At 40.7% G+C, this 251,478-nt stretch overlaps 2 protein-coding genes across 24 annotated transcripts; both read left to right on the top strand.

The window, feature by feature from the left end:
• The first annotated feature begins 33,111 nt into the window (after positions 1–33,111).
• RESF1 (retroelement silencing factor 1) lies at positions 33,112–67,507 on the top strand. Of its 7 annotated transcripts, XM_068190875.1 has the most exons (6): positions 33,632–33,649; positions 41,611–41,788; positions 47,714–47,802; positions 52,442–57,746; positions 58,483–58,557; positions 59,715–60,915. In XM_068190875.1, the coding sequence occupies exons 4-6, from the start codon at positions 52,481–52,483 to the stop codon at positions 59,855–59,857; spliced, it is 5,484 nt and encodes a 1,827-aa protein (XP_068046976.1). In that variant the 5' UTR covers positions 33,632–33,649; positions 41,611–41,788; positions 47,714–47,802; positions 52,442–52,480; the 3' UTR covers positions 59,858–60,915. The 7 variants fall into 7 exon arrangements, with proteins under 7 accessions (XP_068046977.1, XP_068046979.1, XP_068046976.1 ...); XM_068190876.1 differs by lacking the exons at positions 33,632–33,649; positions 41,611–41,788 and adding an exon at positions 33,112–33,134; XM_068190878.1 differs by lacking the exon at positions 41,611–41,788 and having other exon boundaries at positions 33,563–33,649.
• A 17,679-nt stretch (positions 67,508–85,186) lies between these two features.
• BICD1 (BICD cargo adaptor 1) lies at positions 85,187–251,144 on the top strand. 17 transcript variants are annotated; one of them, XM_068190899.1, is made up of 10 exons: positions 85,206–85,801; positions 166,953–167,165; positions 201,393–201,545; positions 204,664–205,134; positions 210,937–212,031; positions 218,384–218,535; positions 224,548–224,865; positions 225,837–226,027; positions 239,588–239,663; positions 245,395–245,619. In XM_068190899.1, exons 1-10 carry the CDS (start codon positions 85,589–85,591, stop codon positions 245,480–245,482), a joined length of 2,970 nt encoding a protein of 989 aa, XP_068047000.1. In that variant the 5' UTR covers positions 85,206–85,588; the 3' UTR covers positions 245,483–245,619. The 17 variants fall into 17 exon arrangements, with proteins under 17 accessions (XP_068047015.1, XP_068047014.1, XP_068047000.1 ...); XM_068190901.1 differs by having other exon boundaries at positions 239,578–239,663; positions 245,395–245,538; XM_068190900.1 differs by having other exon boundaries at positions 85,208–85,801; positions 204,697–205,134.
• Positions 251,145–251,478: the final 334 nt, after the last annotated feature.

Here is a 251,478-nt window from a genome sequence, read left to right as displayed (position 1 = left end):
CACAGACACAGAGCTTTTGCATTAGTGTTACTACTATTTGCTTAATTATGGCAGTGTTACTGTCATAGTGATGTATAGGGTTTACCTAAATGTATTTGATTCCCTTCAGGTTCTGACACCAGAAGGACCTATGCTGAAGTAAGTAATTGTAAATCTTACTTGATTTGTAATTCAGAGCTCTGTTTACTGCTTAAGGAGCCAGGAGGTCACTGAGCTGTATTAAAAAAAAAAAAAAAGGAAACAATGACAGAGTTTAAATAGCAGTAAAACAATTTTGTTGTTTCTACTCAGTCTTGTTTGACAGTTTTGTTTTTTTTTTTTTTCACTTACACAATGATGGCTTGGTTATCCAGGCACAAAAGATGATGGGATTCACTCAGTGAGGATTTCATTTTCCATGGTTTTGAGCTCATGTATTGTGTGGGGTCTTGAAAGCTTTAGCCAGCCTAGCTCAGCTGCAGAGCTTCAGAATGATAGCCTTAATGAGGGATCCCTACAGACATCCCTGTGTGGGAGACTGCAGTTCTCAGATGTGTTTAATGCATCACATATCCAGGGTGCCTGGAATGCCTCATTGTAAAGGGTGAAATCTTTTGCTGTCTTGGAATAAGATACACAGATAAGGACCTCTGCCTAAATGGCCTCCTAGAAAAGAAGAATTTAGACACCCCAAAGTAATTTCCAATTAATTATATATTTACAACTGGCAGGCTTTTATTATAACACAGATTAAATCTTAGTCATCTATCATGTTCAGCTTGAATCCTTCAGAACAGCTTCCATTTTTTTATACTACAAATCTTGTGACCATTAACTATCTATATATTACAGTATTTTTCTTACATAGTGCCTTTTAGCCCATGGCATGTATTAAGGAGTTTCTAATTACTCATGGAAGTTCTGGTTTTCTTGGACTACCCCTTATAAAACCACCCTGAGTTCTTCAAAGTGATGTAGCAAGTGTAACACATTATGTTCTTTGAGGTCAACAAGAGCGGCCTCACTGCATTATTTTATTTTGAAAATAATATTTATGGCACTTCCACGGATAGTTCATCACAGGTATCACATGGTATGAAGAGTGACAAAAAGGTAATCTGAGAATGTCTTTTCCAAAAGTACCTGCTTTTTTGTTGTTGCAATACACACTTACCCAGAGATAGCATTAGACTGCTAGAACAATTCACCAGAGGCAATGACATTTCATGGGGATTTTGAAAGACATTCCATCTTACATTAACTTGGAGAAGCTAATCATACATAGAGGTTTATTGCTTTGGCTTCCCAACTGAGATCTGTAGTAAGAGTATTGCAATTACTCTAGATGGATTATGAATGTAGCATTTGTATGTGAAAGGAGCAGGAAAAACAATAGAGGAGAGGTTAAAAGAATGCCTTGTGTTGGTCTCTAAGTAGGGAGATGACTAAGAGCAGTAAAACTGGTAAGCACCAGGGAACACACTGTTCAGGAGTATAGCATGTACCTTACCTCTGATGCCAGAACATTTCTTTGGCTAGCAGTCACTAACTTCTGCTTTCTGGTTCATTAGCCTCTATGAATTCCAAGATGCTCTTTCCATGCTAACAAGCATAGTATTTTTCTTAGGAAAAGTGTCTCATGTTCTTAGCCAGTGTAACTTGTGTCTGATCAGTGGTCTCTGCCACTTGAAACTGGGCTTGCTGCATTGTAGTAGGAGAGCAGATCTTGTATCCTGCTTTTGTCCCTTCAAAGGGTGACTGTAAGTCAGTGATGGGCTCAAATCACAGGTAAGGAGAAGGTAGTTTGTACAACACTCATTTCAGAGCTGTAGCTGAGGTGGTATTCATGTAGGAGACCACAAGCAGTGCTGGAATACAGTCAATTCTATAGTGATCCATCATGACTGTACATATTGATTACAGTGTACTTCCTGGCTAATACATAAACATCACTTTCCCTAGAACTAATTAGAATGCACCTACCTCTTACTGGAAGTCCTTTAATGGTCCTAGAGTCTTGTCTGGAGGGGTCTCTGGTGGTCACCAGAGTGGTCACTGGAGTGTCCCCAGGGTTATAGATGATTTTGCCATAAATTTCTCTTAGCACTATTGTTTCTCATTACATGGCTTTGCCACAAAAGCCACTATATTCCTCAATATCTGTTTATCCACTGGTTCCAGCTACAATTAGCATCTTGTGTGTCTCATTCTACATTCTACAATAATTTATTTACTTCTTTGAAACTCTTCGTTCCCATACTTGGATAAGTAAGGCATTGTTATATTCCATTCCTATTATCAATTGCCTGTCACCAAGAGTGTGTAAGGGGGCAGCTCTCCAAAATACTCTTCTCCCTGCAGGAAGTTTCTTGGGTCACGGGCCCAGCTGGTGGATGTAAGTTCCCAGTACTGAGCAGTAAACAAAGATTTGTGTACTAAACTGTGGTCTAGATGTGCTGAGGCACTTCCTAATTTTTCCAGGCCTGTTACAATCTGTAAGTGCTCATTGTATTTTATGAGGCTGGTAATTTAAGCTGAATAAGATGCCCCTGCTTCTCAGGTGTTTGTGGATGACAACAAGCAACAATAAAGACATTATTTGTGGGGCAAATGAAAATCTACTGGCTGGCTGGCAAGTCTCAAACAGAAGCAAGGCAATGCTGCTCACATTGTATGCAAAATAAACATCTTTTGGGAAATAACATCAGCTACTGCTAGGAATTATGTAAGCAGAAGTTAGAAGTAATTGCATATTTGGCACACTGCAAAGGATCTCAAGTGAAGTAAAACTTAAAGGGCATACCACGTAGACATATGAGAGAAGTGGAGAGTTATTGGAGTAATGCAGATCTTTTAAGAGATGCAGTTGGAAAGCAATAGGAAAAACAATATCTAAGAACAATCTGAGGACTTGGTATTGGTTGCATTTCAATTATTTTGATCCATATCTTTGCAATAAGTAATTTTTTCTTTGCTCTTTCTGCTTTGCTTGGAAACTCTCAAAAGTGACAAAACCTGAAAAATCACATAGATAAAGTTCTGTTCTATAATTAAACTTACATATAACATAAACTGAACTTTCACAGAACACCCTAGAGTTTTCAGGTGATCGCAGAGAAATGGCTGACCAAGCAGTATGGATGGACCAATACTAACTGCATATATGAAGAAATGAAACATGTTTTTCAACTTCACTGCTTCTCTGAGGATGGCATCCACCAGGAACTTCTGCACTTGTCTAAGCTCCCCTGTCTTCTGCTTTGCATTTCTTTAGCTTAAGCTTAACCTTTTGAAACTGTCAGCCTGGCTATCTGTGTCCTTGCCCTTCCCCTTTTCATAGAATCACAGAATCGCTAGGTTGGATGAGACCTTCAAGATCATTGAGTCAACCCATGCCCTAAACCCATGCCACCTCAACTAAACCATGGCACCAAGTGCCACATCCAATCTTTTTTTAAACACATCCAGGGATGCTGACTCCATCACCTCCCTGGGCAAACAATTCCAATACTTTATCACCTTTTCTGTAAAAAACATTTTCTTAATATCCAAACTATATTTCCCTTGGTGCAGCTTAAGACTGTGTTCTCTGGTTCTGTCAGTGGCTGCCTGGAGAAAGAGACCAACGCCACCTGACTACAACCACCTTTCAGGGAGTTGTAGAGGGTGATAAGGTCACCTCTGAGTCTCCTTTTCTCCAGGCTAAACAACCCCAGCTCCCTCAGCTGTTCCTCACAGGGCTTGTGTTCCAAGTCCCTCACCAGCCTTGTTGCCCTCCTCTGGACACGCTCAAGTGTCTCAACATCCTTCTTAAACTGAGAGGCCAGAACTGGACACAGCACTCGAGATGAGGCCTCACCAGTCCCAAGTGCAGGGGAAGAATGACAACCCTGGTGCTGCTGGCCACACTATTCCTGATCCAGGCCAGGATGCCATTGGCCTTCTTGGCCACCAGGGCACACTGCTGGTTCATGTTCAGTCAGCTGTCAGCCACTACCCCAAGGTCCCTTTCTGCCTGGGCACTGTCCAGCCACACCATCCCCAGCCTATAAAGCTGCAGGAGGTTATTGTGGCCAAAATGCAGGACTCGGCACTTGGACTTATTAAACTTCATCTTATCGGGCTCTGCCCATCCATCCCACCATTCCAGGTCGCAGAGCTCTCCTACCTTCCAACAGATGGACACACAATCCCAGCTTAGTGTTGTCTGCAAATTTACCAATGAAAGACTCAATACCCTCATCCATGTCATCAATAAAAATATTGAACAGAACTAGCTCCAGCACAGACCCCTGAGGGATTTTCAATCCAATTAGCTCACATATGTTGTGTAATTTAGAAAAATTCCATATAAATCATACTTCCACACTGATTTGTTTCTGTTAAATTGGCACCAAACTTGTAGTGCTGCTGAGGAAATAACATGCCAGCAAGACAGGGAAAGGTGGATGGTGCTGCCTGTTCATGCCATACAGAAATGTATATTCTGTGCCAGATGTTAATACAAACATTTCTGGGATATTCTGTTTTAAGTAAAATAAAAGCTTGCAGAAACAGCTTTGTGGAATGCTTAGTTGATGGTTGCTGTAGGAAAAGCTGTTAGGATGTGGTTGTCAATAACCATGCACTAGATAGGAGACAACAAGAAAGTGTGTCATGGGAAAGAAATCACAGGATAAAGATTTGAGGATGAAGGTCAGAGAACATATGCTTTTGGCTGCTTAGACATCTGTGAGATCTTTTAGCCTAAATGAGGAGAAGCTTCCTCTAAACTGCATAGTTACATAATAGTGAAACTTAAATTTTTTTCCAAGTGTCTTCCTCTTTGGTGGTGGCAGGAAGGAAAGAAAGAAAAATAAGGAACTAAATGTATTTTACAAAAACTAACCACAAAAAAAAAAAAAAAAAAAAAAAAAGGGAAAAGGCCACTTCTCCTTCAACATAGATTGAGTAAATCTCATTTTTGAAAAGTCTAGTCTTGTGACTTTAACTCACCACAGACTTGCTCACACTTTATCTACTGTTTAGTTTTGTCTTGTGCAAGCCATGTTACCTGTTACAATGTTTTCTGTCTAAAAATTACCAGAAATATTGTACTGTTAAGTTGCAAGAGCATAGATGTTGAGGAATACACGCAGTGCACGTAGGTTGGGTTGCAAGCTGCATGTTGAGCTCTAGGTGTTGGGAGCCCCAAGCAATGAGAAGTGACCAGTCTCACACCCTTTGCACAACAAAGGGCACATGGGGACGTGAGGGCCAGCTGGGTAACTGGACAGCCAGAGGCACGCCAGGAGCCCAGGACTCAAAACCCCAGACTATAACTGGCTTAGACTGTGAGAGTATAAAGGCCCAGGGATTCTTTTGTTTGAGGTCCCTTCTTGGAGGCACCAGCTCCAGCTGTTACTTCAGCATGTTCTCAATTTAATTGTTGCTGCACCAAAATTAAGTTACTTGAAGGAACCAGAGGCCTGAGACTGTGAAGGAGCCTCAGTCTCAGCAGTGAAAGCTCTGGTGGTGAGAGTTGACTTCCAGAGTGGCTCCTGCATGGTCAGACCGGAGTTTTCCTCAATGATATAGTAGCCTTGTATACTCTGAGGTTTACCCTGCAGGCATGGGGTGATGTGATGGACACATTTGACCCCTACCTGTCCTTTGGTTCAGACTCACCAACAACAGGTCCCATGTCCTTGGGGTGCTCTTGCAAGATGTTAAGCCCCTGTCTCACCTACAAGGGAGTGAAGGCATTTTGAAAATACATTTCAAAAGATGGTTTCAAGACCCAAAGGTTCAAGATAACCAAAGGTACAGAACAAGATATCAGAGCTAAGACAGAATATTTGTCTTGTTATTGCTGTTGACTTGCAGCCAACTACTTCACTGCACAAGCATGGACAGCCCGTGCAAAGCTTTGATCCCTGCCCTTTGCTAAAGCAGATGGCATGGCAATGAAACCTCAATGATACCTCCATGAGGTCACTCCTTGGCCTTGAGAGATCCCATACCCATGACAGGTTCTCAGGAAGGGACTGAGAGCATGCTGAACTCATACTGTGAAATATTACTGACGTGTGTAGGTACTCAGGTCTTTGAGTGTGGGTAATTCCATGAGAAGCTAACCATTCATGGAGTCTCAGACCAAGACAGGATCCAGCTCTACCTAGGCCCTGGAAAGGAGGGAAGGGATCTACTCGACACCTCATGACTCAACAAAACAGTCCTTCTTACTCTTCATACCTCCAGTCCCTGTCTGAGCCATTCTAACTCATTTTTATTTTGTATGTCACCTCCATGCAATAATTAATAAAGTGAACTTTGCCATTGAACTTTGTCAAATTCCATCAAACTTTGTCAAAAAGCATTATTCTACCTCAATAAAACATTTTACTGCTTCTCTCTTTTGAGTGCAGTGCATCCTCCTTCCATGACAGAATCTGCAAATATTTAACTTAATTTTGGACAGTGGATCTGATTTGTTAGTCAGATTGTCTCTAAACAGATGTACTTCACACTTATTATGAGCACAATAAAAGCAGTAGGGGAAGGTAGACATTTTATTCACCCATTAAAATAAAATTTTTCACCTTCACTGAAAGAAATTCTGCAAGATTATTCAATAAAACTGTAATCACTGAGTTAGCAGAGCAGAGTTAATTGGGGATTATAATTAGTCCTTTTATTATTCTAAGTTTCTTAATTGCTTTTTAACAGTTATTATATATAGTGGCAATAGCTCAAAATGGGGAGTTGCTTTTCAGTCATGATCTGCAGGGTCTGGGTCACCTTGAATTAAACAAATTACACCTTGTAATGTGGGGAAGAACTATCAGTTTTATTGTGTCTGAACGTCATGGTATGAGCACACGGAACAGATTTCGTGCCAAGAACCCATCTCCTGACATACTGAGCTCACTGCAAGTTCTGGGGTGGATTCTTTTAAGCTCAGCCTCTTTCTCTGCCAAGAAGGACTTTATTTCATCACATGTGCTAGAATGAAACATTGTACAGTGGGCATCGCTGTTAACTCTTTTTCACTGTAGCAAGTATTAATAAATCAAAATAATTATTATAAATTAAACAAATTAAAAATTTGTTTCATCGGGATCCCGTTCTCCCTCATCTTAATTTTCATCAGACCTGACTAAAAAAATGTATGTATTCAGTTTGTTGCCTGCAGCTGTCCCCCCTTTGCTGGCGCTGTGACTCAGCATTCAGGTCACAGCCCTCTATGGTAAGAGTTAAGATCCATCACAAGCCTGAAAGCAGGTCAGTTCCATTACCAGAATATTTTCCTCATTCAGATAATCACAAACAGAACGGATTGAAGATACTGTTTTTGTGTGGTGTAGAATGAATCAGCAAGGGATAACACATTGAAAGAGATTTAAAGTAATACAAAACTGGGCTATGTCATGTGTTGTGATAAGTGGATGAAATTAGGCAGAAAATAAACCCTCTTGCATTCAAGCTTGTCCTCAGAGATCAGAGGGGCTGTGTGAGGCATGTTTTAGTTTCTGATTACAACCAATTTGGCACTATAGGTCATGTTGAATAAGAACTTTCATGATCACAGATTAACAAAAAGCATAGTTTATTCAAGCAACAGGTTATGTGTTCTTGTTAGATTACCAGTGATAAATGCACTATGTCCACAAAATATAAGTGTATAGTGCTGTGTAGAGGTGTTCCCAGGTACACTCCAATGCAGTTTGGTGGAGGTGCAGATCATAACAAAGAGGTGTTGCTGCTCTGGGGTGGACAGAGCAGCCAGCCCACAGTTTTGTCTGCAAAGTGGGTTCATATTCTTGTTCTCCCAAAGTAGAGGATTTGAAATATAAAATTCATACTTTTGGCAAAATGGAGATGTGACTGTAGTCAAATATGATTGGTTCAGGAACATCGTATCCTGCAAATGCAGGATTCAGTTCAGGAACAGCTGTTTTCTTGTGTTGATATTGGTGGGGATGTTTTTAATATTCAAATTAGAGACAATGAGGTCTTTGGTTACCTTTGGTCAAATGGAGTTATGTGACTTATAGAGAAACAAAGACAGAACAGAACCATGACACTTCAGCATCCTCCTCCTCCAGCTGAGGCAGCAGCAAAGGCCATCTGACCTTCCCCAGAAAGTCTTTACATCCTTATCTCCTCAAAGGATAAGAGTTATCACAAGGCTCCCATGGATGGGGGGGATGATGCTGGTACAGAGACCCTGTTGTTGTTCTGTGCTTCGCAGAGACAACACTGGGCTGTGAGGCCTCTGCTTCCTCACAGACAATGTTCTATTGTTGAGCCTTGCTCCAGCCAGGTGCAAGACAAGCATGGCTTAGCTCAAGCTTTTGGTCAACCATCCTCATCAATTCTTCATGAGAATTTTGGCTGGCAAATCACAGCAATTATCAATCCTGACACAGTGAGCCTGGCAGATTTCCACAAGCATCATCTAAAGAGCAAATCAGAATTGTGGATGTGAGCATTTAGAACTGTTATGAACATTTTACAGACATGATGTACTCCTTTTCTACCCACAACACAAATGAACCTGCATGGGTATGTTTTTGAGATGACACTCTGGCATGAAGCACAGTAGGATGGTTTACTAACCCATTTTAATCTCTGAAAAATTAAATGTTGACATTTTGATATACTGAATACCATGGGAATCAACAGAGTCCCGGATAAGAGATCAGCTTTCAGTGGGTTTCAGTGAAAAAGATCAGAGGGATAATTACATGATTAATCTTTGAAGAGGCTGATTGTCAAATTATTACAAATATTTTAGAATCATGATAGGTCATAACAAAGTGATACAGCTGCTCTAATATTAATGTTTTTAATGTATTAAAGATTACCTGCACTCAAAAAAAAAAAAAAATCCCAAAAAACCCAGTAAGTAAAAAGAGTCCTTGTGTTCTTTTATTGTTCATTTTTTGATATAAAGGATTTCAGTGTCTTACCAAATTTGTTGGCTTGGGTTTTTTAACCTTAATGTTTTACCTTAAAATTGTGAGATAGTGATGGAGAAAGTCACCTAGTCTTACTATCTGAACCTAACTTTGGAGGGTTTTTTTTGTTGTTAATCAGTAATTATATCTAGGCATCTAGGATTAAGCAGCTGCATTGTGAAATATATAGAAACTTGTAGGCTGGGCTAATCTTTTGTTTTAAGGAAAAGGGAGCACAATCCTGAGATGAATGGGCTGTCTGGATGAGAGCCATCAGTAGTGAAGTCAGCAGGACTAAGCAGTAACTGAGGGAAAAGTAGTTCTGGCAGGGGAATTGTGACCACGGACCCATTGACCACCTCCTCAAAATGGACCCCCAATGCAAATGGAGGGAAGAACTGTCCACGTGGATTAATCATCATCAGAAGTGAGATTTACAAATTGCCAAATACAGGTTTGAGTGCTAAATACTGAAAAGCTATGTAATTTGTTACTACTTCATGCTGAATTGTTTGTTTGTTTGTTAAAATGTATAAATAGTGTAAAATTTTGATGACTGGGGAGTCAACCCATTGGGGGTTACCACACACCTCCCTACTTTGTGTAAACTACAATAAAGAAATAGAAATATTTCTTCTTGGTGTATGAATTTGAGTTGCCTGCTGGGTAATGACCCTTCATTTGGGACAATAAAAGCACAATGAGGACACAAAATATATGCTAAAACTAATATTTAGGGGTATAAACGTAAAAGTTCATTTGTAGGACTAGTGATGGTCTTGTGAGGATGGAAAAGTGCTCCTCTGAAGTCAGTTGAACTGGAGATGGTCAAAAGATTGGAATTACCTTAAGAGGGTTTGGTCACAGGAAAAATTAGTGCAGCATTGTATGAACTGTGGAGGAAATACCCTGGTGAGAACTTATGGGGGTGACTTTTTCAGAACAAACTGAGACAAACCTGCTTTCAGTCCTCCACACATGCACCAGAGGTGTGTGGTATCCAAGGAGACTACCCAGATTCCACATACCAGGGCCTGGGTGTTCAAGCTGTGTAACCACCAGGAGGGTACCGTGACACCATCCAGGTCTTATATCCAAGACCTGTTGTGACAGGGAGGACAAGTGATGCTAAGCTACTCCTCAGCTCCTGCGTGGTTGTTAGGTTGTTGACCACGGTACATAGTTTTGTATCTTCACAGTGGTCAATAGTTTTTCTATCTCTGGGCATCATCAGGAGTCATTACAGTTCTTTGTCTCCATGATATGTGAAACTGGATTGTTCTTGATGAGCTGCTAGTTGGGTGCTGTTAATATAGGCTCTTCTCCCTGATCGGTGCACTTGGCTCTCTCCATACCCAAACATTCCCACTTATGTTCCATTCACACCAATTTTAGCCTTTCTATTACAGTGCTCATTGTTAAACACCCCAACATAGTTGTTGTCAGCTAATTACCGTTGCAAAGATAAGACCTAAGGCCAGGCCTACATTCCTTTCTTTTGACCCAGAGCAGTGTTCATCACCAAGGTGGTTTTATTTACTTTGTAGTGACACAGCTGTATTGACAGAAACCAAGAAGCCTCAACTATACTAACAAAAGAGTGATCCTGTCAGCGTACTTATGCCACTTGAGGAAACCTATATGAACTAAGCATAATTGTCTTCAGCTTTTCTTCACCTTTCTCTGATTTTTGTAATAGCTGTGCCCTGCTTTTATTATAGTTACCACATAGTGTATGTATATCTGTTGTGGGAAGGATGTCAGCATTTTTTTTCCTTACAGTGATAACAGGACACTTACTACACATAGCGATGCTGATCAGGATCCAGAGTTCTGCATACCCAGTCCTGAAGAAGACAGGAATCCAAGCAATGTCTCTTGCAGTCTCACACCCACACTGCAGAGGCACTCCCACCTCTGCAGTGAGAACAGATGATTTTTCTCTGGGAGGTTGGGGCTTTCTTTACCTTGCTGTCCTGTTTATCTGTAGATCACCCAGGAGAAGAGGGTAGCTAAGAGTCTTTATGCATTCTTGATAATCAAGATAATTTTTTTTACTTCAGATGCAGACTAAGAGTCTTTCAAATGTTGCTGTAGGTGTCATGTTTTCTTAAGGGTGATTCCAGATAGCCCTAATACCTTTTTTGTCTTGTACAGCAGATTAGAGTTCCCAAATTTCTCAGAGTTCCTGAATATTCCAATTACACATCCTTTATTATTTAGTTTACAAATTAAGCTGCAAATGGCTGGTAAATACAGAAGTTCTCTCTCCTTCCCTGGCTTCTGAACATACTTTCCTGCCCTTTACTTTTTAAGTTCATCAAACAAAGCTGTTAAAGCCAAGGAAAATTAAATAGTCTAAAAACCAGTTTGTCTGGCCTTCCTTCCAAACCTATTCCACCCTGGTCATCCAGCCTTTACCTTCAGAAATAATAAACAAGAACGAGCTTTGCTGATGAAAATTCAACAAACATGTGTTGAAAAGTTTGTTTGTTTTTTCCTAACAAAACTCATGCATTGCTGCCTGCTGATGCATTTCTGTGGTGCTCTGAAACAACATACATTGTTTGTGCTTAAAGCAGAGGAAAAGGTATGGGTGGCCTGAGAGCAGAAGTTCGATGGGAAGACTGGTCAATGACAGCTCCAGAGGTGAGTCACAATTTTTTTTCAGTCAGTAACTTGAAAATAATTGAATGGGAAAAAACTCATGACATGATGTAGGATCATATCATCATACAGAGACATGCTGACCATGTAATGGGAAAAGCCAGGCGCAAGCCCAGGCAGAGGTGATTCCTGAAGTTTATGAAGTGGTATTTGGGTGGGTAATCACAGCTTTCCAGAGAGTGCTTGTTTGTCTGCCCTCCATCGGGGAAGGCCCCTCAGACTTTAGGTAGCAAAAAGAGACTCAGCCCTTTTAGAGAAAAGTCCCTTGACCTCTGTAGGGACCTGAGGGACAGAAGTATGCTGGTGCTGTGTCCATCTGCTCCATTCCTGTACGGTGAATGCATCTGTCCTTGGAGGAGGGGTGCCTTGAGATGCTGCTTGTCTGTGAGGCTCTGCTACTGCAGCTGTACCTGGCAGGCAGAGCCTTGCTCCTCAGTGCACGAGCATGAGTCCCACTTGGCCTCAAAACAGCTCTCAGGATCTATGGCTTTCTTGTGCAGCCGACTGTGCTAATGCAGCCCTTGTATAACCTTTTCTATATTCCCACTCTTGATGCCTTGTGAAGGCTGACCTAGAACAGAGGCTAGACAGAGTTAAAGAATAAAGTAGGTGTTTATTAGCAGGCCTCATTGAATATACCTTGGGTAGCACAAGAGCCCAGCCAAGGCTACACCCAAGATGAACCAAAATGGACACAAAATGGACAACCGGTCACAGGGTCTCACACTTTTATAAGTTCTGGTCCATTTGCATATTGGAGTTAATTGTCCGATTATAGCCTTAGCTTATGAGGTCCCATCCTTCTTGTTTTTCTCTCTTCAGTCCACCATTGTTTATGCTCTTGGGCCTGAAATTTGGATCATTTGTCCTTGGTCCCCAGCTAGAGAAGGAATTGTTTTGTCTCCCAACTCTGTGAAGAGAGCTTACTATCCCCCAATATGAAGCTCAGAAGGACACACTAAAGCAGCACAGAATTTGAAAAATACAAAAGCTAAAACCTGAGGCATCACTCTAAGATGCAATAAAAAGCTGTACTTTTAGGGGATTTCCAGCAAGCCCTTTCTGACCTGAGTCTTCTTACTAGAGAGTAGCAAGAATCCAGATTTCCTCTTGGGACCACAGTGGATAATAGGCTGGATGAGCCTGGCGTGTGCCTTCCTGAGGATTATTGTCCCTTTCAGAAAGAGATCAAAGTGTGTGGGGGATGGAAGTCCTCGAGCCTGCCATTTGTGTAATCCAAATGGAAGGGAAGATCTTTGGGAATTATCAAAAAGGCAAACATCTAAATAGAAATGAATGGCACCTTTCCTCCCCTTAAAATTATATATAAATAACTGGTCTTGCTGGACTATTTCTTCTAAGGCATGAACCTGTATAAATGCATGAAACATGTCACAGCTTTTCCATGTTTAGAAAGTTCAACCCTGAGAAAGAGAGTTCTATTAATCTGCTTTTAATTCAGTATTTGTGTCACTGTGAGAACATGTAACGCATTTTTTGGGAGAGATTCTTCATTTGGTGTAGAGACCATGACTGTACAGTGCCAGTAATTTTGTTTATTAGTTAAATGAGGGAGTAAAAGACTGAGAATACTGTGTCTATATACATTTTGGTTGGGCTAGTCAATCTTTAAAGGTCCAATCCAACCCACTATGATTCTGTGATCTTAGCATATGTGCCAGACATTCTGGCAGTGCATGATATTTGATTTAACTGGGTTAAAAAGCAAAAGCTATCAGTACATGGACAGAGTAGAAAACACAGTTTAGCATAGAATAATTGGCTATTTAATCTATGTTTAAATTCTTGGGCTGCTTCTCCTTTACACCTGATATGGCCAAATGCTGTTTGCAGGAGAAAAATGTCCAGCTACTGATTGCTATTATTTTGATAGAAGTGCCTCCCTAAATACATTCAGTGATAATATGTATCCAGGAAAACAATGGGATTTTGTCAGTTTGTTCCCATGAGATGCAAGTAAATCACAGCTTCTCTGTGTGACCTTGCCTCCCCAGCTTGCTTTTCGTTTATCCAGGCAGAAGGGTTTACACTGTGCTTTAAGATAGCACTTATGTATGAATTAGCTTAGTTGTCCTTTAATGAGCTGGTTATATTCTGTCAAAAGAGTAGCTATTCACTTTTGAGAGATCGCAACAGGGACCACTGCTGTCTTTAGCACTACAGAAAACATGAGCGCAGTAGCAGAGCCAGCTCTGACACAGAGTGGTCCCACCAAATCCTCTGAATGCCTGTCTTTCCTCAGCAGAAGATCTTGGACTGAGAGCCATGAGTACATTCAGAGAGTGAAAAAATAAATGTGGTTTGAGAAAATTCCTTTAAATCGTACCTTACATGCTTGGGATCTCAAAAGTCACGGGTAGCAAGCTTGCAGGTTTAACGTCCAAATTCCCAGTGAGACACACAAACCACGATGGTCGGGGTCTTCCTTGACAGAATCAAATACAGGAATATGAATGCACAAGAGTACTCTTGTGCATTCTTAAATGCACAAGGGCTCCTTAAACATCATTGCTGGTTTTATGGGTTAAGAGTTCCTGCTTGGTGTACATCCAGAATTGCTGGGTTATGCCAGAAGGTCAAGATGACCTAAAGAATCAGTAAAGCATTCAAAAGCATACCTAGGAGCAATGACTTTGAAAGCCAGCCTATAGATCTTGGCTTCAAGTCCCAACTTAAATCAAGAATATGAACTACATAATTAACTGCTTTGGCTCAAAACCAATGTCCTTAAAGAAGAAGTAATTCCAACCTGCAGGACCAGCTAGCAAACAATGAACAGGTATTAGGGAGAGAGAGGCAGATCCATAGCATAGAGCTGTGCACATATTCTTCAGACAGACAATGTGCTAGCTTTGTGGAATTACCTCCTAGAACCCAACCTGAGTCTTCAATCATGTAACTGACACTCCTGCTCCTGTTTGATAGGGAGCTGCTTGTCTGCAGCCACCCAATTGAGATCCCCGGTTCCCCCTGATAAGGGCTTGATGAGCAAGCCCATGCTCCTAGACCGCTAATGTGGCTCACCTCACTTCTAGCTCCTCATTTCGTAACAACTGGAGTCAAGGTCCATTGTGTGGGACCGGACAGACCTCCTCTGCTACCTTCTGCTACATTATGGAGCCTTTTCAGGCTTACTTGCTTTAACAGAAAAGGGCTCTTCATTTGGAAGCAGTGTTTGGGGCAGCACCAGCAGAGAATGCAGGTCCTGGGCTGAGTCACAAGTAGGAGATGGCTGCTTAAAAGGGAGAATCATTCCCTTGAAAGGCCACTCAGGGCAGAGGCATCGAGCAGCTAACAGCACTTTCAGCAAGGTAAAAGCTCCTTCTAGCTCTTGTGGTACTTGTGGTACCGTGCCTGGAAGAGGAACTGCAGTGTCTAGAAAATTAGAACAATGATGATGTTCAAGGGAGAGTGAGCTCAAAACTTACGCTGCTGATTAAAAAGTAATAGATTTGTGAGAATGAGAGTATTTTCTTGGAAGTGGTAGATTTGTTTTTGATTCAGGAACAGGAGTGTTAAGATCCACCAGAATAACATTAGTGTATAAATGAAAATGTTCCAATTTATTAATTAATGAAAATTTATTAAATTATCCCAACAGAAATTTAGAATTTAGAAATTTAGAGAATAAAAACAAACAAAAAAAGCCACTATCAAAAAAGGTCAGTGCGGAGCCTGGGTATTGGCGCTGGGTGAGACACAGGTTCGACCACTGCAGCAGAGGTTCCCCTATGCTTCACACCGACTGAGCGATTTTTATACTGTTTTTCTTGCCCGAGGCAAAGTCCCTTTCCTCTTTTCTGGGCTGCACCTATTCATGTGGAGTTCTTTCACTGTGGCAAGTTGAACAGAACCTTCTGGAGAGTGATGATCACCCGTGAGTTCGGTATTTCTCGGGTACTTACCGTGTACTTACCGTGTTCCTCGGCCCACCTTGTCAGATGATCCATCTCCGGGCTGGCCATGTTTATTACTTTGTAAATGAAGCCCTCTCTCCTTTGTTCAGGTGGTTTCGACCCGGTGTTGCAATCCCCATCTCTGGCTTGTGCATTTTATTTTTTCTTTCTTACAAACTTTTATAAGAGTATATTTTTAATAGTACATGACTGTATAAAATATGTGATCTATCTTATTTGCACGAATTATCATGTACATACATGATATTAGGATTCCACTTCTGGAATAATGTTAGGGTCTGCTAATTGAAAGATGCCTCTGCCTGAATTAAGGTACAAACAAGATCACATTCCAAAGTCTATGATACAAATTTTACCTCACAATAAATGTGGGGTAGAGAGGGAGACAGAAATAGGAAGAGAAGCAGGGGAGAAGGAGAGAGGGACGGAGAAAGATAATAGTCATCTCCACATGGGTTCTTTCATGCAAACTTCTTGCATAGCAAGAGATACAAAATACCTTTCCACACCCTCCACACAAACCTTCACTTGCTCATCTACTCAGAATTTTGTGCCTAAATCTGTTCAAGTTACATGGTTAAAACAGGTACTTTGTGGCGAAATTTATCTGCAAGAAACACCATAAGATTAGTCAAATGATATAAAAGAACGCATCATAAATGTTCTGTATGACATAATGTATGTGCACATGGTTCTAAAACCCCACAGAAGGGCAGGGAATTTACAGAAGCAGAAAGCTGGTTGTACTGGTCATATCAGATAGGAGTTAATCCAACAGTCCTGAAAATCCTCCAAACAAGCACTAAACACCTCCACTCAGGAAAAAAAAAAAAAAAAGCCCTAAACAAACCAGCACTAAATACCTATGCTAAAGGAAAAGAAAAGGGAAAAATAACAAAAACAAAACCAAAAACACCCCACAAGAAACTCCAATGCCCTAAGGCTTAATTAATCAGAAAAGCCACAGCTTTAATGAGCCAAAGGAGAATAAAAATTCAGTACCACAAAACCCAGGGTCTTCACCATGACTTTTGCATCACCCATGCAGGGTTCCTGCAAATTACAGCAAGGAGAAATAACTATTTGCTTTTCTTTGTTGATATTATTAACCAACTTGATAGACACTCTCCCAGAAAAGGACAGCATGGAGGTTTATGCCCTTTCATACCTGACAAAATACCTGGCTTCCAGAGGAAGCCCTTTCATAAAATCCATTCATGCTTCAGGGAATTAGTCAAACTGATTTGTAAAAAAATAGGTTATAAAACACACTTCATAGTACTAGAAAATCCTCAAGTTAATGGAGATACAGAGAAACCAAATCAAACCATTGGAAAAACCTGAAAGGAAACAGTAACTACAACATTTAAATTACCACAGATCCCAGAGGCTGATTCTCTACGAAAGCTGCAGCCAAGCTTAGCCTGTCTGAATCAATGGCTAAATGGCAAAGGTACTCCCTTCAGAGCTGGGGTACTCCAGGCAACCTCAGACTCTTCTCTCAAGAGACCAGTATGCAAATAAACAGGGCTCCAAGGTGGCCCTTGAAAGGCAGCATTCTGTTTAGCATTTAGGTAGATAGGAAGTGTGTTTAAAGAGGGTTTGTAGTCAGCAAAGGGACAGACCTCTGAATTACCTCTAAACCTAGTCCTGAACAGGCAAGGCATTACCAGTCTAGCTTTGGGATGAAATATTTCCATCAGACTATATCGTCACTGGGATTCTTGTGAAAATTATGGAAACTCAAGAGACAAGCGGAATAAATGGTGGCTGGTGGTGTAATAAATCCTGTCTCTGCAAGATAACCATCAGAACCCAAGAATCAAGGCCCCACTGCTGAGAAGTGAGAACAAGATGACACCATAAATCTGCCAAACAAGGAGATAACACTGGAACAAACTGTTGATAAGGCCAAAGAAGAATTTTAGTTAAACTTTTGCGCTAACCTTTAGTTATTTGCATAGTACAATACACGTCCATAAGATGTAGTATCCCCTTACTCAAATAAGCCCCTTCCCCACAAAACATGCATGGTAAAATAAATGGTGCTGTGCCTTTACACGAAGGTGGGAAGATGTGCTCACATCTTGAATGAGGATGAAGACTGTTGTGTGTAGGGAAAATGTTTCTCTTTCCTAGTCTTGAGGCAAGGGGGTTAGAAATTAAAGGGTGATCGATTATGAATAGCTGTTTAGAGGATGAATATCTGCTGTGCTTAGGAAGACAAGATGCTTTCTAAGACAGGAGGAGAGAATGCAAGGATATTCTGATAAGAGAGGAATTGCTTGCAAAAGCAGGATAGAAGGAATGCCAGACTTGCAAGGCTATTGAGATAAGAGGGGCTCCTCCAACCCCAAACCAGCCTAAACTAGCTTTGTGGTTTCAACTGCGACCAAGAGACCAGAGAACATACGCAAGAAGAGAAGATGAAAACTTCATCTCTGAAGACGATGAGGAAAACTCATTTGCCTTTCTCCCGTGAGACCACTGGATGACCACCAGAGAGCTCTGCACAAGCGCAGAGGGATTGATAAGTTAATTATAATACGAAGTGGGGCTAGGCAGGACTAAGAAATGAATATGCAGGGTTGTATTGTGAAACTTGATGCCCATGTAACATTTTGGGGAATAAATAGAGGGTTACATTTTTCTTCGGAAGGCACATACGTCTTTGTGGAGATATCCCACAGGTGCCCAGCGCTGAATAAATACATACCTACTTTACAACTTTTATGAGTTGTGGAGTTTTTCCCTGTATCAGTCTGGAGTGTATAAAAGTGGGTAGCTGGACTACTGAGTGGGTGCTAGCTTTGGATTTACTATGTTGTACCCATCTCTGAGCAGACCTGAAGTAAATATCTTGACTCTGTGAGAACTGGATTCTTGCACGCTGGGTAGAACCCATATTTGGGGCTGCACTGGGACTGTTGTAGCTGGCAGTCACGAGCTTGGTTTTGCTCTTGTTTTGTCACAAAATGCTCTGTAAGGTCTCAAGTTCTCTGCAGTGCTGTGCATGACAAACATATCCTCCAGAGAGGTGAGCCAAGAAATCTGTAAGACTACTTTTAGGGCATTTGATACATTCTGTTCTTAAGACACTACACAGTCCTGGGTTGCACAAATACTGAATATGCCATAAAAACTTTTAAAACAGCGTATTAACCTATACTGAAAGCATCCTTACTAAAAAGAACAACAACTGGAAAGCATAACAGACAATACACCTCAGAAGCAAAAAGCTTTCCTATGGTGAGTCCAACTAGAACTTGTTTGACAACAGAACAGACAAATGCAACTAGCAAGTTAACATATATACATGATATTAGTGATTTATGGCTCTCAAATAAAAAGCAACTTGGAATCCTAATCTGCAAATGAACCTCAAACTTTTAGTTGGAACTTATGCAGACATTTGCATCTTGAAAACTCGGGTTGTTCTGGAAGAGAGAGTGGAAAGGTGCTTGGGCAAGTGGAAACATGAGAAGAAACAGTAGAACAAGTACTAAAATAATGGCATATATCATTATCTAAGGTCAGAAGTTCACCTAGATCACAGTGCAACCTGTGAATGGTTTCATTCAACGACCAGAGAACAAGAAAATGAAACCATGAGATAAGATGACAGGAGGATGAAGGAACTGGGCTGGAGCCAGAATGGAACTAGAAAAGGAAAACAAAAGCAAAACAGTGACCCAGCAGTGTTGTCTGAGACTCATATGCAACAAAACTAAATACTGAGATCACAGCAACTGTTGACTCTCAAGGGCTAACCAAAAGCAATTTGTTTTTAGCAATGAAGAGGAACTTAGGAAATGTAGACAGGATTCAGTACTGGCATGTCCTGTCCAACATGTTGTGCACAAACTGTACTGTCCAGATTAACTGGACACACACATACTGATACTTCTCCTGGTGAAAATAGGAGTAAACAGAGTCAGCTGATTCATGAAGTAGAAATCACTTTCCTTATCTATAGGCACTTGAACTGAGTAATTGCCATAAAGATTGGCAGAGAATCCAAAGTGAGGAGGCAAGAAGAGATCTTTCCACCACTTCATTGTGGAAGGAAGCAGTTAGATCCATTCACTAGAAAAGAAAGAAAAGGTAGGAACCACACACAGTGACTGATAATTTAGAGCATAAAAACTGATTTTTATATATTCACTGGTTTATTGATGCAGAAATTTGTGGTAGGAACACTAAGGTGGACAAATACAAAATGTGTCTGAAAGCACCACCAGAAACAAGTAAAACAGTAGGGTTAAAAGAATTGTGACTGTTGGCAGCATAGAGACCAGATTGTTACCAAGACCCCAGAACATCAGTGAGCATACTGGGAAAATGAAGGATGGAACTGAAGATGTGGAGAATGGCAGGAAGATAAAGAACAGTCTTTCATCCATAAAATCTCCAGAGGGAGACACATGAAGGGCTGTATCAGCAAAAGTAATTCAGGAAGATTGGACAGGATGAAAAAAACAATTTTACAGTCACTGCCAACTCCAGAAGTAGCTTGAAGAGTGAAAAGCACATTCAAAAACCACTTGTTCTTCCCCAGTCAAAAGAGACACGATGACCACTCTTCATTCCCTTATCATCTTCCAAGTAATCTTGGGCAGACCACAGACTCTCTTAGTGATGTGCCCAAGACAAATGAAATATGACAGACATTCTTAGTTGTTACGTGTTTGGTGCTAGAAGACCATGAATGTGAGTTAAATCAATACTGTTTAAAACAAAAAGCACCCTCTCATTCTCATTTTGCTACATTAGCAGCAACACAGACTAAGTGGTGAATTACTGAATGAGGAAGATAAAAGCTCTGGGCGGATGAGTTATAGGTGTTGGCTGATAATAAATTGGTTTAGAAATAAAAAAGATAAAATAGAAATTGTGTGGTGGCACACCAACCTGAATATAACTGAAGGATGGGGGTTGGTCATTGGACTGATGATGGCATGGCACACTGCAGAGACCCTATCCATGGTGAGGGTGGCCAGCTCTGTGGTCACCTGTGCACTCCTGTAGTCAGCGCTTTGCTCACAATGTCTTCGGTCCCAATAGCAATCAGATTTGGGATGTGGACTTAGCTTTGGAAACTCCCATGGCAATAAATCCTAATATCCTTGTTGCATTAATAATCATACAGTTCCTAGGAAGAATAAATGCAGCTGGTGATCAAAGACACATGGTGTTTCCCAGGGACAGAAAAATATGTTGCACATGTGCTCATGATTAAACACATTGATTAATTACCCAATCTTTAAATTTTACATGTTAGGCTCATGAAAACCATGTGACCATTGCTCAATCCTAACATGTGCATTTAATGAGTGGGAATGGGATCCTGTGGGGCTGCATCCTCACCCCTTTTTCTCTGGCCTGCTTGCATCTGCTCTATCATCTCAGTAATTGTGGTCTTGGCCTTTGTGTAAGAGCAGAGCAGTGAAGTGTCCCTTGATTGAACACTTGCAAGGCTGGGGTGGGGGCAGCACTGACCCTACCAGGAACTGCTGCTGCCTGGCCAAGGTGGGAGAGGAGAGTGGGAATAATCAATCATCCCCTGGCAGCCCAGAAACACCCCTTATTTGAATTGCAGCCTAAGTGGAACAGTACTACCCCTACTGGAATTTTGAAAATTTCAGTAATTGCCAGTCTTGGATTGCAGCCATAAAATTTATTGGTGACTGAAGCCAACCATCTCACGACCCTATAAACTGCATTCCTAAGTAAGACCCTTTCAGCTCTTCTAAACTGCAGTGGGCTGCACCAGCATCTCCCTCAGAGTGGGACCTCTCAGAGTGTGTGAACTCCCAAGTTTGTGAAACTTGGGAGGACCTTCAGCTGGTGATGGGACCTGGGCTAATATCCCAGCTACTCGAGGTTCAGCCCCTGCCATTGAGAAACACCAAAAGGCATTAAATATGAGTGCTTCACTCATTCTTGAGGGAAATTTTTAATAGGTGTGCCTTTCTACATATATATATATCTTTGTGTGTGTGTATTGACTTGAACATTCTACAGCAAATATAGTACACGCTATTATCTTGAGTCCATAACTGTCGTTGTCATGATTGTAATTGATTATTGGTTAATTTAACATTTAAGGGCTGCTAAATCATTTAGACTTAAACCATTGACCAAGTCCGAGCCCAAGTTTGTATCCTGTGGCACCCAGACTCCTCTCTGAAAAGGAGTTTAGAGAGGGTCACCCTTTACCCTTTTCTGCCTTTAATTTTTACATCCCTGCCCTCCATATAAATCACTCTAAATTGGTTCTATTTTGCTTTTTGTTTTTATGTATTATGCATGTAATAAGTAGTAAGGTGAACTTTGCCATCAAACTTTGTTGTGCTTTTGCAAATTCATATTGACATCTGTTTTCACCAAAACCTTTGATGGTGATTCTTTAAGTAAGCGAAACCACTCAATTTGTGACAGGTCCAAGGGAGGAAGAGGCTGTAAGACAATTGCAATTGGCAACTTTTCAAGCTGCAAGACTAAACACGCCAGATTCAACACATCCTTCTTAGCCACCATGCCAACTATATTGCCAAAGGCAATAGTCTTGCCACAAAAAAACCCATCAGAAATCAAGCTGATCCCAGCTACAACCCCCAGAAAACAAATCAGCTGCAAATCAGGTGATACAGTCCATGTTTGGAAATGTTTAGATATTCTAGTAAACATTTAAATATATTTAAATATTCTGGGTATATGTGGTCAGAGATCCTGAAATCCCCCTTAAGGCATAACTTATCAGATTGACTGGGAGGAAAAAGTTTATTTGATTTGTATTGCCTGAACAAGGAAATACTCCTGAAAATTCATCTCTTGGCCCAAATGGTTGCATCCATATTACAACAGGCTTCAAGTGGAAGTAATGAGAGACAACACAAACCTCAGAGGTATATTTGCCCTTACTAAGGTAAAACTGAAACAGACAGTTTGATTATAGAATGGTAGTGATTGATTCTGCACACCTGATTCTGAGACAATGGTGCCTGTGCTATCAGTATTCATTATATTGGAGTTATAACTGTTACCCTGCTTGTGGCATGTGGGCTTTGTTGCTGTTGTTCCAGTCTTAGGTGCACATCTAAAGATGGTTCCTGTTCTGATACCAGTCATACATATCCTCAACAGATCCTACTCGTGGTCATGTTACAGGTCCCTTGTGCAATGTTTGAATTACAGAATTACAGGGTTGTGGGTTTTTTTTTGACATTGGGCTGCAACAAGTACCATTTTTGTGGACTAAAGAACTATGTTCTACTAGTACGATTTATTGCTTGCAAAACTAGTGTCTTAACAGCAAAGCATTGCTGTCAGTCTGGTGAGAGTGGTAGCAACACGAATAGTTTAAATAATATAATTTTTACAGAAAAAGCCATCTTAATTTGCAGTTAAAACAGCTGTATGGAAACTTCCTAGTAGCTGTCCTTGTTCTCTAGTGTTAGAATCCCAGTACCCCTCTGACCCCAAAGGCTGACCGTGAAATAGGAGATTTGTTAGTGTCTTTTGTTCTTTGTTGGGAGAAATTTGATGCTGGTGGTGGAAACTTCCTCTCTCTAGGGTCTGTGCTTGGATTTATTTTTATATATATTTTGTAACACTCACGACATCTTCCTCTTTCTTCATTGCTTCACAATTTCTTATTATAACAAAACTCAGTGTCTGTGGTTTATTTTATGTTTAACGCTTGCTCTTTGTTCTTTCCCTTTTTTTTTTTCCCTTCCCTTAAAACTGGTTTTATCCAGCTCCCAAGGCTACATTCCTTTAGTGACCAATAACTGAGTGCCAGTAATATGTTTATGACCCTGGGGTCTCTGGTATCGTCATCTGCCTGGACTTTCAAGGCCTCTGCTATCATCCTGCACTCCTACTCTTCTAGGCAATTCTAGGTCACAGACACAGAATAATGACATATTTGCACTAACCATAGTTTCATAAAAAAATTCTATAACAGTATAGTGTACAATTGCACAAAGTTAACTAATGTTAAAACCAGTTAGATAATACTATATGTAATCTGATTGTTAGGCAACTGCTGTTACAGCTAAACAAAAAAATGCAGAGCTCCTTGCAGGCCAAAACAAGCTCAGCAAAGCAACTCTTGGCAAATCTCAGCCTTGAAGCAGTACAGAACTAAACTGCAGCCTCCTGCCTGTGTACCAGCAAACACAACACCAGTTTACCTGGGCTTCAAGGCTACACCATCAAAATACAGTGTCCTGACAGCATTTTCATTTGTGACTCCATGGGTTTTGCATCTATTGAGATACAATGCCCTGGCAGCACGGCTCATGTTTTCTCTGATGTAAGTTGATGTACCTTAATATATGGTATCTTGACAGTTTTATCTGGGTGTAGAGTTTTAATAGTCTTACCTCACTCAACCTTCAAAATTCAGTTTATTTATTAATGGTAATACAATAAAGGCATGCAACACCTTTTTTTCAACTGCTTTTCCTTAATATCTGTCTCATTATGGCATATTACTGGTATGGGTTTAAATTTGATTCCATTCAGGTTATGATTCCATGCCCTTAGAAAGGAAGGACCAAAACAAGAATGCACAACCACTGAGAAAGAATATCATGTGGGTAGAAGGCTTTGGAGCATGAATTTGTAATTTCAGCACAAGCAAAATGTAGCTGGCTGTTGGAAGTTCAGTGTTAAGTGCATGGGAAGTGCAGCTGTGAACTCCTGGGCAGATAATCCCAGAATGCAGGCCTGACAGTGATTTTAGAGGTCATGAGGTGATAAAAGGATGAGTGGTTTGAGATTCAGGTTATTGACTGCAGGGATTATGATTCTGGGTATTTGCTTGAGCCAAAATGTGGTGGAGAGATGAGAAATGGGAAGATTATTTCAATAAGGATCCCTGTAAAGAGATTGATGAATCATTCTAGGAACCATTTGTGGATCAGATGTGAAAGCTTATCAGAGAAACAGGATTAGGAAATTGAATGAAAGAATGGCGAATATGTCTGTTAGAAAGACTGCCAGCCTAAGGCATGTGATGCTGTCAGTAAAACCAAACATTGGTGCCCAACAGAACCAGGAAGATAAACAAAACAGAAACAAATACACCCGACATGTGTGATCCTACAGGTTACTGACTTAGCTAGCTGTAGGCCCTGGCCTCAAGGGTTTAGTGACCATGACCAGCCTCCAAGGTCTGAGGGTGAAGCAACAGTTGCAAGTGTTCAACTTCAGCCATCCTGACTGCATAAGTGGGGCAGGAAAACTGTTACAGAGTTGGTACAATGGCAGTAGACGAGAGTGGGAAGAGCTGAAATTACCAGTTATCCCTGATCTTGACAGTTTTAAGAAACTCAGGTTGATTGGCATTGGGGATTTAGTTCTTTGAAACCCTTTTCTGCAATGCAGATGCTGTTCATTATGCACTCAACTTCACTAGAAATATCTTCAGAGTGAGATATTATAACCTGGATAACTGAGTTGTATCAGGAATGGTCAGAGATGCAAAATAAAATAGGAAAATGCAAGAATAGAAATGATGGAAGTGCCCTTTTGAATATGCATATATGCAGCTTTGTGTTTGAATTTTTTGACAGAACACAGTTTTCAGGATAAAGGTGAAGGTCCTGCTGTGACTATAAATAGGATGGGTCATCTGTCATAAAATCATGAAATGCCATAATGAAAAATGAGTACTTGCACCACAGTTAAAAGGGGTAAACTACTAAAAATATTCTGCTGGTTTATATCCCTTTGATAGCTGTGAAAAATGAGGTTCACTCTCCTGGTAAAATTTAGAAATTTAATAAAGGACAATAGGAGACGAAGATGATAAAGCAAAGTTTAACGGCCGGGTGCTTGGCATTCAGCCAAGAGCACACCTGCCCTTGAGACACCCTTGACATTTTCTATTGCATCAGCCTACTGCACATTCATTAATAATTATGCATATTTAGACTTTTCCCCAAACTAGTCTACATGTTCCAAGAACTGTTTACCATGGCTCCTCCTCGGTCTGCCTTTTTAGAACATGAGTATTCCTTGGCTGTGGTTTTAGTCCATTCTTGTTATCACCTTCAGCTTGGGCTTTGGTCCATACTTTCTACAGATGGTGGGTGCTGATAGTTGGCATATCAGTAGCAGGGGTCTTCATCATACATTCATTGGATGTTATCCCAACCAAACAGGCAGTTCAATTACCACAAGCCTAACTATACCAGCTATTTCACTTCTATGTCTAAGTTAGTTGATGGCAGAAATAAAATCTATATCTTTATAGCAAAGTTACTTCAATATTATACATATAGCATCCATTTTAATACTTGTGAAAAGCCAATATTACAATGAGTATTTATGACAATAGCCATGTTATTCACTGCAAGGGGAGGACTTGGAAATATTGGCGAGGAGTCAAGGACAGGGCTTGGTGTGCACGACCCAGTCTCAGTTGACAAATATGAACATCCTGCGCCTGCTGACAACCATCAGTTCACAGTGACCCCAGCTCCTAATTACTGCAACATTGAACTGGTTGACGTGTAACTGTCAAAAAGGAAGGAGTGTGTTACTGTGGGCAGGGACAACACTGAGCTGAACCTCGGATGCCTTGCCCAACTGTCTGCTTTTGCCATGGCCAGTGGGGCAGGGCTGGCTGCTGCGTCAGGGACAGCCTCAGGGTGTCACAGCAAGGGCCAGGGATGGACCCAAGTAGGGCCATGATGTGGATCAAGGTAATAAAAAATGGAAAATGTTTGACAGCATCTCTAAAACAAGCAAAACACTGTTTCTTTCAGTGAAAACAGAATTTCCACCTACTATTAGCGAAGATCACGGAAACAACAAGTGTGGGAGTATGTCTGGGAGCTTAATTATTCTGAGAATTCATGTGTGCCTTCACTATTCTGAGAATTATGGAAAGTCAGAGCAATGGATGGGTAATGTGTTTTGTGTTTCAAGATGCAGGGAACAATACTGTTAATGATGGTGGGTTTTGATTGGAATAAAATTAACTTTGTGTGGACTACAAATCATAGTGACCCGACCAGTTTATTCAGACTCAATCTTGTCAAAAATCAATGTAATGTAGAGCAATTATAAACAGAATCTAAGCAGGTAGATTAGCTGAAACACACAAATAAGACATGCCAAGGATGGCATGTGAACCCAAGACAGAATGGATATTGAAACCAGAACATGTTTAGGTCATAGTACCTCCATTTTAAAATGCCACCATTGATAATCTCTCCCAGTCCTAGTGCCAAATGATCCCACCCTTCTTCGGTTTTTACCTCATATTATATCTAATCCATTTGCTCTTTTCATTGTCCCTGAACACACCTGCCTTTCTCTGTCCAAATTCCTCCCAAAAAACCCAACACTCCCAATAGTAATTCTTTCTAATTTACCTTAATTCTGCTACTCCTGATGTTCCTTCTCAATCTACTGTTTCCAACACTGTTACCTTGGCAATTTGGCCCAATGCAGTGTAATGCATATAATTGCTAGACTGCATCAGCCTTCAAGTAGAGCATCCTGACACCACCTTCCAGTATTAATTCATGGTGGTTATATGTCATGGACTCCTTTACTTTTGCAGAGTGCCCTCCTGTCCACAGTTCAGCCATGGCACACACATGGGCTCAGTATACCCAATTCTTGCAGAGTATAAGGTGTGGGTTTCCACAAATCAAGCACACAGAGGGACAAAAAGTTATCTCTTTTACAAAGCAAAATTCACTCATGCATAATCTTTGCCTACCTAATGCATATTCTTTAGGGGATGTGATCTTACACAATGCTTGAGTGATTTGGGTGAATCTTATCAGTTAAAAAAACCCCAAAGTTCTTCATTAAGCAACTTCTATTGTAAAAGTTATCTGACAACATAGTTATGTTTACAAAAGGTGAGAAAATTCAGCATGGGGAGCAGATAACTTGACTCACAGAATGCTGGTGACACCTCACTGTATTCCAGCTCCTGTTTGCACAGAATACTGTGCTAGTATACATACTTTACCAAGGAGAGGCGGTGCTTGACAGTGGAGGAAGGGGCAGGGGTGCCACACCAACAGCACTAGGATGGGAGGTATGCTCTGACACCTTGGAATCTGGAGAATGCAAAGGTCAAGGATCCCCAAAAGACTAGGCACTGGCTGGCAAGGAAACCATAAAGCCTTGGGCAACAAGAAAACCAAAACACAATAAGCATCCCAAGTGCATCTGCTGCAACAGACTCCAGATATCTCTGCTGTGATGGGATGTAGTGAAGTGCCTGTGAGGGTGTGGGTATGTGTGCAAGGGTAATTAGAAATGTAACATGATATTGAGTTTGTTTTAATTCAGAAATAAGTTTTAATTTCTCATTTGCACAGGCTCTTGAAACCCATTTGGCATGATGAAAAGGATATTCAAGTCCGTAGCAGCTGATTATGACAGAATCATAGTATATCTCAAGTTGGAAGGGATTCATAAGGATCATCAAATTCAACTCTCTGCTCCTCACAGGACTTTCTAAAACCGAACCATATGACAAAGAGTCTTGCTCTTTGTCAGATGCTCCTTGAATTCAGACAGACTTGTAGCCACAAGCAATTCTTTGGGAAGCTTGTTCATTGACTGGCCACCCTTTCAGCGAAGAGCCTTTTCCTAATGTCCAGTCTGGACTTCTCCTCACACAGCTTTGTTCCATTTCCCATTACTGGTCACCAGAGAGAAGAGATCAGCACCTTCTACTCCACTGCTCCCTTTGGTGGTGCATTCCTCCCCTCCTCAGTCTGCTCTAAAATCTCAGCAATTCTCTTTAGGACTAAGCCTTGAGGCATATCTAGGGCAATGAAGCTTCCCTCAATCTTATCAAAAACTCATGCATGACTATGGTGGGAAGGCACTGTCCTTAACAGAAGCTTCTGTTGCCTAACAAAGGACAAGAGATAATCAGCCATGCCCTGACAGCCTTGGAACACTACTTGCCTGAATCATCCTGGAGATTGACAGATGACTGAAGCCAAGTATTTTGCAACCCTGTAAGCAGCAGTCTTAAGTGAGACCCTCAGAGCTCTCCTGAAAGTCAGCAGGCTGCGTGTCCCAGCCTCTGAGTCTACGAGCCTCTGAGTGGGACACCTCTCAGAGCTGCCAGCTCTCGCACTGATACTTGGAGGACCATCTCTGAAAGCTGACAAGGGGGTCTGTGTTGATACACCACCACTCTTCAAGGCTCAGGCTGCTGAGAGATGCAAAGGCATTCCACATGAGTATTTCACTGACCTCTTTGTACATGTTGACTTCTGTCTGTGTGTCTGAGTTTCTGATTGGCTTTAGATACCCTGGAGCAAGTACTGTATGAATAGTGCCAACTTAGATTTATGGTTCAGTTACTTTGCTTATAGCAATCTCTACTGAATAATTTTGTAAGTGTTAAAATAATGATTAAGTGTTCCTAAATCCTTTAGACATAAAACTCTTGAGCAAGCCCGAGACTAAGTTTGGCAAGGGGATCTATCCTGAATATTGTGACCCAATGGGAATGTCTCCCTTATTCTTTAGCACTCTCATCCTTCTGTAACCCAGAGTCTGTGATAATTATTTTAAATATGTTCTGATCCAGTTTTTCTTTATATGCTTTATTCTATGTGGTAGCAAACTTTGCCACTGAACTCCGTTAAGCTACACTTTCACAAATATGTATTAAAACCTCCTTTACTAATAACTTTGGTGATGATTCTTTAAGCAGCCATAATACTCCTTCATGACATTCCCCCTCAAGGAAGTTGTAGGCTGCCATGGGGACACCCCTCAGTCTTCTCCAAGCTGAAGAAATCAAGTGGCCTCTGCCACTCTTCGTAAGAATTACAGCTGAGGTCATTCACCATTTTTGGTCACTCTGTAGTAATTTGATGCTACTCTTATATTGAGGTGCCTAAAACTTATACACAACTCTCCCTACAGAGGTGAGGTCACAGCAGTACAGAGTAGAGCAGGACAATCACCTCCCTCAAACAGCTCAAAGTGCTGTGCTTGATATCCACCCCAGGATGTGGTTGGCCCTTTTTGCTACCTGGGAACACTGTTGACTCATACCCAACATGCCATCAATCCAAATGACCAGATCTCTTTTCATGGGCCTGTTCTTCAGCCTCACATCCCTGTTAGTAGTGAGAGATGACTCTGGAGTCAACTACATGGACTTTATTTAACAACAAATATGAGGTAGAGAGATAGAAAAGGAACTAGAAAACAGAGAAGAGAGAGGAGGAAAGAGAGAGATATCAAACAGATCCACCATCCATGGAGCCAGGGGTGTTCTATTGGTTCTTCCTCACCCTGGGATTCTCGATGGTGGAGTGATACTCGTTCTTTTGGTGGTCCCACCTTTATACAGTCCAAGTTCTGAGTATCGATGGAGGCGTGTTCCTAATTTACATGTGAAGTGAGGTTGGGTGTGCCTTCATGACATGTAAAAGTGAGGGAAGGCAAGGTCCTCTTTCTGAGAAGGCCTTCTCCAAGGTTTTGAGGGCCTTTTGTTTGTTGCAGGTACTGTCTGTCCATAATATGGGGTGATCTTTGTTTGATCTTTGTTTGGTACGTGTATGAGTAGTCGCTTCCTTTCACACAGCTTGCCACAGCAGCAATTTTTGTCTGGATGCATTGACCAGGATGTGCTAACCAGATAAAGCCTCCACCAGGGCTGGAACGGGAGCCTTCTTTTTGTGTTTATCTTATTGCAAGTCCTTCCCTAGCCTTAACAATGTTTCAGATAGACAACTGTGTTTTTTAACTCCTTACAGTCCACAGTTTCCACATATAACCAGGATTACCCTATCCCAGGTGATGAATCCAGCACTTACTCTTGATATATTCATAGGGATGAATGATTGCCAAAGCTCTCCAGACAATCTAGATCTCTCAGTAGGACCTCTCTAGAAGCGGGTTGTGGGATTTTGAGGATCTTTGGTGGTCTCAATGCTTTGGTCAACAGTTAATGCCCACTTCTTGATCTCATCTCGGCGCTTGCACTGTCTTTTGTGTGTGTAGTCTCCATGGACCAGAACAGGGAAGTGGGCCCCAGAAAGGTGCTGCTTTTCCTACATCCAGACTTCCTCTCCCGCTACATGCTGTTCTACTTTGCCCACTTGCGCTATAGTGGCTATTGCTGTTTGAGACACAGCAGAACATTAACTCCTTGGTGCCCAGGCTTCTACAGAGACCTAGCCAGGAATGGGACATAATGATGCTTTACTAGTCCAAAGAAAGGAACAGTGTATTTCAAAGAAGCAGATAACAGAATGTAAAAGTAGACACATAAGATGCTAAATGTAGCTGGAACCAGTGGATAAACAGATAATCAGGGATATAGTGGCTTTTGTGGCACAGCCATGTAACAAGAAGCAACAGCATATGCCCTAAGAGAAGTTCAAGACAAGGTCATCTATAACACTGTGGGCACTTGGTGAGTAGGACCACCAGCAACCCCTTCAGATAACCCTCTACAATCATAAGAGGACTTCCAGTAAGAGGCAGATGTATGGAAATTAGTTCTAGGAAAAGTGATGTTTATGTCTTAGCCAGGAAGTACACTGTAATCCATGTATGAGCATGGGGGAATAAATCCTTTGTTGTAAAGTGTCATGACACACCTAATTAGAGGAAATACCATCCAGGTGACTAGCAACGCAATAAAGAATGCCTGCTTTCTAATACTTCAAAACTGATAGAAAATTTCTTTAAAAAAAAAAAAAGGACCAGGCTTTTATATTATAAAGTTATTGACTGCCAGTCATATGTTTCTAGGACAGCTGTGTCAGCCCAGCAACTTTGGATACCTTATCTGCAGTACCACTTGTTGGTTGCTTTATAAGGAAATTTGTCTGTCACATCATCCTCACCTGTGCCATTGTTCTTCACATCCTCGGAATGTCAGATTTCAGCATTATCCAGTTGTCACCAAAATGCAGGAATAAAACTCCCTAACACCAATTTAGTTTTAAGAAGCAGGCATTACTTCATGATGGTGCAGGATGCACTGGGATAACTGCAGTGAATTTTTATTAGTCTCCAGTTGTATGTGCAAATGGCATGGAAGAAACTTATCCACCATCAATTCTATGTTGATAGGAAAAATATATGCTAATGTCTTCACAAACAACTCGATGGGTGGGGGCCTTCATGAATTATAGGAGAAATAGGGTATTATTGTCTCCAGGAATGACTGAAAGAACCAGTCAGGCTCTGGAAGAATGGTATGGGGGCCTTTAGGGGAAATGGGCCTTCATGTCTCTATGAACATCAAGCCGAGCAAGTTACAGAACCCAGGGAGTTGGAAACAGACAGTTTGATTTTCTGAGCTTTAGAGTAATAGGAGAAAGGGGTCTGCACAAAGTCTATTGCAGAACTCAGAAAGCCTGAACTTCTGAACTTTAGGGGAAAATGACCATGCATGTTCAAGAGAGAATTTGTTGTAGGTGGTTCAGGAAATCCATGCTTTCCTAATACCTCAGCCAATGGGGAAAGGAACACAGCAACACGCGGTCAGGAGTTTAGGATAAAAGGAAGCTGCGCCCTCCAAAACCTCGAGAGACACTTCACAGGGGTATTGCCCAGTACATTCTCTCCCTGTATTGGAATAAATTTGCTGGAGTCCTCTCTCTCTTTTACAGACACTGGTTTTTCACAGCGTGGCTTTTCCACACAATGTGAATAAGCAGACGCTTCTTTATTTTGGTGCCAGGAACACAGGGAATTACTCCTCCAAGCATGTTCTACTTAGTAAACAAAATCCATCCATTTGATATACTTTTCTGCTGGGTCATCGTTACATAAGTTCTTTTACATTTTATGCATACTATGCCTGCTCTTAAATTTAACCTTAACCACAACTCGTTTTGCTAATTAAATAATTTCATCAATATTCCTACCATAAGACAATTGGGGCATCTCTACTGATTGATATTCCAATCAAGGTAGGAAGGGTAGGGGGTTTCCAAGCAGCGTAACTGCTCTGCATTATGGTCTCCAGAGTTTCTTGAACAAAGCATAAGACATCCATTAGCTTCTTGGCGAGGTTTCTGCTGCATATTTTAAACACAGCACTCCTGACATTCCTATACCTTATACTTCACCATTTTCTACTTGTAATCATAACTACCTCTTTTACATTATTAAATCGATTATTTTATCAGAATATTTTTAACATTCTTCTAACTGAAGTCTCAATTTGTCCTCAGTTCGTGGGGGAATGCGAAAGGACCACTCTATTTTTCTTAAAAAAATGTGACGCGCTTGAAGCAAGGAGCTGTGGGAGCTCTCTGGAGAGCTGAGAAGGCAGGAAGGGAGGCAGGGAAAAGGGGCAGGGAGGAGGGGCTTAGCCTGGAGGGATCTGAGGACCAGGAGGCTCAATCTATCGCTGCTGTCCGCGGGTGAGCCCAGGGGCGCCGCGCTCGCCTCCGCCGGCGGCCCCAACCCCGCACACCCTGCGCCGGGCGGGCAGGACGCGCCGCCCCCGCACCAGCGCCGCCCCGGAGCTCCCGTCCCGGAGCTCCCGCCCCGCTGCCCGGAGCCAGGGTCTCCTTCCGTCTCCCATCGGGGCCGACAGTCGGGGTTCCGGACGAGTGGCTGGCTGGGCTCGGTGAGGACGTGCGCGGCGGCGGCGAGAAGGAAGGAAGGAAAGGAGGGAGCGAGCGAGCGGGGCGGGGGGCGGCGGGGGCCGGGCCGTTCTGTCCTCTCCTCTCCTCTCCTCCCTTCCTCTCCGGCCGCGGGGCCGGCACCCGGCGGCTGCCAGGAGCCGCTCCCCGGGAGCTGCCGGCCCCTGTAGAGGGCTCGGGGCTGGCAGGCGGGCGGAGCCCTTTCCGTGGCCGGGCCGGGGAGCGGGGAGGCCGCGGAGCCACGCAGCGCCGGGGCGGCAGCAGCGAGCGGGGCCGCGCAGCGCCGGGGCGGCGGCAGCGAGCGGGGCCGCGCAGCGAGCGGGGGGCGGCGGCGCGGGGGGCCCGGGCGGAGCGCGGGGCCCGGCGGCTCGTCCGCTGCTCGTCTCGCTGAACCGATTGCCATCAATTAGCAAGAGTCCTGCGAGTGCCTGAACAAGGACAATGCGATGCGCAGGCTCCGGAACACATCCTCCGCCCCGATCACCTTAAGGACGCAGAGGTTTGTTCGCTGTATTTCTCCGTAGGGTATGACAATGCAGGGAGATGCGGTTGAAAGATACTAAAAACACCCAAAGCAGCAACAAACGAGGAAATCCCTCTCCCCCGCCTCCCAAGACAAAACTGACAGGAGAAAGTAATCACTGTCAGGGTTGAAGACTGGGTGTTTTGAGTGTCCTGTGTTTAAATTCTGTGATGAAAGTCCAGCGCTCGTGATTTTTTGCTTCAGCCTCTCAGATAGGCATCACAAGATGTGCGGTGAGGAGCCGGTGCTCTGCTTTGTGTAAGAGGGACACCTGCAGTCGTGTATTGTGGTGGAACTGATAAAACTGTTTGTACTATTAAAGAAAGAAAACCAAAACATATTTAAAGAGGTACAGGCTTGCTGTTGCTGCTTTGGGTTGTCTGAGTAGTGTAGCTGATTGAATTAACTTATTTATTCCATCTGCAGAGGCAGATGGAAATGTGAGAAAAAAGTGCAAGTACCCCATCAATGTGTAGCAACTTTCTTCCTGGGCTTTGGAAGATGTGCTTTGTTTGTCCGTGCCATCAAAGAAAACCGGAGGCATCGGGTAGAACACTAGTAGATTTTCTGCTGGAGCACAGAATGTGTTTCAGAAGCCCATAGAAGTGCTGGCAGTTGTTTTCCTAGAAGTTCTTAGGAGGCTGACTCAACTCTTTCTAGGAGCTCTGTGGTAACTTTGGGCATTTGTCTGCTCTTAACTAGCCTCCTGGGTGGACTTAAAAATAGAATAAAACAAACCTAGCTCATCATGACTCCTGGTAAATATTTTCTCCTGAGAAAATATTCATCGGAGAATGATGTGAGTAAAACTTGTTGCAAACATCAAAAACTCCTAACTGGGCTCTTATCACCCGTTCCCTTGAACTAGCCAAGTGATGTCCCAAAACATTCAAACAGATATTCCTGGCAGAGAAAACAGACTTGTGATAATGATTGCTTTTATATTACTGTCCACAAAATTAAATCCTTTACTCTTGATGCCTGTGCCAGCATAAAAGTTCCCCTGGGTCTCAAGGTGCAAAGTCTTGGAAAATTTACTGTGGTGGTTCCCAGGATGTTTACCAGGACCCATTAGTTCAGTGTGTTTGTGTGGCTCACTGCAGTGAGTTGGGAGGCAGAGTTCAAGGATCCAGCTCTCTTTGTAGTTTAAGCTTAAACAGTTTTTTTTTTTTTTCCCCAGGAAATAATATATTGTCTGATGTTTTGGCAGAAGACAAAAAACATTACAGCATGCTTTATGTTAAGTCTGTTATGGGGTGTTTTGGATTCCTTCTAAATAAAGCTAAAACTTTGTCCAGTTCATTGTTCTGCTATATTTTTTAGAAGTTTTATTTTTATTGTTATGGTTCTGATTTCTATTTAAAACACAGATGCTTTTTTGCTCTTCCCCCTTCCTACTAATCTTCAAAAAAAATAGTTGTAAATCAGTAAAATACTCTGATTTGCAGGAAGCTGTCCCTCAAACACGGTCTCTTTAGAAGCCAACAAATTGCTGACTTGGCTTGTTTTCTGCAGGCTAAGGTGTGTTGGTAGGAGAATATTTTTATATATTTCTAAAATGTACACAAATCAGCCTTTCCCAGCTGTTTTATTTGCCTTTTTTTTGGTTCAGTTTCATTTGCTGCAGCTATGAACAACATATCAGTGGGTTGGGGATGTGAGACTGTCACAGCATTTGTGGTCTTGTAATAATTAACCTGTTAGTTGGATGTTGAGCCTTTCTTCTTTGTGTTGAAGATTAACAGTTGTCATACGCAGAGCAGTACTCCCCACCCCATAATTTAAAAGGCATGGATGAAGACACAACAAAAGGAGTAAAAGAGGGAGCAGAAAGCCAAGAAGGTGCAGTTCAATTCTCTTGATTCCTAGGGGAGCTCCTGCTTTGCTAAGCATGGCCATGAAAACTCGTGAAAAACCTTAGAACCTGCTGGTGACTTAAAAGGAAAGAAAAAAGAAAAGCAAGGAAAAATGGTGAAAATACCCATTATGATTTTTAGCATTAGGTAATGCTAATCTTTGCCTTTTTAAACTGGTAAAGTGCATTGATGAAAGGAGACTGGTGCTGCACAGGAAACTGAAATTCAAAATCTGCCAGGGGATCTTTTGATATATTACTGGTAATCAGGACATAGGAGACTCTGGTGGTATTGTTGGTACGGGTCATTGCTCCTTTGGTAAAAGCAGCACTTAAAGCTCATGGACTGTTGTCCCTTCTAGGAGCCAAGACCAGTGAGGAGCTCCCATTCCTCCAGTGACATTTTATTGTCTAATTTGGTTCATCCTGAAGCATCACAAGTGGCAGCATCAGTGCAACTGAAGAGGTAGAAATGGGGAAGAAAATAGGGTTAAGGAAAATACAAACTTACCAACCTGTCTTTGTTACTCTAAGCATTTCTAAGCCATATTCAATACTGTTACATGCAATTTTTCAAAGAACTGTAGTGCTTTCCCATTGCTGACAGGGAATTTTTATCTTTTCACACTTTTGATTACTAGGCACTACTATCATGTTTCTGACTATCATTTGTCTTTCTGATAAATACAAGCAATTCAAATTTTCAGGAGTTTCAAAACTGCATAGGGCAGTGGAAATGTAGGAATTTATACTTGGAGGAATTTCAAGGGAACTAATTTAATGGAAGGATTGATATTATAACTTATAGCAGGCAGGAAACATCGCCAATCAGAAGATTTTTAAAGACTTGTAAAAAACACTCCTGTGATCTTGAAGGTAGTGCTATGCCTTCATGATGGATATAAATGGTCCCCATAAAATGCAAATATGCCAGAGAGCTCTTCTGGTGTGTCCTTGTGAAAGATTTCAATGACTGAAATTCAATTAACTTCTTTATTTGCACTTCAGTCAGTATCCTGTACATAGATTGCAAACTTGTCTCCAATGAGTGGTCATTAGGTGTTGGATGATTAGGGAACAATACTTCTAAAAGGGGATATCTACAACTACTGGGGATGTAAGACAGTTCTTTTAATGTGCATTGAAATTTGAAAGGAATTTGGAAATTCCTCTGAGGCTGAAGCATGTTCATAGTTTCTCTGCATTTCACTTGTTTCTGTGAAGTACTGAGGCCTGAACAATAGGCCCTGAGCTGAACTTGACACTCAATGAACCTTCCAACCATTGTATAATATTTGTATCCACTTGGTATACAGTGGAAGATGCATGATCATCAATGAAACATGTAGTGTGATAACAATGTATTTCTTCTTGGGTTTGGAGGCCAGTCAGCACCATGAAATCAGATACCTGGCCTTGTTTGGAGGTATATGTTCAAAGCCAAATCCCTTGATTCCTTCTTGAGCCCTGGCCAGGCTTTGGGTGGAACCCAGGAGGAGAATTAAACCAGATGTTCTTGCACGAGAAGGTTTGGAAGCTTGTTTATGCACCAGCATAAAAGCTGGACCGTCTCACAGCGAAGACAGAGACCTCACCTGTAGGTGGATGAACCTGAAGAATTTCCCAGTTACCAGGAGTGGCTCTCCAGTCCCTAGCTGTGGCTGGAGCTCCCCAGCTGAAGTGCAGATCTGGATGACAATAAAATATTAGGTGATGTACCTTTCTAAATTACTGTAGGCAATCTTCTGTAGTAGTGATTACATGCATTGCTTAGTTTATCCTTTTGTAATTATTTACTGTTTTAAACTATAGTAAATTACACTTATTTCTTAAAGTTGGTGTTTGTGTCTTTTGTGCTGACTATGTCCACTGGCAGACCAGTGTGATGGTAAATAGAAATTTGCAGTCGAAATGTAGGGGTGTAGGTATTTTCTAAAAAATGTTGTTCCATCTAAGAAAAGGCAGCTTAGGACTCTGCCTGATCCTTAGCTGACCTTCTTCCATCATAGTAATATTCACAACTATAGAAATATGAGCTGTAGATAATACTTATATCTGTGTGCTTCAGTTATATACATGAACTTTTCTGCAGAGGCAAGGATATTTCTGTATAAAGGTGACTGATGCTACCATTAGAAAAGCTTTCATCTGTAGGATTTCAAATTGAATATTTGGTGGTGTCAATTTGTCTGATAAATCCAGTCTCTGTTATTAATGCCTTTTCCCCACAAATCTTTTATGTTGAAAATTGCTTTCTCAGGCTTACAGCTATTATTCAAAAGTGAACTTTTTTTTTCTCTGAGGAGTGTAAGCAGTAAATGTTTGGTTGATACAATGAAGCAATCAAATACAGTCTTGAAGATTTAATTTTGTTCTGGACATGGCATCGCTTTTGCTGGTGTTGGTGTGTTGCTTGGCACCATGGAAAACTAGAATGTTGAAATTCCTTGTGAAGTATGGCTCCTCCAAATGCCTGGTGTGTCCATAGTGCTTGTAGAAGAGTCACTTTTACATTTTAGAATAACCTCTTGGAGCTCAGATTTGATGTTGCTTATGATAAATTCCCATTTTTTTTCTCTATTTAGCGCTTCTGGTTGTTGATATGTGGAATGGTGTTTGTCTGCATTAGCCATTTGTGGTGGGAAGAATGACTTCTTTATTCTTGACCTGTCGACTATGACCGCAGTTCCCATGACACGTCAGTGTTGCTGGGTGCAATTAGTAGCTTTAGGACAGTGGATTGGGACCATTGCCAGATGCCATGGCATGCCTTTTCCTTGATTTTTGTAATATCCCTGAATAATTCCATTCCTAAAATGGAATTACATAATTGTAATTTCTCAACTGCAGAATTTCTGGGTTCCCACTAAGATTTAAAGCACATTCAGAGATTGATGCTCATTTCGTTGTTTTTCTAAATTTGTTTTGCCGTGGGTAGGGTCAGAAAAGACACAGACACCAACTCAAGGAATAAGGATAATTTAATATAATATGAAACTGCAAAGAATTACAAAAAGATAAGATAGGATAAGCATCAACTGGGGGAAGCCACTGTCACAGCAATGGAGCGGAGAACCACTTCTGGTAAATGGGAAATCCTGCAGGTGTTTCCACCCACAGGAAACAAGGCTTCTTACTTAGCTGTGAGAGAGTCCCATTTTTATTCTGTTAAATAAACAAGCTACCATAACTTCTGGTGTGTTAACATCTGGTTTCTTTCTCCTACTGGGTTTCTTCCAAAGCCTGGCCAGGGCTCAAGGACGAACCATGGGAGTTGTCTTTGATCCTGTACTCCCAACCAAGGCTAGATTTGGCCTTGCCTGGGTTCTAAATACTGAAACCATGTTTTGCCAATGAGCAGATACATATAACATTTGGTTGGAAGGTTCATCTAGAGGTCAACTTTGGCCCAAGGCCTGTTGTTCAGGCCTTAGCACTTCAACATTTCCCTGTTGTTACCATGAAGTGTAATAAGTAGAAATCTGCAGCTGTAGTCCTGCATCAAACATCCTTATTGAAACGGAATTTCAAAATTTTTTGACATAAATACTAAAATTGGAAGCTTGTGAGCATAACAGGACGTTCTTGATGTATAAATGGGGTGAAAGAGCTTGAACTTCACCCTACTTGCAGAAATCACCAGTGATGGAGGGAGGGTGGCCATGTTGGTTTTGATGTTGAAGAATGCTGATATCGGCCTGACTGAAACACCTCAAAATTAAACAATAGGAGGATGTGAAGAAACTGATGTTTCCTGATGGGAACTGGCGCTGGCATGGATGTGGGAGACAGATGTTTCCTGATAAAAGGAACCTATGAGTGGTAGTACTAACCATGTATTTTAAATGAATTATGTTCTGCTGAGCTAGCCTAGCAATGTAGGACTGACAAGCAATCACATTATCCTATGAAAGCACAAACTCTCTTTTTTATGGTAGGGATTTCTAGCACACCCCTTCTAGGAGAGTGCGTGGAGATTCTTCCGTTAAGTGCGGATGCTTCTTGTGGTAACTCCTTGGGGCTGAGTGAAAGAGATTTGCCCATGGTCATGAGTGTGGGTGACCAAAACCAATCTCTTCTTGACAATTATTAAGCTAGTTTTGAAAATACCAATTTAATAAATAGTGCACTATAATAGCAGTTACAGCCTTTTGTATTGAGGAAGGTCATGGAGCAGATAATCTTGATCATCACACGGCATCTATAGGACAACCGGGGAATCAGGCCCAGCCAGCATGAGCTTATGAAAGGCAGGTCCTGCTTGACCAACCTTGCTTTAAGACAATTTAGGGGAACACTCTAAAATTAGTTACTCCCCCTTAGTTTTAACCAATCCCATTCCACCAATAAGGAGAAACAAGTAGAGGAGATATAAGTGGAAAAATAACAGTTCGCTAAAAAAAAAACCCAACATAGCAATAGGCAAAACATATCAGTAAGAGCACCAGTTTTTTAGGAAGTTGCTGAAATCTCACAGACTCCCAGGGAACAAAGAGAAGCTCAAAATGGTGAGGTGACGCCTGCCCCAAGATGGTGCCTTCCATGGGGGAGACAAAGGGAAAATGGCAGCAGCCCCCCTCCTCTCCCTTTATCTCTCTGGTGGTGGCAACTCTGGTGGCTGGGACATGGTCAAGGGCTAGAACTTGTGGAGGCACTTTGCCTTCTCCTCGGCAGAAGACAGTAAGGCAAAGCCTCTGGACTGGTGTGACTCAGAGCCTTCTGGCCTCAGCTGGGCACTGCCCATGGGCTGGGGTCACCGTGCTGTTACAAATGGAGAGGGGAGTTTGAACCAGGCCCTGCCTCTGCCCAGGTCCTTGACAGTCGACAGTAATGTAACTGAGGTGGCCAACACCCCAAAACTCTCTCTTGTTTCTCAAGTTCTTAAAAATGACTGATTAGGTCTATTGCAAAATGAATAATTAATTGAATAGACCAAGGAAAGCAGACATAAGACTTAACTCTCACTTCTTACCACACAGGATAAACAAAGAGACACTACTAGGAGATAGACAATACAGCGTGATTGAGGTACCTATATTACAGCTAGCAACGAAATAATATAGATTAGGATTCAATATATTTTACCATCCTTGCTGATCGACTGGATGGTAAGATACATTGAATCTTACATCAAATCTTTCCTGTCAATTTCTGAAAAGTATCTACAAAGATGTGTCCAAGCTTCATAGGAGAAGCTGCCCTACACATTTCTAGGGAGTGTGTGAGAGGTTTCTATCTCTGTAATAATTTGTGTCACTTTTACAGTTGTAAAGAGCAGTGTCTTTTGGTCAATGACATTTACTTTTCTTAATCTCTTCCCACATCTTCTCTCCAGACCAAGATGTTGATTCTTAGTTGGGGGTGTCAGCCCTCCTGACACCAGCGGTGTCCCCCTGCCAGGCCTTTGGCCTTGCGTGGGTTATCTCTTCCATAGGCACCAGCCATCTGTGGTAGAGAGGGATGTCCTGCCACACACACGGAGCTGGGCTGCTCTGCTTCTCTGGGCACAACGCTGTGGCCGCAGACAGGTGTTGCAAAATTTGATTGGGAAATGCAGCTTCTTGAGTTGCCATTGTTGATAGTAGAGCCAAAAGGCATGCCAAAGGCAAGAGAAAGCACCTGAACTTTTAAAGACTGTGGGAATGAAGTGTATTCACTTAATGTCCAAACAAAAATCCCCACTAACAAACTGAGAAATACTGTTTATTCAGTATTGGATAACACTGCATAAAATCCCATTAAGAGTCCTGGTGTTGGGAGGAGACAATGCTGAAAACAAAAAGGAAGGCTGAGAAGGACAGCCTGGTGCAACATGAAGGCTACAGGAGTAAAACATAACCATCCTATAAACATTTTACTGAAGTCCAAAAAGATTCACGTACTAGCTTTCCTAGATCAGCTAAGGGGGTTACCCTGTTGTAGAAGGAAATCAGGGATGACAAGCTGACTTTCCCCTCATGAAGCCGTGCTGGTTGTGGCTGATGATTGTTGTCCTCCGATTGTTTTTCTATGCCTTTCAGAAAAGCGTTTTCTATGATTTTACCAGACACTGAAGTGACACTGACAGGCCTCTACTTTTCAGGGTCCTCCTTCTTGCCCTTCTTGAAAACTGGGACAACGTTCGCCAGCTTCCAGTCAGCTGGGACTTCTTGAGATTCCCAAGATCACTCAAAAACCATTAAGAGAGACTTTGCAATGACATCAGCAGCTCTTTAACGACTATTGGATGAATCCCATCAGGATTTGTCAGAAGTTGATAGGTAAAAGGGGGAAATACACTGTTGGAAGTGGTGGAATGGGAATTTGCAAAGAGAAGTGACTACTAGTCTACATATGCTTAAGTTTACTGTAAATATTCTGTGATTGATTTGCGATCTGAGATTAAGGCAATTTCCAACAAATTATCTCCTATGTAACTGCAAAGAATTTTGGGGCAGGAAAACTCCTGTGTGCTGGTGCTGTTGTGACATCTAAAAAGTACCTAAAATACAGTTATAAAGAGAGGAAAATGAGAATTATGGATATTTATGTACTCCTTTCATTGTGTGTGTTTAGTTGATTCAGGCTGTTTTTCTATAACACCATAAATCAGATGTGCTGAATTAGATTTAAATACTTTGGGTTAAATGAGACATGCCGCTACAAGTCCAGAAGTAGAAACAGGAAAGCAAAGTTTTGGTGGCCTGCAACTGAACTTTTGTCCTTTCAGTTCTTAGAATCTTCTGTTTGCTGAACTGTGTTCTGCAGAGGTACAAAATAGCTGTGATCACATTGGCTGGCATTGAAATATGTATGTTTAGAGTTTTGGCTCTATTAAAGGGAGCTTTTAGCAGTGAATAAGAATATTTTAGAGCTATTGTGAATGCCTAAGTTACACTTGTTGCAGAGAAGATTTAGACCACTTAGGGAACCACTGGCACATGTGGCTGGAAAAGTGGTTTTATTGAAATAAAATGATGTAAAAGTGAGGCTTAAGAAAGTGCCTTGGCAAGGTTTAATCTTACTGTACAGATACAGTAACAGTAATAATTCAAAAGTATTAATATATTATCCTAATGCCTTATGATACAAAGCTATGCACAATATCAGTCACCTGAGATCTGCAGCTGGTAAGGGGTCTTTCAGCCTCGAGGAGAAACTTAGAGGTGACCCAGCTCAAGGAGAGGTTACAACTGTGCAGCTGGGAGAGATCAAAAAAAAGCTCACCTGGGCTTTCATATTTGTGGAATAAAGTGGTTGGCTCTCAGTCAAATTAAATGCCATGGAAAAGGTAGGCATGAAATTCCTTGCACCCACAACTTCATTTGTTCCTTAGTAATTAGTTCTGGAAGAACTACCTGGTATTCATGTCTTATTCACTTGGCTGGTGTTCCCAACTCTTATGCATCAAAGCTCTTTGTGTCTCCCTGTTCCTATGTAGGTTTTCAAAGAATAGGTTGGAACTAGAAAAGTCCTTGACCTGGTCATGGCCTAGGCCTTTACTTCCTTGTGAGCCTGAGCCAAACTGTCAATAATTTGATCAAGGAGTTGAGCTCATTCCTATGACTACAGTCAATCCACTTTATTGACTCTTGCCTCTGTCATCAGTGTGTGTTGTATTGCACATAAATGGTGAAAGTACAGTTATTTGATGAGTTGCTTAGCTTAATAATTATAATTAATGGTTATTAGATACCATTGCACAAACAGATACTGATATCATTGAATATTTTTAGGAGAAGGATTGGAAGTGTTTGTGCCTCATACTCCAGTCCTGGGTGCAATGTGTACACAGCAAGGAATATAGAGAGTAAGCCCAGCTGACTAGGACCTGGGCCTTTCATGATGAAAGTTTAGAACCTAGAAACTCGATATTTGCATTTGGAGGAGGGAGTAGATTGGGTAAAGAAAAAAGACTGCGAGACACTTTCAGAAATACCTTTGGTACTGGCATGCAAAAAGATTCCTTTAAAAATTACCCCAACACTTCACATTCTGGGCAGGACCGTGGCATTTACCAGGAAGATGAAAAGTTCCTGGTGTTCTTTGAGGGTTGAAATTTGGAATCAAAGCTTGTGTAAGAGTCCCCTCTATATGTGCTAGGAAAGTCAGCAAGATAATGGTAATGAGAGACATCAGGTGTGGCAGAAATTTCAGCTAATACTGCTTGAGCTACCTTAGCATCAATGGCAGGACGATAGCCATAGCCTGGAGGTAAATGAGTAAAGGTATAATTAATGCCATTCCAAGTACAAGCAAAGTGAGCTTGGTAGGCCTAGTGGGACACTGGAGGAATGTCTTTAATGTCCAAACTGAGTGTGCATAGATAAGAGGAAAGGTAGATGGCACTGATTGTTTTGGCAACTTTTGTGACTGTAGTATGAGGCAGAGAGGGGGCAAAATTTATGCCTAGGTAGCTGTCACGGGCAGAATGGAAGCTTCACACAAGGTTTATCACATGTGCCCTCCTGCTGAGTCACAGGGTGCAGAAAGGATGCCCTTGCTTTCTAAACTCCTCAGAGAGGAGTCTGGGTGTGGCTGGATCCAGTCCTAGATCCAGACCTACTCAAAGGTTTATGTCTAAAGAATTCCACAGGTGTAGTTGAACCTTTATACAACTTCATCCCACAGGATAAAGGAAGGCAAACCAATATAAAAAATTATTTATTTATGTGGTATTAATACTGATGATAATATTGATCATAATACTAGTTAGACTAAAGGACCTTAATCAGAATTAATTATTACACAATATAGATAGTTAACTGTAATTACAGTGACAATAAAGCTGGCAAAATAATCAAGTAGAGATTGATGTTGCTCACTCATACCAATGTCTGTGGGCATATCTCTTTAACTCAGGTTTGGGAAATAATCTTGGAGGCGTCCCAATCAGAGGAGGAATCTCCACACACACTTCTAGAAGGGGGTATGTTAAGAGTGTTGGAAGCACATATAAAACAGTCAAGCACAATAAAACAGTGAAGAAAATAGCAAAGCTCAGTATGAGATGGGGCCCACACATCAGTGATCAGAGCAGACATGGAAACCTGATGGAGGTTTTTGTTGCCATGACATCAGGTAGGAACACAAAGTGGGAAAGGATCAGTGCAGTCTTAATATCAGGAAACATTTTGTACAACTGCTACCAGGTATACCTCCTACCAAGAAATACTGCATACGGCACAACCACCAAGAACAGAAAATTTGACCACCCACAGCACTTTGCACAATAATGGCTAATAAGGTATAAAAGGACCCTGATTTTGTGTTTAGCTGAGGGATGAGAATTTGACATGAAAATTGTAGGGACACATTTTCCTCGCCCTCTGCAGAAGGGGCACCTTTTGGTAAGACTTGTCTCCTCGGCTGTGCTGAGTGTTTTGACGTGAGAAATTGAGCTTGTGATTGCCATTGTATTGTCAGGGCTATATTTAGCTGCTCTGCAGTTTATGCAGATACTGCTGGCACTGCAAAAGAGCAATGTCTGTTTCATTTAGTAAACCATAGTACTTGTGAACCTGGCTGGTTCTTTTGAAAGCAAGTAGACTATTGGAGCACCCAGTGCTAGGCCTTTAGTTATGTGTTCGTAACAAGTCTCTGCTCTTAAAAATTGAGACTGGGTTTTTATAGCAATCCACTGTCAGTCAGATATTTCTGGGCTGCTGTTTCAGCTCAGCAGCCTTTAGCTCAACAGTGTCAGGCAATTTATCAGTACTGTCACTTCTTGGTTGCTTTATCATGAATTTTGTTATATTCTCACCCTGTGCCAGTTTCTGCCAGGAAACATTGTTCCTCACATCCTCAGAATGTTCAGCTTTGGGATTATTGAACCAGGTTGGTCTCAGCATTGTTCTACACCAAGTGCAGCATGATCCCCCTTCTCCATCCATCACTGACAACTTTTACAATCGGGGTATTGTTTGGGCTGCTTTACCCCCACGGAGGCAGAGTGTCCTGTTCCAGTAGCCCTGGTCAGATGCCAGGACCCACTGGACTTGTGAGCTGACTGGCTGGGGCTGTTAAAAGGGGAAGGGGTGCAAGTGAATACTCACTGTTTCTTCAGTGCTCTAAAAAGAGACATGATGAATTTTGGGGCTTGTAGGATTACAGAGTGTTAACCTGTGATGGGTCACTGGAGGTAGGGAGGTGCATCTCAGAGTCTCCAAAGTAGGGGGAGTTTGATTCAGAAGTACCAGGAGATTGTACCTTCCCTGGAGCATCATGGAAGGTCTGGTCTATGAGTGGTTCTGTCTGTGGAAGTAAAAAAGCTAATGCCTCGTAGGCATTTGTAGGCCTTTCTAGTTAGAAATATCTGCAGCATGGCCTCACTGAGTAAGAGTGGCCAAATTATTGGAGTGAAATATTTGTAAAAGGACCTACTGTCTGAAGCTTATCTGAAGCAGTCTGTATGTTACCATTCTTGCTGGTAGCTTACTGCATCTTGCTTATCTGACATGTACCTGAGGTCCTGTGAAAAACAAGGCATGTAACACAGAGGTATATAAATATAAACTCTGTCACTGCCCCAGCTGGGCAAGGTTCAACTCAGCAGAGGCTGTTACTTGGCTGCTCTTTTTGGTGCATAGCCCTGCAGCTACTTGCAGTGAAAAACTGCTGCTGTGCAGACCTGAACAGAATTGTATTGGAGTTACTCCACAGCAGAGGTTAGAACCTCTCAAAAACAGATCCTCAGGCTGGCTGGCTCTTAGGGAAGTTGCACTTGACTGACTTTGGGAAGGGCTGAAGGGGCTTCTGAAACCTTTGGACTACTGCAGAGGGTGAGAGAAGTGGTCCTCTCCTTTATGATCAACTGAAGGCAGAATTTTGACTGCCATGAGGACACACAGATGATGATGATGCCATTGATGGTGCCATCTGCCTCCAAATGGGAAGTCTCTGTAAGGTGTGCCCTCCATGGCACCTGAGAAGGATCATCAGGTTCTGTCTGGGATGCTACCTGTATGTCTGATAAGTTTGGGTAACCAAGGGCTGGGGGGGTTTCCAGCTGATGAAGTGATGGGAGGGGCACTAGGGCACTTGCTCAAGCCCTGGTGGGAAAAGGTGCAGCATAGGGGCTTGTTGGCAAAAGCTGGTGAAACAAGTGTTGGGGCTCTGTGTGCCTGGAGCTAAAGAGGCTTTCAAGATTCCTTGGGTCAGGACCCTTTAGCACAGGCTTAAGGGGGTTTTTAACTACACTGACACAAGGTGTTTGGTGGTAACTGTGGCTGCATCCTGACAGAGGAGGCAGGATGACAGAACGAGCATAGCAGAAAATAGTTGGTGGTACATATATGTAAAACCTTGTAAAAGAAAGTCCTCGTAAAACATGGTTTAGGCCTTGCTATTCTGGCTAGGCTGGCCTGTTGAGTTCTCATGAGAAAAGAATCATAAGAATGAGAATCAGTTTGCATAACAATCTATTTTTGTGAGAGAACAGTTTGCACCTGCAAAAATAAGGAGTCTATCCCATGAGAGTCCGTGAAGAAAAAATGTAAACATACCTAGAAAGAAAAAAGTTTGATGGACATGTACGCTAGCCATTACCAAGCAATGAAGTGAGTTTCAATGATTTGCTGACCTATTAGATTCCAACAAGGTGCCTTCTGTTAGAAATGAGAAGCTTGACTCAACCAATATATCAAGCAGCAATTCAATTTATTAATTAATATGGTAACATATGAGCAAAGACAGCACTGGGTACAGTGGTGGGGGTTTTCCCCTCCAACCACACACCGGTTGTGGGGCTTGCTGGTATTTATTGATCATATTCATGCATATTCATAAGCTTTCCCCAGTAGTTTCTATTTCCTATTTTTACATGAGCTTGCAGCAGCTTCTATTTCTACCTTTTGACATCACAATTCTATACTTTAGGATTGTAAATCTATGACAATGATGTCTGGTTCCTTTCCAATTTCTATACTTTATTGTGATCTATTCCAGGCTTCAATATCCTAGGATGTACATCCCAGGATGTATGTCCAGATGGTGGGGTCCAGCTTCTATTATCTAGGATCATTAATGTATGGTAGTGATGTCCAGCTTCCCTTTTCGAAATCATTAATCAGCAAACTTGATGTCCATCTTCCTTTTCCAGGAGCTTGGGATAGGGTCACTTCCCAGAAAATGTAAATATCTTAAGTTTCCTCTGCATTTGTCTAATTCAAGGATGTGATTTTATTTTATCCCCAATCATTTTTCAGGAAATACCCAGTGAAACATTAGCAGCCTGAAAGCTTTACCTTGGATGCAAAAGCCTGTTTTCTTCACTGAGATTCCTGCATCACTGTAAGTATTGCCTGGACACTGATGTTGATGTTTTTTATGAATTTCATATGTTACTTCATTTTCCTGTCTTCTTTTGTTATTGGTATCTTATGAGAGCAGAGAAAGAAAAAGAGTGAAGAAAGATAGAGCTGTCTTTGAATCTTGAAAATAACACCTACTAAATTATAACACTGGGTCCTTTGTTTTTTATAGGCTAGATATAAGTGATACTTTTCATTCTCAAATTTGAAATCAGAAGAGTCTTAAAATCTAAAAGAGCCCATGAAGGAAAGTCAGGAGCCGTGGTGATTCGGGAGAAATGGCATGAAACATTCTGTTTAGAGACTGTTTAACACCTGCACAAAGCAAGGTGTTCTGTGCTAGCTGGGTTTGACCACATTGAGAAGAGCTTTTTGAGGTGCAGACAGACATTCATTCTTGTAGTTTGTCATGGGGGCTTTTGTGGATGTTCTCAGTTCAGTCAGGGAGAAAAGGAGAAGGATTTCTAACCAGGCGAGAGCCTGGGAGACAGTTGGGAAAGAATGTAAATAATTCTCTAATCTATCTTGTCGTTCACATTGTTTATAGATAGGTTCTGCCACCGTGCATCATTTACTGCACACCAATGATGTGAGAAGTTTTTACTCTTAAGACCAATGAAATTAGTCTGCATGATATTCTCTATAAATAGAGCGATGCTTTTGAAATAAATCGGAGTTCATTCTCCTGGCCTTTGATTTGGAGTCATTTTCGTTCCCGTCCTGGTCTAAGGTGACAGGCTTTTGTGCTTTTTTGTGCATTTTTGAAGGCTGAAATAGTGTTTGGCTTTGAAAACACTGTCTCTAAAAACTTAACAGAGTAAAACAGAAAGAAGGCACCCATTGGCTGGCTCAGCTGCAGTGCTGCCATCCATGCATCCTATCATCCAATCAGCTTTCTGCTCATACGCTGTCCATGCGTCCTATCATCCAATCAGCTTCCTGCTCATATGCTGTCCATGCGTCCTATCATCCAATCAGCTTCCTGCTCATACGCTGTCCACGTGTTCCTCCAGCCAATCACAACCTCACTCCCAGCTGTCACTCAGCTGCTGTGGCAGTGATATCCCTGCAGCTTGGCCCAGCCCCCAGTGACAGCTGTGGTATGGCAGTGCCTGCACTGGGGGAGCCGCCCACGCGCTACAGGCGGCCCTGTGCCTCAGAGGAGCGCGGCTCGGCTGCTTCTGCTGCCAAGGGCCCCGTGCTCTGGCTGCTGCTTCTGGGTGGATGTACGATACAAATGCTCTGGTGGCAGCCACCGGGCCGGCTGTGCTGTTGTCACTGGGCCACGCTTTGTGTGTGACGTTGCCGTACTTGATGGGCTGGCAGTCCCTGATGTGCCTGTGGCTGTGCTGAGGGCTGTGCTGCCATGGGGGTAGGGCTGCAGCAGAGGCTTGCTTGGGGGGCTCCTGGCGCTGCAGGCCACCTGCAGCAAGCCGAGCACTGCCAACATACCTGCCAGGACTGTCCTGACCCCTGCTCACCCCAATCCCCATCCTGGGGCCAGCCAGCTCTGACTCCTCCATGCATGTCCAGAACCCAGAAGTGCACAGCTAAAGCTGCTGCCAGAGAGTTAGTGTTACAAGCAGCAGTTCCCACATTTCGGCATGCTCTAACCATATCTGCTATGTCACAAGTACATGGGTTATGAACAGCAAACAGCGCTTTTCTACGATCTTCATTCATGTTTATGAAAGCAAGCTACTGCCACAGAATAGTTCTGCCCTCATCACTGTTGACTTGTTGGGAGACCATGGCATGCAGTCTGTCCAGGAGCTGCATGAACGACTCCGCTAGACCCTGTAAAATCTTAGCAAAAGAAGATTAGGATCAATACCCGTCCCCAGAGTCGCCGCAGGGCCTGCAGGGCTAAGCGAGCGACGGTATCACGTACATCAGGCGGGTAGCCTGCCTGTGCTGCAGGGACTGCGAAAGCATTCTCTCTGCTCAGCTGCGCAATGGCGATTGGTGAATTTCTGTCCTGCAGCACTTGGGCTGTACACAGCTCTCGGTAATCGGTTAGCCAGACTGCAAACTGCATTGCTGTTGGGTTAATTTTCATTATGCTTTTCCAGCTGTGGGGAGTCAGGACGTATGTGGTACTGATGGATTCTAGGTAGCTTAGGGCCTGATGGGAGGATAAGCCACTTTCTTTTACTAGCGTCCCCAGTTCTTTAATTATTTTATAGTCTAGCTCTCGGTATGCTGGGCGCTGGTTTGGCACATATATTACTGGGCAGGCTGTAGCGACTGCCAGTTCGCCCTCCTTCGTGGTGGCTTCCCGGCATTTTTGCCATCGCTGGACTACTGTGTCGCCATTTTGGGCAGGGAATGAGCCCGCTGCCCCCTTGCAATATGGGAATTCCACATGGAGGGGGCCAGCCACGCAGGGATTTTTATCAGGGTAAGGCAGTTCTGCAGGGCTTGGGTTAATCTTGGGATAAGGCAATTCTGTGGGGTTTGGGTCAATCTTGGGATTGTGTACAGGTTCTGGTGGTGCTGAGGGTTCAGGGGAATCAGCTTCCGAAGCCGTGTAATGGCTGACATTCATGTGACTTCCTTTAATGGCTGCCATGATTGTCCCTCATGTAGTGAAAAATCTCTGCCCTACCGCTTGCCAGGTTTCTGGTTTAAGGGGTCCATTAAAGGGAAAATCTTTAATGTGATTAGACTCCCAGTCCAGCAGGGTGCTTAGTTTCACATCAGCCATATTAATAGATTGCTGATGTAGGAGCCACAAAGCTCCTGCTTCGTTCCAGGGATATTCCACCTCCCATATTTGCTCCCACTTGTCTATTCACCGTCCAGGTGAGGTGTGCGCACTTTTATATTCCTGAGTTCCTTCCTGAACTCCTCCTGGATCCTTCCCTGGATCCTTTTCCGGACTCTTCCTGGCTGGTTCCTTGACCTAGTGGGAGTTGCAGCTGGAGCGGACTGCGCACCCTGCACCACCTTATAGGTCCCAGTTTGGGCCAGCCATTTACAGCAATGGGGAACAAAGTGACACAGACTCCCTTATGCAGCTGAAGGAGATCAGTTTATTGTAGAAATCACACTGTTTTTATACCTTTAATCTCTACCTGACGTAATTGAAACCAAACCGAGACCTAACAGAACTTAATAGAAAGAAGGCACCCATTGGCTGGCTGATCTGCCATGCTGTGTCCACGTGTCCATGTGTCCATGTGCTCCCACTTGTCTATTCACCGTCCAGGTGAGGTGTGCGCACTTTTATATTCCTGAGTTCCTTCCTGAACTCTTCCTGGATCCTTCCCTGGATCCTTTTCCGGACTCTTCCTGGCTGGTTCCTTGACCTAGTGGGAGTTGCAGCTGGAGCGGACTGCGCACCCTGCACCACCTTATAGGTCCCAGTTTGGGCCAGCCATTTACAGCAATGGGGAACAAAGTGACACAGACTCCCTTATGCAGCTGAAGGAGATCAGTTTATTGTAGAAATCACACTGTTTTTATACCTTTAATCTCTACCTGACGTAATTGAAACCAAACCGAGACCTAACAGAACTTAATAGAAAGAAGGCACCCATTGGCTGGCTGATCTGCCATGCTGCTGTCCATGTGTTCTACCATCCAATCAGCTTCCTGCTCATATGGTGTCCATGCGTTCCTTCAGCCAATCAGCTTCCTGCTCAAACGCTGTCCACGTGCTCCCCCAGCCAATCCCAATCTGGCTCCCAACTGTCATTCGCTCAGTGTCTCCTGGCTCCTAACTGCCTCTCAGCCCTCCGGCTTCCAGCTGTCCTGCCTGCAGCTGTGCCTGTCCCGCAGGGCCTTCTGGTGAGCACAAGCCTTAATCACTTTGGTAATTATATCCCCACGTCCTACAGTTGGTAATCCATGTGCATTCTGGAATATAACACATGAAGACTTAGAGATACGTGACTTTGTCAGCTCTCGAAGGTGTAAGTACTGCAGTAGCAGAAGTGTTGCTGTCATCTCCATGCGTCATGCCTTCTCCCAGCTCAGTAAGTTAATGCTACCAACAGAATTAGGAGCTCTTAGCTTGTAGCTCACTAGAGGCACAGTCGTACTCCTCAAAATTAAACTAGTGGGCCACATTACTATGAGAGATTCTTACTAAACTGAAAGTAATTTTTCCATTAATTTTGTTGTATTTAAAGGTGAAATTGAAATTGAGTCTTACTGTCTGAAAACCCTGGCCTATATTTTATTGTAGGTAATTTATTCTATAGATATTTCTTTTCGTTCAGCTCTTAAATATTGTTTATTGTGTCATGTTATACACATGCCTTGGGTTTTTTTTCCCATTGTTTTTGGATGAAGATGTTAAATAACAGCAATCTACTGTTAAAGTGAAAGCTTGATAGATAATAGAATTAGCAGAATAACTTGAAGGTTTTGTTAGTCATTAGATAGTCAATAGAGTTGTTAGTTGCTTTTCTTTTTATACTTTACTGTGTTCTGGGAAACAATTCATGCAACTTGACATTGACAGTATTGATGTCCACAGGTTGTGCTGGTGGGGTTGCTCTCCTACCCAGCAATTTAGGTTCAACAGTTCTGTTCATGATGCATTCTAAATCACTTCTTAGTAAGTGAAATAGGTCTCGATCAAAAGGTTGTAATTTTTGTAAAATTTTTTTTTAGCATTTTGGTTTTGCCTGAAGAAAAGGAAAACAAGAAAAGATGGACTGGAATGTAAGGCCAGTCCAGAATGCTGATGCAAATACAAACCTGCAAAGTGAAGGAGCGTGTTTCACTCAGTTACTTCCCAATGGACATGCCTTTCCTCAGACAAATGTCAACCCCTCTAAAAATGCATGCACTCATGCTGAAAATAACCAAATCGTGTATATGCCAACTATCAATGTTGCCTTCCCTCCTGTAAATGCTGAAGGATTCAAAACTTCAGATCAAACCTCACCAGGAGCATCTGTAACTGGTAATAATTTTTTTATGTCAAAATACTCAGTTAAAAGACATCCACAGATGTACGTAACAGGTCTAAAACCTCCCATTCAGAATTCGCCTTTGCGGCCAGAGATGACACCGACTTCTTGGCCAGTCTCTAATCCCTACAGTTATCCCTGCAGAAATGTACCTCCCATGTCCTCTCAAATGAACACAGGAAATAATGTAAGGAACGTGCTTGGGGAGCCTCAGTACACCAATACCAATGCTTACAACATGCAGCCTGAAATGCTGCAGCACAATTCCCTGAGACTTGGAACACTACATCAAGGTGGCATTCATCCCCAGAATAATTCTTTTCCTCTTGGTACTTCCGGGCAACATGTCCAACCCCAAATATTTAATTCCAATAATCAGTGTAAAGTTTTGTATTCAGTGAATCAAAATACTGGGACAAATGTACAGATGCCACAATTTCAGCAGAGTCAGACAACACCTGCTGTAGGAGCAGAAGCTCCTAGAGGATGTTCTGCACCATCTTTGTTGCCTGCCAACTGTGTTTCAAGACCTGCTGCACAGTCTTCAATGGGTGTACCACAGGAAATGCAAAATGTACCGAATGGATACAACATTAACCAGCAGAGGTGCTCACTGGATCCAAAAAGTGCTTCTGGGTATAACAGTATTCAGCAACACTGTCAGAAGCAGCAATCTGGAGAAGTCAGTCAATTCGTCAGGAATGTCTGTAATCCAAGTGGAAGTGTGACAGCAAATCGGTCTTTTAGTGAAAGTTCTGTGTCATCCCCTGGCATTCCCAAAGAACTGCTTGATGTTGTGAAAGAAATAGAAGCTCTTTCTTCAAAGCCACTGAGTGATCCTGCTTCAGTTCCAGAGAGCCAGACTAGCAGTTTGATGAATGGGCCTGTTAATGCTCAGATTTCTTCAGCAGCAGCAACACATGGAGCAGGAATTACAAAGGAGAGACTAGCTTGGGAGGCTGAAAAGCTGAAATGTCTTAAAAAAAGGGTTGTCCTGCTTGAAACGGTTCATAATTATAAAAAAAAAATCTATAATGAAAAAAATACTCTTCCTCTTCCTCCTAGTTATCCACGTTCTCCTTCTAATTGTCTTCCATGTGTGCCCAAACAAAATGTACAGCCTTCCCCATCTGAAGCAGTGAGGACAGAGAGGCCCACACTCATGGTTCCACATGAAGAAAGAAATGACAAAAGCCTTGCCAGTGCTGATAACAGAAAATTGGAGGTGACTCAAAGTAACCCTCAGGTGAAGCAGGGAAGTCTTTCATCAAGCTTCACTCCTATTCCCTCTCAGAGCAAACTCCCAGCTCAATTTAATAATCCTGATAGCACTGTGGAACAAAGGGATGTGCACGCCTTGGCTTCTTCTCAAGGAACTGTGACTTCCTCGAACAATGCTTCGTGTTTTACTCAAGCAGGGAGCTCTGTCAAGACTGCATCAAAGACTCTGCAAATTGGCCCCGAGAACTCATCATTCCTTCAGTTCGTATTGAGCAGCACAAATGTGCTGAAAGAGAAGACAGCTGGTGCTACTGCTGATAAAATACTGACGAATCTCCTGTGTAGTGAAAAACCACTGCTCGATACATCTGTCTCAGGTGGAAGCTTGCTAAAAGACACTAGTGAGAAGAATGTAGAAAGTCTGAAAGGTGAGCAGGCATCTGTGGCTCACACCAAGTCTCCTGCATCAGAAACAACTGCATCTGGTGATGCTCAATTGCAGACGGAGGTAACTCAGAAAAAAATGCCATTCACTGAAAATGCATCCTGTAGCCAGAGCAATTGTAGTTACTCTATGGAAGAGCTGGTTGCATGCCTGCGCTTGTGGGGGAAGTATCCACCAGAATCTGTAAGTGTGGAAAATAAACAATCAAATGAAAGCCCCACAGCAAATCAGGTTTCACCCTCCAATCAAAACACAAAGAAGGGAGAAAAAAAGGATGTTCTGGCTAGCATGGATGAGGCTGTTTTGCCTGTAACAACTACTTCTGTGGGACAAAAACTTGATACACTGACTTCCAATTTGATAAAAAATTTTGAACCTCAAGTTGCAGTTGTCTCTCCTTTAGTCCTTTGTGAACAAAAAACACTAAATGAGCAGGCAGGCAAGATCCCAACACCTGAAGGTAAAACCTATCCAGCGATCAACTTGGGGAGCACATCTAGCTTGCAAGAAGAGGGGGAAAATGGTTTAAGTGTGGCAAATACTGACAAAGGAACAATAGAAAATGCTTGGTCATCACCCAGTGATTGTGTTCTGGAACAAAAAGTGGACTCAGATTTGCAAGAGATCAAAGTAGGTGATGAAAACCAAAGGAAAGTTAGTCAATCTGCACAAGATGCAAGAAAAAATCTGCAGCTTGGATTACAAAACAAGGCTCCTCTTCCTGAATCAGGCATAAATTTTTGTAGTCAAATCTCTCAAGAAGGTACAAGAGACCATGAAGACAAGCAGGCTGTGTTAGAGGAAGGAGATACATCCACAGCTGTGCTGGAAAATGACATGTTTTGTATTTCTAGCGTATGTTCTCTTGTTGAAGGTGATAAATTTTATAACCCACAAATAGCAGGCATGTTCAAGTCAATTTATGAGACACAGGCATCAGAAGGAAACACATCTGGTGCAAGGCAAAAGGAACAACATCTGGACTTGAATAAAACTGAGCTGAGCAATAACACTGCCCAAAGAGAGAGCTTGCTGCTAAAGATGTTGGAAGAAACATCAAGTCATTTGGAGAAGGAAAGCAGTGGCAATCCTCTTAAAGCATTTTCTACCTCTGAACAAAACATGTCATTCAAGGCATCTTTCAAGCATCCTGAAAATTCCTTAGAAAGTCTTGCTAATATAAATCAGAAGTTAGCTCAAAATTCATTGGATTCCTCTATCAGCATAACTGCTAAAACAAATGCACCTGCTGTTTCAGGAGACCACAGTAAACAAAATTCCATGCCCAGTAAAAATAGCACGGAAAAGGAGGTGAACTTTTTTGGAGCAAAACCTAGTAAATATCTAAAAGATCAGCTGCTTTCTCTAGTGAAAGAGTTTCCATATGGCATTGAAGGTGCTGATATGCTAACAAAAGAAGCAGTACAACATCGTTCAGTGGCTGAAGGGACAGAGAATCGGTCTCAAAAAGAGGTTAAAATTTGTGACAAGAATTCTCATTTGAAGGACCCAGTAAATCAGACTAAAATTGCAGCGGTAAGATCTGATCAGGTTCAAGAACTGTCTCCTGGGCACAACCAGTGTCCCTCTAGTGACAGCAAGAGAGAAGTGAATCAACAGTTAGAAAAGGCTTCAGCTGACAAGGACGACCTTGAAGGCAGTGTCCAGCCTAGTCAAGATCTATGTGAGAAGGAGAAAACCCCACAAGAAACTTCTAATCCCAGTGAAAAAAGTGAAGATTGCCCTTTAATGGGTGGTGTATCTGTAGCTTTTAAAACACCACATTGTCCCTCTCAATTAGAAACATCTGGTTCAGAGAAAAAGGATTGTCAGCTTTCAAAAGCTGAAAATACTGACTCTGCAGAGACAGAAGAAAACAACTGTCAATCTGATACCTTGAAAAAGGAAAACTGTGCTGTGGGAGACCTGACAATTTCTGAAAAAATCCCAGACAGTGTTAGCAAAAATAAAGATATTTGCAAATACACTTCTGAAATGAACAAAAAACCTAGGCTGAAAGTGGATAATGAATACAAACTGCCTACAACACAGCAGGAAAAAACTGGACCAGTTAATTCCTTTGAAAACCAGGATGCTGATAAATACATAAGCAGCAGTTCAAAGGAACATCTGCAAATTGACAAAGGAACCCAAGTGTCAAGTAAAGAATTTAATTTTTTCAAAAAAGAGCACCAGACAGCCTCCCAGGAGTTACCAGAAAAAACTGATCATACATATGCAGACAACATGGCAAAGTTGTCCATAAAAAAGGAGAGAGTTTTCAAAACTGAGTCCCTTTCAAAAGATACAACCAAACCAGGTTTGACCATGAAATCCAAAACAGACATTCACCAATCTGTGAAGTCAGAAACTGTTGAAATTAAGCACTCTGAAGTCAATCAAGGACAAAAAATTAAAACTTGTGAAGAGAACTCAGCTGAAGAACAAAACTGTAAGGAACAAAAGGAGGTGCTTAGGCAAGACGTAGGAATTAGTGTCAAAGAGCAAGTGAAATTACCAGCAGAAATAAAACATAAAAAATTGAGTAGTTACCGAGCTGATGCTGTAAAATTCTCAGATAGTAGCACTGTAGACCTCAAATCAAGACACACAAAATATTCGCAGCATAAATCTATGAAAGTTCATCCTTTGCAGGAGCAGCCATACAAACGGAAGATGAAGGAAAATATGGTTGGGAAGAGAGAATTTAAGAAACCAAAGCTGGAAGAGGAAAGACTGAAACAATCTGAAGGAAAGAGTTCTAAGCAGCTTGCGCACAATTGCTTGCTAAATGCTGACAAAGTTAAAAAACTGAATGGAGAAAATGGTTGGAAACCAAGGAGTTCCTTAGCAGATTGCTCTGTGCTTAAACTGCAGAGAAAAAGGGCTCGATCTTCTAGCATGTCTAAAAACTTCTTTTCTAGCAAAGAAAGACATCTCGACGGTCAAAACAAAGACAAGTGCTCTGAGAAAATGTTTCCTGATAAAAATCTTCTGTACCTAAACAGAAGAAATAACAGACTAAAGCTGCATCTTCAAAAGGAACCCAAGAAACACTACCTGAACAGAGTGGCATTTAAACGTACAGCACAGGAGCGCATCTATCTGACGAAATTAGAGACATCACCTGTCAGACCCGTCTGGCATAGAACCACCAAAGTGTCACAAAGCAGCAACTCAAAAAAAGATGTGTCTGTCTCGACAGTTGAGAAATCATGCAAACAGGAAGTCCTTGAGTTCAAGCTGTGTCCAGAGATACTGTTCAGAAATCCAGCCCCTGGTGAAGAAAGCTTAGCTGCAAAGAATTCTCCAGAAAGAGATAAAGTCGTTGTAGAAGGTATGATGGTCTCTTAAATATTCATTTGTAAGTAAAAACTATGTATTTGTTTTTAAATTCATGTTGCACAAAGCTACAGACAGTGAAAACATGGGACTGTAGAGGCTGAAGGCTGAGATATCCTAACTTGCTCTCTGACAGACCACAGCTGTGTCTTCAGCTGAAAAAGAACATGGGAGTTTTCTTTCCATTTTCTGTAAGTCTTAGAGAATGAAATTGGAATACTTTAGAGCATGGCAGTTTCAAGTAACTCTGGGAGAAAGCTTTCTACAGTATTGTAGAAGTTAGCTTGGCTTGGTTGTGGAAAGTAGATTCCCTTGGCATAGTTACCAACGGTGATCTGATCTGTATTCACTGTTCACCTGGTTGTGCATAGTCTGGCTGGTCAGAGCGGGGAGAGATCTGTGACACTGAGGAATAGAGTGGCATAGGCCAGACATATCCTGCCCATAGCCCCCATAATCTTTGCCGTCTTTGCTTTAAACATCCATTTTTCCTTCTCTTCTTCCCTACCCCATTTTTCAACATTTTACATGGTGCATTCTGAAGCATATTATGTCAAATGTTGTATTTTATTTTTCTTAAGCTGTATATATCAACCCTTGGAGTCATTTTCATACCCAAAGGAAATTTCCTTTTGTGTGTGCTAGTATGTGTGTTAGAATTTAATGCTGAATAGAGGCCAAAACTTGTGATAAAGGAACCTCAGAAACATTTTTTGAAAATTTCTTTTTAGGTGTCAAGAGTAAAAAAGAAGATTGGTTAAAATGTGAACCAGTGAAGCAAAAGAAAGTGGAAGAGGTCTCTACAGGTGAAGTGACTCCTGAATGTCCCATTTGAAATACAAGTTAAATCCTCTTTGCTTGGTTTTAGATGTTGCTTTACAGTAGTAAACCTTAATAAAACGTTTAAAATTATTATTTACTCATTCTCCTGATTAAATGGATACCACAGAATAGACTTACAAGTCTCAAAGATTTGTGTATCTTTTTATTGCTTTATGAATATGTTGGAAATGTTGAAATTTTCCTGTGCCATTAACTTGGATGTAGCACTAGTAACATTTAGTAAATTTAAATACAGTTTTAAATTGTATATAAAGACTCTTTCATGCTTTATAATATAGAAAGTGATGTAGCAGAATCTACTGCAAAAACAGAAAGTGATTTTTAAAATAAATCTGGCTTTCACAGTATGTTGCTGCTGTCCACACATAACACCTGTGCTCACAAGTTCCAGGACCTGTGTGTCCCAGTAGTCTGGACAAGATAATCTGTATGACACCCAGAGGAAAAGTGGGGCCACTACACTATTACATCTTCCTCATTACTCTTGAATGGAAAATTGCTTTTTGGATGGTCTTTTATACCTTCTAGGGATCAACTGTCACAACAGTGGCAACTTTCATCTCAGGATCTTGTTTGTTCCATCCTTTGTAAATCTTGGGTGAGGTTGCTTCCAGCTGTCCTTGTTTCTTTGCTTTAGGTACCTCTCTAGCTCTAGTTTTGTTTTTCTAGTGGTCTAACAGGAAACAAAATGCATTCTGTAGCCTTGTTGCTATCTGCTTCTTAGCTTTAGAACTGAGGGCTTGCATGCTGGTACTTGTGTTGTGGTGTTGCAATTAACATAGTTTGCAACCTTTGCATCTTTTGTTGCTGTTGCCTGTGTCCTTGGGCTTTGGTCTGCCATCATTTTAGCTCTTCCTCTTGCTTCTTCTCTTCCTTTCACAAATGCATGCTTTCTGTCAGACCTTTCTTAATACTCTCCAAAAATCTCTCCTGTGAAGACACCCAAATAGCCATTTTGTGCTTAAAGATGCATTGGAGATTGTTTTAAATCTGGAATGCCTGGTGCTTTAGGAAGGAAGTTTGTGGCATCCTTTTTGACACTGGAAGGTCTTAGGTGCCACATGCATAAGGAGTAGAGTCCTTTGAGACTCTTGCTTTAACATGCTTGTCTGTCTTGCAGCTGAGGACAGTATTCCCCTTGATACAGCTATACAGATCCTGGAAGCAGATGGAGAGACTCTTCACATTCCTGTCAAAGACTCAAAAGAGATGTTTCAGACCTACAGGAAAATGTATCTGGAAAAAAAGATGCAAAAATCTTGATAGCACTCCTCTATCAAAGGTCTTACTGAGAAAAAAATGCCAACACTAAAGATGAATTTTTTTCTGTTTACTTCATGTTGCTGAATAATTGTAAAAGCCCACAGTTTTATGGTGGGCATTGAAAATTTCCTTCCTTATTTCCTCATATTTGTGAATAATTACCATCTTATTCTGTATTTATTGTCCAAATATTCTTTGGTGCTGTAAATGCTGACTTAAACGTATTGTTTCTTTTGGCATTTTTGATTCTTTTTTTTTTTTTAAGATAGAGTAGCTCATTGAATCTTGACCAAAAAAAAAAAAAAAAACCCACACTCATTTAAACATTCACAGCCTGTTTTCTTTCCTGATTCTCAAAACCTTCTACTTATTATACTTTCCATTGCTGGCAGTGGAAAAATATTTCTGCTGCAAAGGGACTGCAGTGGATTCCCAAGCATTGCACTTCTGTTTCCCACTTACAGTAGTCTGATGGTTTTGCTTCTTAAAAAGGCTTTCTGTTTTTGTAAAAACTTTTTTTCCTAAACTGGGAATAGAAATATAAACCCCTCAATGCAAGCATACAGATCAGGGGCATTTATGAAGTATTTATGCTGCTACCCAGTTTTGTTACATTTGTTTTTATGGAGCTTGTATGGACTGAACTCTGAGTTCTTCGTTTGAACACAGTGCTGCAGACCGTTAGTTTACTGAAGACTTCTCTTGCTTGTCTTTCTCTCTTTCTCTGCACTTCTGTCGTTGAAGTGCAGGGAGTTCGGATTCACTCTTGTCTGGATTATGTTGTTGAGTTCAGCTAGACTGTAATTAATTTCTTTGTTTATAAAGTGTTAGATAATGTTTGCTTACACATTCACTGTGACATAACAGTTGTATTTGTCATTGGCTATCTTTTGTTTAAGTGCCTTTTCACTGTTATTCAAAATTTAAAATGAAATAGTATTTTTACAGAGATTTGGTACTTGATTCTTTCTATCTTACTGAACCTTTATGCTGAACAAAAAAACCTGTAGATACTTTACTGAACAATTTTTATACTTGAAATAAACTTTTGAGGACTACATCTTGTCTTTTTTTTTTTTTTTTTTTTTTTTTTTTTTTTTTTTTTTTTTGTTCTAAAAATATGAAGTTGTACTTATTGCAGTTAGTTAAATAGGCATTGCCGATATTCCTGTAGGGGAAATGCAGCTTTAAAATAAGTGGTGGATCTTCTTTGTTAAAAGGAGGTAGTTGCAAGTTTATTAGTTTCTTTCTCTCTCTGGATGCCAAACTATTAATCTGTGGGGAATGTTGCCACTGGAGGATTTTGTAATAATGTTGTCAACTCTGAAAAGTTTTTTCATTTTCTTGAGAGTTTAGTTACATGTATTATACTGCCCTCATGAAGGAAGACTTATTGCAGCCTTAAGTGTACTCAGTACAAGCAACACGGAATTCCTGTCAGGAATTAATTCTGAGTTTTGTTCTGCACACTGATACATGAAGCTGACATAAATGCTTGAGTGAATTCTTTTCGGTAGGAAATTATTCAACCCATTAACCCATGATGTTTATGTTCTAAATATTTGTAGAAGTCTTCTCATTGATCTTGTGCATCCAATAAGCAAGAATGCCAGTTTTGAGTCCCAGTGGATGCAGCTGTGTCTTCTTCCTCCCTTATACCAAGAAGTAGATCTTGACTCTGTGACAATGTTTACATGATTTGTGCCTACACTGATTTGGTATGGCTGGGATCTTTGGGATAGACTTTTTGCTGATACTGGAATCTCTTTAGTAAATTGCTGTGGTTCATAAGTTGGCCACTATCCATTCAGACAGCTGTTGGAAGGAAAACATCTGTAAGGAGCAGTGTTAGTGCTGCAATGAGTACCTACAGAGAAACGCCTGGAGACCATCTGCTCCACAGAATGAGCACTGTGGATATGTGCATAAATGTCACATGTAAACACCAGACCTTATCGTGGTCATGCTGGCTTGACAGACAGATACAGAGCAGATACAACTGTCTCTAGCACTGCCTGTTTCACCTGTGGGCATCTCCAGCAACTACAAGATAAATGGGCAGTCACAGGAGCCAGCAAGAAAAACTTTCCATAGGGAAGCCTGATGCTGCATCTCAGCATTTCTGCTCTTCATCTCATGCAGCTAACTGTGGTTGAACCTGTTCTGATGTGCAAGTACATCCAATGCAAATTTCATCTCTGGCAAGACCTTAAACACCTGCAGACAAGATGCATGAGTCTCTAAACCTTAAATTTTAAAATGTTAGGATAAAAATATACTTTTTATAGAAAGAGTATGGGAAAGAGAGCACGGGACAAAATTGACATGTTTATTATTTGGAGGTGACTATTCAATACACACGGTAAGTTCTTAGGGTTTAATGGCTCTGTAAACTTCACTGATTGAGTGGACTTGTGCTCATTTAGTACTGTGATGATAAGTTTGCATACACAGTGTAAAGAAAGGCTCTCAGGGATTAGAAAGTGCAGTAAGATGAGAAGCCCCACTGCTGCCTGTGAGGGAGGCACTCTTCTGGTTTAGTGCAAGGGGCTTTCAGCTGTTCTGTACTCCTGGGAGGCTTTGTGGCAAGGGAGGTAAGAAACTGCAGAGAGCTGTTCCGCAGTGTTTTGATGAGAGCCTCACTCACTCCATTGTTCTGTGTGTTGGGAACAGGAGAAGGGCCAAAGGCATAGTTGATGAGAACTATACATGGATGCTATACCTGCAGGTGCTCTTTTCTATATGGAGCTGGTCAGAGGTCTTCTGGGATTCCAGCAGAAGAAATCCCTGTTGTCTTTTCGTAGCCCTGCTCTGCCCATTGCCTCAGTGAAAGAACTGAGTGTATTGCACCCTGCAGTGATTGCAAGAGGGGGAGGAGAGGTGCCTGGGGTGATGGAGTGAAGCCGGGCCTGGAATGGGGGAGAAAAAGTGCACCTTTGCATAAATAGTTGGGGGTTTTTGTTGTTGTTTGTTTGTTTGTTTGTTTGTTTTGAAAGAAAAATTCAAATCACTGCTCAAATATTTTTAATAATTGGAAATTAATTAAGTTAAATTCCCTGAGGCAAGTTTCACCATGTAGCAGGATGCTCTGCCTAGAGTGGGAGTAAAACAACTCAAACCTATTTGGAGAGCTCCCAGTGGTGAAGGCAGAACAAGGTGTCACACTGCTTCCCCCCAAAAATGAGCTAAAGCACAAGTACCAAAGCAAGTAAATCTACTTGCTTTACTTGGGAGACTTCGTCTGTGTATCCATGATAAGATACAGAAGGAGAATTCTGTTCTGAAATAACTGTTCTCCTGTCCTGACTTCTGTTACTCCAGTGGCCCTTTCATCAGGGACAGTTTTCTGTTAAAAGCTTGGTGACAGGGTGGATTAGCTGTCATCTCCAAGAGAGTGGTTGCCTGTTAGCATGGTCTAACACAGACTTGATTTCTAGCAGTTGTTGTTAGCTCCTAATTCTTTGTCCTTTTTGTGTCATGTCCTTCTTCATTTGCTTATCATCATTTGAATCTAAATTCTTGAAAATTAATTGCTGAAGAAGCCAATCCAGGTTTCTCTAGAGAAGGCTGACTGATTCCTGCACTCCCAGCTTTTATTTAGAAGTCAGCCATGAATGTGGCAATGGGTTTCTTTCCCTGATAAATCAATACTGTGGCCTGTGGAAGATGCCTCTCTTTTTTTTTTTTTCCCAGAGGCTCATTAAAATTATTATTAAACTGAAATTTTTTTATTAAAAATAACCCCTGCACTCATCCAAGAGGTTTTCGATAGAGCCTCTGGTACAAATGCAGAAGCACAGATGCAGAGAAGAAAAGCTGGTCTGGAGCGTGATTTGTAAACTGTTTGTAGACTGAATGTTTAAAGTTGCATTTCTCCTTTCTGCTGCACGTCAATGGCCTCATATCCTTTGTTTACAATTTCTGACAAATCCTTTTCCCTTCTCTCTGAGTTTTTGTAAGAGAAGCTGCAGGCAGTGGAGGGTCACAGAAAAGGGACCTTTGAGCTGAGATGGGCCGTTGACAAAATTGCCAAAGCAGCACAAACATATTTAGCATTTCTTCTGTAGCACAGAGACTGGTCAAATCACAGACTTACTATAACTGCAAAATGGTGAGAGAATTGCTGACCTGGAGATAATATATTTAGCTAATTGCTGATTTAACATCTGGTAAGGCCATAGGGTTGATGTTGCAAAATCCCAGTGCTCGAACCAGCTGCACAGCAAGAGAGAAGGGATCAGTTGTCTCTGGGTGAGCCTGGGGAGCTGACTCCTCAGGAAGGCAGCTGTGGGATGTGGATAGAGTGGGGGGATGCCTCTGGGACAGACTCAGAGCTGACTCCCCAAGAATGAGGAGCAATCTGGCTCCATAAATGAGCAAGTACAGAAGGTCACAGGTCACTACAACCTAGAGGATGAAAGGGAAAATCAAATATCAAGAGGTAGGCTTAGCAAAATAGGATCAACATTGAAAATCCCACTGTCTGGGAATCCACAGCTGCAAAGAGAAACACCTCCATGCCACCTTGACACATGGGGACACCTGTCATTAGCGTGGACCCAACAGCTGCATCTTGCAGACCCTCTTGAATTGGGACAACTCAGGATTTTGGGGTGCTTGTTATACTTCTCTTTGCTAATATTTATCATACCTGCTAGGTTTATCATAGTTCCATACTTGTTAGGTTTAGGCAAACATAACTGGCATAATTGTGTTTTCCTTGTGTTTGTAGTACTTGAATTTATCTGGCAATTTCTCAGAGCAGGAGCCTGCAAGCTGTGGGGCTGGATCCTGGAGAGGCAGAGGCACTGTGTAGCTACAGAGACCCAGTGTGTTCAGCCTGTAGAGCTGTCTTTGAAGCCTGGAGGGGTATCAGAGGGTACTTGCATCACTCATAATAAATCTCTAAGGGCATTTATTCTGCCCTGCACAGACAAGAAACATATTTCTACCCTAATTTAAGGAAAAGCTAGAGTCTCCTAAAAGAAAGGGAAATAGACTCTGCAGTCACTGGCTAGCAGTGGGGAAATAGCCTGCCTGGGAATTACAGTAACCCAAAAGAAAAAGGCATTGTTGTATTAAAGGCTTAAAATTATGAGAATAAAATTATTGTAAAAGGAGGATTCAGAAAGGAGAAATCACAGAAGAACTGGATGAGAAATGGCAGAAAGTATACAGAAAAAAAAAGTTTAAGCTGCAGTTATGTTCAATGAAATTACAGTGTAGTATTAAACTGAGCTCTGGCTATCACCACTAAATCCACTAGATGACAGTGTGGAGACTGCATTCAGCGCTACAGCAACATCTGTGTGTTTTTTAAGGGCCTGTTGCCACTGTCTTGCTGCTAGTTTGCAGTGTGCCTCTGCTCCCACCTAGGGGCTTCACCCCTGTCAGTGGAGAGAAGGTCACCTTGGTCAGTACTGTAACACTGGCATGAAAGAATTGGCCATCATTTCTCTGGCACTGGCTGTTTTTTCCAAAGCCTAGAGGTCCAGGGACTTGGCTAGGGGGAGTGGTAAAGGAAAGTGATCTGAAGGATGGAGGGACACCTGCCATCTCTCTGCTGTGCTTTGCTACCAGGCATGGAGGGGGACAGACTTTTTAGCAGAGCCTGTTGTGACAGGACAAGGGGCAATTAAAGGAGTTTTAAAGGGTTTTAAAAGGGAGAGGCTACATTCAGACAAGATAAAAGGAAAAGATAAGTGTGGTGAGACAATTACATAGGTTGCCCAAAGAGGTGGTGAATGCCCCATCCTTGGAAACGTTCAAGGTCAGGTTGGTTGGGGCTCTGAGTCTCCTGGTCTTTGTGTGGTGGCCTACCCAGAACAGGAATGTTGTGGGTGGCACACACTGGTCAGAGGGCACTAAACCATCCCATTGCTGGCAGTGAGGCTTAGCTGATCAGCCCTTCCCTTCTGCCGGGTCTCTCCCCTGTCAAAAAAAGATGCCTTAGTTTGATAGACATGAAATATTAATCTGTTGTGCCATTTATTCTAGTGCAGCTTACCATGCACTGGAATCCCAAAGTGCCCTGAATTTTGTCTTAGCCTCTTACAGATGCCTTGAAACTGGCATTTGGCAGTTGTCCTGGTGATTTCATAACACCCAGGATTTTAGGATTTTTGATGCATATGCTGCATAAACTTGGCCTTATATGGGATAACATGAAATTCCACGAGTGAGATTTTGCTCTGCTTTTTCTTTCCATCTAAGGGAAGATTTGTCAGTCTAATTTTCCTTACTGCCTTTTCTGTGGCTAGAAAGAGGAAAAGAAATGCCATGAGTGATCTCACTTAATAACAACCAGTCTTTCATGGCCTTTGTATCAGGCAACTCTGTTGAAAAGGATTTAAAAATCAGCATGTCTGTGAATCTTTCTTTTCTTCTAAATTAACCATATATTGCAATTTCATAAACAATTATTTCAGTCTCTTTACTTCTCAAACACAGTATTATTTATCATTAAAGGCTGCTTTGAACATAAAACTATTAGGATGCCCCTTATTAGAGTGGCTTACTGCAGCTCTCTTTCTAATGAATTTTTTGCTTTATGACTTGCTGGCTGAGTTTGGGCTCTTACTTTAAATCACACAATTGATTCAGTGTTCAAAGTCAGTTTATCAGACCGTATCTTCATGAAATTGCCTGCCAGCAGAGCAGCCAAGGCAATGAAAAATTAGGATGGAAAACAAAGTAACCTTGTTTTTATAAATTGTCAAACGTTTGGGCTTTGCTTCTGCAACCCTTAAATGCAGAAGGGTAGGGAGCTTCTGATGCCAGCCCAACAAAGCCAAAAACAATCCTCTGGAGTGGCACTGCTTCCTTCTGGAAGGGACAATGGACAGCCTGGGACTGGGGCAGCTTCTGTGATGGGGTTGTCACGTGGCTGGCTCCCTTTTCCTAATTTTTCAGGGAGATATCTGCAAATGCCTATGCTGTAAATTCATTTGGTCAGTGGAGTGCACAGGGAAGGTGTCAGGCCCCAGGAAAGCCATTGCTGATGCTACGAGCAGTGCATGTGAGTCTCCTCACCTGTCATATAAAACAACGTAGCAGCAAAAGACACTTTACAAGATATCACAGTTGAAGTGATGATGAAAGTCATCATTGGAGAGGATGATGTTATGGTGGATACTTCAGGAAAAATGTTTGTCTTTTCTCAGCTAGCCTGGTCTTACCTTGGTGAAGCAGAAATCGAGGGACGCCATGAGGGAGACATTTAAAATTTTCCTGGGCACATAGCTATATATCAGAGATCTGAAGTCACAGAATCATGGCATCATTTAGGTTGAAAAAGACCTTTAAGATGATGGACTCCAATCATCAATCAGCACTGCCAGCCCACCACAAAGCCACAACCCCAGGTGTCACATCTACATTTTTAAAAAATCTCCAGGGATGGTGACCCAGCCACTTTCTTTTGTTCCTAAAAAGTCAAGGGCAAAAGCTCACCTGCCCAGGGATCAGACAAACATCTCATCACCTTGATAATCAAATTTATCTGCTTTTATTTTTCAGTGCATCAGTCACAGCAGCTCAGCTGGGCCAAACTTGGTATTACACATACCTCAGTGGCTTGTAGGCAGGGACAGAATCTGACCCTTTAACAGAAGAAAATTCCATGATGTAAAATCTCTTGGTACTTATGGATTAAGAATTACCATGGTAAGTACTTCCTGAATGTGCAAGTGCTTAATTTGGGTACTTGGACAAAAATTAAGCACCCAAGTGCTTAATTTGGGTACTTGGACAAAAAAATCCTTGCACTGTGATGCAATATAAACTTACAAATACTTGACTGTGCAATGCTGCCAAAACAATTTGTAATTGTCCAGCAGAACAAAGAGTTAAATAAGTAACCAGGAAAAATCCTGATTTTGAAAGAAATATCTCATTTTGCATTTTCTTCTCAGAGAGCATAATTCATATTAAATATATGTTAGATCTTTATACCAGTTTTAGTCACTTTTTAAAATACAAATATGAAGTGTTTTCCCTTCAGGGTTTTGTTCTGGAAGTGCTAAAACTTTGCATCAAACAAATCAGCTTGAAATTGAGCAAGGGTAACACAGTTTGCTCTAACTTCTCATGAAACTACAGTAACACAGACCAAATTTTGATTTTAAATGAGGTAGTGCAGCCCCACTTGGAGTCAATTTGTTGTGACTGCTAACAGAACTTGATTCTATAACCAATGAATGCTGCTGCACTGTGCAATAATCACATGAATAACTTCATAGGACCAAATCATATTATCTGAAAAATAGCTGTTAATTTAAAAAATACTTTAGAGTGATTTGTCACATGAAGCTTTTCCAACATTGTGCATTGCATCTTGGATGTTGCTTTTGAATAACCTGAGATGCTCACTATAAAACAGAATTTCCTGGTCAGACACATTTTCCATAACACTATGAAAATCCTGTGGCTCCCACAATGAAACATTCATCTTTTTAAAATAAAGAATGCACTGGATTGTGTCAAGGAAACCAAGACATTAAGAAAATGGACATTGACACTCTAATTTGTATCATACAAGACACTGCAATTGGCATTTGCAGTTAATTGTAGAAGTCCTTCAGAATGAAACATTTTGGGTAATTTGGAAGAAGTTGAAGTTGAACGTGAACTTCAGTATATTCTTCATTGAGTACAATGAAGATAATATTTCAATTGTTTAAATTGTAAACAAAGTTTTCTTAGTGGAAAATTTCAGTTCTGCAAAAGTTGTTTTTACTTTTGGAAAGGAGCCAACTGTTTAATGCCAAAAAGACTTTTAATCAACTGTTCAGTACAGGGTCCATATGGCAGAAAATAAGACCTGTAGTCTTTGATCTTATTTGGATTTCATCACAAAGAAGGGAACATATGATCAAGACTACTCTGAACTGTAATTAAATGTTGTCCTCCTGTTGACCCAGTTATCAAAAGCTACTTCTTCAAGTGAGCTGGAAAAATCCAAGTCAGGTTGGTTTGACAAAGTTATGCATCTGGGTTTGGAAACAAGCATGTAGTAACTGTGCTGCTCTGATGGGCCAAAAAAGGGGTAGAGATGCATTAATTGCTGCTTTGATGGTGCTTGATGAAAAATACATATAGCAAAAGCAGAAGGGTTTGTAATGAATTACTTTTAACTGGAACCTTAGATCTTTGGGTGTTGCTTTAGTATTTTCTGTGGAGCAAATAAACAAAGATCTAGTTAAATTAATAACTTTGAATAACTTTGTCTCCTCTCTGAGAAGCAGGTAACAAGCCTTGCATTATCTGGCAAGGCATGGAAGTCCTCAAGGCAAGCCCTCTGGTAGAAGATGGCAGGTTTTTTTTAAAAAAGGAGTTGTTTGATGACCAATTTTTGGAGAGAGTAAGAAGGTAGAGGTCTGGCCTGGAACTAGGTGGAACAAAGCTGAAGCTGCCTGCCCAGAAGTTGAGGACTGGAGGCGTGGAATGTGGAAAAATGCTGAGGAGAGGAATTGCTTGCAGGCCTTGCTGTTGGCAAGCCTTAGCTTTTGTATAATTTCTTGATCAGTTTTTAGAGTAAATCTCATGTTTAGATACTCCTCTGAAGGCTCTGTGAGGAACTTGCTCTATCACATCCCCTATGAACATAAAAACCAGACCCAGCCTGTGTTCACAGCCTGGGGCACCTTGGGGCTGTGCAGAAGCTGCAGGTAAGATATGGATGAGCCAAGAGTTGCTTTCTAGGTCAGGCAAATGAAATACATCAAATTGGTGGCTACAGAGCATTTATTTGGCTTAGGAACTGAGAGCACTGGATCTAAAGGACACAGGACTCATGAACAGCCCCCTGCTAGCACAAGATACAAGAAAAAGGAAGTTTGGGCTCAGCACTGTAACTTTTGCACATGAAGCTTATCCAGGGCTTTACCAATTGGATTAAAGTTTATTAATTCTGGTAAGAAATAGTGGGGTAGATGATAAATGGAGGAAGAGACAGGAGATGGCAAAGAGCTATTAAAATCTGCAAATCATTATATGAGTGCCTGTTCTGGATTTAAATGTGTTAATATAAATTAATTATGAACTTGCAATCAAAGGGAAGAGTGGAGTATTTATGGAAGGGGTACAAAGTAGCATAATCTAAAAATAAAGTAGTTTGGGCTGAATAAGAGAAGAAATGGGGCCAAAAAACTTCCAGTCATCTATCTCCAGGTTCCATGTGTTGATGATAATTTGTCTGAGTTTGTTCTCCAGTGCTGCATAATATTACAAGATCAAAAAGGCTGACCCATATGGAAATTTCTGCTGGAAAATAAAAGCTATTCCTGCTGCTTTTCTGAAACGAACGAGGTCTGACAACAATGCAAATCACAGGAGTATGGAGAAATGCAGCTGAAAAAAAATTATTTTAGAAGAACTTCTTCCTTTTCCAATGAGTATATACATACACCCTTCTGTCTGGGCACAGACACCAGGATACAGGTCTTTGGGAGCAAAAAAAACCCATGAAAAAAAAAGCTGATGGAATTTATTAATTTTAAAGACTATTCCCACTTAAAAAAACAAAAAGGTATACATGACCCATCCCCCCAAGAAAAAAAATCTGAAACATTTCAGTTGAAATATGCTGAAAGAAGCCCAAATAAAATATTTACCCCTACATCTAAGTTTTAGACTCTAAAAAGATTGAAAGATACACAGACATTAAATGGAAGCAAAACTGTCCTTTGTATCTGGGCCAATTACCTTGATGTTGCATTGTATTGAGACACTACTTAGATCTTCATATCTGGTAATGTGATTTAATTTTCAATAAGATGTGTAATACCAAAAAATACAAATAATTACCACCTTTGAACAACAACATTCTAAAGTTGCAAGACTCATTGGGGATATAAAGAATCTCTATATGTACCTGAATAATCTGCAATAATTTTTAGGTTGAAATACTTAATCTAGTTGTCCTGTGATTGGAGATGGACATTATCAACTTTCCTGGGCATGTATAATTTGAAGAGTCTTTTCTCAAAATCTGTTAAAGAGGCACTGAGGTAACCAGTGCTAACTAACTATAGCCAGTAAAACCAGTTCATTATTGTAGCTGAATAAACAAATTTCTCTTCCAGCAATACTAATTTCTTACAGTACCTATCTGCCAAGATGGTTCTAGTAATTATAGTTCTTTATCAAAATGGAATCCAGGTCTCTTGTTAATCAAATTCTTTATCTTTGGCACTGGCTGGGATGTGAGCTGAAAGGAAATTAAATGCTGATGCTTAAGGCAACACTTTGATTTAAGCCTGTCTTAAATTCCTTGGCATCACCTTTAGAAAGAATGTGAAGAAAAATGACTGGTTGTACATGAGTGCTCCATTCTTTATTCTTCTTATTTCTCTGCATTTCCTGAGTTTATATGATTTGACTACCAAATTCTGAGTTCAGTCAGCTTTTAGAAAAAAAAAGTCTAATCTTTCCCCCTACCCCTGGTGAGGGAGAAAAATGACAGATATGAAAATGTCATTATTTTGCCCTATGGGCTCCTTGCAAAATTTAATCCTGCACATGAAAACAATGCTGCAAACAATGGAAAAGCTCACAATTTCACTGGAGAGCAGATATCAACCTCATAGGAAGTCTACTTCATTGTGTTCTCCATTTTTTCCCTCACTTGTGTAAATTTCTAGTGTTCTCATGTCTCCACTCCTCCAGCTTTAAAAGTTTGTACTTTACAATTCAAGATACATCGATTTTCTTTAGAGTTGCTTTTGTGTGTTTGATATAATTTTCCATTTCTGGCTATATGTAACTTTTGTAAATAGTCATTCTGATGAAATAGAAGACAAACAGCTGTACTATATACATATACCCCATCTGATGTGTTGACTTTCTATTACAGCACTGATAGTAAGGAAAAAGTCATAAAACCAATCTTGGATTCATATTTTTTCCAAGATACTTCTCCAATTTCCAGCAAGTTTTAGTTTAGAAACTTTCTCATCTAGAAATTGTATCTACGTAATGTTGTCTAACTGTTCCTAACAGACCTTTCCTTCTAGGAAGCCATCTAGTAGCTTTCAGAATTTATTTATACTTTGGGCATCCAAACAAATCAGGATTTTATAAAATAACAGGATGTTGTGTCCTGCAGTACAATTAGGCACTACATGTGCCAGTGGTTTTTTTTCTTTTGCCTTTGACCTGCTGCTTGATGGTTTCATGGAGTGCTCCATGGTTCTACTCTCATGAAAAATAATGACTAATCATTCCCTTGCTACCTGCTCCACATCAGTTATGTTTTTCTAGACCTCTGTCATGTCCTCAGTTAATCTCTTTTTTTAAGATGAGGAAATCAAATCTTTTTGATTTCTTCTATAGCAGAGATGAGTCAGAAATAGGAAACAATCTGACTCCCCTTATCTATATCCTTTCTAGTTGTAAAATCTCATTTTTGCAGTGGCCAGAGCCTCTCAGAAGACTGGGTACACCACAGCCTTATGGAGTACCAAAAGATAGTTTATATTCCCTTCCTGGTCTTTTTGCTGCTCAGGGGATAGAAAGCTTCATCTTGCAAACGCTGTCTGCAATGACGTAGGAGAACGCCTGGTGACAAAAGCTGTTGAGAACGTAGAATTAAGGTCACTTCACCGTGTGCACTGCTCTGCATTCATCTGTGCTGCTTTTCTCTTGCTGCTTTGTTAGCTGGGCAGTCCTGCCAGATCTTTCTATAACTCCTGGCTAGTGAGTTAAATGCTGTCTCTCTGAAGCATTAGCCTTCCTGGACAAAAAAAAAAAAACAAACCCAAACCCAGAAGTGATAGAGGTTTACATGCCACATCTCTTTGAAGGTTTTTTTTTTTTTGCTCCCCCTCTGTTTGCTTCCAGTTGTTCAGCACCCTAGAGTGAAAGAAAGAAAAATAAACAGAAGAATTCTTTTTGTTCCAATTTTGCCTTCCAAATTTTCAGGCAAACCATTTCCTTCAGTTATAAACTGAAGGCAGAGACTACAGGTAGGTTCCCTGACCTACCTGTGGAGTCTGCATGAGCAAAATTTTCAAGACCAGGCTATAAAGACAGCTGCAAGAAATGGCAGAATAACTGCTGGGAGAGGGAGGTCTTTCTGAGAATTCCTCTGATGCTACAACCAGAAAAGCCTGAGACATGGGATCAATTTGTTCACAATGAGTCCTTGCTGGCTTTGGCACATTTCATTTTACAGAGTGAACAATAATTGGTCTCATTGGTATATAGCTCTTTTATATGTGTTTTTAAGGATGGAGATACATCACATGTATTTTATCAGTGCTCTGTCAGCACATGGCAGCTGATCCCAGTAGCAATGACAGTATTATTTAGATTAGAGTTTATATATAGATATGCTGTGAATTTTCACTTTATTAATGGCTTTGCAGGACTTCTTGTCTTCTATGCAGTATAAATATGAAATTAAATCATGTAAAGAAGCGTAGCTTTTGTTGTACAACTTCATACTATCAGTGGTAGGGTGGCAGGAGAAACCTGAGGAAAGCAGAGAATATAAAGGGGAATGGAGAGAGGACAAAAAGAAGAGGAATATGCAGAACAAAGTGCTACATAACGTTGAAGGTGTATTTAAGAAAAACAAAGCTACTCAAAGACCAAAAATTTTTTTTTTGACTCCCAGAGAACCAATTGAAACTTCTTGGGAACTGACATATAAACCTGTGAGGAAGAACAGAGAGCAGAAATGTAAAACATCCATGCCTATGGCAAATAATTCTTGCAGTAGGCATGAGCTGGCCCTGCCTGCTGCTCCCTGCTGTTCAGAAATGTCTGCAAGTGATAGAATGGGAAGTGCAGGAACACATCTGGAATGTACCACAGAAACCTGCCCTGGCCATTTGAGAGACCAAACACCCTGGGCACTGCACAGCTCTGTCCCTGCATGTCAGTGTGGAGCTGTGTTAGTGGTTAAGATGATTAAATAGTCTGTGGAGCAAGGAAATGTGATTTTCCACATGTACTGGCAGGTCTGCAACATTCAGCATGAAGGGTTGTTTAGAGACATACTCATTCCAGATCTTATTCCTAACTCAAGGAACAAACACCATTAATTCAGAGGCATTCGCTGAAAACATCAGATCTGCGTGATGTGCAGAAAATGAAACAAAAGACTGCAGAGACCTTTATCTTTGAAGGGGTTTTAAAATTCACACTGACAGTCAGTACCTCACGCTCCAAAGACTGAAGCATTTATTCATGTAGAGGTTAACTGCAGTCAGGGGAAGCGGTTTAGCCATGCTCAAACTAATCCAGCATTGGAACAGCCTGTCAGTTTAGGTGGGAGGGTGTCTGGGGAGCTGTGCCTCGGGCATTGCCTGACCCTAGCATCCCAGCATCCCCATCCTCCCAGCTCCTGAGCCAGCCCTGAGCCAGCCTGGCAGCTGTGATGCTGAGCACAGAACAGGGTCAGGGAAGTAATCCACCAGCAAATTTTGGGCACCTGTAATACATTTTGCTTTTCTCTTTAAGCAGATCACTGGTTAGAAGGAAAATCAGGAGTCTCAGAGCGGCTAATGTAACCTCTACCTACATTTATTGTATCCAATCATTACGACCACAGCTTATTAATAGCAATAATTGAAAAGAAACTTTGCTTAATAGTGAGGTTTCTTTTCCCCTTAGGCTGCCAAAAGCTTTCCCATATATAATCTCATTTTCAACATTATTTCATCTATCAGGCTGACTATAATAAGTCTTTTACTTCATTTTTTAGTGCTTAGTCACCCAAGTAAGTTTTCTTCTGATATTTTTGTTCAAGCTCCTCTATCAAGACAGCAGAATCTGGAGCACACACAGACCTAGACTGAAGAGAGACCTGCACAGGGGAGCAGGCAGCTGGCTTGTCATCCCTAGCAGCCCCTTTCCTGACATCCATTTCCCATGAGTATGGCAGCAGCAAGGTACTGTTGGCTGTGTTTTCCGAAGGGACAGGAAGGGAGGACCCGTTTCACTCTGTGGTCATATCCCCAGACATTACTGACAAGGATCAGATGGCAGATTGCCATCTCTGAGGACAATTCCCTTCACCCTTGGTTCTGTCTCTGATCCACTGACAATTCTCAGCCAGTCACTGAAGTCCCACACATTTCCCAAACACTCGCTGATTTTGTTTTTTTATTGTCGTATTGACAAAGACATCCTTCCATCCCTCTTTCTGTTTCCCCCTCCCTAGTTTTCTAGTTCCCATCTACCACAGGTGAAAGAGAAACACCAATGTGATACTGTCAAGCTCAACCTACTTAGTTTCCCAAGCAGGGGACAGGCTACATGGGGAAAATCTGCACCTGCAGGGCTCACACATGAGAATTATCTGGGATCTTCACCATGCACAGTGAGTTGGCACAGCCAGTCCTGGACGAACGTGAAATTGCTCTGCCCAGTCTGTCTCTGTGTTGGGTGATGGGCAGCACCTCAGTGCCAACATGTGATGGCTCCACCTGAAGAAATCTGCTTCCATGAGATGTTGGATGTTTTCAGAACAATGCCTCCCCTTAATCCCTGTTATTCTGTACTACTCAGGGACTTCTGGCTGGATGTCAACATAGGCCACCAGCAAATTTCTCCATGATACCACCTTCCCAGCAGTTTCAGATACTGTTCTCCAGTGGCTTTTTGATCCATGGCCCATTACAAGGCTCACCTCACTACATTTGTATTATCCTATCAACCATATCTCATGATGCTCAGTAACTCAGCCCTCAATCAAGGCAAAGTCATGCTTCTCCTGTAATATCAGTATTTATAAACAAGTGTATAAATAAATGTGTGTCTGTGGGTGTTTAATTCTTGTTTTATATTTACTTAACATCACATCTCAACTGCTTTTTGTAAAAAGCACAATGAAAAAAATATTCTGCTTGCCCTTTTCTTTGGATAACCCTGAAGTGTATGTGTGTGCATGTCTGTTCCAGCTTTCTGTGGATTGATGTCCAAGGATGCCAGCTAAGGGCCACAGAAGTCATTCAAGAGACTTGACTGCCCTGACCATTCCAATGTTCAAAAGAATTCCCTCATCCTGCTAATTTGCTTTCAAAACATGTTCCTACTCTGACATGACTCTCTCTCTTGCAGAGAGAATCTGTGACAAGCTTGCAAATCAAGCTTCCCCTCTGCATCTATCAGTAAATTGTCAAATCCCTTAAAGTGTAGCAGCTGCCATTTTCTCACAATATTAAGGAGAGGGATTGCTCTTAAAGGAGGAGAGGAGGGTTAGTATTTGATTTTCTCCTTTTAGCCAGGCACTTGTGTTGTCTTCTCCATGGTGGTGAGTCTTCTTATGGAAGGTGTTTCCTACATCTTCAGTTACCTGTCAGGGACAGCTTTGGGTGATCTGCATTTGACAGCACATCAGCTGCCAGTAAGGAAGCTGTCAGGAAGGCAATCAGGTGCCCACGTTTATTTTTCTGTGGTTGTACTGAATGCTCCAGACGACCATCTTTCTTACAGGGAAGTTGATGTCTCCGTGTTTGCAGACATTGTTCCATCCATATCCCGTAGATAAACGTGATGATAGCAGCTGCCTGTGTTCTCAGACGGCCTGAAAAGCAGAAAGATTCATGAACTTATTAATTTTAAAAGGAATAATAAATGGTAGTTGTCAGGCATCAATGTTATGTAATATCAAGATATATTACCTCTGCTCATCAAAGCAGGCAAGAGTGAGAGGTGATCAGAAATGATGTCAGTAGCAGAAGTGAGAGCTGTTCTGCAGGACTGTGCAGCCTGCTACTGTGGCATTCACATTCTCTGAACAGAGAGACATCATTCTCCCTCTCAGGATTTTTTCCTGGAGAAGCACAGAGAGAAGGATCAAAACAATCCTTATCTCATTCACTGTGCCAATCCTTATCTCATTCCCCATGTGGAATGTGTTTGGAGATTGTTTACCCAAGGTGATTGCTTGATTGGATTCTGGAGATGATTGTTTGGATTCATGGACCAATTGGATCCAACAGCTGTGTCGGGACTCTCAGCAGAGAGTCACGGGTTTTTCTAGTTAGTGATAGTTCTTGTTAGTGTAATATAGTGTAATATAGTTATAGTATAATATAGTTTAATAAAGTAATTAATTAGCCTTCTGAAATCACTGGAGTTCAGAGCTCATTCTTCCCATGTGCTGGGTCACTTTTATGATATTCTACCACAGCTACTGTATGAGCTTTGTGTGGACTTCCCTTGCAGCCAGGTTTTCACAGGCTATTCTCACTCATGTATTCAATGTGGGACCTCAGGGAGCAGCTGCTTTGCATGCTGTCCTATATAAATGAGTTACTTCAACTTTTCACAAGCCTATTTTGGGACTCACCAAGAGCTGAGCAGAAGGATATCTCTCTTCTTGTAATGTCCCCTTCCACAAGCAGAACTACTCTCTCTTCCATCTTCTCCCATACGACCCACACTCACATTTGCCTCTCACAGCCTGTTTCTGAAGCTTTTCCACACTGTGTCTCCAGCAGCTCATAAGGGGGGCAGTAGCAGATGGGTTCCTTGCTATCAAAGGAATTACCATCTGTTACTTCTCAATTTCGTGCACTGCTGGCAAGAATTTGACAGTTTCTCCTATTCTCCCTTGATCCTCTGCTGCCCAGCTGGGCAAACAAAGGTGGGCAAATAGCAGCATCCCTCTTGCCTTTTTCCCTACTTGTACCAGGAACTGCTGTGAGCAAGGGTAGCACCCAGCACCCAAAGGTGGCTGTATCCCCACTTCATATACTCCCCATGCCAAGTTCCATCTGCTGTGCCTTCAGAAACTGCTGATCATTGAGAAGGAATAAAAAAAGCCTAGCAAGACAACCTCACAGAAACTCCCAAATAACTTTATCTCCCTCCCAAATGGTAGCACATATCAGGAAAGGCTCTGGCACTATAGGATGGGTTGACTCTCATCTTACACTGTATTAATGTTTCCCAGCTAGATACATTCAGATAGCTATTGTTAAAATGCAACATAGCCTTCCTACTCTGGCACTATAGGATGGGTTGACTCTCATCTTACACTGTATTAATGTTTCCCAGCTAGATACATTCAGATAGCTATTGTTAAAATGCAACATAGCCTTCCTACATATCTGAGGTGTTTCTTTTGAAAGAAATGAGATGTTCTTTTGAAAGAAAAATGTTTCACCCAATAGAACCGTACCATGTTCCCCTCCAGGAGACCTCTAGGAATTCAGTCATGTTTTGGGGACTGTAAGCTGAGGGTTGGAAACTGTTCCATGCTCATGATGTTTTTCTGTTTTGCAGGTTTAGTTACAGTCCATCTCTCCTGGACCTCAAAAGTTCATAAGTTCATTCAATAATCTGTTGGAGGTGGTTTTTTTGTTTGGTTGTTTTTGTTGTTTTTGTTGTTTTGGGGTTTTTTTGTTTGGTTTTTTGTCTTTTTGGGGTTGGTTTTTTTTTTTTTTTTTTGTTGTTTTGTTTTGTAAGAATAAAGCTCTTGATTGTAAGGAAATCTGGAACAAAATACCAGCCAGTTTTGATCTGGCTCAGAAAGCATAAGGCAAATGAAAATAGCCCAAAATATTACAGCAAAGCAAACAACTAAAAAAATACCCTTAGAAAGTCTTAGGGGTTTCAATTTCTTAAAGGGTTAGATTTCACAATACAGAATTCACATTAAATAATTTTATGCAGTATCTGTTTCAGCTATTGCAATCAGTGTCTGTAGGTTGAATAATGTGATTATTATAAGAAGCATTTATAGTATGAATGCAATTATTGAAAAAAGTTCTAGAGAGGATTCTAAAGTAGTTAAGTTTGCGGTACCCTGCATTGTGATAGAACAATCATTTAATCCAAGATGCACCAAAAGTGATTGGGAAAATTCCCACGGAAGTCAGTCTCCAGTTCAAGATCTTAATCTCCTAATTGGACTTTGACTCCTCTCTTAGCTGAGGAAAATAATTGTAGCTTTGATCCAGATGCCTTCTTTGTAATCCATTGTTTTAGTGCTTTGAATACACACCACCCATTCCGTATTAGGTATTTTGATAAAAACCTAACAAAATCCAAGTTTATAGGATAGTGTCATAAACCTGGCATCTTTCCCAAATGCTACACTCATGTAATAGAAATGTACTGTAATTTTCTTTGTGTTGTGTGCTCTGCATTCATTGTTATGTGTGTTTAGAAGCTGAGTGATGAAATATTAGCTTAGAGCTCTTGAAAAAAATCACTAAAACGTATGTTTTTATAGTATCTGAGTCAAATTTTCTTCACATTATCAACACAGCATTACAATTACATTCCACATAAAAATTTCAGTTTCTCTATCAGTGATCACTGTCTGTAAATGTTTTTAGTCATTGATGCACAATAAGGAATGTAAGGCAAATGCTAGCTTTAGCTGAAATAAGTGTCTTTTGAAGCTATATTTCATAGGTGCACTGCAGATTCTAGGCTGTCAATTTCAAGACAAGGCACATTGTTATACAGAGATTCATTCTCCCACACTAATGACTTCTGAGGAGAAAAACTAGTCAAAATGGGATCACAACCTGCAGTCTGGTTCTTATTTTACAGTCAGATCACATTTCAAATGTGGGATCTGCCTATAATTCTGGTTTTGCCAGCTGCTTTTGCCCATGCTGTGGTGATAGGAGGAAGCTGAGGAACTGAGCAGGTCTGCACATCCACTCACTCCAGAGCTGTTGGCGGTGACTTGACATTATAAAAGGAAGAAGGAGACTGGAGGAATAATGTATAACCTCATCTCACTTCCCAGAAACACACTAAAGATGACTGAGAAATTGATTTGTGAGAGTCTGGAAAAAACACAACAAACCAGAGGGTTTGAAAAGTGCCAGAATAGAACTGCCAAGAAAAGAGGGCATTGTCCTGTGCCTTTTGGCATTGAGGACAGCAGCTGGCTGGGGGTGTAAGCAGCCATGAGAGGCTTTGGGCATCTCTGCTGGAGCAAAAAGCTCTGTGTGTTAGTGTTCAGGAACACATAAATCACAGAATATGATTATATGCAGGTGCTTTTATTTGAAGAGATCTGGGAATCAGGGGTACCGACCCAAATCTGACTCCAACATGGTACCCAGCAGAACATGTTTTATATTCTATCATCATGTAACTACATATTAATTATTAAACTTATATTGTTCTATTGTATACATTGATCTCATCCAAGCATGGATTTCTTGTGATCCCCCCTCAAACCCCCTGAACATAGTTCTCATGATTCTTGTTACGATTAAACAATAATTATATCTAATTACTAAGCAATCATCAAATCTAACAATCGTATCATTTATCATATAATGATTACACAGGTGCTTTTTCACATGATCTAGCAAAGACAAGGCCTAACATTTTCCCAGGGCCTACCAAGCCCAACTTTCCTTCCAACTCCCCGAATTCCCCATGATTTTAGAAACCTTTTACTATCACGTGGAGGGACCAGGTGTTCCAGACAGAAAACTCCTTTGGTCATCCCCACAGGTGCTTTACCACCTCAGGAGGGTCCTTGCTGACAGCTTGGCCACAGTGTGACAGCTTTACCCAGGGTGTTTGGCAGCCCCCAGGTGCCCAGATCACTGCTCAGGGGGTGTCAGTGGGGCAGAGCCCCCAGGCTGTAGCTGGGCTGATGGGGACTGGGAGAAGATGAAGTGGGAGGAAGTAGCCATTACAAAGCAGGGAGAGCCAGGGACTGTGGCCAGCAGGAGCACTCCAGCTACATGCTGTTTTTGGAGTATTTCTGCTGTATATCTGAGATAAACCATGTTCTCCCTTCTTCTCTCAGGTTTACATCTGTTCAGTAAGGAACACTGTGAGACTGATTTATCTAGGCTAAATTGCCGACAAGTTGTTTGGACAAAGGATTCTTAGTGGGTAAGCAGGTCTTCCTTGTGTCACAGGAAAGTGCATGGTAGTTTAAATACACATAATAATCCTTTCTGTATTCCTTTCAGCCATTTTTTATTTGTGTTCCGAGTCTCTGCATAGAGTGGAAGAGCAGTGTCCTGGATCTCGAGCTGGGGGGCAATGCTGTCCATTAAAAGACTCAGCTTACATTTGTGGAGCTGAACCAACACTCATGTGCAACACTTGCTGAAATAACACCCTTTCAGGCTGAAATGATTTATTCAGTACAACAGTTATAATTCACATTCTTTGCTGCAGTCTGTAGGTTTTCTATATGCAAGTGTCAGTTGGCTGCTTAGTTATTGCTGACTGTATTTTCTAAATGTCTTACACTTAATTTTTTGTAGTTTTCTTGTAAAACTCATTTTTGATTCTCTAACCTCTGCTCATTACACACAAAACATCCTGCCAACCATTTTTGTGCAGCCCTCTTCCCTGATTTCTGTGTTGATGTGTTCTGTTTTACTCCATTTTCCTTTCAGGTTTCATATGTTCTACACAAGTGGTTTTCAACCTCCAGCTTTTTGGAGCCCAAAATTATTCTGGTGAAATTATGGTTTCCTGTTTATCACATTTATGTCCACCTGATAATAGGCTTAAAAAAATTTAAATTATGTACTTTTTCAGATCCTTTAAAGGCAGTTCACAGAGGACTCACATAAGGACACAGCTGTTTGAAAGCCTCTCTTCTGAATGCTGACACTCATTAATCAGAGAAACATCATTACTTTTTATTATATGCATTATTGTTTATTAGCTCCTGTGTTTAGTTTCTCTTAACATTCTCCATAAACTAATTTTCTTAAAACCTATTACCATTTCTATTGGACTAGGATCTCATAATATCTTTTTAAATTTCATTTTCTTCCCAGTGTCTCCCTTTTCTCTCTAGGCTGACCATTCATTACAAAGGTGGTGTTTATATTCAGTGGTGGAGAAAGATAAAGCTTTGGCAGTCTAACAGCCACTTGTTTATTTCCAAACCAGACCCAGCATGGTTCCCATAGAGACTTCTCTCAGTGCTTTTCCCTTTTTTTTCCCCTTCAGGAAATCAATGCCATTTTCATTAACAATGACAGAGTGGTCCTCATACCTTTCTTTTTCTTGTTGTTTTTTTTTTCCCCCCTTTGGCCACTCTGGTGAGCCTACCAAACAGGGCTAATTAGCAGTTGCTTAGATTTTGGGCTCTGGTGCTCTGAGATGCTCCATACAAACGGACTCACAGGGATGTCTGTGGATGCTGCATGTGCAGATTCAGCCTTCTGCCATACAGTACAGGCTGCTTTTAGAGCTGCATTGTCACTAAGGCATAGAACCAATCATTCATTTCATATAGGTCATTAAATGCTTCTTAAATGATCTGAAATTTAAATATCTCTTGTGTAAGATTTGAATTGTGTCATTTTCCCTGTCCTTGAATATCTGATTGATCAAAAAATGTGTAAACAGTACTGGAACCCATTATCCTTGGTTTACAAATCCACTAGTATCACATGTCAGGAATTCAAAGGAATTCAGTTTCATGCCCATGAAATGGATACAGTCAGAAGGAAGATTGTTTTATGAAGGTATGTGGAATGACATGTAGACGAAATTGTTTGAGATTTGTTTGAAATATTCATGTGAAGGTGGTGCACAGGGCAAAATGAAGGAGAGATAACAATGCAGGGTCATATGCCAACCTTTATTAAGACCAGGGCATGCTTTTTGAGCTTGGGGAGGCAGAAAACCTAAGAGCATTGCAGCAGGACTTAAACCCAATGCGAGGTGATCACACAAGGGCAGTAGAATTATTTAAAATGCCAGTATCATTGTTTCAGGGCTATCTGCACTGAGGAGTGAGCTCCTAAAGGTACCAGAATTGTGACTGAGACCAGAGCTTTGCTGGCACCACTGTACACTAACTTGGATCCACAGTTTATCACAGGCACTCCAGAAAGCCAGAGATCTCCATCAGAGGAGGTCCCACTGCCTCTGTTATGAGATAATCCCTAGGGAATGACCACCTTTGGGTCATGCTGCAGCACCTCCTTCTTTAATGAAGACTTTGGCTAAAACTTAGATGCTATTTATAATGTAAGATCATCCATCTTTTCTTATCTCCACAGAGTCAGGAATGAGGTGAAACCAGAGCTCCCGGTAACAGGGAAAGGACCTTGAATATTTTCCAGATCCATCAGTGATCTTAGTAGTCCATTATAAATACAGATGGAGGATCTTCACAACAGAATGTAGGTGCTGGTTTTTAGGCCTAAGAAAAGACAGAGAAGTGAAAGGTGGGATTCACTCAATTAAATCTATATGTCTGAAGGCATCCATGTGTGTGCTGCCCAGCCCAGGTGTAGTCAGTGCAGAGAAACTGAAAATTGACAACAAAAGTCCCCTGACAACTGGGGACTTTTCAAGGAAGTCTTTTAAAGAAGTAGATTTTTAAAACAAAGACAAATATGACCAAAAAATCCAGGTTTGATATTGCTTACATTCAGGAGGCAAGCCCTTGGCTTGTGAGTGAGATTGTGAATCAAATGATGTTAAGTGGAGTTACACCAAGGCTTGGTTAGCTGTAGACATCCTGTTGTTTCAGCCAGTTTCCACACCATCCTTGACCCAAACACTCATTTTTAGCACTGGTCTCAAAGATGTTTGTTTTCTGATCCATTCCTGTGCTCAATAAACATTTCCTTGCACAGTGGCTTAGGTGCAAATTTGAGAAAGACAACTAGACTAGAACTTGTAAAAGCTTTTGAGACAACATTTTGTTTCTTTGAATTTTGGGCTTTTTTTTCCTTCTGATTTGTGGAATCTCTCGTTGTCTTTGAAGAAAAGGGTGTTGAGGTTAGCTGTATAATGGGAATTACAGGTGGGAAACTGGTGTTTTCTCTTCTGACATTCAGTCATCAATGAGAGCCACTCACTCTTCTCATATATTAATATTCACACTTGTTTCTTTCCTATTAACATTCACACTTTCTTCTGCAGTAGAATTTATTTAAAATGTGCATTTTGGAAGCGGTTTTCAAGCTAAAAATTGACAGAATGTCCATTACTATAACTGCTTCTTCCATGAATGCTCTCTATTCAGTGAGAAGTGTTTGTGCAGGCTGGATTACAATGAATTAGTTATGTATGCATGCATGTATATTTATAAAATTGATATATGCCATATACTGTATGCTTATATTGTATAACTAGTGTTAGTGCTTCCATTTGCAGATCTCAAAGAACTTTGCTGAGCAGTCTAATCATTTTTACCTATTTCTTAGTCATGGGGAAGCCATGGTAGAAAGGGGATGTGGTTTGTTTAAAATGACATTATCAGGTCAGCAAGAAAGGGAATCTCTGCCTTTGATTTCCAATACAGTGCTGCATTGGTGGGCAGTGGCATCCATCTTCTTACAGGTAACTTCTATTTAAAACACCTCCATTTGGAAATTCTAACTCAGTTGTCAACCTCTAAAGGAGCACATTTAAAAATAAAAAAAGTCTGTAAAACGTGAAAAACAGGTCCTGCTAGTACTTAGAGCAAAACTTGACCAATATCAATTCAAGTCTACTTTGCAGGCCATAGTTTGAAGAAACAGTAAATTGGAGTCTAAGACTCAGAGTATTTAAAAAAAGGCTATGCCATTGATCCAGGATGAACTCACTCTTCCAGTTCAAGTATGTAAAATGCGCCTAATCTGGTGTGTTAACTTTTTACTGGCAGGCTTTGTAAGAGATCAGTTACTGTCTGTCTGCACCACTCCAATTTTATGCTGGACAAGTAGCATCTGCAGTCAGCATAAAGCCAGCATAAAACTGACATAATCTATGCATCGGGTCCTCCGGTTAATTTGACAGAGAAACAATGGTGTGACCGCATCTGAGCTGAATCAGTTCTGTCCTGCTGTCTAATCAGTGGCACCGAGACCTTGCGCTAATGGTGATGGAAGAGCAGCCCTAGCCCAATGCCCCGACCCCGCTGCTGTTTCGCATTCAGGTTGCCTTGACCATACTCAAACGCACTCATTCACCGGGGGCAGGGAAGAGAGCAGGTAACTCTGCTTTCCCAGTTTCCCGAAATAGCAGGGCCACCCCCCGCTCCCGCAGTTTGCTGGGCTGCATCTCCCTTTCTACTGATAGCCGCACCGCCGCCGCTGCGGCCATGGCTGCAGCACGCTGAGCAGAACCGAGAGGCGCTGACACGGCGGCGGAGAGGCGGGAGGGGACCGGCAGGGAGGGGGCCCGGGCGGGAGGGGACCGGCAGGGAGGGGGCCCGGGCGGGAGCAGCCCCGCAGGCGCAGCGCCGACATCCCGGCGCGCCGGGGCCGGCTCCGCACCGCTCCGGCAGCTCCGCCGCTGCTGCCGCGCCGCTTCCCCGCCCGCCCGGCGGCAATGCCAGACCTGAGGACGCTGTCATCTTAAAGAGCGCAGGGGAGGGACCGTGTGGAGGGGAGGCGGCGGTGCCGGCGCCGCGGGAGGAGGCGGGAGCCCAGCAGCAGCATCTCCGCGGGAGCCGCCGCACGAAGGCGCGCTCCCGGCCGCCCCGCTCGCCGCCCCGGCCTCCAGCGCGCCGCCGCCTCCCCGGGCAGCGGGGCTCGCCCGCCCGCTCGCCAGCCCAGGCGCCCCCGCCGCCGGGGCCGCCGCAGGGCCGGGGGAGGCGAGCGCGGCCTCGCCGCGTCCCGGGCGGCCGGCAGGGGAGGAGGGGGCCGCGGCTGCGGCGGGGCGGACCGCGCTCGGCGGCGGCTGCCGCGGGCGGCCCCGGCCCCCATCCCCATCCCCGTGCCCGGCGCCGCCGCCGCCCCGGGCCGGCCGTGCCGGTGCCGCCCCTCGGCCGCGCCCGCCCCCTGGCTGCCTGCTCGGCGGCGCGGCAGTGCCGGCAGGGCTATGGCTGCGGAGGAGGTGCTGCAGGGCGCAGACCACTACAAGAGCGAGATCGAGCGGCTGACCCGGGAGCTCTCCGAGACGACCCACGAGAAGATCCAGGCGGCGGAGTACGGGCTGGTGGTGCTGGAGGAGAAGCTCACCCTCAAGCAGCAGTACGATGAGCTGGAGGCGGAGTATGACGGCCTCAAGCAGGAGCTGGAGCAGCTGAAGGAGGTGAGCCAGCCGGGGCTTTTGTCTCGCCCCGCCGCCGGGGGCTGCGGGCAGGTGCGGGGCGCCCCACGCGTGTCCCTGCCCGGCCCCGCGCCAGCCCCTGCAGGTGGGCGAGCGGGGACGCCATGCGCGGGCTGCGGGCTCCGCTCCGGGGGTGGGGAGGAGGGGCTTCCCGGGGCCGAGGATCGGCCGGGACCGGGAGCTTAAGGACGGATTACGCGGGATCGCAACCCCCTTGCTCTGAGAAATTTCCCCGGGGCCGCGCTCCTGCTGCTGCCGCCGGCATTCTCAACTTGTGGGAACAGGCGTTTGCGGCAGGGGAGGGTCCCCCCGGTCCTGCCTGCACCGCATCGCCCGAGGCTTGTTTAGGAAGAGCAAAGCAAACAGTGGGATGAGAGCTGGGCCAACGCAGTGCATAAGGAGTCGGGATCTCTGTAAACAGCTGTCTGCAGTGCGTGAGGAGAGAGACAATTCCTTTTGAAGTTATTTATAGACCCGCTTTAGTCTGCCAGTGAGGGGAACCGCTGCCATTGGAGGGGGGGGGTGTATACAGCACTCTCGAGGTCACCCATCAGTGGAAATTAAACTTCTGCGTCATGCTGAAAGGGTGAAATATTTCACTGGAGGAGTCATTTGGGGTTATCTTTCAAATGTGTTTTTGTAACATTCAAAGTATGAAGTAAGTGGGTGTTACACCTTGCCTTTCAGCTCTGCTAAACATGACTGACTCCGAAAAATCATCACCTTCCCTATGTTCATCCTTAAGGGAAGTAACTTGAGGCCGGTAACAGTGCACGTAGGTGGGAGCTACAGAAAGGCTGTGTGTGCACACGTATGCAGCACTCACAGCTCTGCACTTCATGCTGGTTTTATACCATCTCAGAATGTAACTGACTAGGTTTTGTAAACAGAAGTTAAAGCATCAAGCAGATATTCTCCCAAGTTTAGAATGTATAGTTTTGTTCTAGAAAACCCCCAAAACAAAACAAAAACTCCTGCTATATAGAATGTGCAGAAATTCTGTTAGAACAAATGACATTTCTATTAGAAACCATGAATGTATTCCACATGGAGGGAATCCACTTAAAATACTTAGATTAATTATGTTTATATTCTTTAGAATACTAACTGATGCCCTTTTAGAAGTGTTTTTAATAAAATAAGGGTTTCATTTTACTTGCAGGTAAATGAGTTATGCTACAGACTTGGTTCAGTGTCCAGAAGAGTTGAGAACATTTTATTTTCAATACGAAGAATAAAGCTGTTTTTCAGAAAAACTTATTGATCTCCTTAATCTTGATCTCTGCCTCCCTGCCCCCCTGAGCCTATGGAGTAGGCTCAGGACTTTTGAAACCAGTAATCACAGAGTGAGGGATAGAGATACATAACTTGGCACTGGCATGAAGGCAATGCTGTTTGAAATGACCTGACAGTAATAGAGGAACAGAATTAAAAGGGGAAAGTGCAATGCCGTTTCTAGGGAAAAGAAGAAGAAGAAGAAGAAGATGAAGAAGGAGATAAGCAAAGCTGCAGCTAGCTGTTATTTCACCATAATCGTGTACAAAAGAAGACTGATGAGAAGCCAGGATGACACACGGGTGCACATGGCCACAGACAGAAGAGATAGTGCAAAGAATCGAGTAATAATCGAAATTTATGAAACTAGAGGGATTAGTCAACGCAATTAATTGAAATCAAAGATGGGCACATACTCTCTTCCTGTTTACCTCCCCTTGAAATCAGTGAGATTACATGCCCTGCAGCCCAGAGTATCTCCTTTGGGGCCATGCCTTCATGCTGTGCCAGCCACAGCATGGATACTGGGGGGATATTCACAGAAGGAGGAACAGGAGAAATCCCTCAGCTTGCCTGAGGCCAAGCAAGAGTGGAGCTTCTCCAGTTTCCAGTCCAGACCCAGGGCTCTCAGTTCCAAAGCTCTCCTTGGCAGCAGGTAGGGCATTTCCATCCCACACCTAGGCTGCAAGCAATTGTTTCCTTGCTTTTAGCCTTTATAGCAGAAACCACACTGATTCTTACTGCACATGCACTCTGCAGAGGAGAATTTTCTTTTAGCCGTTCCTGTTGCTGTAATCTGTTCTCTACTTCTGTGTTGGCACCTCCATAATGACAATTCCCTCAGCACATGTCAGACCTGTAATGGTGAGACACAAGCAAATGGTGCTTCTGACAGCACCAGTGAGGCAGAGTTCAGGTAGTGCAGGCAAATTGTCCTGTGGAGTGTAGATGTGGGGCGGTAGGGTTCTGTCTGGAAGGTCTTAAGGGGGCAGAGTAGTTCAAAGAAGCATTTTTGGTTTAGTAAAGTACCATCCAAAATATGTGGAAGAGGGTTTTTGTGTCCTTCCTCCAGCAGGCCCTTCCAAGAACATGCTGCCCAATGGTAGGAGATTGAATGCCAGGACTGGCTGACTGACTGACAGGAATCTGTCCTTTGCTCTTACTTCACTGCATTTGCATCCTCTCTGAAGCCATTTTGGGGCATGGAAATTAGACCTCAGGTTTGTGCTAGAATAAGGAGTTTGTCCATGCCCAAGGAATAGTAGGTGCAAGAGCGTGGCCAGGATTATTTTAGGACAATTACTTCTCCTTCTGCAGACCTCTGAACAGATTCAGCTACTGGGGTTGACTTTTTTGAGACAAGTAGTAATTTTTTAACAGTTTTGTGTTCTGCTGTTAGGATCTCATTGTATTTATTACTCAGTTGAAGAGCTGCCTCTCTTTAACTTTACTCAGCCATGGTTTGCCAGACTGGGATCTGAAGTCTTCTCCCATCCTCCCTGGCAATCCAAAACTCCAGTGGACTTCAGCAGTCCTTTTCCATATAAATGTCAATACCTCAGCTGTACAATAATTTCCATCATTGGAGAGTGAAATGGGAAACTAAGGCCATTATAGGATGTTGACGTAAACACAAATTACAATATATTACATTAAATATTAATAATTGTGTACAGGATATACGCTATCCACCCTGCAATATGAATTGTTTTAGTAACCTCTGATGTTTCTTCTGCTGTGTTCAGAGGTCTCTGCTTTAGCCCAAGATTTTGATGTTTTGGGCCATGAGATAAATTTATGTTGCAAAGCTACTATTTTTACTTAAAACTTTTTAAATTTTCATAGGGTTTGGATTGGTTTTTTTTTCAGCCTGAAAATGATGTTTCTCCAGTCCATTACATCTCAATCTAGTAGAATTTTGGATCTTTGGTGAAACACTATAGTTTTAGGCCCCCTGTTATGAATGTTACTTTAGCTGATGTGCCTCTACAGTCCATAAAAATTCAGAGACTAGGACTTGTTGCTATTGGCTAATTGGGATTGAAGGTAGATTGTTTTCATTGTCTTGCTCAGTTGGGAGTTTAATTACCATCATATTTTATGTAAAACATCTTCCAGTGGTTTTATTATATCTGGTCTTACATGTTCACATTGCATTTACTGTAAGAATAATGTGTGTTGTTAGTTCTGTTTCTTTTAATGGAAGTGTAAAATGGCTTCTTGCCTGTTCACTGTGGCTGTCCCTGCTTTAGCATGGGGGTCCCTTCCAACCTCAGCCATTCCATGATTCTCTGATCAGCCACTGGACCCTGGTAGTCCATAAAGTATTTAAAGCAGAGAAATACCAGTCACATCTGCTCATGATTAAATAGGGATGGAAGGCTTTGGAGTCCAACTCTGCAAGAGTTAGGCCTGGGAAATCCTAGCAGAGATTTCTCTTTGGGAATCAAATCATGAACATGGCAGCTGTTCTCTCCTTAACTCCCTCTCTGACTGACCAACTTAGACAATATCTCACTTGGCTTCTTGGCTTTTATGTATTTCATTCTATGGAGACAAACTCTTCTGCTGGGTTGCACATGGCACTGGCTATCTGATTTCCAGGCAGTTTAGTGCTTGCTTTACTTAAAAGCAAATTATCCATGGTAAATGCCTGGAAACCTGACTAGTGTCCCTGGCAGGTGTTTGTTTTCTTTACCTCACAGAAATGTTGTGTCAATTATTATGAAGTGCTTACTCAGTTTAGTAATAGCACTTCCAGAAATAGTTCTTGATCTGTGTCTGAAAGGGTTTTTTGAGGAGTAGAGCTGAAGGTCTCTGGCACCTTCTTTTGTGTTCTGCTCTTCCTTGCACTATTTCAGCACAGGTGACTCAATCTCCATCTCTCCTCTTCTGAAGTGATGGTGCCCCTCCAGCTCCCCACTGTTCTCCAAAACCTCTCACCCTCCTGCTACATGAATCACCTCTGCCTCTTCCATCTTTGAAGTGTACATTTGGTGAGACTTCTATGGATCCAAAAAGGCTGGAGGAGAGGTAGACTCCTCCCAAAAAGTATCTCAAATAGAGCCCTCTTAAATATGGATTCTTATACACACTTGTCTACTTCACAGGATGCTTAGGAAAGTGTGAAGTGGCTCATAAATCCCAGTGAGATGTTCTAAATTCTCCCCAAAGCTGAATGTGTTCCAGATATGGAGCTTGGGAGCTGTGAACTGCTGCCATCTCAGTATATCTTTACACCTCCTTCCAGTGACAGCGTCTGTGGGCTTGTGTTGGATGAGGTGAAACATTTTCAGTACCTCATCCTGATCTCACCACTTTGTGATCCTGATCTCACCACTTGGTGCCTGCTCATGTTGTGTCACTCAGAAAGGCTTTGCTGCCCAGCATCCAGCTCAGGGATGAGGAGTAATTCAGGCTGGGGACTGACTACTGGGGGTCAGGTCTGTGGCAAAGGATTTGGGAATCCTTGAGGACAATAAGCCGAATGTTGGACAGCGGTGTGTCCTGACCCTGAGAATTCTAACGGCATCCTGGACCTTCAGTAGCAGAAGCAGAGGTGGTAAATAGAGAGAAGTGTTTTTCACTTTCAAAGTGGCAGTTGTTAAAACACATCTAGAAAACAGCATCCAATTTGGGCTCCCTTAATACGAGAAAGACATGGGTAAACTGGACTGCATTCAGCAAAGGACCACCAAGATGGACAAGAGCTGAACCATTTGCCCTGTGAGGAGAGGCTGAGCGGGCTGAGCTTCTTCAGCCTGGAAAAGAGAGGTCTGTAGGGACCCATCATCAGCCTGTTCATACACACAAAGTGCATTGAGATATCAGAGTCAGGCTTTTTGCAGAAGTGCCCTCTACCTCTAGTTGGAGGCCTGTCACTAGTGGTGTCCCCCAAGGATTGGTACTGGGCCCAGTATTGTTTAATTTATTCATCAGTGACTCAGATGAAGGGGCAGATGCCTCTTCAGCAACTTCTCTGCTGACACAAAGCTGGGAGGAGTGGCTGATATCCCAGAGAGCTGCGAGCCCTTCAGAAGGACCTCAACAGAGATGGGAAAGATGGGCACAGAAGAACCTTCAGAAATACAGGAAAGGCAAGTGAAGGATCATGTACTTGGGGAGGGATAACCCCATGCACCTGGCTGGGTGCTGACCTGCTGGGAAGCAGCTCTGTAGAGAAGGACCTGGGGGTCCCGCTGGACAGCAAGCCATCCCTGAGCCAGAAAAGTGTCCTTGTGGCAAAGAAGGCCAGTGGTGTCCTGGGGTGCATTGGGAGGAACGCTGCCAGCAGATTGAGGGAGGGGATCCTGCCCCTCCGCTCAGCCCTGGTGAGGCACATCTGGAGTGCAGTGTCCAGTTCTGGGATCCTCAGGACAAGACAGACATGAAGCTCCTGGAGCAGGTCCAGCAGAGGGTGACAAAGATGAAGGGACAGGAGCATCTCTCTTTCAAGGGCAGGCTGAGAGAGCAGGGTCTGTTCAGCCTTTTCTAGAGACAAATGAGAGGAGAACTTATCAGTGTCGATAGTATCTAAAGGGAGGGTGTCAAGAGGATGGACCAGGTTCTTCCTGATGGTGCTTGAATCACCTCTGCATCTTCCATCTTTGAAGTGTACATTTGGTGTGACTTCTCTGGATCCAAAAAGGCTGGATAGTATCCCAAATACAGCCCTCTTAAATGTGGATTCTTACACACACCTGTCTACAGGTAGTAGAGGCAATGGGCAGAAATTGTTGCACAGCGAGTTCCACCTTAACATGAAGGAGAACTTTCCTGTGCAGGTGACCAAGCCCTGGAAGAGGTTGTCCAGAATGGTTGTGGAATCTCCTTCCCTGGAGGAAGGGAGGCTGGACTAGCTGACCTCCAGTGGTCCCTTCCAACTGAAGCTGTTCTGTGATTCTGTGAAGGGTGGGAAGACAAGAGATAACTGACATAAAATGAAACTACAGAGGTTCAGACTGAATTTAAGGTAGATCTGTTTCCCCGTGAGCACGGGCAATCCCACAGGTTGCCCAGAGAGGTCATGCAGTCTCTTTCCATGGAGCTTTTCAAGCCCCAGCTGGTTACAGCCCTGAGGAACCTGGTCTGAGTGCAGAGCTGGTCCTGCTGTGAGAGGAGGTTGCACTAGGGGAAGAAAGGGGGCAGACAGCAAGGGGCCTTGAGCAGTGCAAAGTCTCTCAAGGAGAGACTGTGCACAGTTAAATTCGAGGGGCGTGTTGCTGTGAGTTACCCTATACACAGTCATGTCCTGCCTGGCAACAGCGACTGTCAGCAGGCCCACAGCCTCACTTAGTGCTTGAATTTCATTTTCTTTTGCTTGTTATTAAGTCTGCAGTGACCTGGGGTTACTAAGGGCGGAGTTTGATGTGCTCATCTCTCAGCAAGACAATCCTACATCTCCCTCTGCCATTCCTGCCCCTGTTCTGGCTCTCAGCTGTGCAACTGTTCATACTGTCACAGCAGGGTAGGAAACTAGCCTCAGTTAAAAATAACTGAGGAGGGATTTTTGCTGTCTGTAACCCAGATTGGTTTCCTCATCTGATTGACAATACCTCCCAGTGAACTGTTTTACCTTTGTCTAAAAGTCAGCACCAGGAGAGGAATGCATGCAGAGGGAAGAGGGGGACGGGATGAGCTGCTAAAGTGGGTACTGATGTTAAGAGAGATGCTCATCAAATTACATCAGGCTTGCTTCCTCCAAGAGGAAATGAATCCTGTGCATTAGCCTACAGAAAACATAAGCAGCTGGAATCATGTTAGGGGAAATTAGGACTATTGTTGGAGCTTTGGCAGCATGCAAAGAAAAAAGTAGATGAAGCTTTTGTTTTTTTTTTTTTTTTCCAGGAATCTGTATTCCCAGTTGCTCTCAGTAATTTTGTCGTATCCTTAGCAGGCAGTACAGATGAACATGCAATATTAGTCCTCCTATAATAGCCAGCCCTTTAGCAGGGATGGTCAGCTTTCAGCACTGGGGGCTCACATATTCACAAAATAAATCTAAAGACACTTCAGTTTGTTTTTTCCCAATAGTTAATTTTTTTTCATTTTATTCTTTCATCAAATAAATTTCTTTCTAATCTGAGCGATTCTGATTGAATCAGTCATCTGGGTTGAACTCCTCAGAGATAAATGGAAGTTACAACTGGATATTATGTCACGGAAAAGTAAATTTTTCATAGATTTTCTAGGAAATACTGGATTAGTACCAACTCTAATATGACTGATTGAGGTGTTAATGGGTAAACCACACATTATCATTATCAACTACTTCCTGTGTAAGGCTTATGAATGTAAAATTGGGGGTCATAGGAGAGATTTTAATCTGAAAGTCCACATCTGTTTAGAATTAGGCCTTTTTATAGTGGATTAGAAAAGAAATAATTTGCTACCATCTTCTGACCTTCCTTTAGGTGAAATACTTTTTCCTTCCCTTCTGTGCTGCCTAGTGGATTTTCTTTCTCAGGGTGTGTGTGTGCACAACAGCATTCAGAGTGAACACCTGGCTTTATTGAAAGTGCAAGAGGGGCAAAACAATGCTGGAGAAAATAAGATTTGGCATAAACCAGTAATTTGTGAGCATTCATCATGGTAAAATGAGGAGCATTTTCAAAGTCAAATAGAGTGAATTTGCACCTGGGCAACTTTTATATACCTTATGCAATTGGCAGTTGGAGGAAAGTACATGCAGGATTATTTTCTGGATGTATTGAGGGCTTCTAGAAGAGGAGCTTTCTTCTTGGGATTGAATGTGGTTTTTCTTCAGTACCTCATTCTCTCTTATGTTTCTGCATCAGGGATTTTTCCCTATGGACAATGAGAGTAAAATCCGAATCACCCCTTGCTCCTGCTTCCCTTTTCCCTGTTATAGATTTCCCTTCCCTCTTTGGCTGATACCTGAGGGGATAATGTTTAATTCAGTACAATTCTGTACTGTACTTTTTTTTTGGGGGAGGGATGATTTTACATTATAATGGCAGAGACTGAAAAGCATGCATTCATTTCTGCTGAACTGTCTTACATTCATTTCATGATTTTTATAGACTTCTTCTTTTCTCATTTCCTTGAGAAATCAAAAACACTCATTTTATGTGGGAGGAGAGAGAGAATTTTCCTAATTTAGAGGAATTGGTATAGCATGTAGAGACATGAATGTGCCCTTTGTCCCTTTATCACTTGCATCTCTCACAGCAGATAATTATGAGGAGAAACCAGCAATTTTTTGTACTATACTGTGAATGTAGTCTGTGAAAAATGTGCCTGAGCAAGGGCAGGTGCCTAAAGCTGAAGTAGGCAGGTAGAAATTAAGCTAGGTTGCAGATTAGTGTTTTGTTGGTGCTTCTACTTCTCTGCAGAGGGTAGTATTAAAAATAATTTTGAGATTATAATATTTATGCTTCTGAATTTCTTTCACCATCAAAGTTTAATTGATTTGGTAGTTAAAAGAAGGAGCAGGCCACTGTCCTAAATCTGTGGTTTTGGGACAGACCTATGAGACACCAAAAGGCTTTCACTAAGACTGAAATGCATCCAGTCCTATTTTCTTCATCTCTCTTGGGGCTCCTCCCTCTCTGTCTGCAGCCTGATTCTCGTCGTACAGTGCTTGTCTCCTGCTCATGATGGTTTATGTACTTTTACATTTTTTTTCAATCTTTGCCCTATATCTTACTTAGTGCTCACTTGCTGCTCTCCAAGATATGGAACGGAGTTTTTTTATATTAAAGAACCTTTTTGTCATTGTGTGAAGGTAAGAAATCTGGCCATTTTTGGCAGATATTTGGCCATGCTCAGATATTGCAAGGACATGAGGGGTTCCTAGAAATACTTTGAAATGTTGTTTTTACATGGACTGAAAATGAAACAACCAAGGATTTGTCCCCTCTGCTTTGTAGCAGCCTCACCATTAAAATCATCCTTGGAAAGATCACTTTTAGGGCAGCTTTAAATTCGGGTTGTCTGTGTGGATGCAAAGGAAGAAGACACTTTTCCTTAAGGCTTTAGGAAACTCAACCCTCTTTAAAAAAAAAAAAAATTGTATGGTTTCTGGAATTATTTGTTTAAGCCCAGACAAGACAACTGATGCTCAGTGAAGTTAGATAATGCACTCAGACCTTTTGATCAGCACTGGGAATGGGGCCCATTATCCACATGGTGCTGCCATACCTTCTCCACACCCTTGCTCCCCTGAATCACACCTAAGTTACCTCTGCATTGTCTTCAACCCTTCTACACAGCCTCCTCTACACAGTACTCCTCTAGCAGTGATGGAAACACTCTGCTGAGCCAAGAAGCATGAAAGACATCCTCAGTGAGCGGAGCTGGTCACCTTTCACTTCAGTCAATCACCTCTGGGAACATTCCAGCTCAATTATATAAACTTCACTTCCTGGTGGTTTGGGGATTTTTGGTCTGTATTTGTTTGTTTTTAATTCTGTGATCTCTCAGAGCTCGCAGGTGACACACAGGTAGCAGGGGCAGTGCTGTGCATTTCATTTGTACTCAGGGAAGTCTGTCAGCACCAAACAGGCTTTCCTTGGATGCCTTAGTCACTCTGGATGGATTTAAATGTCAGTGTGCTGAAAATGAGCTGCACAGTGCTGTTTGTCATCACTGGTTAATAACTAATTCCCACGGAGGGAAGCTGGAAGATGCTAATAGCTGCAGTTCTAGCTTCTGTTTTGGATACTTAGAGGGGGAAACCCAGCTCCTAGTAGTTATAAAGCTCAGATAGGAAGACAAAAGCAGAATTTTAAGGATAAAGATAGGAATTTGGGTCAGGCAAAGGGAACAGGTAGCTTGGTGAAATAATTAATTTATAAAAGCTTGGCTGTTGGCCAAACATGAACACAGCATGACTTGGATTTTGTCTTCTCAGAAGTGGAGTATTGTCTACTCACACCCACAAGGCAAGGTGCAGGATGCCAAACTGCACTGAATTCTGGCCCTGCCCAGAAAGGTAGAACTCTCAACCTTTTGGCATTTGAGTGTTCAGAGAACTGGAGCATTTGGTCTGGAGGCAGATGGAGAGTTCACAATTGGGTTAAAGAGTCTGTGTAATCATTGCCTCTGGTTCTCAATTTAATGGCTAAGCCAAGATACTTAACAACTGTATTGTCCAACTTGAATCTGTGATTCTTTTTATTAAATATGGGCTCTAAGTAGCTTGTAGTTTCTATAATAAATAGTATTAATAAAGACAAGCTTGTGGGGATTTTTTTCTTTTTTAGGTGAGTAGGAAAAGTTTTGCTCATACCCTGAATACCTCATAGAGTTTTTACAAAGCATTAAAAGTTTGCTTGGTTCTGGATAATTCCAGGTGACTGCACAGCAATGGTAAACATGCAGAGCTCACCTGAGTTTAGTTGAAGGGATTGTCCTTTCTTTCTTTGGTAACTGCTTGTAATTCACTCCTACAAACAGTTAGGAAGGGTTGGATCTAAGCCTCCCATGTGAATAATGCTATCTCTAACAATGTACCCTCTATTCAGGGCTGTGCCTACGGGTCATTTGTAGCAGGTATGACTCGAAGACCAATGCTGAAGTCCTGCCTCCATGGGTAAGTCAAAGATAACAGGGGGCAATGATTTATTGTTGAATCTTTGCCTACCACCCGCTGGCAAACAGCACTGTCATCAAGATGCAAGTGATAAAATGTGTTACAAACTGAGAATTCAGTTTTCTTCCCACCAAAGTGGGGAAGAACTGGCATAATCATAATTATTGTGTCTTAAGCATGTGATCTTGTTCTTGCAGTTTAATGAGTTGTCATAGCTCTGCTGAGGTTCTGTGACTGCTCATGTGCATGCACTTGACCGGCCCCAAATGTGTAAGAACAAGGTGAAAAAACCCCCACAGCCAAACACAGAACACAGCAGAAATCTGAAGGAAAGAGTTTTCAGCTGACATGGATCTTCCATCTGCAGTAAGCTAAAAATGTGCACTAGATCAATTACTAATCCATAAAATCTTGGTCATAAATCTGGGTCCTTGGTGACAAATTTTAAAGTAAATTGTAAGGATATGGTACCAAGGACTCCTCTGTGAAATAAAGTGTATGATATATAACTTTAGAGAAGAGAAACAGAATTTAGATGGAATATAATTGTCTGTGTATACCAATAAGGGAGATGGAGGCTTGTGGCATTGTTTGGAGTACATTACTTTGGGCATTAGGTAATTCCATTTCTTGGGCATTAGGTAAGCCTTTCATTTCTCTGCCAGATAAGGGCTGATGGTTGCCATCTGGTAATAACAAAACTTTCACTTAAGGTGCTGTAAGCTCAGCTGTGTAAAAATAGTAGCAAATCTGGAACAACACAGTTGAGGGAAAACATTTTTTCCAAATGTGCTGAATTTAATTTTACAGTGATGATAGATGCTTTCTATTCACAATATAAAATCCATATTAAAGTAACAGAACTGAATTACCAAATTTAGATCAGATTTGGAAATTTGTCCCCGAAGTCTGTATTTCATTTGTACTGGAAAACATTTGGTTTGCTTTATTAAGCAGACTGAGCAACTTTGCATTGAAACCTGTATGACTTCTTTTTGCCCACATATTTTGAAATTACAGATCACATACCTGGGTGATTGATGTAATACACACATAGGCTCCTGGCTTTAAATACTTTTGCTGTAGTTATTTAATACTGCATCATGATTTGTAATTTAAAGTATTTTCTGTCTAATTGCTTGTGGAGAGCTATTTATTCAAGAACAGAAAATGCAGTGATACCTTGATTATAGTTTTAGCACTTGTGTTTGAAAAGTACTTTACTCACTGTTCCTGGGCTGATGTTAGAGACACTCAGAGTCATGCCTGTGTTTTAATGGTTGTTGAGTTTGCTTTTGTAGCAGATTAGACTGATGGGAAGACACTTAAACTTAAAATGAGCCTTGTTTGGGTATAAATAACCATTTCCCTGGGTATAACAGGCAGAGTTGCAGGTGGAGACCGTGCTGTGCTTTTTATTCTATAAATGTCTCTCAGTTGCAAGATGCCTTGAAATGTGGGCCTTGGTTTCTTAACCAGTGAGAGCCTGAGGTAGGCACCCTCAGCTGATGCTGAGCTGGGTACTGAGAGCTGCTGCTTTGTTGCCATTACTCAAGGATGTGCTTGTTAAACATTCCAGTCTGAAGAAGAGGGTTTGGGAAGGGGGATCCTGCATTCTGCCCCAAAACCCAGCAGCAGATATTCTTCTCCTGCCATCAGTTATTTTTGTAGCAGAAAGTAATCTACCCCTTGAAAAGGTGTCCAAAATCTGATAAGCAGCACTTTTAGGAGCCTGCAGTCCTATGGTTTGTGCTGTCTGTGGAGGAAGGAATTGCAGCTTTGCAAGTGATAGTGTAATGAATAGTCAAGCACTTACCAGAGCACTGGCACTGGATGGATGCAGGGAAAAGCCAGAGGGAGTGAGTCAGCATGACCTTGGCTGCTGCCAGAGGGATGAGTATCACATCCAGCCCTCCAGGGACACATTGGAGGGACTGACATTGGTTGGGGTCTTTAGTGGAAAGAGACTCTGGTTATAGTAAAAATGTGGTGAGCTCCGGATGCAGGAAGAAATGATGATGTCTGGCTCCAGATCAGAAGGCTAAAGGATTTGCTTTATTAAAACTATATGGTATTACATTCATATACTATTTAAAGAGATACTGTACTTTTCTACATACTTCTTACTTACCTAACAAACTCGTGGCTCTCTACTGACTGTCCGAGCCACAGCTGGATCTGATTGGGCATTGAACCCAAACAACCTTCACCAGAATCCAAGCCAGCAATCACTTCAGGTAAACAATCTCCATACCACATTCCACATGGGGAAAACAAAGGAGCAGAGATAAAGATTGTTTTCTCTTCTTCTCTCTGTGCTTCTCCTGAGAGACAGAATTATGTCTCTCTGTCCAGAGAATGTGAATGTCACATCTGGTGAAATAAAATCCTCTGCAATAATTAACCACTACTTCTGTGTGTCTGAAAAGCGTCACTTGCACGCAGAGTAGTGTGCAAAAAAAAAAAAATCAAATTAAGCCAGTTGTAGTTATTCAAAGGTAGTTTTGTTAGTATGCAGGTCTAGTTCTTTTTTACCCTGTGACACCACATGCTGCACTCCAGGAAAGCAGAAACAGCCTGAAAATTCGGAGTGCTGCTGGTTCTGTGAGCTGCAGTTTCGCACACGGGAGTCTCAGCAGGGTGGGGTAAATTGTTATTTATTGCATGACAGTAACACCTGGGGATTCTGCAGTGAGGCACAATGAGTTGCAGGTGTATAAACAGAAGAATGGAGATTTTACTGTGGAAGTAGGACTTTGTCAGGGATTTGGTATTAAGCTATAGTAATGGGAATTTACAGATAAGTAATAGAGGTCCAGAAGCTGTGGCAGGATAGGTTGTTCAGCCATAATTTCAAAGGAAATCTGTGAATAAATCACAAGGAAAACATGGATTTTTCTCAGATTCAGTCCAATCATTTATCTTCCCAATCCTTCCATTTAAAAAAGCTGGTCAACCAGAAAGCAAAAGCCATCAACTGCCTTGTGCTCACTGACCAGGGTGTGCACTGGCAGTGTCTCCCACTGGTGCTAGGGTGACCAGTAAGGCCATTTAGGAATGGTGTTGGGGTAGTTTTGCTTCTTTATCACAATCAAAACTAAAGAAAAAATGAGGATTTAAAAAACTCAGATAAAACTCTTCAGTTTCTCAGTTCATTATTTGGCAGTGTTTCAGTGGCAAAAGCCCTCGTCCTTAGAGATCACCAGCACCTCATCAGAGCACTCTGTCCCCTGTGGGCTGTACCGTTCCTTTGTGGTCCCCCTCCCACACACTCTGCTGATCCAGAGCACGTGTAAAGTACCCGGGATCCTGGAATCCATCCCCATCTCTCACCCTGAGCTGCCCTTTCTGCTTTGCTCTTTCCCCCTTTGGAAGCTGACTGCTCCTGGCTGCTGCCCCACAATTTGTTACAGTCTTCCTACTCCTTCCCACTTATCTCCTCCTGAACCACAACTCTTCTCTGCTGGGACATCAGCATTTACTAATCCCAGCAGCTGGTTGAAACTCTTAATTTTTCCTTTGCTCTTTCCATACACCTAGTTGTTCAGTGCTGGTGGGAGAAGCCGAGTTCCAGCCACCTCTCCCTGCAAGGAGTGCAGCTCACCTCTCCTTGCCTGCTGTCTGTGGTAGCCTCACCCCACAAAGTACCCCTTGTGCCTATTGCTGCATGGGGAAAAGTTAAATGACAGACTTTACTGTAGTGAGATCCAGCATGTGGGATGATCTTTACAATGGGAACACATGGGAAATCTTCATTTAAATCTCTGAGGGGTGACTTTTGCAGTTCTTTGGGAATTCAGGCTGGCTAAAATCTCCTGGGGTATATTGAGCACTAGATGAGGCTTCTTGCAGAGCTGGCAGTGGCTAACGTGGAGCTTGGAGCAGGAGTTTGCAGAGGGCGAGGTCCTTGGGGCAAGGCCTGCCCTTGCCCTCCTGTTTGTACTGAATGAACACAGTGAGCCTCTATTCTTGGCTGGGACAATTAGGTTCTATGGCAATATGAGTAATTAATAATAAAATGGGGCCTCTTCTGTGCATGGGCTGTTAGAAATAATTTCTTTCTGCCAGTTGCTTCTCTAGAATGTGGTTTTGAACTTTGAGATCCTGAAAGAGATAGTTGAAACACAAGCAGCTGTCACAAACCTTTAGCTGTGTTTGTGTAGGCAGTGGTGGAAAATCACAAAACTAAATTGTTGGATGGTTCACTGGTTTGTGCATCTTTTGTTGTATCATCAAGCTCTTATGCAATGGACCCCTGTTTGATTAAAGACTCTTCTCAAAAAAAGTGGGTTTCAACTGTCCAGATTTTTAATAAGGTGAAAAGAAGCCAAGCAAACAACTGATCTCCTGGTTGCTCTTCACCCAGTTCATGTATGACACAGACAGAATCAGGTGTGCTGTGCTGGATCAGGGTGATCCAGCTGCTGCAGCTGCAAGAGGTAGGCTCTTGTTTCCAGGTGTGGTGGATCTGACCCCTGCCTTCACCCGTGTGCCATCTGGGGCCGAGAGATGGGGTAAAGCATTTGGTTGCTTTGTCGCATCGCAGTCCTTCAACAGCTGTTCCTCATCCCTTGGCAGCAGGGGTGGCATCTGGCCACGGAGGTGGGCTTCTGAGTGCAAGGAGCAGTGTGACATGGATCCTCCTGTCCACATGGCTCATCCAGGGCTGAAGGCTCCTCCTGTTCATCTTCTTTCCCAGATATCAAGGAAGCTGAACTGTAGAGGCCTGCAGAGGCTTCTTTCAGAGTTTTCTTTTTATTCTTTGCCAGACTTCTGCCAAAAAAGATGGCGATGACTCTGAAATTTAAACTTAGGTATCCAAGGGTACGTTATTCCTCCACATTTTTTACTATGACTAAAAAGAACCTTCTTCCTTCAAAGCTGACATTTTCAGGAAGCTGACAGCTGGTGCCATGATGGTGAAGATGACTGACTGAGAATCTCACAATATCAGTCATGATTCAGGGGTTTACAGTACTAGGCTTCCACTAAGCAATGCAAGAATGCATTGTATCCTTGGTAGGTTGCATCTAATGATGAGGATATTCATCCCTGAATTGTTTCCTTAAACTAATGCTCTATTTCTACTCTGGTAACCATAGTAATTACACTGGAATTTTGTGTTTTAACATATTCATGCCCAATATCTCTTCTGGTGGTCAGTGTATTTTTATAAAGGTCATGTCATGGCCTGCAGCCCAAAGCACTGGTGCTAACACAGAATGTGATTTTTATCTGTTCTCACTAGGTATGCAGAGCCAGTTACTGTGAATATTTTTTCAGATTGCTTTTTCAGTAAGAATATTGGACTCTGTGACAGCAGTGTGAATTATGATCTGAATTCTCTGCTGCAGCACCTCTCCTGAAATCAACAGAATTATGCTGGCAAGGAACTTGGTTCTTCATAGTGTCAAGTCACACAGCTCTGACAGTGACTTCATTATGGCATTCCCAGAACTATAAGGTGTTTTGATGGGAGGACTTGGCAGCAGACTGGAAACACTGGTGACTCAGTGCACAGTGCTCTGCCTTCTGAGTCAAAAATGACCTGGTGTCCTGGCAGTGCAGTTTGTAGTTTGATTTTCTTGTTGTTTTTATGAGATGTAAACCCCTCTGTTTTAATGAAATTATTGCATATTACCTTTTGAAAAGGAAAATTAATATTCTTGCTGCTTTTTTTTTTTTGGGGAGGAGGAAATTTAATATCAAGATAGCTACTGTTGGCTACCTGTTTTTACAGAGTTGGTAGGAGAGATTAATCACCTTTGCAATCTGTATCCTTTAGTCAAATTTGGTTATAATTCGCCATCAAGGTGTTTCAAGTTACTCCATATGAAGCAGAGTAAGAATTGCTCCTTGTTTGCACTGGATAGTTAGGCCTAAGTTTGTGTTTCTGAACTTGGCTCACCTTCCATGCTGAAATGCAGATGACCTCCACAGTCCTTTCCTCTTCAACTGTGGTGTGAGTCTGAGTAAAGGAGTTCTTAAAAGTGGCTTCAAAACTCACTGTCTGCATGTGAATTCTATGGAGGATCTTTGCTTCTCTGTTTGAATTGAAGGTGAATTAAAGGAATGTAGAAAAAGAGGTCAGATTTATAAAAGGAGCATCTCACCAGACAAGGCTGAATGCTGGATTGTCCCTAGCAGAGTTAACTTTTAATACCTGTAGAAGACCTCCTGAACTAGCTGGAACTGGGATGCTGGTGTTAGATGAACACAGTAAATTAAGTGGTTTTGTTTTTATGAACTCATTGCTATAGGTTGGTTTAAGCATATCTTTGATGGAGAGTGCTGGGTGTGTCATTTTTCCTCATTATGTAGTAAGGAGTGTAATCTAAATATGAAACTTGGACGTGTGCAGGCCTCTTATCCTACAGGAATAAAGAGCATTCAGAGGGCACATAGATACTCATGGACCAACGGGATCCCTGAAATCTCCATCCTTCCCCCTGAGATACACAGGGCTGGATCTGCTGTGGCTGTAATTTGGTTTGTTCTGTCAGGGCTGTGAACCACCAGGAGAGAAAATGGACAATGTTGGTTCTCCTCCCCTCAACAAGCAGCTCCCCTATCCTCTCTGTCTCTATGCACACTGATGTATGGAAGTATAAAAATGTCAGCAGGAACTGGAATGAGATGGCATCTCAAACAAATGTAAAAATATCAGTTTGCAGCAATTGCTGTTGTATTTGTGGTCACAATAACTTTGGCCATAATTTACGAGTTAGGCTTGCATCTGTAACTGACTGAAATGAAACAGTTTAAAAATTAAGCTAAAAGCAAATTAAAATATATTGTGTTTTGCCTTTCAGTTCCAAAGGAAGCCTTTTTTATTTCCCAGGCTGTATCAATTTTGTGTACATATATATGTCATTCAGAGTTGGTGGGTTTCTACCTTCTTTGTAATAGCAGTACAAAGTAGTTTGAAGAAATATGGGGTGGGGAAAAGGTTGCAGTAGGTATTAATTTCATATTAAACTATTATTTGTATCTTCTGCAATATTTTTTATTTATTTGTTTGTTTTGTTTTGGTCATAATAATGTAACACATTCCCCAAATTTTTCTCATGTGTTTAAATACTTTTAGAGAGTTGTGAAGGAAAGTGAACTGCATTGCAAGGCTGTTTGCTAGGATAGTCTTCATCAGACGTGCCGGTGAACATGCTCTGTAATGGATGCAACAGAGGGCAAGAAAGCAGCAGAAAAGTAGGTGTAATTTACAGCTGGTAAATTGTGCTGCCTCTGTCAGCATCAAAAAAGCTGGTTTGTTTCATATCTGCTAAAGTAATAATCTAATCAGTTACAGTCTTTATAATATTGACATTTTAGTGAAGCATTGCTCTGTAAACATCACATTTCTGTGCAGTGCTGCATACCTGTAGTAATTACCATGGCTTAAAGAAGTCTAGTTCATAATTTATGAATGACACAGACATTCCCACAAATCCTGAGTGATAACGTCTTTGATTCGAGCTATACACAGGCACGAAGAAGCTCATTTTGAATTCACAGGGATTCAGTACTGGGTAAGGTGACAGTTTTAGTGCCAAACATGCCATGAGACAGGAGAATTTGCGTACATGGGTACATGAAATCTGCTGGTGGCTTCTGCTGCATTGCTGGGTGCCTTACTGGAGGTGAAACCATTTGTGTGCTGCTAGGGCTGGGTCCCCCGTCTTCTGCATGCAGAAATAACTAAAGAGACATTGAATTTTGACAGCATTTTTTCCAGGGAGATCACCTCAGGATAAGAGGCTGGTTTGGAGTGTTTGAAGAAAACCAGGCTGACCCAGTTTTTCTGCACATTTGGCGCTTACAGGAATGAATTTACAGCAATTCAAAGAGACCAGGTAGTCTCACTCTCCCTGAAGTCCCAGCATGAGAGCACAGGAATAATTAAGCCTGCAGTCATACATGTTATTCCTGCTGTTGTTTTGCCAAAATAAGGGAATACTGCCTTTACTTGCTCACCCTTACCTAGGGAGGTCTTCCTCATTGCCCAGTGCTGACTGTTCTTTAATGCAATTCTGGAAATATCATGTGAAAAGGCAAGTCTCTGGTTCTTAACTGAAAAATTTTAAGTAATATTGTGTGGAAAAGACATATGTAGGGGATTTTAATTTTTTTTCCTTTTTGCATGGCTTAACAACAGGATCAGCTGCAAAATAAAATAGGCTATAAAGGAGAAGGGAAAATAGGTAGGTCTCGAGGGGCAGAGATGTCCTGTGGTTACAACAGAGAAGTCATGGGGATTCTGATTAAAAAGCTACAGACTGATCCTCAGTAATATTCAAGGAACTATTTCTCTGCCTTAGTTTTCACACCAGAGTTGGTAACTACTGCTTTGATCTGTATGTTTCCAGTGCCATGCAAAGTAGAGAGCAGCTGGGTTTGAAAGCTTCGGGCAGTCTGTCTGCTTCAGCTGTGTGTCCCTGAAGGCTGGGCCAGCTCAATAAGGGCCAGCTGACAGCACAGGAGCTGTGATCAGGCTTTGGCTCAGGGTCTGCTGTGCTTATTCTGAAGGTTTCCGATGCTTCAGGGAGGTTGAAACAAAGAAATAAACAACCCTGTGTTTGCAGTAAAGAAATGAGATAGAGCATCTCCCCAGCTGCCTGCTCCTGCTTGGCTTCCAGCTGGCCGTGCTGGAGCGATGCTGCCTGGCAGGGAGCCGCACGCCTGGCTCCTGCTGCAGGTGCAAGTGGGCTCACCCTGACCAGGGGGCTGTGCGTTCTGCTGTGCTGGGGCAGGGCTCTTGGGGAGCTTGTGTTGGTTGGCTGAGCCTGTCCTATGAGGACCTATTTCCCTGCCAGAAAAGAAGGGAGCACCCAAGGAGAGTGGCTGGCCTGGCCGAGCTTGCAGCTGGGTGAGTGCCAGAGCAGAGGGGTTTGGCTGTGCTGGGATATCCGGGAGTCTTTTCAGGGCTGATTCCTGCTTACCTTGGGAGGAGAGTCTGCATTTTTATCAGTGTGTGCTTACCTGGCTGTGCACTGTTTCCTGTGTGGTCAGGAGCAGTGGCTGTGGGAGCTGCCTGGTCGTGTGGAGCCTTTCTCTTTGCTGTGCTGTGTGTCTGTCTTGACTGTGTGAAATGTGCTGCTTCTGCTGGTGCCTCCTGAAAGGCATCAGAACATTCTCAGCCCTGGATGGGTAAGCAAGGGCTTAAATAATGCTGTTTCTTCTGTCCTACAGCTTTAGTAGCTCAGCATGGGGGTAACTTGGGGGTGGTAACTGAGCTCCTGGAATCCTTTTTTTCTGAGGCTGCGTGGGAAGGGGTGAACTCTGTGGCTTTCTTATCTGTTGGGAATGGTATTTAGAGATGTAATTTTTTTCGTGTTAGCTCTCCCATAAAATTCTAAGTATAGAATTCTAAAATGTCAAAGATTTTATCTTCTTTTCTAAGGGAAAGAAAGACAACAGTGGAAGAGAAGACTTGGTAATTTCAGCACAAAACTATGCTTTTATTTTGGCTGTAGTCTGAGTTGATCCCTTGGGCTAACCAAGTGTCAGATATGTGATAGAATTGAAATAGGGATTGACCTTCCTGCTTGTTAGCTGAAAACTTAGTGATGATTCTGTGTCAGGCAGTGCATGAATGTGAACATTTGTAGCCTGCTCTACAGGAGTGAGTGTATGAAATGAAATATTTTGATGGTGTTTCCTTTCCCTTCTGCATTCTCCTGCCTTAATCTGATGGATGAGGCTTTTGTGTTCTCTGACATGCTGGGTGGGTTGGTCAAAGGACTCGAGTTCAGTGTTTTGGGGTTTGTGTTGTGTATCTCCCCTTGCCTGAAGAAGTTGCTGGATGCAGCCCTCAGTTCATCATGGATGGTCTTCAAAGGGATTTTAACTGGTAGTTTAGGGTGCAAAATTTGTTTCAGACATAAAGTAGCCCGGTCTTTAGGCCTCAGCCTTTTATGGTCTGTGCCATTTGTTTCTGCCTGCATGTATACATTAAATATTTAAGGTTTGCCATAAGGATAACACAAGCTGTTAAGTTTATGATGATTTTTGGAAATAAAACAGGGTTGAATGCTTACAAATATTTAGGGTTATTGCCCAGCAGCAAATCTCTGTGCTAGTGGCTCTGATTAAATGGAAATTGTGCTGAAAAGAATGATCTTCTGCAGTCACATTAACTGCATATAAAATGCATATAACTGCACATAAAAAATGTCTTGATTAGGCAGGGTGTTCCTAGTAGAAATCATACTGCCAGGTTATGGTTTTGTTTTATTTTCCATTAATTAGACCTGTGTTTTAGGAGGGTCTATAGGGAAGTTTGAAATTCTAGTCTTGTCCTTACTACTTGTCTGGATGGATCAAACGACTAATGGAAACCTGAAATGCAATTGTTGTTCCAAATTATTGTTCAGGTTTAAATGTCAGGGGGCACTATGGAGGCCACTAATACTGGAGGTATGAATTAAATGTAAATTCATACTGGTTTAATTTCTATTGTAGCAGGTTTTTCTAAACACTAGCTAGCAGGCAATTTTTTTCTTCTTGGGTGTGACAGTGTTTCAGTGTTTACTGCATTGTCTGAATTTTTTACTGCCTCTCAAAAGATGAGAGTTTGTGTGCTCAGTGTCAGCTTATCATCTTGTCATTCTTTTCAAGCTACAAATGTATTTTCAAGGACTCTAAGAAATGTGTGGATTTTTGTGGGTGTGAGATTGTCTGGTGTGTTTTTTTTTTTTTTTTTTTTCCTGAATTGTAGATGTATTCCAAAGCTCCGGGACTGGAATTAAAGAGCCTTCCCTGCATGGGTGCAGAAATGTCCCCTCAAAACCAGGGGACTGTTAACAGAACTGAGCTTAATGGATAACTGTAATTTTCATGTTTCGACCTTGCTTCGTTTCACTTCCTCTGGCCAAAGAGACCTATAGCATGCTCCTTTTCAAACTTGTAATACCTTCTATCTGTCCTTTGAAATTATCTCTAAGGATCATATAAAACATGCTTCTTGCATGGTTTTAAATCACAAATAATTGCTGATGCATGTGTGTTGCCTGTCCTTTCTTCCTGCTGTGCCACCTTAATCTCTCTAATTTCCTGTTCTTTAGTGGCTTTATCCTTTTTTTCCAATTACTAGGATTTTCTTTCTCAAGTGTCTGGAGTAAAGCTCTGGAAAACTGCATCATGCACAGCTGTTTAGATTTTCCAAAATATTTCTTTGGCTTGTATTCAGATACTATTTAAGTGGCAAATAAATTAATGGGATTGTTTAAGAATAGGAAACATTTCTTCACTAGCTATTTTTACATATGTAAGGGGTATTTAAATTTTTGTGTTTGTCTTCCCGATATCTGATTGACATGAGTAACCAATTCATGCTTTTGTCTTTAACAGTGTTACCTCTTGTCATGAAAGCTTCTGTTCCTCTTGCTCACCTTCTTCCACCCAAATGTTAAGTGAGTAGCCTTTGGGGCTGCCCCCTTACCTAATGGAGGTAGAGGGAGGGACAGACACTTGGGCTGCAAGAGGTCACTTCTGGGAGTGCTCCTGCTGTGAGGAGCTCCTGGCTTGTTTAGGGTGGCTAACTTTTAGATGAGTTCATGTTGGGGAAGATAAATCCCAGCTGAAGTACTTACAGCTGCACCATTCAGATTTGCTCTTGGCTGGGTGAGCAAATGCATGGAGTGCAAGGGTTGAAAAGTGCTTAAGGCTTGTGTAGTCTGACCTGGGGAGTAAGAGCTGGAGTGTAACTCTGCTTTAGCTTTGTGCTGAGCCCCTATGGTTTGCATTTGTCTTGTGGGCATCTTGTGAAAAGGCATCGAGTCTGCATGTGAAGAAATTTAAAGGAAGACTTGACTGTTTCCTTGGCAATTAATTTTAGTAGCTTACTCCCTCTGATTAAAACCTCTGTACCTTATCTCAGATTTCAATGTGTTTGGTTTTAAATTTAAATTATAGGTGAAAAATTCATTTTCATATGCTTTACTTGAATAAAAAGCCTCAAGGACTCTTAAATTTCTGCCTGAGGTGATTTTCTTCTTTCCTTTTTCTTTTTGCCTGATGTTGTAGTCATATCACCCAGCTATTGGCTTTCCACTCTGAAACAGAGCGAGCTCCTTACCCTCAATGCTGAGTTTTCATATAACTTTGAGACAGAATTGTAATTCTCTGCATCATCTCCTGATTTTTGGTGTCCTTTTTAAGTGAGTTGTTGGAACTCATGGTTAATCCTACATCTGTGCAGCTGATAACTTTCTAGGGGAGAAAAATTGCATTCTTGCTTCCCAATTCCTTTCTGTACATCCAAGGATTATGTTGGCTCTTTCCTCACAAAGAATCATGTAGAGACTTGTGCTGACTTGCTTGTCCTCTGCTATGTCTCATTTCTCTTCAGAGCTTTTGCAGCTGCTGGCATTATTCATAAAAACACTGAATAGCACCAGACCTGTGCTTTGTTAATTAGGATCAGTCCCTGCAGCCTGTAGTCTTCAATAGGAAATGGTGGTGAAAGTTTAATGAAAAAGCATGTTTGACCCTGTGTTTCATCTCTTGTATATCATCTGCCTGCAGTTATGCAATTTTCCCTGGATAATACTGTAAAATTGAGGAAAAATGAAGATTTTTGATAGCTAATTTCCAAGATCTTTTTGTTGTTCTTCAAAAGACTGAATTATGAAAAAAATAACTGCTTCATATCTGAGATATAATGGTATGAATCTTGCAGTAAAATCTTACAAAGAGCAGCATGAAAAATACTGTTTCATATCTTCATTCTTCCTCATTCCATAGCTGCAGATAATGATTTTTAGATTTTTTTATAGTATTGTAAAAAGGTTGTATGTTGTAGAGAATTCCAATTTTTCCAATTTCTTTTGTAAAGCTACACAATTAATTAAAAACCACACAAACCAACCCTGTAACCTCCTCCAAAATAGTGGTGTATTTATCTACACCATTATATCACTGACAGTGTATCACACTAAGTTAATTAACTAAGCTAAGAAGAGCTTTTTGGGTACTAATGTACTTCTTAACCAAATCCCCTTTAAGATGGGGGTGGTGGTGTGTATCTAAATCTGTGTGTTCATATGTCTTTGAATGTCAGTCTAAAATAATGAACATTATCTGGGGCTGTTTGGACAGAAGAATTCAATTTTTGGGAATGCTGAAGCTTAAATCAGAACAAATCTGAGTTTTCTGAGCAGTTAAATTTATTTAGCTGGGAGAGAAAATGTCAAGTGAGCCAATGCTGTCATGGCTTCATCATTCCCAGGTGATCTGAAAGGTCTGGAGTGCTATACTTCAAAACTAAGCAAAGTGCCAGTGCTATCCCCTTTCATTTTCTTTGTTTGTTTGTTGTTTTGTATTGTTTTTGTGGTTTATTGGGGGTGGGAATCACCTTTTATTGAGGAGGAGAAGAGATGGGCTGAGGGTTGAAAGAAGTTCTGGCAGCTCTCTCATGAGCAACTTTGTGAAGAGCAGATGTCTCAGTGCTCTTAAGATGCAAAAGTCATTTTTCATTGGCATCATATCTGTTTCAAGTCAAACCTGCCAAATTAAAAATTATGGCTATTTAATCACACTTTCTTAAGCAGCCATTTTTTTGTTTTTCTGAGAAGAAATGAACAGGAGCACAACTTGCATTGTATTTGCACTGAACTCCTTCAGTGCAATCTAACTTTTCAGTTTCCTCTAATTTTACCCCCAGCCAGCCTGGGTACTTCAAATCGATGGTTATGGTAACTCAGGCGATTGTCAGGATTCTACCAGAGCGTGAGTAGCACCTCACTGATCTAAACCCTGCACAGGCACAGGACTAGGAGATCATTCATGTCCTTGAGATCATAGAATGCCTTGGGTTGGGACTCTAAAGATCACCCAGTTCCAACTCCCACTGGATCAGGTTGTTTAAAGCCCTTCTAAAATATGCTAAAATATGCTTCCAGGGATGGGGCGTTCACAGCTTCTCTGGGCAGCTTGTGCCAGGCCCTCACCACCCTCACAGGAAAGAATTTCTTCCTGACATCTAATCCAAACCTTCCTTCAGTTGAAAGCGGTCAACCCCTTGTCCCATCACTCCACACCCCTGTAAAAAGTCCCTCTCCATCTCTTGTAGCCCTTCAGGCACTGGAAGGTGCTCTAAGGTCTCCCCAGAGCCTTCTCTTCTCCAGGCTGAACAACCCCAGCTCTCAGCCTGGCTCCATAGCAGAGGTGCTCCAGCCCTCTGAGCATCTTTGTGGTCTCCTCTGGATTTGCTCCAGCAGCTCCTTGTCTTTCTTAGGCTGGGGGCCTCAGAGCTGAATGTAGTGTCCCATGTGTGGCCTCACCAGGGTGGCTCTTCAGACTATGAACCAATGGTGACACTGTTAATGTCTCAGGTTTTTTATATGAAAACGCTTAAATTTTGTTGAAATACTTGGATAAACTGGAAGCTGAGAGGAGCTCACTTAAAGAGAAAAATGTGTTTTCATTTGGAAACAAGTTCAAGTATACATTTGATTTAGCAGCAGAATAAATATATTTTTACAGGCAAGCACACAGCTGTTAGGGTTGGAATTCTGTTGAAAAACCTTTTTCAAACGGATACTTTAGTTGCAATGTCACTGCTTGCCCCTCACCAGCATCACCTTCCCTAGTCATACTGTTTTCTCCCAAGAAGTGAATGGAGGGCTGCAGAGAATCACTTGTCCTTGCAGGTCATCAGAAAGTAGTTTTTGTTTTGTTATGACAGGAATTTCATTGAGGCATCTGTCCTGTTTAACAAAAGTTTGTCTGGAGAGGGGTGTGTAAGTTTGTACTATCTACTTTGATATTTAGAAAACTTAAAAAAATGTGCTGCACAATCTAATGCAGAAGGAAGAAAGACAGGAAGAATCTTGTGTAAGTTTAGAAGACAATTTTCCAGGGTAAAAGGCTTGTGGCCATCATTAGTCAAGGTGTAAGTGTACTTGGAGAAGGGGACAACAAGCTCAGTCTTCATGGAATTCCCTTTTGGATATAATGAAGGCATAACAATTCCATTGTGCTTTCTGTCAGGGGACAGCACAGCTGGAAAGGAATGATAGGAATCATTTGGCTCAGATTCCAGTAGAATTTTCCTGTAAGGGGCTTGGAATGGAAAAATTAATTGGAAAGTGCCAAGAGCCCTTTGGGAAGATCTTTTTTAAGTGACTGTTTGCACAGGAGCAGTTGCTTCCCTGCCTGAGTTGTAGAAGGGTGAAGAAGCAGAAATAAATCTGTAGAGTTTATGAACCCCTGATTATTTACCCCTTTGAGTACTGGCAGTTCTGTGCTGGGATAGCTCAGGTTTGACAGTGCAACCCAATAAATTTATATGCAGGTGCAATTTAGCCTGTGAGTCTAAAGATAACTGCCTGATTTGTTAACACAGTGTGGAAACCCTGGGATGTTTTGAGCTCTGTAGCTAATGAGCTTTGCATTCAGACCATAATTTAAATCAAATAAATGTTATCTTGTGGCTATTTTTGTGGGATTTTTTGTGTTTGTTTGGTTTTTTTTTTTAACCTAGCATTCAAATCTGTCATTAATTTAAGCATATCATGTTAACTAGAACACTGCTCTCTATAGCCTGTAAATGGTTATTTGCTAAAACAAGATAAAATATTGCAATTGTTTTGTGTCAGTAAGGATGTAAACAGTCTAATTGGAAACTAATTAGCTATTGGTTTCTGGTGTGATGTGTTGTTGATCAGTTGGCAATCCAAGTGCTGCTATTTCTCTACATTTTGATTGCTCCCTGATGTCCTGGAGATTAAATGCAGGTGACCCAGGGTACACCTTTTTGCACCAGTAGTTTTTCATATGTCATTGTTTCTAAAATATCTTTTACAGGTGAGTGCTGCATACATATATTAATAAAAAAATTAATGTTGAGCGGAAAAGTACTCTTCGTGTATGTGGGTTTTGGTGAAGAGGTTTGATGTACAGCAACTCTTCAAAGGATTTCACTGGCCACGCAAACAGGAGATGTTGATATGTTTGCAGCTCCTTTGTTGTGACAAACAAGAGGTGTTTTAGCTTCTTCAACTGAGATTACCTCAAATGGAAGTGGCACATTTGCTGTTTTTGTTTGGTTCAGCTGCAGCAAAAGGAGGTTTCACCTTGGCTGGTTTAAAACTTCAGAAAATTTTAATTTGGTTTTGATTTTAGGGGATGGAATGGTTTGCCAGTACTAACAAGCAGCTTTCTGTCTTACTCCTAAAATAACATGGTTATTTCAATGACTAATACCATTGCACAGTCTGTTAGAGTGATAACACTGGACCACGTGATAATAGTTTATATTTTTTCTTCTGTGGTTTCAATGTTTTTGTTTATAATTATTTTTCCTTTCCATTTTCTTTTATGGAGACATATATTGCTTATTAAGCAATCCACTACGCAGTTAATACAGAACTTGATTATTTGCCAGGGTTTCTTCAGCAAGGCTGATGTTACAAATACTTGTTAGGCAAAACTACTGTGAGCCTATTCTTGCTACCCTGCTTTGACAAAATTAATTCAGTAGCATTGCCAAAACCTCCACGAAGAGCTGCAAGCTCTTCTGTTGGGACTGGTTATCTGCTTAAAGGTAGGCTTTTATTGAAATCTGTGATGGATGCACTTGAGGCAGAATAGAAACTGTTATGAAAATAAAGTACTAAAGCAACTGCATGCCAGATTGTATACTGTAAGTTAATACAAAAAGAGTCTGCAGAGCAAATGGAGATTTTGGTACTGTGAAAAGAGAGAATCACAAAAGGGATCACACATAGGTGTGGTGGTGGCGGCACCTAAATAAGCAGGTTTGTACATAACTCCAGACCTTCCTTCTTTAGGCTTTGGCCAAACTCAAAGCTTTTAGCCCGTGAGGACCATGCCATCATCATTTAGGTGAGAGAATTTGTCTGCACCAGGAAAGACTCAAGCCTGTGAGGCTATGCAGTGGCTCTATTTTGAAGGGTGGTGTGAATGAAGTCAAGTGGAAGATAACAGGACTGAGTGAGAAATGCTTGAACAAGTTCATAATTTTTTTTTTTCTTTAATCAAGACAGATGATAAAGATGCTTTTTTGTGTGTGGGTGATATTGTATCATTTCTATGCTGGAAGTTCTCATGCATCCAGGCAGAGGAAATGGGCTCTAATGAATGCATCTCCAGTCAGACACTGGCTTAATGGCTCATAATGGGAATTGAGTGCTTCAGATTTCTTATGGAAAAGGCAGAATCTGTAACAGCTGTTCTTTGAAATACAATTTTTCCTTCCAGCAAGATATGAAAGAGATGAAGAAAAGAATGTGTGGAATCAATCCCTGCCAGTTAAATCTAATCTCTTATTGTAGCTTATTCTGCATTGAACACCTTTCAATGGATGGTTTATTTCTCCAGCATAGCTGCACTCTTACATTTCCTCCCCAGGATTGTTCCTCTCCCATCTCCTCTGTGGAAGCACCCCCCCCCCCTTTCTGTCTGTAGCCATGCAAATGGTACTGGAGGGGTAAGTCAGGAGGAATGCCTGGATGGATGGGAGAACAAATCTGCTTACAACTCCTTTAATCAAGCAGCAGATGGTTGTGTGATGCTGGAGCCAGTGGTTCTGTGTGTCTGCATGAGGCTGTGGAAATGGAGGACGGTAAAGCAGTCATGGCAGCCTACCCTGGCAGTAGGTTTTCTATTTCTGTGTTTCCTACATAATTAACTAGCTCTGCCTGGATCTCTGCTCAGCATCTGAACAGCTGATTTCCTGAAAATGCTTCCAGTTTTGTTCCAGACACCTCCAGATCTCTTGCTTAGATGATTCTGGAAAGGAGCCCCACCCTAAGCAAGCACTTTAGAATTAACCAGAGTGGTGGTGGTGGCTTCCTGCTGGCACTGGAGTCCTCAGTGGTGACTCCTTGCTTCCTACACTTCCAGCAGGCCTTTGCCAGACAAAGGGATGGCTCCATAACACTGCAGACCAGATCCAAGTTTTAGTCTGGAACAGAGCATTTACTCTGGTCCTGTGATGCCAGCTGAGCCAGTCACAGGGTTACGTCGAGGAAAAAATGCAGCTTCTGTCTCATGGCAGCAGCTTGTTCCATAGAGCACGTGCCTTCTGCTTTTTTACAGACTGGCTTGTGGAAAGAACTAGAATTCAGCAATAACTGCCTTGTTTACCAAAAAGTGTTCATGTATCCAGTTGTTTAAGCCATTTAGACTCAATCTGCTGAATGAGCTGCTTGAAGGATGATGATGAATGTATGTAAACCACATGGTCCAGCTGAAACTTGTTTACCACACCGAAATGTCAACATTATTTTCTGCTGCTATCTTGAAGTATCTATCTGCTGCTGTCTTCAGACAATGCAGCGTTGCTGGAATACCAATGAGGAGTCAGAGGACCTCTGAAGCTCATAAGTCCTTATATAAATCCATGTGTAAAATTCACTTCATACCTGTCATTTTGGGAAATAATGAGATTTTGGTGCATGTTTAGCAAAATACGTGATTTTCTTTTCACTATTTAAAGTGTCTTTATTCACATAAGAAGGAGTAAAAAACTTCATGGAACTTGTAACTAGTTCTTAAGCAATGGATACTAGGATGTGACTTATGACTGACAAGTGGGGAAAAAACATGTTTGTTTAAAATTATACATACTACCAAAAGTGTTTAGAGTCTTAGGCGATGGTGCTGTCTGTGAAAATCAGTTTTTTTGTGGTGTGGAACAAGTCAATAATTACACACTGGAGAGAAACATGGATTATTTATTTCAGAGTTGTGCAATCCAAAGTGCTTGGTGGATTTCTATAAATGAAGCACATCAGCTATCAAAATGTTTTACTACTTCTACATTTTCTCAAGGAGAGAGCAGTAGTTACTAGGAGAGCTATGCAACTTGTAGCCAATGAACACTAATTCCTGTCACCTGTGGGTTAATGATTCTCTTGCTTGTCCTGCTGATTAGTCCACATGCTCAGTCTTTCAGTCATCCTCTTGGGTTGGTGGTCCTGCTCTCCCCCTGCTGGAATTACCTTTTACCCAGTTGCAGCTGATTTTGGATTGATTTTTTTTTTTTCTTTTGAGCACAATTGTTCTCTTGGGTTTATCAGTTTCTTCCTTATCTTGAGAATTCTTCCTGAAGACTTTGTGGCCCATAAATTCTGCATACTTCATGTCCACTATCAGTGGTCATCCTTCTTCCCAAGGTTTGTTAACCTACCCCTAGGTCTGAGGTCACTGAAGCGTATCAAGCCCTGAACTTTAACAAGGCAATTCTTCCAGCAAGTAACTTGTTTTTTATAACACATGGAAGTCACTTAAGGCTTGCTTGTTAGCTGCTGTTTCATGGATTAGATCTCTGTTCTTGTTGATTAGGCTTGTAAGTGTGCAAAGATCAAACATCAAAGAACATCCTTTCTTAAGGAAATTTTTACATATTCCCCATTTTGCAACAGTGAAAGTTTTTTTTTTAATTACTTTTAAATTGAGTCTTTACCCTGGTTTTAGTGACAAAACACAACTTCTTAAGCCTAAGCCTTGAAGATACAGCCAGGATATCTGCAAGTACTTGTTTGCAGCAGCAGAGTTGGGCACTTGTAAATATCTTAAGAGCTCAGTTATTTAAAGGCCAGCCCCTTTTTGACCTGTCAGTGATTTAAAACTCTGCCAGAAGTAGTTATGCTAGTGAATGTTTGGTCACAAAGGGTGACAGTAAAATCCCAGTATGCACCAGAACAGTTGCTGCTGCTATAACCAACTTGCCTGTCCTTATGGAGGCAGAGGGAGGCACCATGGAGTGTCTGTTGGAATTTGTCGATATCCAGATCCCAGAAGGGAGAAATGGGGTCTGGGGACAGAGCCGCCATGAGCCTGGATGAGGGTGGCTGGGAGCAAAGGCTGTGTGTTGCTTCCTAGCCTGGCGCTCTACACTAAAGCCACCCCAAGAGGCAGAGCTTCTTGCTTCCTGGTTTTTACCTCAATGCCAAAAAGGGAATGCTTGTGGCAGGGTGGGTGATGTGTGCACTTGCTGCTCATTACCAATTAAGAGGCCAAGGGGCAAATGTGCCAAGACCTAATGAGACAGATGCACAGGGAGTCAGAAGGAGTACCTTGAACTGATGGGAAATAATATTTCTGGGCATCAGTGCTTTTGGGACGGCTGAATGGGAAGTACAGGCTAGAGAGGAAGCATCTTAATTAGCTGGGGTTTTCTGTAGATTGTTGTTCAGCAGTTTTGGCTCTTCCACCGTGCTGGATAATTTTCCAACATCAGCCATTACAGTAAGGAATTCTTTACTGTGTGATATTTTAGGAAAAAATTTATACAGTATCAGAAATTAATGGCTCATCCTCACATCTAATTTTTATCCTTTACAAAAGCCTGTTATAATAGATAGTTTGAATTCTAGTCACCCTCCAAGATGTTTTATTGTGTATCTGATCTGGGGGATAGATAATGATGGTTTGTATCCACAATTGTTATCACCTGTATCTTCCAGGCTGATCTGGAGGTGAAAAATCAAAGCTGTTTGGAATTTTCTGATAAGGGTTTTGGAAAAAGGAAACCAGATCTTGGTATCTGAAGGCTGAGCTGAAGATTTGAGCCCAATCTTGTCCACAGTGTATTTTTAAATCATCTTGGAGCTGTTTAAAAGAATGGTAGTTGTAAATGTACAAGCTCTAGTACAAATGGCTGTATGAGATTTGGTTCTCTGCCTCCAAGTCCTGTCCTAGGGCTGCAGTGTGAATCCTCTACCTGTAAAGGGAGAGAACAGTTGGAGAACCTCAGAATCCCACAGACAGCACAGCACCTGTGTTCTCTGGAAAATTCCATTGTGATCTCATGCTGAGCTGGGGTTTCATTGTGTGTGTGTGGTACCCGAGATGAGCCTGGTGCTGCAGAGGAGGTGCTGGAGTGTGTTTGGAGTTGCACAGCTGCTCCTGTAGCCCTCTTCAGCTCAGTCTGCTCCATAGCAATCTCAGATGTGCCAAAATAAACCCTGCTGGACCACCTTCAGCTGAACTCAGCAGTTCTGAAGGCTCTGAGGGTCTCTGGTAATGCTTGTTAGATCTAAAGAGGATTCTTGATTGCTCAGTGCTTTCACTGTTTTTGTGCTCTTAGCCTGCAAACCTTGCTGAAAGGACACAGGAGGGGGGGAAGATATAGCTCAGTCAGTAAATTAATTTAGAAAAGGCATCTTTGAGAATGCTGGCTGTCAGGGAAACCTCTGCCGTTTGGGAAAATCTCTTAGAAATCTCCAGGAATTGCCACTTCATAGATGTTTCCACTCTAATTGTGTTCTGTACATAGTTCTTCTTGCAGAGCAGGTTTGCTCTTAGCTGCTTTCATGGTCATTTTAGGTAAGAATCAGCACGTCTGAAATTTGGTACCGTTCTATGCAGTAAGGAGAATTGTGGGCTTCAGTGGTCAGAAAATGTTTGGTTTAAGCATAAAGATTTCATGATTCTTCTTGGATGTAATACTGTTGCTTTGTTTTCTCTGTCAGCCTATATATTTTGATAATTCATGATGAAACATGGGATGCTTTGTCGCTTAGTATTTTTAAGGAGTATCTAGCATAGCAAGAGCATTTGTGTTACAGTGATCTAGCTAATAACAATTAATAAAACTTCCTGAGCTTTTTCCCCTGCTTCTCCTTCCAAATGCTCTGAGACACTGAGCCTTTTAAAAACTCATTTATGGCTCCTTCTTCCATTATTCTAAATATAATATGCCTTTGCAATGAGTAAATTGTTGTTGTTGTGGCTAGAAAATAAACTGATGAAACAATTCTTGAATTCTTGATCTGCACTTGGCTCCTCTTGGATAAGTGAGTTTGCTTTTCTGAACTGGAATATGGAATACCTGCCCATCAGAAAAAAGAAAGGCAGGAACCTTAGGGACAGTGGCACACTAGGATTTAGTTTGCTGTCTAAATCGGAATATCTGCAATATTTGTGAGTTTGGATTTGAAGGTTTGATATACACTGGCATTTTAAACTAAAATAAAATATGAGGAACTAAGAGGGAGAATCTAATTAATGCTAAATCTGAAGCATACTGCTGTGACTAATCCATCCAAGTTGTGCATGTTTGGGTTATTGTGAAGTGACTTTTACAGCATTTGAAGGGCAAAAAATATTTGGAAACAATAATTAAAGCTTTATATTGTGATTTGGCATACCTGATAGACTTTTAGTTGTGCATTGACTTTCCCAAATGAGCTACTTTCTGTGTTACCAGCCAAAAAAAACCTTCCATGTTCCATGGCAAAATTTTCTTTGCTGCTTTTCTGTTTTCTAGAAAGTTGTGGGTTTTTTTTTGGTTTTTTTTTTTTTTTTTTGGTTTTTTTTTTTCCAATTAAGATGGAATTGGGTAATTTTGTGTCAGCTACAGAGAGCTTAGTCCAAACTGCCTGAAGGTTTGATGGTTTGCATTCAATGCAGCTGTGTGTGGTAACCCCAAATGCTAGCTTGGGGGATGGATGTGTTGCAGGCAGAGTGGAAGCTTCACGAGTTCATCAGGCAGAGCCTCCCACTGTGTCCTCAGGTGCAGAAGGACCCTCTTGTTTTCTCAACTCCTCCTCCTCGCAGAGCAGTCTGGGTGCAGCTGGATCCAATCCTAGCCCCAGACTGAGTCAATGTTTATATCTGAAGAGTTATGGAGTATAATTGAACCTTTATACAACTTTGTCCTGCAAGATTAAGGATGGCAAATCATATACATTTATAGAAATTATTTCAATTGACTATGATAATGATTAGACTAAAATATGTTAATCAGAATTGCAGAGCATCCTGCTGCAGTGTTGATACACAGCAGGTGATGTGATCTGTTTGTGCATCTGTTCAAGTATTTATTTAAGAATTGTAATAAGCTGAATGCAGCCTTATAGAATTCCTCTGATTTTCAGGAAGTGTGGCAAAGAAATTGCTACTATGAAGCTAAACTTTATAAGTAGTCTTAAAAAATAAGTAATTCCACAGTGAGTGATGCTTATGCTTCTGGCATTAGCCATATGTGGACTCTATATCCTGACCTCAGCAGTATTATTGGATTTGGAAGCTGCAGAAAAGAGCTTAGAATTTTTAGTAGGTTTTCAAAGTAATGGTTGCGTTGTAAGGCTGTGAGAAGTGAGGTGAGGAAGGAAATATGATAACTCCAAGAGCAGAACAAGTGGTGAAAAGTAAAGAAGCTTTTCAAGGCAAGGAAGATGCTTGTTTCATCTGGCAATATTTTGTAGTGCTCTGGTAAAATCAGGAGCTGTGCTGAACTCTTTATTTTGGACTGCCTTCATGTGGCCTTGAATTTGATTTTAGCTGAAATCCAGGTCATAGTCTCTCTATAAGAATAGATGAATTTATTAAATTGCATTCATTTAATAAAAAAAATAAATATTCTAATACACCTAGGAAGTTTTCAGGGTATATTTAGATTTGTTGCACTTTTTATGATGTCCATAGGTGAATGGGATAATGTATGTTGTGCTTAGACATGTAGTTAATTGGGGAACCCTCTGATTGGTCTGAATAGGGAATTTTTAAAATGGGGATCTAGGAGAAAACATTCTTGCTTACAAGTATATAATAAAGCCTGGGCAGAGAGCAGAGCATAGTTTGTGTTCTGGGTGTGTGTTTTTTAAAATGTGGTGGTTTTTTTTTGGTGTGGTTTTTTTTTTTTTTTAGTGATGGCAAGAGATGGCTTAAAATACCATTAGCTTACATGTTTATATTTCTGCCACAAATACATGTAATTTGTGAAATTCTAAATTTGTCACTAGGTCTGTTCCTAGGCTTTCCAAGGGTATTGCAGCAACCTGCAAAAAAAAAGCCATATACCTCAAAAAAATGGCTTTATGTCAACACTGTGAGCACATTACCAAGAGACTTTAACCCAATTGTTTGGGTTTTTTAAAATAATTTTTGGTACTGTGCCTGCACTTCTTGCTGTGTGGAGAAGTGATAGGTGGAACTGTAGCATGGCTGTCATACAGGTGCAGCTTGTGCTTCCACATTTCTTAGGTTGAGCAGAAGCCCTTTGGTAAATGAGGTTCAGTCATTTTATAGCCTTTGTGTTTAACGCATCACGTTAAATGTATTTGTCCCTGTCCTTTTGGCAGTGATAAATGGCTTATTGGATCAGGGGTCTGGGATAAATCAATAAGGAAACTTCTCCTTCAGTATGCATGTGTCTGCTGGTACCTGAGGGATGTCACTGAGTATCAGAGATGAACTAAAGAACTCTCTAACAACTGGCAATCTGCTGTTTTTATCAGATAAGCACCCAGTCTTTGAGTTAAAAAAATTTAAGCAATTTAGATATAGAATAGATAAGTAACCACTTCATGTATCATCTATGCAAGGGTAAGACCTCTTGCACGGATCTAAAAGCAGAGGTTCAGTGTGGCTAGTGGGGACTGGAAAGCATCTCATTCAAGCAATCACCTGTGTCAGCACCTCTTCCTGCACTCAGTAGCATGAACAATTTAGTTCTTTGTTAATGTCAGTAAGAACTGCTTTCAAAGATTCCTTTACATTCACTTTCTACTCTTGGTACCTGGGCTTCCCTCCTGCACCCCAAAATTACTTACATCCAGGTGATGTCCTTTCAGGATGGCACCATTGCAGCACCAGTGTTGTGGAGAAAGAAGTGCAGTGACAGTGAAGTCCAGTCCGCTCCCATCCCTATTCCTCCAAATTCTGATGCCAGTGGAGAGCTGTGGCTTCTCTCACAACACCTTGACCATGCCTGTACATTGCTCCTTAGCATGTGTGGAGGATGTGTTGCTGTGTGCTTTTAGGGTGGTTTTATGTTGTTCATGACAATGGAATGCCACTGTAATTTTTATGAAAGGTTCAGTAGGGAGTCACTGGGGATTTAGGAGTATCTGCTGCCAGGCAGAAGCAGGGAGGATATTTAATCACTTTCATGTTTGTGCTTCTCAGTTTCCTGCTCTGACTTTGCAAAACATGGTTTATCTTTGCTTCTCAGTACAGCTCAGGGCTCTGGGAGCCAAAGCTCTGCTAAGCCAAGGGTGGCTGATGTGAAGGAAAGCTGGGGAATGGAGGGGCTCACTGGCACTGCTGTTTCTGGAGGGGGGGTCAGCAGTGCTGGTGTTCCTGAGGGAAGGGGAAAGGAGGCAGAGATGCTTATTTAGGAACATGTCGGGGCTAAGGGATCCTATCTCTAAAGCAGCAGGAGGGTGGTGACTTGGTGGTGAGGCAATTGACTGTGATCATGAGTTCTCCCCTTGTAACATGTGCCATTGAACTGAAAATACATTCCCAGATTTTTTAAGTAGGAGGAAATATTAAGGGGAAAATATTAAAGCCAGCTTGTGTTCCTCAAGTAAGGACTGCCTGGTGAGGTGCTTGTTGGGCACTGGGGTGGTGGTGGGCATGACAAGGTGTTTGGACAGGCTCCTAGGAAGGGAAGAGGAGCACTCAGTGGTAAAGGCATCTTGCCTGTATCCATGGTGCAGTGAATCCAAGGATTCTGGAAACAAACCTTAGGCAGTAACTCCTCAGCCCTGCTCTGTGTAGGTCCTGTGTTGTCCCTTATCAGTAACTAGGTAGGAAACAGAAGGGTGGAACCCAATGAAGTGCAACTTAGGCACGCACTAGGGAAAACAAAATCAAAATCTTCTGATACATGTCATATGTATTTCTGCGTTAATCCCAGAAACCAAAGTACTAAAATGCACTTGTCTTTAAAAGAGGATGCTGACATAAAATGCATCTTAAATGTGGCAGGAGGGTGACAAATGCTGGGATGATGCAGTGGCAAAGTACAGAGAGAGCTGGGGTAGGCCGAGTTGGCAGAGCAGCTGTGCTGCGTTTTAAAGCTTCAAGTCAGATCAGCAGCCTGCCATAGGTAACAGAAAAATCCCTGTGAGTTCAGGCATAGAAAAGAAAAAACATGGTAATAGGATTGTGTTATCACCATCAGTGCTGTGGAGGAAAATGGGGAGACTGTAAAGGGATGGGGTGCAACAGCTCTGTCATATTGGAATGGGATGCTGCAAATAGGCTTTAAACACTGTCAGTGGCAGCTGCATAGATGAACTAGGGAGGGGATTTGTAAGGGGAGAGGCAGTATCTGGTTCCTGAGCATGCAGAGCAATTTCAAAATGTAAAGCTGCCCTATGGTAGTAGCTACAGTGTGCATAAATTCAGCATCTCTGCAGGGGCAACAGACGTGAGAAGACTTTCCCCCCCCCACCAGAAGTTGAAGACAACTGTGAGAGAGCAGAAAATGAGGATATTTGCTGCAGGGCTTGGTTTTGGTTAGTGGTGTTTGTTTTTTGGTTGGTTGTTTTGGTTTTTCTAAACAAATACTGAAGGAGTAGTTAAGGGTCAGATTTTTGTGGTGATTTAAAGACATAGTGCAGCAGACTCCAAGGAAAAGAGTTTATCTAACAGACCCTTTTCTGTGATGTGCATATCTGTTCTTTTTCCAAACACCTTCAAAGAAGTTAGTTGCAATAGTAAAATCAAATTATTTTATCACTTTTGCCATCCCAGTCGAGAGTGTGGGAGTTGTAAATACCCTGAAATCTCCCCTATGAGGGAGGCAGGTACCAAGGGATTTGTCTTGGTGCCTGTAGAAAAGGTAACTGGAGGAATAACATAAATAAAATAGAATATGACATATCATTACTGTAGTGTGGTGTGCCTTGAAGGGCAGGAAAAATTACTTGTGATATGTAACTGCTCACTTTAATATGATTCACTTAATATGATTTTGCACTTTCAGAAGACTGAAAGGATGGTAAAAGGCAAGAGGGAGGCAGTTTCCAGGGAAGCCCAGAAAGCCCATTGTCCTTATCTGGCAGATTCAGTTTACTTTTAATAATAGAATTCACCTTTGGGTGAACATAACAGATAGCAGAATAGTCAGTATGGCTCTTGCAACTGCAAGGCTTGCCCTATTTGTTTATTGGAGTTCTTTGAAGCACATGGTGAACATGTGAACAAAGATGATGGTCAGGTGAGGTGATATATTGGGATTTTCCATAGGTAGCTGACAAAATCACCAACCCCACTTCATTAAAAAAAAAAATTAAAAAGCCCCCAACTCTGCCATGGACCAGCAAGGTAAATCTTCAAATGAATTAATAATGGATGAAAAATGACAGAATGCAGGTATCAGTAAAATGGGCAAATCTCATGGTGGAAATCAAGCCACCAGTAAAGGGCCACAGAGGTCTCTGCTGGAGCCTGTGCAGCTCGATATATTGATGGGTAACTTGGAAAAGACAGGGAATAGTGAAGTGAACGAGCTGCTGATGATCCTTAGGCATGTAGGGTAGCCAGACTGGGATCTAACTGAGAAATTGCAGGCAGGCTTTATGAGGTTGAGCAAGCGGGCAGCAGAAGGTCATGGGAAAGTCAATGTATTGATTTGAACTGCCAGTTTACCTTCAGCAGTAATGCCTTAAGATTGTGAGCGACATTTGTGAAAACAGCCTCTCAGTAGTGGTCAGAAACCCCACCCCAAACCTGCAATCAAGAGGTGTGGTCATCTCTAAAGTGACGCAGTCTAACTGGAGGAGATGTGGTCAAGGGTAGCAGGGGTGATTAAAGCAAAGAATGATGTCTGGAAGTGGCATGATGAGCTGCAATTAATTCTTCAGGCTGGAAAGGAGCTGCAGTGACAGATGTGATGGAGGTCTGTGACTGTCAGGCAGGGGACACCTGGGGAGTGAGTGGTGCTGTGCTCTCCAGCAGAAGAGCTGGCAGCATCCGGTGTAACTGGTTGGCTGCAGGTTTAAAACACAGGGAAGAAATGCTTTTCTGCACAGTGTAGTTAGGCTGGGTAGCTGTCACATGGCCCTCTGCATTGGTTCACAGAGTGACAGAATTGGTTTCAGGAACATCTACTGGAGGCTGTTAAATAGGGAAAGGGTATTTCTGGCTCAAAGGCCCAGCCTCACCAGCTAGAGTGTGTTCTGAGGACATGGTGGTGCAGGCTTTGCCTCTTTATGAGCAGATTCCCTGGGGCTGTGCTGCTTCTGGCTGTTGGAGAGCAAAATGGGCTCTTGCCTGGCTTGCACAGCCTTTCATACCTCACTGAATACAGAAAACAAGTGAATGTATGACAAATACCTGTGAATTACACTGCTATTCTGTAGACTTTGTGGTTTACAGTAGTAATTGCCAACAAATCCTCTCATCATCCCTTGTGTTCCTAGGGCTACTTTTAGAGCTGCTGCCTTGAAAGAAGCAGGTGAGAGCTGTACTTTTTTTATAGGTAAAGCAGGTGGGGCTCTAGACCAAGCTTATTTGACCTCAGCAAATAGTAGACATGATCATTGGTGACTGAAAAGGGAATTTAAGGCTTCTTTCTTTTGGGTTTTTTTGAGTTGTGTTCTGGGTTGGCTTTTTTGGATCCCTGATCTGGCAGTCAGCACAGTTCCATGCATCCCACTTGGGATGGAGCTGTGCAAGGCAGGAGGAAGAGAAAGAGTAGGACCAGGGAAGGCTCTTCATGGAAGCAGATTGAGCTTGGCTTATTCTGTTAAGCTGAGCACTTTGGCCTGCTTGTGGAAGGTACAATCACACAATCTTTGCTCAAAAGTTGAATTTATTCAATCAAAATTGCTTTGGTTTTTGAAAACTGCTATGAAATAACAAGCAGGGTTTCATAAACCTATTTGAACCTGTTGGCTACTGGCTTAGCTTACATTAGCAATTAATATCTCTAAAACATGGCTTAAAAAAACCCCAAATTATAATTAATGACAAGAGGCTTTGCAGCAGTTTTACAACAGGAGTTTTAAAATAAGTAATTTTTTGGTTAGGTTGCAAATACTTGGTGTCTGTATTGCCACAGGGCTCAGAAGCTTCAGGAAAGCTTCTTTAGAAGTCTTTCATGCCCTTTCATTGAGAATGTGACCTAGCAACTGTTTAAAGAGCTGGACTCTTTAAATTATTTCTATTTTGGGTGTCTGCAGAGCAGAACAGAAGGATAAGCTGGTACCAGGAAATATAGAAAGAGACAGGCCCCTTACTTCATACAAAATAGGTCAGTGCTCCCCACTGCCCCAGGGTAACTCTGGGTGCCCCAGAATATCAGCTGCAGAGAGGATGGGGGTGTGAAATGTGCATCTCCCTCTTGGCCCTGGGAGTGAAGTGGCTGGGAAGCAGAGAAGCTCATCTGAGGATTGGTACTGGGTAATGGAAGTTCAGTGGTGAGCTTAAAGAAAAGTTGAGATGGACAGAAAAAACACACTGAGAAATGTATGAAAGGCTTTTTTTTATTGCTGCCTGTTCTCCTTTTTTATACATTCCTTAACTGAGTGTGTTTCTTGACAAAGTGTGCAATTAAATCATTGGTCACAATAAAAATCTCATCATGGTCATTGGTGCAAAGCCATCTGCATGAACATATCTGGCAAGCGTTTACAAAAATCCTGAAGGCATATATTAGTTTTGTTTCTCTAACTGCAAATATCCCTTGCTTGTCTCTGTTCTCTTGGTTCCCGTGTGCATGACTTTGTCTTCTTCCTTTCAGGGTTAAACATGAATTTTTAAATTTTTATCTACCTCTTCCTCTGCTAATTTGGCTCCCAGACCAGCTGTGAGCCCCCCCCCCCCCCCCCACAAAGTTGCATGATTTGCTGAACCTCATAGTGCTTAGCAGAGAAGCAGCTTTAAATAATGCAAATATTGCCAGCAGCTAATTAGGAATGGTGATGTATGAAATCCTGTTTTTTATAGCAAAGTGTTTTCCAGTACAGCATTGAAAAGCATGTTGTCATCCCTCAAACACATGGTAGAAGTCTGTTCCTGTTCATATGGCACATGGGAATTTAGGGTGCTGGAAACTGACCTGTTACATGGTTTGTATGTGCAAAATGGACAAGTTAAAAATCCTATTTTTGAACTAACCTAATCACCATAATTTGTTTATTTGAAAGAAAACAGTTCAAAATATGTAGCTCTTCAAAAGCAGAACTTTCAAAGTAATGCATAAATGCAGATAGCATTTACTTAAAGGTAGTGCTAATAATGGAGACCTACAGAAGAAAATATTAATTGTCCAGATTTAAAATAATCATTATAGTAATTAATGATGTTAATGTCCTTAGTAGCTAATGCTTGACATATAATCAGCTTTGTAGTGGTTTTTCACTAATTCTCCTAGCCTAAGTGTATATTTAATTGAGCTAGCATGGCTAATTCAATTTTTTATCAACTCTACCCATGGCAAAGGTATGTTATGCTCTTTATATTGAGGGAGACCTTTCCCTTTCCATAACCTCATGGGTTCCTTTACTACTGCAAGGTGCCCTGAAACCCATTACTTGTGCTTCAAGCTACATCCGGATTGAATTGCACTGCTGACATTTCTGCTTATCTGAGCTCTCTTGCTCCTTTTTTGTTGTCCTGTGAAACTATAAGAAATGTTTTCAGGTTTTGCTTTTTCCTTCCCCTTGAAACTGTGATTAAAAAAAAAAATCTGGTTGCATGTAAAATCAGGGGAAAAAAATCTAAGTACGGTGTGGCAGGAGCTACCTGATTGAAAAGCTGAAAGCAATGGAAGCTCTGAGGAATTAAATAGCAGGAGTGAAGACTGGTACTGCAGTAGATGGATTCTTTTAGTTTTAATTTTTAAGTTAGATTTAAATTTCCTTTACTATAGGAACACTGTGACTCAGCTTCATAAATCATGAAGGATTGAATTTGTTTATAGAATCTTCTTGAATAAAGGTTCTTGTTTTATGAGTGACTTAATTTTGCTCTAGGTGTGCAGACTCTGTCATGACCCAGACAATCCTTTGTACAAAATATTAAATTTTTTTTTCTTTTTCTGTGCTCACTTCAGTGAAAAGGAAATGGACTCTTTGAAACGCTTGAGTTGTGATACAAAGGAGGACCTAAAATGGAGAGGTGGAGGGCATCTGAGGCCTCACTGGTGCAATCTCCTGCACAACTGTGACAAAAACCAGCCCAAATCAAAGCACTAAGCCATCTTCAGGTCACCACAGATCCTGGAAGCAGAGGTGGTACTTTGTGAATATTAGGATGTTTTTGAGATTTTTAATTTTCCTTCTGAGTGGAAAAAATACTAAAATGGTTCAATGAAATCACTTTTTCTGGACATCACAGAGGATCTGTGGTTGCAGGTCTTACGCTTGCAGCTTAACTTTTTTTCAAGTGCATCTTCTCTACAGCATCTTCAGTGATAATGTAACTATTTGGATAGCATTTAAACAACAAGGCAGCTATTTTTTCAAGTGTTTCCTAAAGTGTACCATATCAATATTAATACTTTTACAGCAGGAACTCCTGGGAGCAGCGAGTCTTTGATGTCCATAAGGCTTGCTTTGCTTGAAGAGCATTTGCCACCTTTAAAAACAAGTAAAAAAAAAAAAAAAAAAATCAAAACTTCCCTGTGATTAGCCAAAAATCCACGTCCTACGTGAGAACATGCTAAAATGACTGTACCTGATCATTATTCTTCAAAATTATTTGTTTGCATGCATTTCTGAAGAAAATAGGACAGCTTATGAATGCCATAGTTTTTTCTTTTTAAGTACACAGTAGTAGTAGAAGAACATTAACATAGTTAACTTCCCTCAGAGGTGAAATGTGTCTAACTCACTGCATCCTTAATTTTGGCCATCTGCCAGAGGTCCCTCTACTGATGACTAGTAGTGACTTACCCCCCAGACTTTTACCTGTTTGCAGCCAGGCATAGCATAAAGAAAACCAAGTAATCCAAATTTGTAGTGAGGCATCATCCAAAAATAGTCTTCTGAGCTGTAGAACAAGGCAGGTTACAATTCTAGAAGAGATTTGGGAGGAAAGGAAAGTTGTATGGTTTCTAAATGAATTTTCCTGGCTTTTTGACTCTGACAGATGGTATCATTTTTCAGCATTGAATCATCTTGTCTATTCTAACTATAGTTATAACACTTTCCTGAGAGGCATTTCATAATGTATTCACTGACAGGAGTTATCACAGCTGTCTGACAGATGAAGATTTTTCTCAGCACTTAAAGAAATAGTTGCCCCAGTTTAAGTGGGATCCTGCTCTGGGGCCAGCTCTGGATTTCAGAAACAGAAGCAGGTGGACCATGGGTGCATTGTTCTAGCTCCAAGCCTGCTGTGGTCTCTGCTGCTTGCTGAGAAGGCCAATGAGAGGGGTAGCATGTATCAAATGTGGGGAAGGAAGTAGGGAACAGCCCCAAATACATCATAAGGAGATAGGTGGGATTAAGCAGAAAATTGGTGAATAACAAACTCATTTGCTTGCACTTACAGCATAAAAGGCAAAGATGATGAATAACCACAAATGCTGCTGTCTTTAAGACCTAGACAAACACAGTTCTTTAGATGCTTGATAGGGTTGCATCAAAAAAAGTTTAACCTCTTTTCCTCACTACAAACAATTCTGTTTAATAATGATGATACAAGGTGGCTGACAGCTGGCTGTGATTTGAAGGAGGGAAAGGAATTGTACTAAAGTTTGTCATTGTCCTACATGGGATTGGGAAGAAAAGGGTTTGGGTTTTAATGGAGTTTAGTAGCAAAACCTTTTGCCACCAGAATTTGCTGGATCTCTGCAGTTAGTTCTGAGCTTCCTGTGTCTGCAGTGTGGTGACAGAAGTAACCTGCCTCTCCCCAGATTAGTGGAAAATGGTGGCTGTTCAGCATATTTAAATTGGGCAATCTTAAAATGTTACGTTAGCCATTTGATGGAAAAAATAGTATTTAACTTGCATAGTGAGAAGAGATGGAAAAAAACCCAAATATTCTGACCGCAAGAGCCCTGAAGTGAGAACTGAAATGTTGATTTAGTGTTGCAGCACCTTGTTCTGTACCTCCTGCAGCTCTGCCAGACTTCCTTGCCCCCTGTCTTAGGACATGCCTGTCATGTGGAGGTGTCTTTTCCTTCAATGATGGAAGACCAAATGACTGGAATTAGGCATGACCAGCTTTTCTCTTAGTGCCAAGAATGTTAGTGACTGCCTTTGAATGCAGGATTTTAAATATCTTTATTCCTTAAAAAAAAAAAAAAAAAGCAACAACAAAATTCAAAAAACCCCAGCAACAGAACAAAACCTTCCTAATGATACTGGCTGTTGTCCTGCATGACCCTGAGTGTAGTTTAGTATATAACAAAGAAGTATTTTGCTTCCAGATGGCAGCATGGAGGAACATTAGCGAAATCAATAGCGCATTAAAGATTCAGGCTGCATTAGGTTGGTATGGCAGATTATTTTCTCTGGCTGCTGACATCATGTTTCGTTATGTCCATTCCTGGATCTCCATGAGGTAGTGTTGGAGCTGACTCAGCCCTCCTGAGAAGTTCAGTCTCTCAGGAGATGTCCTGCCACGGTGCTGTACCCGCCGGTGCTGTTGCCTGGTTCTCTCTGCAGCCGTGGGGGTGTCCTGGCATTGCTGTCTGCCCTGGCCATGGTGCTGCCTGGGATGCTCCTGGCAGGCCTTGCCAGATGGCTGACTTAGCCAAAAAGGGGGAAGGTAGGTGGGAAGAGGTCTGTAGAGAGCCAGCAGAGGAAGGGTGATGCTGGGGAGATCAGCAGGACAGGGCATTTCTCTGTTGTTGCCTCTGTTATTTGCATGCCAAGGTGTGGTGCAGTAGCAGGGTACTGGAGTGGGACTGAAGAGCCTCAGCTTTGCTCCTTAGATACATCTCTGTCTCTCTGTGGCCTTGAGCAATTGGAACCCAACTCTCCCCATAGGTAAATCAAGAAAATAATGCTTATTTATCCTTTTATGCTACTTTGAGATGCCCAACAGAAAGGTGGTGGGTATTGTTATTCATAGACTCGCATCTTTTTCCAACTTCTTGTATTAATTTTTGCTCTTCAGAATTAAATATTTAAATCTCCTAGTCTGGGAAGATTAATTTCCCACTTAAAGGTGATGTTTCATGCTTGCCAAATTATTGCTTTAATGATAATTATTCCAACATGCATCAAAGGAAAATGCCAACATGGTTTGGGATTCAAAGGCACAATGTTTTTTACTGTGTTATGTGGAGTGGCTGGTAGGAAGGGACTTCCCAGCTATGTTTATAGGAAACTGTTGGTCACAATCAACCAAGTGCCTTCAAAGCCCAGGAGTTAAAACTTGCAATGTTGTTCATGCAATTAAAGAGTTTTCCTAATTACATTGGCACATCTTGGAAAAACTTGGTCAAGTAGGGGAGGTAAGGTGAGAGTTTGTAAAGCAGCTGCATAACTCTTTAGTCTTTAGATCAATGATTTAAGTTTCTGATTTAGATTGTTTATACTCTTAGAATTTAATTTTGGATACGCCATTATGAAACTTGACTACAAAATGTGATTTTAAAATGCCTCATCAGCTATTCCTCCTTCAATTTGATTCTCCATCAATGCAGAATTACATCTTCCCCTCACTAATGAAGTAAATAAATCAATACAAATGACTTGCAGTCATAAAGTCTGCTGAGTTATAAGCTTATGCAGCACCACTAAGTCCATAAATGCATCATTTAATGCCTCATCCTTGGCTTATAAAGCAGCAAGTTGAAAAGGAATGTAATAAGGCCGGTGGGAAACTTATTAAGGCAAAATTTCCGTTCTGGAACAGTCCATCTTGGACTCTTTGCTGCTGTTCTGTTTGGAACATTCTCTATGGGCTTCCCAGTCACTGCTGTCATCCTCCACAGGGAGTGTGGGCTGGGGCTCCCAGGTACAGTGCTGGTTCCACACAGACTTCCCAGCCCTCCGTGCTCTGGGCCTCTGCTCCTGCTGCTTCTGCCCTCCTGCTGGCAAGTGTGCTTCTTTGTCTTCTCAGCTCTTGGACTTTTCTGTCACTTTCTGCTTTTGGCACCACCCTCAGTGGTTTTTCCTTTGGAAAAAGAAATTGCTTCTCTACAGAGAAATGGATTTAACAGTCTGGAGGAAGCAGGTGACCAGTCACCTTTATGTATGCTAGAATACATATGAAGCATATGTATATCTATGTCAATGTTGTAAGTTCTAATATGCAATATTTATAAAATTGTAGATTATATGTGTCAAATGTATATGGGTGTATATATAAAAGTATTTATATAGACAGATGTATAGTTATGCAAATATGTATATACATATGCTGTATATGAATAAATAGAAGGTTTTACTCCTGTGCAGAAGAGGTTTAAAAAACTGCTCAGATGAAGATTTGTTCTGGCTGTGATACAAGCTATCATTTTATTATTAATAATGCTTTTTTTTTTTTTTTTTTTTTTTTTGCTGGCTCCTGGAATCTCTGCAAGATTATGGTGCTGTATAAATTAGATAGTAATCTCTTCAAGACAGAAATGGCGTAAACAAGGTGAATTAAAGGCAGAGGAGAAGTAGACATGGAGGACCTGCACTCTGCTGTTCTTTGCTTACAACTACTTATTTTTGTAGGGAAAGGCAATAGCTTCCCAAAATCAGGATAAAACATAATAGGTTGCTATGAGGTAACAATTGTTTACCAACATTTTTCTGTTGTAGTAAAAGGGATGTTTGTTTGTTTGTCTTTTTTTTTTTAATTGCCTGTCAGTAGAAAGAATCCCTGATGTTGTGGTTTTGGAGAGCAGTGTATGTTACTCTGCTACTTCTGGCTTTAAAGACTAAATCAGTGGGAATTATGTCATGCTCTGGGGATCTGATAGCTGGTAGTAGCCAAGCAGAGACCTAAAGTCTGCCCAAGCAGTTTGACACCTGCATAAGGAGGTGGAGCAGTGCTGGAGGTGGAACCCAGCAGTGAGGCTGTGGCTGTGTGGCTCTGCTAATTGGTCATGGTCTGCTGGATTTCAGTTTATGTCTAGATCAGATCAGAGGCAGAGCTGGGAAGGAAACTGAATTTTCAGTCTCATTCACTTAGGAACTTCAGCTTGATAAGGACTAGGAATAGTTGGGAGCTCAGTTTGACTCGTGTTCTGAGGGAATCAATTATTTGATAGTCTTGTTTGAAGGTAAATTCTCATTGATTTAGCATGATGTGTGTCAGGAGAGCCTGGGCTGTGAGTGCTGAACTGCAGCAGCCCTACTCACTCTGTCTTCAGATGAGCTGCTGGCCTCTCTAATTTAAATTACGGATTTGGTTTCCTGAAATGGATGTTCCCTAACTTCCTAGGGCACGGTGTTAGGAGTTGTTGAGAGATGCTCCTGTTTGGCTGCCCTTTGAGTTTCTTCCATTCCATGGCACAACAAAGTTCTGTGGCCTTTTGTGCACTGCCACAAGAACTAAACCAGACAACAAATTGAAAAAGAATGCTGATTTACTGAATTCTGATTAGGAAGAGAAGGATAAACCTGGGATGCAAAGGAAATCACTCACTCCCTCCCACCATCATACTGATAAGCGATGGCTACCTGAGGCAGACTGTCCCCAGTTTAATCCCAGTTTGGTGTTCTGGGGTCTGGCTTACTGCTTTGGGTGGTTGGGGTCAGCTGTCCCAGCTGTATTCCCTCCCAGCTTCTTGCCCACCCCACTCACTGAGGGGGAAACTGGGACTTGGGAAAAGGTGACCTTGATGCTCTGCAAGCACTGCTCAGCATTTGCCAAAACACTGGTGAATCACCAACAGCGCTTTAGCCACAGATATAAAACCCAGCAGCATCTGAGCTGCTGTGAAGGAAGTCAACTCCACCCCAGTTTACCACAATAGGGTTAATTTGAAGATACATTTTTTTTATCAGCATCTCAAAGCTAATATTTAATTAAGGACAATTTTTAATGCTAATGAAGTTTCATTTCACTTACTGCATGTAACTGTGGGTAGCAGGTAAAATGAAAATGTTTGGTTTCTGTTTTATTGCTCTCTGAGATGCAGAATTGAAGCAGATGGAATGTAAGTATTAGAAAGAAAAACGGTTTCCTTTTAATAAATGCAAGCTTCATACTTTTCTTTTGCCAAGCCTGCAATTTTATTTGCTGGAATATTTTTTCATTCTTCTTTTCTTAGGTACAGATGATATTCAGATGGTTTTGTAAATGAATTGTTGCAGAAAGGTTCAGATGCAGGACACCTATAACACCTTTTTTAACACCATATTAATTCACTAGGATGGAAGTTTATCATGTCATATAAAATGGAACTCTCTCTTGATGTACACTCCATTCATGGTAACACCTAATATATTGTGCTTCAGTGACAACTTTAGTGGGAGTCTGTTTCCACTCTTCAGTTCTCAGATGATTGTGGGTGTTGCAGCTCCCTGCATGCATTCACTAAGAACCTAAAATGCTGTGGTCTGGCTCTGTTTCCTTGGTTAGACGTGGAGTAAAAGTTAAATTGGAGTTCACTGATGCAGAGGATGTAATGCTGTGTTCAGCAGCTGGATAAACTTTTACTTGGAATATTGAAAATAATGTTTTCTGGAAGATACCAGTATGCTTTTCTCCCTTTTATTGTTTTTGCTTCTACTGCAGTAAAAAAGGGAATTTGCATAAGACTTCAAAAACATCATGATAGCTCAGAATTTATATGAGTTTGGAGGGTGAAGTTGAGGGCTTTTGCAGATTTTTCCTTGCTCTTTGATCTGTGTTTCTAAAGATGATCTTAAATGCAGCAAGTGCCATGCCAAAGGAAGCATAACCTGTTGTCTGCTCCTCCTGTTGCACTCTTTTAATTCTCTTTAGCCACATCTTTTTAGGCCTCAGGGATGTGAATGGGTGATTTTGAGGTGGAGAAAAGGTGTGTATTTTGTTTAAGGTCTGTAAGAGAAAGCTGCTACTTGAGGAAGCAAGAGGAGGTTGTGGAAAGAGAGGAGATGCATTTAACTTCCCCCCTCCTGCTTAATTAGGGCTACAGAGCAAGAGCCTGTTTCCCTACATCTATCCTTGCCCTGTTGTTCGTTGTGTTACTCCTCTTATCTGAAGTGCTCTCCAGGCTTTGGGGTTCTTCATCTCTTCTTGGGAAGACTAGTGAGGACATCATGTGTGTCATGGGCACTGCAGTCTGCAAGAGCAGTTCCATGGAGGAGGTGATTTTTTAAATGAATTTGGGGATAACACTGTCTTAATGGCCAGTCCCACAGATTGACTGAGGCACGATCTGGGTAGCTGAGTAGTCTCACATTTAACAGACTGTCTAGCACTTCCTCTGTTGACATAGTACAGAAGAGAAATGACATAGGAAATACAATGTTGATCTAATAATTCTATTATTGATCTTTTAACAGCAAAGAAGTGACATGCTGCAAGATGAGGAAAAACAGATGCAGAACTGATGGAGATCTGGGTTTAGCATTCTAATGGGTCTTGGGAACATGCACTTTGAAGGTTTGCATGCTTCTACATGGTTCTGCAAATCATTTAAGAAAAACTGATCAGCTTATTTTTAGTACTGTATGTCTGTAACTGGTTCACTGTAATGATGCAAGAGATTCCTGGAAATAAGGGCTGGTTCTGCATCCACTAAAGCAAGAAGAACTTAATGTCAGGATCTGTTTGATACATTTCTTAAAGTTGTTCATTGAGTTCTGTGGAAAGATGGGGGGTATAGCAATGCAATTAATGGGAGAGGTAGAATGAGAAATTTAGCCTATTTAAGGATCTGTGTAAGTGTTGCTGGTGAGGTGCAGATCCTTGGTTCTGTGCCATGTATGATATAATCACTGTGCTTTACCATGTGGTTGGAGGAAGTCTGCTTGTTATTTCAACTTCATGAGGATGTTCTACTGCTACTTCAAACCTTGTATCCTCAGTTAAACATGAGAATTTGTTCTTGCAATCATAAGGTTTAAAATGTTAATCTTCTATGTTTTTCTTCTTTCCTCTGTAGTCAAGTTCATTAGCATCATTCTTGGCAATTAACTGTTTTATTAGTAAGCTTAATGAATGCCCTTAATTCCCTTTTAAGCAGAAACAGAATGTCCTGGTTTGGGTTGGGACAGGGTTGTTTTCTTTCATAATAGCTGGTTTGGGGCCGTTTGGGTTCATGACCGGAACAGTGGTGATAACTCAGGGGTGTTTTGGTTACTGCTGAGGAGGGCTGACACATAGTCAAAGCCTTTCTTGCCTCTTGCCCACCCTCACTGGTAAGTGGGCTGGGCTGCACAAGGAGTTGGGAATGGACACAGCTGGGACAGCTGATCCCAGCTGACCCAAGGGTATTCCAGACCATATGGCATCATGCTCAGTGTATAAACCAGGGGAGAAGCAGCAATGTGAGGGGGAGGATGTTCAGAGTGATGACATTTGTCTTCCCAAGCCAATTACGTGTGATGGAGCCCTGCTGTCCTGAGCATGGCTGAACACCTGCCACCAATGGGATGTGGTGAATGAGTTCCTTGTTCTGCATTGCTTGTGTGTATGGATATTGCTTTAGTGATTAAACTGTCTTTTAACTCAACCTATGAGGGTTTTTTTTTCCCTTTTTACCCTTCAGATTCTCTCCCCCATCCCACTGGAGGGCAGTGAGAAGGCAGCAGTTTGGGATTTTGTTGCTGTCTGGGGTTAAACCATGACACAGTCCTAGATTTAAAACCGTAATGGCAAATAATAGAATGAATGGGAATTCATTCCTCCTGTCAAGGGTGGAATGATTTGTCTTTTGGGACAGTCAATAATAATGTTATCCCATGCCTTCAGGTAAGTTTGAGGTGGTCAAGTAGGGAAACAAAAGTCCTGCCTCCCGTGTTCTCTATCTGTGGGAGTGCTTGGCTGAACTTCATCCACCCATTGTTGGCTCTGCCTCTGAGGACAGCTTCAGGTGATGGGACTGAGGTAAAGGCTGCCTTTCAGGATTTAGTGGTTTGACAGTTATTTTGAGATTAAAACAAACTAGGCTTTCTGACTTTTTCTTGTGTGTGTCACAATGTTCTCATGCTGAAGAGATGCAATCAAGCTAGTCTTTGATCTCAGACACTGTTAAAGCAGATGAAAATTATTCTTTTTTGGTAAGCTGGGAGTTACAGGAGACTAACTGTGGGTGAATATACATTTTGCATGTCTGTGTTCTTTAAACATAATAAGTTGCATTTTTTTTAATATTCTGAATAGATGTTTTTATCTGTCATCTGATATCCAGATCTCTCCATTTCATCTGTTCAGCTCACCTGCTGGCTAGAGCCAGCAAATGAGGAAATTTCCAAGGACAGCACTGAGACCTGAGTTAAGATTGTCCAAAGTAAATCAAGGGGTTCCTGCTGGCATCCACAATCTCTTCATCAGGGTATATGCAAGCAGTGGTGATATAGCATGTCCTCTAGATTTAGGTGAAATCAGTGGTTTCAGTGGCATTTTGGAGTGCACCTTATTCTATATGGCTGAAATTCGGGTTTTGTTTGTGTGTGTGTGCACAGACACTGTTGCATGTCTCAATACTGTTTATACTGAAGAATCTGGGTCCAGTTAAAAATGTTTTTAAATTGAGCAGACAAGTTCCATAGCTCAGCCCTTATTTTAAATTTTAGTAGTATTTTTCAAATGGTTAAAACAAAGAGAAAACATTTTCATTACCATGGCCTGAAAAGGAAAAAGTAATCTCTTGATCTAAAGAGAAGCAAACAGATTATCATCAAAATCCATTAATGAGTGAGTACAAAGAACTGATTTTCATCTCTCCTGCCTTTTAAAATAAAAATTGTTTTTGCTTGAGTTCAGTCAGACACTTTTACAACAGGAAGGACAAAAGGGTCAGGCTGAGGACAATGGACTGAGAGTGTCATGGGGAAAAATTCCTGAAGCAGCAGAAGCACTTGAGGTGGTCTGGTGACAAGAGAAGTCCTGAGGATTGGCAGACTTGAAGGGCAGGGTTCAAACTCGGGAAGGAGCTAAATACAGATTGGCAAATGGAGCAAGCAAGAGATATTGGAAGCTCCAGGAAGGGTAAGGGCAAGGGAAGGCATGAGCAGTGTAGGACTGGAAGGACCCAAGGGATGCTTGAGTCCTTCTGTCTGGGGGTGCTTGGAGCAGCAGAGCTAACATCACCAGGGCTGCCAGCTCAGATCTGAGGTCCTGAGATCATACCATACCTGGATTACTTTGTCACAAGTCATCACTGCAGAGCCTCAGGAGCTGAAACTGGATTGGCATTTTGTCTCTAGTGATATTGCAGGGTTGCAGTCCTTATGAATGTGAAGATGGCTGGGACTTGGCATGTGGAGAATGTGCAGGAAAAAATAAAAATACTTCCTAAAGAACAAACTGACTGGATTTTAGGTTGGACTTCAAGATGGTTTTCCATGGTGGTTTTTGTAACTAATTAATGTTTTTAGCTAAGGGATCAGTGAAGAGCCAGGTGGAAGCCTGCCTGTGTCATTGAAAAGTCCTTGGCAGGGCATTTTATCTTTCCTTAGTCTGATTTCTATATGCTGTAGAGGAAAAGATTTCCAGTAGAACACGAAGGGACTTAAAAAAAAAAGGCCTTCTGAGTGCCAAATCTATCATCTGCTTTATTAGTATGTCATTTGCTGTGTTTACTGAAAACTCCAGCCATGCTGGGAGTTATCCATCCGATATGATCCATGTGCTGTGGCTATTTCTCTGACTAAATGTGATTTTTATCAGCTCTGTTTGCAAGGTAGAAAAATCATGCAACTTCTGCTGAAGCCTTTACTTTGAGTGTCTCAGTCAAGGTACTGGAAATACCAATTCCTTGAGGATCTTCAGGATAAAAAGGAAATAAGAATTTTGTCTTTAGGATGAGATAAAAACAGAGCTGTCAGAGCTGCAGCTAGTATATTTATGTATTTTTTCAGAAATAATAACTAAGAGTTTAGACATAAGAGGATAACGGTATAGGAGAGGGCTCCATCTTCAAGAGACTGAAAACATGTCTGTATCGTGTTGGAAAGAATGAGTTTGAGAAAACAACAGGCTTTGAGAGTAACTTCAGCTGTATTCCATTGTCATGACCCCCTGAAGCATGTAGAAGAGGGAAGAATGAAATACTCGGCGCCTCATCCATAAACTAACTGCAATAAGAGTAACTTGGGGGATTTTTGTGCAAGGAAGTAATAGCTTGTTTTGTTTTTCCATCCATGTTACTCGAAGCTTAAGTATTCAAGGACTGTCTTTTGACTGCAAGACAGATTGGGCTGCAACTCCCTTAAGGCAGGAGTTTATGCAAGTCAGTATGTGTGAGATAAGCCCATCAGAGCTGTCCTCATAGATGTGAATCCCAATTAGAGAAGGGAATATTGATCAACCACTCCACCAGCTGTGGTGGATCTGCCCCCTGGACAAAGACTGCAAGGCTGCTTCCTTGTGTGCTCAGTTTTGTGCTAGTTCAGGCTAACCCAAGGATCTTCACCTGGGCTGTAAGACCCTTACTGCACTGCTTCCCTCCTGATTGCTGTGTGTGGGTTTGGACGCTTAAGTTTGTTAAATACCTGACAAGGCAATAACCTTATCTCACCATCAAAACCTTGGTAATAGAAAATCTCATTATTCAGTGTATTATCTCCTTTTTCTTCCAGACAGAAGCACTGCCTAGGAGTTTCATGTTTCATGTCTCGGTACTTACCATTATGACTTCTTAAATCTTCCGCTTCTGCCAATTAAATCAAGGTTTATGTGTATAGCTGGTACAGGGCTCTGGGTGCTGTAATCAGATCATTTTGCTTCACAAGAATGAATTATATTTCCATCCTTATTTTGGTCTAGCGCTTAGACTTGTCACAGAAAGGAGCTGACAGGCAGAGGGCACTTTGCTGCTGTGTTTTTCTGGCTGTAATTGAATTATGTCCTTATGAAGTAACTGATGGAAAAGAATCTCTGCTCCTTGTAATCAACAGGTGTCATACTGAGTGTGTCTCATGGATGGTATCTCCACAAACAGATTGTAGGCACTGGGGGGGTTGTTTAGTGGTGCTTTTATATAATCTCATGTTACTAGCATCTTCCTCCAGAGAGGAACACCCAATCCACCTGTATATAATTTTTTTTTTCTTCTTAAAATGGCTATTAATACAGATGTGTATCACTTTGAAGTACAGAAGATTTTAGTTCTATATAAATGTGTAACACGTTTGAGTTAATAAAACACTTGTGTTCTTGACTTTGAAATTAATTCCACCCCCTAAAACCCCCACACCCTTCTCTTCTGTTTACTAGCAAATAGTAGCATCTTAGTTGCTCACATGTCTCGACCATGTCATCCTGCAACAGTTGGCTGTGGCCAGACTTGGGAGCCAACCCAGTGCCTTTGCTGGAGTTGGCTGGCTGTAACCTTAGGTCAGAATTCAAAGATGGGTTAAGAATAGCAGTACAGGCTTTTATTTCCTTCCATGAGCCACAGCAATAATACAATGAATATTAGTTATGTTAATAAAGGCATAAAATGTTTGCAATCAGATTAACCTGATTCTTGTGAATTGGAATGGTGAAGTATACGAGAATATTTGAAATGTAATAGATGCTTTTGGAGTATATATGTGACTTCCAAATATGAGAAGTGGGTGCATAGGCACTCTCCTGTTACCTGCTCTACACTCCTGAATTAAAGATGCAAATTATTCTGCTTATGCCTCCTTGGAGATATTGAGGGTTGGTGACTCATTAAGTGTTTTCTGAAGAGAAAGCTTTTCAGATTAGGCAAACTGTCAAACATATTGTGTCTCTCCTGAAGGAAGCTGCAAAAAAAATTGCTTTCGCTTGTGTATTTGCTGCATTTTTAATCAAGGAGGGAGAAGGGGAATTGTAGATATGTGCCAAAAGTATGCAAGTCGAGTGAAACATCCTGCCAGCTGACTGGAGGCTTTTCTGATCCTGCTGGATATGTATTAGTAAAATCAATGCAAATATATTTCCCATGCAATTCTCTCTCATAGCCTCAGTTTCTGTGATTTAGCTGACTGGAACACCAGAGCAATTACAAAAGAATAAATTGGCCAAGGGAAAAGCTCTCATCACAGGTAGTGTTAGATAAATGAGAGGTGCAGCAGAAAGAATCCTTGGATTGCAATCTCCAGGCAGTGGCTGTCCTTTATACTCACCCTTATTGATTCACAGAGCTACTACATTTTCCACATTGCTCACTTTAAATCTGCTGTAGCGTGGCCTGTAGGAGGAGTAAATAGATGAATGTACCAAAATAAGGAACCCAATGTATTTTATTTTGTATCTTATTACAGGAGAAGTGATTTCAGGTTGTGCACGGAAAACAGGAAGTTTCACTGAGATAAACAAGCTTGGATTACATCAGAAATATAAAATATTCATTGGCTGTGTTGATGTGGCTTTATTCGAGGGGTTTATTCTAGATCCCCTTAGTAAATACATAGTATTCACATTAAGATGTTTTCTTGATAATGTTTGGAATTGTTTTTGTTACATACAGTGCTTCAAAATACTTTATTTTGTTTGTTTGTTTTTTCACTGGAGGAAGTCACAGAGGAACTCTTATGCTGCTCTCTCCTCAATTGAGAGCAAAGAGGTTAAAACAACCTTTTGTGCATTTGAAGAGAAGTTGGTTTAGATTAAATCCAACAGCAAAAAGCTGTCAGATGAACATTCCTAGTAACAATTTGGAGTCAAGATTGGGAACATAGCAGGAATTTTTCATGTTTAAAGAAACAACAATTTGCAGGTATTTATATACACTGTAACATCCAAGATTTTTTAATAGACACTCCCAAAAGTCCACGCAGTTTACTGCACTCTGGTGTAGGTGCTTCTTTTAGTTACTACCAGAATATCTGTCTTTGTTTAATAGATAACCCAAGTTTTATCCAGCTGAATGGTGCTTTATTAAATTTACTGTGCTGGTTAGACAATTGCTATTGATTAAGTTTTCTGGGGTGTGCAAGCCTATGAAATGGCTCCCTTGCTGTACCTGCAGTGTATTAATCTTAAGTTTTCTGGGGTGTATAGTTTTCTGTGACTTTAACTCACTCCAGATCTCTTTTGTTCTATGATATCTACTTCATCTCTAGTTACATGACAACCATTAAACAGTTCTTTATTGAATTTTGTTATTTGGCTATCAAGTTCTCTAAGGGGTATGGGTCCATGGAGTTCCTTTCTGTGTGCAGTGAAGCAATTTCTCAGGGTTTTCTACTGACACTCAGCAAACGCAGATCTAAATCAAAAGCAGATCTAATCAAAATCAAATGTTCCTTAACTATTTAAACATAGTTCATTATAAAGTTTTTAAAGAAAATCTGTTTCACTTTTATTTCCATTTAGCATGTCTGCTCCTAGGTAGTGTTTTGGGAGAGAACTGTATGAGGGAAATTATTTGGAGCTGGTTGGCAGAGTGAGGACCCTGAAATAGTGCTTGGCTTTGGCTGTGATGGCACAGTAGGGGACAGAGTGGGTAGAAACTTGAGTGCATGTTTTGCTCAGGATTATACATTTCCTAAATTTGTTGCTGCTGCTGGAGGAAAACAAATTAGCTTGTTTTGAATTTTTATGTTTACACAGCTTCAGCTCTTTGTTTCATTGGAGCTCTGCTAAGTTATGCTTTTGATACTGCTGCAGATGGCAAATAATACTCAATTAGTCAAAAAAGATACCATAATCTTTTGAGATGGTTCTCTAATTTGCTAATGGCATGGCGTTTTGTTACAAAGCAGGTGTGCGTTTGTCTCTTTGTGTTACACTGAACCCTAAGCTTCACTGGGAGAAACAGACCAAGAACCTATTTCTTCTGTGAAATATTCATTACTGCCTGTTACTGTCTCTAAAACATAGCTGGAAGATTGGCTGTTTTGAAAGTAGTTACCCATTATCTGATTCTTCCAAAACATTGTTAGGGTAGATGAAATATAATAGAAGTACTCAGAATTGTGTTACATCACCTTTTTTTAAATGTCTCAAAAAGATTGTTTATGGATGACACTGTATTACTGGTGTATTTAGAGGTGATGTGAGTTTCCCTGAAAACTTAGTTATCCCCTGTAATAGCTAAGAAATTTTCAGGTTTAGAATTGTGAAAAGCAGCCAGGATAACATATTGGTTTGTTTATCTGACTGATCTTTTTTTCAGGTAATAGTGAATCTGTCTGTGAATAACCCAGACTGTATTCAGCCTGAAATAATTGCTTGAGTAACTGCAAGGAGAAAATAAGGAGTTCTGTCCCAATGCAATGAAACATCTTTGTTATTGGTTCCATGGAAACCTGGAGGCCTATTTAGATGCTAAGGCTATCATGTGCTTGCCTGGATTGGGAATTCTTTTGCATCTTTATTGAAAATCCACTTTAAAAACAACCGGATCAATCTTGTTGCCATTTTGGCTCCTAAAACAGGCTTTGCAGTGCTGCTGCTTTTGCTCCACTGATGCTGGATCTTTTTTGCACTGCTTTTATTGTTCTTTGTGACTTGAAGTGAACCTGATGCCTGGTTTTTTTCAGCCTTTTTAGGGTGACATGCTTTGCTTACACTTAAAGAACAATAATATTGCTGACAATGTCAATGCAGGGAACTTTTTTTATGTTTACATTCATCTAACATGCTGAATAAAATGACTACCACTTCATATGGCCATTAAGTTTTTACATTTTATCAGGTAGGAGAGGAAATCTGCATCTTAAAACATCAACTGAGACATTTTGAGCTTCCATTTGAATTTTATAGGGCTGAAATTTATAAAATCCACTGTTGTCCTGAGATGCTTCATTTGGATAGCTGTCATTCTCTAGGTCCAGGTTAAGATAAAAATCATGTTTGACAGAAACATTAGTTGTATTTGGGGCAGAGGAAAATGGGGGATGGATGAAAAGAAAGAATGTTTGTTTTCTAATGTGCTTCTTAAGGATAACATTTTACAAGATTAATGTGTATATACTTATCCTTACATCTTGAGCTGCTAGGGAGTTGAGCAGCTGTTTTACTATGCAAATTCAAAGTATAAGTAGAGTTCCTAGTCAAGATTTCTGAAGGGTCTATGTGCCCTCACCTGTGATTAATGCTGGGCCTGAGGCAGTGGGATGAATCCAGCTCCCTCTAAAGACTTTGATCAATGTGTTTATTTAACTGAGTGTAGTAATTGTTATGTCTTGCTAGCTTTAGGAATGATGTTTTTGTATCACAAAAAATGTAGCTGTAAATCATATCTATAGAATAGGGGCTGTTAGCAGTTTCTGTAATGCAGAAGGAGCATCTTTAATGGAAAGTTTTATGATGGGAAGGTGTGTTTGTTTGTGGTTGGGGATTTTTTGGAAGGGCTGAGGTAAAGGTGATCTTTCCCTGATCTTTCCTTGCTGGGAGACCCTGCCTCTGGAACAGAATTAATAATTCTTTAAGTTGTGTTACTTGACCTTAGTAATTATTCACAGTCAAACTTTGTTTCATGACCTAAAGGAAAACATAGCAAGATAAAATCTGTGGATCCCAGTAGCAACTCTTAAAGATTTGTGTAATGATATTTTACATAATCCAAGTGCCTAAATAAGAGCTTGTGAGTGGCTCTGAGTGCATGATGTAGGGATGCCTCACAGCTCTGAAATTACTTCTCTTAAGGGGTGAGTAGCTAACCTAAATATAGTCTTGATGTCAATTGACTTAAATTCATTCTGCAGTAAAGTTCTTACAGGTACCTGGAAGAAGAGAAATGCAGAAAATTGCTTATCTAAATTGATTCTCTGGAATCTCAAAAACCCTATGGGTGAATCTCTATTCTAAGCTAGCCGTATGTGAAGGATGGTAAAAATAGTCTTGAATAAGCAATGAAGATATAAGATGTGCAGATATTCTAGTTTCTTGTGTTGGATAAAGTTCATATGACTATGAAATCCATTTTTTTGGCAGGGATATTTTCTTATGTAGGAGCAACAGTTGCCTAGCTTAATTCTTACCTCCTGTCTTGGCTTTCTGGAATGAATTGGAAAAGCTTTGTTAGAGACATCATTAGAAATTATCTTGTTCTTTCCTTGCCATTACCTTCAGCTGCTCTGTATCATCGATGACTTCAGGTAGGCAGATGCATTTCATTTTTTAAGGTTAGGCATCTCAAAATCCATGTATTCCTTACCCTGAGCTCTGGAAATGCACACTGTAGGTATGAAAACCTGTAGGATTTATCTTTTACTTGAAATCTACTTTACCCAAGAACCTGGAAACATCTGAGGGTTGGAGGGGGAACAGTACACCAAACAAAGCTCAGTTTGGTGCCTGAGTGTCTTGGTTTGGAAAGACAGGTGTCTGCTAAGGAAGGTAGGAGTGTCCCCTGAAATGGAAAAAATGTAGACCTCCCCCCCCCTCCAAGTTGTTGTAATTTTGAAAGTAAGGGGGGGCTCTCAGGCAAAGGTATGGGAGCAGGAATAACAGTTCTTTATTAGGGAACAAAACAAAAAGATAAAATAAACAATGCAGTAATACAAAACAGCACTGACAGAGTCAGAATACAATCTGACACCCTGTTGGTCAGGGTGTTGGTAGCAGTCCCATTAAATGGTGTCTGAAGCCCTCCTGGAGTGACAGATGTGTTTCTGTAGAAGCAGTGAGCCTGTAGAAGGGTGTAGTCTTCCTGTGAAGGTCCAATTGTGGTGTAGATGGGCCTGGTGAATCCAGTGGAGAAGACAGCTGCTCCTCTGGGAATCCAGTGGAGAAGCCTGCCTGTGGTCTTCCAGATCTCAGATTATATCCAGTTAGGAATGCTTGGCTCCTCCCTCTGGGCAGAGCATCTCGCAGTGGGTTGCTGTAACTTTTATCAGTCATGCACTGACACTCACTGGCCCATTAACTGCAGATGTCTCCCTGGGGGGGGGGATGGGTTGTGGAAGATATAAAGAAAACTGCCCAATTAACAGAAGATAACTGTCCCATCAGATAGGAATAGAATGCACCCCCCATTTCCAACCTAAGAAACTGAGCTAGCTTATTCCCAGCTAACTGGGTGCATCTGAAACACTGGGCAGTGTTTTATATCTCACTTTGCTGTGTGCTATCAGTGATATTCTCATGGACCCCATCCTGTTGATGGAGGCTGATACAAGGACAGCCTGTCTCTTTGAGCTGCAAGAAGGGCTTTTGTGTCATTCACAAGGTAGCTTTTATCTTTTTGTCTCTGAGATAATGTAAAAAATATAAGATCTCAGAACGAACAGCAAATGAACCACACAACCCAAAGCAGAAAAAGGCAAGTGTTTCCCAGACTCTTCTTTTCTAGCTAAGAAACTGTACTTTGAGCATATTGATGTTGTGCCAGATTTTTATCTGTGGGTGGCACTTTCATGCTCACTCTTCCCCTTGGAGCCTGGAGAATGTTCTTGGAGGCTGCAGCTCTTGCCAGTGCAGTAGGTCAGTCTGCTCCTTGGCCCATGGGTCTCCCTGTGCCTGCCTGAGGGGGCACCTCTCTGAGCTGCTTTAGGTTCAGTCACTTGTTCTTCCTAGAAACACTTCTTATTGGAGATGTAAGCAGTAGAGCTAGTACCCCCTCCTCTAGCTGTGTGCTGCTTAGTCCACCCATGGCCAAGGCCGCAGCTGAGAAGCAGGGAACTGACAAATATCACAGGCTGACCTTCCTCCCCTGGCAGAGGAAAGGCTGAGCCCTCTCTTCCTTTAGCACAAAGGTACGTACAGTAGTTGCTTGTAGCACTTTGGATTCAGAACAATTGGTTTGATTTCCTAAGTCATACAGAGCTAATTTTTATTAAACTGCCTAATTCACTGAAGTATCACGTTGGTTTTGTCATCTTATTTCTTTAGCATCTATCAGTAAAGAAAATAATTTTCTTTGTCCTATCTTCTTTTCTGCAATTGATCAGAAAGGTCTTTCAGTCATGTTTGGTGTTGATGGCAGCCACAATCCACAACTGCATTTTTTCCCCCTCCTACTTGTGTCCCTAGAGCTGGTCTGTAGTTGAACAGAAGGCTGAAAATTCCCCACTGAATTTCCAGGACTGCTGAATGAATAAATTGTGAATTGTGTAGGGGAGTGAGTGGGAGTGAAAACACTTCTTCTTTGTTGTGGCTTTTTTTTTTTTAAATGAAAAATGTATTCTTTAAAATAGCCAAGCAAATAGAAGTGAGCAGCACCAACTATAAAATGGGCTTGAAATGTGTAGGATATAATGTCCAAGTATGGTTGTTTTGTAGATAAGCCATATGATTTATTTTCTTTTCCAAAAGAAGCTAAAAGCAATCCATGCTTAGTATATGCATGGAAAATATTCTTTAGTATTTCATTAGGCTACTTTATATTACAGGCTGTCAACTTGGACAAAATCCAAGCAGGGAGGAGAGTTCTTAAAAGCAGCCCTTCCCCTGCCTCCCTCCCCCATCTCAATGAAGTACAAGATCCAACTACTTTAAATGTGCTTGCATGCTCACTGCATTAAATATCCCTATTTATAATTGCTACATGTGCATACATATTCATGCATAACACTATCTATGAATATTGAAAAGTATTCCTTACCATCTTACCATTATCATAAAGCAGCTATGGCTTTTCAGCTTTTTTTTTTTTTTTTTTTTTTTTTTTTTTTTTTTTTTGTGCTGCTGATGTATACAGGAAAACCAAAAAATACTCCCTAAACCTTGAAGAATGTGATACTGTCAATCTGATGCTCAGAAAATACAAGCTGTGCAGGCATGAAACGTCCATGGAATAATAGGAAAGACATTTTGAAATAATAGGTAGAAAGGGATAGGTGATTCAAACCAGCTGGTTTAGTCAGGGAAGATAAATCCAGTCCCAGACCATTATAGAAGATATTGTGAATAAACCCAGAGGGTACGTGCAAAAGGAAAGGAGATGTTTTCTGGCTGATGGAGTAAGCAGAGTAATTAGGTGTGAAAGTAGGCATATCACAAAGCAGCTTGAAAATATAATTGATGGGTCTCTAACTGGCTCCTAGCAAGGAAAGAAGGGACAGTTAATGGGAAGCAAAATACCTGATTGTTTTTTGTAAAAGATGTTTTGATTTTTAGTGTTAAAATGACAGATTGCAGGCTCACTTGCCCAATATGCTGACACTGTGGGCATATGTTATACGTGATCATTTTCCACCTGACCCTGATATCAGGTGCAGTTTTAATGTAGGGGAATGATAATCTTTGTAGGAGCTTTTCATTTTCCTTAGTGTGCTGTGAGATTCCAGCTTCATACAAAGTTCTTGGCATGCAGGAATTGATTGGCATTTCATCAGTAAAAGCAGAAAATTGGTCTGCAATTGTTAGAAATGTGCTTAGAATTACTGAGTGTTTTTCTCCTTATTTTTTTCTTCTGGTGTTTTCAGAAGTGTGGTTCTGTAGTGCTTTTCAATAGGCTAAAATTAAAGTTGAAACCTAACCAGCCTTGAAACTGAATTTCCTTTAGCTGTCTGTGTCAGCACCTTGTGTGCTTATAAGAAGCTGCCTAGCGCCCCATCTCTCTGAAGTGTTGAGATGCTTTTGTGGATGAAGAAATTTGACTTTAAATGTTTGAGCCTCATTCCTTATTTTGCCTCAAAACTCATGAGTAACCTTTGCTAAAGAGGGATCGGGTGTAAAGAAGCAGTTCAGGCTATTTCCTTCAGATGCAGTTTTAGAAGGGGCAGCAGCTTTGTTCAATAGCATTGATCAGGCTGTTAGGATGCACAAATATGCTGCTGTCTCTGCCATGTCAGGAGATTAATTGCTATTGCCGTGGAAGAGCCTATGTGTCCTGGACAAGCAGTTTGCTCTTCTCACAAAATGGGTGTTAGACGTTCCATTAGTGAGAAAATGGGGAAAGCAAATATCTGGCCCCTGTAAATTCAGTGAACCTTTCTTTTGAAGTCAAAGCTCATTTGGGTTTCTCACAGCACCATGTATCTTGGGGCTCCAAAATTAGGATTAGACTTGCTCAGAGCAGATATCACAGGAGTGAAAAGTTAAGGATCCAAAAGAATCTCTGTCTTGCAGTACTGAGGTTCATTTTTTCTCTTCCCTCCCAGCTCCCATAGCTTCCCCACTGATTAGTCTGTTATTCCTGCTACCTTACAACTGATACAGATAATTTCCCATGGGACCAGGGGTTCTGGGTTCTCCTGCCATGGTCACATGTGCTGAGAAGAGATTTGGGCCAATGCTATTGATCTTTGTCCATGAAGAGATAGAAACTAACAGTCAAAATGTATATATTCAGCCAAGCAGCCTATTTAAAAAAAAAAAAAAATTTGCAATCCTAATGAAGAAAGTTGAGGCATGTCTGTAGCTGGCACCCCTGGAACTCTGTCCTGTTAATAGGCTCAGGCTTTTGGCATTAACATATTTTTTGCCTTCTAGAACTATATTTACATGAGTGTGTGTGTATATAAATACAACGTTGTAGTAGCATTATCTAGTATCTAAACTAATGCTAGTTTTTTAGGCTCTGATTTTGTGACTACTGAAGATATGGCAAAGACTTGTGCTAAAATATTTAAGTATGAAATATGATTTATTTTTTCCCCATTCCCCTTTCCTCATGACTATTACCTATTGCCTTCTTGGTGAACTACTTGGAATGAAAATAAAGCAATCTAATGCAAGAGGAATTTAGTGAATAAGAGACTGTGTTATTTTATAGAATAATGTCCAAAGATCAGTGATAGAAACTAATTTCTGCTTATTCTCCCACCTAGTTTTTGGGGACCTTTGTAATTTTAGTGCTGTCCTTCACCATAAACTGAGTGAATGTCACAGAGCTGGCTTTTAACACATGCTGTCATGTCTCATCTTTCAGGGACCTTTGTAAAGCACTTTGAGGTTGCTCTAATGGGACCTCCTTATTACAGGTAGTGTCTTATCTCAAAATACTTGTAGTAATGTACTGTTATTAACATAAGGGTTTCTTTCTGGTTCAGCAGAAATAATAGGACAAGCACCCCTGCCATCACTCCTTGTCAGTGTTTTAACAGCTTAAAATCTAATTAGTTTATCTCAGAACTGGTCTCTGTAGTGGGGGTTTGCCCATTTGAGTTCTGTGTACAGAAATGCACTAACCCTTATGGTTTGAGTAATAGTCACAGATGACAGGCACAGTACGTTGGGGGGAAATCAGGAATATTTTCTGCAAATTGTGAGGCTGTTTCAGCAGCATTAAAATTGGCTGTATAATTTTACTGTTGTGTTTTTGTTTTGTTTTTTTTTTTTTTTTTTGGCCTACTGGGACCACAGCTATTTCAACAGAGAATCACAATAGCATTTCTGTCTTTCTTGATATGTGATTTACCCTCAAAGATTTGTGGATTTTTCTGAAGCATTTTGAAAAGTCAGTAAAAATACACAATTGCTGCACTAACTGATGACATACACACAAAGTACTTACAAAGTAACATTTTTTTTTGTAATTAGAGGGAACCTAGTTTCTGGCTTATTTTCTTTTCAAGCAAAATGGTTTTGCTATCTCACTTAAAAAGAGCATATAACTATTCCTTTAGTGTGTAAACACTTGTAAATGACTGTCACTGCCATTGATAATCTTCACAGCATGTGTCTAGTTAAAAACAGGCTAAAAACTTCTGTTTTGGGACTGCCCTTAACAGAAGTTCCACATCAAGTTAAGAAGCCAGGTTGAAAACATTAACCCTGCTGTATCCGATTTGATAATTTGAACAACAAAATCCGGGTATATGACAATGGTATCACCTCTTTGGAGAACTAAGGAAATGCTTACACAGCCACAGATTGTCAAAATGAGTGTGGGGAGAGAATTTGGATTTTTTTCCCTTTATCAGATCCCAGACTCTTCAGAGTGAAAGGTTAATGCATTTTTTCACATTTAAAAGAAAGAAGTGTCCTAGATAGAGAAGGGTTTCTGCTCCATTTTTTGAGGGAAATATTAACTAGCATTAACCTTTCCAGGAAGCTTCCAAAATAACAACAGCAATGAATTACTTATGAATGCCCAGTTTGAAACCAGGTTCCAGGGGACTTGATATTTAGAAAGCACCAAGTGCCTGGCTTTTAAAATCCAAAGGCCTTCGAGGCACAAAATAGATACTTGCTACTCTTTGGAAAATGCTGGGTATTGCCTTCACTTCAGTATTGAAAACCATTATCCAGATGATGTGGTGATGTATAAAGCCATGATTGCTGTGGTACCTACTTAGTGTATAAATTAGGCATTGGTCGATCCCCACCATCCCCCTGACCCTGTGAACACATTCCTGTCAATAGGTTATAATTTATTCATACTGAAGTGGTATCTCTAAGTTTCAGCTATCTGAGGAGGAAGAAGAATTTTTGTTAGTTAATGAATAATTAACTCAGTCAAGTAGTGGAGAGGACTGATGCACACAGAGGTGATGAAAAATGAGTGTGGTTACAGAGGAAGTTCTCCTGCATTTACAATATAGTTTCTTATTTCTTTTTTGCTTAACTTGTAACTCCTGTCTCACTTTTAACTCTCTTCTGTGAAACTCATGGATAACTGATTTCTACATGGAAAGCATTCTTTGCTGTTGAACTCTCTTAATATCTCAGCTAAAAGATAGGCTTTTGAGGATAGTGACAGTGTCAGAATAATTAAATTAAACTGTTACTTTCAGTTAACTGGAATCAACTCAGTAGTTACCAGTGTAGGTTCTTCAGTATTAAATTTATAAAAAGAGAAAGGTTAATGAGCTTTACACAGGTATGTTTTTAAAAGGCCAAGACTGCTCAGAGATGAAGCTCTCTGTAGGCTGGAAGAGACTATTGTATCAATTTTCTCAATTTGCTATTAAATACAGGCAATAAAATTTCATAGTAATTTTTTTCTTTTGAATTTAAAACCTTAGGTCTGACTAATGTGGTCATAGTGATTCAGCTGCAAGTCAAACTGTTTGTGAAGTGGAAAGGTTTAGGGCTTGTTCTATTGGATTTGGGACTATTCTGTGTATTTAGGATTCAGTCTCCTGCCTGCTGCAGCACTGACCAGACTGCAGAGCTGTGTGTGATGCAGAGCTGCTTTCTGTAATTAACTGCAGTCCTTCCAGCTCTGTCAGGTACCTGTAGTGGCACTGTGGAGCTTGACCAGTGACAAGTATATATCCACTTGGACACTCCCACCTTTCTGTTTCTTTTGGGTTGGGCACTATTATTGCCCAATTTGAGTAAATCACAGAATCTATTGTATCTATTATAATAGATTATCACTTGAACAGGCTCTTGTTCATCCTTTTGAAAAAAGCATACAAAAATTCATCTCAGTCTTCCTTTAAAATGTTTCAATCTTTCAGAAATTATCTGCAAGTTCACCCAAGAGAGCTCCTTATATCTGCTGGGGTAATGGTCACCTTTAAAAGGTGACTTCATCCTTCTTACACTGTTACTTTGAAGCTGTCTTAGTTTTAATTATGTTTCCTTTTGTTTTTGAGCACAAATGCAGCTACAGTTCCCAGCAGTCACTTTTTTGTGAAGAGCAGTAAGAAAATGTGAGATCTGAGAGATGTACAGCATTAAAGCAATCTTGATATAGCCAAGCCTATAAAACACTGCAGGACTCATCAAGTCCATCTTATTAGCTCATTTTTAGTTATTAGATTAGCTTGCATTTCTGAATTGAGCCCAACCCTGTCATCTATTATTCTGGTTCCTTGAGCAATTTGATTTTGATCTGTATTTTACCCTTCCATTGCAAATCACTCATGTCTCCCTGTTTAAACGCTTAACGAAATTTGGTACAGTTTTAACTGGATTGGCATCTAATTTTATTTCAGTAATAATTTGCTCATTTCTGCTTTGCTCATGATCCATGGCTCTCTGTATTTAATAATATGCTCTTTCACAAAGTTTTTACATTTGGGTTATTTGTTCCAGTGGTGTGTGGGGAGAGCATATATGCTGTAAAGTCCTGCAAGGTGTGATGCACTTCAGGTGTTGTTCTGGCTCTTTGAATTTCCTTCAACTTCTGTGGCTGTGCTTCTAACGGAGGATTTATTTTGCCCTTTTTCTGAGACAACAAGAGGAAGGATGGGGACCTTTCAATCTGTGTTTTCAGGGTATTATTGGTCAGGTTACCATCCCCTGGGTAATTTCATAGTGCTCAATCACGTAGATTACTTGAATGTTTCCAACTACCTTGCAGTAAAACAGTGAAAGCATAAGTTTATAACTAGTTACTTCTATCAAAGCAGAAATGAAAAATGGGCTTTTCTTTATTTGTTTCTTTGTTTTTTGTTTTTTTTCCATCCCCTCTTTCACACAGTGGTAGTTACGATACAGTTAAAAAGTTTGGGTTTCTTTCAGAGGTGTGATGGACAAAAGGTGGCCAATCACAGGATCTGAGTGACTTCTTCAGTCCATTTTAAGGACTTGGCCAGGTCCCTGTTGAGACAGGCTGGTAATTATGTGCAGTGCTGCTGTTTCTTAGAGAGATTGAGTAACGTGTTCCCAGGTATTTAACTTGTCTTCTTCCACAGCAAGGAACTAGTGTTGCTGGACAGACTTGCTGTCATTGGTGACCCCTCTAAAAAAGAAAGCTAATAAATTAATTTTTCATTAGAGGTGCACTTCTGTGCCACCATTTGAAATCTTTTGTGTAGGAAATGATTCCAGACATACAGGTTACAACTAAGAGTCATTGAGTTTTTCATAGTTGCTACAAAAGTTTGATCTAATCTTCTGCATAGCATGGGGCATATGAAACCTTGCTCTGTGTTGAGCACATAATCTTAGTCTGAGTGGAAGCAAATTTTATACTGATATCACAAGATGAAATCTTGCTACTTCTGTGATTTTCAGTGTTTCTTGTTATGAGAAGCCCAGCCCAACTGAGCATTCAACAAATGGCATTGCAGTGTTTCTACACAAAATATGTCGTCTTCTTACTCCGACCTTGACAAAATCCCAGACCTTCCTCTCTCACATTTCACTGAAGTTAAAGCTCAAATACCTGTTTTTCTCTAGATACCTGTTCTTTGTCAGTGAGGGTTGCTGTGTGCTGTCATTCTAATATTTGTATTCTGTGCTGCATTGCCAGGGTCAGCAATGAAACATGAATATCTTGGGATCTAATGAAATAGTTTCCTGCCTCCTGAAATTCTCACAGTGGCTCAGACATTTAACCTTTTCACCCCTTGGGACTAGCCTCATAACAAATATACTGCTATGACAGCAGAGCTGTCTCGATTGTTTGCTGTATTTCCAAGAAATCAGATATTTTAAACACTTGAACATTTTGCTCTTCTTTTAATCCTTCCACATGTTGGTGTTTTTTTTTTTTTTTGAGCACAGCCTAATAAACTTAGTATGTGTTCAGTTTGAGTCTTAATATTTACATGGGTTTTAGAGTAATAAATTGCAGCATGCCAGGTATTGTCTGGAAGAATTTTTAAAGGCAGGAATTCAAAGATCTCCTATTATACTACATGATTGTTTCTTTTTTTTTTTTTTCTCCCTTTTTTTTGGCCCATTTTCCATTACCTTTGTTAACTTTCTGTCATTAGATTGTGGTGGGTTTTACCCTAGACATGGCTGTGGTGAGGTTCTGGATCCTTGCTTTCTCTCCCCTTTGTGGCTGTTCCTGTAATGTCTCTGGACACGGTTTCATCACGTCCCTGTGTTTCTCAGCTGTGAGATGGCAGTGCTAGCCCAGCTGAGCTGTAACATGCTGCTACCAAATAGACCTGCATGAATTTACATGGAGCATGTTAGTAAAAATGGATTGAGTAACCCTAAAAATGCCCCAATGAGTTGCTAATTTCAAAGCAGTTTTAGAGTTTTGGACAGTCTGCTCAATAAAAAAAATAGTTACCAAAATTGGCAAAAAGAACTCCTTAACACTAATGTAGCATTAAGAATCAGGAATTCTTTATTCAATGCTGGATGCACGAGGGGATATTTCCTCTGTAATATTGTGCATGCTGAGGCCAGAAAAGGCTCCTGCTCCTTTACTGTTTTTTACATATGTATTCATAGGTTTTCCCAGAAGAAACATTCCTGTGATAACCATTTCCCCATTGGCACATGTGTTCCATTTTCCCAGGGATTCCTCCAGTGGTTCCTGGTGGCTGGTGATCCTGAATTTATACTTTGACAGCCCCATGAACTCAGTGCTGCTTTCCCAAATAGGAGAAAAGTTGACATAACTGGTGTAGTTCATTAATTTGTGGGTCCTTAGATCAATGAAGTGTAGTTTCTCTCCTTTCCTTGGTAATGTTTATCATGGTTTTGATTGTGTGGTTCCACAGACTAATGGTTTTGCAAAATGATTGTTATATTAACCCACCAGGTACAAACAATTCTTCATCTGGCAATAAACCAAGCTCCATCTTGGAGTGTTCTGAAATCACCAACACTGGTGTGCAATTAGGTGTATGTGCAGGTAATTGCAGAGCACAGTGTCTTTGTCCTATTTCTGTCTTAAGCAGCAGAGTGATGATGTGTTAAGTTTTTTTTTTTTTTCTTGGAGTTCTGTCCTGATTGATTTCTTTTCAGAGATCTAGCACTGTAAGTCTGAGTTCTCCATATTGACAGCCTTTTAAATTTGCATTAGGGCAGGAATGTATGGTGACCTTATACTAGACATTTATGAAAAATAGTTCATTCTGTTCTTCTTTCCCTGATTTTTCCTTCTAAGCTAGGCTGAGTGTAGTTTGACTGAGATATCATCTACACAGATTTTGTTTGAAGTTACCACTGTTTTTAGAAGTCTAACTTACAGAATCCCAACAATAAAGGTTGTTGCAACTATATTTTGACTCAAGGGAGTATCTATAAATCCATTGCAAAAGAAATATGTGGTTTGATGACACTGTATTTTCACTTAGTGATTCTTTTTCTAGTGATGCATGTTCCCTACAAATTAACTCACAGATGTGCTGCAGTTCAGAGGGTCAAGTTTAAGACAAACAGAAAAGAAACCATCAAATCTCTCAGGAATTGTCTTGAAGTGATAGTCAATAGGGAGCTCTTTGTCCCCCTCAAATATAAAAAACTTCAATTAACTGTCATCTTTACAATGTGGATTTGTCTGACACTCTCAAAAAGCTCTTTGTAAAGCACTGAATTGAAAATGAGCATCCCTATAGCAAGCTGCATCCCTGTCAGGTGTCATGTTGTAATAGTATTTTTTCACCTAAAGAATCATCAAATGTGATACATTATAAATTACAAATGTAGATTAGAAATGTTTTTTCAGTTATGGAAGTGGTTCATAACACAGAGTATGAGAGGCTAACAATAAATGGAAATTGCTTACAGCTTGTTTTACACTGAGGTGATCCTGGTTCTTTTGGGATCCAGGTAAGAAATACAAACAGCCATTGGGTATCTAGGTTATCCAATGACAGATGGGAATGATGGTGAGTGATAAGAATCTTGCATCCCTCCTGACACTGGGACCCTGCCTGCTGTGGCGTTGCGTGAGTTAGGATGGCACAGAGCATCCTGTGTCCCTTCCATCCATGGTGAGTGTCACCAGCCTTTCTGTTCACCTGGAATTCTTAGGGGGTCTTGATCATAACACATGTTCATCAATCTCTGATAGTGGTTAAGGTTAGAAGATGGGCTTTGCTTTGAAAAGTCTCTTGGATGATTTGCTCCACTATCTTCTATCAATAGAATGATAGCTCTTTTACAGGTGCATACAATATTTCAAGGACATGACAATGCATGTACATAGTCTTACAATTGGGTATATATTGTACATATGCACATTGATTTTGTGTGCTCTAATTATAATATTGTGTAGAGCAGCCACACAGTATCTGAGGCATGCACAGGAGCAGCAGTAGTGGTTGGTCTGCCATGGTAGGGTGGTGTGATATACCACAGGGACCACGCACATGTGAAAAGGAAGAGAAAAGTTGTGTGTCACTGACTCCAACTGCAGTTTTCCAGCTTCACCACTCACTGCATCACTGGAGAATGAATTAAAACTTGTGAGTTGTGCTTTCGACAAAGTACTCACTGTGCTACCTGCCCAGTGAGCCAGTGTAGTTCTGGTAGCGTGAAGAGATCTTGCAGTGGGTCTTTATGGTTAGAGAGGTAGACTTTTTTAAAATTAAAAAAAAAGCCATATCCCAAGTGAGGCAAACTATTTGTCCTTCTGGAGACCTTACGGAGTGTGTAGGTGTTGCTAATTTTACAGAGTGAATCAGATGTCTGACTTCTACCTACTGCATTCCTGTTTTTACAGATTTCATTCTTTCAGATTCTTATACAGTCTGTGTGCACAGGTGGTCACATCAGGAGCATTTGTGTGATAAGGGACAGGGGACATCAGGTCCTTAGCACGTGTCTTACTGACTGCTTACGACAAACTAGTTTTGTGCATCAAATGATGAGTTTGATATTGTGCATCAAATTTCATTTCATACCTCCTGAAGAGTGAATTTCACGGTTGTCTTTATCTGGATAGTTTATGGTTCCACTCCTGCTGTTCATTATCTTAACACCTTACCTTTGGGTCAGCTTGTTCTTCCTTTTTTTTACACAATATCACGTCTGTGATACTGTAGCAAATAACTGCTAACTTTCCTTTTAACCCCTGTTCTGCTGTTTTCTTTGGTGTGCGTGTGAGCTTCATTGGCACTGATGTTAATTGTTTTGCTTTAAATCTCTCTAGAAAAGCAGGAAACCATCCACCTCCATTTGTAGGAAGCGTTGATATTTGCATTCTGCTGTTGCAATTGAGCAAATGGCCATCAACCCGTGCTGTGATGCATTCCGTGACAGTTTGCTAAGTATCAAGTTCAGAGACGTGTGAAAGCTTCCTTTCTGGAAAAGAAAGGGACAGCTCCACATCCGGCGCCGGGGCAGATTTAGGCAGCCAGCTAAGCACTCCCTGGCTGGCTGCTGACTGAGGTGTTCTCCTGTCTGTGCCGCTGATCCTCTGCTCTGCAGGCCACCAGCCACACTCCCGTGGATGCGTGTCAAGGGAGGAAAGAAGACTTCCTATTCAGCGAAAACTGCTGCTGTGAAAAACAAGATTGTGGAGGGAAAATCATGGTGATGCTGAAGTGGTTTGAAAGCCTCTGTGAAAATAAGGTGGTTACTGAAAGAGCTGAGAGTGACAGGTTTTGCTGATTTTCAAAAGTTTGTTGTTGAAACGGTTTGTAATTTGCTGGCAACTTCCACGTGAGCAAATACAGTAAATCAGGAGCTGGAATACAGTGTCAGAAATAAGCACTGGGGAAGCTGTGACTGGACACATGGCTTGGGTTGCAGATTTCTTGCTTGTAAAGCCAAATCTTTGTTGGATGACTGCCTTTTGCTTCTGTTGGGGTGACAAATGGGATCAGTCTGGAGCCCTGCTGCAGTTGGACATGTAGGTTTACAAATGCACAGCATGGGGCATGGTCTGTCTTCTTCAATTTCTCGTTGGGTTGGCTTGAGACAGACACGTGTGGATGCAGCAGTGCTTGGAGGAGTGCCAGGCATGCCACCTTCTCACTAAGCCTCCCGTGTCAGACACGCCCCTCTCTCCTCCTGAATAGATCTTCTGGCCAGCAGTGTACACTGAGTTCCTTTCATCACTGTCTCTGTTTTGGTCAGATAAGTAGGCAGGGGTTTTTTGAATTGGGTATTTTGTGTTTGTTTGATGTTTTTTCTTCTTAGTCTGTGTAAAATGAATTAAAGCTCTCTGAGGATTACAGTGGAACCATTTATGGCAATCCCATTCTTTAAGTCTCACTTTTTTGAGGGCGTTGAGTAGGCAAGCTATTGTTGCTTTAACATGATTAAGAGTACCTCCATATACCTTAAAATCTCACTTGCTCTGGAGACATGAGATTATCCAGCATTTGCAGTGAGCACCCAGCTGCAAGAGCATTCTGTGAAACAGCCATGTGCACTGCATTGATCAATACCAATGGAAGCATAAGGTTCCCCATGATAATTCTGTGGCTGGCAGCACTCTAATTAAACCTTCCTTTGAAAATAAGTGAGAGGTTTGTAATTTTGGCCTTTTGTTCTGAGTGGCATGCTTTTATTTAGAGATTTTTCCAACCTAACTTTTCAGGGATTTCTGTAAATGCCTGAAGCAGCAGAAATCTCTGGATAATTTTTCTCCTTTCAAATGTTTGGTTTCAAAAATTATTTTTCTACAAGTTAATGTGTGCCTCCTGCCAGCTTATACTCCATCTCCAGGAACTGGAATATGGAGCTCTTTCCTTGCAGTCCATTGTCCAAGGCACTTGCTAAGCGCAACTCTGGTTTCCACATGCTGACATTAGAGGAGTCATGTGTGATCACAAGGAGAGAGTTAATTCTTATTAGTTGTCTGTGGAGTAATCAGAACAGCTGTGCTGGCAGTTCACATACAGAACTGCAGAGAATAGGAGTGTAAGCGTAGTCAGGCAAATTAAGGCTTTAAATTTAATGAACATGATTACTTTAGTAGGATATACAGAAAACAAGTATTCTGTAAGTATAATTGTTCTTGAAATTCTTATTTTGGAAGACTTTTTTCTGCCCTGCTATAGGCCCAAGACTCACCTTGCCTTGTTACTATGAATTTGGCTTAGACTGAGCCTTACTCTCCGGGTCAGATTTGTATGACTGCTGCAATAAAACTGGTTGAGGGTGCTGGTGGCACAAACAGGTAAAATTCCAGGTCCCTTTGTGCTTTTGGCATTAAAACCTCACGTCTCTGTATGCTCCATTTAAATAATCAGATATGTTTATTACAGTAAAACCACGTTGGTCTTGCTTTTGGTCATCTTCAATTTTAGGCTGGTGTTGAAGATACCCAAGGAAATGGCCAGCCATGAGTCATGGCTCTTTCAGCTGCATGGTTCATGAGAAGTGTGGTGTCTACCAGAAAGTTGTTCCCTGAATCATAGTGGAATTTAGTTTGCAAGAGGTTCCTGGAGATGATCTTGTCCATCACCTAACTGAGGTTCAGAGTTAAGTGTTGTTCAGGGTCTTGTCCTAGACCCTGAGTTCGGAAAGTCTCCAAGGATGGAGGGTACACAGCCACTCTGGGCCCTTATTTTGCTGCCATACCAATCTCAGGGTGGATTTTCCTTTGTTTTGTGTGTATTTCCTTGGTTTCAGATTGTGACCTTGTGTCTTGCCCTTTTCCTGTGCACTGCTGAGAGGGGTCTGATTCTCTACTCTATCCCCCTTCAGGTACTTCACTAAGCAACTGGGCTGTTTTTATTATTCACTACCAGTTTGACTTTGCTTAGACCATTCCTAAAATGCTCTATAAATGTGCTCCGAGTATGGAATGTGAGTTTACATATGGGGAGCTAACGTGAAATAACTAGAATGTCCCAGCAGGCTGGCAACTCTTAAAGAACTGGATTTTGGCATTAGTGCTTTGCTGCTTTATTCATGCAAGCACAGGAGAGAGAACGACAGTTATTTCAGCCATTTCATAGTTAGAAAAAGAGAATAAAATCAGTTGGGAAAGAAAAAAAATTAAGTTTTTGTAAAAATGGGGTTTTGGTGCTCAGTGCAAATGTAATAAGTTCTCCCTGGAAGGCTGGTTTCATCTCTGCCTTCAGGCACGTTTTGTTTAAAAAAAAATTAAAAATATCTTGACAGTCTTACATGCTTGTTCTGGTAGTGTTTCTATTAGTTTTAATTGAAATTTTATAATCGCTGGATGTTGGTCTGATAGTAATTTGTACAAAATTGTAAGCCACCTTATGTTTCATTAACAAGATATGAATTATTTTGTTTATCAAAATAATTTAATTATTGGCCATAGGAATTTTGAATAGAGCTGCTTTAGAATTACCAGCATGAAACTAATTTGTTGTGTTGTAGATAAGTGGTGCTCTTTGTTATAAGCTTCCCCTTTCTTGTGTTTTCTGTGCCTGGAGGGAATGCTTAGGGCTGGGGAATGGAAATCCCCATCTAGAGTGCAGTTAAAGGCAATTAAATGGAAATTCTTATTCACTCTCCCTTTTGCTGGAGTGCAGATGAACAATGGATGTTGGCATTGAATGTTCATTTTCATGGTAGTGCTTTCTTCTTGTCTATAAATATTTCCTAACCATCACATTTAGGAATGGTTTTGTTCCTTATTTATAAAAAGGCAGAGTGGTTGCCTGAGGCCTCACATATTAATGGAAATCAGCACACTGTGTACTGGGAGTGCAGAAGCATGGCTGTGTCTGTAGCTGAGCTGAATATAAATTTCTCTGTGTTTTCTGAAGGCTTTGTTGATTAGCATCTGATATAAGAATTTCAAGAGGACTGTAGATACTGAAGAGATCCGCTGAGAACAAATAGAAGCATCTGTGTTGTTATTCTTTTACCCAAATCGTCCTTGGGGAAAAGCCTATGAAATGTTGACATTTGTCCTACTGCTCTACATCAGTAAATAGACTCTGGATTAGTTATGTTTTCCATGTATCTGATCTCCTTAGCGTTTCTGCCATGGGTAAAACCTCCATCACCTTGGCCTGCAAGTCCCTTTTGCAAGTGAGAACTCTTATGCAGGTATTGACTTACGTGACTTTATCATTGCAACAGCATTTGCATTTTTATTGGAGAGAGTTGAATTAATAAGCTGGTATTTGGAGATAAAGCTAAATGCTTTTTGCCTTTAGGTGGTAGCTTCTTCAAGTATCCTTTATAGATTTCTCAGTTGCCTGTACCATGATCATAGAGTCATTAAGGTTGGAGGAGATCTCTAAGGTAAAATCCAAACTTTGACCAAACACCATCATGTCAACTAAACCATAGAACTGAGTGCTATGTCCAGTCATTTTTTTAACACTTCCAGGGATGGTGATTCCACAACCTCCCTGGGTAGCCTGTTCAATGCCTGACCACCCTTTCAGAGAAGAAGTTCTTGATGTTCAATCTGAACCTCCCCTGGCGCAGACTGGGGAAATTTCCTTTTGTCTTGTCTCAACTATAGTATCTTTTATTTCAGATTATGAATGGATCTATTCTAACATCCTTTTCACTCAGCAGCAGATACTCTCCTCTACACTTTTCAAATGGGAACTTGAGTTTCCTCAATTATCTATAGCAAAGCATGAATTGAAAAAAAACCTACCCTTAAAAGTATAATTTTCACCATTTTCAAAAGGCAGACTGCTTGCATGTGAACAAATAAGAAACCCCCAGTTTGTTAGCTTGCTTCATATTGACTGCAAAACATTTAACCTTTTTTTTTTCTGCAAGACGGGGCCTGTGAAGTAAAAGGTATGTTGTTACATTAAGAAAATAAAACTCATACAAAAATCACATTAATCTTTTGTTCCATAGAGCAAAAAACTTATCTTGAGTCTAGTATTTTGAAACTACCAGTGCTTAGCCAGGTGCTTGGGTACAATGAAATTTTGATCAGTGATCTCATTCCTTTTGACTGGGGAACAGGTTAGGTCTAGGAATCTTGTTTCATGTTCTGAGCTGAAAGCTAAATTAGTGATAAGATAGATGCTCAGTCTTCTGCCTCTGCAGAAGAGTTCAGTATCCTGCTTTGCTGCACACAGGAGGAATCAGACAATCAGCGGTTTTCAGCTAGCCTGCCAACCCAGAAGTTCATGATCTAGTTTTCTTGCCTATAAGCCCATGCTGATTCAGGCTGTGATCTCAATCTGGTTCTGAGTTTTCCATCTGCTTCCCTGCATGTGCTGTCCATCTCACATGCACTATCCACACAATGACTGTTAATTTTTTACTTCTGTCATCATTAAGCATGCGTCTGCCTGTGTTTTGATTGCAATATGCCAAGTATTTGCATTTGAGAGCTTTAATAACTTCAGTATTGGCTTCCAAAAGGAAACCATTGACCTGTCTCAGCCATCTTAAATGAACATGAGAAGGTTGTGCCAGCTGCATAAGGATTTAGCCTACATTATGACAAAATTTAAAGGTCTAAAACTTGGGAAAGTTTTAAGAAAGCAGATATAATATGAATAGAAACCATCAGTCACCTCTGCAAAAGTGTTTTTTGCTGCTGCACTGCTGAGAAGCATGTTGGATTTATGGTGCCACATCACGAGTTATGGAGGAAGCAGCTTTGTACCAACTGAATTTGAGGGAAGGAGCAGATCCTGCTCAGATGCTGCTCCTCTGCTCAGCCTTCCCTAGAGGGGATTTTCTCACAGACCTCTGTCTGCCACTGATTGGTCCTTTGCAGAAAATTTTCAAAGAACCCTGAGCTTTTTGTCAATAAATTTTGAAAAAAAAATACCCAAGGAAAAAATCCCATATATAGTAAACTTAAAAAAAAAAGTCTTATCTGAGGGACACAGAATTACAAGTGACTAAAGGAATATTTGGTGATAAATGGGCATTCAAGCTGTGCAACAAAATAAGGCCTGTTCCTGGAATTAACCAATAGCATCCTGAGCAACGATTTCCATCTGTGATGCCATACTGACATTTGACTAGGAAATATGCTACCTTTTTGGATAATCCAGGCTGTTTTTTCCCTGCTTTTGTACTATGAATGTGGAGGTAACTAATATATAATACATTCTGCTTTGCAGCAAGTTAGCAGCTCAAATAGGTAATCATTTGAACAAGTTCAGTGCTGTTGCATTATGCATCAGAAAAAACTACGGTCAGTGTCAAAGCCATAAAGGTAGGCTGCCTGCTTGTCCTGATAGCAGTCAGGTCGTGTTTACTGCTTATTAATCATTCCAGAGTAGAAGAAATAATTTCTGTGAAGCATTTCAGAATTCCAGCCCCAGGAGGTCATTAGTAAAAATAAAATTGAAATTCAGAAATAGCAGCGTTCATTTCCTATTTAAGTTTTAAACTAACCTCTTGCATGTGTGCTGCTTTCCACACCTAAATTAGAAATCCAGCTTCTCTTTTTCCTTTCTTTCTTGAAGTGCTAAATATAATTTGTTTTAGACATCATTTTATGTCACTGCACATCAGCTTTCTACTGCTGTTTATATTTATCATATGAATATGACATGTCGGGAGCAGTCATTTTTCCTTTGTTCCTTTGTAGATCTGTGCCCATTCTGTTCACAGCATTATTTCTGTCATCCTTGTTTGCTTCTGACACTGGAATTCCCATCTGGGGTTACTTAGAGTTCAACAGTAAATGGTGCTTTTCCTCCAAAGTTACTCCTTTCTGCATGATCAAATTTGACCTCTTCCCTGTGTGCACTCACTTTTACTATCCTTTTAATGACCTCAAAGAGTGATCACAATTTTATTGTTCTCAAAGTTCAATTTTTAAGATGCCTTTGAAAAATCATGGTAGTGTTACACAGTTCTGATATTTCAGGAGATACATGTGTATACATAGTTTAATGCTGTCTTGTTAATTGACTTTTACAACCAATTTATTAAAAAAAAACATATTCTAACTCAGTCAAGAGCATCCTTTCAAACAAAATCTTGATGGGACCAGTGTAAGATGAAAATCTGACTGCTCTCTGTTAGGACAGTCTTTGCTGAAGCAGTAAACTTGCCTCAGTCAGTCTTTGTAGCTGATTTATTGTGCCTACTCTGGGAGGGGGTTTCACAAAGAAACAGAAGCCCTGAAGGACAACACAGCCCCTTCTGGGTCCAAACTTGAATCTGGAAGATGTCAGGAAATCCCCACACTGTGATTACTGAACCAACGAGCCAACAAGGGACCAACAGTGATTTCTAAGTGGTCTTAATGAGGAGTCCCACCAAGAAGTATGCTGAAAGGAGCAGTGATGATTAGCTGATGCATCTGCACAGTATGGTACAGCACCTCCTCAGAATACTTGAGAGCATTCTATGAAAATACCAAGATCTTATTCAATGGTGAATACAGGGAACATCTGCTTTGGTTTTGCTTTGTTTTTCCTCTCCCTCAGTGTCATGTCACAGGAAAGCTGTTTCTCCACTCAGGCTTCCATGGCAGGCTGGTATTCCCACATCCATCGTAAGATCTATTCAACAAGCCAGTTGGTATCCAGCACATGACCCAATTGCAAGTGAACTTCCTTTAACTTGCAGTGCAGGTCATCACCTTTTCATATGAGCACGGTTACTTGAAATATTTCACATCATAGCAAGGTTGTAAGGTTTTACAGATAAGTAAATGTATTAAGCAAATTATTAGAACATAAAATCAAAATAGAACAAATATTTGGCTACCAGCTGAAAAGTATTGATATGTGATATAATTTAAAAGTGATCAATCTTGTGGAAGACTTTAAGTGGACATGTCTGGAAAGTTTAAAAAGTTTTTTGGTGTTCTGTACAGGCTATGAAATAGAGAAGCAGAACTTTTTGCTTGCTTATAATTAGAAGGTATTTAATGTTTGTCTCCTTGTTGCATTAATCTGCATAACTACCATCAATATCAAAAGTGAACTATGCTTGCTTGCTTTCCTTCCCCTGATTTTAACATCTTGATGGCAGTTTAAGAGAGAAATTAAATATTCTGATATGGATGAGTTGGGACAGGCTTGACCATCAAAGAAATGAGGAAGAAATTCTACTGTACATGTGACTTAGCACTGGGACAGATTGCCCAGAGTTTATGGAGTCTCACTGGAGCTGTTCAAGAACTATCAGGATGCAATCCTGTGCCATGTGCTCAGGGATGGCCCTGCTTGAGCAGGGAGGTTGGAAAAAATGACCCACTGTGGTCCCTCCCAAGGTGACCCATTCTGTGATACAGTAACATTCAAACCGGTTTCATAGGAAAAAGAAAGTTTATGTATTTTCTGTAGTCATGCATACAAGGAAACATGGAGTACACAGTGATTTTCCACTATGCTATGTACCCCCCTCTAAAATCTATATTTGTAGCTGTTCTCAAACATCGCACATGCTAAAAATGCACCTTCAAAGTAGACTAAGGAAAATCTGGTACGCATCTGGAAGGCTGTCATCACTGTGCACTGGTGTTGAACTCTGGTTCTGTGGTAGAGAGAGTGCTCCAGGTAACAGTTATTCATGAGCTTCTCCACCCCTGCAAGTCCTACCTGCTCTTCTGCTGTGTTTTGATTTTACCCCTGGATAAGTGGCCTTTACATTTGTCTTGCAGGGTCTTTATCTGACTGGTGCTCACTAGGAAAAGTGAGCCATAAGTATGTAGAGGAAGATAATTTATTAGCAGTGTTCCCAAAACAGTTGTCTTAGATTCACAGATATCAGTGCTTAAGTTTCATTAAATTGAATTTCTTGTTATTTGGAAAATCCTGTTTGGCAAGTTGCTGATGCTTGCTATTTCAGTAACTTACAGCTTTTTGAGAAGACAGCTGGGTTAATACATTATTGAATATTTTTAGAATCCTTTAATGCTGAGTTCACAGGATTCTCCAAGTGAAGTAGACTTAAAAGTTGAGAAGTTTTTTAAAAGAGTTTTACTTTGAAGTTTCTAAGAGTTGCTTCAATTCTAGTGCCAGTGAAGCTTAGAACGTGTTCTAAAAGTCTTTAAATAGCAGCAGTAAAACAATGGATTTAATTTGGCAAGGCTTATCGATGGGAAGGCAAAGGAGGTCACAGCTCACAGTGGGTACAAATGTGTGCTGTGGTTCTACAGAACTGGGTAGATATGAGGCTTTTAGGGATAATTTTTCACTGAAGTAGCATGTTACCATGACTCAAATTTGTCTCATTAATTAGGAGAAAAAAAAAAATGGTGATCTTTCAGATGTGTTCATTTGGATTTAAGATACGAGAGAACTTCTGCCTGTGTTAGGCTAAATATTCTAAACATTAGAAGCCCTCTTTTTTATTTCTCCAGAAGCAGGTCATGTCATTTTCAACTAAGTGTCTTTTTCTAAAAGGTAATGCACTCAAATCAGATTTTGCTTTTATTTAGTATTTTATAGCTATTTTTATTTTTTGTGTCAATTATTTTATCACATTATTTTTGTGTTATTATATTATTGCTGGGTTTTCCCCCTTTTTTTTTAGTTAAATGATAGCTCCATCATGTCTATCATAGCTTGTAGATTGCTTTCTTCGAGGTTGCTCCAGAGCTGTCCAAAATAACATCAGAAATTGTCACGGAGAAATACTGTCTTATAAAATTGATCAGTGTAAGCCAGTAACAAGAAGACAAGCACTGAAATTATCTCTATTTAAACACTTCTCAAACAGTTAAATATCCAACAGAAGCAAAAACACTGGGTATAAATGAAATGAAATGAAGGGGCTGACACACTGTGTTTAGCATCCCAGAGGTGTAGATGGCCACTGCTTGGTTCTCAGCTCATTTCTTTTTCTTCCAACTTATGGGAACATTTTTCCATACCTGGAGATGAGCTCCTATAGGAAAAGGTTGTTGGAAAGCAATTCAGTGAGATTTGTCAGTTATTTATGCTCTTTAAGCCAAAACAAACCACGTGTTTATTTTGTGGAACCAGAGAAGAAAGGAGTTGATGAATTATGGGCTGGCCTCCTGCAGGAGGATTAAACATTGGCACTAATTAATGGCCAGTTAGCAGAGCACCATCTTGATCTCAGTGGAGGTCAACTGGATGGGGGCCATAAATCCAGACTGCAAATGGGAGCAGCCTCAAGATGCTTCATTCCAGCTAAGTGGGATGGTGGCCCTCAGCTCCTGGGACAGTGTTTAATAGGTCAGACCTTTGGGATTTGCAGATCTATCCCATTCCTGCTGGCTGTGCAGCTGCTCAGTACTGTTGATAATTGTTCTAGGGCTTCAGCAGGTTTTTACTGTGCTCTGTTTTCTTCTTGCAGGCTTTTGGCCAGTCCTTCTCTGTTCACCGCAAAGTGGCCGAAGATGGCGAAACGCGGGAAGAGACTCTTCTCCAGGAGTCTGCATCAAAGGAAGCCTATTACCTGGGCAAGATTTTGGAGATGCAGAACGAGCTCAAGCAGAGCAGGGCTGTGGTCACCAATGTTCAGGCAGAGAATGAGAGGCTCACTGCTATTGTCCAAGACTTGAAAGAGGTAAACGGGGCTGAATTTCTTTAGGGTGTTATGGTGTCTTCATTTGGAAAGACAGGTGTCTGCTAAGGAAGGCAGGAGCCTCTCCTGAAATGAAAAAAAAAAAAGTGTAGACTCTCTCCCTCTGAATTGTTATAAGTTTGAAATTAAGGAGGACTTTCAGGCAAAAATATTGGAGTAGGAATAACAGTTTTTATTAAGGAAGAAAATAAATAGATAAAATAAACAATGCAGTGAACCAAAACAACACTGACAGTCAGAATACAATCTGACACCCTGTTGGTCAGGGTGCTGGCAGCAGTCCAATTGGGAATTATGGCTGCAGTCCTCCTGAGTGTCAGGTGTGGTTCTGTTGGAGCAGTGATCCTGTAGAAAAGGGCCCAGTCTTCCTCTGAAGAGGCAGCTATTCCTCTCGAAATCCAGTGCAGCAAAAGCCATGCTGGTGTTCCAGAAACTCAAGCTTATATCCAGGTAGAAATGCTTGGCTCCTCCCTCTGGGTGGAGCATCTCACAATGGGATGCTGTAACTTTTATCAGTCATTCAGTGACATTCAATAGCCCATGAAGAGAAGATATCTCCCCGGGGGGGAGGATTGGTTTGTGGAAGAGATAAAGAAAACTGCCCAATTAAGAGAAGATAACTGCCATGCCTCTTAACAAATGGCAATTGAATACATCTTGCCTTGCAATCTAGCACACATGGATAACATGGCTCTGAGTAAACAAAATATTACAGGAAATGAAAATGCTCACCTCCCAGTCTGTGATATTCCCAGAAACCACATGGCCTGAGAAGGTTACAATTTAGAAAGGAGAAAATATAACTTTTGTTAGTTTTAAACAACACCACCACCTTACAAATATAATAAAATCAATTCAAGAAGCTGTAATTTCCTAAGCACCCTTAGCATTTTGCATTGTATTTTATAGCACTGAATTTTACATCAAGATATTTTCTGCACACTTCTGATATTTATGCTACTTTTCTTTCTCAGCATTTACATAATTTCTCAGGTATTCTGGACTGCCTAGAACTAAATGAAGCTTTTGCTGGTTTTCTTCTACTGTAAAGCAAAATTAAAATGCATGCTTATGTTTAGAAAATGGGTAACAGTAAGGAAGTCGGATGTAGTTATTGACCCTATGTGACATTGAATAATTTTGATACAGAATTAAGTAAGATTTAATAACTTGCCTTTTTTTCCCCATTTGAATCTGGAAATTATGGAATGTAGCAGAACAACTACATGCAGGGGAGGGCAGCACTTGGAAATGAGCCCACATCTTGCCTGCATTCTCCAGGAATGTTTAGACATAGGGATTCTCCCTACTGTCCAGCTGCTGGAGGAGATATTTCCTATGTGATTCTGGAAAGTGATTACTTAATGCATTAATTTGTTAATATTAATGGTTACTATGTTTTCCTGTAGCTGAATGAAATAGCATCTTTTTAGCATACAAAAAGCCCTGGAACAGGCTATCCCTGCAACTGAGGCCTTTACTCCCATTGAACATTTTTATTGTACTGGACTTGCCCATAATACAGATCAGGTTTCAGGAAGAAGTACACACATGCCAGTTGTTCACATATTCCAATTAAAATATGTGATTGCAATTGCTGTCTCAGGGGTTAACAAAAGAAAATCAAATCTATTTTAAATTATTTTTGATCTACTTGTCCTAAAATCCTATCTTAAAATCATCTTGGCATCAGGCAGCCAGCTGCTGACAGCCCTACCTGCTTGGTTTAGCTCACAGGTCCTTGATGACTTGGGGTTCAGACACAAATGAGACACAAAGTTAGAAAACATGCACATTTGTCTTTGTACTCCATTCTTTTCCTCTGGGATTCCTTCAAATGCAAATCTCCCTTCCATTTTCTATGATGGTTATTGATCTGCAGTTTGTTCAGGAGGCAGTTTCAGTACCTGTCCTCCCTGGAATATTGATTGTTCTCATTTCCTTGCTGATAATAGTAACCCCTAGTGTGAAGCCAGCTGCAATTATTTCCTGCTCTAATGCTAAATAGAATCAAGCCATAGTAGTTAATTGAAATGCAATAAAGGAATTTACTCGAATAAAAATAAGGCTGATAAACTGATTGTTATTACTAAGATGATGTTGTACCCCAAGTATCAAGTCCTTGACTATGTGGAATTTTTATTTTGTGTTTCTACAATCAATGTAGGCAGCATAAATGGAGTTAGTACAGTCAGCTCATTACACCACACACTATTATGATTAATTACTTGAATAATAATAAGAGATAGAAGGTGATTGGTACTTATTTTAGGCTCTTTGTGATTTTTTTCACACTGAATTATGCTGGTATTTCACCTTGTGCTCAAAGGAGTCTCATTTGTGCCCAGCCTGGTATCCCTTGGTCCAATGGCTGTCATGTCCAAGTGCCTGCTGAAAGGACATGACCTTCTCCTGTAAGTGTTTATGAATTTGTCTGCTTGGTTCTGCCTCCTACAAGCAGGAAAAAGCAGACTAAACTTACTCCAAATCTTGACAGCTAAAAAGGTGAGGAAAAAAAGTATGAAGTGTCTGGTATGTTTTGGGGTAAAGCCAGAATTAGGTGCTGCCATGGGTGGATTGCTACAATGAGGAAGCAATTTGTCTCTTTAGGCAGTAAATCTGGAAATCTAATTAGAGAAAAAAATGAAAGAAAAAATGTCATTTTTATGTGGGCCTCTGTACTGAGTGATGCAAAGGTAGACGGGTAGATTCTGGACATAAGTAACTTGATTGTATCCTGTCTTTTCCCCTCCCTGCCCATTACCTCTTCCCCTCAAGAAAAACATGCTTTATGGCTGTTTTTTAGGCCTTAAGATAATTAATAAACTAAACAAAACAAGCAAAAAAAAAATTCCTTTCACTTTCAGCCTTAATATAAAGTTTTGAATAACTGCTGTGTGGTTCTGAGAATAGTGTTTTTGCATGGATGACACAAATGTATGGTAGTTTCTCCATGCACTCATCCACTTAGGGTACTGAAGACTTATCAATCTTCAGTAGATAGGTGGGTTTTCAAAAAATTGCCCCTGTTATTGGTATCACACTCCTAAATAATACACTCAGTGTTTCTCCACTCCGCAGTTTGTCATGGGAGTTATCTGATCAATTCATTGTGCTCTTTGAATTTGCACAGAAATCCATAGTCATATGAATGTGTATGAGCATTTTCTGAACCATCAGAATGCACTCACATGAATGCTGATGGCTTTTAGCAACCCTGGGAATTCCTTAGCCCGGAGTTTAAAAATTCATACATTTCAGCAAGTATCTGCCTTACACTCACAGCTGATGTCTGTAGGGCAGCTTGACCTGCATCTCCCTTGCTATAAAAGGGAATGTATCAGGCTCAAGTCTCTGGAGAATTATGCACCTCAGACTGCAAAAACAAACAAACTGATTTCAGTACCCATATCTTGAAAAAGATGCTTTTCTGAGAACTTGATCATGTGCTTCACCCTGATGGGCATTAATGAACCAGGAATCTCTGAACACAGATAGCTTTCTACTTCATGTTAAAATGATTAAAGGAGTAAAACACCACCAGCTTTATTTTTGATGTAATAAGAATCCCTAGAGTGTCGGATAAGAATCGTATTAACTATTGCCTAACTAAATAAAATATGCACTTTGAAAAGCTGGTAGGTTTTTCTTCTCCCACCATGACCTCAGATAGGGAATGTAGGCTGTTTAATTTGAACCAAAACTATACAGATTTTAAAACTGAGACCAGAGATATAATATTTTAGCAGTGAGAGACTAGATTTACAAAATCTGTATGTTAGGTATCACACAGTTTATGATGGTGGCCTCTCTGTATTGAGAGATCATTATGGTTATTAAATCATGTAACCTTCTCTAACAGTGTATAAACTTCCCTCATTTATTATAAATGTTTAAAAAATACTTTTCTTTGAAAAAACGTGTTTTTAAAAGACAATCTTTGATCCTTTTCTGATTTTCTGGAATCTGTTTTTATCCTATTTAAAAGCACTGTTCACTTATAGTTGGGAGATGAGTAACTTTTTCTCATTTGTGCCAGTGAGAAAATCTCCTCTCATGATAACCATAAGTTTTATTGGTGTATAGAGAGGAAATCACTACCTTGAGAAGCTGATAACTGGCAGAGGTGGTTATGAAAGCCCAGATGACCCAGCTCAGAAGCTGGAGAAAGCTTTCCATGCCCACAGACAGGAAATCTCCATATAGAGGTGATGTCTCTATACACTCTTCCATCATGGGAAGGCTGGGCATCTGACTCAAAACAAGTGGCAACTAGAGGGGAAAGAGAATGAGGCAAAGATTGAAGCAGGTGACAGTGTAGAAAATGGAGACGAGTGATGGTACAGTTCAAGATTTGTAGGTGTTATGAGACTAGGCTGACGAGTTGTTTGGGGTGGGTGGGTGAATGTCTTGGTGTCTGAAGGGGCTGGCAGGTATGGACCAGCTCTTTCTTCCCATTAAGACTAGTGAAAAGGAGAAAGCCAGGAAGAAAAGGGTTAAAACTCATGGGCTCTCTACAAAAAGCCACTGCAGCAGCTGCATGGATTGCAGAAAGAAATGGGCACCTGGGTACCTGCAGCCCTCGAGATAACAGATGAACAGGGGGCTTTATGTGATGACAATATTAATGGGCCATGGAGACAGCACACACCTGGGTTTCTGGAGGGCAAAAACAGGAAATAAGGCAGTGGAAGAGTAGGTGGAGAGAAAAATAGAAATTTGTGATGTATTTGCCAAAAGCAGGTGAAAAAATGCCTAAGGTGAAATTGTGCTGCCCTGCTGCCCTTGAAATCAATAGCTAAACATTGATTCACTTCAGCAGTACAAAAATCTTGCATTTCATGCTAATCAGAAAATGTGTGGGCATGGTACCCTGGATTTTTTTGAGGGGATCCAATGTTTGAAAACAGAAAAAATTTACAATCATTGTCTTCAAGCTGGCTTTCATCTAAAAAGTTATATATTAAGAACTGGACTTTCTATATTAAACATGGCTTAAATCAAAATTTGCCATTTCCTATTTAGAAATTATATTCTTTCAATCTAAAAAATTATATTCTTTCAATCTAAAAAATTAGATTCTTTTACAATTTTAAGTAAAACCTAAAACTTTTAAATGTGAACGCATTTAGTCAATATGCTGTCATGGTGCAACCAGGGCAAACACACCAATTTCAGATTCTTGTTTTTCTGCTTTGGGTTTAGATTTGGGTACGTAGTGCATCCTGTGTAATGTAGGATGCTCTTAGATCCTTTGTACATTCAGTTGTCATCTACTGCTGGAAGCTTCTGCAGATGCTATGTGCTTCAGTTTCTGCCTTTTGCAAAATTTTCTGTCCATCTAAAGGTATGGCTTGGCCTGAGGTCTGTCACTACCCTGTTGAGTACAACTGTAGGAGCTACTGAAGTCTTCCAAGGAGAGGTTTCCCAGCTGCCCACCTTACACAGTGATGTCCTTCCACTCTGGTTCTGTGATTGTGGTGAGGTTTGGGGCTCCAGTTTATTCTCTGTCCTGGGATTTGTGTATCTACTTTGTTCTCTGAAGAAAGTGCCCAGCAGTTGGTTGGCAGGCTCTTTGTTCCTGCAGATGAAGCTGTTCCGCATTGTTGGGAGGTAGTGTTTTGTGGGCCAGGGAGAGTGGGGCTGAGCAAGCTGATGAGAATGAGTGTAGCCTAAAGGCTAAACCACTCAGATGGGAATAGGGAGCCAGTTCTAGTACCTATTTCAATTAATGTTGGATAAGAAATACTTAAATATTAATTGGGTCAGAGAGCAGAACCCCAGGCTCTCCTCTGTGAGGTGGCAGCCCTCAGCACAGGCTGTCTCCATCCCTCAGAGAGAGCGTGGTCTGCAGCCTGGCTCTCCCACAGAAGGTGGCCTAACTGCTGAGCTCTCGGAGGGAGGTAACTCTGGGTAACAAAGTGAGGTGACTTTTACCAACTCTGCATTGAAAAAAGACAGAAAAGCTAAGTCTGGGAGAGGAATCACTGCTAGGAATTATGTGCTGCAGGAACACCTTTTAGCTGCTTGGCTGTAGTGACAAAGCTAGTGAACTCTCTTCACTTTTGTTGGCTTGCTTTTCTTGTAGTTGTCTAATTTCCTGTGTGCATAGAACAGGGAGCCTGTGGTTGTGCTCTGGTGTTTACCCCAGACAATGAAGTGGTTTAAGTGGCTGCAATGTTGACTCTGACCATGAAGCATCCTTACATGATCTCCTCTGCTCCCTTGTGGTGTTGTCCAGTGCTTTCCAGTGTCTGCATCCACAGCCTTATCCCACTTAGTCTATGTGGAGAGGAAGATTGCTTTGGCATCTATGCCAGTCAAAAAAAACTTGCATTAAAAATATTTATCTCCTTGCTGATATTAAGGTGGCACTTGCAGCAAGAGCCTTGTATCATGACCTGGACAAGGGGATCAAGTGCACCCTTAGCCATTTGCAGACAACACCAAGTTGGGCAGAAATGTTGGTCTGTTGGAGGGGAGAAAGGCTCTGCAGAGCGATATGGACAGGCTGGATGGGCTGAGGACAACAGAATGAGGTTCAACAAGGCAAAGTCCTGCACTTGGGCCACAGCAACCCCATGAATCACTACAGGCTTGGAAGACAGTGGCTGGAAATCTCCCTGGTGGAAAAGGGCCTGGGGGTGCTGGTTGACAGCAGCTGGACATGAGCCAGCTGTGCCCAGGTGGTCAAGAAGGCCAATGGCACCTGGCCTGTACCAGCAATAGTGTGGCCAGCAGGACCAGGGCAGGGATTGTTCCCTGGTACTCAGCACTGCTGAGGCCACACCTCGATTCCTGTGTCCAGTTTTGTGGCATGAAAGATGTGACAAGAAGGACATTGAGGTGCTGGAGCAAGTCCGGAGAAGGGCAGTGGATCTGATAACGGGTCTGGAGTACAAGTCCTGTGAGGAGCAGCTGAGGGAGCTGGGGGTATTTAGTGTGGAGAAAAGGAGGCTCAGAGAAGCCTTTATCACTGTTTGCATCTTCCTGAAAGGAATTGTAGCGAGGTGGGGATAGGTCTCTTCTCCTAAGTAACAAGTGGCAGGACAAGAGGAAACAGCCTCCAACTGATGCCAGGGGAGTTTGGATTGAATACTAAGAAAAAAATTCTTCCCCACAAGAGGGGTCAAGCATTAGAGCAGGCTGCCCAGGGAGGTGATGGAGTCACCAGCCCTGGTGGCATTTAAGAGACACATGGGTATGTTATTTGTGGATGTGATTTAATGGTGCACTGGCCATGCTGCATTAATGGCTGGACTTGATGATAGAGATATTTTCTAACCTGAATGATTCTATGATTTTTAGAGGGAGAATAATTAAGAAAATACGCTGACATATTCAACATGGACATTGTTAATGGCGTTTTGATCCTAATGGACCTTAATGCAAGCACTGCTTTTTGAAAAAAAGCTGTAGGAGTGAGATAGAGTGAGCTCTGGTGCTGCTACAGCAGCCCATGGACATGACTGAGGGGTGGGTATCAGGTGTCTGAGAAACAAAGTGGAGCTAGGTGGGATAGAGAGAGGACAGAACTGTTCTGCCTGTCAGGAGAGTGCTCACATCTCAATTTAGGGCATTTTCAGCATAATCAGTAGAGTTGACAATATTTACATTCCTTTGTTTTGGAAGTTACTGTCAACTGGTTAGAACCAGCTCTAAATTAGGCTTATAATATGTGTTATTTTGCCCACTGAGAGGTATTTTTATTTTCTCTTGCCTGTGTTTAGAAAAGCCTGCCATAGGGAGATTCTGCCAAGCCACCCTCATAAATGTTTCTCTCTTCTTTGCTGATAGTGTTAATGGGTGATGTTTTTGACCTACGGGGCTGCAAAAATTGTTAAAAATATATTGTTTCCATCTACTTTCAGGAAAAATTTCAGATGGCGCTTAGTCTGAAAGCTTGTTACAGGTTTCCTCTGCTCTGCACATGTACTTTCCCTGGTCACAGGACTTCTGAAAAGAAACAAAATAATTTTCTTTGTTTTGGAGACAAAAAGATACAGCAAGCTGTGGCTTGCAATCCTGCCAAATCTTTCTTCATGCTGTGAAATTAATGGGTATACTAATAGACTGATGCTGTCTCTCTGTAAGAGAAAGAGCTTTGAGTATAGGCAGCAAGACCACTGTTGACTGCTTCTGAGTGTTCCTATTAACAGACAAAGATTTAATTACAGATCTGCCATTCATCTCCATCTTCTGACTTAGTTACCACCAAATGCTTTCTTTGGGCTCTTGCTTCACAATTTGGCTGACAAACCACTCAGGTGAAACCAAAGGTGGCTATGGAAAGATTCACCTTTTTGTTTCCTGAAATGTGGTTTATGATCCTAAATTGCGATAATCACTCATAAGATGGTTGTGTTTCCAAGTTCATACTCCTCATAAACACCAACTGTAATAGAATAGGAAGGTCGAGAGTTCAGGATAAATACATTTTGTTGTGACACTGTTTTCTTAGGGTAACCAGCTCATTGTTTTGCTGTTCTTACCCTCAAATATACTTGCAAGCCACCAAAAGCATCTTTGAGCGGTTGTGTTTCCAGTTAATGAGCCCAAACAAGGATTCTGGATACAAATTTAGGGTTTGACACATTCATGACACTGTTTTCTTTGGCAAGATTCAGGCATTTAGCTCCACTGGGAATAGCAGAGTCAAACAATGGACACTAGGGAGGTCAGAAAAAGGCCAAGTGGGATAATGGAGCATAACCAAGGGACTGTTGCATAAATACAGAGTGCCTTATTAAAAATACTCAAATTCCCAGCTCCTTCTTTCAGAAAAGCGGCCTCAAATAGAGAATGAAAGAGGGTGCGCTTTCATTGCCCTTGGTAATCTTTGGGCAGTAATTAATCAAATCGGGATCTGGCAGTGCTGGGTCTTACATAAGTTCTTTGAAAGAATGACCCCTTATTTGTGCCATGGTGGTGTTTCCAAGCCCTTTGTGCCCTCCTTTGTGCAGGGTATTGAGTGAGCACGTGCTGAGAGGACAGCTCTGGAAGCCAGAGGTGTTACCTGGGTTTAAAGAAGAGTGAGGCATATTTCATGGAGCATTGGGCCATCGTACTGCTGCCACCTGAAGATCCAGTCCCAGTGCCCAGGGTTGGTAGGGGATGCCAGGGAAAGCATCTTGATATAATACCCTTGTTTCCCAGTATCCCACTGATACCACACACCAGTGGCTGCTTGGATATCGGACTAGCCGCCCTCTGAATATGTCGACATTATTTTGCTTTTTCTTGTGGCCTCTACATTTTTAAAATGCGTAACTTTTCTGCCTTGGTTTTTTTTCTGGACGAGGAAGCCCTCTTAAAAACGTCTTGTGCTGACTCATTCTTTTCAGTACTAATTTGCTGGTTAAAAATAACTTGGGCTTTTGTCTATTCACGTGGTGTGGAGTAAGATGTTTTTTGGCAATGCTGGGATTAGCTGCGTTGCCAGTTTTTACAGAATCCTTGCAATGTGATCTGGACTCTCAAGAGCAAGAGCTCAGGAGCTGTGTTCACGTGTACCTTGTGACTTCATTCTTTAGCCTGGGATTAAGTAAGAAAGATAAAATACCCTGGGTGCCAGACTTTCTGAAACTTGAGTCCAAAAGCTTAAGTAGCCTTCCAGATAAAGTAAAGGCATAAAGAAAAGGAGAAATTTTTGCTGGAAGTCCTCACTGCCTGAGTGCATAAGCAAATAGGGCATAAATTGTGGTGACATGTGTCACTGATAAAGAATATTAAACAACAAATTAAGGTAAATTTGTTGCCCCTGTTCTAATTAGTTTCCTTTCATTTTTTAATTAATATCCTGAGCAGTTTTCAGTTAAAAAAAAAAAGATAGTTAAAGCTTCCCTGAGAGACTTCTTCCCAGTCATTCAGTATTAGAATGTGCCTGGCAATTGTTGAGTGCTTTAAGCCTTCAGTACTCATTGGGATCTCACTGGGATTACAGAACAGCAATCTGGATGTATTCCCAGCCATCAGTACACAAGGGCCACACTTCTCCTCTCCTGGGAATCCACACATGCACTGTAGCCCTGCATGATTGTACCTTCTGTTGTTGATTTTCTCCTGTTCCCTGCACATGGATGCATCACTGCCTGTTTTCTTTCCTCCTAAACTTTTTTGCTCATTTTTAAGCAGTACAGAATGGATGGCACTGACTGGTCATTGCTTCAGAGATGAGATCCATCAAACAAAACTGAAAAACCATGTGATCTCTACTGGAGCTGTGATTAGTTACTTGGACCTTAGGGAAACTCATGGGTGCTAATCACACGTGGACAATAATTATCAGCCAAGGTGCTTGAGCTTCAACATCTGCTCTTATTTGTTCAAAACCCACGTTTATTTTCAGTCTATTTTTTTTTCTTGTCTTTTAATCGATACTAATTTGTTTGTAAGGGTTTCTCCTGGGATTTAGTAGGTAATTTTGAGAAATGGGATTTACCTTTTCCTGGGGATATGTCTTGGCTGCCAGGACATGGATCATTGCCTGTGACCTGGCCCCCTGACCCCAGAAGTTCATGATTTGTGAGATACAATCAGAGCAAGATGGAGCAAAACACATCTAAATTATGTCTTTGGATTGTAAGCGACTACTAAAGAGGTTTTTGGCAAAAATCCCCACCCCCCCAACAAAAAAGAAAGAAACCTTGTAGAATCAAAACCTCTGAAACCCTGAAAAATATGAGGAAAGTCATCATCTATGGGGTTTATATTTTTGTGCTCTTTATACTGGTATTTCCCCATTTAGACTCATTCAGACTACATCTTACAAAACTGAAGTCTGTTCTGTGTGGCAACCTTGAGGCTATCCTTAAATGTGGTTCTCTGTGGGGCAGGTTCTTCTCTTCAGTTTCCCACTTCTGCCTCAAAACTTCAAACTCATTACCAGTTTGTCATTGGTATGAAATAATTAATAAGTTCTTGGCTCCCATCATCTGTACTAATTGTGCTTTCTACAACAAGGGGAAAATTTATAAGAGGAAGGTGACAGAAGGGTGAACAGCAAGAGCCTCAAATATGCCACCTCTTTTTCTCCCTTTGCCCTTATTACAATATATGACACAAGCTGGTTATTTTTAGTTATTCTCAGCAGTCAGTGCCAGTCAGCATCCAGGAGGTGGGCAGCAAGTCAGGCAGAGGTCAGACAGTGTTATCACCCTTTCATTGTGATGGTCAAATCCACTCTTAAGCTTCAGGATTGAGAGAAATGCACTTTTGCTGGCAAATGTTTTAGATGTGTACGTGCAGATGCTCATACATAATCACAGCTTGTCTGCTTCTATGATCTTATTGTTAAAATAACCCCCCATCAAATAGGTAGGACTAGATATGAATGCAATTTTTGCCTTTGCTGCTCATTCATTCTGCCTGTGTAGCCTTTCCTCTCCTCCTGAAGCACAGTGTGTTGGCTCTTTCAGCTAAATGTGCCTTGAAGGCATCATTGTAGAGCTCTGATTTTTCACTTCAGTGAAATGATTGGGCTGTCTGCTGTGACACTTGCTGTGAACTCTGCCTGAAGAGTGGCTGTGGCATCACAGTGTCAGCTCAGAGTGAGCTGGGTTAAAAATGTGTCATTTCCCACCAGTCCTGCACACCTAGTCACCAAAAGGGCATCCAGAGGCAATGCTCTTCACTAGTGCGACACTGTGAGGTTTGGCTCATGATACAGGGGTTTTTGCACTTGTTTGCTGGGGTCCCTTGTGTCTTGTTTTCCTGAGGGAAGTGGCAACACAACAGCAGTGACAAGTTACAGGATTCTGCTTCTTTGCTTAGTAGCTGGATGTGATTATAGTGGCAAGGGCAAAATTCTGGGTCACTGTGGAGGAAGGAAAGTGTTTCTTTCACAAGCAGCTTCTCTCATGTGCCATGACTATCTGCCCTTCCCAGATAAGGTACACAGAGAGATGTATGAGAAAAGCAGGGAAGAAAGAGTAGAAAATTCAAGAAGTAGGTATGGATGGGTGTTGGTTGTCAAGTAAATGGGAATATATTAAAGGGAAAACTTGATAGTTTGGTCTATATCAAGTCACTCTGCTGGTGTGGTCGCTCTATTGGTGTGCTCCACAAATGTGAGAGGAAAACAGTGTCCTTGGTTTGTTATCCAAGGCAGAAATGCAGTGAGGAAGAAGCATGGAATCTACAGGCCCCTTTGCAAGATGTTCATATGCACTTCGTAGAGCTCGAGCTCACCTTATTTTGGCAGCAATTCCCATTTGCCATTTTACTGCAGAATAAGTTGCTAAGCAGATAAGACATAGCTAGGGATGTAGATTTATATGATTGATGTGTTCTTGATATTAATTTTATTGAAGATCTTTGAGCCATTATTGTGAAAAATGCATGTTATATGATTGGCTCGTCACAAATATTAAAATGAATACTATTTGTGTTATGTTGGAAAGTTATGCTGTATTAATTTCTTTTAAGTAGTGCTGTACTAATCTCTTTTAAGTAGTGTGGTAAATATAGGTTTTAGGCTATAGAATAATATTAAAATGGAAACTATGTGATATAAGATAGTTTTTGTAACTAGCTCAAGGAATGGAAAAGATAATCAAGAAATGCTTCGCATTATCCTATCTGGATAGACATAACAGCAACAGCCACCAAGATTCCGAGAGAAGAATTATTGTCTCCTTATTGGGCAAGCTCAGACTTTGAGGAACCAAGAAGGTTGATTTATAAGACGAGATGGGAAGCTAAAATTAAACAGAAACACCCTAGTTTGAAAGGAATGTTTGAATCATGTATGAGATATATGAATATGCAATAGGCTATTGCTTTTAAGGGGAAATCCTTTGTTAGCAAGGTGTGCTTTTTGGTGGAGTGCCAGGCACCTGGACATCTGTAATTCTTTGCTTTTTATTGTCTCTTATTGTCCTAATTTTAATTACTATTTTCATTACTATTAAACTTCTAAAATTCTAAGAGACGTGAATGGCGTTTTTCACAATCATCATCTGAATATTTGAGTTTTGGAGGCCAGGATGTACAACTGTTTTTTGTGCAATTTGGTTTGCCAGTGCTCTGTAAATGTCAGTGGTGATTTGAAGTCAGACCCTTGACAGCTTTCATATTTTTTTTTTTGAGTTTTTATGTTTTTATCTATCATAAATACTTTTAAAAAGCCAATTATGAGTTTTGCATTGCCACTTTTCTTGCCCTCTAGAATTTATTACTTACTCTTTCTTCCTCTTAACCTACCCAATTTCTTCCAAACAAATCTGCTCTGAGATGGAGCTTTATGCCAGAGTCATAACTACCATAACTCTCTTTTAAAATAAATCACTTTATCTGCTGTAAGTGAAATTTAATCTTAAATTGCTAATAAAATTTAAAAACACTTCCCTATTGTTAGTCCACTTGAAATTATATTAACATTTTCAAGGGAAAGAAGTAATGACAGTGCATGTTTTGAAGTTCAAAAAGTGAAAAATTTTAGAGTATTAGGAAGGAAAAACAAAGCTAGGTGGGTCTTTAAACTTAAAATGGGAAGTGCACAGCCTTGGTGGTGTTTCTGTTTAAGAAAACATCCACCTTTTATCATGTTATCAAGAGTAATGAACTCTTATTTTGTGGTCAGCTCCAGCACAGGGCAGCTGCACCACCTGTCTTGTGCTGAGTTCAGGCCGCGGATTGCCTGGGTGAGCTAAGAACCAATTTTCAGTAGTTCAATGCATGCTGTTACCCAGCTTCTCACTGCAGCTATCAGGAAGGCAAGGCAAATCAACGACCAGCTCAGCTTCAGCAACATTTATGTAAATTAATCATTCTTTTGCCATATGTTTTGGGGAATCATATTTCCTTTTCATACCCACTAATTGCATGTTGCAAAGTGAAATGGTGATTTACCCTTCCACAATCTATATTTTTGTTCTTAGCTCCTTTCAGAAATATCAAAAATACTGATTCTTGGCACAGTCAGAACAACTGCTACACCTCTGTAACTCTGTGCCTTGAGGCAGAAAGAGCCATGATCACCTATTTAAAGACAGGATAGTTAGCAAAAAGTGTTGGGCTTTGACTGCAAGGTTGCATATATGTTGGAGATTGTTTCCATCCCTGTTGTCATTTCATTAAAAATCTTGGCAATAACTCAGAGTAAACTGGAGAGGTAATCTTTCTTTACATCAAGAAGCAAACACAAAATCTGGTTTATCATTCTGTTTTTCATATCGTATTGCGCTGACCTCTTCCTCAGGAGTTGTAAGCAATTCCAGGACATTAAAACCAAAATAGGCTGTGTTCTTCTTTATTACATGCCCCTGCTTAAGGAAATTTAGCCATGACTCCTTCTTTTCTGTCCAACACTGCAGCAAAATTTATAAGCTACATTGTCTTGCAATACTTGTCTTATTGCAAGAAACCTAAAACCACAGTCAGTTTTTGTTACATGTGTTTAAGCATTTTTCTTTAACAGGTTTTTTTTTTTTAATGCTGAGTTTTAGAAGGGAATCACTTCTCTTAGTTGTGCCTTGTAGTAGTGGAGCCAGCTCCAAGCATCATTCCCATCTGAGGGCTGGAAGGTCAAGTTATTTTTAAATCTAGTGCTGCAGCTGGAAAACAGTTCAGGCATTGTAAAGGTGTAATTCAGTGGGATGGTAAAATGGGTTGTGAAAACAACAGTAAAGTAAAATACACACATGTCACTTCCTCCACTGAAGCACGTAATTCAGAGTCTGTTGGGGTGAGGAGCCATGTGCCTTCTCCTCTTCTGGCTTTCTCTTTCCATGTCCTGTCTGTAATCCATTAGAGACTTTCATTATTTCAGCATGATTGGGGTTAACTTCTAAACATGATTTATTGCTGCCTTCTCTCATGAATACAGAGATGGAACTTGTTTTTTTCAGCTAGGATAGTCTCCAGCTAGATTGAGATTTTTTTTTTCTTACTGTAATTTTCAGTTAATCATGTGGGGTTTTATTGCACAGCCTTGATTCCATCAAGGGTGAGGAAAATTAATGTGGTTTGAGAGAGGTTGTATATGAAGTAGACATTTTGATTTTTGTTTTAGGAAGTACTTTCTTGTTCTTCAGAAGATAGACTTTTAAAAAAAAATTAGCATTTTCATTGAGGGTTAACTACTTTTCATTTAGAAAATACCAATAAGCACTGAAACAGTAATTTGACCCATCAGCAAAGTGTGCCTGTAATATGAAATATCTCTCACCCTCACTTTTCCTCCTGTGCTGCAGCTCCTGCTGATGTGTGTGGTGTTCATGCGTTTGGCCAGCTAAACAGCATGTCCATTGCAGTACCAGTATCCAGAACTTGCACATACCTTAGAGAAGCTTTGCTGAAAGATAAAAATGTAATTTCTTTCAAGAACATCTGCAGCTAGATAATGAATAAGCAAATTCTTTTAATAGCAGAGATAGTTTTCCCAAGGTGAATATTTTCTCTGTAGTTACCTACGTAACTTTTCTCAAAAGAGGCCTCAGACTGCCTTTGAAGCAAATTGTTTTTCACATATCATTGTCACACAGTCCAAGCCACGTCTAACCCCTTAAATCCAGCCAGATTTTAAGATGTAGCTGTCCTGGGAGGCTTACCTGTGATGATGGAGATGTGGCTGGGTGTGCAGAGATCTCTTGTGCGTGGCTGTGCTTTCAGATTGCCAGAAACGTGGTGCTAGCAGAGGTTTCCTGTGCTGTTGAGTGGCTGGCAGCACGTGGGGCTTATTTGAAGAGGATTTTTCTCCCAGAGGAGATGGATGAGTTTCCTGTGGCTCCAGAGTGGCTTTTCTGGGAGTGGATAAGCAGAACAGCAGTTGACTGATGAGGGGACATGATATGAAGGAAAACCAGAAGCACTAGTAGAGCATCTTTCCTGATGAAGACAGTGAACATGAAGAGGTTGTATCTGGGCCTTGTCTCTGGACTGATGGGATGCTAGGCTTTTGTTTGTTAGTCAAGATGGCTGCTGTGTAAGGTAAGTAGGATTGGAGTTTTAAGAGGAGCTAATGGAAAAGAAGCCCCAGCATTTAAAGCTGATTCCAGGTCTTTTTTTAGCCAGGAAATGACTTTTGCAGACATCACTTGCTGTTGTTTCTGAGTAAAGGGAGAACTATAGATATGTGTTCTCTTGTGGACTCAAACATTTTTTTCTGCGCATCCCCTCCCAGGAGAACTATCTTCCATTCTTTACCTGTGTGTTATTGACTTACAGTGTATTTTAGAGCCTTATCCTTTTAATAATTTCATGCCTTACTCAGGCCAGATAAGTGTATTTCAACTGTTTTCAGTGTAAAAATTGCCTGAGGGCAAACTTGGGCATGTACTGCATCTTCAGCTTAGTTAAGAATGTCCTTATTCAGGGAATGCAGTGGTTATGCCCTCCAGCACCGTGCCATTATAGAAAAATCACCATCCCTCAGCTTTGTGCACTTCCCCTGCTTCAAGGGTGTTAAACCTCACAGTTATTGTCAAAAAATGAATGCAAGAGTTACACTGGCCTTAAGTTCTGCAGCACAGAAAACATTTCCAACCTCCTTACACTGCGAGAGTTGCCCCAGAAGGCTTTTCTTCCCTTTAAGGTCCAGCCAGCTGGCTACAAGAAGCATCCTGGTGCCAGACCAGACTTGAGAAGCTACACTCCATTCTGTGGTCTTATTTGACTTACACTTTTCTGATGTTTATGTGAGGGATAAGTTTTTGAGACTTTAAGTGTTTGTGCTTTCCCCCCCCTTCCTCTTTGGCAGCAGCTGAACCATATCTAGCATATATTTGCCTCATTGTTTGAAAATTGCTACTGAAAATTGCTCTGTGTTGCTGTTAAACCATTTGCATGATGACATGCAAAGTCAAAGGAAAAAACAACCACACAAACCCTCAGTGCTTGTCTTTTCCATTCTGTAGAATTGAATAATTTTTTTGTCCTCTGTGTGCAACTCTTCACTTAGAGCTCACAAATGGAATTTTTATCTGTTAATGATAATAGTGATAAAACCAATTCTTTTTTTTTTTCTGAAAAGGCTCTGCAGTGCTTTGTAGGCAGGGAAGTGCTTCAGTAACTGCTGTAATTAAAACCTTTCTCCTTTGGAACATATGGCAGGATGGGATAAACAGGCGGGAAGAAGAAAGCTTTGTATGAAACACATAGTGGGAAAAAGTGCTTTGGTCAGAGAGAGAAGCAACTTTATAAATTCAAAAAGTGCCCAAACCAGCCATGGTTAGCCTTCTGTGAATGCTGTCACACATGTTGTGGCTGGGCACGCTAAGCATGCTCTCAACTTGTCTTTTTCATGGGTAACATGAAGGTGGATGTGCAGTTCAAGATAATCTTCTCCAAAAGAACACCCTGCCTACAAAGAAACCAAACCCAGGGTTGCTACCAGCAGACAAATTAGGAGAGATGAGCTATCTCTGTATGGGATCTCCTTTTAGAACCACTAACATTATTATGGTAGACAGTCCATAATATTTGATTCCACGGGAAACAAAAAAAAAAATTTCTGCCTCACCCTCAGAATGTTGTATTTATTTCATAGGAGAGTAATTTTCTAATCTTATGGAAGTGATAAAGATCATCTCTATAAGTGAGGTCTAGTGATGCCTGGTGCTGCCATCTGTTCAGCTCCCTGCCTACTTGGTGAGATAATTTTACCAGTCTGTTCCTATAGCACACACTTATCTTATTCATATGAGGGATAAAATACTGTGGAAATAAATTCTGTTTGCAATAACAGTATTTTTTTTAAACCAGGACATGTTTTGCCAATTTCCCACCTCTTTATATGAATGCCTGCATTGTTTTGACTGCTAATAGAAAATCTGCACTAATTTAAGGTATATAATTTGTACAGATTTGTTATAATGAGGTGATTTTTTGCCTGTAATGGGGTGTTGAGGCACTGAGGTTCAGATCTCCATTTTTAGTAACTGGCTGCCCTCTTGCATTTTTTTGGTCTCTTTGACACTTGATGATCTATGTGAAATGAGGGAGGAAGCTTGGATGAAGAGGATGCTGGTTGCATCCTAAAGCTCAGAAATTCCTGGGATTCTTGTACCCCTAACACTAACTGAAGTGTAGTGCTTACCCTACCCAAAGTTCAAAAATTGTAATCTTCTTTCCAGTGTTCCTAATACTGAAGAGCTTTTGACAGAGCTAGTATTAATCTGTTTGTTTCTTCTTTATGTATTGTAAAGGAGAACCCAGACTCTGTCATGTAGCAACTCCTTCACATGTATTTTGTGTGCTTAACCATGGAAATCACTAGCAATGCTTAGCACTTTCCCTGATGGAGTATTTTAAGAATCTCCCACCATTTTTTCATTTGTTATTAATTTACAGGGTATTACAACAGTTTTTCTATTTAAAGAAAGGGTTTTTTTCACTTTAAGAAATCCCTTCTTCATAAACTCTTCTGTTGCATTTCCCATTTACTTCCAAAGCTGTGTACCAATGCTAAATCCAAGTTTCTAATTGAGATTCTAGGCAGGAAAAGTTGCATCATTGACTTTTGTTCTCCTGTGAAAGCCCATACTAATGGAAAATGCCTTATATAAAACAGTCCCCTTTCACCTTGGAAAACAAAGAGGAGATCCTGTCTGAAACAAGTACTGTGGCATTTCAGTGTGTTCAAAGAGCTGTGCTGAGCATTGTCCAGAGCCTTGGCTGTCCTTAGCAGCGTGATGCACACTCAGCACCGGTGGTGCGGTGATGAAATAAATGGTACTGCCACAGTGGGGCCATGTCTGAGCCACTGGCCGGGCTGGGAGAAGCCCTCGGGCTTTGTGCAGAGCCTGGCAGAGAGCTGGTGCTTGAGCTCTAGGCCAGTGCAGGAAAATAGCTGTGCCCAGTCTGGTGTAGGCTGTGAGACCTGCTGCCCTCTTTACCCTTCCCTTCCAGTCTTGCACTTAGCAGAAACACAGGATCCTGTTCAAAGCTCACCGAATTGACAGTGTGTGAAAGTTTCCTGTTTGAATTCCTCTCCTGATTGTCCTGGATTTGGGTCAGACTTAGGATTTCTGTGTGGAAGAAAGGGATGATGCTGGAGCTTGTGGCACGGGGTATCTCTTACCACAGTCAGTTACACCTGTTTAGCTGGAGTTCTATAATAAGGGAAAAATAAAATTTGTTTGTGATTAGTCAAGTTCTGACTAGTTTTGATTTATTACCCTTCATCTGAAGCAAACATTCATGGCCTTACAAAAAACCCCAACCCTATTATAATGTATATAACAGAACATCTATCATATGTCATATATATGATGTTATGACTGTTTCCACTGTATGCTTTTAATGTGGGTTGATTAGTACACAGGCTGGTATATGTTAAAAATACGTATTCTCGCTCATGATCTTAAAATGAAGGGAGAACTTGGGAGAAAACTTTATTTAAAAAATGGCATTTGATTGCCACAAGATATCCTGAGGCTCACTAAGATTATTAGAAAGTGGTTTGTTTCTCTGCCCATGAGACAGACAACAGTGACAGAGACTGCCGCTATTGGTCTGTTTCTGGTTTTTGTTATTGGGATTATTGGGACATATTTTCTTCTATTTTAGCAAATGAATAAATAGCTTAAAACATCTGTCAAGACTGAGATATGAATGCATTTTATTGATCAGGTTTGGTGAAGGATCAGCCTGCAAGATTAGCAATCTTTAATTCCTTGCAAATTTGAATTTAGTTATTAAACATTATTTGTATGTTTTTAATTAAACCCCTGTTTAACCCAAATGTCTGATATTGGGGGGAAATTAGCATTTGATGCAAGTTCAGCACACTGACGCCTCTGTTGAAAAAATAAGAAGTGAAGGTTGGAGGGGCAAAAGAACAAAACATTTTGACAGTCTTTAGTGCGAAGATAAAGATGTTAGGGTGGTGGGTTTTTATTACTGAGTTTAGAGCAAATCAGGGCAGGAAAAGCTTTTAGTACAATGTTTAGATTTTAGAAAATATTTACTGGAATTTCTCTGGGACACCCAAACACTTCCCTGAGAGAATGAGAAAAAAGAAAATGAAAGAACAGCAGCACCAATCCCTTAATGGGATGGACTGAGGAAAATATTTAGGCTTTATGCTACATTTCTTTACAAAAATGGTCCTGGTAGAAGGGGTTGTGATACCATAGTGTGCTGGGCCAATTAACAAGAGCACATCTTCATTCTGTCTAGATGCTTCTGAATCTCAGCTGATCTCTGAGGGACTCAAGAGTATAGGGGGAAATAATTTAGGATTCAAAGGCTCATGTCTTGTCTTTTTGTTGCTATGTGAGAACTGTCTTCAAAAGCTTCCCTTTTAGTGATGATGGCTGGAAAGCTCCACAGGGAAAGTGATGGTTCCCACTTTCTGAGGACTGAGGCCAGAAATGGATTTTTAGCTTAATCTTGAAGCTTTGAACTGCACACAAAAAGAATTCCTTACTTTATGGAAATGCAGGGATTTTGACTTGGTACCTCTTAAGGTGCATAATCAATGTCTCTGATTTATAATGGAAATTTGCTTTTCCTAGAGCAGTTCAGCTTTCTTCCCTGTGCTTGCTGCAGCTACAGCACTCCTGTAGCAGACACCAAACTGCTGCAAAACAGTGGCCACCCTACTTTGGAACATTAAAATGGGTAGCACTTTATTTTCCTATACTCGGGCAGTTTGGCCACTTGATCTTAAGGAGGCTCCATTAACTAAGGGAGGATGAGGGCAAAGAACAGACAGATGTGGCTGCAGGATTCATTTCTTCTCCTTGTTGTTTCTGTCCTTCACAAGAGGTACTGTACAGGCTGAAGAAAAAATACCTATGTTATGGAAGTTCTGATGTGATCAAAGGCAGAGACTATTAAACAAGAGGTAATGCACTTCCAAAAGCTGTGATTACACTGGAAGTTCTGTTTGGGGGATTTTTCCCATTCTGCCCTTGTATTTGGCAATGTCCTACATTACCCTGCCCAGAGAGCATGGTGCAGTTGTGCTGTGCATCCCATGATCCATACATACATTTGTAGGGAGGCACACAGGGTCAGTAAGATGACAAGCCAGTTCTCTGGTTGATATGCTGGGTAAACTCACCCTCAGTATAATAATTAAGAGCCCAAGGAATTGTTGCAGCCTGGATTGTTTTCTCTATAGACACTGGTAGCAGTATTTCAGTGATGAAAAACCTGACAAAACTCCACAGCTGTGTAGGTATGACATAGAATATATTGATTAGTTAACAAAGGGGAGTTCATAAATTTCATCTTATTACTGTTGCTTGTCTGAATTCTGACCTGGTTCAAGTGTGATGTTGTTTTTTTCTCCCTGAGGTTGGCTGCCATTTTATTAGATTGATTACTCTGCTGCACTTTTTTTAGTGTATAACTGAGTTTAGTGTATAACTGTATCAGGCCATTGGGTGTATGACAGAATCAGAACTAAAAAACTTGCATTTAAATAGCTATTTGCTGAAATTGATACTGAAATTCATTAGTAATGATGGCATGTTGAGGCCATGATTGAGAGCTTTAAGCAGTCAGAGAACACTGATGAATTTGGAGCCATCCTCTAATGTTTTGTTGTGTTTTATATTAAAAATAAGTTAGAAAAAAACAAAGGGAGCTTAAGCTATCAATCAGCAGTGTTCTAATGGGAGGGTAGGAAGCAGAGGGAGCCATTAAGTCTTTGAACTGCGATCCTTCACTGCCAAGGAAGTTTCTGAGCAGTACCTGGAGATTTACAGTCCAGCACTTCCCTGTTATCCATGGGTGCCCTTGCACCTCGGGGGCATGGCTGAGGGCTGGATGGGCAAGCTGTCACACTGCCCTCATCTCCCCAGGCCACTGAGCCTGCCAGGGCCACCAGCGGGGCCAGTCTGGCACCCCCATTTCACCCAGCTGTCACTGGCGGGCTTGAAGGCTTGAGAGAGGGCTCAGTTCAGAAGTTGGAAACACTGATATTGCCATAGATGAGGCTCAGGTGAACATGTCTTTGAAATTCAATGTTTCCCCCTCCGCTTTTCACTTGGATGTGTTTTTCTAGATTTCCATAAATCTGGAAAGCAAGTAGTTCTTCATTTATCAAGGTCCTTGAGCACAGCTTCAGCAAGGACAAGAAAAGTCCTTCCTTTTCTTGCTGCAGCTGAGCCCCCAGAGCTGCTGAGTCCCTTTGCTCACATGTGCTATAATGATCATCAAGATTACTTGGTATTTGCCACTGTCCTCCTCAAGCCACAAGGTGTTTATAGAAAATTATCAGTGCTTTAGGTGGATTTATCTTTAGATTTCTGAAGGGCTGCTTGCAGGGGTTTTTTGTGTGTGTTCCCAGTTAGTTTTTATCTGTATCTTATTAATGTATCATTGATCTGTTTTAGCAGAAGGCTTCAGCTGTCAGACTAACACCCATTGTGAGCTGGGTGAAAGTCCAGTAGAAACAAAGGGTGACAGGAAAACAGCAGTGGTTTTCAGGGGCAACACAACAGTAGAAAAAATAGATTTAAACATAATTTTTATACCCATAGCTAAACAATCCCATAACTTGCTTGATATTTTCCTCCCTGAGCAAATAACAGAATTTATGGCTTTTTTTTCCATTTTGATGCGTTGCAGGCAGTTAATGATACTCAGTGTTTATTCAATTCCCGAATGAATAATTTGATTTTAAGGCAGTGCAGCCATAGGCAACATGCTTCAATAATGTGTGTGAGAACTGCAGCATTAATAGTCAATCCTTGCACTGTGTTCTTATGGCATATATTACATCTGTATTTGTCCTGCATGCTGAGCAGCAAGAATCTTGTTTGTGCAGCCTTTAAAGGAAAAGATAGAAAACTGTCAGCATGAAAATTATTACTGTTCATTGTGAGATATATATAAATATACATTTGTACAAAGTAAGTGTGTGAAATTTATGGTCTGTATTAGAATAAAAAAAAGGGCAGATTATAGAAGCCAACACCAGATTTCAAACCAATTTATATTGAACAGTGAAGAGTATTACACTGTTACAGCCACACTTCCTGAGTACAGGTATTTTTACTGACCATAAAAAAATTCAAGTAACCTTCAGTGCAATTTACTTGACCAAACCTTTTATGTGGGCATTTGTATTCATGAATCACCATGTGTGCTGTAATGAGTAAAAATGATGTGTAAAATTCAGTCCTAAAAGTTGTGGTTTACAGACAGATGAGGTACTTTGACTTAATTTGCTACCTAGGTCATTCAAATATATGCTTTAAAATAAAAACCCTAAGCCTCTGATGAAAAAAAAAAGCCATTAGTCATCAAGCCATGTTCATCTTTTTAATATTAATCATCTGCTGTTTCTGAATTGATGTTTCTGTTCATGCCACAGAAGAATTAGTGGGGGTGGGTGGGTGCTCTGCACACAAGGTCAAATAGGCTGCAGAATGCTGTGCTGCTTTTTGCAGCAGATGGGTAATGTTACATGGACTTTAATTACTGCAATTGCTCCTGACTTTGAGGAAGTACTCTCCGTTAATAATGACAGATTTGGCCATGTAATTATATTTAAATTCTGTGGCTTAGATGTGTTTGTTTAAAGATGCCATGCCTCTGCCCATCTGGAGAAGAATAATTAGTGAAGTTTAACTTTCTTGTTGTTCCTCTTTTCATAGCAACCCTTTATACTGTATTGATATTTTTCAAGGGGAACTTGAAAGAGCCTGTTGTCATTGGGAGGGTGGTGGGTGTCAATTCACAGAGATTTTAAAACACCTCTGCAGGAATAATTTTGTTGAGGGACGCTCTGCTATGAGTACGAGCTTACAGAGCTCCTTTGATGTTGAGCTCTTGCGGCTCCTCTGCAGCACAATAGAGAATGTGCCAGCAGATGACCCCTTGAAATAGATTTGTACCTGTGAAGAGGTTTTTTTATCTCCTTTACCCACTTTTTCACTCCACTTTCTACAAAGTACTAAAGATCTCTTATTTCTTTCAATGTATGTCTCCTCCAGTGTAAGGAACAGTGAAGGAATACTGTGTTAATTGGGGTTTTATATTCTTTTTCCCCCTCCAATATCTACTTCTTGTTATAGTTCATTGCCCATCTCCCTGCATGTCATGCAAGGGCATCTAAAGAGTTTGCTCTGTAGTGGGAACTATCTGGAATCCTCATTTCTTACCTGCTTTTCTGGTTGAAGAGGCTGAGAGATGGCTGAAGATGGATAGAGTGGGCATAAGGAAGTCTCCTGCAGAGAGGAACCGATGCATTCATTTCTTTCCTTCTGCGGGTAGGAGAAGAAATACTGGTTTTGTCTTTCAGTGTGGAAGACTCTGCTTCAGATTTGACATTCAAAATAGATCTATGGCAAAAGCCAGGAAGCAAGTGTCTGGGAAAGGTGATGGGATTGTTGGAAGTCTTTAACAAGAGATTAGATGGATATCAGGAATGGCATAGATGTAGTTGCTCTTATCCTGGGAAAGATAAATGGACTACTAGATTCTGCCCAGAGGCCCCTTTGAGATCCATTTTTTATTACTTTTATGATCTTTGGTAAGCTAAGGATCAGGACTAGTTACATGTCTGATTAATTTGAACTCTGCCCTCTACTAATTTAACTGCACTGACCCAGGGACCAGGTTTATTGGTACTGCTGGCCAGCCCTGGGTCTGCATGTGAACTCCCTCATCTTTCTGTGCTCTCACCCAGTCCGGCAGCACAGCCTGCCCACAGCAGGGGAGAGCAGAGGCACTTGCTCACAGACATGGATGTTGCAGTGTCTAGCTGGTGTTCCCAAGACCGAAGATTGGCTCGGTGTGGAAATTAGAAAAAGCCGAGCTTGGGTAGTACAAGGCAGGGCAGGTTGGGGAGGCAGAGCTGAGAGCCCTGACCTGGCACGTGCATCCCTCAGCAGCACGGGTTGATTACTGGTGTGAGGAGTAGAGAGAGGGAAGGTAGGATTGAGCTGGCAGCCAGCTGTAACTAAAATAGCTCCAAGTCCTGAGGAGGAGTATAGTAAAAAATGTGGTGGCCCCATATGCAGGGAAGAAATGATGATGTCTGGCTCCAGATCAGAAGGCTGAAGGATCTGCTTTATTAAAACTATACTATATTGCACTAATGTACTATTTAAAGAGATACTACACTATTCTACATAGTTACTTCTTACTTACCTAACTAACAAACTCGTGACTCTCTGCTGAGAGTCCGAGCCACAGCTGGATCTGATTGGTCATTGAACCCAAACAACCTTCACCAGAATCCAATCCAGCAATCACTTCAGGTAAACAATCTCCATACCACATTCCACATGGGGAAAACAAAGGAGCAGAGATAAAGATTGTTTTCTCTTCTTCTCTCTGTGCTTCTCCTGAGAGGCAGAATTATGTCTCTCTGTCCAGAGAATGTGAATGATATAGAGAAGAAGAAGAACATGGGGAACAGAAAGCTTACAAGGAGCATAGCTCTATGCCTGAAACATGGGACAGTGGAGCCACTGCCCAGAATGCCTGTGTTATGAATAACTATGGAGTTGTTGGCTTTTGCTATTATGTATTGGCTTTTGCAAATTATTATTAATCACAATAGTTTTGATATAGTACAGTTTGTAATCACTTCTAACTGCTTTAGTATAATTAGTTAGCTTTTGTGGCCAATATATTAGTGTGATAAACATATAGTTTAGGCTTATGCAAAATACTAAAATAGAGACAATGTGTTGTGCATTGTAATGTTAACTTTTGCAGAAGTAGCTAATGCTTTTTTTTGTGTAACTAATGGACAATGGTAAGAATAAATTAGATAATGTTGATTTAATGTACTTGAGGAGTATCTTATCTGTATGATAAGATAACATTGAAAAGAGCCAGGAAAATAAACATTGAAAGAAAGAATGCAAGGAGGAATTTACCACTTTCCCTCTGGTTATCAAGAACTGTCAAATCACAGAACAGGGCCTCATGAAGAAGTAAAATATATAAAATTCACCTACAGTATGGCATGTACTTTAAGAAAACAAGTCAAAGGTTGAACCAAGCAAAAGAATTCCCAGAACATATTATCTCAAAAGATGTTTGAATATGTATAATCTGCATGAATATGCGTTAAACCAATGTAATGAAAAAATGTGTAAGAAAATTGTTTTGAGCTAACTCATGTGCCTCTGGTAGTTGCCAAGCACCCAGCATGCTGTTTGTTGTCCCCTTTATCCCTTATTAAGCTTTTAAAAATTTTAAAGAGTGAGCCTTGTTTCTCACACCTGGAGACAGGTTACCACAGGAACTCTGAGACCATCCTGACAACAAAAGTTAGGGAAAGATACAAGAAAGCAATGTGAAAGCTAATGAACAGGGATGTATTTTTCCATACCAGCCAAGCATAATATAAGCCTAAAATAGTAGAGCTCACCCCTCTTATTTGGGTGTTTTGGTGTTTTTTCTCTTTCTTCCTTTCCACCTTCAGGCATTCACTTTACTGGCTCCTCAACGTTTCAGTGCATACAGTGAGATCTTAGTCCTGCTGAAGGCTATAGTTAATTTTATAATTTATATCAATAGGGCTGGGTTTCCACCTCTGGAACTTGGTACAGGTCATACAGTTGTTGCTGAGCAGCAAGCATGCCCAAATTAGACATGACATGTTTTCCTATTCCCTACCTCCTGCTAGTACCAGTGCCCGTGTATCCAGCCTGTCAGCAAAGTCAGGGAGTATAAGCCCCATTAAACTATCTTTGTTTGTTTTCTGGAGTGGCTTGCTGCCCTTCATCTAGCTGGTGATGTGGAAGGTAGCACTGGCCCAAGGGAGGGTCAGGGCCTGGAACAGCAGCTGTGGGACTGATGAGTTTAAGCTGATCACAGCCCCACACCCTGTTAGCACAACTTTTCTTTTGTTGGTTAGCCAGTGCCCCTTTTGGGTCGGGAAGGAAATTTGGCATTTCGGACCTGACAGATGGCCTCTCAAAGAGTTACATGTAACTGGCAGATGCTTCTCCTAAGTGATCAGTTAGGCTTTAAAACCAGCTCTTGGCCTCTTGATGAGCTTGAAAAAGCCTGTGCAGCTTCTCGATCAAAAACTCTGCCTTGAGGCATTGTCATGTAGAATCACCGCTGTTGGCTTCTTAAATTGTATATAGAAAGTGACAACATAATAGGAAAGGTTATAACTGGGGAAAAAAAATCCATTCAGTCCAAAATGCCCCAGATTCACCCAAAAAGCCCCAGAGCAATTTAGGTTTGGTATTTTTATACTACTACACATCCTGCTGTAAGGTGATGTGGAGTGGGCAACAACCCCTGCTTCAGAGAGTGCAGACCTGAAGAAAAGGAGCCTCGTGCTCTCCAGAACTACCTGAAAGGAGGCTGTAGCCAGGTGAGGTTCAGGCTCATCTCCCAAGTAAAGATTAATAGGAAAAGAAGAAATGGCCTCAAGTTGCACCAGTTTAGATTAGATATTAGGAAAAAATTTCTTCACCAAAAGGGTTGTCAAGCATGGGAACATGCTGCTTAGGGAAGTGGTTGAGTCACAAATGCTGGAGGTAATGAAAAGATCTGTGAATGTTGCTCTTATGGATGTGGTTTAGCAGTGGCCTTGGCAGTGCTTGATGTGATGGTGATGGAACATGATCTTGTCAGGTCTTTGGTCTTCATGTGCATCCTACCTCCTCCAGCACCCTCTCTCCCTTGCCATCCATGACAGGCCATGTGGTTTATCCTAAGACAAGTACATCAGGTGGGAATTGCAGGAGGACCTGTCTGGATGCTCACATAGCATCCACAATGTCCTCCTCATGATCATATGTTCATGCATTAAGCCATACCACAGAGATGTAGAAAAATCATATTAACTGAACAGTGCTATAACCCTGGAGTCTGAATTTTCTCTCACACTCTTTTAATAAAGTTTAATTTGGTGAAGTTTCTCGTTCTTTGAAGGAATGAAGACTATTATAGCAGTGTCTGTTACAGAGCTGATATTAATTATAAATAAGTATAATTAATACAGTAAGAGATAATTTATGTATAATTAATGCACTAATAGTAATGTGTTAATTACTATAAATGCAGTCAAAGCAAACCATTATTTTTCAGATTATATGTACGATTAGAGATTTGTGGTTCATACAGTCTTATAAAGAAGTCATCGTAATATTATGTGGCAATGATACTGAGCAGAAAAATTTAATACCTGAACCACCAGAGCATTGCTTAGTTCTATCTTTTTCTATATAATTATACATGAAAGTCAATAAAATAGCTACTTTGTAGGGATTTATATGGGGCAGGATTTACAATGTTAATTATGATGGGTTTCAAACCTGTGATAAGTACATAAATGGGCCATTTAATTGCCCTTGATACAAATTCACCTTAGTTCTTTAGATTTAGCTATTCCAATTAAATGCACTGAACATTTCAGATTATTAAATTATTAGATGTATTGTAAATGCTTTATTTGAGATCTGTTGCTGGTGAAGGAACTTGAAACATACGTTATCATAATCTGCCTTCTAATCTGTATGCTATAGCCAACAAACATATGGCTTTTTTTCATCCTTCTCTTTGATAGTGCTGTCATTCTGTAAGAATTCTTCCACATTCATTCCCTTTCAGAAGGGAAAGATTGTAAGTACTTATGCTATGCCACGGATACATTTTCAAAAATATCTTGTGGACAATAGCATTTATTGTTTCCTGGTTTTTAGACAATGAGTGATATATCTAAAGCCAAGGAATGTCAGAATTGTACATAATTTCAAAAGTTATTGATTTCTGGGTCTGGACAATAGGAGATGAATTTGTGTTCTTAAAGTAGGATGCCAATACAGCTGCTTAGAGCAGATACAATATCACAAAGTCTAACAAAGCCACCTGAATGAAGCTTTTTGAAGGACGAGACTGGAAAAAATCAGGTTAAAAAGGAGTATGCAGACTTCTTACAGCCATGAAGATAGATGTCTTTGAAATAATTTATTTTGGGGTATAAAGATACCTATGTATTAGTTCTGTATCTGTGTATTAGTTCTGTAAGAGATCGTCCAGCCCTGCTTAGCTGGACATCTGCATGTACGAATCAGGAGGATTGGGGTGCAAATTCTGTAAAAGGGTCAGATAAGGTCACTTTAGGTCATCCACAAAATCCCTTAATGTTTTTAAATATACCTGGAAGCATGGAAAATGCCATTCTTTCAGTTCAAATTGAGTATTCCTGTATATGAGGGAAGGAAACGTCAAGGCTAGTGTACAGGACTTTGGGGACTTAAAACACTTGATGACAAAAAAGGAGAATGTTTTTACTCTTCAATTGCCTCTTTCATTCTCTCTTCTCTCAACCCCTGTTAAATTGAATTTTCTATCAGCATTGCTGTTCTTCATAAAAAATACATCTTTTATTTTCCTCTGCAGAATAAAGTAAACATGGCACACAAATTTACAGTGAGACTTGTCAACAAACACATAAGATCATGGATATTAGGCTGAGCATAAACTTTCTCTTATATTCAATTTTCTACTAGTGCAATAAAACTGTCATCAGACCGAATGGGGTTTTATCCTGCATCAGCTAGAAAACAATGCTATTAAATTGGAAGTGTACAGTTTTGGTGTATACCATATACCATTGTTCTCTTGCTCTCTTGTGGCTTATGAAAATTAAAAAGTTATGTACAGTATCATGCTATGGCTTGCATGTTCCAACATATAAGTAAGGATTTAGTCTGAGTAGTTCAGGGCGTATAATTAATTTATGTTTTATAAGGCTGTTTTTCAGTGTGAAAAATAGTATGTTTTACTGCAGTAAGGACATGAAATCTCTTAATGAACATTTGTTTGAACAGAGTGGATGGAAAGAGCCCAACCATTAGTTCCACATTTTTTTGGGGGATATAAAAAGCAGTAGACAAAAAAAAAGTCCTTTATGTACTCCAGCTTGGGGGGGGATGACACCAAAATAGTTAATGGGAATGCATTCATTTAAAAAAAAAGGCTTCAAAAAACAAAAGAAAAAAAAAGGCTGCTGCTTTCCCAAGAAATTCAGTCTATTTTTTCACAGTTCAGGAAACCAGAAGCCATTGGAATTCACTTCTCACCTTGGAGATGAGAGTACTCAGCTTTAGGGGTCACTTCCTTGCCCTGTTTGGTTTTTTTAGGTGGATTGATAGGCCACAGGAGCACAACACTGGCTTCCTAGGGCAGCACTTGGGAGTGTTCTGACTTGAAAATTGTATTTTTTTTTTCATGGTATTCAACATTAGCCATTTCCATTCCTTCGTTTTAAAGTAGCTTCTCACTTGCAGTTATTTGATATTACACAATGTATTGCAGTGTATCCACATCCACACATGATTAATACAACGTGTTCTGTATGTGGAATATGAAATAAAGCATTTTGAAAGTCTAGGCTGAATAAAAAATGAACAACGTATGAATATATAGTACATTTAATTTACTAAGAATTACAAACTTCTGTTATTTAATATTCTCTGAGCATGTATTATGTTTAATTTGCTAAGAAGTACAAACTTGTATTATTTAATAGTCCACTGATACTCAGAGGCCTGTCAGGATTGATGGCTGGTAGTATACAGACGTGGTTCTTGCCTCTGCAAAACCTAGAGGTGTCTTTCACTTTTCATTTATTGGAATTTTGAAAATATATCTAAATACCAGTAAATAGGTGACCTGAACAGACTGAGCCTCCTGTTTTTCATTTGCCATGGTCTGCTCTGTGATGTGTACGTTCATTAGAGGTGCTGTGGGGCTGACATCTTCCACAATTAGTGCTCATGTATAATGAGATGCATTGCTGACAAGGACTCTCTTGTTTTCTATAGTTTCACTGAGAGGCCTTTTCCTCCTTCTTTGGCACCAATCCATTAAAGCTGTTGCACCGTGTTGAGCTGGTGGCTGGGATCGAAAATAATTTTCAGCCATTAAAACTTTTCTCATGTGTCATCAGCTCCACCTCTTGGATTAATTTGGCTTTTGCAGACCCAGTACATAGTTCATGGGGGGATTTCTCTCTGGGAATGTAAAAAGTCCTGAGGCAGTGCTCTAGTAAAAGCATCTGGCTCAATTGCTTTGCCCTGCAAGTTCAGTGCTTGATGAGTAGCAAAGTTTAATAATTAATTACTTTGCTAATAATTTGGGTTACATTGTCCTCTAGTGGCTCATGTAGATAACAGCCCTGCTGCCAAAATCCTTTTGCCTTGTGTTTTTAAGTCCTCTGATATTCTTTTCATACATGTCCACCAAATAAAAAATTTGCTTCTTCTTGCCATTGTATCAGTACAGCAAGATCTCTCCTCTATAACTGCAGATGTTTTGCTTCATAAATGAGTATTTTGAATTGTTCAAAATAACAATGGGATTGTGAGAAGCTAATATATTTAATCAAAGCATTTGATGAAAATGAATATATCCTTCATATCAACAGTAAAAGAGAATAAACTCAACATGAATTTTTTTAATAGGTTCAGGACTAGTTTATTTCTAGAAAACATGTCCTGTGGCTACTCACTCGTATACCTCAGAAACGCTGGGTTTTAGACCTGTGGAGTGGAATCACTGCCTTTCCTGGCAAGCATAGAGAGCACTGGAGTGCTTTGCAGCTGGGTGTTTGCCAGCATAATGCAGATGTTTGCAAGTAGGAAGGGAGATCTGAAGCATGGAGAATTACTCCTGGGTGTTTCCAGTGACAAAACACACATTTTATATTGCTTTGCAAAGGTGATGCCCTGTTCTATAATGTGCTGAGTTGGTTTTTCCCCTGTGTCAGAGCAAAGGGACCGCTTCCAGTAGAGGCCTTGGCCCTGGCCATGGGAAATGTGGCAGGCAGTGTTTGGGCAGAACATGGCACATGGGATGCTCCAACAGGCAAGTCTTCCTTTTTCCTGCTGTTTCTTCCTCGATGAAATGCCATGAGCAAGGACAAATAGAGGCTGCACTGCAGAAAGAATTTCTCTGTGTGTAAGAAGAGGAGAATGATACATGGTTCTGTTTATATCTCCAAGATTACTTAGGAAGCAGCAGTTATAAATGGTGAAGAAATGTGGTATCTCTTTTAAAGAAATGGTGGTGCACTCCAGCAAGGTGATAGCTCATGTTTTCTTGTTGCAGTTTGCAATGACAGGAGAGACAAAGGAGTACTTTTATCTTACAAGTATTAATTTTCATGGCTTTTTCAAGCTACCCTGCCTTGTAGTCTATCACGGAACTACTATATCAGGATTCTGTAAAAATTCCTTGCTCATGTCCTCCATTTCTGGCCACCTTTTTCATTCTTCCCTTTCAGAATCACAGAGTCAGAAAGTGGATTGAGTTAAAAAGGACCTCAAAGATTGCATAGTTCCAAGACCCCCACCATGAACAAAGACACCTTCTGCTAGAGCAGGGTGCTCAAGGCCCCATCCAGCCTGGCTTTTTGGGGAGACCCTCCTTTCCCTCAGCAGTGCTGATGGCAAAGGCAGTTTGGATCATGAGCAGGTCTGTCCTGGCTGCTGCTGCTGGTGGTCTCACCCCAGTGAGGTGCGGGCAGCGCCTCTGGGAATGGCTCACTGAGCTCTTCTGGGATCCTGTCAGGATGCTCCCTCTCCCAGGGCTCCTGGCAGTGTGGGATGGACGCCAGCCAGCTCATTCCCTGGGCTGGTCATCCTCAGACACTGGGAGAGTTGCAGAGCAGCTTCATTTACCCTTGACACAGTGGAGTTGTACATTTGGTGTTGTCTCCATACTGGCTCAGAGTGGCACACACTGCCATAGCTGGGAATGGGGCTGTGCTGGCAGAAAGAAAAGGTATAAAGGCAGCCTGGGGGTATAAAATGTCTTCACCTTTTGAAATCATGTGGTGTTGCTCTTATAATTTGTTCAGAGGTTTATTAGGCAGTGATGGATGCAGGAATATTTGCATTTTTCTAATGCTCTCTTCTGCTGGGAATCTTTTCAGTTGTTTTCAGTTCAGAAATCAGGTTGTTTCTTTACTTCTTAATTAGCTGCTAGGCTGCTAGGAGGAGGGTGATGGTTTTTAGTTTTCTCTAACAAAAACTTTTCCTTTTTAAAAACTCTTTTGTCAAGTCTTGCATCAATTTTTTTTTTGTTTGTTTCATGCTTTGTAAAGTTATTTTCCAGGGGTTTGTAATTATTTAACCAAGATGCTAAGTGAAGTTCTGTTTTTCCTTAATTCAGAATGTGGGGTTTTATCCTTCATGTACCACAGAGTGAGTGGTGCAGATTGATTAGAGCTCCCTGACTACAATTTCCGCTTAAACATTTTGACTTTTTTTCAGGTATCTATCAGTCCAGTGATTGCCCCCACTCCACACAGGAATATTTTACAGAAACTCATTACGGCTTCCCAGGTGTGCTCTCTCTGGCATCCCTACAGTGAGAGGGCTCTGCCCCATCAGTAAGGTGTCTCCACCAGGTGCTGTGGCAATGCTCAGGATCGTCCTGCAGGAAAGGAGATGTGATTGACCATGCCCATTTCTCTTAATCAGACAAATGCAGGCTTTTCTTCAAAGCAGGGCAGGAGGTTGTTCCTCCCAACCAGCTGTATTGCTCTCTGTTCTCTTCCAGCTGTGTGTTAACTCCACCTTCCTGTAGTGCCTTTTACATCGTGGTTATGCCAGCAGAGTCTTTCCAGAATAACCTCACCCTTAATGTCAAACTTAGAGCTGGAATCTGACAGAATCGATTTTTGGTGAAACTGATCCCTCATGTTCTCTCTCATAAGGCTGTCTGGGCACTGTATGTGCTAATGGGAAAAATAAAATGGTGACCTTGTGTGTTCTGGAGTGCTGGGAGTGATCCTGCTCAGCACAACCAGGCGTTTGTCAGGCTTTTAACAAGTGCTTCCCACCCTGTGCCTGCCTGTGAGCCTCTCTAGTGCCTGCAGATGCAAATGTGAGTGCACCTTGCTCCCTAGCAGATGTCTTTGGAGAACAGATGTCAGTGCTCACTGCTTTTCTGTATGAATGTAAAATGCATCCTGCTGTGGAAAACAGGTGGTAAGTTTATTAAAATTCTGCTCTATTGTAGAGCAATGAAACTAGTGAAATATGGTACAGCCTTTCCAGGGTTTCCATTTCAATAAGCCTCTAATCTTGAAACTGTTTTAATCAGGCTTCTCTATCTATGAGACGCTCTCATTTCTGCATTGCCAGCACCCACCTGAAATGATTGCTTGCCCTCAAATTAATAAGTGATGGTGTTTTGATGGTGCACTGTTAAATCATTTCTATTTCAGGATTAATTTCTGTTTGGCCTTTTCTGAAGGCAGTGTTCAGCATTAAAGTGGCTGTGTGTGAATTGTAATGTACTTGTGTTATCTCGTGTCAGAATAACGAAATGGTGGAACTGCAGAGGATACGAATGAAAGACGAGATTCGAGAGTACAAGTTTCGAGAGGCGAGACTGCTGCAGGACTACACTGAGCTGGAAGAGGAAAACATCACTTTACAGAAACTGGTGTCCACACTGAAGCAGAATCAAGTAAGCCTCGAAAGATTCAAGGCACTGAACTGTAAATTGTCACTATTTTCTCCAATTTCCATAATGTGATCCCGCAGGGCAGTTTGATAGAAGTTTCTTTGTATGTTTGGAATTTTTTTTTCCCCCAGTTGGGTTTTTGCTGATCACTTATTCTAAAATAGTGTTGGTGGCCATTTTTGAAATATGGGGAGGCTCTTACCTGAGTTTTGAAAAATTGTGGTGGAATATTTCATTGCAGAACTATGGAATCACAGAGGAATTATTAAAAGAGATGTATTTTTGTTTCATGCTTTTCCCGTTCTTCAGGAACTCGATGCCCAGCAGCCAGCTGTCCTTTAAAGTGAGCAAAAGAGATAGGGTCTCTTGTCAGAAGAGTTAACTTGTGGTGATGAAAATTTAAATACCCAGGTTGGATGGTATAACACTTCCTGCCTTTTAGGTGCTGTCTAGACCATTGTAACATTTCACTTCATAACACCCTCTCCTCACCTGCCCTCAGAGGGTCACAGCTCTTCACTGCAGCCCCTGGTTGTGTCCTGACCTATTGCCTGGTGCTCTTGGGGCTTCTGTGCAAGAGCAGCCCTGCCACAGTTTCTGGTGGCAGCTTGGGAACAAAGCTGCCTTGTTCCTGCAGGAATAAGCAGTGCTATTTCAGCTCTCCTTTACTGCTTTTTTTTACTGCTGCAGCACCAATGTGATTTAAACACTTAAAACAACAGAGCAGTGCTGCAGGGAATACACAGGTAATAGAAACGGGTGCATAATTTCCTTTATTATGAAGATGCCTAGTCTTTCACACTCCTGAAATTGAATTTATAGTAGATCATCTTTTTGCCAGAGTTATTTACCCAGACAGCAAATTCCTCCTTTGAGGCATGGATTTTTTTTCTCATCAACCTCATAGGAGACATTTTCACATTTTCAGGAAGTAAATGACCCCTTTATGGACTGTCCTAGTTTTCCCTTAAAATGAAATCTGTTTGCAAGTGTTTATATTTGTCATAATATTTCATTCTGACTGAAACTGAATGCCAATAGTCTGTGGAGAGAAAAAACATTGCCACATTTTGAAGGACTTTAAAAACTGGTTATTTTGCATCACAGATCCGTGCACTTGTGAGTCCTAAAATTACTTTAATCTACAAGATAAAAATTTAAGAGCATTTTATACTTTAATGGTTGAATTTACAAAAACATGTGTTATAAATCTTGGTGCTAAAATGTCATCATCTACATGTTGGGTTGTTGTTTTTTTTTTTTTTTTTTTGGTAGCTTTTTAAAGTAAGAGTCTATGAGAAGGTAACCATAGAAATAGAGACCTCTGGCTTTTATATGTATTTAAAATTGAAAAAGTGTTGGTTGTTTTGTTGGGTTTGGCTTTTTTTCATGTCCTTAAGTTATAAACATAGCTACTTGATTGCATTTCACAATTTTTCCAGATGGACCTCTTCCTCCAGTAAGGAAAGATATTAAATTGCCAAATGTAGATTTGAAACACATGGATTTTCCTTTTCTACTGAAGAATGCCCAGTATGACTTTGGGCCTTTTTTGTTGTTCAATATCTTTCCAGTTTCTGGGTTTGAAGAGGGTGCTTTGGTTTTTAAGTTTGCCTTTCCAAAGGTTTATGAGTTGAAGACTTTTGACAGGTTGATAAATATTCTACTTCAATAGGAATGGTGGATATTTTTATTTGTGCCAGAACCTTATTCTAGTTTGATTAAAAATTCATATATGTCAAATATAAAAAAAATCAATACAATGCATTAAGATTGCAGATATTAATGTGTTTGAATTATAAAAGCATCAACTGCAAAAAATTATGGCTTTTTAAGGAAACATGAAAAAACGGTACTTTTTTCCCTCTTTCACCAAGCTATTAAATTATTTCACCTGATAATGAGACTTTTTTTTTTTTTTTTTTGACATTAAGATGCAGATGACTAACATGATTAGAATTAAATAAAAAAAAAATCAAAGTGTCATGATTTTTTACCAGGAGTGCTAGTCAAGTGTGGATATGGACCTTGACAAACAGAGCTCTTCCTTTTCATTGCTGTGGGGTTTTCCAACAGTGAAAAGGAAGATGAAGAAAGACAGCAAAGAGGAAGCATTCTGGAGTGGGGATCTCCTGCACTGTCTAGGTATTGTTGATCAACTGGTTTTGAGCTAGGCTGGGTTTTTCCAGGCTTTGTTTCTTGTGAGGTGAAATGGAGAGGACTGAACAAGAGAGCTGCCTCTAAAGGACAGAGAAGAAGCTGCTGTTTAGCTCAGCTCACAATGCCCATAAATACCTTGATAAAATACCACAGTTTGGTGTGGGGCAGGGAGCTGCCCTCTGAGAACGACAGACCAGTGAGCCCCTCCAGTGCTGCCAAGGGGTGTCACTGGGACACATTCCAGGCACTGTGGTTGGAGCAACAGGTTCCTGTGTGCTCCAGAGGGACAGCCCTACACACAGTCCAGGGGCTGTGGTGGGCTGAATGAGCTCTTTGCTGCATTCTTCTGGTAGTTTTAAAATCTCTAGCAATTTTGGGGCATCTTAGAGTTTAAACTGACTGTACAAATAGATTCCTGTTTAATTTTTAAAATTAAATGCCTCTGGGGTAATGGAGAGCCTTGTAAAGTACAGAGAAGAGATTTGAGGCTCTTCTACTGGTTTTGTAACTTCCATCCATATTTTTGAAAACTACCAAGATACTTCAGAGTATCTGTGCCCATGTGACTTTACATCCAGTAGGAATTGAGATTTGAGGTCATCTTCAGAATATTTCAGGCTATCATATATCACATATCTGGCTATGTTAACCTAAGATCTATGAATACCATGATATAGCAACATTGCTTATGGCAATTCATAGTAAATCTGCTAATAAACAAGCTTTCTTCCCATGAAATTTCATTGCTTATCATAAGTTATTCAGAAAGAGGTTTTCTACTTCTTGAGTCTCACATGCTGAAAAAGTGAGCACTGGAGTATTTAACAGAGAGAGCTCCACTTGCACTTTTTGCTCAGTCCTTCGCAGCAGCAGACAATGTCTGGTGTTCCAAACTGTAGTTTCTCTAACACCTATCTCAACAGGGCTGATAAATGGCAGGTTTCCACAACTCAAGTTTTAGTATTATGAATGTTCTTTGTCTTGTCTAATTCAGGTTGAATATGAAGGCTTAAAGCATGAGATTAAACGATTTGAGGAGGAGACAGTGTTGCTTAATAGCCAGCTAGAAGATGCCATCCGGCTGAAGGAGATTGCCGAGCATCAGCTGGAGGAAGCTCTGGAAACTTTAAAAAATGAAAGAGAGCAAAAGAACAATCTGAGAAAGGAACTGTCCCAGTATATCAACCTCAATGATAGTATGTATAATAACCATATTAATATATCAGTAGATGGGTTGAAGTTTTCAGAGGATGGGGGTGAGCCCAACAATGACGACAAAATGAACGGACACATCCACGGGCCTCTTGTGAAACTCAACGGCGACTACAGAACTCCCACGAGCAGGAAAGGAGAATCTCTGCACCCCGTCTCTGACCTCTTCAGTGAGCTCAACATATCAGAGATACAGAAACTGAAGCAGCAGCTCATGCAGGTAAGGGCTGAATTTAATGTCCTGGAGTGTTTAGACACATCCTATGATCCCTCGTGCCAGTTTTGCAATGATCATTCCTGGTAATGTTCTTGACCACATGTGTCCATTTTCCAGACTTCTTCTTTGGTGCTTTTTCATATCCTGGTTTTGCCAGAAATATCCCAAGTAAGCAGAGTACATGCCTGCACAAAAGTCAGTGTGACCTGAGCAGATATTTAGGGCAAAGGGGAGAAAGGGACATAGATGCTGGGGTTACAGAAGGTTAGATTCCTTTTTTCCTGCTGTCATAGTGGTAAATGTCCCTGAAATTGCAAATGAAATAAAGTATTCCTCAATATGACTAAAGCTATCTGGGAAAAAAACCTCATTAAAATACTGCATCTACAGATTTGATTATGGTCCCTTGCAAGTCAGAGGGAGTTTTTGGCGTTAAATTCAGCTCGAGCAAGGTTTGGCAGGCGGTCAGGAGAGAACAAAAGGAGGGCAGCGCTCCTCTCAGCAGCCGTGCACTGGGAGCATGTGGCATGTGGGCTGTCACAGAGCGCCCTTGTCCCGCTGGCAGTCCCGGCGGATGCGCGGCTGCAGGGGGTGCCTCGGGCCGGGACAGCCAGCGCTTGTTCCCTGTTCATCCGTGCCCAACCAGAGCAGGAGCCTGGGATGCCAGCCAGAGGAAAGCTCAAGCTGCCAGCCCCAGTGTTGCCATCATCTTAGAAGTGGTGCGGTGCCACGCAGAGAAAGGGTCCTGCTGCCCAAGCTGTTGAGCATCTTGTCTGCCACAGCAGCTTGAAAGGTTTTGGCACCGTCAAGGAAACACCCAGCATCTTCCAGCTTCAGGCTTCTGAAATGCACCTCTTCTAAAGAGGGGAAAATATGAGCCCTTTACTGCTTGAAATGTAAAAGGTTGTTTGTGAAGTAGAGCAAAACCAGTTTTCAGTGCTTGCTAGAGAACAACAAACCCCTCTGTGGTCTGTCTTGTTTACTGAAGAGTTAATTGTTTAATTGTTAATTGTAATCTCACTGCCAAATTCACTGTGGGACGTTTTGATCTGAGCTGTGACATGGTGAACATGGATGACATCTAGTGCTTTGCACCAATAACTTTGACACAAAGCATACATCATTTAAGTGTGAAAGCTGGAAATACAGGATTTTATTTACATGACAAAATCTGTTAAACCTTTCCAGTTTTAAAGTGTACACAGAATGTATATTGTTTATATATGCACCTGGGAGAACATATACATGTGTATATATATAATATGTGAACATATATATTATATGCAGCTTCTAATTTGATTCAGAAATACTTAAAATTTTAAAAACACAGTTTCCAAAGAAATGCTTTGAAATGTTCACATTTAAAAATACACTGTGTTTTAAACCATAATTTATAATGAAATATATGCAATATAAATTTTGAGTGAAAGTTGCTTAGAAATGAAAAAAGAAAGGATTTCTTTGAGTAGGCTTTTTCTTGATTTTATTAAATTAAATACTTACAATGATGAGTTAGCAAACTTCTACTTGAAGGATACTGTAATTGTCTTTATCTTCTCTGAGGTAAAAACTTATATTCCCTTAAAGAAGCAGCCGTCTCACGGTCACTAGGAACACACTTAGAACCCTAAAAAAGAAATTTTAACTATTTTTGGTCATAGCATTTTTTCGTGCTGGGCCCCAGCACATCTGTGCCAATGGTGGCCACCACTGTTTGGCATTTACATCCTGTTAAAAGGTTCATGGTTTAAAAAGACAGACTAGACCTCAGTGAAAGCCTTTAGATACTGTAAAGAGTCACTGCAAAACGCTGATGTTTTGCAGAGTGATCGCCTTCTCTGTTGAGTTTCATCAGTTCACGTCACACAAATTAAATTTGGATCATACAAATTAAATGTGAAAAATTTCACCAGAAGTTTTCTGTGTGGTAGATGTGAGACTTAATCAGGTTTAAAAGCTGACAAAAGGTAAATCATCAGCAAAATTGGATTTTTTTTCCCTCTACAGTGTCTTTGCCATATAGCGTTCATTCAGCTGTATCTCAATATTTATTATGAGTTCCTCCTATTTTCTGTGAAGAGGCTGCACTAGGACAGAGTTTCTGAGGGAACTGATCATTTATTGAGAACTATTTTTATGATTATAGGACATCAGGTTCCTTTTTAGGATAAAAGTAAACTTCAGATTTTCCATTTTATAAGGGTGTCTGGCAAATTGAAATTGTTTTTGCTCCTCAATTTCATAAAGAAGACTTCATTGAAACAGTATGACAAATATAATTCCTTCTACAGCTTTTGGGTGCTGCTGCTTCATGGGCTGTGCTGGTCCCTAGGAGAGAGAATTAATTGCACCTATTCCCTTTCCATATATATATCTTCTGTGTAACAAATATCCTGCTGAAAATTTTCATATTCTGAGATTTTCTTCGGAAAGCTCAGGGCTTTGCATTCTTCCTTCCTATTTGTTGTCCAATGGAAAGAATTCTTTATCTCACCCTTGAAGTCTATGACTTCTTTTCTTCCCATAGTCATGCTTTCCCTTTTTCTGAGGCCAGTATCACATTTGGAAAACTTAGACAAAGTTCTCTTAAAAAGGCAGGAAAATAAAAAGTCCCTGCAGCTCAGTTTCTGACTGTCTTCTTCAGCTGCCCTGTACTCTTGTGGCAAATATGCTATAGCTGAGATTCAGGGTTCTTGAGATGAGTCCTCCTGTTAATTTGTTCCAGTCTCCCCCAGGAATTGTTCACTGAAATTCTGATATCGTTGAAAAAAAAGGAAAAGTAAAAGGTGAGGACATAAATGGCTATGGTTAAATTGCTTTCCGTAATTGCAAACTATAGATGCAAATTGGGAAGGAAATCTCCTCAAGCTGAAATCTCTGAAGGGAAGGATGAATCACAAAATAGGTACAGCTACTTTTGAATTGCTTTTATTTTTATTTTAAGATGATAAAAATCCTTATTGCAGCTACCAATTTCAGTGTCCAAAAAATGCACTAACTGGGCTGAAAAATACCTGGAATTGCCATAAGTTTGCTGTGGTGGAAATAAGAGTATAGTATTGTCTAGAACAGGAAATATTATTACCATATTTGGGAACAGCAGAGTCATTAATATGCAAAAGGTGTGCTCAGGACTGAGCTGGAGCTTTGGAGTTTTTCCCTTGGCAGTAGGACCATGTATTTATGGTTTTAAACAGAAGGGGATTAGCTTAATCCATTGTTGCTAGTCCAGAATTAATAAAATTGAGTAGGTCTGTATTTCCTTTTGCTTGCTGTGCAAGTTGATATAGGGGTTTTAAAAGTTTTAAATGTTTTTTTCTGGAAAGAATCCTTTCTGTTTGAAATGAGTGTTTCCAGAACACATTTATGTTCAGAAGAGAAATTATCGTCATGATCCAAATTAGCTCTGCTACAGTTTTTCTTCACAATAGGGTATAATGGCTCAGATCAGTAGTCCTGCAGGATCAATTCTGTCTGATTAATTTAAGCAGGCACTGAAGCACTGTGCTGCTTTAACACACAGGTGTTTCCTCAAAGGAAAGGCTTTATTATAATAAATATTATTAAAAAATTTATATTTACATGTAATCTATAGTGAATTGGCTTCTTTGGTGTGAACATGCCCACAGTGGACCCATGCACTTTAATAAGCCAACTGCCCTTGGTGTGTAATATGTGGTTCTTTATTATCACTACAATTTCTCACTATATGGTGAGAAGATCCTTTAATTAGCCAAAACCCAGATTTTTTGTGCATATGCATAGCTCACCTTACCAGCCTGGAGGAATAAATACCTTCATCTGCTGAGGGCAGTGTAGCTAACACTGAAGCCTGCTATACCAAGTGGTAACAACTGGAGTTCAGCTGGAGGTTTCTAGGGAAAGCAGACCTGGGGCAGGCAGCTTGATGAAAAAAAAGAGGAAAGCTGGTGAAGAGACTCATGCTGGGTTATCTCTGAGGGTCCCCGAGATGGGCCTGACCAGGAGATCTGTAGAAAGTGGTCACTTTTAAGAAGATGCACTTGGCAAAAGGGAAGTTTACCCTATTTTGGATTTTCTCAACAAGAGTGGTCTGACATGGGGGCTAAGCAACAATTAGAGTGGCAGACATACTGGGATAGCAACGGGGGAACGAAAAATGGAGAAGGATACCAAAATACTTGTGGTTCTTGTCTGTCCTCTTCTGCACTGATGATGTAGTGCCAAAAGTGGAACACGTCATATCTAAAGAGAGAGACTCTTCCTGGATCATAAAATAATGATGAGGTTTGGCCCTGTTTTTTTTTAATTCTTAAGGCATCAATCCTCTGTGTACAAGAAAAGTAGGCTGATTTTTCTAGATGTTTATTATGGTTTATATTTTTATTTGTACATTTCTGCCTACAGTTGATTGCAGATCCTAGTGGAGGCCACGTTTTGAGAGCCTGTGAAACCAAGGGTGCTACAATGTCTTAGTACTTATGAGCAGCAGCCATGGCTCAAAAGCCTGGTTAAGAGGAAACAAGAGTTTGAAGCACTGCTTGGAACATTTTGTGAGATTATACTAATACCTTCTCAGTTTCTCAAAGGCTTTTCTTTTTCTTTACTAAGATTTGTGGTGGCTAATTTGATTCTCTTCCACATACTACTGATAGGGAAGGAAAACTTGGGTTTGCTTCTTTTTTTTTTTATTTTATTTTTTTTATTTTTAAGGTTTCTTCAAAACTGAAAACTTTAAATTTTCAGAATTAATAATTCCAGCACTTTCCAAGGGAAGTGCCATTTTCACTGCATGTGCTGAGATACAGCAACAGGGGGAGAGAAGATCAGTAAACCTGGTAGGCTCAGGGTCTTAGTGTAAAAGTCATGAAAGGAAGAAAGATCTTATCTCTGTAAGCATTCCTCTTCTTCCCAAGTCACACCTCAGAACAGGACAAAGGCACAGGGAAATGTTGGAGCATTACACTTGAAACCTAGAAGTCTTTCAGGGGTGTTATGATGAGTAGCAAATACCTGAGCAGATCAAACTTCTAAGTTTGTCTTGATCACCTGCTTTAAAATTGCTGTGCAATAACTTCTAGAGGTGTCCATCCTGATGTCTTCTGTTGCTCAACATCCACTTTTCTATGTGGATATTTGGAAGGAAACTTAATAGGTCACTACCTGTGGATTGTTAGTTACACTACAAGTCCCACGTGTTCTGGCTTGAATTTAAACAGGTGGATTTTGCTTACAGATAAGTGCTGGGGATGGGCAGTCCTGGGAGTTGCATGTACTCAGTGTCCTGATCTGTGCTACATTTCCACAAGGTAGGTTATTCAATCTGTGGAAATGTACACAGCTAGTTTTTTACTGCATTTACCTTAATGAAAGTGTGCAGCAGTTCAAAGATATAAATGAATATTGCGAAAGATTGGTAGAACTGTTACAGGGAAGTGTAAATTCAAACTCTCTTGAGAAATGGCTTACAGCTGACAGTGATGCAGTTTCTGTGTTCAGGGAACATATATCCTAATAAATCCTGTATCATCACTCCAGCTGATGAGACAGTGCTTGAGCATTTGGTAATTCTTCTGTGGGCAACATATAAAATTGTGATCTAGTGATATTGGAAGTTGTAACAGAGTCTGGGACTTTCTAAACCCCTGAGAGTTACACAGTGCTCTATAAATTAATTTTATGGTTTAAGTGTACATGGCTAAAATTTCTTGGAAGCCCTCAGGCTGCAGGCAGTGGTGGGGTAGAAGAGATGACTGTGGCTGCAGAGTTTGGTGCTGAGCATGGGTAGGATGGGATGCTGGGTTTCTCACTCTGACTCTGTTGCAGGTGGAGCGGGAGAAGGCCATTCTCCTGGCCAACCTTCAGGAGTCTCAGACGCAGCTGGAGCACACCAAGGGAGCCCTGACAGAGCAGCACGAGCGCGTGCACAGGCTCACGGAGCACGTCAATGCCATGAGGGGGCTGCAGAGCAACAAGGAGCTGAAAGTTGAGCTTGACTGTGAGAAGGGCCGAGATTCCAGTGAGGAGGCACATGACTACGAAGTGGACATAAATGGCTTGGAGATCCTGGAATGTAAATACAAAGTAGCTGTTACTGAGGTGATAGACCTTAAAGCAGAAATCAAAGCCTTAAAGGAGAAATATAATAAGTATGTGGAAAACTACACTGAAGAGAAGGCCAAGTATGAGAGCAGAATCCAGACATATGATGAGCAGGTGACAAGCCTGGAGAAGTCGACCAAGGAAAGCCAGGAAAAAATGGTCCACATGGAGAAGGAGTTACAAAGGATGACAAGCATAGCAAATGAAAACCACAATACCCTTAACACTGCCCAGGATGAGCTGGTGACGTTTAGTGAGGAGCTGGCTCAGCTCTACCACCACGTCTGCCTGTGCAACAACGAGACGCCCAACAGGGTCATGTTGGACTATTACAGGCAGAGCAGAGTCACCCGCAGCGGGAGCCTGAAGGGGCCGGATGACCCTCGAGGTCTCCTTTCCCCACGACTTGCCAGGCGGGGGGTGGCATCGCCTGTAGAAGCCAGGACCCCGACCGAGCAGGTGACGAAAGAGGCCGCAGAGCCCGGCAAGGAGCAGAGCCCAACAAAAACACCTTCCATTTCTCCTGTCATCACAGCCCCTCCTTCCTCCCCCGTCTCTGACACCAGTGACATCCGCAAAGAGCCTATGAACATCTACAACCTCAACGCCATAATAAGGGACCAAATCAAGCACTTGCAGAAGGCTGTGGATCGGTCGCTGCAGCTGTCGCGCCAGCGGGCCGCGGCCCGCGAGCTGGCGCCCATGATCGACAAGGACAAGGAGGCCTTAATGGAGGAGATCCTGAAGCTGAAGTCGCTCCTGAGTACAAAGCGAGAGCAGATCGCGACCTTGAGGGCAGTGCTGAAAGCCAACAAGCAGGTAAGGTGCTCCTAAAGCACTCGGGAAAGTCTGGTATTTATAGAGGTCACTTACGAGCTTTCCCAGAGGTATTTTGATGGAGAGGTTTTACTCACAGGTTATTTAGCCTCTTGCTCACTCACAGCAAGGACACGCCTTCGTTCCCTCCCCTCCCAGCCTCCTCTTTAAGCACCTCAGTTCTGCTTTGCTCAGCACCCACCATTCACTCAGCAGAGGTGTAGGCAGGGGCCAGCTACTGCCCAGGCATGTTGCTGGTATTATCACAAACTGTTTAAGATTACCAGGGTTGGAAAACAAAATAGAACATCCCTGGAGAGGCTCTCAGTGGTATGCTCTTCTATTTAGGAAAATAAAAAATCTTCAAGGAATTATTTTGAGTTTTTTTCAAATCTAAAGAGAAATTCATTTAACCACTTTATTTTTGAGGTTTCACCAATTAAAAGAAGCCAAAAATTATAGTACTTGATATCAAATGCCAAAAGAAGTCCATCTTAATGCTATATTTTTCAAGAGTACTGTAAATTTTCTTTGCATAGTATATCTACCAAGCCCTTGACATCCATTAGATTCCAGGTTTGAAAACACCATAAAAAAATCTAAATTTAAACATGCAAATAGTTTTATTTACTTTGATGCGTCTCCTTTTGCCCAGAATTAAATCTGAATGCAAAAGGCTGCAGTGGCAGTGGTTTCATTCTAGGTTGCCTGGCACTTTCCTCATCTGAAAACAGTGCAGTGATCACCACTTGGTGGCTTGAATCCTGGTCAGCAGCCTGGCACTCTTTTAGCTGTTGACAGCAATGGGATTTCAGTGTTAAAATTACCAATAGTCAACTATTCTGAAGTTACAATTTCAAGTTTAATTGATTGGTGTATAACTGCATAGGGTACTGGGGAGTTTTAAATTGCAGCAATATTTCAACATATATTGAGTCTTTTATAGCATTCCCCCCCTCCCTGATACAACACATGTTAAATATTAACTCAAGTAATTAAATACCATCTCTAACTAAGAAATAATAGCTCTGAGCAATTATATGTAGATTTTCCATGCAATTAAAATGTAATTTAGATGGAATTGATGTATGTGGGTATACATTCTGTGATTCCAAATTAAAGATTTTTCCCATTAGCATAGAGCTATAATTTATTTTTTGCTGCTACCAGAAGATCTATCTCAGTCTCACTCTTTTATTGCTGTCAGAAATAAGGCAATATCCTAAGGCATGCTCACTGAAATGGAAAAGATCGATTTGCTGACTAAGGAGCTGCTATGCTATTAACTAATCTTTTGTTTATTAGATAGCAGCATAAGCATTGGTAAATGTACAACTGGGTACAGAAACTTGCAATACTTGTTCATGCAAACCTGATACCAGCTTCCTCAAACTTTCAAGCTAAAATACATAATAATGTAAAGGGAAGGAGAAATTTAATGTTGGAGAGGCAAAGAATCATTTCTTATGTACCAGCCTCAAGTGGTGGGTGTATCCCAGAACCCAAATTCATGTTTTGACTCATGTTCAAAAAAACAGGAGTTAAGATTTACTCTCTTGAGGTCTTCCCCTTCAAAAGAGTAAGTATCTAAGCAGCAGAAGGCTGGGGATGTTTTTCCCTTGTGGGCCCTTCCTTGGGTCTGGTATTTTGGGTTTGGTATTTTGTACTTTAGTGAAAAACCACCCTTAACTAGGGAAGCACAGTTGGTGTGTAATGATGGTCAGTAGTATTTGCAAATAAGCATTTTTACTTTATAAATAAATATTATTTATAAATATTATTTTATTTTCACAAAGCTCTAGCATGAAAAAGAGAGCAACATTTGGTGCAAGAAGATGCAAACCTAAGTCCATAAAAATGGATTATTAAATCAATTGCCCAAGAAAGCAAGGCACATAGATCTTGCTTGGCTTGCTTGCTTACCTTGTCTTGATTTATGTATCCATTTGTTCATGGCCCAAATTACTGTGTCGGCACCTGACTGGTGGAATAAACATGAACAAGTAGCATAAATGAGAAAGTAAAATCAAATTAATGATGTAGTAACTTTTAGGACTGGTTCAATAATGGGTTTGATTTTGATTTCTAATAGCAAGCAGAAAGCAAAGCTGCCTATGAGGGGAATTTAATATCATGAAGTTCTGATGGAAAGCTGATCAGTTGTTTTCGTAGTCAAATAGTTCAATGAGACAGAATTGAGTCAGCAAGACCTTCACGTCTGCATTAGCAGTAACTATGGTGTCTCCAGTTCCCATAACTGCAATACCCATAAAAGTCTTTCAGAAAAAATACCTTGATAACCCCAGACATACAGAATTTTATCTATAAACTAATGCCCTGATATTATATGGACAGAAAACAGTAGAATTTCTGCTGTGAAAGAGAGGCTTGATGAAAAGACAAGGTACCGTGTGCAACTTCTGCTCTAAAAATACAGCCTAGTTTTCTGCTTTTGTGTGTGTGAAATAAAAATCCTACCAGTGTAGGATTTTGTCACCAGAGGACACAAGGAAAAACGACGCACCACAGCTTTGGTCACAATGAAGGACTAATTTATTTCTTCTGACTCCAATCATTTATAGTTCTCAAAAGGTGTCAGTGGATTGGAAGGTGAACATGCCACCTCTCCAACGACACTGGACAAACTACCAGTCTATCAAATTTCTCCACCTCTATAAAAGAATGCGAAACAATAGGTTGTTTACAGAAAGTTGCGTGAGAAAGTTCTCTACAAGAATGTAAATTCAGAAGGCTTTAGAAAATCCTAATAAATCAGGGTGACAGGAATTAATATTTATTAACAGTTATTTTAGCTGGTCTGCTTCTCACACTGCTGATATAAAGTAAATGGGATACAAAGCTGTCTTAGAAAATGAGATTTGTTCACTGATTTCAGGATGAAGATGGCAGCCTTTGGTCTGAGTTTGGGCAAACATCTCCTCATACAGAAGAAGGTGGAAAGGACCCTGTTAGTTCTGGCAGTGCTTGAGGTCCTGTGTGTGTACTCACCTCAGCCTGTTCACCTCCAGGGCTGGGCGTTGGGGATGGGGAGCGAGCTGAGCTCTGTGCTCCCCAGCTCTCTTTTCCTCACTGGTATTTCACACCCTGCTGGAGTCCAGGCCTTGGAGCTCTCTGCTCCCTCCTGGTATTGCTGTCAGTTCCAGGTGACTTCTTCTACACGGTAAATGCACAGTGAGCCATCAATCCTGTGTCTGCAGGCGGCTGGCTGAGAGCCTGGGTACTTCATTTGCCCAGGTCCTTGGCATGACTGGTCTGACAAGAGAGTGTCATGAGCACCTCTGCTGTCTTATTGGATTATTTACTTTACTGAAGAGTATTCATGCTTTTTTTTTTTTTTTTCCTGTGTTTTCATCTTTTTTTTTTTTTTTTTTTTTGTGCTCCCCATTTACTTGAGTCTTGTGAGATCGCATTTTTATGTGGAAAAAAATTATCTAATTTTTCTGGCTGAATTTTTTTCTTTAACCACAGATTTAAAAAAATGCCAGGTCCTGGCATCTGCTTCCTTGTGCCACCCACTACTTGGAGATTAAGGCTTTTATTTATCCCATCTTTCCTTTCAGAGAACGCTCTGCCTACACTATTCTAGATTACCTAAATCTAGATTAGCCTATGGAACTGGCACCAGGCATAACCAGGCATATATGGCTCAATGAGTACAATTTTGGAGATTGGCTGAGATGGGGAACAAATCGAAATAATTTCAACAAGAGCTGGCGCTGGAGAAGGAGTAACACGAAGCTGTGTCTTTAGTTCATTTTTTCCCTGTTAGTTGGTCACAGTGTGATAGTCCAGCTGAGGTGACCAGACATTCTGAAGTGTCTCTGATGGATGGAGGCCGAGTTGTGTATAGCAATTTCTGAGAGAAATGGGTCACGATCTGGATGTGCATGATTTATATGTTTAAAGTGAAGGTTGAGCTACCCCAGCCTAGGCCTCAGATGTGGACCTCAGTGAGGCCTTGAAGCCTGTGGCGCAGTTAAGAATAAGTGTGTGGCGCAGTCAGAAATTATGTTAAGATATAACACAGTGTACTGAGCTATCTAGGTGTGAATTAGTATAGGTCTGCAGGGTGAAACTTTAGCCACCTTAAGACAGGAACAAACAATGTTTGCTTGCCAATGAGAGTGTTCTCACGATTGTAAACTGTCTGGAAGTGTATAAAAACTACTGTCTGTAAACAGTAAACAGAGAACGTTGGATTAACCATATTGGTTTGGATCTGCGTTTGTTCCTGTCCAGCTCACCTTTTTATTTTTGGTCCCTGTTTCAGAGTTCCTCTTCTGTCCCCTGTCTCACTCTCCAGTACACATTCAGGCTTCAGGCAAGTTTCCTGTCTCTTCAGGCTCCCCAAATTTCCAAGAGAAGCTTCCTCAGCTTCTGCTCCCCATCTTTCTTTTGCTGCTAAACCCACCTTTTTTGTTAGTTTTATTTGCTTCTCTAGCAGAGCACTTGTGCCCATTTGTTCTTCACTTTCAGGAGGGAGATCCTCAGCAGCTTGGCTGGTGCATGGAGAGATGTGAAGTATTTCCCATAGGATTTGAAACTTATGCTTTGTTTTCTCTATGTTGTTTTATAGGAAACTTTAATAGGAAGAAAAAAATGTTTGAAGATTTGACACAGTCCTTCCTCTGTTACTTTTATTCACCAAGTAAATGATATTTTCATCCTCTAGTGTTGCATGTCCATTAACTTACCCTGAAATCCAAACTAGAACATGGTGATCATGATGTGTCTGATCATTGTGCAGAGTTTCAGTGATGCGTAAATTACTGTAATTTATGAGTGCACATTTTTGGTCACAGCTGAAAACAGACAGAAAGCTGATTATTTCTGCTTTATCCTGCCAAGACATAGGCTGGTGTCCACCATCCTACACTGCACCAAAGCATATATCAGCAAGGTTGAAAAAAGCAGAATTGATTTAAATAGATCACTAAGTGATTGATAATTTTTACATGTTTTGCTGATGATATCAAATCTGGATTGGAAAAATGCATCTATTTAAAATGATAGGTGGTTACTACTGCCCTTTAAAAATCTGTTCTCTTAATGTAAATTGGTGTGAAAGTAAGAAAATATTATTTGTGAGTATACAATTTAAAAAAATTATTATTTTAATGGTGTTATTTAACAAGACACAAATGAATACAGTTGTAATTTAGTAGGAGATTCTAATGTGCCCTTTTGTTAAGAGACATTGGTAATGGGAAATGTATTGGGTTTCGGAAAACTGAGTTTGAAATAGGTTTTCAACTGTTTGGTCATTACCATCTTTGTCCTGTTCCCTTGCTGGTTAGTTCAACCTAATGTTCTTCTGAACCTCTCTCCCCTGGTGGTGGCTCAAGAACCCATAAGATCAACAGAGGAAATTGATTGCAACTTACTATGCACTAAATGAAGTGCAAAAAACAACCATAAAACCCTCTGAATAAATGTAAAAGGAAGCAAATTTTTCTTCATTTCATTCAAAGGCAATATTTTTAAATGCCTAAAGCAGCAGTAGGTATAAAGCCTCTATAAAACTATGTATTTTGAATAACTTCAAAATGATACTAAATTCATAGGTAAAGCAGAATGTTCAAGTCTTGCAGAGATAAGACAAATGTAACTATTAAAAACAGCCCAGTAGTAAATTAAAGAAATTTAATGGATGGAATTGAAAACAGAAAGAAGGGAGCCGCAAAAATTTAGGAATGGGACTAATACAAAGCTTTGCTTTCCTGTTAAATGAAAACTGTAATTTACACTTTTTTATTCTCTCTCTTTTTTTAAGTGGTTAAGATTGGTAAAATAATGCTGGTTTGCACAGCAGTGATCATTGCCAGTTCTCAGGCATAAATCAAGCTGGCAGGTCCTGGCCGTCCCTGTGCCCAAGGATAGCCTCAGCCAGCAGGAGGCTTGAGGCCAAACACGGTGATTCACAGCTTGGCTGCAGAGGCTGAGCCTCGTGTGCTCTGTGTCCTGTTTGCAAAGTGGCCAGGGGAAACACTTGGTTGTTTATTGCAGCTCAAACAATGTGGTAGCAGCTCCTGCAGTAACTTTACTCACTTGCCTGAGCCCTCCACATATGGCTGCACAGTTTTGCAGAGATACTCGAGGTGCTGAGTTGTTGCCAGTTGCTTTTGAAATGGGCTTTGTCCTTTCAGCTGCTTTCTCCTTCTCCTGGTTTCATGGAGTACAACTTAAAAGAAGTTAAAGTGTGCAGCCCAGTGAAGATCAGGTTTAATTTCTTTTACTGTGTGAATGAAAGACATCAAAACCAAAATCAGGCATGGGATTTTCACTGTTCTCAGATTTGTCTCTCATAAGCACATATCCTTGTTTTTGTTTTTAGACAGCTGAAGTGGCACTGGCCAATTTGAAGAACAAATACGAAAATGAAAAAGCAATGGTGACTGAGACCATGACCAAGCTACGGAATGAGCTAAAGGCTCTGAAGGAAGATGCAGCAACCTTCTCATCCTTGAGAGCAATGTTTGCAACCAGGTAAGGGAAACAGTGTCACCATCTGGCTCAGCTCTGTAAACATGTGTGTGCTAAGTGAGAACACACTTAGCTGTGTATGTGGGGTTCTTAAAAGGGTAGAGAAATTATTTTCTGCATGGTCAGGGTTTTGCTGGATGAAGGTGAATGAGTCCTAGAATGCACACTGTGCAAAACTTGCAAGCTTTCAAGTGCTGCTGAGACATGTGTCTTGGAAAATAAAGCTGAAGAATAGCAATGTCAATACAACCTTGAACAAAGTGTTATAAATGGCAGTATATGCCTACAGAATATTTGCATTTATAGGGTTTTTTAAAGTGGAAATCAAATAGTGGATTTATGTGGCTGATTTTCCCATTCAGCAGTACGCAGTGATTCTGTCATGTAAAGCTATCGTAAGGTTAATGATGAACTTCAGAACTCCACATTTTCATCACAGTGAGATTCATTACTTACCACTAGTAAAATCTATTTAATCAACCAGCCTATGCTGTAATCCAGTGCTAATAATTGTAAGGCCACTGTAATTTCCAACTCCAGCATAAATTCTTATTTTCTTCCACTGTGATGTTCAATTTATTATCTTCTCCTTCACAGGATAAAAGCTTCACTTATCTTCTGTAACGTACTCCCTGCTGGCAGGACAGTAATTAATCAGCTTTCATCTTTCTTTCTTCCATGTCTTCTTCAGAAGAGCTTTTGGCTTTACATGGAATCACACAATCAAGTAGGTTGGAAAATACTTCTGAGATTGATTCCAACCTATGACCCAACACCACCTTGTGATCCAGACCATGGCACTGAGTCAAGTCCAGGCTTTCCTTAAACATCCCCAGGGATGTGACTCCACCACCTCCCTGGGCAGCTCATTCCAATGTCTAATAGCCCTTTCTGTGAAGAAATTCTTCCTAATAACCACCTAGACCTCCCCTGGCACAGTTTATGATTGAGTCTTCTCATCTTAGCTGCTTTTTAAAAGGTTACCGAAAAGTCTTTTTTTTTTAAACCTCCAGCATTTTCATCAATAAATTCTTATTTTGGAAATACACAAGAAAGATTTTTTTTTTCCTCCCCTCTTATGGTCAAACACAGTACAGACTTGTTGTTTGTGCTTTAGTCCATAAAGGATAAGACATCTTTGTGCCTTCTGCCAACATTTCTTCAGTGCTGCTGGCAGTGCCATCTTGCAACTTTCAACCTTCTAAGGTGCTTTTATACTTAGGGACAGTGGCAGCAGCAGCTGGGAGAAGTGGGGAGGAGAAAAGGGGCATTTATATGTCATAACATTGGTGCTGTGTACAAATTCATCATAGATCCATCGTCAGAAGAGCACGTATAGCGACATAATGGAAACAAAGACCTAGCTCAGCAGATGGTGTGCACCAAGGTAGCCTGATTGATTTCATTGACATCTAAAGGTTTTCTTCCAGAAAGGAGAGTTGTGTGTGTGTGTTGGAAATGCATGTGTTGACCTTTCTGTGCAAGCTCCTTACTCAAGGAGACACAGGGATGTTCTAACTCTGTGAGAACTCATGGAAGGCAGGTAACTCTGGAGCAGAGGAGTGGCATCATGAGCATAAAGCAAGCAAGGGTCTCGTATAGGCCATAAATCATCAACATATGAGGTAAAAGTAGCTTGCAAAGCTTTAGAAGCTAATTAAAGGGAACATTAGATTGTTGGTGTACTGAATGCTCCTTACCCAATTTGGGCATCCTGAGTGCAGACTTCTGTTGGGTTCAAGGCACATCCTGGAGCTGATGGGAGGCAGCAGCATCCCCTCCTTGAGAATTAGGCTTCACTGATGCCACTCCTCCACATATCTTTTCTAGATGCCTTGTGTGTAGGATGTAAATAAACTTTGTTTCCTCTTCTATGAGCTATAAAAGGAGTCTGTGTGACCTGCTGAGTTACACATTTTTAATTTAAAAATTTCTAATGTTAGTAGCGATAAATTCCACCCAAAGAATTTACTACTGTTGGTAAACTCCATGTAGTAATGATTGAACACTCAATGTATGGCCTATGGGACATATCCCTGCCCTTGACATCCTAAGTTTTGCCCAGTATTCTCTGAGCACAGTTATAAAAAATTATTCACTACAAGGTCTTCCACATCATTATACTCCTATAGATTTTACTGCTGTAAAATATTCATTTTTCTTCCCTAGCATGGAGTTTAATGGCCTTTATAATTAAATCAATCTTCCTAAATGGTCAAATCATTGACTCATTCCAAATAGTCCATTTGGAAGAGCATTTGTTTAAATGACAAAGAGTTGATATACTCTACAAGTCTTCTGAAGAGGAGAAATCTGTTTGAAGATACAAGGCTGTAAGATTTTTGTGCAGTAACATTCGATGCAGTAGCAGCCTTCAGCATAAAAAAGCAATTGTTTAGTCTTTAGTTGAATAAAACAGTGGTTTCCATGGTTATAGTGCATCACATGGTACTTACTCCTGAATTTGTACCATAGAGAGATCAACCTTCTGATAGCAGAATCGTATTATAGATTTGCAAATGGTTGCTTATACTGTTTGATAGAAGAATATCCTTTCTCTTTCCATAAAGCATCATTTTGGTCCCCAAGTGGATGTTCAGCTGGTGTTGAACTGTATGTTTCCTTCCTCAAATACACTGGATAAAGGTCATAGCACACATCATAAGGAGAGCCCAGCATCTGTTTCTGTTCTGAACAGCAAAGTTGCCACTTTCCTCCAAAGCTCCCCTGTGCAGAAAGCAGGAGCCTTCCTTTTTCTGTGGTTTTCCTGACACTGTTCATCCTTCACTCCTTAAGTTCTTTTTTCAGTTCCTTGTCTCAAAAGTCTTTCTGTCCTGCTTGTCCCTCTACATTTGCCCTTTTTCCTTCTGGAGCAGCTTATTTGAACCAAAAACTTCTGAGATTCTGATCTCTACAGCTTCCTCCTTCTCTTTCCTCCTTGTGATCCCTTTCTGGGATTTATGTGCTTCGGACCTGTCAAGAATATTTCACCTCTCTTAGAAAAAGAAAGCTACAGCATATAAAACCTCTTTTGTGGGATTCAAGGGGTTGGCAAAACAGAGCTGAAGTTTCTGTTAGATGCCAGTGCCATGTGCAGCCTTTAACCTGCTTATTTTGTTATGGGCTGGTCCTGGTATTCCCAGAGAAAATGAGGAATTCCCAGAGAAGCCTTTCCTGCCCCTCCTGTTGTTTCCCCTCACTCTGAGTTGCTGACCCAGGGTAAGAGCAATGTGTGTTTGTGAGGCAGCGAGCAACACTCATCCAGAGGAACAATGAATAATTATTTAGAACATTAGTTTTCCAGTCTAGAGTAGGTGTTGCCCTATTAGAGGAAGTCATGTACTGAAGGAGAGAAGGAGCTACTTTTAAACAGGATCCTTAAGCTATTCAGGAAGCAAACTTCACTGAGTCCTTACACTGCTTGCTTTCCCAGCCTAAATAGAGATATGTAACAGGAGCAGGAAATATACTTGTATTGCCATAGTCCTGACAATGCATGCATGGATTTTATTCTTCATCCATCAAAATATTTTCTTATGATCATTTTAAAAGAAAAATGTGTGCTGAAGAGACTGAGTAGGAAGATTGAACAGATCCTGGAGCTGAGAAAACATTTTTGAACAGAAGAGAATTATGATTATCTGATTAGAGCAGGGACCTGTCACTGTCAGTGTTGCCGGGTTTTAACTCAAGCTCTGCTATGATTTATGTTACCTAAATTACACATAAGCCTGATTTGGTATTTGGTTTATGTTCCTAGATGAGAGGGATAGATGGAACCAGAAATCCCTTAAAATCCTATATAAGCTGCTTGGATCAGTTCATAAAAAATAAGTGGGCTTATGTGTCTGTCTGCTTCCTTTCTGAGATGAGAGAAATGAAAAATAGGTGAAACCTTGACTTTTGCTCTAAGTACACCAGCAGACAGCAAGAAAATAGTGGTTATTTAATAGTCACTTGCAGCTTACAACCTGTCCTGGAGCAAGAGGGAAATTGGGGAAGAGTTCTGACTCAGGAGGACATAACCTAACTTTTGCTATCACTATTTGAACCCTCCTGAAAGACCCATTCAGAGCCCTGGAGTATCCTGGAGCTGCAATGGTCTCTGCCATGCCAGAAGTCATCTTTCCTAGGAGCTCATTACCTTTTTCTCTTGGGAGATCCTTAACATTTTTCTTCCTTCTGTGAGACTTGATGAATGTTTATGAAACGTGTGGGCGAAAGGCAATATAGATGTGTGAAATGCTTTTTTCTTTTTAATTGGAAACATTTCTCCTTTTATCCCACACTTGCACATAGCTGGGAATATTTCAGTGAAGAAGAGGAAAGCAGGAGAAAATAAAGGACATGGACACAAGACCCATCTGGTTACAAGAATGAGGCTTTAAAACTCTGATAACACAGACGTTAAAGTAAATTAATTTGAAATAGGAATTACTATAATATTCAGAATCTTGATTTCATGTCTCTGTCAAGGAAACTGACTTCAGCATCAACAGACATCTCACAGCTTGGAGCAGAAATAGGTGTGCAAGTTGGCTTTAAGCCAACTGGCATTTCATAAGTATCTCTTTTCCTCAAGGCTTGAGTAGCAACAATCATGCTTATTAAGGTCCTGTAGAAGAAAGATAATACTGAAACTGCAGATGAAGCTGTATCTGACTTAGTAATTTTGCTTGCAGAGCCTGAATTGTTCAAAAGGGTTGTGCAATATATGTATAAATATTTCTGTGTGAAGAATAACTAACTACACATTTTCAAGGATACTGTGTTTCTGTTTCCCAAGGGGAAGATTAAAATTTCAGAGAAATTACTTTCATCCCTCAGTTCACAATAATTCAAAGGTTTATTGCATCACACATTATGATAAGGAAGACTAAAATAGTTTTCTATGCTTGCTTTCTGTAAGTGATACTGATAAAATTATATCCTCATCCATTATACAATTGCAATTACACAGGAAAGCTGCTTAGATTTACCCAGATCTTGTGGGAAGGCGATCTGGTGAAGCTGCATCATTCAACGTGAAAAATCCTTGGGTGTTTCCACAAATGTCTCATGGTCAGGCAGTACTGCTGTCTGTGAAGCATCTCATTGCTGGGATACATTTATTTTTAGTGCTCTTGGTTCTTACTGATTAGATGGTCTATTGCTATCCACCTGAAGCTATTTCACTTCAAAAAGTGTTTTAAGACAATTTTGAAATGCCTTGCTTTTCCTGTTAACGTTGGGAAGTATTGCTAAAAGCAGAAATAAATTGAATTTGGTTTTAAATAGAATATAATAATAAGAAAGGTGGTTTTAGTTCTCAGAGATCTAAAGCAAATGAAAAGATAATTTTTCATGTGGGTAAAAAAGGCTGAGGATTAAAAAGGAGTAGGTGACCATAGTGATAAGCACGCCTCCAAGAGATTCAACAGTAAGTGTGAAATATCTTCCAGGTGTGGAGTTTCCTGAATAGTGTCCTTTTAATCAATGGGAACTAATGGTAATCGTGGTAATAAGTGGTTAACAAAGGTAAATAATGGAAGGTTTCTCATTTCACAAAATCTGATATATAAGTGTTCAAACTACTCGCAGTCTTCTTTTGTAATACTTTCTTGAAGTGGATATTACTGCCTGTGGGAAATAGTATTTTCTCATTGGCAGACATTATTATCCATGGTTACTTACTGGAAGAAGAAGCACCCAAAATTATTATTTGTGGTCTGAACTGGAAATACTCCCATACCTCCCCTCCAATTGCTTTATCTGCATCAGAAACATGTTACATTGTCATAGACTATGTCAATATAGGCACAGGTTGTCTTGCTGTATGGGAAGCGTTGACATTTACATCCAAGTCCAAATTTATTCAGAGTGGGAACAGAAGAATTCAGGCTGCCTGCTGCCAGGATTAGGGTCAGCAAAAGCTGAGATCCGAGTCAAGCTCTGTAACTGAAGCCCGGGGATGTGTTCACTGGTAGAGTGGGTTCTTGGGCTGTTTCCCCAGATTTCTGCCCTGTTTTTCCGCAGGTGTGATGAGTACGTCACACAGCTGGACGAGATGCAGAGGCAGCTGGCGGCTGCGGAGGATGAGAAGAAGACCCTGAACTCTCTGCTGCGCATGGCTATCCAGCAAAAACTTGCCCTGACCCAGCGACTGGAGGATTTAGAGTTCGACCACGAGCAATCCCGACGCAGCAAAGGCAAGCTGGGAAAGAGCAAGATCGGCAGCCCTAAAGTAAGTGAGGAGGCATCAGCCACCGTGCCAAGCATAGACACTTTCCTCCTGCATAGTCAGGGCCCACAGCAACCAAACTTACTGGTCAGCAGTGGCACTCAGAGGAAAAGGTATGCATGCAGTGATCTTTACAGTACAGTGCAGTAGCCAGACTTGCATTAAAGTCGTTCACTGAATTATAAACATAATGATTCCTTTTTTTGCTCTTATTTTTTTCTTTCCTTCCTTTGACTGGGGAGAAGGAGGGGGGGAGGATATGAGTATGAAATTCAAAGCCTGGCAACATGTGGTTCTGATCCACCTACTCAGTGTTATTTCCTCCTTTTGAATACCATGTTTTGAACTATATTCTGTCAGTGTCTTGGTGCATCTTGTATGTCTTTAATATTAAGTGTGAATGTATTTTCTTTAACAAGTTTTCTTTAAGTTTTCCCTATGGTTTTTCATAATGAGCATCTGAAATAAAAGAAGGATTGTGCTCTATGAGAATTTTAGTGCTTAACATGAGAGAAGCTGCATTTCTTTGTTAAGCTCTGGTGCTCACTTGTTCTTTATCAGTGTGAAAAGAATATGGACGTGTTCACTCAGATCATTTTTTCTACATGGGAGCAAGAAACCTTTTGAAGGGGATGGCTGCCATTCGTAATCTAATGCAAATGTTTTGCTGTTCAAGCTGTGAGCTCATGTCTTGTGCCTGCCCCTGCCAAGACTCTCTAGGTGTGGGCAAATCCATGGTTTTGAAGATGAAGAGGACTCTGATAGAGAAGTCCTAGATAATCATCCCCTTTTCTTGTATGCTCTAATCACAATGCAAAACCAAGAGAACAATCAGGGAACCTTGTACAAGCTGACTTGAGGATGCTGAGATATAAACCAACCTCATCTCCTCCTTCCCTAAGGTGAAGGAGGATTTCCAATGCAGACAAGGTGTCCTGCTCTGGAAATGACATGGGGTGTCAATGATAGTTGATTTTTACCTGTTAAGCAAGTTAAGATGATATTGTCATTCGTGAGGCTTTGAAAGGTAATTAAAGTAAAACTCTTTTGTTTCCATATGTATTTTTCTTGGATCTCCTGCAAGACTATTCTCACCTTCCCTTTGTGATCAGAGCCATCCCAGGACTTCAGGGACCTACCTCCAGAAATTATTAAGAGCCCCCCCTCATCCCGCCTCCACAGAATCATATCTTCTGAGGGGCCCCCCTTCCATGAGTGAATTCATCCATGGGCACCGTCTCAGCAAGGAAAAAAGGTTAACCGTGGCCATACCAGGTAAACATTTTTTCCTTGGGTGCATGTGGTGCTGAGTGGTTAGCAGAGCAGGGGACCCTCCCAGCACTGCAGATGCAATTTAATTTGGGCAACTTCTTGAAAAGCAAAATGTCTCCTCCTGTGTTACGGGTGGCAGGAGATGACATTCTGCTGGCAGCGGCCCAAACTGGTTTCAGATGCAGTGTGGAAAGCCCTGCTGTGGTGTATGTGGGTGCAGTCCCACTGGCATCCACAGAGGCTGCACCCCTGTGCCTGGGTGGAGCTTAGCCTGGTGGTGGCATTGGTAGTCCCCCTGGAAGACACAAATCCCGCAGGACAGAGGAGTCAGATGTGTGAGGAGCAGCGAGGAGCAGCTGGCAGTGTGCAGGAGCCTCCACAGCACCCCTTTTCTCACCCTGGAGCATTCAGTCAGGTTTTTCCAAAGGGTGGCGTTCAACTCACAGAAGGCTTAGTTTATACAAATTGAGTCATGAAGTTAATCTGTGCAGGAAGGTTGTTCTTAATTTCCTGCCAAAATGTAGTGTCTGCTTCAAATGAGGCGTAGAAAGGAAATGCAAACTGGGATGACATTTCAAAGGTGTGATAGCTTTCTTCTGCTGAGAGAACAGCTAATAATTTCTTATCCTATGTACCTGAGCAGGACCTTTAGCCTTTAACTGGGCACAGTCTTGTCGGGTGGTAATTTTGTTAATTCTTTCTTTTGAAATGTGTTATACACAAAAAGCATAATAGAAAATATGAAAGCTAAAACCCGTAAAAAGTAGTTTCTGCTCGGGTAAATGTTTATTCTGGGAAGCTGAGCAGTACCCCCTGTAGTAGGTTATATTTCTCACCTAGTGCCATCAATGTCACAGCTGCCTTTGAGTAGTGCTGTGCAAGTAACGCCCACTCAGAGGACAAGTGTAAAACTGCAGAGAGTCTAAACAAGACATTCTCCTAGAGTGTGTTGCAGTAAATAAATCAAAGAACTGTCTCCTGAGGAGAAAAATGTGGGAGTGGGGGGAAAGAAGCATCTGATATCTCATGGAACGTCACAGATGCGTGGACCACAGATTGAGAAATGCCAACACAGTCTTTTTGTCCAGTAACAGAGACCAAAGGATGAAGCAGCCTGAATGGTAGAATTGTCCAGAAAATTGTTTATTTGGAGTCTTACCTGTCACTTTAGGTACATCTCTACATATTTAAAGTATAAGGGTCTTGAGACAGGGTCACTGATTTATGTTAAGGTTGTCCTTATGAATTTATCAATCTCAGCTTTCTGAATGCATTTGTCAGAATTTTATACTGTCACATGGCTTTAGTCTCAGCCTGTGAGACTGACAGGTCCAAACCCAAGATTTTTCTGAGCATTCAGATTCCAGTGTTGGCAGGACCAGGTTAGTACCAAGTTCAGGATTAAGCAGGGAATTATTCATCACTGTTTTTACCAGTTTCTGGAAGATTTCTTACTGTTGTTAACAGATGAAAGGAATGATGCACCAAGTAGGATTTTTTTCACCATCTGTCTAATTATCTGTTTCCTGAAAGTAAGGAACAGTGAAGAATGTTATTCTGCTGCTTTTATTGAGAATATTTAAAAGCCTTGCCTCACAAAGAGTTTCTGTTCTCAGATTATTTTTGCAGTCAAGCAAGGCAGCAAAAAGTGTAGCAACCCACACTTGCGTCTTCATCAGAGAGGGTGCAAAAAAGTAGCATCCAAACTCAAACACTGTGGAGCAAAGTGTAGCTTGGTTTGAGGCTGAGTCCTCAAGAGCAGAGTAAGAATGAATCAAACCTACATTAAACAGAAACATATTTTGGTTTTGTTCTTTTAAATTTGTGAACTATTTCCTTCACAAGAATTTTTCACCTGTGTGATGTGAGGCTTTCCTGTCCTTTCATGAGCTCCTGGGGATGTGGGGACTGGGAGGCTGTGACTAGGAATGTGTTTGGTTGGAGATGGAGACCAAGAGCCAAAATAGCTGAAGTTGGTGGTGGGGACAAACAGGACAGGTTCCTCTGCCCCATGAGCCCCGTGCAGAAGCAAGCTGTGTCTGTGTTTCTCTTGCTCCTTCTTCTGGACTTGGTGCTTGGCAGAAGAGGCTGTCTTTGCTTTGCTGCTGGATACCTAGAGAGGAAAAGATGGACTGCTTTTGGCAGCCTTCTTCAGAGCAAGACTAGCTGAATTGAAGACCTCTTCAGCAAGAGATTGTCATGTCCTGCTGCATTTTCACTTGAATGCCTTCAGCTTTAGATCAGCATGCAGGTACCTCTGACACAAAGCTGTGACAGCACAACTTGATCTGGGTTTTCTAATTGAACTAATGGCTCTTAACTGCCTGCAGGGGCTAAAAATATCACTCAGTGCTTTTCCAAAGTATCGTGTTTCATTTCTCCTAGGTAATGGCATGCATGTTTGTTTCTTCTTTGCTTCTGTTCTGCTGACATGTATTTTTACTCTTTCAAGTCTTTATTCTTCTGGTAACAGCCAGTATGTGCCCAGCACAATTCCAGCCCACCTTTGGATGTGTTTGTGTTTGTTTTCCTAACTACATGAAAAAGTCATGGCGTATAGAAGGCCTAGTGCTGGTTTTGACAGTATGTAACACTGAGAAATGACCTTTCCTTTGCAGTTGTGCTCAAACTCCTTGAATATGAAGTCACTAGGTGCCTCTTAATATACCACAGTCCCAAATATGAAATATGGCTCTCTCAACCTCTTAAAGGAAAGAACAAGACTAAACAGGTCGCTTGTAGTATCTGCCTTGACAGCACTCTTTTCTCTGTCAGATACTTTAGCATGGCAACTCCAAATGTTGAATATAAAGTTCTGCTGTTTTAGCTTAAAATTAAATCAAGATCCTTATGTAGAAGATGTACCTGAAGTAAAAGGTTTCCCAACAGGTTGTGAGGAGGATAGTTACCAATGGCTGCAGTTCTCGCTCAGGGTCAACAACGAACCACCTGAGAAGCTCCTTTGTTGGAGCGCTCTCCAAACAAATTGTGGTGGATGCTTCTTTCCCCTGTTTTTTATGCTTAGTATTTAAAATCCCACACAGGGAAACACTGTAAAAAGTAAAGTATTTAATATTTTGGAGGAATACAGCTCATGAGATCATAATGAGTAATCCTTTTAGAGAAATCTGTATGGTTGTATCAATGTTATTTTATTACAATGGAAGAAGGAAGGTAACAGCCTTAAATGTAAGCCTTAAATGAAATGACACATTTCCCTCAAATTCCAAGCCCAGCTGAGGTGAGATATTTGGTTGACCCAAGCCAGGATAGACCCATGGATTTCAACAGAACTATGTTAGTTTGCTGTGGTCCAAAGTTTGTATTTGTGTAGTGTTTATATTAATTGTTCTTTATTGTTACAAACCATTTCATAAAATGGCTCTTCTAAAAACCTGTAAAAAACCAAACAAACCAACAAAATTAGGTGGTTTTGTAGGGTTGCTGATTTCTGAAAGCACGTTAAACCTGAAAGCACGCTTGCTTTATCAGCTGTCTTTCAAGAGTGATTTACAGCCTGGCATTTAATTCCCACTAGAAGAGACTAAAGTGGAAGAGAAAGACAGCACAAAGAATGCCACATAATAGTATAGCAACTGCTCAGGCACCACCTACCATAAAAAATAAGAATATATAATAGTTACTCTTACTGAAAAAATAATCTAAGATTAAATTTTGACGTAGCTCTATACTTACAACAAATCAAATATGAATCACAATATGATACAAATAACTAGCTCTTGTTTGTTGGTTTGCATTCTTACCATAAAATTTAACTTCATTTGTAAAAATTCTATCCCAAAGAATTCTATTCCTACTGTGTCACCAAGAACTAACTTACAGCATCTGCAGGTAGAAAGTATTTTTTAAAGCTAGCAAGGAAAATGTTAGCTTTAATAGAAAGTCTCGATGACCCAAATGTTGAGGTCCTAGGAAGTCTTATAATTAAATGTTTAAGCTGGAGCTCAAGGGAATTTGCTTTGAAGAGAGCAAAGAGTTGTCCTTGCTACTTGCTTTACACTGAGAGTGGTTTAAAATGTGAAGAATAGGTAAGGAACCTGGGAATGCATTGATCTGTTAGATGTAGCACAAATACAATTTAACACAACAAGGAGCAGAAAGTCTTCAGAGTAGAGTGGTTCTTAGTGTTATAATTAAGAGAATTAAGGGCTTTTGATAGGCCAGGTGAGGTGTTGAGTAACCTCTCTTGGCTCAGGGGATGAGGAATACACTTCCATGCTATTTTAAAATATTTGTTCTTTCTGGATTTTGAGCTTTTTTAAAGTGCAGCGTTTTAGATGTGACTTTCCAAAATACTGTATAAAAGATTATTGTTTGTGTCATCAGAAGCTAATGTTCTTTCTGTATTTTCCTTTAAATAACCTTAAAGTGGAACTTGGCATTTGGGGCAAGATTGTTGCTTTTGCTTCTCCTTCTTGCTTCAGCTTGTTTAAGTAGTGTGAAGTTATGGGAAATCCTCTTCAAAAGGTGTGTTGTGAGTAGAAGCTGCCTTTCCCTCCCCTTTTGGATGCAGGGGTTGGGAAAACGAGCAGAGATTTTCAGGCTGACACCTCTCTGCACAGAGGAGCCTGTCTGGAGAGTTGTGCCTGTGTAAAGGTCAGGAAAATACATTTTTGATAGCAGGTTTGTGTCTACTTTCCGTGTGTGATGAAAAGGGTTTCTGTTCAAGGTCTTAGCTGAGCACATTTTTTGTTTGTTTAGGAATATTTTGCCAAAAACATTCAGATTGGCTTTTGAGCTGAAGTACCAATGTTAGAAAGTGCCTCACAAATTTCTAAGCTTTGTTGCTGTAGGCATTACTTCAATATCTCAACTTTGCTTTTTTTATGCACATTCAATTTTGAAACAGCAGGACTGTCAGAAATCTGAGCACAGAAAGCACAGCTTCTTTTGTAAATGGTTGTGGAGGAAGGCCTTTGAGGAACACTGTCAGCTCAGAAATGAATTTTGCCAGGGGGGTGCTTTGTAGATCTTTCTGATTGCTCAGGTCACACAGGATTTTTAAATATTTCTTACCTCTCTTTTGGGAATTAATTGTATAGATTGATGAAGAGGAAAATCAACATGATTAGGATCTAGATACTCCTTTCTGTGCTGATTTCAAGTCAGAGAATTTAATACTGAGCTCTTAACAACGTGGATTTATCTGTACTTTTGGTGAAAGAGTTTATTCTTGAAAAGCAGGACGAGCGGATAACCAAGCTGCCACTCTTATGTAAGATATGCAGCCATTTAATATTTAACTAGTCAGTCTGGTCTGTTCTGAATTGTTCTCTCAGGAAAGTTTGATTTGCTTCATCCAAGCAATCCAAAGCATGGAAGTTCTTCAGAACAATTATTTTTTAAAAAAACCCACAACTTTATTTAGGTAACACAAATTTAGTCTGAGTACAAATTGCCCTTTGCTTCATTAGAGATCCATGGATGATTCTTCTAAGAAAGTATGTTGTATTTTTATCGACTGGGAATGAACTTGTGTTGATGATGATCCTGTACCTGCAAGATGTCTCTGAGCTTGGGCAATCAGGCCACTGGCTGTTGTGAGACTTCATGCAATATTGGTTTAATCTGTCTCTGCTCTTCATGAAAAATGGATTTTATATGTTTTTAGTAGTTTTTTTTAAAAGTCATGTGTTGGGTTTTTTTTTAAACCTGAATATGATGCTCTTCACAAAAGGGATAATTCAGTCATTATTTACTTATTATCTGTGTTCTGTTTTTTCGGTTCTGCATTGTCCTATTTTCTGTGGGTTCTGTAAACATGCCATTTTTATGTCGGTGTGTGTTCATTGTTTGATGAGCGGTGTCAGTGCACATATACAGATCCATGTATATATCTTCCTGCTCTCAGGGCCACGTCCTGCATCTGATATGCTCATTTAGCTCAGCTCAATGAGCATTGCATATTTATGCCACTTCGAGCATGGTGTCTTGTCCCTCTGGAGGCTGTTTTGAATTTGAGGAACATTGTCCTTGCCAAGGACATTGGTTGGCTGTAACTAATGAAGAATTCAGCTGGCTAAATGTACTTTTACCTCTTGGTGCCACTGTGAACAGGACCTTTTCACTCTGTGCTTTTCCTCTCTTGCATTTAGCTTTCCAGTTGCCACTGATGAGACCAAAGTCATACATTTCATGCTGATCAATATAATTTAGCTACTTCAATATGATTTAGCTATTATGGCATGAATTCACTGCAGTTCTACAAGTTTAGTTCATTTTTTATTTATGTTTTTTTACTATATAAAGAAAGCAATCCTGAAATAAAATCTGTTTTTGATAGAAGCCCTAATTTGTTTGATAAGACCTTAAAAATAATTTAAAAAAAAGACTGCAGTGAGTCCATGCCTTACTGCTGTATATTTCCATTAAAAGGTTATTGACATTTTTCTCTTTCTAAGCTATGACATCATTGCTGGATGGAATGGTTTTCATTAGCATCATTTGTTAAAATTCTTCAGTGAAGTCTTATTTAGACTTTTGGGGTTTTTTCCTAGCTAAACAGGTATACAGGTAAACAGATCAAATCTTTAAGGCAATTTACCAGATATTTGTTGCTTTCTCTGAAAATTTTGGGCTTTGGAATCCAGTCCTATCAATTAACTAAACCAGAGAGTGAAATATCCTTCCAGTGTTGGTGACAAAAGTCATCTCTCTCTATATTCTTTTATGACAAGGTTTAAAGTGGTTTCATGACTTGCTAATTTTTGCCATCAAATACACAGGAATATTCAATATTGTGCTTTTTGCCTCATAAATTAGGCAAAAGGGAAGTTAGTCTCTGTTTAAATTAGACATTTTGACATTTTAGCTCTCTAATAGAGCAGTTCCTTGGGATGTTGTGTTTGGAGGAAGCTCACAGCAATTCTTTAAACAAGACTAGTGTCCTTGATTGTAAGTATCTCCCTGTCTGCATTTTTTAGGGGCATAAGAACTTTATAATTGTAAATTATGTTGTTTCTTCCAAAGCCTACTAAAGTTACTGTTCCCACTGACTTCAAACTTTGGATCAGGCCCTTCTTTATCCATATAATAGTGCAAGTATTTTTGCTCTGGATGATTTTGTGACCTGAAATGTATCCTTATGTTTCCATGGTAAACAACAAGATTGAAATGTGATGATTTATGTAATTTTAAGACCTTTCTTTTCCTCTTCTGAAATGTTTAAAATGTGTATGTCTTTAAGTGTTTCATGACTCATCAGACCTTTCTAAATGTGCTTTTTATGAACTATATATGAAAGAAAGGAACTGAAGATATATTTTTCAGCTTATGCCATTTCCATTTCTGCTGTTTTACTAACCCATTATTTAGCTTCTCAGTAGATTTAATGAGGAATTATTTAAAGTATTCACAGAAACCATTTGAGAAATAACATAAGCACGTTGTGATATAGAAAGTGTGAAAAAGGCTACAGAGCTGACAAGAAATCTCTTAGTGTTCTGAGCCTGTAACTGGAGAAAAATGCATTTCAGTAATTTATAGAACAAGGTATAATTTATTTTTTAAAAGCTATTCTTAATATGAGCTACAGGAAAAGGCAAGGCTGGGATATGGCTTTATCACTATACTTTGAGCTAGCAGGCACATTACCACTGAAACAAATGGACTGATGGAGGAACAGCTCTATAGATTTGGGATAATTCAGATCTAAAAAGAAAATACAGGCGAAGTCACACAGAATAAGGGAATTAAGAGTAAAAGCACTCCATATAGCATAGCTGCTGTATAGATGAAAGAACTCACTAGGACATAGCCAAGAAAGCTCCTGAATCAGTGACCTACTAAACCACAGCTGTGCTGTGTGCCAGGTAGTGCATGAAGTGGTTAGTGATGGTCCATGAGCCTGTCTGTGAAAATCACCAAGACATACAGCATTTCCCTAAATGCCAGAAGAAAATAGCAGTTGAACTCCCTACCTGCTCTTACTCTCGAGAAGCATTTAACAGCAAGCCCTCTGTTAGGTTAACTCTGCCTGGCTTTGTCCTAAAGTGCTCAGAAGAGGAGGAGAAGAGGGCCTGTGTCAGGAGCTTGTGATTGTAGAAACAGTGGGACATTCCTGCTCCTGCTTTGCAAGAAAAAGAAGATGGGCATGGGGAGATGACAGGAGATGAGGATTTCAGTTGCATCCTGTTGCTGTCCTGCTGCCTCCTTAGGGCAAAGGATAGATATTGGTAGTTAATGGGAGCTCAGCAGGGTGCTTGCATCTCTTATTCTTCAAATGGTTTTAAAGAAGAATAAGAAATAAGTAGTGGAAGAATTAATTGTTGTTTGCTCTGGATGATTTGTAACTTCTCCAATTAAAAGTAATCTAAGCAATTAAGTTTCCTGACTAGCAAGCTTAAGATGTGAGTTACCTGTGTACTTGGACTCCCAACATGGGAATTTCATAGTAGATTGTATTTACCATCAAGAAAGCTGAAAATTATACTTGGTTGACACATTTCTTTATCTCCAATCAGTGACCCATTATTCAGTTGAATGGAACTGAGGTAAAATTCAGACAGTGAAAAATCACAGATAATGTGGGTGCTGGAAAATGTGCGGGAGCTCAGCAGCACCTGGTGAACTTTATGTGGCTGCCGTGTGCAGCTGTGCCAGGAGGGGACTGGCCCTCCTGGAGTGGTAGAATGGCTTTGCACAAGGGCCAGTCCTGCTGCACTGCTCCTTTTGCTCGCAGGCCAGGACAAGCTGAGTCAATCCTGCTCTGAGCAAGCTGGGGTTAGTTAGACCAGGCAGGCTCCAGATGGAACTGCAGTGGCTGGGGAGCCCTCTCCTTCCCGGGCAGCCTGCAGAAACATGGAGCCGTGTCCAGTTTTCAGCTGGCAGCCTGATCTGCTGGGGCTGTGTGTAGGGCAGAGGTAACTGTGTTATTTACAGACTCAAACTGACCCTGGAAGCAGGAGAAGGAAGACTCTTCTAATCTTTGACCTGTGCCATTGTTTGTGGCTTTTTCTGAAGGTAAGTCACAGCAGTCCTCTAACCAGCTGTTCTTTGTGATAACTATTGCCTCTTTAAGTTCCTCTTGGCCTTGAGGAAGGTCAAAGTTTTCTTGGCATTCATTAGAAAAAATGAAGATAAATTTTAAGTGAAAACAGCTTTCAAATAATTGTATAAATTTATGTCCTTGTCATCCCTGTATATAAACAGTTTGAGGACTTTTCTCATCTGTCAGATCGCAGCTTGAAAGCATCTCTACAAATCTCAGCAAGGAGGGCAAGCATCTTAGTACCCTCTGCCCCATTCTTCTTGACATCTCACATTTGTCTTTTGGTTTGGAAATGTTCCTTGTTTCTCACCTTTGAGCAGAGAGGATTGATTTATTGTCTTTGTAGGTCTTGCTCTGTGGTGCGACACATTTTTACATCTGTACAACTAGAAGGGTACTGATCTGTTCTTGGTCCAGAACTTTCAACTCATGCTATTACCCCTTCATTCTTTCCCATTAAATTGACATTTCAGGGATGAAAACAATTTGTGACCGTATTAATGGAGACAGCTTCTCTTTTCAAGTAGATTTTCAATAACAGCTTCACAGACATGTTATCAGATTCCTCAGACTTGGTGGAGCAAGTTCAATTGACATTGGGTAGAGTAAAAAAAAGTCAGATAGCCTGAAAACTTTTACCTAGGAAAGAAGGAGTTTCTGTTGGCCTGAAGGGATCAATGGGATGCTAGGAAAGGTTTGGTTTAACAGATTGAAAAAAGCCTCAATCTCACATTTGGTCATAAATATTTATTGACAGATTTTCATTTATCAAGAACAAATTTTCCCAATGTTTTCATATCAGAAATGCAAAATATGATTGGTTTGCTGTTTGGCTCTCAATTTTACCCTTTCAGATAAAAGAGGAAAAAAAAATAATTGATTAACTGAACTAAATGCAGTTAAAAGTCTATTATGCTTATCTTGAGATTCTGAGTAGTCTTGCTGCTTGAGAGCACTGTGTAAAAATTAGGAATTTACTGAGAGTCAAAGTGTGCTGAAATGTTCATTGCAGTGTGCTGGGTCCTGGGTGGGACTGGAAATGCTTGCATGTAGATTTTTCACTGAGGACATTGCTGATGTCAACAGAAGGCAAGCCCATCTCAGACACAAATAACGCAGCAAAGCAGACCTGTGTTGGTTAGAGTCACCCAGTTCACAGACTGGAGGGCAGAGCCCATCTTGTGACACCAGGGAAATGTGTTGTTTTTGTGGCTGAGCCAAAGGGAAGCACAGGAAAATACTGTCTTTTTGGTGAGATTTGCTCTCAGCAGATAATTTATAGCAGCACATTCAGTGCTCATGTGAGCAGATGTAGTTTCTCTGAGCCTGTTTTTTTTTAAATGCTCTTGCATCAGGAGCTGATTAGCCCAATTAGGACTAGGCATTAGGTTCCAAAGGAAAACCAGCAATGGCTAATCTGTGAGAGAGGAAATCTCTGAGCCCTTTACATCATCATTGTACAAGTGGCTAAAATGTCAGGAACTGAAAAACTGAAACAGGACTAACATATAGCACAAGTCAAACCTCACATTTCCAATAGAGCCAGTGTTAGGTGTTGTTGGATAATGTCACAAGACTCTGCAGGCACAAGTCCTGCTGAATTCAGTGAAAAGTGGTGTGTGAATTTCTGTGTACAATAGCTCCTCTGCTATCTGTGGTTGAAATGAGCACTAAAATAAGTTTCTTTGTTATAGGTTCTTGGAATTGTAAAAGGACTTGAGATCAGCCAACTCATCCTCTGCCCCAAAGTGGTTTATTTCCTAACAGCAAATGAAGAAGAAGAAAGACAGGAGAAATAAAATAGTCTGTATTTAAGAACTTTATTGATGATTTTCTTGGTGGTAGTGTCAGAAGACACAGCAAAAAGTGTAATCTGTGTCTGTACCCCAAGTACCTTCTACATAAATGACAGACTGTCCTTTCCCTCTGTAGCTTGACTGACAGGCCCTGATATTTGAAAAGTACAAGTAACAATTATTTCAATGTGATTTTAAAATTTATTTTTAGATTTTTTTAGTAAAAGAGAACATATCTTTCTTACCTTGTCTTTATGGCATGTGACATTAGAATTAGTAAAGACTTTTTTGAGGCTTTTAACCTTCAGCAGAGTATTTCAGAAAGAAACAAACATTTACTTAACACAGGCAGGAGTTCCTTAGTAGAAAAGTCATTTTATGATTGTCATGACATTAGAGAAGGGTGTTATAAATCCTCCAAAACACTTAAAAGGATTGAATATAGAAGGAATAAAGTTAGCTCTCGCACAGCTACTTGGACATAAGTAGATAAGAAGCTCCTTTGAATTTGAAATGTGTCTGTATAAGCCATATGCATTCTGCTTTCCTAGCATAATCCTCAGAAATTTCACTCCTGGAGGATGTGGGAGGACGATTCAGTCATCTTGAGACATGTGGATCACTAGATCTGGGCCTGATGTGAATGTGAGCCAGATTGCAAGAGCTTTGCTGATGCCAGCTAGAATAGTGTTTCACACAAAGTCAAGGGAGTATGCTCACTGAAATAGTTATTACCCAGCTTGCATAATCCTCCCAGAACCTGGCTCACTATTCAAGCATTCTGCCAAATGTAGCAGATCAAGGTGCATCATGAAATATTTGCACCATGTTTGAGATCTTAGAACAGGATCATAAATCAGGCATTTGTCTTGTTCTGGAAAAGCCTGCCAGAACAATTTCTTCTGTATTAGTGAAACCTTTCTGCACCTTTTCATCACACAGCATTCTATTCTGTATTTCTTTCTTCATTGATGACCTTGTATACCCTGTCAGGCATGACTTTACTTTGGACTTCTGCTAATGATTTTGTTTAGAATAAAGCATTAATTATTTATTTTTTGCCATATTTTTTTTGTCTGCAGTTAGCCTGATCTGTCTGTTCCTCAGACACCTCTTATTTTAGTTGAGCTTTGTGCTGAAATGGCAGACCCTTCTATTCATGACTCAAATACAAGGCCAACTCTTGCACTCCTCTGCTAAAAGATGCAGTGAGGACTATAGTGACAATCCTGGTAAATGACAGTGGCAGAGTTTCTTATTCTTATTAATTTCTGCTTCTGGACACAATGGTGCTGGCATAGACTCTGCATATATTTTTCTAGAAAATAGGTCCAAACTCTTCTTCTCTTTGCTGAAGCAGGAAGAAACCAGTGATTTGGGTACACTTGCTTGCTACCCACTGGAGGTCAGCACAGATCTTTACAGGAACTAGGGAGAGGCCCTGTGGGCTGGTGTGGAAGGGAAATGTTGTAACAGTGGATATGATGCTCAGTGTGCTGTGAGGATGTGTTGCTCTGCAGTACCTGATGTCATCTCAGCACTCTTGACAGCAAATTACTTGCATGTTCTTCCATTGAATGAGACAGAGAAGGGGGTTTTGAAACACATCTACATTGTAAATTAATGATTACTGGCATTGAGCTTTAAGTAGCAACCAATTAAAAACCAATTTTAAAAAATCAAATCCTTTCTAAGTACATGGAGTTCCCTTGTCTCATTTTTAAGTTTTAGGGGAAAATAACTCCATCCCATCAAACAGGTTGAGAATCAGGTTGAAGCAGTCAAGAAGGATGATCGGTCTGCAAGTCCTACTGGAAACAAAAAGGAATCTCCAGAACTTTTTTGTAGGGTCAGGATTTCACCCATAGATTCTAATGTTTGAAAAGATCCTGATGACTCTGTTGTGTGACAATCTGAATCACACAGACAGTGGAATTAAAGGCCAGAATGCTGAAGGGAAAAAGAGCAAATCTTGAGATCTGGAAATCTCAGTAAACACTACTGACTTAGAAAGCAGGGTTGCCTTGTTCAGCTACTTCCATGAAGCCCCACAAGTATTTTCCAGTCTAAAGCTGTCTTCATATTTTGAATGTCACAGGGAAACATAGCAATGCAGGATTATTTGGCTTTACTGTTATTTAATAAATTAAGAACCATAATACAGCTTTGCAAGGGATTAATATGGAAACTTCTTTGACAGGGAATTGATAAAATAATTGAGACAAAACAGTGAAACTGACTGTATCAAGTTCTCCCTTTTTCCTACAAAAAACCCCAATCCCACAAGCATTGTTGAGAAATTGAAAAGACTTTCTTACAGCTCTTTCTTGTATGTTATAATGAGATGACATAATTGTTTTTGAATGTATATAAGTTTTTTGGGTAAATTTTGAGTAGCTTTATTGACACTTTTCATGTTAGATGTGAGCAAAACAAGATGATGAGCAGAAGAATGAGAAGTACAAGGTGTAAACCCAGATCCTGAATACAGCCCGTTACTGCTGTCTGTTTAAGCAAAAATTTGTCAGTGCTAAGGGAAAACAAACCAAAATGTTTCCAATGTTTCTTCTGAAAAGGAGAAAAAGGCAACAGCCAATGTCACTGCTATCAGAAAAAAGGTGTTTCTGTCAGATAAGGCACCAAGAGCATATTCCTCACTAAATCTCTCCCTGAGATGCCTAGCCTGTGTAGTGCTGTTACTAACCCCTTGCTCTGTAATCTCTCTGTATATATGTCTAATTTATCAGTTTCTTGTAGATTGTCAGCAGCCTGCTGCCTCCATACCGCCACACGGCTCACAACTAGCCAGGGGGCCAGATTGCCAGACTGTCAGGTAAACTCCACTAACTCTCCTCTCTTTGCACATAGCTGCATGCACGCCTGCCACCCCCCTCCTCCTCCTCCTCAGACAAAAGCTCTTCACTTTTTCTCTAACAGCAAGCCTTTAACAGCTTGAGGAACGGTGGTAATTTCTGCAGTGACAGTACCAACATGAGTCACAGCATTCATGCACTTGCTTCCCTGTAAAAATATGGAAAAAATGCCAAGCTGGATCTTGCAGCCCTCATTTGATATTTTGATGCAGTTTTCAATTATGCCAAAGTAGCAATGAATTTATTTTGTTGCTAGAAAGATTTACTTAAATGGGGGACTTTTAATTTCAGGGGTAGGTGTAGGCTTCCCTTTTGTAAGGTGGCATTTTTAGAAGCATTTGTGAGATTTTAGCAGACACTTCTTAGTTCTCCCTGACTCGGAAACTCAGACCTAAGGCAATCAGTTGTTAATCTTGTTTTTAAAAGTAAACTCCTGGTGTCCTTGCTCATAGGTGGTGCAAAGGCCACATTGTGCTTCTGGATGGCTGAGCTAATCAAGGCACAACCCCAAACCTAAGCAATGCAAAAGGACATTACAATAATTTTATCTGTTCATGGTACAATCAGTGCAAATCTTCACTTATATCCATGCTCTCATTGAAATAATTCACTTTTTTTTTAGGAGTGCCTCTCATTTATTGCCTACAAAGTGGAAGTGCTATTATCTTCTTTACTATGTAAGAGCAATATGAAAGTTTTACTGAGAAGTTGGTGTAAACTCATTATAACTGGAAAGTATAATTTACTGATTTGCAGTTTGGAGTTATACAGCTCACTAAAAAAAATATTACAAGTTACATTTAAAATCCTTAATATGCCAGTGAAGTGATACTGGTGTATTTTAGATGTTAGAGCAATTTGAGATTAGCAATAGGTGCTTTGGAAACATGGAAGGTTAATGTCAACAAGTCTTATTTTAACCCTATTTAATTTAATTAAAGGCTATTCTGTTCCTTTCAGAGCTACTCTCCTAGCATATTTGAGAATATGGTCAAATACCATCCCTCTCTAAATGCTAACCAACTATTGCTTCTGTAATTTTAAAATATCTTCTCAGAAATCTGCAAACATTACCTTGTTCTGATAATTTAAAATATGGTTAACATTTAAAAAACTTCAGGTCAGTCATCCTACAAACAACACACACGCACTTAGCTGAAAAATTGACTTTCAGGTGGCTATTGTTTTTTACCACTAGATTTGTACTCATCTGGTGATGTCAAAACAACACTGACTTTGATATATTCCCACTGCTGCCTTGCTTGCCTCAGCCACAGTACCTGCCCAGCTCTGTAAAGCAGTGAAGCATAACAACAGATTTGATGCAAGTCAGCATGATGACATAAATTGTTGAGCTATTGAGATAAAGTAATTGGAATCTGGAGTAAAATTTCAGGGCATTTAAGGACCAATTAGACTTACTGAGGTTTGGATTTTCTAAATGCAGCAGAGAAGGAAGCCAGGAGCTTGTCCCACCATTCCTTGTCCTCTGACTATCCCTGAAGTCATCCATTTTAAGAGAGAGCTGTGCTTATTTTTTAAAGTCTCCAACACAATTCTTGCAGTAATGTGACCTCTCAGTGGCATTTCATCCAGGACTAAACAAGAGCTGGTTAAGGCTTGTGCTTCACACAGATGTTTTCCACATCCTGTGATGTCTAGTTGTGTTCAAGCCAGTTAATACACCTGACACAGGTAGATTCACAGAGAGCTTTCCCTCATTTATTATCTATACTATGGTTTTTAAGTGGGACTTGTAAAACTCTGGCATTTTCAATAATTGTGATTCCAGTGCATAGGCTTTGGTAAATCTCACTAGATAAGCAATGCAGTTTCAAGCCAAATGGGACTCCAGGGCAGATCTAGTCAATTCATTTTAGCTTTACATTGGTCTTTTTGCTTCAATCTGCATGTTTCAACTGAAACTTGATTGGAAGATCTGTGAGAACTTTCCTTAAAAGATTTTTTAAAATTAAACTGAGGAACAAATGCACAAAAGTCTCGCTCTGTCTTCCACGCATCACCTCAGTTTCTAGGTCTAGGGATGTGGGGCAAGCAACCAAATCCAGGCCTGCCCTGACAATTACTGGATGCTGTTCCCCCTTCCCAGCACCTGTAGCTACCTGTCTGATGGACTATATTGGACAAGATTAAAATATTGCCATTATCCAATATTAAAAAGAGCATATCCATGTTTAGATTGTATTCTGGTTTCTGTTGAATGCAGAGAAAACCTCATTTTCATTATCAGAGGCCAAAACTCTAGGCCCAAAGTAACTATTAATAAAAAACAAATCACAACTCCCCAGTACCTCAGTTTAAATTAATATTGCCTTTTCATATGAAATAATGCTTTTATTTTTATAAAGTAGGAAATAAATTTTTAAAAAAGGTGAAATATGCAACTTAGCACATACAAAATTTCTGCATTCTGAAAATATCATTGAGTCTGTTTATATTTTCCTTTTCTGATTTGTTACAGTTACAATCAATGCCAGACAATGTTGCATGTGAATGACATCTCTAAGCCAGAATAGAATACTTAGAAACAGTGAAGGGCTTTGCACACCATTTTCCAGTTAATTTTAGAAATATGTGATTAGTATTTTGAGTGCCAGGGAAAAAAATAAAAGAGCTGCATAAAGCCAGACAATAATACTAATGCAAAAAAATTGCACAGACTTTATTCATCAACTGAATGAATACATCCCCAAATGATACCAGCATTTAAAGAGATGTTCACAAGAAGTCCATAAAACCCAAATGTTTTAAAAATTACACATATCCCATTGGGTGAATGTAACAATGTTCTTCCTTATTCTCTGTTTATAGTCAAAAACTTGACTTCTTCCATGTCTCTGTCTTGCTTTGTGTTATTAATCTGCCCTACCACCCTCTGCTGTCTGCGACTGCCAATGTGTCAGATAGCTCAGCTCCAGGACCTGCTGCCACCAGCACCTCTACTGCCATAAAAAGCACATTGAATGCCATGTGTCACTTGCTGATTCTGGTGTATTTTTAGTTTGTGTACTGCTACAGCAATTTGCATTAATGAACTGGATGAATTGTGTTTGTGAAGAGAAGAAGGTATAAGAGCAGAGCTTTAGAAAAAGATTTCAATCTATTGGAGCTGCAGGTGATGTGGTTATATATGCTGCTATAAAGGTGCCTGATAGCCTTGACATTTTTTTTCTTCCCAGTGCCCTTAATATTTATTATCGGTTGAAAAGGAAGTAGCGAGACAATTTTTTCTATTTCTTCTGTGCACAAAGTGTGCTTGTATTTCAAAGTAAGAAGCAATGCAGAATTACCAGCAAAAGAAAATTAATATAACTTTAAGCACAGTGCTTAGAATTGCTAATCTGAGCATAGCCTGGGATAGTCAGTAGTACAGTTTTTACAGTCATGGCTGGCTTTGTACTGAAGGTCATGCCATAAAGTTGTTATGGTTTTTATGTTTGTGTAAAGGACAGTCTTATGTGTCTCAAGGAGGTTCTTTAGGCCACTGATGCTGTACATAGCTAGTTGCAACTACAGCCATTTCCTCACCCATCCTCTCCCTCGGAGCATGAGCATCTTTTGTTGCTTAGTTTTAAAGTTAGGAAGGAAGCCCCAAAAGACAAACACATCTCTGCTAACAAGCAAGGAATGTGTGTGCTGAGTTTCTGTTCCTCTCTGGCAATTACAGTAGTCCTGTTTAAAAAGAAACAAGGCAGCAAGGGAGAAGAGTAAGCCAGTCTTGTAGGGTTGTGTAATCACCTCCTTGTTTGAATTCCCCGAATGGGATGTTAAGATTCTAATTTAGTTTTCTGTCTCTGAAGGAATTAAGGCTAGTGCTTCTCCTAAGCCTATCTTGAAAACTTAGGAGGCACTGAAGGCAGGAGCTGGCTCTTGATGAGTGGATAAGTTTGAGAATAAATACAGAGCTTTTGGGTTAATCTGCAGTCACACCTGACACAGTCATTGGTGTGGAGCAGGTAAAGATCTCATTAACATCTCTCTGTGGATGCTGTATCTGCATCTGCATGTGGCAGAATATGACAGAAGGATGGATAATAGCCATGGAAAGAATTACTTCTTCTGAGGGGTCATAGTCCATAACACTACACATTTTGGGACTGAACTATTAGACAGCTGGGTATAAAGCAAAGCTTTTGGAATCCTGAGCTTCTATGACCCCCTCTCACCACCCAGTTTGCAGTCAGGAAACTCATCTTCAGGAGCATTAATGAGAAACAGAATCTAACTTAAGACATGCAATTCTATGATCTTCAAATAAGCCCAGACGTGCAAGGACTGTAGCTCCTGTAGAATTGTAATATCTGTGTATTTGTGGTCAAAGCCTCTGTGATTTGAAAATGTGGACATTGCCATCAAGTTATTTAATGGTGGTGGTGCACACTTCTTTCTTTCTTCAGTCAAACACAATATCATCTCTCTGTTTCCTTAAGTAAATGCTGTGTGTGGAAACTAAAGACATTTCAGTACCACTGGCATTTCCAGTAGCATTTTTCCAAACACCTCTGGCATTTCAAATTGATTCATTTCCAGCAATAGGCTAATTGCATTCCTTCAGCCAGTAGTCTGTGCTGCAGAGATAATATGTAAAAGCATGGTTTCTAAAGAAGGAAAACAGAAAAGGCAAATTCTCTTGAAGACAGAGACATAAATGATGGTGCTTTATCATACATCACACTGTTGAGCTTGGAATAACTTCAACACTGTAGAACATTTGAAGCATTAGAGAAAAAAGCTCTTCCCAGACACATTAAAGAATTGGGTGTTTTGGTATTTTCCCCCCTTTTTTTTTTCCCTTTTCCTTCTCTTTATAAATGAAATTTTCTTGCATTTTATTTTGGTATCTTGTTTTACTACAGCTCTGCACCAAGAAGTGGGGTGTGTTTGTGTTAGCTGCCCCTTTTCATTGCTGCTACTCCAGCCCCTGTAAGCTGGTTCAGACCTCTCTGCACTATGTGCCAGTGAATGCTATAAATGTACTCTAGACAGGTGAATTAACAGGTGAATGCTGTTATCAGACAAATTGTTCATGAAAAACAGTCAAATGACAGAAATATATGACAGAATTGAAAGAATTCAAACAGCACAAAACCCTGAAGAAAACAAAATATAATAAGTCCCCACACTTCGGCAGTGTAAATTACATAATATTTAATGGTTAAGGGGCCTGATGAGGAAGACTACACTGTATTTGTACAAATGAACTAATAAATAGGTCAAATTCAGTAAGATATCACATTTTCACAGAGCTATGAGACCTGATTTCTAGCCTGGCACTGTCCTTCATTTCAAATTCTGAATCAGCTGCATCTAGAAAATCTTTAATAATCATGTAAAGATGGCACCTGCATCTTGTCCTTCAAATTTGCTCTCCCATTTCACAGATACATTTTTTCTCTACACAGTCTTTGTCATCCCAGCATGCAAACAGCAAATTGTGTACAGGAACTGTGAAGTGGGGTGTCTGAGCCACCTCACAAATGCATCCACATGTCATTGACTTGCTGTGCACTGAGAGCTTTCTGTATGTATACTGTGTGTCTGAGGATATGGATTTAGAGATGAGGCTTCACCCCCTTTTAAAGTTCATTCCCAGCCCTGTACTAGCTACATGCGTGTAAAATGTTTGCCTTGTATTTTAAGCACTTTTTCTCTTTTCTTTTTAATTTTCAGTCCTAATGCTCTCCCAGAAGAGCAGCCACATTCCAGCTCTCAGTGTGCCCCTCTCAACTGTCTCTCTAAGCCTCCTCCTTACCCCTAATCTTCACATGCAACGTAAGAGAAAATGCAAACAGAGTGGAGCTCATGCAACAAAGGTTGGGGTTGTTCCCAGAAAGCGGGTAGACAATCCTGCCTTGTTGCTGCATTGGCAAGTCTGGATTCGTATCCCCTGCTCTGGCAACTGAGGGAAGGTTGAGAAGAAGAACACAAAGCACAGAGCCCAACCTATCAAGAAGACTTTTTATGGTTCCTCTGATTGTACTCAAACTGTGCTATCACAACTGAAGTGTAGTGAAATTAAACATCTCGACAAAAATGTTCCTCCCAGCTGCTTGGCTTTACCTCTGAAATGGTAAAAAGAGACTTAAGCCAATGTTAAAAAAATATGTTACAAAAATCCTACCCTCACATCCTCTAAGTTCAGCCATAGGAACCAGTTCAAATTTCTTTTTGTCTTCAAGGGTGTGATATTTATTACTTACTTTATTTGCACCAGAATTTTATGCTTATAAAATACAGTCTTTTTTTTTTTTTGTGAGAGTTGTATTTAACTAATTTTATTTTTAAAATCCAAGCAGAAATAGCTTCAATGAAGAATGACTGTGTTAATATTAAAAAAGGCTTGTTGCATTGGCCAGCATATGGCCAATTTTTATTGCACAAAAATGTTGGAAATGGGTTGAATTGGAATGTTAACAACGACTGTATATTTTGTTGCTGCACTGATATTGTTTATGCACTTGTTTTTTTAATCCCTATTACACTAGCTTCTGGTTTTTTTTCTAGCTCTTCACTGAAAGAAAATTATTAAGCCTAAGAAGGAGATGAAAGGATAATGTACTGATTTGTTTTCAGTTGTTTGCTTGCATTGTAATTATACTTCTCGCATCATGAATTGGTGCTGTTTTTTGGGATTACTTTCTATTTGGTATCTGAGAAAGAAAATCTTAAATAAGTAAAATGCTATGTGCTAATTGAAAACATTCTTTCCTCCCACTCCCATCTTCAGGATCCTAGCTCGAGGCCTTATCAGGAAAGGCTAGTTTGAGTGGGGAAGTCGTGTGCATTTTGTGTGAAGTATTCTGTGGAAAAAGAACTCATGCAGGTAGGGTTGATGGTGTGGATCAAAGTCAGCAGGACTTTACTGTAGTGCATTTTTTCCTTGCCAAAAATCAACAGACACAGAACCTTAGCTCATGTCAGTTTATGACAAATACTCAGGTGATCAACACTACGCAGACTCTATCGCAACAGTGCACAGTGTTCCTAGTTAAAGATTCTTTCTTGTAAAAGCTGAGTAAGCCTGTTTTTTTCTTAAAAGCAGTGAGTTTCAGAACAAAATAAAGGATAGAGGAATGTATTTTGCACAGTACCTGGCAGCAAGGGAAGTGGCTAACAAAGGGTTGTGGTTCAGCATCTATGGGTTTCCTGTCCGGTCATCAGCTGAAGAAACAAGTCTGCAGTGCTGCCTACTTGTTGGTAACTAGCAGGCTCCTTGCTTTGTTAGGTGGCCTTAATTTATTTACAGAAGAGAGGCTTGGGTATTTCTGCATGTCTTTATTCCTTCTCTGCAGCACATCTTTGACCGACAAGTGGGAAACACAGTACAGCCTAAGGTACGGGGCAGCTGGGGAAAAAAAATTGCTGCAGGTGTGGCTGGAACAATTCTTTCAAATTCTGCCTGAATCTGAGAGAATGAAGTCAGTTTTTTTAATAACAGTGTTTACCAAATGTTACAATGCAGAAAACATCAGCAGAGGAAAGAATCTGTGACCACTCAGTGTGCCTAACAAATCAATATTACCATAGTACCAAGAACAAAGGTGCTGTAAATAGAAATATTTTATGTCATCAACAACGTCTGTCGTGTAACCTTGGCAAAGCAGCTGAGCTATAGTAACAAAACACTCTGAGATAGAGAAATAGGAACAAACTGATACGCAGTTCTGGTCAGATCAAACAGATAACACTCGGCAGTGTTTTGACTTCGGTTTCCATGGGGTTCATGTGATTCTTCTCATATACCTTTGCATCACTATTCAGTATCATAATTGAACTGCCTGTTGTCTTGTCATAGAAAGGTCAAGTGAAACCTTGTTCAGCTCCATCATGATGTCTGACACTGAGTTTAGCTGCTACTTTAATTTTTTTAAAAAATCCCCACAGTATTTTGTCTGAGGCAAATTCAGCTTTCAAAAAGCATCTCCAGATTCCTAACCTTGTCTGACTGGTGTAAGAATATCTGTGTCCTACAAAGACAGCTACTGTATATTGTTAATAAGAGAAGGAGCTTGCATAGCACTTTGAATGCAGTTACCACTGACTGTACTTGGAATAGTTTTTCCTATTTTCGTATCCAAATCAAAGGCATTTTCCTTAACTTTAGTTAAGCAGTAGTTCAGTGAAATACATTTCCTTTCTATATAGATACAAATTTATTGGGGGAAAAAAAGGTATCAAGACAGTTTAGAAACATATGCATGTCCATGTGGATCAAGAGTTATGAAAGAACATCCTGTGGTATAAAAGTTGTGGCCCTGTTTTATAGAAATAAATGTTTTTATTCTCTTAAGTTTTAAATTTTTAATTCCTAAGTTTTCAATTTACATTTTTTTATATGTAATAAAATGTAATTGTTGGAAATGTGAGAGAACTAGAACTAGAAACAAATCAACTTCAATGTACAAATGGTTGTAGTTATTGCACTGTAAGTTACAAAACTCTGTAGGTCCCTGGGACAACTTTTGTCAGTTAACCAGTATAAAATAAAATACATATCTTGAACTTAAGATTAAAACCTCTTCTTTGTTATATATTGATTTATTATATAAAACTTTGTGAGAGATTTTGTAGGAAATATTTACATGCAGACAAAACCAGAAACAAAAGCCTGGAGTTTTTTAAGGGTTGCAAAATATTACATTTGCCCATTTAAAATTAGTTTATGTTGTGTTGATATCTATTCTGATTTTTAAGAACTAAGAAAAAATTATACCTATATTTGTAATGGTTGAGTATACTTAGAAACACAACTGTGTTTTCTACGCAGTAAGGAAGCAATTCAAATCCTGCTCTGACTTTTGTGTTTGAAACACAGCGTTTGTTCTCTATGATGGCCTTGAAATTTCTTCGGATTTGAAGTAGCCTACTCAAAATAGGGTCATTTAGGTCAAAACAGGAGCATTTTGGTTTGGGTTTTATTTTCTGATATAGTGAAAAATTATTCCTTGTTCAGTGAAATGATCTACTTGTGGAAATCCAGTTTAGAGTAGATGTGTGAGGAAAAGAAGAAAATGAAAGAAATAGGAAAAAAAACCCAAATATAAAGGGAGAAAAAGATGAAAAATAAATTGTAAAATGTAATAGTATGGAAAAATATATTTTCTATTAGTCAAACATATATGGAGGTTTTAAAGAAAGAGGACATAACTGTTTTTCATGCTAATTGTATAGAATTTTCTGCCTTCTAAATGGAGGCAGTGGTGATATTCTTTCTGATTGATCTGATTGACAGGTTGGCATCTCTTGTGCTTTCTCTATCCACATTTTTCACAGTAAATTCATGTAATCATAGCTATACAGCAGAGTTTATAGAATGAAACTATAATTAGCGCTGCAAGTTTTAATGCCAATTGGATTTTCAGTTTGTTTTTTATTTTAAAAACAATGACGAAGTTGTTTAAGCCATTTACCATATTAATGTGTGTACATAAAGGAGATTATGTTATGAAATATAACCTCACTTATGAAATATGACCTCACCTATGAAGGCTGCTCACCATAATTACGTTGGAATTACTTAAGTAAGCTGTTAGTAAAATCTGACCCAGTCCTTATCCCACTGGGAACGACACCCAGAGTCCAGGCCCTAATTTTGGTACCAACCTTATCGTTCATCCTGCAATGCCAAAGTCAGTAGCTGTGCTGCCAGCTCCACTTCTAGCTGGACTGATCATCATCATCACAAGGTATAGAACACATCAGCCTTTCTGAGGTCTGTTCCTTTCTTTGGCAGAAGATGCATATCCACTGAGGTTACAGTAAATTTCTTTCTTTTGTTCCTCGGAAGTCTTCATTTGAGAATGGCAGGGACTGATGTTTTACCTTTGAAGTATGATAATTGCTATAGTTACCTCTTTAAAAATTCCAGTCATCACTTCTTCAGTTTTCCTTTGCTGTGTGTGCAGTGAGTCTGAAAGAGATAGATATTATTCAGATGTTTTTTAACCATTAAGGGGGTTTTTTTTGTGTAATTAAGCATCTTGTGGAAAAGAAAAAAGCAATTGCCTTTCGCCTTCAGGCACAAATACATCAAAATATGCAATGGAAAATGTGTGCATGACATTGTTAACATCATGTAGTTTCTCCATATCCATAACTAGGCTAGAAAATTCTTGTTTCTTGTGTGATATGCATATTCCTCTTGCTAGGAGTGCAAGAGAACTATCACAGAGAGTCTGCATCTTTCATTTGGAGGTGCACAGCTTAAATCCTTATTGGTTTTTAATCTGTTTCCTGTGGAGTTCTTGAAAATCCCCTTTGTGAAATGTAATGGCAACCAAGTGTCAAGGTGACAAAAGGTAAAGGAAAAATCCAGTGTTTCATTACTGGAGTTAATGTGTGGGCAGACTCTGGGTGATAGAGTCTTGTATTTCAAAAATGTCTTTCTACAAAGCTATTTGTTTTGATTATCATAATTTACTGTAAAAGAGTGGATAAGAGTGTATGTTTTTTCTCAGTGTTAATAATCTGAGTTTTTATTGAATTTGTGGTTGCTTGATTTCAAAAATATTTTGGAAAATCAATAAAGAGAAGCCTTTGATAAAAGTTTCAAGTAGACTGGCTTGCTAGCTAGTTAGTATTTTCTCAGCTATGAACAAGAAATAAGAGTAATCTAGCTTATTTTATTATTATTTCTCCTGTTCACAGATACGGCTATGTGTGCTATGCCAGTGATTAAATTAAGTCCATTTTATTACTTATTGCCCTATTGATTTTCAGCCCTGTGGTTTGACTGTTAAAGGGTTAATTAACTTGATCCTTTGTAAACAATTAAAAAAAAAGAAAACTGATGTTTTGTGACTTTTGTAATCTATTGAATGTTTCCATTTGCATGATGTTCTGTATTTAATGAACCATACAGATTGCTGTGTTCCTTTCAAAAGAGTTTTAGCATTGGTGGAGTTTGTGACAGACACAAATTTGTATACTGTATGTTTACTGCTGTAATAACTCAGCTACTCCTATGTTGAATTGACATTATGTTGTCCTGCCTTCTTGGGTTTAAATGATGAAGTGTTTCTAGGTGGTGAAGAATATAAAAATATATATGTTCATTTGCTAAAGACTGAATATTGGAAACTCTTCTTGTTGCTACTTTATGCTAAAAGCAAAAAATTTAAATAATTCTTGTTTCCAAAAATGCATCCTTTATTTTAAAAATTGAAGTAATTCTCATGTTAACTTTTCCTTGTCCTTGTAGACAATCCTAGATTAATACCTTGTGAGGGATTCATAAAGTCTGTGCTTGTACATGTGTAATATGATCATGCAGTCAAATGGTTGGGAAAAACACTCTAGTGCTGAAGAAAATAATTAAAAGAAGCTGATATACTGATTCTTACATCTTTATGTTCCAATTAAAATTACAGTGTAATGCATAACTGTTCCAGTGAATAAACTGGCCATTTTTGTTCATTTAACACCATTCTGTCTGGTCTACTTCTATTTACAGCAGTTTGTGGTGCATAGACTTAGAATTTCACAATCATTTCATTCTTAGAGACCAATGATTGTAAGTTTAAAAGGTATCAAAGAGGAAATTAAGAAGGGAAATCAACATTAAAGGAAAAGGGAATCAGAATTAAAGCTGAGATGTTTCCTCTGTTTTCCGAGTCTGAGGCAAATACTGAAATACGGTTTTCCCATATAGTGTTTCAAGCAGATTTGAGTGATACCTGAAATGCTGCAACATCTGCATAAACTTTCAGCACAAGAACACTCTGTAAGATGCAGATCTCCATCCTCAGGGGATGT

Source organism: Anomalospiza imberbis, chromosome 5, assembly GCF_031753505.1.
Source record: "Anomalospiza imberbis isolate Cuckoo-Finch-1a 21T00152 chromosome 5, ASM3175350v1, whole genome shotgun sequence".
Taxonomy (NCBI): domain Eukaryota; kingdom Metazoa; phylum Chordata; class Aves; order Passeriformes; family Viduidae; genus Anomalospiza; species Anomalospiza imberbis.
This window is presented reverse-complemented; position numbering and strand designations above follow the sequence as displayed.

Coding starts and splice junctions, on each gene's coding strand:
- BICD1 (XM_068190897.1), top strand. CDS start 85,589: ATGGCTGCGGAGGAGGTGCTGCAGGGCGCAGACCACTACAAGAGCGAG. Junction 201,546..204,663: donor CCACACTGAAGCAGAATCAA/GTAAGCCTCGAA, acceptor CTCAAGTTTTAG/TATTATGAATGTTCTTTGTC. Junction 226,028..245,394: donor GTTAACCGTGGCCATACCAG/GTAAACATTTTT, acceptor TTTAATTTTCAG/TCCTAATGCTCTCCCAGAAG.
- RESF1 (XM_068190876.1), top strand. CDS start 52,481: ATGGACTGGAATGTAAGGCCAGTCCAGAATGCTGATGCAAATACAAAC. Junction 57,747..58,482: donor AGATAAAGTCGTTGTAGAAG/GTATGATGGTCT, acceptor ATTTCTTTTTAG/GTGTCAAGAGTAAAAAAGAA. Junction 58,558..59,714: donor AGTGGAAGAGGTCTCTACAG/GTGAAGTGACTC, acceptor TCTGTCTTGCAG/CTGAGGACAGTATTCCCCTT.